Source organism: Macrosteles quadrilineatus, unplaced genomic scaffold (assembly GCF_028750875.1).
Source record: "Macrosteles quadrilineatus isolate MER2022 unplaced genomic scaffold, UCM_ALF_1.0 Scaffold_9__3_contigs__length_116548681, whole genome shotgun sequence".
In the NCBI taxonomy this organism is placed as follows: Eukaryota; Metazoa; Arthropoda; class Insecta; order Hemiptera; family Cicadellidae; genus Macrosteles; species Macrosteles quadrilineatus.
The window spans coordinates 6,513,367-6,801,724 of record NW_026542602.1 but is presented as its reverse complement, the minus strand read 5'-3'; the positions used below and the strand labels follow the sequence as shown (position 1 = coordinate 6,801,724).

Genomic DNA, 288,358 nt, shown 5'->3' with positions numbered 1-288,358 from the left:
AGATACGGTAACATGTGGTACCCTCCAGTATACCCCTGTAATTTCCAAAACTATTTCAGCAGCATTTGTACTGTGCACTGCGTTTAAATCGGTCGATGACCGCAAAAGAATCAATTCTTGTCTGACATTAGCAATTACACGCTTATAGTCCTCGGCAAAACCCAGCAACATGTGCAAAGGAACACTGAATGAAAACTCTGTAATTTTCTCCGTTTTCCCAGAACCTAACCAACAAGCGTTTTTTAAACTTTCCAGTTCACCCTGTTGTACCGATAACAGGTTTTTAATGGTGGTTGTTATACCTACATTTTTTATTCGATCGACCTCGACACCCCCGATTTCATATCTAATATCGTCAAAAAGAAACGCCACAGCATTATTGACAAGATGAACTTCTGCAGCGGTTCCATCCTGTTTTTTTCCGCTAACCCTACCCACGATATGAAGAGTACTGTCAAACGGTGCAGTTATTATGTCCTGTTGACTGATTGGTATACGTATTTCATCGTTATTCTTAAAGGTCGATGAAGCGTACGGTTTATGAGTGTGAAACTCAATACCTGTGATTACATCACTGTACTCTGCTTTATTTTCTATGTCCAGCATTTTGAACTTTAAATCCTAATGAACGCAAAAACTTTGTGCTGGTTGATGTTAACCGTACAGTGTCTTGACGCTTACTGATGGGTAAAGATTTTGTAACCTCCCTAAATACCAAACCCATTTTTCCTCCTTATATGCAGTCTGATGGATATATTTTCGTTTCTCAAGTTGATTCTCTCACCGTTTTGATCTTTGAGAGTGATTGTAACGTTGTTTATCCTATTGACGTTCACAGGCAAATAAATGATTGTGTTGGGTACCTCCACTATTTTATAGCCCGGACCCACGTTTGGGTAGAACTCGTGTATAACATGGCCCTCAGCTCCATTGTCATACGAGCCTCGAACTATATTACACTCTACGCGTATAACGTTTACATTAATGATGCTTACTGTTCTGTCGGAAGCGTGTTTTTCACCTGCTTTCAAAGTTTTACTATCAAAACCCAGTAGTGGAGCAAGCGTGTTACTTTGTGTAAAATCAATAGCTTGGCTACACTTTATTTCCGATTTTAGCGTATTGTTATTTGCTTTCAATTCCAATTCCACATCCTTCCCTACTTTTTCTTTTAGAGCAGTTTCTAAATCTTCAATCTCATATGCCCCTTCAGCTATTTCAATCATTTTACCATCGCCGTAATAAAATTTGTTATTTTTACCCGCTTCAATATTTGGGATCGAGTGAAACGTCATCAAGTCTATAAGGCCAATCTCCCATTCTCCTTCACTAACGTCAACAGGTGGGAAGTAATCTTTTGAAACATAGGAACCCCTTCCACTCAAGCTAAACATTGTCGAGAAACTGTAAGCACAAGTGTCCGCATACAACTGAATTGAAATTTTGCTTCCGCTCGTAGTTATAGTAAATGTCGCAGCTACCAAAATACTGTAAAAGTTCACGTGGTGGCTTGAGATTACCAAAACTATCGAAATAGTACACGATATCTTTTACCTTTTTATAACACACCCAGTGAGTACCGTTGCCGAAACTAGAATCCAAGTTTACAATAGCCGATTCATTTTCTTTTGGTGTGCTAGGTAGAGTGTCTCTCATATAAACTCCTCTAAAGTGTGGTATACGTAGTTCTTTTGCATAGTGTAATAAATCATAATTTGTCAAAGGCCTTATCGGGATCGAGCTTTTTTTTACCAACTCTTTTCTTTGTCTTTTTCTTACCGGCCCCTTGTTTTGGGTAAGGTCTTAGGTACAAACCTTTACCCTTTGGGTACGGTCTAAGGTACAACCCGTTTCCCTTGGTGGGAGATTTACGCTTAACTGGGCTTTTCTTCTTCTTTTTACCACCCCCTAACTTTGTTTTAGTCTTCATGGCTGTAGTAACAGCCCAAGCAGCTGCTTTTTCAGCCAAAGATGCGTCTGAGGATTTAAATCGTCGCCACGCGCGCTCGGCCAATTCAGCGTCGGCCTGCCGTCTGTTCTCGGAATCTTTGTATTGCGAGTACGCAATGTCGTGCTGTTTGCAAGCTTCGTCTAATCCGTTGATTCCTTTGTCACCTCTAGCTAATCTTTTGGCTAATTTTGTACCTGGCCCACAGTAATTATAACCAGGTAAGTGAGCTTCAAATGGTAACAAATCTACAGCCTTGTTTACAACGGAGGATATAATACCTCTTCCTGTGACTGCTCGTCTGCGTCTAACCGATGTTTTCCTCTTCCCTGCCATTTTATAACTGATTACTGACACGTACTACAATGTTTTAAATAGGTCGTCCCATGTAGACTGCTCCCGGACAACCTGTGTATTCCAATCTTCAAAACTAGGGTAACTAGCCCTCCCCCTGTTTATCTGTTTGTACAGTGTATAGGCCAGATCTGCCACCACTTCCTTGACGTATTCTTTATTTACAGCATCGTTTAACCACCGTGGTTTACCTACGTTTGTCAGCCGTTTACTTTTAACGTCCCAATGTTTATCTTTATCGGGTAAAATTGAATTATTTTGTAGATATTGCAAGGTAACTGCATCGTGAATGTGGGAAGGATCGGAGACCTGTCCTAACCGTTTATTCTTGAAATTCCATGCTAGTCCGCCTTGTAAAGGTGTGTGATTGTCCAAGTATTGTTTATTTACGGCATCTCCCCCTTTACTGGGGGGTGCTACATTCTGAATAACTGTATTTTTAACATCAAAAGCTCCATTTTTATTTTTTTGCAACGTGTTTTTATTGAAATACTCGAGATTTACAGCGTCCTTGTTGGCAACTGGGGAGGCAACATTCTGTATGACCAACTGTTTTGCATCAAAAGACCCCGCACCTCGTGTTATAGTGTTTTCCTTGAGAAATGATAGGTTAACGGCATCTCCATCCGCCTTTGGTGGAGCAACATCTTGCAGCCGGTAATGGTGTATCGAGTATGCGGTGGCGTCAGAGAACTTTAGCGGGGTATGAAGATCCATATATTGTTTTGTTACCGCATCTTTAACATCAACTGGATCAGCTATGTTACATACACGTGTGTTTTGAGCATCAAAATGACCACTTTGCAGTGTCATACAGTTTAAAAGTGAATTCGCATGCGATCTGAAATTCATCGCATCAAGATTGTCTTTTGGATCGTCGACATTGCACAGACGTTTACCTTGCATATCGTAGCTACCATCCTGTGATAATGCAAAGCCTACGCCTTTGGGTCCAACAAGACCCTTCTCCTTCTTAGTATAACGTCCAAACTTGTCTATGCCCATCGTGAGACTGACTTGTATCGACTGTTTCCGCTACCTTTTATGTATCCTGCTTCGTGCAGTTCCTCTACAATGTTTACAATCTCGTTACCGTGTGAAGTATTTCCCGTTTCAGCTGATGCTACCAACAGTTTTAGTCTATCGACCAACTCGTTGGGATTATCCTAATGCACTATATCGCGAGACTTTGTACTTTTCCACGACATTCCTCTACCCTGTCTGACGGGAAACAGATCTTTGATCACGTGTCTGTATTTCAAACTACTATCACGTTTGATTTGATTGTCAAAATTATATCCCTTTTTGTGAGCATTTGATGCAATCGATATACTTTTGTAGGCATTTAGATCGTCCTCTGTATACACATCGCTGTTTGGCAGTCTTTTAAATATAAGCTCATAGAGCCCCTCGGAAGGTGGGTATCTCGTGTTGTTAACAATAATGGTACCGTCAGTGTCAAATTCCACCACCTTGTTTCCAATCATTAAAGTTTTTCCTCTTTCATCAAACCTTGGACCATAGTCGTGGTCAATAGTTCTATGTTTTCCACCGGCGTCTCGTATAAACTGGGTCATATATTTTCTAGTTAACGGGTTCTCAAACTGCTCTTCAATGTACTTGGATGCTGTTTGAAAGCCTAATGGAGACGAAACAACCTCTTCCAATTGACTAGTTTCAGCTCTAGGTGTTGATATGGCTTCTGGTTTAAACGGTTGACCAATGTAATCATCGTCATCGCTCTCATAGTCCATTGGCTCTTCTTTAGAAAGCTGTTCAATTTTAACATCTGTTTTCGGTTCGCCTTTTTTCAGTTCTCTAATTAACGGTTTGTATTGCTGTTCCAACAGTTTTTCACTCTCCACACTACCATCTTTAAACTGTCTAAATTTACGCCTAACTGCTTCTTTCAACTCTGCTATTTGCAGGGTGAGATGTTTATTCTTCCGCGTCATCTTTGATAATGAGCCTAAAACACCACAGCTAGCCTCTTAAGGCAATTCAATCTGTCGAAAAAATAGTGCACGTTTTTTATGTTTACGTAGGTAGTGCACTACTTCTTTCAAAGATATGCCCGAGGTAATATCTATATCTCGGTAGTATCTCTTTGTCACTAGATCAAATTGCGGAATAGTGTACCTTTTTGACCAATTTCGAAAAACAAACGTTCTTTTCCAATTATCTCTCCATTGTGGTATTTCCGCTACGGTATACCGTCCACTAACGTCACTTTTTTCCATATACCTCTGCAAAAAAGACATTGGACGCTTCATCTCATTGTGGTGTAACAGAAACGAGTTCAATAACCAAAATTCACTTGGATTCGCTCCAGTGAACTCACGCCACTGGTCAAACAGTTGACGATCAGTTATCGTATACACACCATTATTGAAACTTATTCCAAAACGTTCGCTATATTGTTGTAATGTTGGCAACGCAGCCTTTAGAAATTCTGTTGTAAACAGTCCTTGGCACAAGTTGTTTACCCCGGCATAAGGTTTACCACGAGATCTCGGTAATCCCGGAGGTACCGGACCATATGCTACATTATAACTCACATCGATATGGCATTTCGAAGCCATCGCAGTTTTATAAATCGTCAGAGGTGATCTTATTGGTAGAGTCCGTTCAGTCAATACTATACATCTTGCTGCGTGGGGAATATTGCAACCGTATTCGAGCATTCGGAGGTAAATCTGGGTAAAGTTTATGCTACCATGAAGGTTGCGCAATGGTAAAACCTTACCAAAAATATCCGAAAACGGTCTAAATCTTGAAATTATATTATGGGACTCTCTAACTGTGCAGTTGTTCATATCTTCATGATAGACCACCAGTTCAAGAGGAACTTTCTTTTCTTCGCATTTTTCCAAAAATCTAATCCAGATTTCACGGTTATACATACGCTCACTCGCAGATATCATTAACAAAATAACCGGGGGTAGTACAGCGCTCTGTTTTGGCACTTTATGTCTCCAACACCGCCTATTGTACTTGTGACCATGACGTCCTTTTCTGCTACAATAGTTTCCACAAAACTTTTTCTTATCGGAATAGTAATATGTGCAAAGATTAGATTTAACATTATGAAGTTTGGTATCGTAACCTCTAAGGTCATTGTAGGTGTAGATGTTAACCATTATAACTCCTCAATGAAACTGTCAAATCCTATACGGTATCTTCCTTTATTAGTGTTCCGAGTCTTGTCGATAACTAAGAACCCATGATTGTCTTTCCACGCTAGTGCACACATCTGTTTGAATCTATCAAATGGCATGTCGGTAGTGACATGGTCGCAATATATGTGTCGTAAATTCATATCATCCTGTTTGAATAGTATTAAAAGGTTTGCGTTGTCTCTGATAAGCTGCTTTGGTATAGCACTATACGTCTGACCCAAATAAAAGGTGTCAATATTGTTATGCCTACCCATAGTGAAATAGTTTGTAATGTTGTTGTGTTTCTCACAGGATATATCGTCAAATATCATTATTGAATGTTGTTTAGCTTTATTTGGATGAACTACCAAGTTGTTGTCACCATATGCAAAGTAACCAATTTCCTTAGGTAGAGCCAATGGTAAAAACTGGTATTTGGGCTGATTCAGAGATTTACAGAAAATGTAGATATTTTCAAAAACAAGACCATTTGGATCGAATAATAAATTAAACACAACATTTGTTTTACCCGAGTTGCTGGGGCCTGAAAGGATCCCGCGAATTGAGTCTGGTAGCAGATGGCCATGTTTATTTTTAGATGCCAGACCCTCGCCGAGATACTCGTCATAGTTTTTTACCGTCAAAGGGGGACTCTGCTGTGCCACACGCATCGTGTTCAACTGATGTAGCACACTCACCCTATCGTTTATAAATACGCCCGGATGCAGCTGCTTGATCTACACGTAGCCGTCACCGGATGCTCTAAATAAGAATGTCGCTTTTACTAAGCCACGTGTCGCTTCTCTTGTCAAAGCCAAGCCATCTGACTTTTATTTTATCTCCTTTCCGCTGTAACACTCTTTCAACTAAATATACATCTCCGGTCTTTGATTTATTTAGCTCCTGTTCATAAAACCCTCCCTTTAGTATTTCACCGTTATGGTCTTTGAGTACATATGTAGGTGGTTTTGTCGGTTTGATGGCGTAAATGGTGAAAACCTCGTTTGTCCAGTTTGGCAGATAGCCTTTAGTAAAAACTCTTTTGTACTTGCTAATCCTAACACTATCCCCCAGTTTAAATTTTGGTGTCACCCTTTTCCCCTTCTTGTTTATCCTTTTTAATATTTCCTTTACATTCTTTTGTTTCACATCTTTTGGTTTCATACCAATTGTTTTATGTACCGAGTTATTATATCGTTTGAGAATATCAGGAAGTAATGACAACCATTCATATGTACCCTTTGCGGTAAACTCTTTCCACATCCACTGTTTCAAAGTTCTGTTATATCTTTCCACGATACTAGCTTTTAAATCAGAAAAAGTAGAATAATGGTTAATTTTATACTTTTTCATGAGAGCACCAATATGTTTATTAAACCATTCGGTCCCCTGATCGGTTTGAAAGTGTTTCATCTTATGTTTTATCAAAATAGGTTCAAGTGCCTTGGCAACTGCCGGACCTGTCTTATCTTTTAATGGGACTGCAAAACCGAGTTTTGAAAAACAATTGATCATAGTCATGATGTATCGATTACCTTTATTGAACTTTGCATAAGGCTGCATCTCTACGAGATCGGCCTGGTACAAATCATTCAACCCTTTAAGAGTCACTTTCCGTCTAGTGTAATTTTTTCTAGCAGGTTTGTGTAGCTCTTCAGCTATAGCACGTCTGACATCCATTGTTAAAATGATACAACTTGACAGTGTATTGATAATTTATTAAGTTTTTTAGAAATGCTGCGGCCCCTCCACCGCCGCAGCTCGTGATAGCCTCCAAAAACAAACTAGTTGCCACCTCCGTTTATTTTTTGTTGTTTTACAAGTATTTAGTTTTTACAATGTTTACAAGTGACTTTACGGAAGATGAATAAAGGAGCCATACAAATGCGGCATGTTTCTTTTGGGACTTTAAACTTTGGATACATGTAGTTACCTCTTCGCTTTAAGCGAGAAGGAAGATCAACCATTCTTCCACAGTCAATACATAACCTACTAGAGCCTCTAAAAGACTCGTAGTAGTTTAGGGTTACATAACCACAGTTTTCCCTATGACAGTTCAAAATGTCCTGCCTTAGCGTTGATGGAAGATCAACACTTTCTTTTACATAAGAGAAAAGAATAACGTTTGTGCAAATTTCCCTAATTGAAAGCTCAGACAAGGACAACATGATGGCAAGAAGGTTCCAAATAGAATAGTCTTTTTATTTGCCCCCCAGAAAAGCTGCGGCCCCTCCACCGCCGCAGCTCGTGACGGCCTCCAAAAACAAACTAGTTGCCGTCTCCGTTCCCCCAAAATTTTTCTTACCACCTTCTCAAGGATGGGATCAAAGATTGTAGACAGGAACATCTTCTCAATCTGGTCCAATTGTATAGACGTGCTGCACATATGGTGCATCTATCTCTTGGAGTCTTAAATTTTGCTACACATACAATTGTTCCAAACCGTCGAAAAGAAATATTCGCTGCCTCTCCACAATCCTTACAAAACTCTTCATTGTCGAGAAAACAAATATGGTAGTAGACATAGCCACAGTTTTCATAGTGGTAATTGAATATGTAATCTTTAATCACAGGTGGGATTGCTGCTTGCTTTACAGCATTTAAAAGAAACATGTTATCAGTAATTGTTCTAGCTGAGAGCTCAAGTAGGGACAACATGGTGGCGAGAAGGTTCCAAGTGGAATGACACTCACCCCTCCACACATGGTTTACGGGCCTTTCGGCCGCGCCAGTGACCTTCATACATGGTTTACAGGCTTTTTAGTCAGCCGTGCCAGTGACCTTCACACATGGTTTACGGGCTTTTTAGTCAGCCGCGCCAGTGACCATCATTCACACATGCACAAGGAGTAGCTCAAGTCCCTCCAGATTTGAGCGCCTCAATGTACAAACACATTCAGAAATAGCCCCACTCCAGTTGGATCTCAGCCACCATGTGTTTCGCATCGTGTTTCGGCTGGATATTCTCCATCAAGCGCGACGAGCCGTCGCCATTTATCGTCAAGACAAGGGTGGTATTTCTTAGACCAGTGGAGCCAATCTACGAAGAACTTCGACCCTTGGATCTCAGGCCACCACCGTTACCACCAAGAAACACAGAATATGCCACCATAAAGGTATGTAGTGATAGTGGAGAGGGGAGCGCAACACATGTGCAGCATGTGCAACATGTGTTCAGTGTCCAACATGATCTCTCTGATGCTGGTCGTTAGTGATTTTGTTCAACATTATTTATATCGCAGAGTATGTGAATTTTTAAATTTGATTGAAGAAGACAACGATTCAGACACAGATTCGGAATTTAGGGTCAATTGGGGACCGGGAGGGTGGAACGGGTGGAACGAGGTGGATATTGGGGACTGGGAGGAGTTAAGTGACAGTGATGGTAGTGATTCAGGAGTTGAGATTTTGGTGAGTTTTTTGAATTTTAAACCCATATGGAAGTGTATCATAATTGCTACCATGTTTCCTTTTTGGTCCCGTAATTTTAAACTGTTTGACCTCACTGATTGTAACTATATTCCTATCTTTTGTTCGCCTGATTCTATTTTCCTCAATGTCCATTGTTTGTGCAGCATCACCAAGGACCATCTCTTTCAAACTGTCAAATCCAATCTTTTTAGAAGTTTTCATGTTTAATGTAAGCCCTTTTACTTTACAAACGGGAATCAATTTTTGTTTGTTTGTTGACCACACGAGGTATGCATAGGTTTTTGGCCCTCCAGATACAAACTCTGTTATGTATGAACCTGGTCCATACTCGGCCAACTCATCGGTCATTTCCCCTAGATAATCTCCCGTAGGAACTCTATACAAACCACCCTTGTATACATACAATACAGAATCAGTATCATAATACAACACTTGACCACCCAAAGCATCTAGATGCTCATAGAGCTTCAATCTCGCTTGGGCAGTGGTGTAAGCAGCCACCACGACATTTACATTTTGCAATGGCTCCCCAACCTCATCAATGTACTCCCAGCTGACAACAAGAACCTCATCATTGACAATCTGTACTCTATTTACATCTATTTCGGGGCTAGTTAACATTTTGAAAAGTGTTTTTGGGTCCCTGACAATTGTAGCTTTAGTCTGATTTTCACGCTGTCCAAATTTTCCCCAAAACGAGTTCAACATCAGTTTAGCCAACGACCTCAAACCACCATTCTTGATAATTTTGTCTTTTTCCAATTGGACGCCCTCTTTTTGAAAATAATCCTCAATGTACTTGTTTTTGTCCTCCTCTGTTTCACACCAGCCTGGAAACCCGGATGCTTCCTGTTTCATTTTTAAAAATTTATTTATAAAGTCAGTGAACAACCCACCGTTTTCATATGTGGCTACCTTATACTCCCAAAGTTCATACATGTCGAGTACAACATAACCCTTTTCTACGGCTTTACGAATCTCGTCCATGGTCCAGGTCCCAATAAGTGCTCTGTCACCACTTTCGTGGTCGCAATCACTTTGAATCTGACCATCTCCACAAGTCGCACACAAAACAAACATTAACTTGTCATTCATTTTAGCCGGGAGCACAGGATGGTAAAGATCGCGTGGTGGGAGTACTTTACACTTTAATAGGCCTTCAACATTAAGACCTCTCTGTCTACACTCTCTATCACCTACATAGATTGTCGGATGGCCTACAGGGTACTTGCCGTATTTACATACCCAGGGATAGAGGGAGCATACATCCACGTATTCAATAGTTTCCCCTTCGGCGCATTTGTGATACGTTTTGGCATTCCCAGTTCTCCCCCCAAAAAATGCTTGCCTCGGGTTCAGAGGTAAATTGTTGAGGATCGGCAACTTGTCTAAATGTTTCATATTTTCTGTTTTTTTTAACTTTCTAAACTCACATTCCCACATTTGTACAACATTATCACCCAACTTTGCTATTTTCGATTTGGTCCGTTCATACCGCAAATGGAGTGAGTCAGAGGGGTCCTCTTTCAAAGCAAGTTCACGGTCGTAGGGAAAGCATTTGGAACAGCCATGCCAGTAGCAGCCTTGAAATTCGTAAATATTTTTACCATCATACCCATCAACCTTCATTCCATTGATCTTAACTTCTTTTCCACGACCAGCATGTTCAATTCTAACTCCACGTTTCTCCTCTTCCCACGTTAGCCACTGTAACGCAATTGCCGATTGGGCGTCTGTAAGCCTATAACCGTTTTTAGGAACGATGCCGATAGTATTTTTCTTTAAAAAGTTCCTGCGAAAAGCTAAATTGCATGCGCTGGCAATGGTTACAGCCTCGAGAAACGGGTCCACATTACACTCTTCCAAGAAAATTGAACGGAACTTTAAACAAGCTTGAGCCAAGATATCAACATCTGATACACAATACTCTAGGATTTCTTTCTTAAAGTCAAACGTAACATTGTTTGAAACCTGATCATTATACCAGTTTTCAAAATCTTTGTGTGATTTTTCAAACATAGATTCTGGACAATAAAACTTCTTTGCCGGCATAGGGCCCACATAGTTTTGATTCTCAAGGGTGTTAAAAAGGTGGGGGAAATAGCCTTTCTTCTTTTCCGGGGGCAGGTCAAAGGCCTTGGGCAGTGCAGCTAGAGACATGGGGAAATAACTAAGTGAATCAACAAACCTCACATTGTCAATCTCCATCAAAATTACCTTAGTTCCCCGCATTACAAGTTTCGGAGTGAACTTTGTATCCTCCAGCACATACTTGAGCAAAAACTGAAAATCAAAGCCCTGCCCATTGTGTGCAATGACACAGACATCTTTGAAATTTTTACGGACTTGCATCACATAGTCCATGAACTGAGTGACTGGTTCAGATTTAAAGACTCTTGTTCGATTTTTACAAGCCATACAAAATTTGGCCTCAATACACTGATAGCAAAACTGTTGTGACACACACAAGTTTACTTTATGGACCTTAGCATCAGTATTTGAGGGCAGAGACTCATCTTGGCGGGTTTCCAAGTCGAAGAAAATAAACAGAAAATCTTTTGACTTGGGCTTTCTCGTGTCAGGTTTCATATAGCATTTGTGGTTAGGGTCTTCAAATGAACTACAAGGTTTACAAAATACTTCACCACATTTATGAGGCTTGGATCGTTCTTTAATCCAGACCAATTTCCCACAATCGAGACATTTCTTTACATTTTTACACTTGTCAGCTTGATGCGCAATAAAACATTCCTGGTTTCGGTAGGTCATGTTACATTTAGGGCACAGAATACCTCCATGCTCCTCTACACAGGGAGGTGAAATAGTTTGGCACTGTGGGCAAATGTTTGAGCAACGATGCTCTCCTTTGTGATCATAGGGTACATGACAGGCTTCACAGAAATAATTACAAACAAAAGCAGCTGTCAAGCAATTAATTACATTGTAATGTCCATTGTAAAAAATTAAATTTAGTGTGAATTTTGCATTTTCCACATTTCCCTCAAAGTACACATCGCGTCCTTTCCTGTCATAGTTATACACAACAATTTTGTAGTCCCTCAAAAACCCCTGAAATTTTTCAAGTTCCGGGATGCCAGCTCCACCTTCTGGCATTTCAACCCTCGCTCGACACACAAGTTCTTGAGCCCTAACAGTCTGTCTTTTTCCATCATCTTTCCTTACTGCGTTGTAAAGGGGGTCTTTGGTTACATTGGCCATAGCCACTACAATTGCACGGGGAAGACACAATTTATCTTTATTATTAATGACAACAATTCCCCGTCTTGCCTTGCATTCCTCGTCAAACGTATTGTAAAACCCTGGTCTTACCCTTCCAGAACCTACAGGAAGGTTAATTCTAGTGCATTCCACTTTAAAGGTGTCGGTAGATTTGATGGATTCAGAGTTTGATTGCACAATACCGCCAAAGATTTGCCACAAAACGTTTTCATCAATTTCAGTAGCCGGACGAAAATTTACATAGCCTGGTGCTTTTGATTTCAAGTTGAGACTCTCCAAAGTAAACCCAAGTTGATCATTTTCAAAAGCTTGTTCTTTCATACTATTTACAATTTGTGCAAACCCCTGTCTCAACCAATCAATCTCATTAGTCTCTGGAGGCGGATTGGTGAATTTAAATACAGTTTTACTCCCATACAATCTAAATTTATTTACATAAGTTTGATCAGTACTAATCAAATTAACAGGCTCAACTACTTTTACGGGTTCAACTACTTCGTCAGATACGTTATCAGCCATACTAACATCCATCGTCGTCAAACGCCTAGAGCAAAGTAAAACAGACGCGGAGACACAAGATCTAGAGGGGACACGACCTGCGCGCGCACACAGCTAAATATAGCACACCGATTGCACACTACAACACAGAGACACAAGATGTGGTGGGGACACAGCTGCGCGCACACAAAGCTGAATATAGCACACCGATTGCACAATACGTTACAATAAAGAAACAAAGTTTACTTACCACCGATGTACCGTAAATAATCAAACTAACATTTAACACTAGAAATAACTTTCAAACATAACCTCAAAACATCAAACACAAGAGCACACGTCCAACACGTTCAATTGCCAAGAGCAAAGTGAAAGAAAATAAGTACTAAAAGGTTTAAATAGCAAAAATTGGCCAATCACACAACAGATCACCTATTTATGACCAATCAGGTACAAGCTTATTACAACCAATCAGCAACCAGGATACACACCATTAACACTTCCTTGTTTTGTTACAGAACCATGAAGATGAAGAAGAAGAAGAAGTTTTATAGTGTTTGTAAATATTTTTAGAATAATGTAAATATAAATCGTAGATATAGTAGCATTAAAACATATTTTAGACCAAACAATCTGTGTAATTATTCAGGACACAGCTTTGTGGAGGTTATTTCATTTGGCAAGAGTTGATCATTACAGAGGTTATATCAGTTGGCGGGAACCTACGCAATACGTAAAGTGAAGCTTGGTGGGAAGGTGAGGTTACGTTGTTTGGCGGGAATCGGCGGAGAAGAAGTAAGGTTTTTTTCGTTTAGCGCGAAAGTCACTTGGCGGGAAGGTGATTTCTTTTCGTTTGGTGCAAAAGTGAGGTTATGTTACTTGGCGGGTAGGTGATTTTTTTCGTTTGGCGCAAAAGTGAGGTTATGTTACTTGGCGGGAAGGTGATTTTTTTCGTTTGGCGCAAAAGTGAGGTTATGTTACTTGGCGGGAAGGTGAAGTTTTTTTCGTTTGGCGGGAACCTACGTATGCAATACGTAAAGTGAGGTTAGATGTTTGGCGCGAAAACAAAAGTGAGGTTAGACCACGTGGGACACCAGAGGGCGACCACGTGGGACAAAAGGGGGCGTGGCCTAGGGGGAGGGGTGGGGATGAAATGCTGCTCTCTGATTGGTCCCCGCAAGAGCTGGGTATCCTACTCTTACTCTCAATAATAGTTTCTGTAACTGAATATTTACTCTTTATTAATGCTTTACGAAGGTATTAGTAAATAATTACATGTTTATGTTTTCATAAGTATTTTGGATTTGTGTAGTCTCATTACACCATATTGTAAACAAACCGTTTTAGAAATCAATTAAAATTATCAAACAGAACCCCCCGTGGGTTGTTTAAAATAAGCCACACTTTCAATTGGAACCTTGCAAAATTTGAGATTAAAATTACAACCGGTGTCAGGTTTGTTTTTGAAAGTCCATAAAATTCTGGTACAAATATAATTATTCATCAATAAATTTTGAGCAAATTTTATTGTATTGGATGTGTTAGTTAAGTCTAAAGAAATTTTAAACTACGATTTATCACAGGGTTGTCGAATATTTGACCGGTTGGTCTCTTAGAGTTAAATAATTCCAAATCCATCATTAGCTTATTGCTTTATTATTTATTGGCTAGCTTAAGTTATGGCTAACCCCATGATACTACTAAACAACAGTTATTAGGCCTACATGTTATAAAGGGGTTTCAGGTTATAAAATTATACTTAGTATAAATACAGGATACAAATTTGATTCTTATTATGACAACAAGACATGATACATTTTAATGCTAAGAAAAACAATAACCTTATTGTATTTGCATGTTGTAATTGTATTTGCCTGTAAACTGCAATAGTATTTACTAAAACAACATCATTACAATATAATATTAAAGCACGAAGAAGTGAGATTCAACGCTTACAATAAACTCTGATTTTTCACAACAATAACAACTGATTTCACGCTCTACATGTAAATTTTTCAAAACAAAAATCTTCTGCTTTCAACTTATGTTTCAAAACTTACATAATGTTTTATGCCAATAGGGTGTTTATCATTTTTGTTGGAATCTTTTCCCTTTACTTCCTAAACATAGCAATAAGTTTTTTTTGTGTTCATAATTTAATCTGAGTTTTATTGAAAGAAAAAAGTAAACAACGACTTCTTGGTTTAACATATTTTCTTAAATTAATTGTCAATATAATATTTGGTAATTGAAATATGTTTTCTCTGTCTTAATATTACATGTCTACTAGGTTAATCTGGCGTAACCCTAGTTAGAATGTTTTACATTTTACACTTGAACTTTAAATCTTATATTAAATCATAACAACGTTGCTCTATATGAACCCAAATTTCCCTCGCAAAGGTTGAAAGATTCTTCGCATTTTACCGTTTAATATTTACCCCTGCAACATTTTTTCACAGGTACAATCAAATTGTTACTTATAGTACCAAAATAAACATTTTTTCTTATTAGACAAAATATTCTTATGTAGGTATCCAGTTAAATCGAATCATTAAAGTTAATTTTTTAATATTGTGACAATATTTTTCTATTGAATGATACAACTCACCTTACTAATCTGTTGGATCTTTTGTCTCATTTTATTAACGAATGACAAATATAGCAAAAGTTAGACAACTGCGCTAATGTAAAGAACAAAAAAAAGATTTCACAAGATTGTGTTGACACAATTTATCTCAACAATACTTAAATTAAATTGCACGCTGCTAAACATGTGTTTGTTGAGTAAATACCGTAGACTTAATAGCTTGGTGAGGGAGAATCTTGTTTCTCCTTACATTAATTGTTCCATGTCCTCAATAGGTGAAACAGATAGAACATCACTTTAAAAATGAAAACATGAAGGTGTAGATCCATCTTAGTTGATTGTAAGAGTAATTTTGTCCCGAAATGCATGTATAAAAACAGCTGTTTTGCCGGAGTATAGTAGGATACCCAGCTCTTGCGGGGACCAATCAGAGAGCAGCATTTCATCCCCACCCCTCCCCCTAGGCCACGCCCCCTTTTGTCCCACGTGGTCGCCCTCTGGTGTCCCACGTGGTCTAACCTCACTTTTGTTTTCGCGCCAAACATCTAACCTCACTTTACGTATTGCATACGTAGGTTCCCGCCAAACGAAAAAAAACTTCACCTTCCCGCCAAGTAACATAACCTCACTTTTATTTTCGCGCCAAACGAAAAAAATCACCTTCCCGCCAAGTAACATAACCTCACATTTATTTTTGCGCCAAACGAAAAAAATCACCTTCCCGCCAAGTAACATAACCTCACTTTTATTTTCGCGCCAAACGAAAAAATCACCTTCCCGCCAAGTGACATAACCTCACTTTTGCGCCAAACAACGTAACCTCACCTTCCCACCAAGCTTCACTTTACGTATTGCGTAGGTTCCCGCCAACTGATATAACCTCTGTAATGATCAACTCTTGCCAAATGAAATAACCTCCACAAAGCTGTGTCCTGAATAATTACACAGATTGTTTGGTCTAAAATATGTTTTAATGCTACTATATCTATGATTTATATTTACATTATTCTAAAAATATTTACAAACACTAAACTAAACTTCTTCTTCTTCTTCTTCTTCTTCATCTTCATGGTTCTGTAACAAAACAAGGAAGTGTTAATGGTGTGTATCCTGGTTGCTGATTGGTTGTAATAAGCTTGTACCTGATTGGTCATAAATAGGTGATCTGTTGTGTGATTGGCCAATTTTTGCTATTTAAACCTTTTAGTACTTATTTTCTTTCACTTTGCTCTTGGCAATTGAACGTGTTGGACGTGTGCTCTTGTGTTTGATGTTTTGAGGTTATGTTTGAAAGTTATTTCTAGTGTTAAATGTTAGTTTGATTATTTACGGTACATCAGTGGTAAGTAAACTTTGTTTCTTTATTGTAACGTATTGTGCAATCGGTGTGCTATATTCAGCTTTGTGTGCGCGCAGCTGTGTCCCCACCACATCTTGTGTCTCTGTGTTGTAGTGTGTAATCGGTGTGCTATATTTAGCTGTGTGCGCGCGCAGGTCGTGTCCCCTCTAGATCTTGTGTCTCCGCGTCTGTTTTACTTTGCTCTAGGCGTTTGACGACGATGGATGTTAGTATGGCTGATAACGTATCTGACGAAGTAGTTGAACCCGTAAAAGTAGTTGAGCCTGTTAATTTGATTAGTACTGATCAAACTTATGTAAATAAATTTAGATTGTATGGGAGTAAAACTGTATTTAAATTCACCAATCCGCCTCCAGAGACTAATGAGATTGATTGGTTGAGACAGGGGTTTGCACAAATTGTAAATAGTATGAAAGAACAAGCTTTTGAAAATGATCAACTTGGGTTTACTTTGGAGAGTCTCAACTTGAAATCAAAAGCACCAGGCTATGTAAATTTTCGTCCGGCTACTGAAATTGATGAAAACGTTTTGTGGCAAATCTTTGGTGGTATTGTGCAATCAAACTCTGAATCTATCAAATCTACCGACACCTTTAAAGTGGAATGCACTAGAATTAACCTTCCTGTAGGTTCTGGAAGGGTAAGACCAGGGTTTTACAATACGTTTGACGAGGAATGCAAGGCAAGACGGGGAATTGTTGTCATTAATAATAAAGATAAATTGTGTCTTCCCCGTGCAATTGTAGTGGCTATGGCCAATGTAACCAAAGACCCCCTTTACAACGCAGTAAGGAAAGATGATGGAAAAAGACAGACTGTTAGGGCTCAAGAACTTGTGTGTCGAGCGAGGGTTGAAATGCCAGAAGGTGGAGCTGGCATCCCGGAACTTGAAAAATTTCAGGGGTTTTTGAGGGACTACAAAATTGTTGTGTATAACTATGACAGGAAAGGACGCGATGTGTACTTTGAGGGAAATGTGGAAAATGCAAAATTCACACTAAATTTAATTTTTTACAATGGACATTACAATGTAATTAATTGCTTGACAGCTGCTTTTGTTTGTAATTATTTCTGTGAAGCCTGTCATGTACCCTATGATCACAAAGGAGAGCATCGTTGCTCAAACATTTGCCCACAGTGCCAAACTATTTCACCTCCCTGTGTAGAGGAGCATGGAGGTATTCTGTGCCCTAAATGTAACATGACCTACCGAAACCAGGAATGTTTTATTGCGCATCAAGCTGACAAGTGTAAAAATGTAAAGAAATGTCTCGATTGTGGGAAATTGGTCTGGATTAAAGAACGATCCAAGCCTCATAAATGTGGTGAAGTATTTTGTAAACCTTGTAGTTCATTTGAAGACCCTAACCACAAATGCTATATGAAACCTGACACGAGAAAGCCCAAGTCAAAAGATTTTCTGTTTATTTTCTTCGACTTGGAAACCCGCCAAGATGAGTCTCTGCCCTCAAATACTGATGCTAAGGTCCATAAAGTAAACTTGTGTGTGTCACAACAGTTTTGCTATCAGTGTATTGAGGCCAAATTTTGTATGGCTTGTAAAAATCGAACAAGAGTCTTTAAATCTGAACCAGTCACTCAGTTCATGGACTATGTGATGCAAGTCCGTAAAAATTTCAAAGATGTCTGTGTCATTGCACACAATGGGCAGGGCTTTGATTTTCAATTTTTGTTAAAGTATGTGCTGGAGGATACAAAGTTCACTCCGAAACTTGTAATGCGGGGAACTAAGGTAATTTTGATGGAGATTGACAATGTGAGGTTTGTTGATTCACTTAGTTATTTCCCCATGTCTCTAGCTGCACTGCCCAAGGCCTTTGACCTGCCCCCGGAAAAGAAGAAAGGCTATTTCCCCCACCTTTTCAACACCCTTGAGAATCAAAACTATGTGGGCCCTATGCCGGCAAAGAAGTTTTACTGTCCAGAATCTATGTTTGAAAAATCACACAAAGATTTTGAAAACTGGTATAATGATCAGGTTTCAAACAATGTTACGTTTGACTTTAAGAAAGAAATCTTAGAGTATTGTGTATCAGATGTTGATATCTTAGCTCAAGCTTGTTTAAAGTTCCGTTCAATTTTCCTGCAAGAGTGTAATGTTGATCCCTTTCTCGAGGCTGTAACCATTGCCAGCGCATGCAATTTAGCTTTTCGCAGGAACTTTTTGAAGAAAAATACTATCGGCATCGTTCCTAAAAACGGCTATAGGCTTACAGACGCCCAATCGGCAATTGCGTTACAGTGGCTAACGTGGGAAGAGGAGAAACGTGGAGTTAGAATTGAACATGCTGGTCGTGGGAAAGAAGTTAAGATCAATGGAATGAAGGTTGATGGGTATGATGGTAAAAATATTTACGAATTTCAAGGCTGCTACTGGCATGGCTGTCCCAAATGTTTTCCCTATGACCGTGAACTTGCTTTGAAAGAGGACCCCTCTGACTCACTCCATTTGCGGTATGAACGGACCAAATCGAAAATAGCAAAGTTGGGTGATAACGTTGTACAAATGTGGGAATGTGAGTTTAGAAAGTTAAAAAAGATAGAAAACATGAAACATTTAGACAAGTTGCCGATCCTCAACAATTTACCTCTGAACCCGAGGCAAGCATTTTTTGGGGGTCGAACCGGTAATGCCAAAACGTATCACAAATGTGCTGAAGGGGAAACTATTGAATACGTGGATGTATGCTCCCTCTATCTCTGGGTATGTAAATATGGCAAGTACCCTGTAGGCCATCCGACAATCTATGTAGGTGATAGAGAGTGTAGACAGAGAGGTCTTAATGTTGAAGGCCTATTAAAGTGTAAAGTACTCCCACCACGCGATCTTTACCATCCTGTGCTCCCGGCTAAAATGAATGACAAGTTAATGTTTGTTTTGTGTGCGACTTGTGGAGATGGTCAGATTCAAAGTGATTGCGACCACGAAAGTGGTGACAGAGCACTTATTGGGACCTGGACCATGGACGAGATTCGTAAAGCCGTAGAAAAGGGTTATGTTGTACTCGACATGTATGAACTTTGGGAGTATAAGGTAGCCACATATGAAAATGGGGGATTGTTCACTGACTTTATAAATAAATTTTTAAAAATGAAACAGGAAGCATCCGGGTTTCCAGGCTGGTGTGAAACCGATGAGGACAAAAATAAGTACATTGAGGATTATTTTAAAAAAGAGGGTGTCCAGCTGGAAAAAGATAAAATTGTAAAGAATGGTGGTTTGAGGTCATTGGCTAAACTAATGTTGAACTCGTTTTGGGGAAAATTTGGTCAGCGTGAAAACCAGACCAAAGCTACAATTGTCAGGGACCCAAAAACACTTTTCAAAATGTTAACCAGTCCTGAAATTGATGTAAATAGAGTACAGATTGTCAATGATGAGGTTCTTGTTGTCAGCTGGGAGTACATTGATGAGGTTGGTGAGCCATTGCAAAATGTTAATGTTGTGGTGGCAGCTTACACTACTGCCCAAGCGAGATTGAAGCTCTATGAGCATCTAGATGCTTTGGGTGGTCAAGTGTTGTATTATGATACTGATTCTGTATTGTATGTATACAAGGGCGGTTTGTATAGAGTTCCCACGGGAGATTATCTAGGGGAAATGACCGATGAGTTGGTCGAGTATGGACCAGGTTCATACATAACAGAGTTTGTATCTGGAGGGCCAAAAACCTATGCATACCTCGTTTGGTCAACAAACAAACAAAAATTGATTCCCGTTTGTAAAGTAAAAGGGCTTACATTAAACATGAAAACTTCTAAAAAGATTGGATTTGACAGTTTGAAAGAGATAGTCCTTGGTGATGCTGCACAAACAATGGACATTGAGGAAAATAGAATCAGACGAACAAAAGATAGGAATATAGTTACAATCAGTGAGGTCAAACAGTTTAAAATTACGGGACCAAAAAGGAAACATGGTAGCAATTATGATACACTTCCATATGGGTTTAAAATTCAAAAAACTCACCAAAATCTCAACTCCTGAATCACTACCATCACTGTCACTCCACTCCTCCCCCCAGTCCCCAATATCCACCTCGTTCCACCCGTTCCACCCTCCCGGTCCCCAATTGACCCCAAATTCCGAATCTGTGTCTGAATCGTTGTCTTCTTCATTCAAATTCAAAAATTCACATACTCTGCGATATAAATAATGTTGAACAAAATCACTAACGACCAGCATCAGAGAGATCATGTTGGACACTGAACACATGTTGCACATGCTGCATATGTGTTGCGCTCCCCTCTCCACTATCACTACATACCTTTATGGTGGCATATTCTCTGTTTCTTGGTGGTAACGGTGGTGGCCTGAGATCCAAGGGTCGAAGTTCTTCGTAGATTGGTTCCACCGGCCTAAGAAATACCACTCTTGTCTTGACGATAAATGGCGATGGCTCGTCGCGCTTGATGGAGAATATCCAGCCAAAACACGATGCGAAACACATGGTGGCTGGGATCCAACTGGAGTGGGGCTATTTTTGAATGTGTTTGTACATTGAGGCGCTCAAATCTGGAAGGACTTGAGCTACTCCTTGTGCATGTGTGAATGATGGTCACTGGCGCGGCTGACTAAAAAGCCCGTAAACCATGTGTGAAGGTCACTGGCACGGCTGACTAAAAAGCCTGTAAACCATGTATGAAGGTCACTGGCGTGGCTGAAAAGCCCGTAAACCATGTGTGGAGGGGTGAGTGTCATTCCACTTAGAACCTTCTCGCCACCATGTTGTCCCTACTTGAGCTCTCAGCTAGAACAATTACTGATAACTTGTTTCTTTTAAGTGCTGTAAAGCAAGCAGCAATCCCACCTGTGATTAAAGATTACATATTCAATTACCACCATGAAAACTGTGGCTATGTCTACTACCATATTTGTTTTCTCGACAATGAAGAGTTTTGTAAGGATTGTGGAGAGGCAGCGAATATTTCTTTTCGACGGTTTGGAACAATTGTATGTGTACCAAAATTTAAGACTCCAAGAGATAGATGCACCATCTGTGCAGCACGTCTATACAATTGGACCAGATTGAGAAGATGTTCCTGTCTACAATCCTTGATCCCATCCTTGAGAAGGTGGTAAGAAAAATTTTGGGGAACGGAGACGGCAACTAGTTTGTTTTTGGAGGCCGTCACGAGCTGCGGCGGTGGAGGGGCCGCAGCTTTTCTGGGGGGCAAATAAAAAGACTATTCTATTTGGAACCTTCTTGCCATCATGTTGTCCTTGTCTGAGCTTTCAATTAGGGAAATTTGCACAAATGTTATCCTTTTCCCTTATGTAAAAGAAAGTGTTGATCTTCCATCAACGCTAAAGCAGGACATTTTGAACTGTCATAGAGAAAACTGTGGTTATGTAACCCTAAACTACTACGAGTCTTTTAGAGGCTCTAGTAGGTTATGTATTGACTGTGGAAGAATGGTTGATCTTCCTTCTCGCTTAAAGCGAAGAGGTAACTACATGTATCCAAAGTTTAAAGTCCCCAAAGAAACATGCAGCATTTGCATGGCTCCTTTATTTATCTTCCATAAAGTAACTTGTAAATATTGTAAAAACTAAATGTTTGTAAAACAAAAAAAATAAACGGAGGTGGCAACAAGTTTGTTTTTGGAGGCCATCACGAGCTGCGGCGGTGGAGGGGCCGCAGCATTTATAAAAACTTAATAAATTATCAATACACTGTCAAGTTGTATCATTTTAACAATGGATGTCAGACGTGCTATAGCTGAAGAGCTACACAAACCTGCTAGAAAGAATTACACTAGACGGAAAGTGACTCTTAAAGGGTTGAATGATTTGTACCAGGCCGATCTCGTAGAGATGCAGCCTTATGCAAAGTTCAATAAAGGTAATCGGTACATCATGACTATGATCAATTGTTTTTCAAAACTCGGGTTTGCAGTCCCGTTAAAAGATAAGACAGGTCCGGCAGTTGCCAAGGCACTTGAACCTATTTTGATAAAACATAAGATGAAACACTTTCAAACCGATCAGGGAACCGAATGGTTTAATAAACATATTGGTGCTCTTATGAAAAAGTATAAAATTAACCATTATTCTACGTTTTCTGATTTAAAAGCTAGTATCGTGGAGAGATATAACAGAACTTTGAAAAAGTGGATGTGGAAAGAGTTTACCGCAAAGGGTACATATGAATGGTTGTCATTACTTCCTGATATTCTCAAACGATATAATAACTCGGTACATAAAACAATTGGTATGAAACCAAAAGATGTGAAACAAAAGAATGTAAAGGAAATATTAAAAAGGATAAACAAGAAGGGGAAAAGGGTGACACCAAAATTTAAACTGGGGGATAGTGTTAGGATTAGCAAGTACAAAAGAGTTTTTACTAAAGGCTATCTGCCAAACTGGACAAACGAGGTTTTCACCATTTACGCCATCAAACCGACAAAACCACCTACATATGTACTCAAAGACCATAACGGTGAAATACTAAAGGGAGGGTTTTATGAACAGGAGCTAAATAAATCAAAGACCGGAGATGTATATTTAGTTGAAAGAGTGTTACAGCGGAAAGGAGATAAAATAAAAGTCAGATGGCTTGGCTTTGACAAGAGAAGCGACACGTGGCTTAGTAAAAGCGACATTCTTATTTAGAGCATCCGGTGACGGCTACGTGTAGATCAAGCAGCTGCATCCGGGCGTATTTATAAACGATAGGGTGAGTGTGCTACATCAGTTGAACACGATGCGTGTGGCACAGCAGAGTCCCCCTTTGACGGTAAAAAACTATGACGAGTATCTCGGCGAGGGTCTGGCATCTAAAAATAAACATGGCCATCTGCTACCAGACTCAATTCGCGGGATTCTTTCAGGCCCCAGCAACTCGGGTAAAACAAATGTTGTGTTTAATTTATTATTCGATCCAAATGGTATTGTTTTTGAAAATATCTACATTTTCTGTAAATCCCTGAATCAGCCCAAATACCAGTTTTTACCATTGGCTTTGCCTAAGGAAATTGGTTATTTTGCATATGGTGACAACAACTTGGTAGTTCATCCAAATAAAGCTAAACAGCATTCAATAATGATATTTGACGATATATCCTGTGAGAAACACAACAACATTACAAACTATTTCACTATGGGTAGGCATAACAATATTGACACCTTTTATTTGGGGCAGACGTATAGTGCTATACCAAAGCAGCTTATCAGAGACAACGCAAACCTTTTAATACTATTCAAACAGGATGATATGAATTTACGACACATATATAGCGACCATGTCACTACCGACATGCCATTTGATAGATTCAAACAGATGTGTGCACTAGCGTGGAAAGACAATCATGGGTTCTTAGTTATCGACAAGACTCGGGACACTAATAAAGGAAGATACCGTATAGGATTTGACAGTTTCATTGAGGAGTTATAATGGTTAACATCTACACCTACAATGACCTTAGAGGTTACGATACCAAACTTCATAATGTTAAATCTAATCTTTGCACATATTACTATTCCGATAAGAAAAAGTTTTGTGGAAACTATTGTAGCAGAAAAGGACGTCATGGTCACAAGTACAATAGGCGGTGTTGGAGACATAAAGTGCCAAAACAGAGCGCTGTACTACCCCCGGTTATCTTGTTAATGATATCTGCGAGTGAACGTACATACAACCGTGAAATTTGGATTAGATTTTTGGAAAAATGCGAAGAAAAGAAAGTTCCACTTGAACTGGTGGTCTATCACGAAGATATGAACAACTGCACAGTTAGAGAGTCCCATAATATTATTTCGAGATTTAGACCGTTTCCGGATATTTTTGGTAAGGTTTTACCATTGCGCAACCTTCATGGTAGCATAAACTTTACCCAGGTTTACCTCCGAATGCTCGAATACGGTTGCAATATTCCCCACGCAGCAAGATGTATAGTATTGACTGAACGGACTCTACCAATAAGATCACCTCTGACGATTTATAAAACTGCGATGGCTTCGAAATGCCATATCGATGTGAGTTATAATGTAGCATATGGTCCGGTACCTCCGGGATTACCGAGATCTCGTGGTAAACCTTATGCTGGGGTAAACAACTTGTGCCAAGGACTGTTTACAACAGAATTTCTAAAGGCTGCGTTGCCAACTTTACAACAATATAGCGAACGTTTTGGAATAAGTTTCAATAATGGTGTGTATACGATAACTGATCGTCAACTGTTTGACCAGTGGCGTGAGTTCACTGGAGCGAATCCAAGTGAATTTTGGTTATTGAACTCGTTTCTATTACACCACAATGAGATGAAGCGTCCAATGTCTTTTTTGCAGAGGTATATGGAAAAAAGTGACGTTAGTGAGCGGTATACCGTAGCGGAAATACCACAATGGAGAGATAATTGGAAAAGAACGTTTGTTTTTCGGAATTGGTCAAAAAGGTACACTATTCCGCAATTTGATCTAGTGACAAAAAGATACTACCGAGATATAGATATTACCTCGGGCATATCTTTGAAAGAAGTAGTGCACTACCTACGTAAACATAAGAAACGTGCACTATTTTTTCGGCAGATTGAATTGCCTTAAGAGGCTAGCTGTGGTGTTTCAGGCTCATTATCAAAGATGACGCGGAAGAATAAACATCTCACCCTGCAAATAGCAGAGTTGAAAGAAGCAGTTAGGCGTAAATTTAGACAGTTTAAAGATGGCAGTGTGGAGAGTGAAAAACTGCTGGAACAGCAATACAAACCGTTAATTAGAGAACTGAAAAAAGGCGAACCAAAAACAGATGTTAAAATTGAACAGCTTTCTAAAGAAGAGCCAATGGACTATGAGAGCGATGACGATGATTACATTGGTCAACCGTTTAAACCAGAAGCCATATCAACACCTAGAGCTGAAACTAGTCAATTGGAAGAGGTTGTTTCGTCTCCATTAGGCTTTCAAACAGCATCCAAGTACATTGAAGAGCAGTTTGAGAACCCACTAACTAGAAAATATATGACCCAGTTTATACGAGACGCCGGTGGAAAACATAGAACTATTGACCACGACTATGGTCCAAGGTTTGACGAAAGAGGAAAAACTTTAATGATTGGAAACAAGGTGATGGAATTTGACACTGACGGTACTATTATTGTTAACAACATGAGATACCCACCTTCCGAGGGGCTCTATGAGCTTATATTTAAAAGACTGCCAAACAGCGATGTGTATACAGAGGACGATCTAAATGCCTACAAAAGTATATCGATTGCATCAAATGCTCACAAAAAGGGATATAATTTTGACAATCAAATCAAACGTGATAGTAGTTTGAAATACAGACACGTGATCAAAGATCTGTTTCCCGTCAGACAGGGTAGAGGAATGTCGTGGAAAAGTACAAAGTCTCGCGATATAGTGCATTGGGATAATCCCAACGAGTTGGTCGATAGACTAAAACTGTTGGTAGCATCAGCTGAAACGGGAAATACTTCACACGGTAACGAGATTGTAAACATTGTAGAGGAACTGCACGAAGCAGGATACATAAAAGGTAGCGGAAACAGTCGATACAAGTCAGTCTCACGATGGGCATAGACAAGTTTGGACGTTATACTAAGAAGGAGAAGGGTCTTGTTGGACCCAAAGGCGTAGGCTTTGCATTGTCACAGGATGGTAGCTATGATATGCAAGGTAAACGTCTGTGCAATGTCGACGATCCAAAAGACAATCTTGATGCGATGAATTTTAGATCGCATGCGAATTCACTTTTAAACTGTATGACACTGCAAAGTGGTCATTTTGATGCTCAAAACACACGTGTATGTAACATAGCTGATCCAGTTGATGTTAAAGATGCGGTAACAAAACAATATATGGATCTTCATACCCCGCTAAAGTTCTCTGACGCCACCGCATACTCGATACACCATTACCGGCTGCAAGATGTTGCTCCACCAAAGGCGGATGGAGATGCCGTTAACCTATCATTTCTCAAGGAAAACACTATAACACGAGGTGCGGGGTCTTTTGATGCAAAACAGTTGGTCATACAGAATGTTGCCTCCCCAGTTGCCAACAAGGACGCTGTAAATCTCGAGTATTTCAATAAAAATACGTTGCAAAAAAATAAAAATGGAGCTTTTGATGTTAAAAATACAGTTATTCAGAATGTAGCACCCCCTAGTAAAGGGGGAGATGCCGTAAATAAACAATACTTGGACAATCACACACCTTTACAAGGCGGACTAGCATGGAATTTCAAGAATAAACGGTTAGGACAGGTCTCCGATCCTTCCCACATTCACGATGCGGTTACCTTGCAATATCTACAAAATAATTCAATTTTACCCGATAAAGATAAACATTGGGACGTTAAAAGTAAACGGCTGACAAACGTAGGTAAACCACGGTGGTTAAACGATGCTGTAAATAAAGAATATGTCAAGGAAGTGGTGGCAGATCTGGCCTATACACTGTACAAACAGATAAACAGGGGGAGAGCTAGTTACCCTAGTTTTGAAGATTGGAATACACAGGTTGTCCGGGAGCAGTCTACATGGGACGACCTATTTAAAACATTGTAGTACGTGTCAGTCATCAGTTATAAAATGGCAGGGAAGAGGAAAACATCGGTTAGACGCAGACGAGCAGTCACAGGAAGAGGTATTATATCCTCCGTTGTAAACAAAGCTGTAGATTTGTTACCATTTGAAGCTCACTTACCTGGTTATAATTACTGTGGACCAGGTACAAAATTAGCCAAAAGATTAGCTAGAGGTGACAAAGGAATCAACGGATTAGACAAAGCTTGCAAACAGCACGACATTGCGTACTCGCAATACAAAGATTCCGAAAACAGACGGCAGGCGGACGCTGAGTTGGCCGAGCGCGCGTGGCGACGATTTAAATCCTCAGACGCATCTTTGGCTGAAAAAGCAGCTGCTTGGGCTGTTACTACAGCTATGAAGACTAAAACAAAGTTAGGGGGTGGTAAAAAGAAAAAGAAAAGCCCAGTTAAGCGTAAATCTCCCACCAAGGGAAACGGGTTGTACCTTAGACCGTACCCAAAGGGTAAAGGTTTGTACCTAAGACCTTACCCAAAACAAGGGGCTGGTAAGAAAAAGACAAAGAAAAGAGTTAGTAAAAAAAAAGCTCGATCCCGATAAGGCCTTTAACAAATTATGATTTATTACACTATGCAAAAGAACTACGTATACCACACTTTAGAGGAGTTTATATGAGAGACACTCTCCCTAGCGCACCAAAAGAAAATGAATCGGCTATTATAAACTTGGATTCTAGTTTCGGCAACGGTACTCACTGGGTGTGTTATAAAAAAGTAAAAGATATCGTGTACTATTTCGATAGTTTTGGTAATCTCAAGCCACCACGTGAACTTTTACAGTATTTTGGTAACTGCGACATTTACTATAACTACGAGCGGAAGCAAAATTTCAATTCAGTTGTATGCGGACACTTGTGCTTACAGTTTCTCGACAATGTTTAGCTTGAGTGGAAGAGGTTCCTATGTTTCAAAAGATTACTTCCCATCTGTTGACGTTAGTGAAGGAGAATGGGAGATTGGTCTTATAGACTTGATGACGTTTCACTCGATCCCAAATATTGAAGCGGGTAAAAATAACAAATTTTATTACGGCGATGGTAGAATGATTGAAATAGCTGAAGGGGCATATGAGATTGAAGATTTAGAAACTGCTCTAAAAGAAAAAGTAGGGAAGGATGTGGAATTGGAATTGAAAGCAAATAACAATACGCTAAAATCGGAAATAAAGTGTAGCCAAGCTATTGATTTTACACAAAATAACACGCTTGCTCCTCTACTGGGTTTTGATAGTAAAACTTTGAAAGCGGGTGAAAAACACACTTCCGACAGAACAGTAAGCATCATTAATGTAAACGTAATACGCGTAGAGTGTAATATAGTTCGAGGTTCGTATGACAATGGAGCTGAGGGCCATGTTATACACGAGTTCTACCCGAACGTGGGTCCAGGCTATAAAATAGTGGAGGTACCCAACACAATCATTTATTTGCCTGTGAACGTCAAGAGGATAAACAACGTTACAATCACTCTCAAAGATCAAAACGGTGAGAGAATCAACTTGAGAAACGAAAATATATCCATCAGACTGCATATAAGGAGGAAAAATGGGTTTGGTATTTAGGGAGGTTACAAAATCTTTACCCATCAGTAAGCGTCAAGACACTGTACGGTTAACATCAACCAGCACAAAGTTTTTGCGTTCATTAGGATTTAAAGTTCAAAATGCTGGATATAGAAAATAAAGCAGAGTACAGTGATGTAATCACAGGTATTGAGTTTCACACTCATAAACCGTACGCTTCATCGACCTTTAAGAATAACGATGAAATACGTATACCAATCAGTCAACAGGACATAATAACTGCACCGTTTGACAGTACTCTTCATATCGTGGGTAGGGTTAGCGGAAAAAAACAGGATGGAACTACTGCAGAAGTTCATCTTGTCAATAATGCTGTGGCGTTTCTTTTCGACGATATTAGATATGAAATCGGGGGTGTCGAGGTCGATCGAATAAAAAATGTAGGTATAACAACAACCATTAAAAACCTGTTATCGGTACAACAGGGTGAACTGGAAAGTTTAAAAAACGCTTGTTGGTTAGGTTCTGGGAAAACGGAGAAAATTACAGAGTTTTCATTCAGTGTTCCTTTGCACATGTTGCTGGGTTTTGCCGAGGACTATAAGCGTGTAATTGCTAATGTCAGACAAGAATTGATTCTTTTGCGGTCATCGACCGATTTAAACGCAGTGCACAGTACAAATGCTGCTGAAATAGTTTTGGAAATTACAGGGGTATACTGGAGGGTACCACATGTTACCGTATCTGACCCTTACCGTTTGAAACTACTAAAGATGATTGAAAAAGATACAAAGGTACATTTACCGTTTAGATCGTGGGAACTGCACGAGTATCCATCAGTACCACAGACCACTTTACAATCGTGGACTGTAAAGACCTCTAGTCAGCTTGAAAAACCCCGTTACGTAATCGTAGGATTTCAGACTAGTCGCAAGAATGACATAAAAAAGGACATGTCATGTTTTGATGCTTGCGATCTAAAAAATATTAAAGTTTATTTAAATTCGCAGTACTATCCATATGATAACATTCACGGCGATTGGTCTATCTTCTATGAAATGTTTTTCCGTTTCCATTCTTCGTACTACGGGAAACAAAGCTATCCAGCAGTGGACAAGGAAAAATACAAAGACAAAGCACCCCTGTACGTTATTGATTGTTCAAAGCAAAATGATTCTATAAAATCAGGCCCTATTGATGTGCGAGTAGAGTTTGAGTCGGGTACAGCCTTTACAGCAAATACGTCCGCGTACTGTTTACTTTTACATGATACTCACATGACATATTCATTACTGACAGGTACTGTTAATAAGGTAACCGTTTAAAGAAAATTTAGTATGAGCGATGACGTCGCAGAGAGCGGATGTAAGTATAGAGCCGATGCTCATTCCCAAGAGCAAAGAACCTATAAATTTACTAACCGGGGTTTTCTTGAAATCAGACTATCATTTGGATAATGACCTAACAAAATGTGTCGTGACGGGGATTTTTCTAAATAGAGGGCTCGGAATATTATTTAAAGGTAGAAAAGGTTGTGTTTATTGGTCGTACGACGCATTTTGTCAGCTTGCAACTCACTTTAATGACGTCACCCTAGCACTCGAGGGTAAGAACCAATACTCGTTCAAAGTAGATACGGGGGAGGATATTAGGGTAAACATGGTCTTTGGTCATCAGTATGCTTACGTCTCTGACGGCGAGCACTCTATAACTCTCAACCAGAATGAATGGTGCATGTTTGTTAATAACCTCCCTCTAATTTACATTTCACTTAGGGAGCTTTTTTACCGGGACGATTTAATCAAAGAGTGTATCAATCAAGTCCTTTCCGGTGTGAACGAGTGTACAGATCAGTTACCTACTTTAATAGCCGAACGTTTGTTTAACGAGATATCACTGTACAAAAGGTGGCCAAATGGCGTTTGCAGTAGTTGAGTTTCAAGCCTTCACAGATAACGATAACAAATTTATAATTAAAGAGTTGGCCGTTGTCGGCGGCTCTTTGAACTGCCAAATTATTTTCAAACCACCTTATAGTATTACAAATTTAAATGATAAAATGCAAAGAACCGCTCGCTGGTTAACTCGGCATCATGGTATCCGTTGGAATGAAGGGTCTGTACCATACAATGAAGGTTTAATTACAGCACTTTGCATTCCTTTTAAAATTATTTACACAAAAGGCAGGGAAAAGGCAGAGTTTTTGCGAGGGTTTCATCCCAACGTACGGGAAATCTCTGGCCCATCCATTTACAATTTCTGCCTACCAGGAATAAGCTGTGTCACCGGTGACCATAAAAGGTGCGCTTTCAGCGCAGCCTACACTCTACAGTACTATTTAAACCTTTCACTCCATGAAACCGGTCAGTATGAGCTTGGAGATGGAGAACGCCTGGTCACTATTGTCTCAGGAGAGCAAAGAGCCCCACGGGGTTCTAACAGACAAATTTGTCATGAAATTTAGTAGATTTTTAGATTGGGAAATTTTATCGTCCCATTATGATTTTTCCATTGAAATGCTCAGAATATACTTTCACAGAGTGAACTGGGCTCCAATTTTAAAGCGCCAGAAATTCCCCGAATACTTTCTTCGGGAAATGGCTGTAAACTTTGACGGGTGCTGGAGTATTGTATGTAAATATCAAAAGTTGTCGGAATCTTTTATCCACGACTTTGCAAATAAAGTAGATTGGGACAATGTAGTTTTATATCAAGATGTAAGTAGTAATTTTGTAGATAACCATTTAATGTACATGGATAGAGATGTTCCTTATTAAAAAACGGATTATAGTTCGAGGTGTTTCCTTGTGTGTATGTGAGTATGTGTAATCGCCCAACAGGCAGGCTTAAAATCCATAAGTCCAGGGGCTGGTACGGAGGTTGGCCTAAAAATCGTAAAACATTGCGTTATCCTCCCTATGTGTGAGTGTGTGTGTGTGTGAGTATGTGTACTCGCCCAACAGGCAGGCTTAAAACCCATAAGTCCAGGGGCTGGTACGGAGGTTGGCCTAAAAATCGTAAAACATTGCGTTATCCTCCATATCACCTAATTTCCCTCTCACCTCGGACTATAATCTGACAAAAAAATAACAAAAAATTAAAAAATCTCTGTCATTCTTAGTAAATAAAATGTCGTAGGCTAAAATGAACGGTTCGCCTAGTAAATGGCCTGATGACTTTTAAAATGAACGGGTTGACAGAGACAAAAAAAAACATATAAAAATAAAATATCCTTTGTCAATGGTAAAAAAGGGTTAATTGAAAGGCTTCACCGAGTAAATAACCCTTTACATTTGTCAAAGGACCAAAAATTGGGAGGTGGCAAATCTGTTATGGAGTGGCCATCACCGTAGGCTGCGATGGTTGGGGCAGCCTACCCCAGAGGTTAGGACTCTTGATGAAGCTCTGGGTTAACAAAAAGAACGCGCTGGGACCCTACGGCCTAGCCTAACAGCTTACCGTGGTGTGGAAACTGGGTCACTTGTCTAAACTCCAAAGAACGGGTAGAATCTCTCCACAAACAAAACATTTGAGTTTGTCAAAGTCCAAATCACAGATATTTGTAACAAACCAACCACATTCTTCATCAGCACCATCAATCAAAAAAGAATTACACACTCTACAGCAAATGAATCTATTGAATATCGGATAGTACCAGAATTTCACTAAACACTGTCCGTACTCCATAGTCCACGCGGCGGAAGTACCTGGAGGGTTCTCTCCCTCCTGTCAAAAGTACCTAAAGGGGGATCTCCCCTTGTGATTTTATATTTAGAACAAGGGTGCCTATTTAAGCACAAAACACGTGCAAGCTTCTCAAAGCTATGGCTCCTGTCAACGTGTGTGTTTTCCTACTGATGCTAGTGTCCTCTTCTGACGCTGCTCCAGAAAAACGTCCAAGAGTAAGTACTAGTAACATAAAGTACTAAACAAAACACACATTAAAATGTAAACTGATTTGAGTTTCTTTTCAGGAAGAATCCCCTCCTAGGACAAGAGACAGAAATTATATTTTAACAAGTACAACCTTTTTAAGTGACGAGCGAGCTACATCCGTTATCCAAGCGGTGGGTTTATTTGTATGATTTTTGTTAAACTTTTATCCACCATTTAAGCTGCATTTACAACATGTCTATGTTATTATTTAGATGGCTGAAGACCGTACATCTCCGATTGACAGAGCTCTTGTGGAAGCCGAGGATGCGGCTAATAATTCACGCGTGAGCTTGGACCAGCCTCCACCAGTCTACACTACATTGACCCCTGTACAAAGATCTCAAGAACCCCAACCATCAACATCTTTAGGGGTGCCAAGAGTCCTTCCACAATGGATGCGAGCTCACCCTGAACCATCAACCTCAACAGGAAGAACTAGGGTAAGGAGATCGGGATTGGGGAAAATACATATAAGTATACATTTAGGCATACAATAAACACTTACCTATGTTTCCAGATGCGACGGTCTGCTGCTCGGTGTGTATCATGCCAAGTTGAAGCCGATCGTCAACAAATTCGAGAGTTTAGGCTGGCCGACTTTTTACAAAGATGGAGTGGTAGCCGACCGGAAGGTTACGATCTAATTGACATCTTGACAGTAGTACAGACTGTCAGAGTGGAATTGCAGGACACACTATGGCTAACTAACCACTTTATGGAGGATACAAATGTCCCAGAAATGATCCGTATAGCCCCCGCAATTTGGGAAGACATCCGCGACTCGTTGGAAGCAATACTAGTTTCCACTGGAGAGCGAATAAACAGAACCAGAGATATCGATAGCGATACCAGTTCTAATGAAGAGTTACCCTCTGCAGGAACAATCAGTTGTCGTATTTGTTTTGAAAATCTACCGACTATAGTATTAATGACTTGCTGGCACACTCTTTGTAAAAATTGTGCTAATCGTATTGTTAGGTGTCCATTCTGTAGAAAGGCCGTCCTCGGCAGGAAAGAATTATTTTTCTAAGCCCCGCCCTTGCGCTCCCCACTACCCCGGTATAAAACCAGAGGCATCTGCCGAGGGGTAGACACTCTCCACATCCCCTACAACAAGGTAAATATCGCTGCTGTAGTTTACTAATGTAGCTTGTAGTATAAAAATAACAGCATAGGTCCTCTTTGCTATCATATTTACATAGTTCCCATAGTTTTTAGAGATCGACTAGGGATCGAACCAGCAACCTCCAGATTTGAAGGCAAACACTATAACCACTCGGCTATCCAGACAATATTATTACGACAATATTATATGGTTTTAGATGGATCTTTCTACAAAGCTGTCGTCTTGCGAGGTGCTCTCTTCCCCTTTGAAAGTCCCCATCAAAGATCTGACCGAGCCGGCGAAAATTCAATCTGCTAGACGAATCAACACGAGATTTGGAACCATGGTGATTGTACTACACATCACCACATCTGCCGGCGAGGAGAGGGTGACATTTTTACCCTCGAGGTTCACCAGCCTCCTCACAGACGAGGACCTAGAATTTTTCACAAACTCTAAATTATATAGTGTTAAATGTACGGGGATGGTGGGGAATTCCCCAAATGTGCTTATTTATAAACATTAGTTTTTAGCATGTAGTTCAGTAGTAGTAGTAGTGCTCAGAAGTTTTAACACTTCACTCAATTCTTTATAAATTAGTAATGTGTCTTATAGAATAAATATTTGTAACATTATAACTGCGTTTTCAATTCCAAGTGCACCCTCAAAATAAGGGAGGGGGGTATTATATGGTATAATACTAAGCCAGTTCCTCTGGATACAAGTACGATACGATATAATACCTGAACCTGGGGGTGTCCTTCAGACACTCGGACAGTCCCAAACCCTGTCCTAAAGGGTGCACAACAAGTTTTCTATATACTATTTGCTAGGGACATGGAAGGAAGTTTTTTCGTTTGGCGAGAAGGTGAGGTTTTTTGGCGCGAAAGTGAGGTTATGTCACTTGGCGGGAAGGTGATTTTTTTCGTTTGGCGCAAAAGTGAGGTTATGTCACATGGCGGGAAGGTGATTTTTTTCGTTTGGCGCGAAAATAAAAGTGAGGTTATGTTACTTGGCGGGAAGGTGAAGTTTTTTTTCGTTTGGCGGGAACCTACGTATGCAATACGTAAAGTGAGGTTAGATGTTTGGCGCGAAAACAAAAGTGAGGTTAGACCACGTGGGACACCAGAGGGCGACCACGTGGGACAAAAGGGGGCGTGGCCTAGGGGGAGGGGTGGGGATGAAATGCTGCTCTCTGATTGGTCCCCGCAAGAGCTGGGTATCCTACTGAGTATGACGAAAAATAGATTCTAAAGACCTGTAAATCACTAATAAAACAATAGTGATGTTAGGGTAGTAATATAATCCCACCTAAACATGTGTTATTTATTTTACCTGTACATAAGTGTACACAATATACAGTTTGCATTAATGAGCTACTGTGTACACACAACAAACGTTTTCGCTATCTTGTGTGTGAAGCTTGTAGTCGTGGCGATATATTGACGCCATTACGAGAGAGTAGTTAGTAGCCTCGGTGTAGCCATTAGAGAAGAGTTACATCACTTGTGTAACAGGTAGAATCTCAGCTAGGTTGAAGTCAATAATTCGTCCGTATTAGTTCATGAAATACACTTAAATAAAACAAAATTTTATGCCTGTAGTTTAAGGTTTATGAAAGTTAAATGGCGTTCCCGAAATTTTTAGAGGAGTAGAAATGGCAGCTAAGGGTTATTCAACAAGTCTGAATTCTCCATTTTCAATCACCGCCGTTTTGGCTATCATAAACCTTTTTGGGGTTGGGTTTGCGGACCTGTTTTTGTCTAATAGATACAATTAGTGTCATGTTCTAAATTGTATTTATAGTTTTTCTTAAGATGTATTTCCAAAAAACTGTGAACTGCCTCTATTATAAAAGAAGAAGAATATTCCTTTAAAAAAGTACACTTTAAGTATGCTAATTATTTGCAAAAATACGTTACATTTTTGCAAGCGTTCGATAAATAAAATATCGTTTCTGGCTATTTATTGAGTCCTGAATTGAATTTATATATACTGCAGCTGGTGGAGAGAGATCTCAAAGTTCTCTTAGACTCTATCATTTGATTTCGTAATAGTTTGATTTAAAAGCAAGTCACTACTGAATTGTTAAAGAGTTAAATAGCATTGGTAAGTTTGTGATTCGCTCTGATCAATTTAGCGTCTTACGCTCAGATCACTAGGCAATGCTGCAACCAATGACTTAAAATAAATAGTAGAGTAGAAACTAGGGTTGAATTGATCTAATTTTTGGAATAACTAATCTCGTATTTAATTAATAATCTGAAGTGGAACTCATATATTTGAGAAAGAACGCCACTATTAATGTCTGTGAAATAAGCTTTGAAGATATTAAACAAGTTGAAGCATGCACCAAACTATACGTGAAGTATTCAGTTTTCATCTTACCTTCGGGTCTCAACTATTTTTAAATATTATCAAAGGCTTATGAAAAAGAAATATTAAATGTTAATTTATTAGGTAGGTAAAACTTTGTTGTTAATGTACACCTAATCCAATATCCCCTTATCACACGTAAAAATATAAAAAAATGAAACTTTAAATCCTTTAATGTTTTCAAAATAGTCTACAACATACTAGTAAGATGTCCAAAACTCACAATATTTGTAATATATTGAGCAATATTGCATTGTTATTTCAACCGAAATGTTATAATTTGATGAAGATGGGGATTATCGTTATTGAGCATCAAGTTTAGAGATTATAATATATTATTTTACTTAAATCATCAAGCCTTAAGAGGTTCAGACCATTATCGTAAATGTGAATATAAAATGGAATCAGGTAAACAAATGAGTCCTCTTGGATAATAAGAAGGTTTCTGTGTTATTTCCAAGGATTCTGCTTTGTTCTTACCTGTTTAGATTGGGTTTCCTCTTTAAGAGAAACCTGTTTTCTATGAAATATAATTTAATAGAAGTATAATGTTAAAAAATGACATTTTGTTAAACATGTCGTTTTTAAAAGAAAACCAGATTTTCAGAAGAAGATTAATCATCTATTGTTCTATGAACAAAGTTTAAAGCATCACAAATCTGTATTAAATAAACAACTGTAATCGCTTACAACATACAAATATAACTTCTTCCATGTTAATATGTTATATTCATTAGTAGACAAATGATGTAAGTAACAGAGTTCTGTATGTTGTAATGAAGTATTAATGTTCGTACAAGTATCATTGTTATACAAAGATCTGCTAAGTTAAAGAGTTGCTAATTGTAATTTACATATATCATGCATTTTTTAAACATTTTGAAATCCTGTTTTGTAATATAGCTATATTATTATATATTTATTGTTGTATATATTTTATTAGATTTCAATTAGTATTCTGCTTCACTATTTATATTTGAACTATTTTCGACATAAAAGCAACCCAGCCTTATGAAAGTTATCAGTTAAAATAACATTGGAAGGTTCAGATGGAATGTGCATTAGAAGCATTTGTTATCCAAACACAGCCTAGGGGATTTCGTTTATCTCATTGCAATTAAAATCGTTTTGATTGCAAAGTTAAAATGCAGTGCAATTCGAGTTTAACTACTAGTAACTGTTTACCTATATAGTATGTATTTCTACTCTCCCACTAATATGCAACCTCAATTTGTCAAGAATACTATGAATAGACGATAAAAATACGTTTTTATTCTTCTTGTATTTTGTAGAAGTGATAACTTTAAATCTTGAAAGGCCTAGTTTTGTTTTCACATTGGATGTGGGTACTGGAATATATGTTGTACTTATTTAAATAAAATTTCAGTTGTTTTCTAAAATACAGTAATAAAAAAAAAAAAACAATCTTATTACAGTAAGTCATAATAATGCCGATGGTTCGCTCCCAGGTTTTCTCCACATTTTATCAGTAAAGTTCATGTATGTCTTGTACAGCTCACCGCCTGATTTTTTTGGATATGTTTCCAGTTTGATGCCCGGATCCATCATCGCAGATCAATTAAAACCAAATGGGTTTTCTTATTTTTTACAATGACTTTAATACTTGTTTTGCAAATGAAAAACAACCCTGTTAAAACAAAATAGATGTCAAAAAGAAATTCAAATTTCATTCTACTAGCCTGCTTGAAAAAACTTGAATTCTTGAATACTATAAAAGTACAAAATCAGTATTTATGGAACATGTTGTTGACTTTTTTGATGGTAAAAGTTGTAAAAGTTTTTGTTAAAACCAAAACCACATCTTCTAGAGCAAGTTCTAAGTGCGAGTTAAGAACAATAAAACATCCAGACAAGGCAAACACGGTGAAGTAAGAGGCTTCCAAAAGTCTCCAACTTCTAAAAGAATCTCTTAATGTTACGTGTTTAGTTTTACAAAGAGATAGACTGTTGTTATAGTTATTTTTTATAACGTCCCATTTTCACATTCTAGGATGCTAGGCTCTGGAAGGAACTATTTTTCACATAGTTCTATATAAGGCCTAGAGGGTGTGGCATTATTACTCGGGGGAAATTGAAGGTTGGCATTCTTTAAATCCGATACCTTGGGACCTAATTCCCAGATGCCATTACTAGACCAGCTTACTCTACGCATACATAGGTTCCTTGTGCAAGAATAACACTGTAAGGGTAGTATTGGCATATTATATAACATTCCTATAATACATTCAAGTTAAATATTATCTTATGCTTTTGGCTTGTCCTTCTTACTTTGCAGCTTCCTTCTCTCGTTTATAATATTTTGTTACGAAGAAAAGGCGTAAATATTAATGTTTCAAAAGTTTTACATTTATAGATATTTAGATACAATATAGGACACTTAAAAACACTCCAATGTCTAATTATTGATGTTTAAATACATGATTAAAATATATTAACGACAGTTATTAAACATTCAACAAAAATTTAATTTTAATTGAATATTAGGTAATATAATCAACGATTTATTAAAAGATGAGGAAGGACTAGGAAACACAATAACACTTTTACTCATAAGGACACAGCCATGACGTACAAAATCGTGGTTCATTACAGTTATCTACTTAAGATCCATTATTAATAACATACTTTACGCAATATGAGACAATTAAAAAATAATCATTACCGTATTTTGTAAAACAAACCCATACATCGCATTAAATAAGTGGCTATTTTAAAAGTAAAAATACACACATAGAGACATACATTATTCGTTAAGGAGAATTTAAAATTAACCCGAGTTGACCTTCCTTATCGTCGTCTAATCTGTGTTAAGCACTCCCCAGAGAAAAGACTCTATTTTCTTCCTCCTTACCTGCTTCTGTGTTTTCTAATGATATAAAAAATATATTGTGAGTTTCATCGTATCAAATTAAGGCTTTTGTTTTTTCCGTATTTTTTTAAAGTGATTTGGCATTTTTAGTAGTCCATAGTATTTTGTATTAGAATTTTGTCAAAATTCTTCAGTCAACATTTTATTAGCAAAATAATAATCTAACAGGTTTATCTTAATATTAAATAATTATTAAATCCTTGCTGTAAAAACATGCGAAGAGAAAGATGTAATATGAGCTGTAACTGAGCCATCTGGAATAACAACAAAACATTTCACTCGGAAACAACATGGTGATTCACGTCATATTAAAATAAGCCTTGTTTGTTATTGTTTTCATTCGAGATTATGATTTTAAAATTCATTGATGCCCATCACTAGAAAAATATTCACTTTTTTATCCTTGCTTTCAACCAAGTGAGTGTTTGAACATCCAATAACTTTAAAAAACTTTAATATAAAAAAAAATTTTAGTTTAATGTAGCTTTTATATAGTTGATATTAGCTAAAAAAATATTTTCAATCAACGCTATGAGTTTTTTTTAAACAAATACAAATTATAGAGGACATTCTCAATCATGATTTATAAATAAAATTGGAAAACCTCCTCATTTTAATCGTAACATAAAATGTCCACAATAAGTTATTAAATACTATTGGTATAACCATAAAATAAACTAGTATTTACAGCACCTTAAATAGTTCGGCTAGATGTGCATTGTATTTTCTCTTGATGTAATTTTAATAATGTAGTTTTCTTATTTAATGTAAAATTTTACTGTTTAGAATCGTCATTATTTCGTTCTATTGTAGCCGTAAATTTATTTAGGGTTTACCAAACCTTACCTCTCAGACTTTTGTATAAAAAAAAACCAAAGAGTTCATTTGAAATTAATTTATAACAGGATTAAGAGAATAAATGTTTAATGGTGTTTTAAATAAAAAGGTCATTTCTACCAGAGAATGGGTTTTCTAACCTTGGTATTTTATAATTTTTTTTATTTCTGTACGGATTCATTTATTGTATAAAGTAACCTTTGAACTTCTAGGTTATAAGGCACCGGCAAATAAAACATTCATTGTCATTGACAGGATTTGAGCCAGACAACTAACCTTTCATTCTCTATCAGCCGAACAAGAATCTTAAACCAGTGTTGAAACAGACACTCTTAACATAAACAAATAAATAACATCCATGCAATTGATTTGTCAATAAAAGTAAGGAACTTGTTACAGAAGGAAGTCTCAAGGTTCTACTACTTTGCTTAAAAAAAGCTGCGCACAATTAATCATTGATATTGTATGTTTTATTACTAAACAATTAATGACAGCATTACCAAACAGTTTTCCCCAGCTGTTTGTGTAAAGGACACCCCTAGGAGAGACATGATAGTGACTGCAATGTCCATCACAATGTACAGATCAGTCTGCAATGCAGTGTTTGTTTCATTAGTTCTGTTCACAAGTTTAATCTAGCTTGGCAGCCATTTTGTGTGTAAAGATTGTGAACAGCTATTGATAGATTTAAGAAAATGATTAAAAATTGTAAATTTTATTTTTTATTTAGAAGGTATTTTATTTTGAAATAAAATATTTTTTAATTGTATTAAAATTTAATTCGAAATTAAATTTCCTGCAGTCTTTTACACAATTACCCTAATTAATCTTATATGTCTTAATGTATAGGAAAATTGTATATATCACAATTTTATTGTAAATTTGTTCATGAAAAATATTTAATACAATAAATACAATATAAATTGTAAAATGTACGTGTTTAGTTGTGTTTTGATTTTTATTTCGTTATCTATAGAGCCTAGCAGTTTTGCTGTGTCTATATAAATAAAATAAAACACATAAAATCTATAAATAAAGCATCAAACCGTGAATTAAAAACATTGATAAAATATATTGGTCTGCTGCAGTACTTTTACTGCTTTATCTGTATAGCGAATGTTCGATTTTAGTCTTCAAACAAACCAAAAAAATTGCACAAGAACCATTTCAAAGAGGAAGGTCCCTTTGAGCAAATCAATTTCTTCATCTATTTGTAAATTGGTTACAGACATAATATCTTAAAGTATTCTGTTTCTTCTTGCATTAAAATATTTCAGAAAAAGTTTTCAATATTAACACTTTTTCACAAGGATATTTAAAGCTGAAATCTTTTTGTTAAAAATATTGTTGTTGATAGTAATTTGAATGAACAGTAATAGGACAGTATTTCATATATACAATTAATAACAACTATTCAATTACCTTTTAAGAGGATTTAGAATGCACGCAACGAGGCAAGGTTCTGCGAACAAAAAAATTTCACATTCTATTTTATTGTTTATTGTTTATTGTTTATTGTTTATTGCAGACTTGACATCTGGTGTATCTTAGTTTTTCTTTATTGATTATTACTTTCCTGTAGTGTTCAATTTGGACAACACGTGCCACAATATTTGAAGAGGAAATTAATTTCAAGTGTAAAGATTTTACAAAGAGAAGTGAGGTATAACTCTCCATATTGAGTATTTTTATCGCATTTTGCTTGCAAAATAATGCCTTAAAATCGTTAATACTAAATACCAAACACACTGTATGCTGAAATCTGTATAATCATGATATTGATAGAATACACTATTTTGAATTGTGTTTATAAGCTAAACATTACAAAGATATTGTGTATACTAAATAATTCAAATAAAATTGTCTGTTTATCAAGAGACAATTATAAAATAAAAATCATAATTCAGATTTGAATTCTTATAAAAAATAATAATATTCTGTAATTGTAGTTCGTTCATAATTGGAGTCTTTAGTTTATAAATTAGATTTTGTATAGGCATTTTAAAGTAGTAAAACTCCATCCATATTTGCAAACTTAAAATTCGGCTAATATCTAACCTTTAATTCTACTAATTCGTCCTAATTATGAACTGATACCAATGTAACATTTGGTTACATCGTAACACTTTGCATTGTATAGCAACTGACCTAAATCAGTCTTCATGGAAATCTGGTGATAACCACGCATCGATGAATCCTTAACAGCCATAAAGATGAAATATTTAGATACTAAAGTTGGAATGATTTGTAGTACACCGTCAAAAGTACTAAAATATTGACATTAACTGTTCTGAAACATTTACAGTCCTACATGAAACTACAGAATATGTAACACCTGTAACACCTTTGTTTGTCAATAACAAGTCATTTATTATGTACTGTTAAAAATTTCAAACGTAAATATTTACTAATAAAACAATCTCTTTAATGATAGTTAGGTAAAATAATAAGTAGAAAGGGTTAAGCATTTTAAGTGCAAAGTATGGATTGCCAATTTAGTAGGCTTACTTGGAGGTCACGAACAAACATTCGCAACTCGCTTATTACCAAACTGTAATATTAATGTCTGCTGTAGGTCCTGCAACTATTCAAAAACTAAAATTTTGTTAGGGTATTTGGTTCCAAATATTTTATCCTTGAATCTAAAAACGATTTCCGTATTATTGCAGTGAAATCGTTTATGTTCAATACATGTGTTGCGGGTCTAAAGAAGTACTTGTACTCCTTAGGGTGATAAAGAATGAGATGGAGTTGATGACTTAGCTGTAGATTTTATGCGATAAAAATTCTTCCGCTAATTCTGCTACAGAAATCAGTACCTATTGCCAAAACCATTAAAAAAATACTATTATGTTTATCATCATGTCACACTGTATTTTCCACTGCAATTCCTACGAAAACTAATTTTTATAGACATGAAGACAAATCTGATGAATTTAACGGTATTATTTTATTGGTAAAAATAAAAACGTGTGTAAATAGCATGAGGGAAATAATTTTGAACCGATTTGGTTAGGTAATAAATTAACAAAATCATCGTTTTAGGTTTAGTTAGCTTCAATAATGACACCGTACACCAAAACATATTGTACCTACGACGTACTTTTACATTTGACCAATTTAAGACAATTTTAACGTTTTGCACCAATCCTAAATATTGTATCATTAGCTGCCACAACAACAGTAAAGGAAGAACTACTTTTCCTGTATTACTTCCATTGTTGTGTTGCAGGATCTGTAGGCTTCGCAAGATGACGCCCTGCGGAGGTCTAAGATGGATTACTTTGCAGACAGAACACATTTCTCTGATTGTGACATACCTCTAGATATAATAACCTCTGGTTGGTGAGGATGAAGTGAAATATAGAAATGTACGTTTATATATGAAAACATTATTTCTAAACACATACAAGCGAGTTTTTTTCATAAAGAAATGTTTAGTTTTGGATTTTGATGGTTGAATTGTGACACATTATTAGAAATTTCTGTTAAATGTCTTTAAATGTTGGGAACCATGTTAAAGATTGTTTTAATTTATTTTATAAATACCCACACCTTTTCCGTAAAGTCCCAAATCCTGGTGTCTTTGTTGTCTAATGTCAACATATCTAAAGTCTTTGTTGATTTCTTGCTACAGCATTAATTGAAAGCCCAAAGACTAATGTTATCCGAGTATGGTATATTTGGGTATGGTGCATCTGGGTATGGTATATCTGGGTATGGTATATCCAGGTATGGTTTATCCGGGTATGGTATATCTCGTTTGGAATTGAATCAGTGACCTTCAGATATGAACGCAGCACAACTATTCGGTAACCAGCACATTTATTACAAATTCACGATTGGTTATTTTACAGAAATATTTAAGTAACGAAGTACTATGTGATCTATTAATTCTAAACTAGAATTAAGCAGAAAAATACGTACCTTATTTTTGTAGGGGCGTTTCTTTACCACTAATATAATGAAATTATTAATTCATACAATGTAAAACAGTGTAACTAAAGTTAGCCTATAATGTTTAATAGATTTTAAAAAGTTTACTCAAATCAATACATTGTAGGTATACGAAGTGTTTACTAAAACCCAAACCTAGAAATCGACATTGATGTTTAAATTAACAGTATGACATAGAACAACGCAACTTTTTTTCTAAATTTGTTGTAGTTTACATGTTAAGTATAATGGTCCTGAATTATAAAACATATTCACCAAGTGGTATTTTTTTCGACTTCAACCTAGCTGAGATTCAACCTGTTACACAAGTGATGTAACTCTTCTCTAATGGCTACACCGAGGCTACTTAACTACTCTCTTGTAATGGCTTCAATATATCTCCACGACTACAAGCTTCACACACAAGATAGCGAAAACGTTTGTTTTGTGTACATAGTAGCTCATTAAAGCAAATTTAAGCATTTTGTATACCAAAAAGAGGGTGTTATATTTACTTTGTCACGTTCTTACCAACTTTGGAGGAATCGGATTTTCCTAAACACAATAAATGCAGAAGAAACGTACTTTTAGTTTATAAAAACTAAATAATTAGAGTCTTTGTGGTTTTAAACATGAAATAAATTTATTATGTATACTGTATAATAGTTTATTCCGCTATTTTACTATTTTAATCAAAATATCGAATGAAACTCTTCAATATTGTAAAATCAACTAAGTAATCGATTATACAGGGTGACAAAAAAGTCTGGAAACGGCTTAATATCTTTTTAACAAAATCCGTTAGAAAAGTCAAACTTTTCACATCAACTTATATGTATGAAAACTACTTTTTGCAAGAATTCCCATTTTGTACCTTCGCCAGGGGACGGCCCATGAGGAGTAGGTACATAATCTTTAATATAAGCATAGGTTGATATGCACATCATTTTAAAGGTCTGGTCAAGTGGAGTTCATTGCCGGAAATCGCATCTCAAAAGGTTCATCCGTTACAAAATGGCGGCTGTCCAAAGTTCTTGTGGAATATAACTTTACAAGCCTTAATATTGGTAAATACTCGTATTAAACATTATCTTGAGAGCTGAAACTGTATTTTAAAGTCAAATAGACCATAGACTAAGTTAATTCAATCCTCAAAACAAATTTAACTGGGTTTCAGATTTCCCGGCTAATTTTGACTATGAGTATTTACCATTACTAAGGCCTGTGCAGGTATATTCCGCAAGAACTTTGAAATGCCGCCATTTTGTAACGAATGCACCTTTTTTGATGCGGTTTCCGGCAATGAACTCCACTTGACCAGACCTTTAAAATGATGTGCATATCAACCTATGCTTACATTAAAGATTATGTACCTACTCCTCATGGGCCGTCCCCTGTTGAAGGTAAAAAATTGTAATTCTTGCAAAAAGTAGTTTTCATACATATAAGTTGATGTGAAAGGTATGAATTTTCTTACGAATTTAGTTAAAAAGATATCAAGCCGTTTCCAGACTTTTTTGTCACCCTGTATTTGTACAAATGCATTTTAAATTTGTAACTTCAGTCCTCAAAATGGGTCTTCATAGTTCAAAATCTTTTCATTTAATTAATTAATCCCAAATAAAGTTAGCATGGGGGACCAGAAAAATATTCTCAGCTCAAATTTAAGTATGCACATACGATCACACAATATTAGATATAAAAATTTCTAACTTTTATTTTTCATTCTCACATTTCAAGTAAATTGCGTTTAAATGGCTATCGTAAATTTTTTAATTGAAATTTTCATTAGAAAACAAACTTCAAACAAGACAAACCTGAAAGAGTTTCAAAATAACGTCTGCTACTATAACTGTAATATTAGGTTATAATTGTCATATTTGGGCACTAGTATTGTTTGCCATTATGATAAACAAACCATGTAAGGAGCTTCCCGTAGTTTAAACGCTTGCTATTAACTCTCAAGTGTTTGCTTGTCAAACGACAAACAACGGTATAAAATACAATTACATAACAAGTGTTACAAAGATACATTAAAGTGTTCCACATCATGTAGATTGTTGTTTGCACTTCCAAACGTCATTTCCCTACGAAATATTTGCGTATTACATCCAACTAAATTAGTGTATACTTTAGTTTGAGGCTTAATTGATTATCGTATACAATGAGAGTATACACTATGTAACTTGTATGTATTTTGGATTTGCAAAAGAATAAATGTCTGGAACAAGAACAAAGTTTGAATTGTGCTCAAGATAAGATAAGGATTATGTTTCAGAAAAAGTCATTTTTTACAATACAGCACATAATTAATATTTCAGAATTTTTGTGGCTCTGGTATACATGTCTTTGATGCTATGTTAAACACCAATAATTTTAAAGTGCGACATGAAAAATTTTAGATGTAAACATACATATTGATGTTTCTATAACGATCATATTAAGTGTTGTTAACATATGTTAATTTCTATTGATATTGATACTTTCTTTTTATCATGCAATTGTCTTTTGTAAGGTTATGGAGAGAAGAGTGGAATCACTTATTGTTTGTATAAATAAGTATAAAGTATATTTTTCATTAATTTATTGTATATTGTTTTGTTACTTTAAACTCTGACGAAGTATTAGAAAATACTTTAATGATTGCAAAGCTTGAAAATTATGATAGATCATTTTGGCTGAATGATTTTCGTTTCAGAGCTTTAAGTCAATCCTAAAATGTGACGAAATATAAATCAATTACTGTACATAAAAAGCCATAAAATTACATAAAGCTAAAGCTATAGTATGATTTTATTAATTTGATTTATTAATTTGAAATATCTATGTAGCCTAGTAGGTACTTAAAAAATCTTTAATTTGATTGATTTAAAGAACTAATTAAAATATTTTCGAATGTCTTAATACGTTTTTAGATATTTAATTATGTATGACTATTGAACCTATTATATGTTACATATTTTATCTTGGGTCTATAAATATGTGCGCAAGGTCTTTACGACGTATTTTATATAATGACTATGCGACAGCTAGGGACACTGTTTGTATACATAGTATGTCGGGCAGATAATGTATACAATTTCGTATGCGTGTCTAATGTACGTAAATAAATATAATCCTTAAAAGACTCCTAAACATTACGTGTTTTTAAGATTTAGCAATTTGCTAAACATTACAAAATTTTTTGTTTATAAGTATATTGGAAGATTACAACTCAAGGGTTCGGTACGGGTTTTTATTACTTTATTGATGTTTAATATCAATATATTTAAAAGGTTTGGCATACTAATACAACATATTAAATCATTATATTGAACCATTGTTAGTAATTGCAATGATATCTTATACGATTTTAAATTTTGTTCAAAGTAGTGGCGAACCCAGAAAGAGAAGCCACTTTAGGCACGTTTTCCCCATAAGAATAACATGGTGAGCTTTTTTTGACCACTTTTTTAAAAATCCAGCTCTCGACCAATACAAGCCTATATAAATGATCAATACCATTGTATAACTTCATTACTATTTCAAATCCACATACATTCACATGTATATTCTCAAAATCATCAACTTGACAGTGCGAGGTTTGTACGCGAACTCGGGCGCGCTCCCGGCTCATGGCGTGCTCCCTTGGACATCCTTAGTGGAAATCCATGAATTCTGGCTACTTGGGAATCCAACCCATTTGACATATAATAAATCACCCTTCCTCCTAATTACCTTTTCTATCAAATACATGTCTTTATACTTGGTCTTTAACAACTCCTCTGTATAGAATCCTCCTCTGATTATATTACCATTTTCATCTTTGAAGATATAAGTCACAGGCTTTGTATTCTTAACTTCTGCTATTGTAAATAGCTCCCCTGTCCAATTTGGGGTATATCCTTTACTAAAAACATGTTTATACTTGGAAATTCTCACGCTATCACCTACCTTATATCTTGGCTTTTTAACTTGCACTACTTTAGAAGTCAACCTCTCATGCACATATTTACTATTCTTAATACTCACTTGGTTAGGCTTCATTCCTATAGATCTATGCACTTTATTATTATATTTTCGAATTAACTTTATAAGTAAATCCAACCATTTATAACTTCCTGAGCACTAAATTCCCTATATAACCAATTCTTTAAAGTTCTCTGAAACCTCTCCACAATTGCAGCCTTAGTTGTAGAAAATGTGTGATAGTGATTAATATTTAATTTGCTAAAATATTGATTAAAAAATTCTTTTCCATTGTCGGATTGAATGTTTTTAACCCCCTTTGGTAGAATGGTTTTAATGGCTTCTGCAACCACCAACCCTATCTTATTCTTTAATGGAGCAGCATAAGCTTTTTAGAAAATGTATCTATTAATGTTAAGATATATTTAATGCTGGGCTTTTAACCATTTTGCTATCTCTCAAATAGTTTTCAAGATATAAGTATTTTAAAATAATATTATGTACTTTGAAAATTTCAAGGTGTGTAAAAATGTCAAAAGAGTCTTGGCTTTGAAACTCTTCGTGATAACTGTAATAATTGTGCCTATATAAAATAGTGTTCAAATTTTTTTATTTTTTGATTTTTCTATGTTGTAATATTGTTTGTAATCAAAAGTTGACACCCACTATGTGTGCCAGAATTTCAACCATTTTGCTATATCTCAAATCGTTTTCGAGATATAAGCGTTGTTTACAGTTTTACGGACTTAAAAAATTTTAAGGTGTGCAAAAATGTCAAAAAGTCTAGACTTTGAAGATTTTCATAGTAACTTTTATTTGTACCCATATAAAATAATGTTAAAATTTTTTGGATTTTTTTATTTTTTTATGTTGTATTATTGTTGTATTATTATTTGTATTATTGTTTGTATTATTGTTGTAGTGTTTATAACCAGAAGTTGACACCTACTATGTGTGCCAGAATTTCAACCGTTTTGCTGTATCTCAAACCGTTTTTCGAGATATAAGCATTTTAAAACAATATAATAGACTTAAATACTTTTTGGGTGTGTAAAAATGTCAAAACAAACTATGAATAAGAAAGTACTATCTTTTGATAATGACAAGAGGCTTATTTTGGAAAATGACATTAATACTCTTGCTCTTAGTAATTATAAAATTGATCAAACATAAATCTATAATTGCCATTATTATTTAACTTTCCATGTCTATTATGAAAAAGCCATATTTAGTTTTGTCCCAACTTTAGAGGAAGAGATCGCTAAATTGGTTAAATGAAACGTCATTACCAACATGATTGTTATACATGTGTTTTAAAACTTAAATCGTCTTGTTTGGATAATATTAGGACATTTACATTATCACATAAATGTTTGTGTACTTTGCTGCAAGATTCACACAAGTAAAAACATTCATTTTTTTATGTCGACCTTTTGACAAAAATGTTGTAATATTTGGGCTATTCATGTCATCAAATACAAAAACTGACTGTGACTGTGATGTGAATTTGTGTGTACTTGTGTACTTCATCACACAAATTTCACAAATTTCACATGAATTGTGAAATTCACTGTGACTGTGATGTGAATTTGTGTGTACTTGTGTACTTCATCACACAAATTTCACACTATTTTCACAAATTTCACGTGAATTGTGAATTTCACTGTGACTGTGATGTGAATTCGTGTGTACTTTATCACACATATTTTACACAATTTTTATAAATTTCACACAATTTGACACAATTTTCACATGGTTTGACACAAATTATGTAAAATTTAAGTAGTGGCGAACCCAGAAAGAGAAGCCACTTTAGGCACGTTTTCCCCATAAGAATAACATGGTGAGCTTTTTTTGACCACTTTTTTAAAAATCCAGCTCTCGACCAATACAAGCCTATATAAATGATCAATACCATTGTATAACTTCATTACTATTTCAAATCCACATGCATTCACATGTATATTCTCAAAATCATCAACTTGACAGTGCGAGGTTTGTACGCGAACTCGGGCGCGCTCCCGGCTCATGGCGTGCTCCCTTGGACATCCTTAGTGGAAATCCATGAATTCTGGCTACTTGGGAATCCAACCCATTTGACATATAATAAATCACCCTTCCTCCTAATTACCTTTTCTATCAAATACATGTCTTTATACTTGGTCTTTAACAACTCCTCTGTATAGAATCCTCCTCTGATTATATTACCATTTTCATCTTTGAAGATATAAGTCACAGGCTTTGTATTCTTAACTTCTGCTATTGTAAATAGCTCCCCTGTCCAATTTGGGGTATATCCTTTACTAAAAACATGTTTATACTTGGAAATTCTCACGCTATCACCTACCTTATATCTTGGCTTTTTAACTTGCACTACTTTAGAAGTCAACCTCTCATGCACATATTTACTATTCTTAATACTCACTTGGTTAGGCTTCATTCCTATAGATCTATGCACTTTATTATTATATTTTCGAATTAACTTTATAAGTAAATCCAACCATTTATAACTTCCTGAGCACTAAATTCCCTATATAACCAATTCTTTAAAGTTCTCTGAAACCTCTCCACAATTGCAGCCTTAGTTGTAGAAAATGTGTGATAGTGATTAATATTTAATTTGCTAAAATATTGATTAAAAAATTCTTTTCCATTGTCGGATTGAATGTTTTTAACCCCCTTTGGTAGAATGGTTTTAATGGCTTCTGCAACCACCAACCCTATCTTATTCTTTAATGGAGCAGCATAAGCTTTTTAGAAAATGTATCTATTAATGTTAAGATATATTTAATGCTGGGCTTTTAACCATTTTGCTATCTCTCAAATAGTTTTCAAGATATAAGTATTTTAAAATAATATTATGTACTTTGAAAATTTCAAGGTGTGTAAAAATGTCAAAAGAGTCTTGGCTTTGAAACTCTTCGTGATAACTGTAATAATTGTGCCTATATAAAATAGTGTTCAAATTTTTTTATTTTTTGATTTTTCTATGTTGTAATATTGTTTGTAATCAAAAGTTGACACCCACTATGTGTGCCAGAATTTCAACCATTTTGCTATATCTCAAATCGTTTTCGAGATATAAGCGTTGTTTACAGTTTTACGGACTTAAAAAATTTTAAGGTGTGCAAAAATGTCAAAAAGTCTAGACTTTGAAGATTTTCATAGTAACTTTTATTTGTACCCATATAAAATAATGTTAAAATTTTTTGGATTTTTTTATTTTTTTATGTTGTATTATTGTTGTATTATTATTTGTATTATTGTTTGTATTATTGTTGTAGTGTTTATAACCAGAAGTTGACACCTACTATGTGTGCCAGAATTTCAACCGTTTTGCTGTATCTCAAACCGTTTTTCGAGATATAAGCATTTTAAAACAATATAATAGACTTAAATACTTTTTGGGTGTGTAAAAATGTCAAAACAAACTATGAATAAGAAAGTACTATCTTTTGATAATGACAAGAGGCTTATTTTGGAAAATGACATTAATACTCTTGCTCTTAGTAATTATAAAATTGATCAAACATAAATCTATAATTGCCATTATTATTTAACTTTCCATGTCTATTATGAAAAAGCCATATTTAGTTTTGTCCCAACTTTAGAGGAAGAGATCGCTAAATTGGTTAAATGAAACGTCATTACCAACATGATTGTTATACATGTGTTTTAAAACTTAAATCGTCTTGTTTGGATAATATTAGGACATTTACATTATCACATAAATGTTTGTGTACTTTGCTGCAAGATTCACACAAGTAAAAACATTCATTTTTTTATGTCGACCTTTTGACAAAAATGTTGTAATATTTGGGCTATTCATGTCATCAAATACAAAAACTGACTGTGACTGTGATGTGAATTTGTGTGTACTTGTGTACTTCATCACACAAATTTCACAAATTTCACATGAATTGTGAAATTCACTGTGACTGTGATGTGAATTTGTGTGTACTTGTGTACTTCATCACACAAATTTCACACTATTTTCACAAATTTCACGTGAATTGTGAATTTCACTGTGACTGTGATGTGAATTCGTGTGTACTTTATCACACATATTTTACACAATTTTTATAAATTTCACACAATTTGACACAATTTTCACATGGTTTGACACAAATTATGTAAAATTTAAGTAGTGGCGAACCCAGAAAGAGAAGCCACTTTAGGCACGTTTTCCCCATAAGAATAACATGGTGAGCTTTTTTTGACCACTTTTTTAAAAATCCAGCTCTCGACCAATACAAGCCTATATAAATGATCAATACCATTGTATAACTTCATTACTATTTCAAATCCACATGCATTCACATGTATATTCTCAAAATCATCAACTTGACAGTGCGAGGTTTGTACGCGAACTCGGGCGCGCTCCCGGCTCATGGCGTGCTCCCTTGGACATCCTTAGTGGAAATCCATGAATTCTGGCTACTTGGGAATCCAACCCATTTGACATATAATAAATCACCCTTCCTCCTAATTACCTTTTCTATCAAATACATGTCTTTATACTTGGTCTTTAACAACTCCTCTGTATAGAATCCTCCTCTGATTATATTACCATTTTCATCTTTGAAGATATAAGTCACAGGCTTTGTATTCTTAACTTCTGCTATTGTAAATAGCTCCCCTGTCCAATTTGGGGTATATCCTTTACTAAAAACATGTTTATACTTGGAAATTCTCACGCTATCACCTACCTTATATCTTGGCTTTTTAACTTGCACTACTTTAGAAGTCAACCTCTCATGCACATATTTACTATTCTTAATACTCACTTGGTTAGGCTTCATTCCTATAGATCTATGCACTTTATTATTATATTTTCGAATTAACTTTATAAGTAAATCCAACCATTTATAACTTCCTGAGCACTAAATTCCCTATATAACCAATTCTTTAAAGTTCTCTGAAACCTCTCCACAATTGCAGCCTTAGTTGTAGAAAATGTGTGATAGTGATTAATATTTAATTTGCTAAAATATTGATTAAAAAATTCTTTTCCATTGTCGGATTGAATGTTTTTAACCCCCTTTGGTAGAATGGTTTTAATGGCTTCTGCAACCACCAACCCTATCTTATTCTTTAATGGAGCAGCATAAGCTTTTTAGAAAATGTATCTATTAATGTTAAGATATATTTAATGCTGGGCTTTTAACCATTTTGCTATCTCTCAAATAGTTTTCAAGATATAAGTATTTTAAAATAATATTATGTACTTTGAAAATTTCAAGGTGTGTAAAAATGTCAAAAGAGTCTTGGCTTTGAAACTCTTCGTGATAACTGTAATAATTGTGCCTATATAAAATAGTGTTCAAATTTTTTTATTTTTTGATTTTTCTATGTTGTAATATTGTTTGTAATCAAAAGTTGACACCCACTATGTGTGCCAGAATTTCAACCATTTTGCTATATCTCAAATCGTTTTCGAGATATAAGCGTTGTTTACAGTTTTACGGACTTAAAAAATTTTAAGGTGTGCAAAAATGTCAAAAAGTCTAGACTTTGAAGATTTTCATAGTAACTTTTATTTGTACCCATATAAAATAATGTTAAAATTTTTTGGATTTTTTTATTTTTTTATGTTGTATTATTGTTGTATTATTATTTGTATTATTGTTTGTATTATTGTTGTAGTGTTTATAACCAGAAGTTGACACCTACTATGTGTGCCAGAATTTCAACCGTTTTGCTGTATCTCAAACCGTTTTTCGAGATATAAGCATTTTAAAACAATATAATAGACTTAAATACTTTTTGGGTGTGTAAAAATGTCAAAACAAACTATGAATAAGAAAGTACTATCTTTTGATAATGACAAGAGGCTTATTTTGGAAAATGACATTAATACTCTTGCTCTTAGTAATTATAAAATTGATCAAACATAAATCTATAATTGCCATTATTATTTAACTTTCCATGTCTATTATGAAAAAGCCATATTTAGTTTTGTCCCAACTTTAGAGGAAGAGATCGCTAAATTGGTTAAATGAAACGTCATTACCAACATGATTGTTATACATGTGTTTTAAAACTTAAATCGTCTTGTTTGGATAATATTAGGACATTTACATTATCACATAAATGTTTGTGTACTTTGCTGCAAGATTCACACAAGTAAAAACATTCATTTTTTTATGTCGACCTTTTGACAAAAATGTTGTAATATTTGGGCTATTCATGTCATCAAATACAAAAACTGACTGTGACTGTGATGTGAATTTGTGTGTACTTGTGTACTTCATCACACAAATTTCACAAATTTCACATGAATTGTGAAATTCACTGTGACTGTGATGTGAATTTGTGTGTACTTGTGTACTTCATCACACAAATTTCACACTATTTTCACAAATTTCACGTGAATTGTGAATTTCACTGTGACTGTGATGTGAATTCGTGTGTACTTTATCACACATATTTTACACAATTTTTATAAATTTCACACAATTTGACACAATTTTCACATGGTTTGACACAAATTATGTAAAATTTGTGTCAAACCATGTGAAAATTGTGTCAAATTGTGTGAAATTTATAAAAATTGTGTAAAATATGTGTGATAAAGTACACACGAATTCACATCACAGTCACAGTGAAATTCACAATTCACGTGAAATTTGTGAAAATAGTGTGAAATTTGTGTGATGAAGTACACAAGTACACACAAATTCACATCACAGTCACAGTGAATTTCACAATTCATGTGAAATTTGTGAAATTTGTGTGATGAAGTACACAAGTACACACAAATTCACATCACAGTCACAGTCAGTTTTTGTATTTGATGACATGAATAGCCCAAATATTACAACATTTTTGTCAAAAGGTCGACATAAAAAAATGAATGTTTTTACTTGTGTGAATCTTGCAGCAAAGTACACAAACATTTATGTGATAATGTAAATGTCCTAATATTATCCAAACAAGACGATTTAAGTTTTAAAACACATGTATAACAATCATGTTGGTAATGACGTTTCATTTAACCAATTTAGCGATCTCTTCCTCTAAAGTTGGGACAAAACTAAATATGGCTTTTTCATAATAGACATGGAAAGTTAAATAATAATGGCAATTATAGATTTATGTTTGATCAATTTTATAATTACTAAGAGCAAGAGTATTAATGTCATTTTCCAAAATAAGCCTCTTGTCATTATCAAAAGATAGTACTTTCTTATTCATAGTTTGTTTTGACATTTTTACACACCCAAAAAGTATTTAAGTCTATTATATTGTTTTAAAATGCTTATATCTCGAAAAACGGTTTGAGATACAGCAAAACGGTTGAAATTCTGGCACACATAGTAGGTGTCAACTTCTGGTTATAAACACTACAACAATAATACAAACAATAATACAAATAATAATACAACAATAATACAACATAAAAAAATAAAAAAATCCAAAAAATTTTAACATTATTTTATATGGGTACAAATAAAAGTTACTATGAAAATCTTCAAAGTCTAGACTTTTTGACATTTTTGCACACCTTAAAATTTTTTAAGTCCGTAAAACTGTAAACAACGCTTATATCTCGAAAACGATTTGAGATATAGCAAAATGGTTGAAATTCTGGCACACATAGTGGGTGTCAACTTTTGATTACAAACAATATTACAACATAGAAAAATCAAAAAATAAAAAAATTTGAACACTATTTTATATAGGCACAATTATTACAGTTATCACGAAGAGTTTCAAAGCCAAGACTCTTTTGACATTTTTACACACCTTGAAATTTTCAAAGTACATAATATTATTTTAAAATACTTATATCTTGAAAACTATTTGAGAGATAGCAAAATGGTTAAAAGCCCAGCATTAAATATATCTTAACATTAATAGATACATTTTCTAAAAAGCTTATGCTGCTCCATTAAAGAATAAGATAGGGTTGGTGGTTGCAGAAGCCATTAAAACCATTCTACCAAAGGGGGTTAAAAACATTCAATCCGACAATGGAAAAGAATTTTTTAATCAATATTTTAGCAAATTAAATATTAATCACTATCACACATTTTCTACAACTAAGGCTGCAATTGTGGAGAGGTTTCAGAGAACTTTAAAGAATTGGTTATATAGGGAATTTAGTGCTCAGGAAGTTATAAATGGTTGGATTTACTTATAAAGTTAATTCGAAAATATAATAATAAAGTGCATAGATCTATAGGAATGAAGCCTAACCAAGTGAGTATTAAGAATAGTAAATATGTGCATGAGAGGTTGACTTCTAAAGTAGTGCAAGTTAAAAAGCCAAGATATAAGGTAGGTGATAGCGTGAGAATTTCCAAGTATAAACATGTTTTTAGTAAAGGATATACCCCAAATTGGACAGGGGAGCTATTTACAATAGCAGAAGTTAAGAATACAAAGCCTGTGACTTATATCTTCAAAGATGAAAATGGTAATATAATCAGAGGAGGATTCTATACAGAGGAGTTGTTAAAGACCAAGTATAAAGACATGTATTTGATAGAAAAGGTAATTAGGAGGAAGGGTGATTTATTATATGTCAAATGGGTTGGATTCCCAAGTAGCCAGAATTCATGGATTTCCACTAAGGATGTCCAAGGGAGCACGCCATGAGCCGGGAGCGCGCCCGAGTTCGCGTACAAACCTCGCACTGTCAAGTTGATGATTTTGAGAATATACATGTGAATGCATGTGGATTTGAAATAGTAATGAAGTTATACAATGGTATTGATCATTTATATAGGCTTGTATTGGTCGAGAGCTGGATTTTTAAAAAAGTGGTCAAAAAAAGCTCACCATGTTATTCTTATGGGGAAAACGTGCCTAAAGTGGCTTCTCTTTCTGGGTTCGCCACTACTGTTCAAGCATGACTTGTAAATTAACACGTAACTTTAATTAAATTAAGACATATGCTTGTGTCAAATAAAGCAACTTAAACGGGGAATTACAAAAGCTTATTGTATTTAAAGTTTATCGTAGGTTGTTTATTAAGTGTTGACTGTATTTCAAGCCTATTATTTGCCTTTGGAATCTGGACATATGTCTTTAATTATTATCCGTTTAACAAACAGTATAAAAGAATCAGCTCAAATGTGAATCAAAGTGGCATAGATTACGCACATTGTTATACACGATGTTAATATTCAGCTTTAATTGCGTACCTATAGTTTTTCGTTGCAATTAAAAAGTAATAACAGTACGTATTTGTTACAGAATAGCCTATAATTATTATATCTGTTAGCGAATTAACCAAAATTGTTTTCTTTGCGCTAAAATATAAAAAACTAACCAATAAATGTAAAACTTAAATATCAAGTTTTCTTTTTTTGAATTTTTCCCAACTACCCATTGTTGGTCAGTATCAATTAAGGTCAAACCTGAAGTTAACCGAAGTATAAACACCCATCAACAAAGTTTCCTTATCTTCTAGGTTAGTTCGTGATAACCTGTCAACTGTGTCCGTAGATTTAAGCAATCATTAAACTTTTAATAGAATTATTCGTGCGGAAAATTTTACCTGCACGATATAATACTTTTTTTAACCAAAAGTTCTTAAAATACCAAATACTACAACTATGAAAGCTATATGATGTTGTAGAAAATATATTATTTTCTGCTCATAATTTTATGTATCATATTGGGTCAGTAAAGCTGTTCCTTTTAGTTTATTTGGTACTTTCCTGTTAAAGGGAACATTCATTATTATCGATGAATTTTTTCGATGTATCGATATTTTTCTTTTCCGATCCATTACAAATTGACAACTGATCTTGTTAAGCTAAATTAGTCTATTGTATGGATTATGAAATGAAACTGTTTTAAGCTTACCTAACATAACCAACCAAACTTGTTGTACTATTTAAAAATTCCTTTTAATAACAGAAAAGGCAAGTTAAACACGGAAATTTTAAATGTTACACAGCAAGTTTGGTTAGTTATGTTAGGTTTTTTTACAGTTTCATTTCATTATTGTTTGTTGATACTGAACAATATTAATCGTAGTTGTCAGCTGATATGTTTAAATTTGTTAATATCGATATATCGAGAAATAAAATCATCGATAATAATGAATGTTCCCTTTAACAGGAAAGTACCGTTTAGTTTTATATTAATATTTTTATTTATTCCTAGGTGCGATATAATTTCATAATTCCGTAATTTTCATTGGTTTCACTGCTCGCCCTGGCAGCAATGATAAGAATCATACATTCTCAAAATATGTCTTAGTAAGTATCGAATTAAAATTACTAAATAAAATGTTCAATAGCTAATCCTTATTACATTTAAGGTTAAGGTGTTTAAGGTATCGCAATACACCAGATATAGGTTCTTTTTTCTGGCTATCTTTTCCGATCAAATACAATCCGTTTAGGGTCCGACCGAGGCTAAGAGAATCAAAATTATGTCTTCATTCAAACTATCTTTCAATTCTTCAACCTAGGATGAAAGATTTCATTCATTATATCCGTATACAGTGTAAGTTTATATTTCACCTGTAATTTAATGTTAGTCATCTAATATTGTGGCAGAGAGACATAGACGATATAGTAAAACATTTTTTTAGGGGCTCAGTATGCAGAGGTATAATATTGTTTGTTAATGTGTAAACACAAATGAGTAAACAACACATGAAAGAAATATCCAAACAACATTCCAATGCAACTTTTATATTTTTTCGGCCAATTATAATAACCAAAACACAGATTCTGTAAAGGCTCATCAATCTGAAAAATCCCTATTTATTTGTTGTTTTAGTCATTTATCTGTCTGTAATATTACATTAAAATGTCAAAATCCGAGATTTTTACACCTGTTTTCAATTAAGTAAATGAAGTTAAAATAAAAAAAATAAAAAAGTCAAATGAAAAATAAGTTGGCATTTAAAATGAAACATAACTATGGACTACGCATAAAAACGCACTGGTCTATCTAAACAAAGTATTTTGTGTTTTAACACTGATTCAATAAATAATTGGTTTACTGGTTTTACCTAGGCTTATTTTAAATGTTGAATAAATCAAAAACAAAACACAATCAAAAAATAGTGTTCGTGCATAACGGATTCATATATTAAAAGAATGCAATTACATTGTAATTAGATAGAAACAAACTGAAAATATCTGCTTAAAAACTCCCATTCAATCAATTAATTCTCGATAATAACACATAAACCTCGAAATTGGTTGGCGTGATTTACCTATTGTATGTAATAAGTAGCTAAATCATTTCATTTGATGTTCATATTGAATGGGAGTTTCAAATATTATCTTCATTACATTAACGGTAAAGTAATTGTAGTACAAAAGCGTAGTTATTAACTTTACGATTGATGTATAATAATTAAAGGTAACAAGGGTTTAACCATCGTTATATGAGTTTTGTATGAGATTACTGAAATTTTTACGTGAATTCTAATGTATTTGTATGAGTGTTATAATGCATGTATGACCATTTCATGAACTCTATGAAAATAATCATTGCATCTTCTGCATAAATGTTTCTTATTTTTTCAATGATAAAATATGTATGAAATAGAAAATTATTTGAAAAATTAACATAGGAATATGCTAAAAAGCTAAATAAATATTGAAACTGTTTTCGAATAGATTTTTCAATAGACAACATTTTTCCCAGTCTAGGTGAAATGTCAGAAAACTTCATGTATATATTGGATCATAAATAAATTTAGTAATATTATATTACAAATTGATAGTTTGGTTAGCAATTATAATAATTTAAGTAACGCATGCAAGTAGATAAAAATATGATAAACATTAAAAGCAATCAAAGCAACAATCTTGGTTTTCTACAATATAGTTATAGAGTTTTATAAATTTATTTGCACCGAGATTGCTTTATTCAAAGTCGAAGGAGATGGTGAAGAGACTTCTGATATTACCTACTTCCGGGTAACACCGGAAGTCATTCTCAGCATCCGTTTCAGTATTTCGCCTAATTTAAGTACCGAGGTGGATTTTGATTTGAAAGTTTATTTTGCCCATTTTTTTACGACAATACTTAACCCAAGTATCACGAAAAAAAAGTTATTTTGGTTCACAAAATATTTTATAAGAATATCAACGTAGTGGGCAACATTTTAATATACTACATTCATAATGTCTTTAAAAAATACACTTTGCTTTATTTTATACTTATTTTTGTGTTCCATAAATAAATAAAACTAATAATACATTTCTTAAATGGTTCATATGTTATCATTAATAACGCCTTTATACAGTATTACATTTAACGAAATAATACAGAAACCATCAGAGCCACTAAAGCACGTAGCAGTCAATTCGTTTTAAAAAAGACACTTGAAAGCAAAGTGCATTTTTATGCAGGGATAAAACATTTTAATGGTTTACCATTGGAATCAAATGCAACTAATTAATGTTAAGTAAAACATGTATTAAAATATGAATACGCATATAGTACGATAATGTGAAAATTTTAGCAGTAAAATACGATGAGAATAATATTATCATTAACATAATTTTTCAAATAATATCAAACACATCATAAAATTAGGCTTCGTTTTCTTCCTACATTTTAGCAAAACAGTGGTTAAAGCTTTTATCTCTATTGTAAAGTCTAAGATCGTTCTTGAACAAGTTCTAAGTAAGAGTTAAGAACAACCAAACACCCGAACAACAAACATGGTCAAGTTTCTTCTTAACAGTTGAAAGGTACAGTGTGGGGAGGGGGGAAATCTTAAACTCTGAGAAGCAAATTTAGAATAGTTGAGTGTAAAAAAAATTATTACATATATATAATTCTCATCATCTAGAGTAGCAGTAACAGTATTTTGTGTTAAATATATAAGTTAATTTATTTGTAATAAAAAAAGACATTTTTTGTTTAAGAAGCTCATAGTCTGTATATATATTCCTACTGCAATAACAAAAATGTCGTTCCCAACACGACCATAAAACAGCTATTCTAACTCTCTCAGTATTCAGTGTATATTTTTATCTCATATTTTATTGTGTTTCATCTCAAACAATAGCGTCGGGCCTTTACTCAGGGAGTCCAAGGATTAATTATTGTTAAAAGGAACCAAGCTAGTATAAGTGACACATTGCCAATTTAAACTACAAAACAATAAAATATAAAATATTTTTACCTATAGTTTTTTAACGTCAAAAATCATGTTTATAATAAATAATTTTGCTGTTTAAAACTTTCTACTTTTAAAATATTAATTTTTATAAAAGTAGACGAATTTCCTATTTCTCAGTCATAAAACCAGAAATGGAATTATGAAATTTTAGGCTGTTAAGACAATTAATTTTGTATAGCCCAATGTTGCCAATTAAGTAGTGAAACTTGGGTGCCAACCAAACAGTTGAAACTTACTTATCACCGCACTGCATTATGGATATCTGTTCTAATTTCATTAGAACTTTGATGAATAGACTATACCAAAATCTTATTCTTTATTATGCATTCTGGTGTAATCTCAATTTACAATGAACTCGTTTTAATACTGTCTAACATAAATCATTCTTTCTTGAAATTCCCTTCTTCGTAATATAAGAAGTAATATCTCTAAGAATTAGGTAGGTTTTACAGGTATTATCATAAAAGTATTGGACATTCTACAGTCAGCAAACTAAATGAACTATTACGATATTAATTTTTACTAGGAATAACTTTGTTTTCTTTTTTTAAATTTTTTATAAACCAGTTCTGCAAATGGATTTAGAAACTAGCCAGCAGAAGGCAGCTTGAATTAAGGGCCTAAGAGAATGTTTAAACAGAAGGCAAATGTACTTCTCCATGCCGCATGGTTCCTTCATGTCCCATGTAATGTACCTGCAGAGCTTCATGTGAGAAAGCTCACATTCATGAATATTGTTCGACACTACCCTCTTTATAAAATGTAATTGGTTAAAATAAAAACGTTCACTAGACTCTTTTTGAATACATGTATCGTTAATTCAAATTATTTTACAGCATTTGTTACCTTTTCGGATACTTATAACCTAACACATTCGAGGAAGTATATATTAATCACACAGTCTATGAATAAAATTATATAAATTGTTTTATGTTAAAGTCATTGTAAGTATATTATGTATTGAATTATTATGTAATAAAGCTTGAAAAATAACCATAATTAGTTTGCCTCTATACATAAAGCTACCTAAAGCGACATGTTTTGTTCCCTTCAAATTGTCCGTCCTCGCTTTTGTTTAGTACTTTTATTACTAAATTTTATTACCTGTGCACTGAATAGCTTAAATGCACCAACTAGCAAACTTCGTAGTCCAGTTTGAAGTTTGTCCAACTCTGTCTGACAAGTCAAACACAGGCAAGTGGATTACTTGACCCTGGCAAACTTATCTGTGTTGGTTAAATAAGCTTAAACTGCCTTTGGAGGCTAGACGCTTCAGGAGTTGAAAATAGACATAGAAGATAAAATGTATATGGATAATGTTATATTAAGAAAAGTTTCCTGTGGCTCGATTTTGTTGGGGGAGCAAATCGGTAGTAGAGTGAGGGGCTTTTGTCTTCAAAGTCCCGGATTCGAGTCTCACCAATTATCAATGGGCGCGTTCTGGGAGCATGTTAACCGGTGCAGATTAACCGGTGACTAACTCACCGGTGCCGCCCCGGGGCAAGAGTCTTGGTATCCCAGAACGGTTATTCACCGGTTTACGGTACACATCGGATTATAATTTACACATTCACCTATTATTTACTTTATAATTTTTAAGCCAAACAAACTTGTCCTCACAGAATAAATTATTTGAAAATTATTCACTTAATACTTAACCCCCTCATAGAATAAATTATTCACTCATTACGCAACATAACCTATAAAACTGATGAACATTATTCGATGGACCCGCCATCTTGCCGTAGCTGCATGCTGTTGTCCAAGAAACAGACCAATCAGAGGCCGCCGGTGTATTATGCACCGTACAATTTCTCCGGTGCATAAATCTTGCACCGGTGGAGGAAAAAGAGGAAATAGCTGTCTGCTAGGTTAACTCACCGGTCTCCCAGAACGACACATTTTTTGCACCGGGGTAACACCGGTGCACCGGTACATGTTCCCAGAACGCGCTCATTGGACTTTATGAATAAAGATAATGCTTTGACTGATGAATAGCCTGGAGTTATGTGTAAAACCTTCCTGAGCTAGAACCTAGCTTCCTAGAGTTGGTGGGTGAAAATCATGTAGATTAATCAAATAAACATTCGTTTTAGTTGATCTGTGCTGCAGTGAAATGATGGTCTGTAGTTTAAAATTGTTTGTTTTGTATTTTTGAGATCGTGTACAATTTATCGTTTTGCACCACTTATAAAGATATTATTCAGAGCAAGGGAATAATGATCTGCTGATACTCAACTTGTTTAGTTGTACTTTTTTATTTGTCATAATATATTTTATGTTGTTGTTAAACCATTAACAAATATTTTAAACAACCTTTTTACTATAAGGTGGTTTAAATTACCTTGTTACTGTTCATCTTTTTCAAGATGCATTTTTAGAGAAATTCAATTTAGTAGCTGCAACAACTTCGGCCACCCTACTTATTTTGAAACTTTCAAATACTCAAAGCAGTCTGTGTTGCAAATGTAGAAGACAAACTTGGAGGCCGCAAGCAAACAGTTGAAACTCGCTTAACACTCTACTGCATTATGGATGTCTGCTCTAGTTCTTGTGACTAGTTTACTATCAATGTTATTCTAGGTTTGTTAGCTACTCATCACTAACATAAATTAATCACAATTTACAAACACAATTTTGTGATGAGTAGCTAACAAACCAAGAATAATATTGATAATGCCATCAGGAAAAAACATACCGGAATGAATTAGTCTCCTATCAATTGGCTACCTTAAACTAAAATCTGATTGTTTCTAATGAAATTTCCCATTTGCTCTAAAGCCAACTCAAACTGAAATTGATAAACGGTGAAAAATTAAAAAAATTAGATGTAAATTTCAACGTCTAGTAGATATGGTATAATATTTCTAGATGGGTTTTTTTACAATAGCCTTTCATATGATATGACACAGTTAAAACAATGTAATTTACTAGAAAATCAACAATGACTAGCAATTCTTGTATCACTTCCATTGTTGTGTTGCAGGATCTGTAGGCTTCACAAGATGACGCCCTGCGGAGGTCTAAGATGGATTACTTTGCAGACAGAACACATTCCTCTGATTGTGACATTCTCAGGAAATAGTCACAGAATGAAAAATACCACAATAGGCTCCTTTTACGATTTTGTAGCGATTGCCAGTGGGTTGTGCCAAATAGAAGATAATAAGACAGCGATAAATGTAATTTTCCAAAAAATTGGAATCAAATACACAATTAAATGGTTAGAATGAAACAAAAGTTATACTTTTATCAGAAATTGTTTAGTTCTAAGTTAAAATACTTCAATTTCAAACCTATCTGTAATACATCGCAAGTTATTACCCCACAAGGGTGGTAGGTAATGAGGCATATCAGGTTCAATGTACCAAACCAAGTGTCATTACTAGTGAGGCCACTCACCTTACTCTGTTGATGGCTGTTCTTTATATGATACACGTGCGTTGGGTAATATATTTTTGTCTACATTTGTCATACTGGGTGTCAATTCGTTCACTTCAGTTAACTTGAAAAACCGCTGGTTTACAAAATATTTTATTGCCAGCTAATCTGCTTATCTTACCTTTTGCTTACCTACATTTTTTACTCCGGGTGTTTAAAAAATCATGATGGATCTACTAGTTATTGAGTGGTTTTCTAAGACTGTATAGCTGGAACAAAATTTACTTAAAAATGTGTAGTTAACAAACCACAGTATGAAAATACCGATTAGCCATCCACTGCTTATCATTTTAGTATAATCGTTGTAAGACTAAAAGTAAAATTCTGATCTATCAATTTAACCTAGCTAATTTTCACTTGAAATGTATAAACCGTCTGAAGGTATAATTTCATGAGAATAAAAGAGGCATTACTTATCATTATTGGTTGTGAACAATATTACAAGTACTTTCTATGTATGACGTTTTCATTCGTCTCGTGATGGCAATTCATTTCATGTTTCACCGAATAAAACTATTTAATATAAATTAAATTTACGTTCAATTTAATGCTTAGCGAAAAAAGTTGTGAAATTCAGTTATTTCAAGTGATTAATCCAATAAAAACTATTTACTTTCATTGCACATTTCAAGTACTGAACAAATATAAATAAAAACAATAGGGTAGTTGAGTAAATATAGATTAATAGTTTGAAGGAGTTTCTTTGCCTCCCAAAAAGTTGTGTAGTCAAAACCCACTGAGTAGGAAAAAGCCATAAACTAAAATAAAAATAAAAATTACTAAATTTAAGATAGCAATTGCGTCACAGTTTGCGTAAGTTATGACATTAGGCTGAGCAAAAAGATTTAATTATAGATAACATTTGGACTAATTGCTTTGTACGTATTGGACTCCTGTAATTAAACATTACAACAATATTGATATATGAATAATTTTATACTGTTTAGTGATACATTATTATGGTAAGTTCAAAGTATATTAATTACCTCATAAATCTATGCTTTAGTCGAAAGTGCCAGGGACTATTTTCTGGAGGTTTTAATGGATTAATTTACATTTCGGTAAACTGACTATCGTCTATTAGTAAAATCGTTTAAAGCTAATAATTGTACAATTAAAAAAAATTAAAATTAAAAAGAAACATATCTAAAAAGTTAAGATTTTTTATGTTGATAAACTGATTTGAAGAAAAAAAGGTAATTTTGTTACGGAAGACATGAAAACAGCTGTGTTTATACAATGTAACATCATATGGCATACGTATTTACCTTCGTAAAATGCAATTACTTCAAACATATCTCTTTTGGAAAGGTAAGTGGACACAGTGATGTAGTAAAGGACAAAGTTTAATCTTGTCATAAAGTCAATAGGATTATTAAGGTCTCTATTTGTAATTAAATCAACATGCAAATTAAAAAAAATAATTAAGATATTTAATGCTTTAACAAACTAACATTTTCTACACATCAGAACAATCCAACTCTCGAAAATATTGATTTCTCCTTGACAACAAGAATCAATAAAAATCATCCAAAGATAAACAAATAAAAATGTTCACAATATCAAACAGCTGATGACTAATTTATATCACAAGCACACGCCCCCGTGGTGTCAACACCAGCACGACGAACATCAGCAATATGGTGTGGCATACCATCAACCTCTACGCTGGTTTGTGAGAGCTGCCGTGAGACCACACCAGGCTTCCATCTCGTAGTACATAAGGAATTTTTAGGCTTGACAAACACAGGTTCATCAGGTGAAAACTCAGTTCTTAGTTGCTCGTCACAATTTACAGGTTCGCCCTTACACCTCCACCTGTAGCAGAACAATCTAGAGCTTGGTGTCGACTCTTCATTCAAATCTTCTTTTGGTGTTAGATTATACCAATATACCATTTCTTGGACACTTCTTCTGGTTCTTGTTGCCATTCTCTTTATCGTTCTATGGTTTCGTTCAACGATTCCATTGCCGGACGGACGGTTCACACACCTAAAACGACGGATAACCCCCCATTCCTCACACAGTTGTTCAATTTGTTCACATCTGAATGTTGCACTATTGTCCATTAATAGTTCTTGGGGTGGACCTCGTTCTGAAAACAGTTCAAGTAAGATTTTTACTACCTGTTCTTTAGTCTCACTTGGGATCCGTCGCCAAATGCAAAACCGACTTGGACCACAATCTATAATTGTAAGAAATTTATATGACCCATAATGAGTCACATCAATCGCAAGCCTGTGCCAATTCTTGTCGCAATCCAAGTGCCCCGGCTTCCATTTGATGGGGGATGGATCAACAGATAAACATTCTTTGCATGATTTGACTACGCAGTCAACGTCCTGTTTACTAAACTCAACGGCCGGGTAACAACGCCTAACTGTGAAAAGAGTTCGATTAACACCAAAGTGATGCAGACCATGGATTCTTTTGACCAACTTTTGTTTATCCTCATCCTCTTCTTCACCCATCATTGCAATACTGGTCTTTTCCTCCTCTCTTGCCAACCACTTTTTAGGAACTCTCGTCAGGCGATCTGCTTTGTTAAATTGCGATTTAACCAGATCCATCCTCACCTTAAGGCCACATTCTGATATGAGGTCTTTTAACAAACCCAACCGTCTTCTTACAAGAGCTTCACCCATCCCATGTGTTTTAATACGTCGGTCTCCTGTTAATATGGATGTTACCCAAGCATAAACGGTGGCCGAATCTGTGACCAAGTATAACTCCTTCAAATTCCATTTCAAAGCTAAGTTCACTCCTTTCAACAAAGCCTCTAACTCAGCTAAGTTAATATGCGCCGAATCATCTTCTTTCCTTAGCCAAGACGCGTCCTCAACTATTTCACCATCAATTTCAATGCAAATACCGATCGCCAAGCTGCTAGCATCACACCACACAGTTCCTTTGTCACTAGATGACACTGCCCATTTTCCAAACACAGGATCCTTTTCTTTTACGCTTTCCATTATATCTCCTAACATTATCTTGATTCGGTTGCCCACCACATCGTCCCATTTCAAATCTGTCAATTGCCTCTTAAGAAAACTGCATGCTGGTCGAAGCCAACCAGCCACCGGGAAATGTCCGATTAACTGCCCACACAAGGAGTACACATCCCTCTTGGTCTCAATTTTATCCAAAGCTTTTATCTTGTTGTCTCTGGTCCACATCAACTTGCCATCTCTTTTTGAGACGTTAAGCCCCAAAACCCTACTTCCATCAAGTGGCTCCACTGGTTTCGCTGACAGCCCATATTTTTCCAACAACTTCTTTACTACATCACCGTCAACAATGTTCTCATTCACCACTATGTCGTCAACATAAGAGTCCGTAGCACTTCGGACTATTGGGTCCATTGACAGCACTTTATTAACAATTTTGCTCATTATTTTCGGTGCGACATTTAGACCAAACCCGAGTCGTGTTAGACAATAATTCTTATCCTTAAATCGGACCACTTGGAATTTCCATAAATGAGGAGCAATATGGATTTGGAGATATGCCTTACGAAGGTCGATAGTGCTCACATGTTCTCCTAGCTTTCTCCACATCCTTAGCTTTTCCCCACAAACCTCACTTTCTGCTGTATGGCTTGAGACATACTGATTTAATTCCCTGTAATCCATTACAGGTCGCACTTTGTCCTTGTTATGTTGCACGACCGCCATTAAAGGAATTAAGCCATCAAACTCCCCGTCATAAGGCTGGAGCCAACCGTCTCTTATCCAATCATGCACTTCAGCGTCAAACGCCTCCCTTGCCTCTTTTGAAATTGAGTATGAAGGTACTTGGTTATTTATCTTAGGTGTTTTACCGCCATCTTTCCAATTCCATTCAACAGTCCATTTTCCATCAACAAATTTCGCATTAAAGTCACAATCATTAATAGCGATCTCATCGTTGCCATTCTCCGAGGTTTCCTTCACGCACAGCTCCTTCTTGGCCTCAGCCATCGCCCCGATACCAACGTCCCTGAACGTAATAGTGCCATCTCCATCAATAGTGACACCTCCCATTGCAGTCACTGCATCCATCCCTAGAAGCATCTGATACCTTGGCAATACACTGGCAACCAAGCAACTCAGTTTGAGCGGAACACCTCTTATCAAAACTTGTAACATACATGTCATGTTACACTCAACTGATTCTCCATTCATCATTATAATCCTTTGACTTACTGGCTTCAGTTCTACTCCATATTTCACTAAACTAGGTGACACAATGCTCCTTGAACAACCTGAGTCCAGCAAGGCACAGCATTTAAAACCCGACACACTTATTGTTAATGTAGGGAGTTGCGCTGAAGAAATTGGGCCACCCGCGCAACATAAGGCAGCCCCATTCACTCGTTTTTTGGAATTTGTGAACATTTTGAGGCATAATGTCCTACCTCCCCACACCGGTAACAGGTTACTTTTGACTCACGATTTAGATGGGGACACGAACGTGCTACGTGGCCTTCCCTCTCACAAACAAAGCATTTTTTAGACCACTGTTTACCAACTTTGAAAACTTTGGCATTAGCCTGTGCAACCGCCCCAAAGTTTGACTCACTGCCCAACAGATTCCTAGCTCTTGTCATTACATCCGACAACTCCATGCTTTGAAGAGAACACGCAGCTTTCAACTGGGTTTGAGTATCTTCTGGCAAGCCATGTACAACTGCGCTCTTAATCCACTCATCAGATACAAAAGGGTCCACCAATTTTGCCAGTCTCTTCAAATCAGAAGCATATACATCTAGTGACTCACCGGGAAGTAGACGCCTAGCTGTAAATTCTGCATAAGCCTGAAAACAGTTCGCAGAAAAGGCCTGCAGCAATGCATTGGTGAGAGCCTCATAGTTACTCTTTACATTTTCTGCTAGCCCGTCATATACAGAAAATGCTCCTCCAGCCAAAAATAGGGGGAGAACTGTCTGCAAGTCTTTCACCTTTTGGAGCTTACATACCAATTCTAGTTTCTTTAACCACTCACTAAAATCACCACTTCCATCATACTGCTTAATCAAGTCTGAGAACTTAACACCAGTACCTGACATTATGCCGAAATAGCTTGTAATTAAATCAACATGCAAATTAAAAAAAATAATTAAGATATTTAATGCTTTAACAAACTAACATTTTCTACACATCAGAACAATCCAACTCTCGAAAATATTGATTTCTCCTTGACAACAAGAATCAATAAAAATCATCCAAAGATAAACAAATAAAAATGTTCACAATATCAAACAGCTGATGACTAATTTATATCACAAGCACACTATTCTCATGTGTTACAAAAAGAAGACCTGATTCACTGATAAATTCCGTTAATGAAAACATGTTTAACTAGAATCATACATGATGATGAACCACTTAGTTCGGTATGTTTGAAGTAATATCGTTGTATAAACGAATAAACGAATAATCGGATAAACGGACAACGGATGAACGGATGAACGGATGAACGGATAAACGAATAAATGAACAAATTATTAAATGAATAGATGAATAAAAGAATAAACGAATAAACGAATGCAATAAACTAAAATAATGAAAGCCAAATCTACTTTTACAGATTCTCAACTGAAGTAGGATTTTAAGCTTTCCGATTGCAATTGGTGGAAGAATAATTTTACTACTAGGTTCTTTCCTTGTTTCGTAATGAAACCATTGGATGGGTTTTTTTCCAAATAAAAAGCTACCTAAAAATATTCGCAGATGAATTTATAGCTTGGCCGGTGTTTATGAAAATTAATTACGGATTGGTGAAAGATTTTAAATGGTTAAAAATACGTTTTTGTATAGAGTATGTCCAGTTTTTATTCAAAGGAGCTAGCTAAAGAAGTGGCATTTGGAATTCATGCTGAAGTGGCATAAAGAGGTACAGTACTTCGGTCCTTTATGTCCTGGATTCGAATTCCACTACTTATCGATTTTAGCTAACTGCAACCATCTAAATCTATTCTGAGGTGAAATGGGAAACTTTTTAGGGCTGGAGTCTAGGCATAAAAGAAAATTAGATATTAGATATTAGATTTTACAGACATTTGGCTATTCACAAAAACCCAATTCAAAGATAAATTTGAAAAACTAGGAATAAGTAAATAAACAATCCATGATATGCATTTCTCTACTCAAGTTAAATTTATTCCTCGTAAAATTATACTATTGTCATAAAATCCCTGAAGGTATTATTTCACAAGAGCGGAGGACGTTATGAAGCCAACAAAGTTCAATGTACCAAGCAATGTGCTTCTACATCAGGGGGCGCTCACCTTCTCTTGAAGAGTATGTTCCTAATGATACACTAACTTGATACAAAAAAAAACTTGATATAAATAGTACCAATGTAAATGTCATTGCATAATGCATATAACTATACGGGTTGCATGAGATTTCCCAGCAAACTTTATTTTAACTGAACGTTTAATAATTTCTTAGACCAATTCACTTGCAAAATTGATGTCTATATTATGAATATTATTGAAGATTTATGAGAATATTTCAACTGTGTACTGCTTGTGAATTATATAACACCAGTATTAATTTGAGGTTGCCAATGTTAGAAGATTTTTAAAAGTCTTTACAGACTGTTTTAGGGTCTAAATTACTCCCGTCACCAGAATTTAATTGTTTACGATAAAATATGTAAATCACACGAGTTATTGTCTTAATTATTATTTTATTAATTTAAATTGCATAAACAACAAATTTCTAGTCTTCTTAGCAGTTCGAAAAAAAGTACTGTAATTACAGCAAGAAAGATGGCTAAGTCAATAAAAGCAGTATTGGAACCTGACATTTTATTAATAAAAAAAAACCATCTATCAACACTGGAATATCATAAAGAAAACTCGATCAAGTCTTAAATTTCTGAAGTCATTCTCTAATGGTAATCAGGATTTGCTTAAGCGAAAACGAATTGGAAAAGAATGGATTTTGTAGAATGAGGTTTCTAGCCTTGAAAATTTGTTGTAAAAATAATTTGCTGTTTAGTATACAGCAGGAAGAATTTTGTGAAAGATATATATTGAATTTGTATGATTTAGATGAATTTTACTGTAAACTAAACTATTACACATTACCGTTCTTTTTACCGATAACTAAGTACGGAAAATAAAATGTTCTACAATACCTATATAATTATACACAATATAAATGCTGGCGAAAAGAGCATATACCAAGTATCATTGAATTGCTAAAGATTGTTTTCTAACTAGTTTATTATTAAGACACAAACCACGAACAATATCTGTCGTTTATTTATTTCACACAATAACTATATTCATCAATTACAAATCGAAACCACACTACATGTAATCACCCCAATATGCAAATAAATATAAAATGTGTTCCTAATATCCTGAAGCGTTACAATCTTTTTTTAAAATGGAAATGAAATGAAAAATACTGTTCCATTAAAAAAGAACCAGCCGGAATAACAACAAAGCTTTGCGCGGAATAGCACCGAGATTACCTTAATATCTAAGAGGGCACTTTTGTTTTTCTGAACCCATTACAGGTTCGCATTTACGGAGCAAGAATAATTTGTTTAACCCTTTTAGGTTTAATTGAAACTTCATATTGCGAACCGACTAGGAATCTAGTTAACCCTGGTTTGTGTTTTAAACCCTTTTTGTAAAATACATTGTAAGCGAAAGTGTAGTGGGTTTAATTTGTAAAAGCCTAGAAATTTCAAGAATTTAGATTTTATGGTACATTAGAAATTATTTGGTTGCTAAATTTATTTCTAGGTTGCCTAGCTCTTAAGGGTTGAAATAAGGGTCTTTGGGTATTGATATAACGTAAATTTGAAAAAGAAATTAGTCATTTACTTGTGTAAATACAAAATTAAAAAATGTATAACTGAAAAATGTCATTACATTTGGATTTTTTTGTGTGCTGCCAATTACTTTGTTTCAAGTTAAAGTGCCTGCCACAAACCGCCATAGAAATAGAATATTGTATTTAGGAATCTTTGTTTTTGAAGAAAGGGGAAAAAATTAAACCTTCTGCATCAATTGGCCCTTGCCGATAAGTTTTTTTTTTTTTTTTTTTTTTTTTTTTTTTACTCGGTGAGGCCAAGCTAATTTTGTATAATAAATATATATGAATTTGATTTTGAATATTTGAAGGCCTAAATAGATCAATAAAATATCAAACTGGAATTAAAAATCATAAAAAAATTTTTTAAAAGCGTTTAAATCCGTTTAAATGAACGAAAACCATACTCAGTCTATAGTAATTAATTATTTTTAGAAAAGATATTGGAAAAGAAAATGTGCATATTTTTGACTGACGAATGGAATTAGTATTCGTATATATTACTGCAAAAAAATTCCACAGATTGGTTTTAGTTATTATTTCTATGGCTTGCCTCTTCCCTAGAGTCTCAGGGCTCAAATCCGTCTATAACCAATAGAATTTTGATATCTGAATATGCAAAGACCCTTTATTAAATGTAAAGACCCGAAACCTCGGTCCTTGAGGTCTCGGGTTCAAATAACGCCAAATCACTAATGGACTTTATCTAAGTGATAATGCCACAAACTCTAGGTCCAGCCATAACGTATATTAATAGCATAGGTATATTTTGTAACGTGGAGTACAATTTCAGACTAGTGCCTAGCATCCTAGGGCAAAAGAAACAACCTTTAATTCGTATTCTCATATAAACAATAAGTTGAACTATATAAAAAAAATACATATGTACTTTAGTAAAAAAGATATTCGGTTAATTAAAGAAAGAACTATGAACATGTGTGTGTTTTTAGTCTAGGTTTTACGAGAGTTTATACTATTTTATACTAGAAATTTGTAATCTTTTATACACTGTAAACATATCTTATCAAGTCAATGTTGCCTAAATTATGACCAAATAGTTAGAGTCATTAGGGGAGGGGAGGTGCTGTACTTAAGGCCAGTAGTAATCTCCTCCTAAAGTACACTCGACCCAAGTGGACAATTATGTGCGCCTCACCCTTGTGTGGGGTGAGGCGATTAATTTTACGCTCATTTGGATCTGAAACGTGCCTAAAGGTATTAACGGCACATCACTTTTAAAAATAAACTTATAATTTACAACTGCCATCATTTATGTAACAATTCTGTACCAGTATACACAATAATTTAGATCTTATTATTACTAATTATTTTATCATTACTAATAGTTTAGTACTATACAGGGTGTATATAAAGCCCCGCACGGGTTTAATACTTTCTAAACGACAACAGATGAATCAATAAGAGTTGGTAAAACAAAACTGCAACTCAAAATCTACTTTTTGAAGGAACCGTCCGTTTTCTTTCGTCCCGCAAGGAGTCAGAAGGAAATCTTAAATAGGAGCATAGGTTGAAATGTAAATCGAATTAATGAGCTTTATTAGCAGGATGCAATGCTGCAAATTTTAACTCAAACGGACAACCGAGTAAAAATTGGCAGCCGTTTAAAGAATAAAAATGGAAGATTCAAGAAAATTGTAGCCGTTCAAAGATATCTTGAATCTGCCATGTTGAATCTTTAAACGGCTGCTAATTTTTACTCAGTTATTCTTTTGAGCTGGAATTCGTGGCATTGTAATCTAAATTTGATGTGCATATGATGATGCTTACGTTTACAAATTTTCTTCTGATGCCTAGCGGCTGCCCTCCTCCTGAGGAGGTGGCATTGCAAATTCAATGAATCTTTGAACTGCTATTATTTTTGACTCGGTTGTCCGTATCAGTATCAAATTTGCGGCATTAAACTCTGCTAGTAAAGGCCTTTAATTTGTTGTACATATTAACTATGCTCTTAACTGTGCTCTTATTTAAGGTTTTCTTCAGACTTCTTGCGTTCTTCAGACGTTCTCATATGACGGGAAACTGATAGTTCCTCCAAAAGGTAGATTTTTAGGTGTTGTGTTGATATTCCAAATCTTATTGATATGTTGTTCGTTTAAAAAATGTTTAGCCAGTGCGTGACTTTACATACACCACGTATAAGATTTACTAGATTTTTTAAACATCTTGAATAAAAATACATATAACAAGTGTTTAAACTATATATTGTCATATTGGGCAATTTGAAATATCTAACAGCTATTCCCTTTGTTAGTTTTGATCAAACCACAATTTAACCGATTTTCCCTCTTTAATTAAATTTAATATTAAATCAGTTTTAATTTATATTTATCGTTTAGGTATACGTTTTTAGTTTTATTCCCACGAATGTTTAACGTAAGGGATTGTATTCCGATTAAGAATGAATGAATTGTTACCTATTATATTTTTAGTAACATATTTATCTTTTCAAACCCCAGAATTATTGTCCAAATTCGCAATGTGTTCATGATAACCACCAGATAAAAGTTATAATTACGTACTAAAGGGCCCGCATCTCTTGAAAGAGATTACCCTTCTTTGGCAGGGGTTCTAAACTACGGGGTGGATGAGGGCTTTCTGTTCTTCACCCCTTTTGTTGTGACATAAAATATTTCATACATGTTTTACCATCTTTATGTTTATTGTGCATTTTTATTTGTTCTTTCAGCAAATACGCAAAACACGAAACATACATAACACACATCAATTACCCTGTTGGCGTAATAAGAGGCAAATTTCTTAACTTAACAATAACATAAAAAATCTGGATAAGAATCAGAAAAATCTGTATCAATAATTAATACATGTCATCGTCAAAGACTATAAATAACCTGAAAACAATCTATTGACCTAAAAAAAAATATATAAGTAAAAAAAAAAAAACAATTTTTATACGTTTTATTGAAAGAGCGTGCTAACTTAAACCAAGGGAATTTGGACACAAGATGACCATTGGTAATATCTTTAAAATTTGTATCAATGCTCAAAAGGTTGATATTTTTAGTTTTAGAAAAAAAACATGTCTTCTTTCGTTTAAAAGGTTATGGTTAACATTACCAATATTACAGAACATAGTTATCTAACCTATTGTCATGCTTTTAAAACCAGGTTATGATTAATTCCAACAACATTTGATTGGTTTATTCATTTATATTTATTATTGGTTTCACTCAAATACAAACAATTACTAAACACTCAAATAGAAAGTTAAACTTTTAAATTTAATGCATAATCCGTAGTTTATGAACCAAAAAGTCAACAGGGGTTTAATTTACTCTGACTAAGATGGAACATTAATTTGAGTAAAATAATCAATCAAACATGGCCGGTCTAAACAACTGAAACAAGCTTAAGATTTTCAATAGCCTACTTTTATGATAAATATTTTAGTGGTTAGAGCTAGTAATTGAACTAATTTAAATGTAATAAAATTACTTTACTTTGCTTACAAATTCTGAGAAAATTCAGATCTTTTTTAACTGCACTCAGCATTCAATTATTAACTGCACCTTAACAATTAATTGTCTTATCTATTCGACATTTATTATTAAATCATATTCTTCTATCCAAACCTTATTTGGTGTACTTTCTCTGTATATATAACCTAAAACTCCCGTTATCCCCAGAACTATTGACAAAATATTTTTACTAAATATTTCTAGACAATCTATTTCATTAAAAGGTTCATGTAACATTTCAACAATCAGCTGTTTAAACCTGCAAACTGTGCATACACTCACCGCTAATGACCACTTAAGTTGCCAGATATGACATATTTGGGCAATAAGGGGCTTAATTATAGCCTAGCACCAGTGGAACATGTTATAAATAGGCGGTGTTGAAGCCTGGCCAAGCGCGCCAGCTGTTCACAATATTCCCATTCATACCGCGCTGTAGTGATCATTTCATTCATTGTTACTGGCGTAGTATTGTAGCCAGTTATTGTTGGCATGGTAACACTGTGCAGTCCAGATGATGGAATGTTTATTGCTTTGAATATTTTAGCTGTATTGCTGTAAGCGAGAGATTTGTTGTACGGTTGGGATGCTATTGCGGGTGTTTTGTATTTTAAAAGTTGTGGACCGGTTTGGTTTCGAATATATAGGTTTATACTTAAATTAGTTCAATGTAAGGTTATTAATTTTGATTATTATCATGTTAATTTTGAATATTTCCATTTTCTGGTCTTGAACCACTTGATTATTAACTTTTTTTGCAATAGTAATGTAAAGGCGTTTTCAATAAACCAGAGGTTGTTTAAACAATGTATTGGACGTTTGGGCATCAAAATAATTATTGCTTTTATTGAGTAGCTTATTAAGTTAAATAGCATAACTCAATAAATAAATTAATTAATTCTTATTCTAAACTATTTTAATTTATCACTTTATATAATTATACAAAACTATACTGCTTAAATTAAATTATATATAAACGAGATTGTAATGCTTAAAGTATGTTATAATTAAAGCTTAAAGCTTGTTACCATTATATTTCTCACTCCAAATATCAATTATAGTTATTGTTATATTTCCTAGGTTAGTCTCACTTGCCTTTGTTATGTGCATATTTCTTAGACTTAAAACTTGTTGTACTATTTATTTAATTATGTCTTATATTGTTTATTTATTGTTACTCCTAGGTATAGTTTTTTACTGTCTTAGATTTTGCATGTATCCTTATTGTTTTGCCCATTACTTTTGCAGTGTTACTTAGTTTTAGTGTATTCAGTCATGATGAGTAACTCATAATATTGTAATTCAATATTGTAAATTGGTGAAATCCGTTGGCAATAAATAAATACATAAATATTTACTAAGGATTCGAAGTTGTACTCATAAGCTTACTGTTTTAATTGTTAAAATTAAAGTTAAGTTTCTTTTCAATTACGTTTCCTTTCTTTGTTTGAAGTTCATTGTTGGTGATGGTGAGTTAATGTTGTTCAAAGGTTTATTGCGGATATTTTCCATCACGATTGTGTAGGGTGTATTGTTTTTTACAATCGTGATGGAAAATGTCCGCAATAAACCTTTGAACAATGTTTCCTTTGTTGTAATCGTATTAAGTTAGAATTTTTTAGTTATTTGAATATCATAATTCGAATCAATATAACCAAAATAACAATCTAAGCTACTATGAGTCTCTCTTTCATGGGTCAGACATGTCAATGCTGCTTTGAAGATGAAAATCTATCTTTTATGCATCTGCATCTTTACAACCATTTATTTAAAAAAAATTGTTTTGTAAACAACATTTATTCCTATTGGGGTAAGTATATAGATAGGCATTTACAATGCATTTGTAAACATTACAACAATAATTTTAAACAATAATTAAATTTACTGGACCAGCAGGGATTAGAGGCTAACAGATGCCTTAGGCGATACTGAAAAATGGAAAGTTACCTTTTTTAAGGGGTTTAACATCAAAAAAGTTTGATAATCAGGCTAAAGCAGTTTTTACACAGTTGAAAAAATCTTTTTGCAACCATGCAATACACAATTTTACACCTTAGGCACATTCACAGTTAGTTGATTACCTTAAGGTGTTTGGTCCAATATAGCACGATATTGTAAAGCAATACATTGCATTTTAAAATGTAACCACACTGAATGAAAATATAATGTTGAAAAGTTATCTAGTCCTAAAATAATTACTAATGTTAGATATTTTAAACAAAATCGCACATTCTACAATTAATAACCATCAACCCTCTCTCTTCATGGATAAATTCAATCCAACTTCCGTTAATTAAATCACGGTGATTGAAATTTCCGTTAAAATATTCCAGAGTGTAAGATTAGCCCTGTTGTAATTGGGGCTGATGGATTAGGGAAGAATAATTCAGCGTTTAAGACAAGTCGCTGGGGATTCGACGTCGGCAGCTGTTCCGGAAAAAGAAATGATTAAGGCTTTAGGGCTACAAGATTTCAGCTGATGGGTAAAAGAGGGGACTTTTTAGTGGAGGGTTGGTAAGAAGTCGAGCACTTAACAGTGGAGATAAGAAGTGGGAGCAGATAAAGGAAAATATTATTGGTGAAGTGTTAGTGCGCCTGCCTCCCCCTCCCCCCCCCCCCAGGGAGTGATGGGTGGGAGGGGAGGGGATGGGAGCCTGTGTCTGGAGCAGTGTACGTCCGGATCGCACCGTGGCCACGTGCTCTCTTGGATACTGTGACTAAAATAGTGCGTCCCTCCAGATGTCGCACCAGTGAAAACGGTAGGGGCCAACGTCAGAGCTGGTTATAGCTTTAGTACTTACAATGTAGTTTTCGGTTAGAAAATTGCTACGTAAACAAAGAACTATACCTCTCGTGTTAATTTGGATTACTTTAGTACTAAAAAGTTTAAAAGGTTACTTACAGACTATAACTTAGCTGTAATTAATTATCAAAGTATTTAGACACCAAAGAAACAAATTTTATATAAACCAGTTATAATTGGGCGTAATTTTATTTGTGATTGAATCTTAAAACCAACGTCAACAAAGAACTGCACGTGTTTCGTATTTAGATTACTCTTAAGAATAATGAGAATTTTCTTTGATTTCTTCAAAACCACTTACATTTATGGTCGTCAATGACATTAAAAGATTTATTTTCAATATAAAAAATCCAATAGTCTGTATATACAGTTACTCTTTGTTGAATCTTTACAAATCTACGTTAAGAGGGAACAGGTAGCGTATTTAGATTGCATTTGGGAATAACAAAGATTTATTTAGACAGTTACAGACACAACTGTTATTTAGCAAAGTTTTATGTAGTTGTAAATTTATTGGGGCATACGTTTCAGAAACAGAAATAATTGTCTTTGACGATTATTATTGTAGATGCCACCTTAAAAATAAATAACACCAATAAAGAAGTTTCTTAACCTGTTACCTATTTTTACCAAAGAGCTGTATATACGTATTGCTAATATAGATTAGTTTAACTAAAAACAACAAAATCATAGTCTTTGGGTTTTGATTATAATTAAAAACTATCTGTATTATCATGTGCTTTAAATACTTCCAAGAAATAAGGGAAAAAGTAATTTCTTACGAATGGTTATTCCCAGTTAAATTGTTGGAGGGATAATTTAAAGTTTAAAAGAGTTTTCGGCGTGACCTTACATTTAGAATATTAAAATAAAATCTGTAATTATATTATGTCAAAATATGTTTAGTTCGTATAGAATCGTCATAAAGTTCAATACATCTGCAAGGTTTTTTCATCCTCCGACGTTTTATATTTAGAAAACAACATTTTTATGGCAGAACGCTATTTTTAGTAGACATGGAGGAAAATTATCATGTAAACACTATGTTTAACTTGCATTCATTTTTTTATTTTGTATAAAATCGATATTTATAGACCTAAGTCTTTCGGGACTTTTTAGATGCTTAGGAGGGAACCTTCTATGGTAATAGACACCTAGAAACATCCATAATTTAATAGATTTGTACGGGATAGAGTTGGGGCCTCGGAGCCTGAGGTTCCGGATTCAAGTCCAGCCAACCATCAATGGATTTTATCTATATGATAATGCCACGACCCTTTTGGACTAGTCTGAAGTAATGTGTAGAACACTTCCGTTTCTAAGGTTCTAGCATGTGAAGGTGAAATGAAATGAAATGAATTTTTTTTATTTCAACAGGCACAGTTACACTTAACCTGCATACATATATACTGAATTACTCAATCAAAAATCATTGATTTGAATATTTCTCGGATATTACATATGTATTTTAATGCTGTGGAGCAGCATGGGTCCTCTAGTTGATTATAATTTAAAAAACATTTTTTTTATGATCAAATAACAATGAATATGCTATTTTTCAGTAGATTTTATTTATTGCCTTCATATTGTGTCATTGTACCAAAAACATATTTTTTTTATGTTTAAACAAAGAGTATTATCATGTTTTGCTTCAAATAGGAACGATCAATGTTTAGAGTGCAATTTTCTGTACGAAAAGGAGATAACAGTAGCAGTTATTTCTGATAACCAGAGCTAATATTCCACTAAGAACCTATTTGTATGATACGGTTCCATTAGGAGCAGCAAATTTAAAAGCCAATTGCGATAGTTAATTGATTAAATCCCCTAAGCTACTATAATGGCTTTAACCTTTTAGGCGACCGTTCATTTATATTTTACTTGGATTTAAATTCATTTAAATTTGATCATCATAATACAATCTTAAATAAATTGGTTTTATTTTAAGACTTTTTTTAGTTGCAGTTGTTGTCTAAATTGTTTGTTTGAGAAGAAAGCTGTTATCATGACACGGACTTCAATAAACCAATTTTATTTTGTCTAGGTATACTACGTCGTGGACCTATTCCCCCCCCTCGCATAGCATTTTGAATAATCTACTAACGTGAATAACACTACAAACATGCGTTTATTTTTAATTAAAATGTATTGCTTTATCGTATATTTAATTAATTGTAGTTTTTTTTCTCCTGAAGTGGAATCTGTGATACATTGTGTATACATTTGTTGACCTGTTTCACTTTAGATATCAGTTAAATAAGTATAGTTAAATACTCTTATATTTGTAGATTTGCCAAAATAAAATTGGGATCTGGGAAATTCGTCTCTAGACCAATTTAACTATTGTATCCCATTGAAAAATCCGATTTCAGTTAAAAAAAAGAAATGGGGGTGGGGGGCCGAACAAATAACTTACCGGAAGTGTTAGTAGATACAATATCTTTAAACAGCTGTTATTTGCATTTGCTTAGTTTATTTAGTTAATCATGAAATAGTTAAAAAAACTTAAAAATTACAATAAAGAAAGGTAAGGATAGTACAAATTTAACTCGCGTTTAACTAGAAATCATTAAACTTATGGTAAAGCAGGCAAACCAATGAATTAACAAATAACCCACAACCAATCACCGTTAATTTCGTATGAAAAAATACCATAACGAAACGAATAGTTTCATAGATTGGCAAAGAATGTACAATTTCACTTTGTTCATTGTTTAAATTTCTAGTTTTTTCTGCTTTACTGCTATTATTAATTCCATACTTTGCAAAAAAACAATTTTTAAGACACTTTGAGAAAAAAAGTTAACGGATAAATTTGGAAAGCTGGAACTTCACTAGATTTAGTCTAAAAAAACGTGTTCTACATTGGTTCTGCGTTACTCCTAATAGTAAATTGATAATTTTTTTGTGTACCGACATATTTCCATAACATGGTCAAATGCTTTTATTATTTATAGTTTTACAATAAAAATAAAATATAAAATACAACAAAGGATGTGTTCCTAACAGTAGGAACTTAAATAATTTTTGAGTAATTTACCAAGACGCAGGTCTATGATAGAAATAGCAACATAATTAAACAAACAAGTAAAAAAAATTCTTATATTCTCTGCGCGCATAAGACCGCATAAAATCTGAACCGTTTCGATATGGTAAGACCTTTAAGTGTGCGTTGATATTTTATCGTAAAAAATCTAATGACGATCCTACAAAATTCCTAGGATAGAAAACTAAGACAATATAGTATGATTGTTATGCCATAAGCGTTATGGATTTCAAATTATAAGAGAAAATGAGTTAACTAATAAAATAGTTAAAAAAAACTTTTAATTTAGTTTATTGGTAGGATCAAAGTGAAGTATGAAGTTTCATCGAAATCGCAAACGATTTTCGGGAATTGCGATTGAAAAATACCGGATTAAGGGAAATCCATCAAATCTATTTTATACATATTGGCAAGCTTTACGTTATCGCTTTCATTCCATTTAGATTATTAAAAGTGTAATTTCATCTCACCAATTAGCGGTATTTACTTTATTTTATTATAATTTTTCCCCAACCAATTAAAGTTAATATAATTACTTAACAGGTTATAATTTGAGCATATCTTTGAAACAAGTTCAAAAGTAATTTGATTCGACTTTTGGTGTTCTACTAAAGTTTAAAAATTCCGTACCAATGCTTTGCAGTTGGCTGCGTACATAAATAGTGTATCTAAGACAACTTATTAAATATTTGACTAATATGTTTTAAAGAATTTCTTCATGTTTCACTTAATGGAGGAGTGAGCTGGTGTAGTGGTTAGAGCGCGGGACTTCAGTCCCGGGTTCAAATCCCGCCAAGTCACCAATTGTATTTTATCGAAGTGATAATGCCGTAACCCTTAGGTCTAGCCTGATGTAACGTGAAAAACAATCCCAGGCTCATGCCTACGTCTATACATATTTAATTTAGCCAAAAGTTAGCCAAGTAAAAGTTTAATTAATGTTGTTTGATTAATGTTTAATTCTTGATTTAAAAGACAATGTTTCAGCTTTACAAACATTTATCCAATTACAAAGTGACGATTGTAAGCTAAAATCATATTGTGATATCGATATTTAAAAATAACACGATACTATGTGAGAATACAAGAATCTATTTGCTAAATATTCTAAAAAATAGCGACATGTATTAAAATGTGCTAGAAGGATTGAAGCTATGCTGGTTGGCAAACCATTTCATTGTACCAAAGTAAAAAAAAAAAAAAACTAGGTAATGTGATACACATTATTTCAATCATCACATATTGCTAAAATACCAGTAAGTATCGGTGCTCAACAAATATCATAAGCGACCAATGTTAATACCCACAATATGTAGAAAAACTTACAAAGTGTTGCTACCTGTCTATCTGTAGAACGCGGACGAAAAAAACATTCTATTTTCGTTCCGGGAGATGCTGTTGCATCAATCACAAAGAGAACGCCAAACTTTCAAGTATTTCAGGTATTTAAGCAAATCTTCTCTCCTGAAATTATAAGTGCCCTAGAGTTGTTATAATTTCCTAATAAATTCTACACATCTAATAATAGTCAGAAAGCAATAACGAAACATCTAGGAGGGTGTATGAGTTTTATTTAGAATTAAATGTGACATTGTATATCACGTTCATTTCAATAAAAACATACATTATATTGACATTCAATATTATGTTAAATAAATTTACTTTAAAAAAGCTATGATTGCCATTGTAAATAAAATACCTTAAAATGGGCTTTAGATAGTTTGCCTAAATGAGAATTAACTTTAAGTAGCTCTATGTATTCCAGATTTTAGAAATCGTGGAGATAGACTCTTCGAGGAAGGGAAGCTAACTGGTCTATTAGTAGAACACCCTTTGGTCTCTACGGTTATGGCTTCAAAATCCGCCAATCAACAATTTTTTTTATATAATACGAAAAGGCTTCATTTTTATTGCGTCAGGATTTAAATAACTACCTAACATATTAAATATACATTATAAAAAACAGGACAGAAACACAACAGTACACAAAAAACTTTAGATTCTGCATAGCTTGAAAACTGACGACCCGTTTTGTTACTGTTTAAGTAGACGGTGATGATAATAACTGGCAAACAATACCAGGTAGGATTCAAAATAAAGCAAAATTAATCCTTTTCAGCTCGTGTATGGTACATTTGTAGAGTTCGTTGAGTATTTCAATCCTTAAAGTGAAAAAGTTCTTACTTCCAAGTTTTAATACTATAAATAAGAAGTTAGAAGTAAGAGTAACCACAATCAAAAGTAATAAATTAGACCGTATTGGTTCTTTTTGATTATTATTAATAACTGATATACAGTAACATAGACAGTAGTATTTTGCCTTAGTTTCTAAGCTGACAGAAAGTTCAACAAATCTTGGATAACATGCTGATAATATTGAATCTGTGTTTTGTTTAAAATACTTCATTGTAGAGCTACGTTAAAAAAATATTGAGACTTGCTTAGCTACAATTTTATAAAAAAACCCTTTGCTCAGTTAAGACAACTTTTACTTTCGGATCTAGACATTTGAGTAGACTAATATGATATTTAGGAATACATATATGTATTAATATTATCTCGTAATACCTAGAAAAGGTTAATTTCACCCTTTATGCTCAGTGCAGTAATGAACATAGCGAACTATATTTACATTTACCAACTCCAGAACAACAGTGCTAGAGTAATGCAGTTGGCTACATACATAAATTACAGAGTCTACGACGTAAGCCTTCATTTACATTGCTGGACTTGGAAGATATTAACATTTGATAAATATGCTTCACAGAAGGGTCTTTAGGTGTTTCATAAATATTCGTATTTTCTTGTCTTTAATTTTACTCGAGTACGAATTTATGATTTTAATTTCACATGGAATTTTTTCACTTGACTACGTTTGTTAACTTTTAATTAGTCACCAACGGGGTTAAGACCGGATTAAGACATATTTTACCCTCAACGACTTTGATTGTTTCAATGTTCAGTACATTTAGTTACAATGTAATTTTCGGCAAAAAATATGTTGTGAAGCTTATAGTTAATTCATAGATTTATAATTAATAAAATAATCAAGAAGAAATTTCAAAAATATACGTAAACACTGAACACAAACTAATACAGCTCAATTCAAGTTCACCATCGACACTTTGGGTCTTTGCGGGAATGAAAAATCAATTTCAATTGTGTTAGCTAACATATAGTGATTTTTTTTTTGATGTCAGGAGGTTAGGGGGAGTAAGTCAAAAATCATATTTCGGTCAACCTTTCGATTATACTTGTTTCATTGAATTCCGCTTTTTTATGTCCAATACAGATTTTGTATGTTAGTTGAAACTAAAAAGTAACCATAATTAAATAACTTGCAGTCGGGACCACGAGAATCTGCAGTTGGCGTCAGCCAATCACAAGACAGAACTAGTGCAACGTTGTCATATCGCCTGTTGACAACACTTAAATTTACTAAAGCAATATTTTTAAATCAGCTGGTAAGATGTGGCAACAACTCGCAGTCCTCATTGGCTCACGTAGTAAATAGGCTCCTCTCTCAACTGCAGACTCTCGTGGACCGTACTGTAGTGATTGGCATGGATGTGAGGTGAACTAGTGATATAGTTCGGGACTTCATCCCACAAGGTCCTCGGTTCAAATCCCACCAATCACCAAATGGTTGTACTTATGTAAAAATACCGCTACCATCTAGGCTCTTGGCTTAGCCTGTTAAAGCGAATCCATGCTAGACACTGGGATGATAAGGTCGGACATCAAGGTAAATAAATAGAATTGATCACATGATAAAGCACCCTTAAACTATTTTTACTCTAACCAACACCGATTTCACTTTTATACTCCTACTGTGATTTGAGTAGCTTGGAGGATATATTTGAGAGCATTATCATGATTATTCCACGCTCAGAGATGGAGAGCATGGTGAAGCAGTTTGCGCAGTGTTTTGCATTGTAATGGGGTAGTAAACGTGTCTAGCCGCCAATTAACTCTTACTGTGTACAATGCATTAAAATGATTCATCTTGACATCTGCTACTAAACATTAACATGTCGTTTAGTAAGCTTTTTTGGACACATGATATGCTACGGAGACCCGATAGAAGAAATGATAATTTGAGGTCAATAATAGAATTCTTCCTTTTCCAGGAGCAGCAAACCCAATTTTAAGTTTCTAAAATAAAAAATAAAACTATTTTATTCGAGTCTAAATTGTAAAACAGGGATAAATATAATATTTTTTTTATCCAATAGATATATAATGGATAAATGAGGGTTTACCTCATTTATCCAAGGGAAATCAGATAACCGTTTAGGTTATCTGATTTCCCTTGTGTTGACATTTTTAACGCATAGTTTAACAGTAACATAAGGCAGTGTGACTTAAGCCAGGTTTCCTTATAAAATTTCATTATATTGACTTTAAAACTGCTTTATTTTTGGAAATATCCCTAAACTAAAGTTTATTTTGTATGGCTTTTAGAATTACAATAATTATGTTATTCGGGTTTAATCTAAAAAAAAAACAAAAAAAAAACAGCACAATATTGGGATACGTATGTTTTTGTAAATCCCCATACTACGAGAGAAATACAGCTGTGAATTATATTCACATAATTGGCTTCCGTAAAAAAAACATATTAGAAACCTTGACACCGATTTCTTAAATCATGAATTTACGAACTCTAACCTTTCAAATATATAATGCACATAATTCTGTTTACTATAAGCAACAAAATACAAATAATATAGTTATTTGAAAATTTAATTTAATTTTTCAAGCGTTATTTGAGTAATTAAACTTCAGAAATGACCTAAACGGTCATTTACGTAAGCTAACACTGTCATTTCCACTAATCTCAAAATTTGTTTATTAATTAAGGTACTTGTTCGAACTTAAAACAGCAGAGAGAATACGTGAATGATCATACAGGCTTACTTATTTGGGCATTGGATATTTGCCTAGAACGTTTAGATAACAACATTATTTCGATACACCTATCGTGTCAAAAGGAAATAATTCAAGTACACAAGAAATGGAAATAACTGAATTTAAAAAAGTTAGTCTATTGAAAAAAATCTATCCTTCTATACTGTTTAATTTTATCATGCCGTTAAAATGATTATTTCGTACCCTTTGTTTAATCTGTAAACATTTAAAACCCATAAGTAAATCATATTGGATAGAAGAGTTCAAATTACGTTCATAAATTAGAAAAATATGAGTTAATTCCACTTCAGCAGCTTCAGTAAATATATTTTTATTGGCTGCGGCTATAATGTTCTTTAGAGTGACTTAGACAAATCTTTTGACTGGAAGAATAGTTACTACATTAGAATTCTTTTTTGCTCACTGATGAAAATCAAAATTCAATAATTAGCAGCTTACAAACAGGCAATGCAAAACATTTTTCATAATTAAAATACAAAATCAAGTCCACTATGGTTCGTGTACAAAGTTACGTGATACACTTCATTAATTAGTAAACAGCCCTACAAAGAAAACTCGCAACACAAATTAAAACTAGGGTTTATTAATCGAGAAGTAATTAAAATCTAATTTTCAATTTCCATGTGACAAAATATTACAATGGAAATAAATTATATTAGGTGGGATTTTTGAACACCCAAACGGAGGATACACGCTTTAGTTAATTAACTTAGTGTATTGTCAAAGCACTTTTAATATACCCGTTTTAAAAAGTGTTACATTAAACTTTTTCAAATTGCTCTAATTATATTAACTTTACAGACTACAAACCTTGCTCTTATTAAATATACGGTAACTTGAAAAAGTTAAACCAGCTGTATGACAAAATGAAAAACACAAAAAAATCATTTCTGAAATATTTCTTGATGTTTGCAATCCAGAATGTTTGGCTTTTTTATACACCTTTCACAAAATATTTGCTTTTAATCAGGTTTAGCTAAACATTAAAAGTAATTAAAAATTCCGGTTGCAGCATACCTATATAAATTACAAGCCACATTATTGAATCACAAACGCGTTTAATAATTAAACACCTTTGACTTGTATTTAAGTACAATAACACTACATTTTTATGGGTTCATACTAATTGTAAAGAGTGATATTAAATAAGTTTTTTTCCCAAATGTATTTGTATATGCAAATACCGATAGATGTTTATTTATAAACAAGCAATCTACAAATAACTTACGACTGATATATTCCTGGTTAGAAAAGTGTGAGATATAACGAACTAAGCTGAGCACTTAAAATGACGTGGCAAAAGACATTGAGCAAAAGTTTAACATATTAAAGCGGTTGTCCTTACTGATATTTCAATATCTTAGTACATTTTAATATTAATAAACATCTACAAAACTGATTATGTACCTACAAAAGTGTCTTTTACAAATACTCCCTTTCAATAGCTAGATTTGATTAGTTAAAGCATGAAAAATTATGGATACATAGATTTAAAGTGTAAAATTATATATTATATTATTAAAAAATAATGGACTGATGGCACCAAACTGGACCAAATTATTTTGCACAATACAGACAGAATTAACAAAATCCAAGCCTGTATTAAAGTTATTATTCATATAAAAGTTTCAGCCTGGTTTAAGCTCTCGATAAGATGCCTTATTAAACACAAAAACTCTTTCGTTTACAAGCCTCTCCATCATGCCAATGTTAATGGCTACTTCCACTTTTTATGACGCCTCTTAATTCCTCTGCTATAACGCAACAATATCTTCCCGTAAAGTATATTTTACTAAGACCGTCTTTTAAAGTAGCCGTTTCAGTTCAGTTATCAGAATTGCAAATTTTCTCATCACATCATTGTTTACTTTAATAACAGTTACTCATAACAACACGGGTAACGGACCAATGAGGTTCAAGGATTGAGAGAGAAGAAGTAAAATTGTATTGATTCGAACCTAAACTAATCAGCTGTTCAGACCAATTTAATTGTTCAATGGTGCAATTAGTGTTTTAGTACAATGTTTTGTTGCACCACTGTCAGCAGTGGCAATAAGAGGTTATAAACGAAAACCCCTCTTTTAAGAAGTTATGAGTAGTGATTGTTTTGTAATTAAAACAAACAAAAAATCACAGCTGTAATTTATTAGTATGCCTTATATAAAATACGGTTTTTTCAGCATTTTAGTTGTTCGTCCTGTATATGACGGAAAGTGTATGTAATACTTGAAACATACTCAAGATTTATTCTCCTAGGACATCAACATTCCGCCTACAATGGGATGTTTCCCAAACTGCCCTGTAAATTTAATCCTTCTCTTACTGTTCGAACTATATATTCTTTGGTATGATAACTAGTGTCTTATAGTGCTACAAAGTTATATTTCCAATTATAAAACATGGAGTTTCAATTTAGCTCAGTACTAACTCCTAATCTTCAGTCTCGCTTGGTATCGTCTAATCCTCATATCTGCGTCGCTGCAGCAATGTTAAAGAGGTAGTACTTTCTTAACAGTATTGTTCTTGAATTGTATTTTATATCGTTAGTGTACATTCTGTGTACCAATATTTTTTTAGAATAACGCGGCCTGGCGATTATAACATATTGGACAAATACTTATACATTTACCCTAGTTATACGTTGACATTGCTAGACAATAAAATCGCGATATAGGGAATACGATAGACAGATGAAAGTTATATCATCCCTACAGTTATTTCTTATTAAGTTTTTATTGTATTGTGTTAACAGCAAATTTAAGGATAAAATGTAAATTTTAACTCAAAGAAGCTCAAATTAGCACTAAACAATCTGACAGAGTTAGCAAAAAAAATGTTTTAAGCCAGAACACTCGTACTAATTCATAACGGTTTGCGTGTAAGGCCTCTAGTATTTTTTCTACCTAAAATAAAATATTGATAAATGTTAAGCTTAATTTAATACGTAAAGGCTCATACGAGGATTATTTTCCATCATAAAAAAGTGGCCTTTACTACTGTAATCATTTAGGCCAAGGGCGTTTAATAATACAGAGACTTCCCTCATCTTAATATCTATACTATTGTTTTTTTAATCGTCGGAGGTATAATCGTTGTATCGTTGGTAACTTGGGTGAAAGGTTCTGGTTATAATTGGAATGAAAAACCTCATGTTAGTAACTTAAGTAAGTTTAAAAAAATAACTCTGATGGTAAAAACAACTCTAATTAGTAGGGGGGGGGGGGGAAAGTATGATAGAGGCTAAAAACCATCAAATTGAGAATAGCCTTATGATGTTATCAACAAAGAGGTATTTTTTGTTAAAAAAGGGTAATGAAGCGTAGGCTGGCAAAGACCAGGAAAGTATAAAGTATGAGACCAACCATTTTGCCTTGATGGGAAGGCCTAAAAGCCGGAGATTCTCGCTAATATGAGCCTAATGAGGGCTTAAACTTACTTTTAAATCGACATTACTTTACGATTTTTGTTAAAGTATAGGTCATAATTAGTTTTTGAAAGCCTCATCACTGGTGTTTGCTGAATCATATCTTAAAATAACAAATCCACCTTTTTTAGAAATTACAGGTTAAAATATTTCCATAAGTAATTTATAGTGTAAGGTTCTAAAAGGGGTTTGCTACATATATAAATATGTGTAATGGGTAGGTAATTGAAAACATCAATAAGTATACATTATTTTCTGTAAAAAAATTGTTGTAAATTTGCCAAAATCATCATTGGATTCACCTTTACAGTAAAGAATACATTTTTACAGTAAATTATAATACACTTAATCACTAACAAAATTGCTTGATCGAAAATGGTAGTTGGGCACTAGAAGATGTATTTTTAATTATGCTTATTTCCAATTTAATTATGGTTGGTTATGTTTAATATTATTTTTATGGTCTCTGTTTATAAACACTAGTATGGATTTTTTAAAGTTTTAAACTACTTATAAACCTTTTTAAATAATATACATTTGCAAATTTAAATATCCATTTTAATTGATAACTAATGCATTTATATATATTTTATACTAACAATTAGTAAAAATTAGATTATTTTGTTTAACATACATCTAGCATGTTTTACACAAATGAGTGGTTGATATTAGCTTTTTCCTCTTTTTTAACAAAAGTGCTTTTAGCTTCTGGCACAGAAAAGTCACCAGGGACATTATTACTTTCCGTAAATGGTGTCATGCTAATGAAAATATGTTCGAGTAAAATGTTATTCCCAAACCAACCATTTTCAGTTTAAAGTTTATATTTATACGTATGATTTTTTAGTATAAACATACGTACAAAGCTAGATGTACTGTTTTTCCTTAATTTTGTATCATAATTAAGATTTATTAATTTAGATAAACACATTTTGTCAAAGCTGATTAAAATATTGTTGTCAAGTTCTACACAAAAACTCTAAGCTTTCCGTAACCTATTTTATAATTTAAAAGTATCCATAACTAGTAAAAAAGATTGAAAATTACTAAGATAATTTTAAGTGTTGGAATTAATTATATCCGTATCGTATTTCAAAGGTTCATATATAACTCAACAATTCTGCAGGGATGTTGTTTTCAACGAATGTCATCAGCGCGCTGCAGTGGCAATTAACGCCCGAATACAGACAACAGGTTTAGCTGTCACTAGTTTTTACAATATCCTTCTTTATTACCAAGCGTTAATTTGGTAAGGGATTCAACTTTTTATGTTTTAATCCCTTTAATATACAATAAAAGTAACATTAAGTTAATATTTCTAAATTCCTTTTTATTCATTTAAACAATAAATATAACTGTGTATGACAAATTATAGTGTGCATAATAGGCCTAATTATTGTTTCTTATTGTTAAGATAATAGCAATAATAATACTTTTTGCTTATTGTTGAGGTGGAAAGATAACAAATAATTTGAATAAGAAAAAAAACAAATTGAACTTGTTAATAATAACAAGTTTAACAAGTTTTTCTTAAAATTTCTGTTTAAAAGAATTGCTAAGTCAAATAATAATATATTGCAATAGTTAATCAATAGGACTAAAACTATAAATTCCACATAAATTGTGTTTGTAGTTAGTCAACACCCAATGAGTTCCAATCAGTAATGTTTGAGAAATTTTTACCTTTCCATCTTCTACCAAGAACAATTTTTACCAAATTAATTTGCAATTAAATTTGAATATTACAACATATTTTACACTAGACATTTTATTCGTAACAGTTAAAACACAAACTAAAAATAAAACTGTAAGAGCATCAATAAAATAAAAATATACGAAACGAACATTGAACTATTATAACCATCGTTTTGCAAAGCGTATAACTATAGAGACATCAGTTGAAAAAATTGGTAAAGATAATTTAATATCAAGAAATTATAAATTATGTGCATAGCATCATAAGACAACTCAGGGTTCATAATATTGCTATCGTGTTTTATATACAATACATCGAATGCTTGATGTGTTTAGAAAAAAGTGATTTTTAATAACACTATTATTAGAGCACTTTAAAAAGTTTAACTTTTAATACAACATATATTTAGAGTCGAGTTCAAGCTTACAACAACAAAAAATAAAGGTAAGTATTTTTAATTTTTAAACTTGAAATAAGTAGAATATGTGTAATTCCATTTCAAATTCTACATATTGGGAAAACCAAAATGTGTAATCACTGTTTAAAGATATTAATTAGTTAATAAATTTATTTGATTATTAAGCTATCGTCAAAATGTAAGTATAATTAATTGCAATTGTCCTTGTAACAAAGCTGGACAATTCTCAAAGTGAGCAATCATGACTATACAAACAAAGACCTCAAGTGGCTTCAAGAGACGTTTCTGCAATTCAATTATGTTTATTAGGGTCTATACCACTTCCACACGGTTTGTATGCAAATTACTGTACAGTACTACGTAGTCTTGGGTAGTAAGAGCCGCGATATAGACTTTCTGAAAGAACAAATAAATGTTATTTGTTAATTAAGTTAGTTACGTTTATATTAATTGTATTGCATTGGAGTTTAAGATCAGTATGGGTTTTTTATGTTCAGCTAAATGTTTCTAAATGTGGCTAGTTGTTTATTTTGTCTTACTTCTTTAAATGTAAATCTTAAACAATATGTATAAAAATACTAGATTTCACTATAAAAGTTTAACATTACTTGTATTTTTTTAAATCAATGAGCAGCCGTAGATTTACGTTTAGTTTACTAAATAAACTTCTAGTTTACGTTACTGTAATGTATACAATATATTAATTAATTAGTAATGTGATTGAAAAATAAAGTATCTTAGAAATGAAGAAACGAAGAATTTTGTTAGATGATAAGAATCGACACCTTCCATCAGTTATTTGTAAACTTTGAAACTCAATAAAGTCTGTTTACTCTCTTAAACGCTTCTTTCTTGTATAATTGCATAAATAGTTTATTTAAGGAGTTTTGTATTAGTATTCTAACATATTGGTAATCTGTTTTCAACTATACCATCAATAATACGTTTGTGTTAATTAATGTATATAGAAAAATGCGTAACAGTTGTTTAAAAAAATCTCTATTGTAAACAATAATATTAAATTCTTATCAGTAGCCTAATTATTCTTAAAGGATAATATAAAGAAACTGTTTATTTTACATACATGTAAAAACAGCCAAAATCCATGGGTTCTATGACAATTATTATTAAAGACATAAGTTCACCGATATGTTTTTTTATTAATAAAAATACGTGATTTAAATAGATAACGAATGTACATATAGGCCAGTCAAATTGGACAATAAAATCGCAAAGTGTGATGTATTGCTGCATTTATAATATGTTGTTAGGACCAGTTAGGGTAACTCAAAACCAAGTTTGCAGCTTCGAGATCCCTGTGCTCCCTGCGTAATAAGTAAAATATTAAAAAAATAACGTATTATTTTTAGTTTTTGGTCTACAACTTATTAACAGTGCATTTTTCTTAATATCACTCAAATGTAACAATTAAAGTACATAAAATTTCCAACAATTTAAGCATAGTTTCATTTTTGAGTGTCAAATAGTTTTCGAGCAATGATTTTTTAAATATTACACATTTTTTAAAGTAATTTCCATAACTTACATTTTTCCTGGGTTGGACCCAGCGAGCACATAATTGTGTTATGTGTTCGCTGGTTGGACCCCACACAAATTGTGTAATACCCATATTATGGCAGTACTCTTAAAAACTGCTTTTGTAGTAAATTTTATTGGCTTTCGTTTGATCACAAAACCAAGTCTGTACCTTCACACTTTTCTGAAAACTATAAAAATAATAATTTATTAATATCACGATTTTTTTATTTAATGAGTTGAAATAATGTCCCCCAACCATTAAGTGGTAAAAACGAAATGAGGAAAAACATATTTAAGGTTAAAAGTTATATTTAAGATAAATTATGACAAAACATTCTTATATTTAGTATTTTGGCTTTTTGGACACTGAAGGTAAGGTATTAGAAATGTTTCCTGATTCAAACTCATTGGGTAAAGACATACTATCGTCAGGGTCATCTTCATCCTCTTCAATACTGTAAATGGTAATGTGACATTTTGGCAATTCTTAGCAGAGCAAGGAGTACATAATGGTGAACACTTTAGCCCGGCCTTTCGACATGTGCAAGCACTCGTGCATCCCTTTTTGCACCTACATGAAATTAGTTTCAGAAGGTTGGATGGAGCTTGACTGCATGAGGTTGTGACTGGAACCAATCCTGCTGTGCTAACCCCACTCTGTGGGATCCTTTTCAATACCTAACCATTTATGCACTTGGTGGTATGCTCGAAATAAGTGGTAGGAAGCTGCATCTTGGGTGGTGGGCAAGCGTGATTAGTTTACCTTAGCGCTGGCTGCTGCCTTTACAAACAGGCGGAACCGAAGGTTTTATAATTCATTGTGGAATGTGTTGTCACCATACCACCATACAAATCAATTATGCACTTTTCTTTAGCTTCCTAGGAGGAATTTTTTAGGGTGAGAATGGGGAAACCTATTTTAATCCCATAAAATCCCGTTCCCTTTAGTACGATCATACTCTATTTTACTCTATTTAATGTGCTGATGGGCATACACACACATTTACATGTCAAAAATGTAAATCAGTCCCGGCTGTGTATAAATAATGATATTTTTTCGACATCTAAATAAACAAAATTATAAGGTTTTAGCAAATTTTCTATATAGGGAATAAGCTAATACCGTAGTACTCATGGGAAGACCTGGCCCCGGGACCGATTTCAATACAGTACAAAATCATTAATATTCACCCTATATATATAAATAGCAGATCAAAATACAGCTTATCTTTTGCCAGTTTAACTTAACAAAGGCATTTTTCCATTTGTTTTAATCAAAATCCTGCAAGTGACGTCCTTGTCCTTTTAACCAGTGAACAAGGTTGACACAACAAAAGGAGGTCGTCTTCCAGGCACTCGGAAAAGATGCTGCGGGAAAAAGTACATCAGCAATCAGCATGAGTCTTATTGATGTAAGTTCAACCCTATATAAGTTTTCATCATATAAATATTTGAAACAGCAAAAAAAATTATGTACCGTAGCAGGTTACGCAACAATTGTGTTCAAATCAAATTGTCTTTATTTCATATTGTATATAAATCAATTGATGTGGCGTCAAAAACTATATCTAAAATTGAACATAAAGAAAACAAGTCTAATATAAATAAAACCCTAATTTAACATATATTTTTCTTTTTTACTTACTGATAGGAAGTAGCTACCGTAGGTGGTACGGTAAGGCATAGTGCCGAGACCGATATATTTGATCATTTTCTGCGGTGGGGATAAAATAGATGTCATTTCCGCTGAGTGTAGTCCGGTTAAAACGTGTGCGGATAAGGGGGAGTCTACTATATTGAAGAGGATGAAGATGACCCTGATGATAATATGTCTTTACCCGATGAGTTTGAATCAGGAAACATTTCTAATCAGTCTTCAGTGTCCAAAAAGCCAAAATACTAATTATGAGAATGTTTTGTCATAATTTATCTTTAAATATAACTTTTAACCTTAAATATGTTTTTCCTCATTTCGTTTTTATCACTTAATGGTTGGGGGACATTATTACAACTCATTAAATAAAAAAATCGTGATATTAATAAATTATTATTTGTATAGTTTTCAGAAAAGTTTTGAAGGTACAGACTTGGCTTTGTGATAAAACGAAAGCCAATAAAATTTACTACAAAAGCAGTTTTTAAGAGTTCTGCCATAATATGGGTATTACACAATAGTGTGGGTCCAACCCAGGAAAAATATAAGTTATGGTAATTACTTTAAACAAATTTTAAAATTTAAAAAATCATTGCTCGAAAACTATTCGACACTCAAAAATGAAACTATGCTTAAATTGTTGGAAATCTTATGTACTTTAATTGTTACATTTGAGTGATATTAAGAAAAATGCACTGTTAATAAGTTGTAGACCAAAAACTAAAAAAAGTACATTATTTTTTTAATATTTCACTTATTACGCAGGGAGCACAGGGATCTCGAAGCTGCAAACTTGGTTTTGAGTTACCCTAACTGGTCCCAACAACATATTAAAAATGCAGCAATACATCACGCTTTGCGATTTTAGCCTCTTTTTATGTACGATTTGACTAGCCTAATAGGTCTTCACATATATATCATAAATATAATATTGTGGGCAAACAATATATTTATTCAATATTCCACCTTCCATACCTAATTTTCGAACCAAAGATTTAGCTAAGCATGAAAATAAAACATGAAATATATATACGGAAAACTAATACTACGAAGCAGACATTGTGATCATCCAATTTGCTTATATTTAATTATAATATAGTAAATTAAATTAAATCACCCAATGAGAAGTGAAGTTCCTCCATATCACATGAGAGCTCTTGGCTCTGTCAGATGGCGCTGTCTGCAATTCAATTAGGTTTATTTAGTATCTCGAGCTACTGTCGTGTTTGTATGTAAATGTTTGTGTGAACAGTCAAGTCCCTTAATAAACTTTGGCCGAATGAAGCGTTGGCCGCGCTTGTTAAGGAAATGATAGAAAATTCTTAACCTATCATTCATATGGCCCGGATTGTTTCTAGAAATATTTAAAAGAAAATGTATGTATCGGAATTAGAAAATATAACATTGGAGAATAGTTTATACTAGATTAATCAATCTGTTTTCTCAAAGGTATAATGAAACTGTGATGGTATGTATCAATTTCTTGATAGGATAATTTGATAGTGAAATTAAAATTAAACCGTTAAATTCTTCTGTTTACAACATTAACCTTTTCATAACTCAAATTATTAAAACATCGGACTAATTGTAGTATGTAATCGTTTTTGTTTCAAATCCTTTAACATTATGAAACGGATCTTCCCTTGGTAAATGTTCATTTTCGCTTTCGCTCTTTTGTCATCATTTGAACATTTCCCTTATCACTCTAATGTAATAGTATATATAATATTAGGACAATGTATATGTATACTATTTTATTGATGACGTTTTGAAATGAAAATGTATCGATTCTACTAAATAACTACTTAATAAAAATAAAATATCAACATAGTTTTAATAGATCCAAATATATTGAATAACTTCTTGATCAGCATTGTACGTGTTATTAAATTTACGGAAAGTAAATAATGATACGTCTTATAACACTTAAAATTTTTAGTATTAAAAGACGTATCTTTATTTACTTTCCGTAAATATATTAAAACATCTACTCGTATAAACAATATAGAGTACAAAGTGTTTGCCATTGGAGGTTGCCCCAGTGCAATGTTGTATACTAAATGACCCTAAGGAATGTTACTGTGTTGAATGGTAAATTGTTTAGTTTCTAGGTCAGACTCGGAGTGATATATGAACGATATAGTTTACAGAAAATACTCAATACATAGGTGTATAAATACAGTAGAACCTTGATAACAAGACTCTCAAGGGGATTATAAAAAGAGTCTGGTTATCAAGGTTGACTTCTTATTGAGGTTTGCAGTAACATGTAAGAGGTAAAATAAATTCAAGGGGATTTGAAAAATACACTTGTTATCAAGAGTGACTTGTTATTGAGGGTCTTCTTATCGAGGTTTCACTGACACTAAACCTACATGGTAGCCAAATAAGGAAGGAATACATTGTTTAAAAACTTTGCAAGTTAAAAAGTTATTTATGAAAGCTCACTTACTACGTTGCAACCACAATGTCTGCTGATCTTATTGCTTATCTTCTTTCTGCACATTTGCCGTTTGCAGTTGCAAAGCTCCTAAGCTCTTTACAATACATATTGTGATAGATTATCACATTAATGTTAAGCTTATAATTTGGTAACTGGTTTTGATTTTTAACTGTTTTTCACTCATCAATAAATAATTCGATAGCGTCACAAACTTTATATATTTTAGGGTGAATATGAATGAAAAGTGGATGTGGAATACTGTATAGCTTTGTTACTGACTGAGATCAGCTGCTTGATTTTGTCAGGCTTATTTATTAAAAGCTATATTATCAAGGACAGTTAGGCCCAGTTTTCAACTATCAAAACCAATGTACTTTCCTCAGGACTGAACCGTTGAACTTCTGACTGAGAGGCTAGCACTGTAACCGCGTACCAGCCTTGCTCAATAACCCTAGTCTATTTCAGGAAAGAAAATATAAATTTCTATGTCTTTTAAAAACAAAAACTTTAAACATATTTTAATGCCTTGTATCAAAGCAAATAAAGCTTCACAAAGATCTGGCGGGAGTAACCATTAACATCCCCCAGTTAAAGAGGCTTGTAAACGACGGGTTTTTGTGCTTAATAAACCGACATAATGAGTGCTCAAAGCTGCCAGAAACTTTTATATGATAAAATAACGTTTCATATAAATTTCAATACCTTATATTTATAAGTTGTATTTATTTCTTGGTACTTTCGTATTATACTGACTATACATAAATCGGTCAAATAAAACCCTTAGGTTAGGTTAGGTTAAAAAGATTTTGTTTTAGAAACTAATTCAATCGTATTTGGAAGTCTATTTTTCGATGTGGTTGGAAAGCACTTTTTCTCGTTTAATTTATTGCCAATATACGAATGAACGCTTTATACATCATACAATTTCTAAAAGGTATTAAAAAACTTACTAATTAAATGGATTAAAGTACACACTTTTTCTGCAATACTTCCTCAAGCATAAAAAAGCTATACTTATTTTATTAACATTGTACTATCGAAAAAAAATATTTTTAGGCTAGTTTAATAAACTCCTGAACTCTCTGGTAATAATCTTAAGCTGAATATTCCATTGAATAATTTTCGTTAGATTACTTTTACATAAAAATATAAGGTTTCAATTTAGCGAAATGTAGAAACTCCTAATCCTCGACTCACCAGATATTTCAACGTATAATCCCTCCTATCTACACTGCTGCAATAGAAACATTGACGGTAAACTCAATTTTCTTTTACTTACTTTTTTCGCTTACGTGAGAAACTGAATAAAATTTCATAAAATATTATTAAACACATAATTGAAGGCAGCTAAGAGTTGGAGTGTCTATAAAAACTCAGGAAAGAATTAAAAAGTAATTTACTAAATAAAATAATAATAATAAATTAAAAAAATAATGTACAGAGGATACACTGGATATTCATGCTTAAAAATCATCAAAATACAATTTGACCATGAACTAAATAATATAAATGGATCATTTTATTTTAAATAGTAATTTTATCTTCTCCAATATGTATTTAAGAAATAACGTGTTTAGGTTAAAGTTATTAAAAGTATATTATGGCTCGTTTGTACATAAAAATGTATATAATTTATAGCTTAAGGTAAGGCAAATAGCAATGTACCTAAAAAATCTAAAATACGTGTTATCACTGTGAAACACATCGCTCTGTTGATGAAACTTAGTTGATAATAACGTAATTAGAAATATTTGACCTTTCTCTTTAATTATGTGACTATCAAAGAGGCATTTATTTGGTAAAAGGTTAATGTAGCGTAGAACGGTGAAGGCCAGGGATTGCTTGGTAAAGGATTCGGAGACATTATAATTTCCCTTGATGGAGAGGCATAAAGAAAGAACGCTTTGCTAATTTTTGCCTAATGAGGGTATTACATTTTATTTTTGGATACTAAGCCGATATTCATTGAAAGTAAAAGTGCAAATACAAATGAAAAGTCACCTTGTTGAAAATAAAGTGAGGGTCAAAATTACACTTCTGGCAAGTTTAATAGTCTGTATGATGCGCAACTATTTTTGATAACTAAATCAAAAAACTATAATTTGTAGATTTATGACCTTAATGAATCAGCTCTCAAAACTATTCCTGCCTCGTTTTGCTGTTTCATGAGAAATTGTTTTCATTATTGTAGCTTAAAGTATTGCTTCTGAAAGAACATTTAAAATTAAAATATGTCAGATTTGTTTATTTCTATAAAGGCTAAATGTCATTGTTATTGTACGAAATCATACAACCTTACACAAAAAAGTAAACATTTTAATATCAACAAAGTAATTTTATTTTCATTATTTGTAATACATCGTGCAAACTTAAAAGGTAATATGTGCAGCTGATGTCCCTGATCCCAGCTGACTATTTTTTGTAGGATTAATACGCCACAACGAATTTAAGGGAAAACTGAGTGTGGGGAAAATTTTCAAATTCTGGGAGCGTATAAATTTCCGGAAAAGCTATCTAGCTATGAGTGAAAGATATATCCTTAACCATTGTTCAACTTCCGTTGCCCTTAGTAAATAGTATCGACCTATGACTTATTAGTTAATCTAATGATATAAGTTCATCAATGTTATGTCTTGCCATAAAGATATCATATAATTTTCACTCCCAATTCCTCTAAATTGCTACAACTGCAGCAATTTCATCCTGCTAATACAAAATCCCACAATTACGATATTGTCCTAATACAAATTTTTCGTTTTTTTTTTCGTTTTGTAATTAATGGTTAGTATTTAAATAAAACATCACAACAAAGTTGAATAAGCTGTAATAATAAAAATACATTCTTTAATAGAATCAATTTTATACATTTTCCTTGTCATACACAATAGTAAAATTTTAAGCCTTGTGGTATATAAAAATCCAAAATTCGATGTACAAGATAATTAAATACATTACTATAATGTCTAAATCTGTTAATATTTTAAATATCAATATGACAACACTATGATATCTTACTAATATGATAATTTTCAATTAAATCATAGCAACGGTCACATTGCAGCTTAGTGTTTTTTTTATTAAAATAATTTTTGATTCATTAAAAACTAGGACAAACACAAGACCTTCCATTACATTTTAATGAGTACCATCAAAGTTCTGCATAATTCATTTAAGGATAATAAAATAAAGTTTCCGTAACGACACAATTTATTCCTTTTTGTTCCTTAGAATTTTTTTTTTTTACACGTTTTAACAATTTTATTTCCTTAAACAGAAAACTAGCTTTTTAAATTAAATTAACTTTAGAAAGTTTAATTAATTGGTTCGGAATCATAATGTGATTTTAAGATTATGCATATATTCAATATTACTAAATATTAAGACAATTACTAAAGATAATGTAATTATTTAAATATAAAGATAGAACGTTTTAACTAAAAACAATTAGGGTAGGTTAAAAGAAGAATAACAATATGACTATACCGTTTGAAGTTTCTTATTCCAAAACTTGAGGTATAGCATACATTAATATTTCTTATAAGAAAATAATATTTTTTACAAATCGTTTGTTGTTTATCTCGATAGCCATTGGATAGATATCATGTCAGCTCTAAATATTTTCTTTTATGATGGACCTTGAAATTACAAAGGAAAAGATAATGTGAGAAAGTTATTTAGATAGGCTTTAATTTCCTATCTTCTCTATACTGCATTGTAAAGCTATATTAGGTTAGAGTAGTTGTTTTGTTTTTATTAGAAGGAAACGGCTTATCAGCATTTAAAACATTATAAAACTGCTATGTTAGCAATTACCAAAGAACCCGTAACTGTTTTAAATCAATTTGTTTGATTAAATTATAATTGCTTGATGGATATTGAATATAAAACAATTCACCAGGATCTTGTTTGAAACGAGTGTCATTGATTGAAGAGGCTGCAGTGATAATTACAACGCACGAATTCAAGCAGGTTCGGATGTCTTGTCTTGGTTCTCTCTTTCTTTACAATACTTCAAGAATAAAACTACAAATTTTTGTTTGGATTTTGCCTGTGCGAGTTTTTACTATTTTTTAACTAACTATTGTATAACTTTTATTAGCTTATTTTATAACCATTGCAGGCTATTCTCATAGTTTTGCTTATTATAATAAATTGTTAACTAAGTTATGTTAACAATGTATTATATTTTTCTGATTTTGTTTACTGGTACATGTAGTTTTTTCTGTAGTATGTGATTACGCTTATTTCGATGTTTAAGTAATTTATACATTAATTAGTATGATCACAAATCAATAATATATTTTTTTATTAGTATAATATTTTTATGTAATGATTTTACTTATATCCATGATTTATTTTATTCTGACAAGTTTAGCTCTTTAAAAACTCAACTAACTAATATATTGGTAACAAAGTCTTCAACAATTTTAACAATTCAAAGTATTTCACTTTTCCCCTATACATATATCGTATTTTTATGTGTTATATACTTTCCAAATCATCATTATAATCACTAAAGTGTTTTATAATTATTATAACAGACAAATAAAGATTCTGTTTAAAAATACAAAGGAATTTCCGGAGAAAATAGAGCAAATTAAGATAAAGCTAAACGTGGCAACGTTCGCCGCATAATTGTGACTTTATAATTTTACGCCTCTCCTTAACTGTTGCCTTCTTTGTGTCTTGCATTTAACTGTAATGAAGCGAACTTTTAGTGATTTCGAAATTTACTTTATTAGGATTTTGTGATGAATTTTATGTATTAAATAAATACTTCAGTTAATTGTGGTTTTAAAAAAGTTATAATGACTCGACAGCAAATAATTTTTTTAAAGTAATAGACAACGATTTTTTAATTGTAAGAAAAATTAAGAGTTAAATTTCTAGATACTATTTCTAAGGAACAGTAGAGATATTAAAACCAAGCGTATAACCAAATACAAAGCTAAATATAGTTAAGTGATGGAAAAAAATTAATAAACCGCAACATAAAATTGCGCACATCTTATGATAACGAAATCTTATTTTACTTTGTTGCTATTTTTTTGTATTACTACAATCACCTACATTTTATTGTTTATTATCTATATAATTAAAATTTATTACTAATACTCTTAAATGTTAAGTTAATACAATTGGTTTATAAGCTATGCATTTTGTAACGATAATGTACGACGACTAATTGTTTCTATATAATAATAAAGTTTTAAATAGTTAACTTTTTTATTTTAATCACCAGCAAATTAAGAATGGTTAAAAGACCTTTATTGAAACAAATGGATGTGTATATTTAATACGAGCATAATAGTATTTGTTTTTATTCAGAGTATATATTTAAGGTATATAAACCATGATATTGTGTTATAAAAAATATTTTATTCTGTTACAGGTAAAACTGTCATTTTTTAAATTGTAAGTATTCAGCTTTAATATATATAAGAAATATTGTAACATTATACACAATATAGAGTATGTTAGTAAAATTATGTTCAATTAGTGGTTCTTAAGCATTTAACTGGATAGTTATGAGTTAAGGATTTATATTAAAATATAGATGCAAGTTCAATTTGGCAAAAACTTCATTCATGCGATGTTAACACATTATTAAAAAGGAATACAATATTTGCTTGACTCAAAAATGTGTGATTAAAAAAATTAAAAAGGATTTTGAAAGTATATGAAATTTATGATCCGTCAAATAATGTGAGTTAAAGTCGATTAAGTGTAAACCCTTCTTTTATAGTATACAAGTTAAACCCTTTAAACTGTTTATAAAGTAAATGTAGCATATAGACCAGATACTAAAATTCGTCACAAGTAGGTTTTAAACAATGTTATATAAAAGCAACATGACTATTAAAAACAAATATAATTACATACGTTGTGTTACAGAGAATCGTATTATTACGCTAAAATAATCGTTAAAGTAACATATATATCTACCATGCAATCATCATAGTAGTGAATTACTCTTTGCTCAGTTGCAAAGCTAGACAATTCACAAAGTGAGCAATCATGACTATCCAAACAAAGACCTCAAGTGGCTTCAAGAGACATTTCTGCAATTCAATTATGTTTATTAGGGTCTGTACCACTTCCACACGGTTTGTATGCAAATTACTTTATAAACTCCATGGAACTGGATAGTCTAAGACTGTTATGAAGACCTTCACCTACAGAACATGCTTATAAATTGTTATTTCCTTACTTTATCAATGTGTGAGCTTTGAATCTCCACAAGCCATAAAATCTAATAGACAAAGTTTGAAATCTAAATTCGTAGAAGAAAGCTAGCGATTGTCCTAAAAACGTTGTAAAAAGATTATTTTGTGACAAAGGAACAACAGTGGATATAAAATAATAATTTCTCAAAAGTACAAAGAAATGTAATAAATAGTATTAAAATCATAGTATACAAACGAAATTCAATTATTTCTTCTTTTTAAAAGAAAAGAATATTATTTTGATTATTGATTTGAATTTGGATACGAAAATGGAGGTTAATAAAACAACAAACGTCATGAAAGAAGAGTCGTTTTGTGCAACTCTGTATACGGAATGACTCCAAGGAATAACTGTTGAAAGGTAACTTATGTTCGTTTAGTATCTAGGTCAGGCTTGGAGTTATGTGCTGTACATTGTATTAATAATTATATTATATTATGATAAAACCACTTACAAAAATCATGACTTTAAGTGCATCATATTATTATGGGATTGTTCAACAAGGATACACTATTTTAGTTTTGATTTGAGTTATTCTATCTTGCGATAGAGTAATTATTAAATTCATATAGCAATCGTTTGAAGATTTCAATTATTTTAAACCTTATATGTTACTAGAACCGAAAAAGGTTCCAATGCGAAAATTGTATTTTTAAAAAGTTTCAGTTTAAGAACAACCTTTATTTTTTTTAGTTTGAAGTGTAAAAGGATATTATGGGGACCAAGCTTGTCTCGTGGTACAGGAGGGGATTTCGGTCCTGGGTTCAAATCCCGCCAATTACCAATCGATCTTATTTAAATGGAAATTCCGCGACGCTCTAGACTCAAACCGACGTAATAAAAAAAAAAACTTGATTCACAGTTGGAACATAAAATATTAAAAACAATCTAAAACTCATTGCTGCAACAATACCAACTAGTTAATAATACGTACTACATTCGTTTGTTTAAACACACATAAGCATACGTTGATATTGTTGTTACCAAATCATGTTTTCCCTTTCGTATTATCCGTGGCTCAGCTTGAGAGCTCTCAACCCAGCAAGAGGTAGCCTTGATAGAGTTGGACGCTATTGATAGGATCTTACAGTATACACTGCTTTTAGCTCAAACTGTACATTGTTAACCACAGGGTCAAAATATGATAATAATTTAACAACTTTGTAGCAACAATACACAAACAGTCATATTTGTAATCCCAATTGTTTGCACTACTATCTTAGGGTTTTTATTTAATCTGCTAACATAAGGTAATTTTTAAAAGGGTTTTATGACAATATACAGTATTATATAACAAAAGCAAAACGTATTGATTTGTTCGAATACAACGTCAAAACCAAATCGCATAAGACAAACATTTTCATGTTACATCATAAATTACAAACATGTATAAAAATGCTTAAACGCGTTGCTAGCAGTAACTGGGTAACATATTTCCGCCTGTATGGGTTGACAGAGTTAAATTTATTAGTTCACCACCGTTTACGTGCCCGGTGTTACATGGATAAACAAACAAGTAAAATATGTCCCACGTCATTGGTGAACATTTTATAGCTCAGACATAAAATTTGAACTGAAAGAAAAAAAAATTGTGGTCTTATACTTTTTGCTGTGTTTTTTGCATATGCTATATAGTTATTATAGCCTTAAACATTAGAAATACCTATTACTATTGATTTATAACAATTTTTGACGGATAATAAATTAAAAGTTAAGGATATCGAGGGAAAGTTAAAGACCAATGGAACAGTACCCTTGTGAAATTTAGTAAAACTTTTTCAAATGAAGCTTAAGTTAAATTGCAATGCAAATCCCCGAGTTATTATGGTTTGTAATTTTTGATATATATAGCAATAGTAAATGAGTGAGTGAGTTGTATTTGTATTTAATAAATATATAGGCCTATTTATAAGATCTCTTACTGTAATGATATATTTTCCTTTCGTAGCCATACGAACTAATACTGGACTGGTTTCATTGAAGAATTAATTAAGGTAAAAGTACCCAGGACAAATAAGCTGTTTGCATTTTGTGGTTTGAAAAGCCAAAACCACTCAAAAGCAAACATTTTAAGGTAAAAGGATTTCCATGCTTTCGATTTAACCAACGCGACCCAATGCTAACCTAATTATTGGTCAATACAATACTGGTTATTGCAGTATTGTAGGATTTAATTAATTTATTCCATTTCCCGTTTATTCAATTTAATTTGGTATTCAAAAAATAATTTTGCTGCTGCCTATAGAGCATATGAAGTTTTACCTGCAATCTCAAATCATGCCTGTGAATATCTTGAATTTTGAGTTTTCCTTCAGATATAAGATTATTAAGTTTATACTTAATAAAATAAGGAAATTGCTTTTGTATGTATTGTTTTAAAGTATTATTTCTTAACACTATTGAATTTGAAGGTAAATAAACACTGGAACTCACAGCATTAATTATTTCATCTCAGATTGTATTACATCTTACATAACCTAAATTAATGTTAAGTTCGGCAATTTCATTAAAATATTTCAATACTTTCAGTAATAAATCAAATGCTACTTTTTAAGTAAAAACTTGAAATACGCCCTCATTTTAAGAACCGTCAATTTGAATTCCTGCTACTAATGTTTTAGATTAGTAAGTTTTAATATCTCTAGGCTGTAGGTCTATCAAATGCGTTGTTTCTTCCATATATAGTTGACATGTTGATTTAATCTATTTCCTACTGTATCAGAGGCTTCGTGTAGTATTCACTGTTCCTAAAGGTGACAAATATCACCGTGTGTTTGTAATATTGCCCTGACAGGCAGTGACTCACTGTCACATACGTTCAAAGTGAAATATCGCACACAAAGTAGGCAGCTAAGTAATGAACTAGAACATGGTGTGCGTAAAAGTTAAATATGGCTAAAATGCACCGTTTAGAGGCAACAGCAAACATTTAGTGTGATATAAACTTGTATTATTTAAATTGAATACATGTTCAAGTTTATGGTTTAAGGCAGTAGAGTTTTGAAAGATTTGTAAGGACATCATTTTTTTTAATAGTTTACATTACATGTGTTTGATATGGTTACATGAAATTTAACACATGAAATTACAACTTAGGTTTATGACTCTAATAATGAATCAATTCCCTATAAAGTTGTTCTACAAACTTGTGGATGCCCAATTATTTATTTACAAATTAAGAGTTTATATCGTTTTACAAAAACGTTTTTATTTCATTTTTAAGTTAAAGCAATTCGAGCATACTGATCTCAATACTATTATGAATTCCATATAGATTTTTTTTTTGTAAGTTTACCTTTGATAACTTTTTTACGCAATTGTATATGCACTACAGATTTTTAATGTACAATAATTAAGTTGGTCTTATAAAGAACATTATGAATAGATAAAAGAAATACTTTTCCGCTTAGTGTTAGAAAAGTGATGAGTACAAATATTTAACATATATGTCGTGGTAAAATGATTTTCATGACGTTAATTCCAACGATGTACCCTAAATTTTACTAGTAACATTTAAATAATATTAAACCGCTTTAATACATGTATACAAATATTTTTTCTTTTACCATAGTGTTTAAATTTATAATTTTGTAATATAGTTTTCTGTCTTCAAACTTAAAAGATGAACGTAGTAAAAAGATATTTGCCAAATTCGCTAATAACTACAAGTTTAAAAAAATATAAATTAACCGACTGTTTCACTTGACGTATCTGAAGGTATGATGTCAGTTTGAATTTAATAAGAATAGCTGTAGAAAAACTATAAGCTCTTTACAAGTTATAAAGCTAAGTATCTATAACTTAGCTAATAAATTATGTCAAAATAAGCAGCTTAACAGGAGAATGAAATTATAACTTGGGTATATAAATTATATGTTCTTGTCGGAAATGCATTAAATATTTGTCACGTATTATTTGACTCATATTACATATTTATGATTAGTTATGTACTCATTATTTAAAATTTAAATAGGCCTATTTAAAAATGTATATATGATCTTTTATTGCAACTAAGTACAACAATACATTTAACTCACCGTAAACATAAATAAACACGCTGACATATTCTTCATAATTTGTGTTCCAAAAGCCTTGGCTGTAGAATTTTTATTTGCAAAACAATACTTTGCAACGACTCAAAGACACAGAAACAGTGAGAAAGATCACACTATGAACTGCCAATGCCTTCTAGACAGCCAATACCTCAAGTCACATTCAACTTACACAGACATCTCACAGTTCTTTTTGTGATACGTCACACTTGCATCCGTTTCAGGTGCTGCTTCATCATAGAAATGTTCTTTGTATGATGGCATCACAAAGGATGTTCTTTTAACATAGTTTAGTTGAATTCAATCTGATGTTTAACCCGCATGATAAAATACATTCGAGCTTTATGCTTCGAGATCGGTTAGGATTTTAATCATGGTTTGAAGTAAGAGCAGATAGCTTGAACGTTTCTTAGAGGAATGGCCTATGGATGCAAAACGTAATCTTGTTCAGTCATGTGATAAACTAAGGGAAATGAAATTTCTGAGTATGTTTATGGTCATTTTTATTTTTGATAGTCGTAGTAATACCATAGACGGAGTAATATAAATATATTACTTCATCTATGGTAAAACTGTAAGCTGCAGCACAATTATGTTCAAATGAATCAATCTTTATTTTAACAAGTAATCATGCAGCATTGCAATATATTATATACACAATTTATCACATGGGCCTTTTCCTGTGCGTAATAAGAGTTCTACACCAGCTGGTTATTTTAATACTATTTAACAAATTCAAACTATTCTTCTTTGTCTAATTTAAATATGTTACATTTTATTGTAAATATGTAAATATGTTAAATATGTGTTGTTAAATATGTGGCTCTAAGCTTTCATCGGATCTTTGATCATTGTAAACATGTTACCATAAATCCGAATTAATTTGTAATATACGTATTTCAGTAAATTTTATATTGCATGACAACTTGACATCTTACTTTAAATTGCTCTATGTAACTTTGTACATCTTTCCTGGTTGTTGATGAGGTGAGGTTGTTACTGTATGTCAACGGTGACGTTAATGTTTTTCACTAATATTTACCGATATTAAATATTACCTCTTTGGCTATATTTTGTATTTTCTGCTACAATATATGACAATGTAATGAAAAATATTGTTCGTAACTCGTCCTAAAATGCGTTTTTGGGACTTAATCGAATTTCCGGACTTGGCTCGTCCCAAAAAAGCCTACTTTAGGGACTAGTAACGAAAACTACTGTTACATGATACACAACTTTAATTATTGGTGACTAATCTCCATGTTTATTCAAATGTAACTAATGTGTCAATTAACAATGTATTTATTTAACAATATTATTTAACAATGTATTACCATAAATTCTGAATTTTTATTTTATAAATATCTACTATTGCAACACACGACGTCGGTGACAAGAACTAAAACTAATTTAAACTTAGAAAACCGATAAATCTTTGAAACTCGTAAGCAAAGCTATTCGTCAAGCAGAAACTATATCTAGAACCCCTTTTATCACCATGATTGAAAATAGCTTATCAGTTAAAACTTGTCAAATTTGTCCAATGAATGGTTTAATTTTTTCCATAAAATAAAAACATCTAAAATATTTTGTTTGAACTGTTATACCTTTTGGTTCTTGCTTGTGCCAATCCCCTTCTACTAAATACGTATACCAATGTACTTGATAATATTTTATTATCAAGTAATAGTCAGGATGATTAAATTTATATTTTCATATTTAATTTTATGCGTATTAATTCCTTTTAGTACTTCAATTTCAATAGTTCATTTCAATAGTTCACGTTTTCTTTATATCGCATTAAACACATCTGCTTGAGAGTACCCACATTAAGTTAATACAAGTACTAAAAACGATTTAACCAGAATAAATAAGTAGTAAAATTGAAACATATACCTATTATATAACTATCACTTATGTTCTTTTGGATCAGCCTGAGTAAATGTGGAATTGAAAAAGTAAAGCAAGAAACCGTTGGTAGATTCAAACATTCCTAGAAAATATTAGCCACTCATTTCGGGTTAAAAGTAAATAAACTAAACTCTTTTGCTGATATTTATTGTACCACAAGGCTTATTTGGTAAAGTTCGGCATTGCAATATATCCAGAAAGCCAATTGTGTAATTTTTGTGTCGCCTAAAACGTTATGATACAACATGAGCCAACATTAGTACATAGAGATATAGTAGTGTTTATTTCAAACGTTTTTGTAAGTTTTTGTAATGTAATACCAGTAATATTCATATTTAAAATTTTCTATAGTTTAAACTCCTGATTCATCAATGTCTTTTTGCCTTGTTTAGAATTACTTTCTTATTCTTCAACTGCCAAAAACAATCAAAATCAACAACTGCAAGGTATTGTTTTAGCACTGTAGCTATTATAAACCTTTATCCTTTCACTTGACGTTTTTTATATAGGACAAAATATTAATTAATCAAATAGCTTAATCTAATAGCGGTTTGTAATTTACAAATTATATAAGATACAGCAAATTTCCATTTTTACAAGATTATGAATACTTCAGTAATTTCATTAAACTATATTCCTTGTTTTTTCAGTCACCACTTATATATTTTAAATATCACGAGCTTCTGAATTTGAACCAAAATATATAATGATTTAAAACAAACAGTCACACTGTGACCTTAATGACTTACAATTAATTTAATATGAAATATAAGTTTCAGCAGTTGATCAATATAGTAATCATGCTAATGATTCAACCAGAATCACCCGTCGTTTATTCCCTTTAATTTACGTTGCTTGAATAAAACTTCGTTGATTATCCGGATGCGGTTTGATGAATTTTAATTTATTTAAATCCAACTCAGTACCGTAGAGTCCAAAGTTAATAATTCAATACAACTTTATTAGGGTGGATATACACGTTTTTAAGTACATTACGTACATAATTTTCATCGTTATTACATGATAAGCATAAAGGTTTATTTAAGAATAGTCAAAGTTGGAAGAATCCCTTGAAAACTAATTAATATGCTGAACATAATTTTGGTTGTAATTAAAAATACAAAAATTGAGATGGAAGATAGCTATCAAACATTAAATGTTTGATTTAGTAAAAGTTTGTTCTTATCAAATGTTGATAAGTTGATTTTAGTACGTATGGGTTAAACAGGTAAACACTAACCCTTTGAATTGAATGTATTTTTAACGTGTAAAAGAACCCAACCTAAAATTTTTGTCATTATATTGAGTTAATTTGGAATTTCTAAGCTATTAAGAGAGTTATGCCTTTATTCTTAGAATGTACGGTTAAGGAAACCTTCATCTAAATACAAATAATTTTAAGTAATTAAGAGATTAATTTAAGTAGTTTTCATATTTTAAAACTATTTAAGTTTAAAATTAATTATTAAAATCTTACAAACCTAGAGAAAGAATATAGATATAGTCGTTGATAATGCGATAAGAACAAAGGAAAAGTAAAGATAAAAAGTTCAAATAAAGTTAGTAAACAATACCTTGCGCTCCAGGGTCTACTGAAATACGTTTCTTATTTAAAGTTCTTATAACAGGTTTGGTAAATGAAATAGTACATTGTACTGTGTTCACTTGTTATTTACTTCAAATACAAGATCTTCAGTCATTTTCAGTTCTTTTATCCTGTATATAAATCATTAAAACAGCTGATATTTAATTCACTAAATCATGTGTTTAGCTCGCATATAAATCATTTAAACAGCTGATCTTTGTTAAACAATTCATAATTTTGTTAAAACACACGTTCTTTATTTGTTCTTCTTATTTACATGGATTATTCATTTTCTCTATTTTTTTACATCAATTACACATAAACACACTTCAAGCTATGAAAACTAATTTTAGTTATATATTTTTTTTAACATTAGTAAAATACACATTGTGGTGTATACAATGTTCAAGACATTAATATATCATACACATCTAGCATTTCCAAATTGTGTTGTATTTGTTGTAATATAAATATAATCCAGGTTTTTATTTGCATTTAAAAATTATTATATTATAAATGTTATAATATCTGTATTACAAAATGTATTAATTATTAATTAAGGACAAGGTCCATTTTCGTGTGTAAATTGATTTCAACAATACATCATACATTGAATGTATTCATCCAAAATGAAACAAGATATGATGGAGAAAGTATTTAATCAATAGTGTATTCCTTGGTAATTACTCCTGAAGAAAAATATATTTGATTCCGTATTGTATTAAGAATTTCTAAAATGTTTGTGATAGTTTTTTCTTCAGCCCACCGACATAATAAAAATTAAAAACCCTATGTGTAGGGTGGTACATTTCAAAATACAGTGTTAAGCTCTATACAATACCCGTGGGGCTGTGTATACCCATTCCACTGGCCTTATCTCGACCTCTTGTTTGGTTGTACTGTATTGTGTTTGTTTATAAGGTCCAGATATCTTGATTTTAGAAAAGTCCCGAAGAAGACTAAGTTTTCAAAATCACTGTTATATGTTTAATTACCAATTTTTTTAAATAACTAATTTGTTATTAAAACCGTTGGCTTCATGCATTGTATGTAGAGTCTATACGGGCGTCTCTTTGCATTAACCAAATTATGGGAAATTATCTAAACATGTAATTTATAAAGATATGTTAGGGATTGCACTCGTCATTCTTAAATTTAAATACATTCTTCCACTTGGACTAGTTGTTGCATTCATTATTTAATTTAAATATCTTGTCTGTTAAAAAATATGCACTTTCCTTAATTATATTACTGTATATTATTTTACAAAATAAACTATTTGAATTGAATTTCAGACGACCATTTAATTTTAATTTTCTATGTAGTAATTTACTTGTTTAAACATTAAGAAAGTAATAGGGTTTTCGATTTGTGTTTAATACATGTCTTACGCAAACCTATCCCACATCAATTTCCCACTTCTGTAAAATTTAAAAACATCATAAAAAACTGTTGGGAATTTCCAAACTAAAGATTGTAGGCAATCGTCTATTTTTTCAGTAAATTTAAGTAAAATATATCATTGTAGTCCTTTAATTTATCACACTTTGCGTAAAATAATACACTGTTTTAAGCCTTTCACGGTTGCAATAGTGTGAAGATAAATTGACGTTCACCAAACTGTAAAACAAACTACCTTAATAGTTTTAAATTAATTTTCAAATTCATTATTACCAAGATTTCATAGTAGTTTTTTACAAAGATAACAAAAACTTAGTGCCAAGGTACCCGGTTCATAAGGAAGTAAAGTTGTCTAAATGTTATACCCAAGAAAACTTAAATAACGATCTAAAATATCAGGCTTGAGAGAATTCCCACCGCTTCCATTATCACTCTCAATCAACAGACAATCTCCCTCCATCTAATGTGTTATTGCCATAGTTTATCTTAACGGTCGACAAGATGATAACCATATTTCACAATGAACTTAAGACCTTATAATTCTTTTCTGTATTCTTCTTCTTCATCAACTGAAATAGGAATGCAATTGTACGGACTACGTTTCTTTTCTCTGGAAATTTTATTAATTATTGTTACTACAATCAATTGTGATGGGGACACCACATAGGTTCATATGTTAACTGAAATAGAGTGAATAATATACACACTATAATACACTATACGTCAAAAAACCTATCATTCAAGCGTGATTTATAAAATACATTACTTTACATTAAGCAATTTACGAATCGACTAAAAAGCCGTAAAATAATATCCTCTTCCAAAAATTTCCACTTACAAGAATCTTATGTAATGTAGTTGGAAATAAATTAATAAAATTCCGTCAACAGTGAAAATGGATTTTTTTTCAATAATAAGACAAAAATATTTAAGTTATTGTACACTTTTATATAATGACAGAAATGCGCAAGCTGGTAGCTTTGTAGTTACCTTACACATTTATTATGTACATTTTATTTTAAACCTGCAGTATCAAACTGTGCAAATTTATTCCAAGCCCAATACTAATTATGACAACAGTTCTTGGTATTTACATAACTGTCCAAACGACCGAATTCAGACAGCTTGTTACTGGACAAACAAATGAATATTCTGTCCGTGCCTTCGTTATTGCGATTGCAGCATTAATATTAATTTACTGTACAAAGAGTGGTTATAATTTTTAAATGAATACAACATGTAAGATTACTGTAAATTATTGAACGATGAAATACGAAAGAGGCGAATCCTAAAATGTTCTTCTATTTTTGATAAGTGTACAAAGGTTTTGCTTTCAATTAAAGGATTAATGTACTCGTATTATTAAAATTCAATATTGTATCCAACAGCATATAGTTCCTAACATAACGCATGTTTACGTTTCATATTGGATAAAACATTTGTGGACACAATTATTAATCTATTGATCAAGAACTCATTAAACGAAAAACCTTTGCATAGGATACAGACTTGCGGCAATGCGGTTGTTTTATATTTTATAAATTGCTATGTCTTATTCATGCAATTAGCTGTTATTACTTTGTATTACAAACATATTTCAAATACTATTGCTCCGTATAGTATTATAGAAACATTAAATATAGTATTTTAAGTATTAGCTCTTGATTTTTTACAACAAATAAAATTAAAGCTTAAAACAATCAACAACATTATAAAATAGTAAATTAACTTGTGTTTTTAAATCTAGTTACTTAATAAAACAGTTAGATACTTTTAAGTAATAACGGTGAATAAAAAAAACACAATTATTGTGCGTCTCAAGTCGGTTCTATGGTCACGGTCTCTTGATAAGAACGTCGTTTGGTACCTTTAAAGTTTTACTAGTCTTTTTATGGACATTAAGTCTTCTCATAAGAAGTGTAAGGCCTCAAATGGATTTTTAAAATTTGTTTTGTTTTATTTACAAGCTACAGCAATTAACTTGAATTTTTACATGCCAAATTAACCACTCAATTTTAAAATTATTAGCCGTAATGTTAAGGAGTGCGACCATTTAATTGGTTAAAAACAGAACAACTTATGCCTTGTAGATTTAAATCAATACATAATACAATATATAAACTTAACATTAAGTTTACGTTTGATAAGTCACATGAGATCAGACAGTCGAGGCAGAACTATACGAAGACACATCACTTGTCACTTGTCTCTACAACAGCTGCAAGTTATTGTGAGAAATGTCAACCCAACCTTACCTGTCTCTATTGACAATCAATAACTGGGCTTCTTTCTTTATAGACTGCTTCGTCTTAGATATACAGTAAATTTAAAATTTACTTTAAATATTTTGGTTTTATTGATGAATAAATACTTTGTATGTATCATGTCTAGTTAGCAATTTTTTTATTTTGACCTTCCTAAACATGTTAATATAAATATATATTAAAATGACTTAAATGGCTTACTATTTATAAATTATTCAAAACTGGTAGCTATGTGCATTTGTTTATGTGTAAAAAATTATCCAAATCATTTGGCTAAATTCATTGGTTTACAGTTTTTTTTCTTTTTTCCAAACGACAACTCTACAGTGATTTTTATTTGTAATATGTGTCATCTAAACACTGCAGCGATAATTAAAGGGCAAATTTAGACAGGTAGTTCTGTCATATCTTTGTTCACTTTTTATCAATAGTGTAACGTTAAAGTATTATTTTATTTACTCTCACATAGCTAAGGCTTTAAATAGTTTCAATTAATTAAAACCAGATAGCAAATATTAGGACAATATTAAAATAGATTAAACTGGAATTTAAACATGTTGAACAAACGAAAATTAATTACATAGTGACGTCGCATATTGTTTGATTACGTTATATAGATATCTCATTAATGAATAAACACAATAGCTATAATCGACCATGTAACCATTGATTGCAATTAACCCTATAACAAAGCTATCCAATTCACAAAGTGAGCAATCATGACTATACAAACAAAGACCTCAAGTGGCTTCAAGAGACGTTTCTGCAATTCAATTATGTTTATTAGGGTCTGTACCACTTCCACACGGTTTGTATGCAAATTACTATTTAAACTGGGTAGGCCTGAATAGGATGAGAGTTTTATCAAGCATAACTTAAAAAATATTTACCTTAACTATTGCTTGGTAATAGAATTTTCAGGATTGACTTAAAATAATAATATTTTGTAGGGACGTATTCTTTTTATATTTATTCCATAGAAGAATAAGAAAAAGTGTTAAATTTTATAGTCTAAAAGTAGGTTTGAACTTTATTGATATCAATAAATATCAAAATAATATTTTATTTAGAAAAAAAAAAAGATTTCGAGGTTAAAAAAAACACATTAGAAAAAGCACACAAAAATAGTTAATAAATCTAAAGTTTGAATAGGTTTTTTAAAACGAAAACCCGGCGTTTTATGCAATTTTTAATCTACTATAGGTAACTGTTTAAAATCTTCCTTGAAAAGTGCTTGGTATTTAAATTTAAGGAAAGATAATTTAAGGACGGAAATACTTCACCTTAAAGATAATTATAATTAAAATAGTCTTTGGGTCGTGTAAAGACTGATGAAACCACTTATAACAACGGACCAGTCTTCAAATCCATTTATAAGTTTTAATTTTGAATATACATGACGAAGTCTCACTCAAAAGTTGAATGTATATAATATTTGGTAGATGCAGCTAAGGAAGGTTTACGTATAAAGGTGTTACGATACAACCCTCAGTTATGAAGGGAGAACGGTTTTCTCATTTAGTAGTCTAATATTCCATATATAGGTCAGACTTGACCATTTCTATGTAAATACTCATATGGACTAAAGATCTATAGGGATTGTAAATGTTAGTTAATTTGGTTGAATATTCAACATTTCACTTTGAGACGCATATTACTGTGTTGAATTTCATGTTTGATACAATATTTAAAATAATTTACTTCATAGGCTATAATGTTTTTGTTTAGTGACTTAGGCTCAACCTTTTGCTGGTTACTAATTTCAATAAAATGATGATCTTGTCAACAAAAGTGTGGTGGGTACATTGATGAGCCAAACCCAATTTTACCATCATAAAAGGGGGTTTACTTTAGCCATGACGATTTTATATTCACATTTTGGACATTTGAAACACTATAACCATTTTTTATACGAATGAAATCACTCGTAAGTCTTTCATAAAACCTAATGACACATAATGTTGTATCTGTTTAATAATTGAAGCCATAACGGATCTGCAACAAAATTCACACAAACCATCCTTAAATAAAGCTTAATAATGCCTGAAAGTTTCATTACAATCTGTCGAGTGTTTTTGGAGTCCATTAGGGTCTATAATTACATACTTGCTCTTTTATAGATATAGCTGTGCATTGGGAACTAAAGGTCTTGTGTTAAATATGATTAGGATAACAATTATATCATGCTAGCATGCCTTAACAAAATACATATAAGCTCAACTGATGGGCATGTAATAATTGTATAATTATGTACAATTACCAACAAACAAAACTAAATAAATTCTACTTTACAGGAAGTAAAGTACATTGAATTAATCAAACTAATTGATGTGAAGTTCTCCCATATCACATGAGAGCTCTTGGCTCTGTCAGATGGCGCTGTCTGCAATTCAATTAGGTTTATTTAGTATCTAGAGCTACTGTCTTGTTTGTATGTAAATGTTTGTGTGAACAGTCATGTTCCTTCTTAGCCCAGACAAAACTAAACTGTGTCTGGAAGCTATAAGTTACAAAGTTGGGAGGAATCGGTTTTAATAACAAACCTTTTTCATACTGAAAACGTTTCCATATAATGCATTTTTACTGGAATATTGCTCAAATGTTTTGAAACCGGTAACTTAAAAACGATTTTTAATAAAGATATATTATATTAGATATGAAGTCTTCCGATTTCGCACACAATGTGGCTCGTGTTAAAAGCACTCAGCCCAGCAAGGGGTGGAATTGATAGAATTGAATGCTTTTGATACACTTGTACGATTTTGGCTGCTTTTAGGCAAGTTGGCACATTATAAACCTCGGGGTTGGATAAAGTTTATAGGTATAATGTGGTTAACTACTGGCCAAGAATATTTAATGAGGTTAAATAACCAATAATGACTAACTAATAATGAATACCTAATGATATTCAAACTGCATATTTTAATACATTTAATGATGGTTAGTTTCAATAATTTAGTTCATACTCCAAATAATTTGCTGTGACAATCATTTTTATCAGGGGATTTACGTGATTGCAATTCCAATTTGTAATTAAGAATCAATCTAAATAGTTTATTCAATATTGTTACCTAGTGTTATTTTAATATATAGCAAAAGATAAATTCAACAATACATATTGAGATTGAACAAAAGATCGAACAGTTGGTAGCTCAGTCGGTAGCACTACGAACTAAGTGAGTTCGGATCCTGGTATCTGCTACAACTTTCGAACAGTACACACCTCCCCTTGTTCTATACCAACTCACCCCTTGCTTTGTTGGATACGTTCCACGCACAGGTTGATAATCTATGTGGATGGACAAATCAATATCAAAAGATAACCTTCAAAATTACAATAACTGTTTGTTCAATATTACAACACGGTAATTGATGTTAAGTTGTGTGTGTTTCTCTTTTGGATAGTAAGTTTTAAAACAAATAACTAGCTATAAATAATTTAGTAATTACATTAAACCGATTTAAGATACTCATATAAACAACCACTAACAATAAAATATGATTAGGTAACATATTTCCGTCTGTATGAGTTGACAGAGTTAAATTTATTACTCCACTGTTTACGTGCCCGGTGTTACACGGATAAACAAACAAGTAAAATATGTCCCACGTCATTGGTGAACATTTTGCAGCTCAGACGTAAAATATTTAATGCAAGGAAACACTAACTTATAAACATTTATTTTTACTACTTTGTGAGGAATGATTTATTTTCTATAGTCCCAATCATAGTTACATGCCCTATACATGAGTCATTGTTAGGCAATGTGGAGTGTTTGTGATTATTAATGAAATATTAAGAGAGAAAAAAATAGTAAACCATGTTTATAAGAAGAACAGAAAGGAATATTAATTTTTACAATATTATTAATCATTTTAAAATCATCAGCTGTTCTAAACAGGCTAAAGAAAACTTGGGTGAAAGAACTGAACAGGCAATTATAAAATTATATTCTGTAAAGAGTATTCCCAATGAACTATTCCAGAAATAGAATGTTGTTGTAGATAACTTGATTCCAATTTATTTGAACAATGGATAAATATTGCACAGTTTTATTACTCATTTTAAAACTGACTTAAAACTATTAAACCTCATAATTACGTTATTTAATTAAGAATTCATTCTTAACATTAAATTCCAATATTATTTGAAATAATTTTAAATTTAATGCTCATTAAATAATACTTATTAAGCTGTAAGATTTTTTTTATTAAGATAACCAATTTCAGATTCAAACTATTGTAGTTCTTAAATAATAATCAGGATTTGATACCTTTAAACAGTGATTTATATTAGGCATAATTTCTTAAAACGCAAGTTCGTATTTATCTTTTTCTAAACAGTAGTTTCTGCAAAGAAAAAGACCAAACACCGCAGTGATTATAAGGGCTTATCTTCCAGCAAGGGTGGTAATGTCCACTGCAGATGTTTTCTTACCTCCAAGTTGAAAATCACCGTATCTTCTTACATTTATATGTATTTATGACGTATTTAAAATATATTATTAGTATTTTATAACTATTTTTCTGGTTCTAAAATATTCATCAGATGTAAATGTAAAAATTTAATGCATTTTAAATAACTTAACTTATTTTTTATGATTTTTAATGATTGTAAGGTTATTCAAAAACAATCTTAAAAAACAGTTCAAGACATGTTTTAAGACGAAAATTAATTGTTATCGTAACTGATCTTTTCAATTGGAAACGTTAAAGCTAAAGAGCCTTTTATCAGTAAGATTTGCTTTCAGAACATTTTTATTTTAGGCCTTCACTAACTGTATTATATTATAAAAGTGGCTAAATATAGATTATATATTGGAACTAGTCTTCTGACTATAGGTCTACTTACGACTGGTTCGTGCATTAAACCATTGGCCAGTCCCCAGGTATAGAAGAGGGTCAGTAGCCATGTTCCGTCATACAGACTGTAAGGAACAATACATATATTGAAATAGTTATAGTACGGTTACGTAAATCAGCTTTAAGCACAACGTTGCATGCTATCTTAAAAAAATATTATATCGAAGACTGTGTGTTATTTCTATAACATTCATACAAATACATCACTTTACAGCCCTAAGCTGGTGTGTTCTGAATTATTGATTTCAATAGTAACAATGTATCTTAATTTAATTTGATCTTGAAGAATGTCAGGATTTTGCTCTAGAGCCTGTAGGTAAATCAGTCTAGGGGCTATGTTTACCAATATAATAAAAGTATTATTTATGTACTTAAATACCATTTCTTTGCTATTAGTTAATGACGTGTTCCAATAATTGTCGAATCCCAGATCCCGGGTTCAAATCCCGCCAATCACCAATGGATTTTATCTAAGTGATATTGCCGCGACTATCTTTGAAACTAGTCTGAAGAAATGTGGAAAACGATTCCAGGCAACCTAGAAAATATAACTGCTATATATTACACAAACCATCATATATATATTTTTAGTTGCACAAGATATAATACAATTAAATGCAGAGTTACCCTTATTAGAGAAAAGGTTTCTGGGTTAAGACGGCAATTCAATAGGAACTGTTGAAAATATAATTCAAGTTGATTCTAAGCTGTCAATACATTAAGTGCACCAAACGCCTCACTGTCAGATTCAATAGGTGCCAAAATGGTAAGATTGATGACCAAGTTTGGCTTGCGTTTCTGTATTTAAATATTGGTATAAGCTATAATCGTAAACAGTAAAAGGTTCTTACAAAAATATTGTGTAGTTTATGTAAACAATATAATTCTGTACAACCTGAAAATTAAATTATAAGCAATTGAACCTTTTATTGGTAAAGTTTAGTTTCCATGTTATATTCTACATGTTTCGGTGCGGTGGAACTCATTTTCAATCTAAAGGCTAGAGTCAACTTAAAAACATTTGAATGTTTAAGGTTAAACTGTTATCAATAATATTTTCATGAAATAACACTCATGTTTTTATGTTATTGCCATCACGACCACATTAGCTTATAGTGATAATTGATGCATACATATTATATAATAAATGTATAATATACAATATATCCAACGCAATTGATCTTTGTTTTTATACCTAGAATTCAAAATCGATTGTGGTAGTTTCCTGGAATAAATAGTTTAGTTGAAAACATCCAGGACACAAGTTGTCTTCATTTTGTGGTTTGAAAACCAATATCATTCGAAAGCAGACCTTTTAAGGTAAAAGGGTTTCCATGTTTTCAATTTAATCAATGTGACCTGATTGTAAACTAATTGTTAGGCTAGTTATTGTAGGATTAAGGTTAACTTATTTATTTTTCAAGTTTATAAAAAAGATAATATATTTCGTGAATATTGTTTATGAGTTCTTGTTTGTGAGTTTCCTCAAAATAACATCAAATCAGAGGGAAAAACCTATTGCCTTTTTCCTAAGCAACTTTGTTAAGTGAAAGTAAAGTTAATACATTGTTTGCATTGATTCTTGCAATTCATTTTACTTATTGTAATATTAAAAAAAACATTCAGTTTCATTTATTAGGTAATATAAAAACGAGGATAAGAGTCACTACCAAATGTAAAGGTTTATAATAATTTTTTTTATTAAAGATAATTTGTGAAATTATATTTATTTATAATAAATATAGAACTATGTAAACATTTTCAAACATTACCTTTGTTTATATCAAGTTTATTAATTATTTACATGCTCCATGTAAAATGAATCACTTATAAAGTGCATATTAGTTATTTGGGTACTACATAACTATTGAAATGTAGTCAAAAGAAAATGTACTACGTTCAAAGAGATGATCCGGTAAAATGTGTATTTTTTAAATAATTTTACTTCAGCCATACACTTTTTTACCATCAACTGACAAAATAATACTGTTTTTACATAAGTGTAGCTTTGGGAGATTTTTTTCTTTAGAAGTGAAGAGTTCTTCTATTCTAAATTTGTGAAAATTTTGTATTTTGTTCCTAAAAGCCACTAATTATTTAATCATCAAATTGAATTTATTTTACCCAATTTAACTAAGCATATTACAAGTCAAATGTAACAGGCCGCTTGCACTAACTGCCTCATAAATTTTCGTCTCCGTTGACGCTTGTGAGTTTATTACTATTACTGGTGTTTATGTCGCTTGTGTTACATGGCTGGGAAAATTAGTAAATTAAGTTTTTAGAGAACTAAACGATAATGACAAATCTATTTTTACTTGATTTCTTTTGCAGTGCAAATACCTATTCTGATTTCGTGAACGACTGTAATATTTTCTAATCGTCCTAAAAAAAATATTTGTATTTTTTTATAAACTATGTATTTTTACCTTTCAAATGTAAAGGTTATTTAGGAATAAATTACTAGACATAGTAGGGTATGTCATTTTTTAAATTTGAACTTTTTTCAATACAATTAATTTTGTAATTTAAGAATAAAAAGCTTGTGGCTTTTTTGATTGATCTCTGAGCCTCGTTACTTTAGACTTAATAGGTTGTATTTATTTAACCATTAACACTTTTAGTCTACAGGATGTCCCATGAAAACGCTGTTATGTTTTAATAAATGTATGTAAAATGCTAGAAAACTTGGTAATACCAAAGTTATAATAAATGCATAATAGGTTAAATGAATGTCAGTGTCATTTATTGCTGATTAATTAAAAATAGCAGAATAACAAAATAACAACACATTTGGCAAAATAAGTTTGCCATCGTGATTTAAAAGTGCATTAGTTAGAAGTTTTTGGGCATAAGTTAGAGTAAAGGCTTATGAATCAAATACATTTTACTTAAATGCACTACAGTTCTACTTATTAAATTAATCATTAATAAAATAAAATAAAATACCTTATCCAACCACAGTTGTTTGTATGATGACTAGTTTCGTTCCTTGAACGTCATCAGGTCATTTTGTTTGCAACCACATCATCAATATATGAATACATTCCGGTAATAATACAATATAAACGATATAATAATATAAATAATAATATATAATAATAATATAAATAATAAATATATAATATATAAATATATATAATATATATAAATATATATAATATATATAATATAAATATATATATATATAATATATAAATATACTAGGGCTGCTTTCAGAGAGGTGAAAGCCAGTTGAGCGGAACAAACGTGATTTGATATTTGTATAAGTAACTAAATGTAAAAAAGTCAATAGATGTACTAATGCTGGTTTTATTGATTAAAATTATAATAATTCAGATTTGTTTTTACTACATATTGTTATTCAGATACCTCTTCCAAAAGTGCATTATGGTAGTTTTGACCAGGAAAATATTACAGTAGTTGGATTCTGCTATTATTAACATCCAAAAAGGGCATTCAAAGTATAAAAAAGAGAAAGGAAATTTAACATTCAAATTCAACTGTAGCCTACAACAAAAACATTGGACTTCATTTTTCACCCTTACAATCGGTTAAAGTAGGCTATATTAAAGTATAAAAAAAACAGTAACTATTAAAAAAACGAGTATTAAAGTATTACAACAGGAGGGGAAATTTGACATTTAAATTCAACTGTGCAACATAAACATTGGTCTTCATTTCAACCCCTGCAATCGGTTAAACTCAGCTTTCTTTGCTGGAAATAATTTATGATTATTAATACCAAGTATTCTTGATGGAGGATATGATTGTAATGTAACTGGAATGTAGGTCTTCTACCATTATTAGGACGATTTAGAGACGGCATTTAAATACTGTCCTTAATAATGCCATTGGCCATTGGATACAGAAGATTTGGATGAAAAAGCTGGTTACAAATTTAATATGGGGATGGAATGTTTAGTTGTATTGATAGTCAAAGATAAAACATAGGCCTACGAAAAATGTAGAGCTATTTTAATGTAAAGACTCAAAAGTAAAACACCTTTAAAAGACTAAAATGAACTGAATTATCAATCATGTATTTCAATGTGTAAAAACTGCAAAAAGACTTACTTATTGAACAATAAAATAAGATGGCTGAAATGTAGGCCTAAACAAAGGTAATAAGTAAACATCGAATTCAGCAAAAGCCACCTCTAATACTGTATTAGAGGTGGCTGTGATCAGAATAATAATAAGAAGGGAAGTCATGCCTTAAAAATACAATGTAGATGATTATAATTAGAAATTAGTAGCCTACTTCTGGACAAGCCTAGATGATTATCCATACCTTAGTTAAAAGTGTACTTCTTTAAGTCCAGGTAATTAATTATTTACTTATTACGGTTATAACTGGACGTATGTATAGTCCGTGGCTTGGCAATCAAATAATAGTATTTATATAGGATATGCTACTGTTGTCAATGAAATTACTGAATTGTTACCAAATTACTGTTTCACAAAACGCAGATTCCATTTTCAGCCGAGCCATTAAAATGAGGATTTGCCGAACAATTATTAATATTACAGAATAGTATTTAATGATATACGACTTTTCACCTTTCATAAATTATTGTTAGTTTTGCTATGGTCAAAGGTACAAATCCAAATGTTCTTTTCATTTGGTTTTTATGTAGTAATTTGCTAGAATACAGTAAATGGTTTGTTAAGACCATGTGCGAACATTTTTGAAATCGTTTCCCCGTTTAACCAACTATTCCAAAAGATAAAAATTATATGGTGCAACACAAATAAACAACTCGATCACCTATCTATAACCTACACTTTGCCTCCCTAATCTAACCTTACTTCAAAACACTTAATTTAGTCACGAATACTCATAAACCCCGACCTACATTCCCCACATGCCTAAATAAGATCAGTGTTCAATCTGCGTTTTATTAATAAGTGTAATAACTTACTGCACCGTTTATGTAATTCAACATAATATAACCTGTGATGTATTATCGGATTAAATATCGATTTCGATGCGGTTCGATATATCGCTTATTAAATTTTGATTTCTAACATTGGCTGTTTCTAATCAGCTGGCAACACAAATAGGTTCCCAAGAAAGTAGTCACTGATGGTCCGTATCCCTCCGCTCCTTGTTTATGCTCCGCGTATTGAGAAAGTAGTTCCGTATATTTTCTCGATTTTCAGTGAATTCCGTGCCTAAAAAAATGTTGTAACGACATTTTCTTGTTTACTAAAATCATAGAAATGGTTTAAAAACGTTTAAAAGAAAAGTCTAGAAACTTCAGAAATACCTTATGATTCTCTTGTTTACATTTTTCTTGTAAACAAAAAACTGTCATATGGCTACTTTAGTCCCATAAGCCTAATGTTAAATTTGGAAATTTTAAGTTCGTTTTAAATTGCATTAGCATTATCTAATTGAAATTTGTTTGTTTATTAACCATCTCACTATTAGTCTAAGTAATCTTCTTAAGTTTAGCTGAAATGTGTTCTGCCGTTATTGAGTGATGTTGCTTTATTTGTTGCATTGAAGTTGATCCCAAAGAGCTACGCTCGCTTCGCTCGCTCCGCTCGCTCCGCTCGCTCCGCTCAATAAATAAATAATAATAATATAAATAATATAATAATATAATATAATAACGGTAATACAATATATTCTTTCAAAACTGCAGTAATTGACCACTGACATGATGATATATACTTAAAATTGAATAAAATTGATAAAACTGATTAAAACTGTACATGCTGGCCAGTACTGTCTTATCACTGCCACTGACTAATTAAAACTGACTGAATCATGATGTTTCTTCTTCTCTCCAGTGCCACCTGTATTTCAGTTGGTTTTCTTCTTCTTGTATTATGCTTCCTTGATTTTTAACTTGTCAACATGTATAAAAATATAATATTTGACTGGAAAGAAGTCTTTTCATTTGGAATGTTACATTGGGTAGATTATGAGTTCTTCTTTAACGTAAAGCTTATAACTTTTAGGTTTTACTTCAACTACTTCCATGTTCTTATCAATAGATGTATAGTTGTGTGGTTCTGATATTAAATAACTAATTAATTAGATTGATTGTACATACTTGAGTAACGTTTTATAGAAAATAAATGAAATAACTTTAAGCAGATTAATAAATATCCAGGAACTCGTAGTTTTTCTGTTTTTTTTTGTTAGAGCTGGGGAGCTTCCAGTTAGGAATGTGTTTAATGTGTCTGATATATTTATTAAAAATCGCAACTTGTTTGTGGAACACCCAGTAAAACTTTGACAGTTAAACTATAAAAAAATGTGAAAAGTTTGACTAAAATTTATGGCAAAACATTTACCAAATCAAATGTTTGAACTCACAAGGGTGACAAATCCCTTATAAACTACCAATACACTTTTGACAGCCAATAACTCAAAGTCACATTCAATATAGGTGCCCGGGTCGTATGATTTATGATTTTGGTTTATTTCACCAGCATTACTCGTTAATAGTTATTTTGTAAAGAGTTTTAGTAAATAGAAGTGTTTTGAACTTTTATTTAATAAATAATTGAATCTATTTGGGAAATATGTAGATATTATTTAACTATAAACATTTCAGAGCCAGAAAGACTTTAAACTTAACATCACATGATGTATAGTCGAATGTATTAGTTTAGAAAAAGCAATACAACCTCAGAGATCGAACTACAGTTAAATTGAACGCAATGTAACCATATATTTAATTTGAACATTTGAAAACTTTCTAAAACGGACATTCAAGGTTAAAATGTGTTCCATGTTTTAAGATCAGTGTAGGCCGATTGTATCTTAATGGAAATCTGAATAAATTATATGAGTACACTCTTTATTTTATTCCACAACGTCCAAAATATCATATTTTTAATATGACGCAAATATATACAACCGTTTTATACTTGTGTTATTATACGTTTTAAAAACGACCAGATTATTTCATACTAGTGAATGATTATTTCATACTATTTAACCGTTTCATACAATATATAACAAAAAGCGAACTTTAAATAATTAGTATTTCTCAATGTTTAAGCTGTACCTTTAAATACTTAAGATAATATCTATCTATTTTATCCACATTAATACCAGTAGAAACGCCCCCAACTAACGTAATTATTATTTCATAGGATAACCACTTATGTTGTTTAAAAACAGTTTAAGTTTTCGTAAAGAAATACTTCTAAAAGAAATTTTAAATCATTAGATAAATTGAATTGCATTTCCATCATGTCAAGTGTATTTTTTCCACTTGTAATTAAATTTTTAACCCTAAAACTGTAAAAAGATCGTAAATAAGAAACGAAATAGTACTACGTATGTTTCATTAAAGCTTAATATTGTATGACAACTTCACGTCATGTTCACGTTAAATTGCCCAATGTAACATTGTCTACCTTTCTTTCCTACAGTTAACATGAAGTTATTACTGTTGTCAACTGTGACAAGTACATTTCTGCTAAAAATGGACATTTATTTTAAACCCCCTTTTAAGTAAGAACTTATACTAAATTTGGAAGGTTTGTCGTAAAACTAAATACGTACCGGTACTTGGCAAAAATTACAATAATGGAATGTTTTTATGCATTAAAATCTTGATACCAAAGTAGTACTGAAGTAAAAAATTTGAATTATTGTGACATCAAAAAATGCAGTAAAATTATTTTGGTAAAATGGATTAAGAATTAAATTTCTTAAATTCATAAATTCAACTCTTAATCCATTTATATAAACTAATTTAACAAAAATATTCAACTGCTTAAAAAATAATAATTTTTTATATCATTTAAAGGTTTGGTAGGTATTAAGTGATAATGTAAATGGTTTGGCTATAACGGCGGACCTTTTATTCACTTTAATCTATGTGGGATGCATGAAACCAAGCCAATTATATGAATACAGTTTAATGCATTTTAATTTATTTAAATCCAAACCAATTCTCTAGAGTTTAACGCTTATAGAGCACTGCTAATTTTATTAATAAATTATTTAAAATTTGAAATATTTATTCTATAAAACTTGTTTATAAAATATGTGATATGATATTCACCCTAAAGAAGGATATATACCATTGATCCTACAATGAGTAACATAATTAATTATGTAAACAGATGTAAAAAATTAGACTGACCGTTGAAATAATATTGAAAACGTACGTTAAAAAGTTCAAAACTGCCATTGGTGTTTAAAAAGTGATAAAATTATTCAACGTGTTAAAAAGTATTCTTAGATTTAAAACTCTCAGGACTTGAAAATGGCGTCCAAACTTCAAGAAAAAAGACACATTAAATCAAAGAGTTTGTGATATTTCGGTGTGGTTTTCCTTATGAAAATTCTATTAACAGCTCAGAAAGATCATACTTATTTCAATAAATATTTTGAGCGCATTTAGTTCTTAATCAATAACCATATTTGTTTTTACAATGTTTAAATTTATCCAAGTCCACAATACAATAAGAAGAAAGGAAACATAAAGATACCAAGTTTAAATGAAGTTAGTAAACAATACCTTGTTCTCCAGGGTCTACAGAAATACGTTTCTTGTTTAAAGTACTTGTAATTGGTTCGTTAAGTAAAACTTTGCTGTGTACTTGTTTGGTTGGCCAAAAATAAAAGAAATGTTTTGTTAATTAACTTTTAAAATGTCCGTGTTGTAGCTCATGTAGATACGTGCGTAGTAGAAAATACGATCTAAAAAATCTTTTAACAAACTAATATGAAAGTTAAAAAATTTTAATATAATGTATAATATTCAAACCGAAAAATTCAGTTTCTGTTAAATTATAGAAAGACATTTTTTCAACATTATGTCCAAGAAAACTTAAATAACGATCTAAAATATAAGGCTTGAGAGAATTCCCACCGCTTCCATTATCACTCTCAATCAACAGACTATCTCCCCCATCTAATGTGTTATTGCCATACTTTATCTTAACGGACGAACAAGATGATAACCATATTTTACTTTATACTTAACCCTTACAATATTTATTGTGTATTTCACTCCTTCTTAATATCAGTAAAGAACTGTGATTTTTTACCTGTTACGTGTATAACCCTTACCTAATGTGCAGTGTTTGTTATTATTTTTTATCTAATGTGTCCTATCTCAAACAATTAAGCGTCTGTATGTCTGTGTGTGCTTTTTACAAAAAACAGTTTAAAATAGGACACATGTTGTATTGCATTTTTTGCTTGTTTTGCTTGACCTGCCAAAAAATCTGGTAAAGTTTATCCTAGTCGAAACTGGACACCCTGTATATTGTAGTAAAAAATAGTATGCTTTGTAACGGACATTTTTAGAAGACAAAATTATTAATTTGTATACACATATTTTGAAAAGGGAGATGTAAAAAAACCATCGGAACGAAGCCATTTATAAAAAAACTAGATTATACTCGTTCTTTTGGTATTTATGAATCAACTCATAAAATTTTTCTAAATGTGTGTTTATTTGGCTAAACTATTCAATTCTAAACTCTTTTTTACCCTGCCACTTTTGGGGCAAACACTATTGTTTTGAATATAATGGTAGAGTGATATTTTTATACAAATGTTTACTGTTAATAATACAGTAAGAAGGTAATCCAAGTATTAAAACGACAATTTTCGTATAGAATACAATTTAAGTAAAATTAGATAACCTTAACAAGATAAGGAATTTTGCTTTTTCAACTTCCAAGTAACATTATAAAACAGTTTTATAATGTCAAAGTTGCATAATTTAGAACTTAGATAAACACACAATCGTTTACATCACCTTAAGGCAGTTTAGTGGTCGCGGTCTCTTGAGAATTGCGTTGTTTACTAACTTTATTTAAAGTTTTATCAGACTTTTATTTTACAAGAAGTTTTTGTTTCAATTAAGAGTGATGAATGACAGGCATTATGTAGAATTGCGTTGAAAATAATTTCAAAATTCCAATTAAGTTTTTCTGAGAAATATTAATAAATTTAAGTAGTGTAGCCTAAGATGAGTTGTACTTTTTTCTGACGTAGCTAATGCAATTTGGTTTTGTTAATTTATAGCTTAATAAACGAATTTGAATTTTTTTTTCTCAATCGCCAATTTAAAATTTTTACACCTAATACAATTTTTTAATGTGCATTTATGTGTCATAATAATTTATATTGCGTAAGAAAATTGGGTTCAGTGAAATTTTACCATACTATCATATGGTACCTACACATGACAAATACTAGGTGTAATCCTCACACATTGCGTTTATTAGTGAAAAATGTGTGCAGAAGTTGTAGCACATATTAAAACAAAATTGAAACAATTTGATTTTAACGTGTTTCTGGATTTAATAACGACTTGCTTTAACAAAACCAGTCAGCATTTGATTATGTTCAAACAACAGACAGATGACAAGGACCAAAATTTGTCACGGTTATAAACTTAAATTTCCGGAATCATCGACTTCTTATAGTCCAAACAATTCCAACCAAAAGCAATTAACTAAATAGCATAATCGGTTATATCGTCATCATTTCCTTTTCAAGAATATCCAGCTTCTCTAATATTGTGGGAGTCAAAAAATTGAACACGCATACACACACATTAACATGAAAAAATTAACACGGTTATATGCCAACTGTTATATAAACTTACACGGATAACGCAATCCGACAATATATCGAAGAAATAAGTTTACGTTTGATATTTCACATGAGATCAGGTAGTAGAGGCAGAACTATACGAAGACACATCACTTGTCTTTACAACAGCTGCGAGTTATTGTGAGAAATGTCAACCCAACCTTGCCTGTCTCTATCGACAATCAATAACTGAGCTTCTTCCCTTACACAATTTTCCTAAACATTTTTTTTTTACCTTTTCGACAAAACTACATCCTTAATCATTGCGTTGTTTGAAATAACAACACAGTCGTCTTTCTTTATTTTGGATAGTAATAAACTTACATGATTCATTTTCATTGGTTGGCAGATTTTACATAATTTTTTACTTAATTATAGAAACATTTATTTTTTTGGAACTATAAGGCAATTGGAAACAATGATTTATTGTGGTAGAGTTTAGCAATAAATAGTATTCAACATTTAGGAAACTAATAAAATATAACTTATGCGTTTAAAAGGTAAATAAAACTTCTCCTTAAACACGTACTCCATCGACGTAATACGTATTCGTAAAAAAAAGTTTAGACAGTGAATTATAAAATTCTGAAGTATAGAAAAATCAATAATACTAACAATCTTTTAGTCATGAAAAAAATCCCTGATGGTTCCTAATTGCACTAAACACTTCAAAGGTTTTTAAGCTGATATTATTGATGCAACCAAAATTAAAATCTGAGAATATATTACCTTGTAGTTTCAATTTGAACGTGTCAATCGAATCAAACATTCCCACAAGGCCCTGTGGATATTTATTTGACGAAATATGTGATACCATAAATCATATGACACGAACACCTACATTGAATCTGACAGTGAAGTATTGGCTGTCGAGTGTGGATTGGTAGTTTATAAAGGATTTGTCACCCTTGTGACTTATCTCTTGACATATTGAAAAAATAAAAAAATTTTAAAACAATAAATTAATTTTATTTGTCTAAAGATTATTATTAGAACGTTAAAGTACATGTTATTTCGGAAGAAATATATATTTATTCTTTGTGTTTTTTCCTAATTGTCATAATTTGTCGTCATATTTGTGAGCAATTTGATTTTTAAAATACACTTACTTTCAGATCAATAAAAGTATGTTCGCAATGGATGTAAATAGTTGTAATTTTAAATATTATAAAACATCTATTACAGCTACGAATTGATAAAATGTTAATACATGTGTTAAACATTATTTAAAGATTGTATTTATATAAAATAAAAAAATATTATAACATGAAATCAATCATTAATTTATAATTCGAAACAAAGAAATGTATTTTATTTTATAAATATAATGGCCAAATAAATAAGGCATTCGATCGTGCAATCAATTCCACAATGACTTTGAAAACTATTAGCTTAGAATTAAGGAACGCTGATTCAATTGAAAACACAGAAACCCTTTTACGGTAAAAGGTCTGATTTCAAATAATGGTACTGGCTTTTAAACCACAATATATGGCCAATCTTTATCGATATTATGCTGAGAAAATGTAGTTTTATTTAATGTTAATATAACAAACGAGTACCCAACTTGTATTAACTTTTCAATTACGATATTTTCTACAATTATGTTACTTCTTCAGTAAATGGGGGGGAGGGGTAATCGATTGGTATAAACAGATTTTTTTTTAGTCGTTTATAAAAAATAAAAACATAATCCAGAATACTATTGAAGCTTGTTCGTTTTTATCAATTATTATCTGATTTTAAGTCCAAGAAAAACTCTTAAAATTCGAAACAATTGACTAATTATTAAATATAATTAATGTGTTCTTAGGTTTATTTTTTATCTTTACTATGAAAATAAACGGAAGAAACCCTGCATTAGGTCATGAATCTTACCACATTGGCACCTATATTCACTGCGACAGTGAGGCATTGACTGTAGTGGATGAATTGACAGTTGGAAAAACATTCGTCTCCTGCTTGATTATAGTTAGGTTCATTATTAATTGAATTGAATACATAAATAAATACATGAATAAATACATTGAATTAGATTTAATAAAATGGAGTAGAATAAGGCAGAGGATAGTCAGGTTTACCCCTTTTTACGTCTATAAATCTTAGTATATCAGCTATTCCTTATTCGATATTTTTGAACTTGGTACCGCTTGTTAGGGAATTAAAAATTCTAAATAAACCTGTTCTTAGAACTCTTTCATAAAATCAGTTATTTTTGTAATTTAAGTTTACAACATTTAAATGGCCCCCATTTTGAAATTTTTCATTGGATCACGATGATTTGTTTATAACATGGGTCTATTCTAACTTAACATACATACAAAGTTTCAAAAAGATCGATTGAAAAAATTCAAAGATTAAAATGTTTATGAGTAAAAACAAAATGGTGGATATCTGGTTAACGAAGCGATTTTGGAAAAAAATGTTATACTTGGTCCTTTTTATTTTGACCCAAGGAATCACTACGTAAATTATGTCCTTGTCTTTGTGAAAAAAACCTGTATATTTAGACATCGCTTATATTAATCCACTTACGTATGTTTAAATTATCAAATTCAGTTACTGAAATTGATAGTTTTTAATGATCAAAATCTGTTACTGAATACTTCTACAAAATGTAGATTGTATACATAGACACTTATATACTATTGGAAATCAAAAGTCACATCATGATTTTAACCCAATAAATATTTCAGAATTCTATACAATAAATAACCCCCAAAATAGATTCCGACATGAAATATAGGCTACTAACTTTCAGGAACTAGTAAATAACAGTAAATTGTATTTTATTTATTTCTTTTCTAAGATTTTAGAACCAAGAAGAATCATACTGAACATAGTGTTAGACTGCTAAAATTGACAATGTGGGTAAAACGAGTTGTTAGTAAGATAAGCAATATAAGTTTAAATTCAATCTATGTCATAGCAGTCCCTAGTAAAGGGAAGGACTAACCTTTGCCCTGCTGAATTCACTTAATCTCTTCTCTGTCTCTACCTAACAGGTAATGTTATAGATTCGTCTTGAAATGCGGACAATCTAAATATTTACTTTTGCCACAGTGATTATTTATATATTTTTGCTACAGTTTTAGAACTACTTAATTTCGAACTTATGTCTATATAATATGAGTTTCCATTTAAGTTTTATTCATTGTTTCGTTTACAATTAAATTATTTTGTGTATCTGTCATCTAACATTTCACAATTTATGTGTTACTTAAAATATTTTATTAGCGACTCTAAACGTTCACATTTAATCAATCCTTTTTCAAATCAGAACCAATAAACACAAATTCAAGCATAGCTTATACAAAAAAATTAACAATTGCATAAGAAAAAAAAACTAATTAAATGGAAATTTAATTTTCTATTTGTATAAATATTCGTATTTAATGATAATATTACTCTCTTGATAACAATTTGATACGTAATTTCCCTTTGATTTTGAACTTTCTTCCTTTGTACGTTCCTGTGAAAAATCAAAATGTAACTTTTACAAAAACTTTATGTGATAACGGTAACTAAAGACCTAACTCTGATAATCAAATAGTTAGTTCATAAGTTAGAAAGATAAATAAGTAATGATATTGCACAGTCAGTCACAGACTAACCAACAAGTTACAACTCAGTTTGGATGTGTTTGTTCTGACACATGTTTAAACATATCAGTCGAGTTTTTAGTAGGAAGTTTATACATGTAGAGTCCAGACCATGGACACAGGCTGGTATCAGTTTGTTGTTAAATATTGAAAAATACTATTATTCAAAACCAAAAACCTTATAAATTCTTTAATTTTTTATAGGATCTTACTTTCAGAATCCTTAATTATTCTTATATTTAAAGTATGACAATGTTTGGATGATAAGACTTTCATGATTTGTTTTTATAAAAACGTAGAACAACACTTAAAATGCATTTTGCCCAGTAAAGTGCTTAAAATAAATTAAATACCTTATAACTATGAGTGGTTAGTTAGGTTATTACATCGTGTTAAAAGGACTACATCACATCAGAACTTTAAGACAACCTTTTCCATGGAAAATGCCAAATACATTTTTTTTACAATTGCTTATAATTGAACTGCATTACCATTTTGTATAACATGAAAATAAATGTCGTTGTTTACATATCAACATTAAATAGCAACAAAGACATACATAACAATTAACCCTAAATATGTTTAATGGTGGATAAGAAAACTGAAATAAAAATGAACATTTAAATCACTACTTTCAAATAAGTTGTTATATGTCAGATTTATACATACATAACTTATTAATTATAAGTTTCTATATTGTTCAAGTAAGAAGAAAAATACACGTCATATAATATAGATTTAAATATTGAATAATAATTTTAGAGACTTTCTTATGATTAAGCTACCGAAAAAGAATTTGCAATTTAAAAAACACACAAAATCAACAATTTAAAAATATAGTATCTTATACCTTTAAAATAACACTTTACAACTCGTAAGTGTTATTTATCAGTTGTTTGTTTATTATAATATATTTGAAATGGATGATAGATAACAGAATTATTTGTTATAAGTTTCTTTACCTTGGTTCAAAAATGTCCTTTAGCATTGTTTACTATGGTCTTTCAAGTTTTTAAAATGTATATTATTAACATGTACAAGTACTATGTGTTCAGTAAAATAATATCACTACGTTTATAATAGCCACCCCACTGGTGAAAAAGTCTAAGTTCGTGGATTTCTGAAAACTCAAACCAAACGAAACAATTCAACACTAGTGGACAAACCATGGTTTTGTTCCGCAATTAATAAAAAGAATGAGCTGACACCGGATACGGAAACACCTCAACAACTCTCCCTTCAGATAAACCGGAAACAGTTCTACAAACATAAATTTACTTACTATTAAGAAATCTGCTATGTTGTAAATTAAAGCATATTTCTGAATAGTGGAACGTTAATTACATCCAAAACAGTTTGTTAACTTGTTTTAAACCAAAAAATGAAGGTAGTTGAAAAAAATCTTACTAAAAAATAATAATAAGTTAATTAATAAGTTACTAAAAAAATTAAGTTTAAAATAAGTTAAACAAGTTAAATAAGTTATAAGTTAAATAAGTTAAAATAAGTTAAGTAAGTTAGTTTGAGTTAAAATAAGTTTTAAAGAGCTGGAAAATTATATATTAGTTTCTTTCTACTTTTAGGCATATCCATCATTGAGTTCCCATTTAGGTATTTGCCTAAAACTCAAATTTTTTACAATTTAGAACGTTACCGTTTAGAATATAAAAATTTGAGTTGTTGACCAAATTTTCTGATGTCCGTAAGTATGGCAAAAACAAATAACAGTAGGGTTTATTTTGTATAATATGAACTGCTTATTTACAACAAAAGCGGATTTTGCATATTTTATTAAATTTTTCTTTTTATTTATGTATCAATTGACATTTAATCAACTAATTGTCAGACAAACTACATAGTTACATGTTATATAAACATCATACAGGAAATTCCAATGAAATGTTGGAACATGTCAGAACAAACACAACAAAACAAAACTGTTAACTTTCTAGTTTGTCTGTGACTGACTATGCTATATCATAGCTTGTTTATAACTTTATAATTTTAGAGACGACTAAAGATACCAAATGTTTTCATCTTTAGTTTTATTAAGGATATTTCCATCAGACGTTTTCTGCGTACGATTCTTTCAATTTTTATTGTTCCAGTACTAAGCATTATTTAGTCGTTTTTTTTTACATTTTAGTCTAATATAAATGTAGAGGAAGTGCAAACTAATATCAGATTGTGCTTTCATTTTGTATAGATAACGAAAATCAGTTAATGGGGCATTTAGAGTATATTTGTCCATTAATCATGAAAATCTATTACAAAATACTTCCTCGAACCTGTAATACCAATAATTTTAATCATTTCAAACACTAAATTCTTATGATTGGAAATTTGGATTAGGATATAGCTTGTTTTTTTTATATGTCTATAAAGAAATGATATTGTTAATGTAAACTTACTACTCCAAAGCAAAGTTTTTATAAACTACCTAACGGTCGTTTGAAATAAATCAGTGTGAAACCTTAAATCAAGCAGATATTTTGTTTATTTAGTTTCCAATACCATATACCATTTAGTTTCAGTAGGCCTACCATATTATTCTATATTTTCATTTATTATATTTTAAAAATGAATTAATTCTTGTACAACATTTAAACTTATGTATTCAGGACACAAATGGTCTGCATTTTGTGGTTTGAACAGCCATGGCCATTCAGAAGCAGATATTTAAGTTAAAAGGGTTTTCATGTTTTCAATTTAATTAACGTGGCTCAATTGTTAACTGTTTGTTTGCTTAAGCCATTGTAGGGTTGTAAAACCTATTTTTTCACTCACTTACACAAAATATAATATATATATATATATGCATTTGAAATTGCACATCTTTTAATATTTTATTGACAGGAATTGTTGGATTGCTATTGTTATTTGTTAATTCAACTACTTGTTAGTAAATCCACACAATATTAAATATGTCAGTAGCTTTACTCTATTTTTTATTGAATTTAAGTTCTTCAAACATATATCAACAATTAAAGTTTTATAAGATAAAAATATACCGGTATTCCCTTTTTTACTGCAATAATGATGGCAACTTATATTTAATAATGTCCATCCAATGAAATACCAATAACCAATCGATTGTTTTAGCTTCTTTATTTTACAATTATTACACAAAGACAAAGTAAATTTACAGGAAATTAGCATGTGCACGTTTCAGATTAAATGTAAAAAATAGTGATTTGATACTGTAGTACTTATTGATAAAATGTTTGCTTGATTTATGGCACTTAAGGCATTTTATATGTCGCTTGTTCAATAGATCTTAATGTTGACATACTCCTTATGGGCTACACTCTTGACAGCCAATAACTCAACACTAAATTGAATTTAGTTTCTCGCATAATGTATGCTTTTAGGTTGTATTTACATTTTTCATTATTTTAGCACCCCATGTATATTAATCATATATATTAATGAAGAATTTTACATATAGACTAATTTTGTGTAAAAAATATTGGTTTATAAAAGGTTTTACCTAAATACTTTTAAAACTTGTTAAAGAATTTTGTAACCTATTCATCTATTTGCACGTAAAACGAAGACATTAAAATCGTCCAGAGATCAAAGATATAAATGGTGTGCTGTTTAAACTTCGCCATAGTCCTCTTCAAGCCTATAGCACAGCAAATACAGTTATAAACACACATTTTGTTCATGTCTCAAGGATGCTATAAACACAGTGATACTAAACTTTTGAAATAATACAACTTTGAAGAATTTGTATCACCCCAATAACCACTTTTATTATTAATATTAATATATTATAACTACTTGTAAGGAATGATATGCTTAAGTAAATCTTAAGTAGTCAAATTCATATCTCGATTTAATCAAGAGATATTCTTATAAATATACATATTCCTTAATTAAATTGTTCCATAATATTAGTTGAAATAATTTAAACATTTTTAGAAACGATGGGAATATAAAACAAGGAAAAAGTAAAATTTGTTGATAGATTTAAATTTGTCATCTCTACTTTTCTTTTATTTGTCATGCAATTACAATTATTGTAAAAGGTAGCTTTAGCTTTAAACGAACAGCTAACTTATACGATTTTAAAGATAATATCATTATAATAGGAAACATAGGATTGAATTAAAAGTAATAATGTTTGCTTGCATTTTTTCACATAGTTTACTTTGCAGACTAATAATTCGTACGACGTTTATATTTCAACACATTCATCCAATATGTGACAGCAGTCGCTATCGGAGTCTAGGACGGAAACTAATTTAAACTTAGAAAACCGATAAATCTTTAAAACTTGGAGCAAAGCTATTCGTCAAACGGAAAACTGTGTGAATGAAAAACCTGTCACAGCTTGGAAAATTACATACTTCTATTCAAAAAGATTATTTTCTCTAGTATTATATTTGTGTAGAAAAATAAATTATAGATGAAATATTTATTAAATCTTTAGGATGGATTTGGTCTAATATATTTCATTCGTGTATACTGTGAAAAAATGAACGTATTCTTCAATCACATAGTTAATAAAATAGTGTAAGAAATATTGACTGGATCCTAATCAACCAAACTTATTAGATATCAAAGAGTCGAAACGAAATCATGATTTTAAATTGTTTTTATTCGATAAGGTATAATTTAAAAGGGTTTCATTTAATATTTTTTCAAGTAGAATAATGTTATACAAATACCGTGGTAGAATTTTTTAATTTTCTATTGCAAATTTAACTTTATCAAAATTACAAACAGTCGTAGGGGATGGAAAACTAAAGTTGAATGGAACTGTCACACTAAATATAACCACCCATTTCTGGTCAGCGGTAAAGACATAAAACTTGTTTGCCAATATTTACTGAACCGCAAAGCTTATTTAGGAAGGTTTGGTTTTGGAATATGTGTAACGAATAGTGAAAATTATTCCTCGTTGGCACTCGTTAGTAAGTTTTGTTGTTGAAATTGAACTTAATTTACAAAATTATAAAAATCATTCGGTATTTAATAAAGATTCCTTAATATAATAATTAATTAATAATGCTTTAATAGTAACTAATTTTCTATATCAATGTACCATTGGTAATTAGATAAAATATTATCTAGTAAACAGTTATGCAATGAGTAAATTTTGTATGCTTTTTAGTTTGTCAGTGGTCTTTAAAAAACGGTCAAATTCTAACGTCGATATTAGTAAAATGTGCCAATGTTGATTAAGTTAATGTTCTGTGGTAATTAATGTTGTGTAGTAATAGTTAAATAATATAATAATAGATAACTAGTAATAGCTAAAAAATCATTTAGTTTTTACCTATTTAGGTGACACGCAAGACAATTTTCCAATCGTAGGTTATAAGCCTAAATTAGTTAAATTGGATTGTAAAGAATAAAATAAAATTTAATTGAGTCCACGTTAATTTCATACTGCAAATCTATTAAATGAGATGTTTGGAAGAAACCAACTTTATATTAATTTTTTACGTGTTTATTTATAACCTTTTAATTTGTTTTAACTCATTCAGAAGTTAGTTTAAAACGCAAAATTTTGATTGCTCGTTACAAATCGCCTAAAATTAGTTTCACGGACTTTATCGTCATTTGTAAAACCGTTGTCATAAATGGAAGAATACAGGTTAAGTGTGATACCATTTTATAGATCCCTTAGGCACATACCATTAAAACACTATTAAACTTAATAAAAAATACAAAATATATATTGTATAGTGATAATAAAAGCGTACAAATAGTTTGGTAAATTTAATGTTCACCAAACAAATTCATTAACATATTACAACACCTACGTATAATCTACAAGAACTTTTTCACTAAACTATCCAAGATGTTTTTTAGATGATTTCTTATGGACGAAACCTATAAAGTATGGCGAGTTCGCGAAAATTATCGTAGTTTTTGCTTGCTTAGACCGACTTAAAGTTCATTTATGACATTTATTACTAGATATATTTTCCTCTATTTTATTAATTTCGTGTCGATAAAAAAAGAACAAGGCAACAGTAATGTGTTAGTAATATATTGTTATGATAGTAATCTATGTTTGTTGTTAGTTTATTATCAATGTTTATGTCCTGCTGGTAATTGTGGAATCTCGTCTAAAAAGGAAATATTGCTTTAATACATATGAGGCTACGAATTTTGTGTTTTAGTATTAAGAAAAGATAAATTACAAACGTTTGAATTGAATTTACATTTTCAGATTATAAGATAGTCTTTACCTATTTGATCCTCACTACCTTATGTGAAAAAAAAGTCTACTAATGTTAAATTTCATCCAAAAGAAAACCTATTTACCTGACCAATATAGTCTTGCAAGAATCATATTTTGTATTGTGTATTTTCACGTAAATTCAACACATTTCCACCAATAAAAATATTTCCAAATAGAAATAATGTATAAGATATGAAAGTATGACATAAAAGCTACCATCTAACGAAAAATAATACAAGAACAATGTCAATGTATTTATTATATTTTAATTTTAACACTAGTGATTTCAACATCAGCCAGGATTATAAATTATCCATAAAACAACACATACAATGTTTACGCCGCAAGCCTTACTAACAGTGTTAGTCCCATACGGCAAATCTGTGTTTATGTTCTCCTAAAACTTTGCTCGGGTTCAGATTGCCCTGTTTATTGTTTCGTTTCATTCATGCAAAACTAAAATTAACTTACAAAAAATAAAAAAATAGTACATTTATCCACTGCAAGTTTAGTTTCTTCAAATACTTTGTAAAAAGAGTTATTTAAATTGGACTTCTTTCTCATTTTCAAATTTGAGCCATGCAGATTTATTGTTTCAATAAATTCTTTATTAAATGTTGATATTTTGTAGGTAGCTTAACTGCAGTTAATTGCTATAGGAGGTTTTGTATTATAATACTCTAGAAATTGATTGATTCTACACTATTGAGCTCCCAGCTTAGTTCCTCTAAAATAAATCACTCGTAATAAAAATAAACAACTATAAAAAAAATATATAAATAACTATATAACTAAATAACTAATAATAATAAGTAACTAAATAACTATATAAATAACTATTGTTGGTATCTTACTTAGGTCTCAATAAGTACATACTTTTAATAATAAAGAAGATTAACAGATTAAAGAAGATTTAGAGACTTAAGGAGGTTAAGAGACTTAATTATTTTAAGAAGAAAGATAGTCAATGATCTTACCTACAATAATTTTCCTGACAATCAAACACAATAGGCTATGATTTGCGATTAATTTGAGTATAAAACACATTTATACTACTTACATTTTATTTTATTTTATGATATTTTTAAGATGGTTCTATTTAAAAATGTAAACAAACTTGAAATACCAAAATGTTTTATATCTTAACAAATATCTTAGTACAGTTAAGGCGCAACAAAAAAACAGTATTTTTCGACTTGTTTATTGGAAATCATTATTGCAAATTTATTTTTCATTAACCCGCATAGCAACTGCAGCAGTTAGGAGACAGACTTTGTAAACTAAAAGTGATATTAGAGGCAATAGGCATTCCAAGAAGAGTTTCACATTTTAATTATTATTTATTTTCCCTAACAAAGTTATTTTTTTTTCTTTTTTTAACGTGTACTTTCCATGCTACATTCATTGAAAGTTAAAATTTTATGTGTAGAAATATACCTATGTTCAACTATTAGTTTTTGTGATTTCGCTTCCACAAATGTATATAAATAGTTTTCGTTTCATTATAATAAAATAATCTTTTAAAATTAAAATGAGACAATTAAAATTGTGTGCTTGTATTTACTTTGTCTTACCAGTACATATGACAATGGATAATCTTTTCAGAAACTTGGTAAGAAATTATTTAAAATTATCAGCAAAGTTCTTTTAAAACAAGGTTTTACACGCAACTCAAAATTGTATTACGTTAATGGTAGTTCTTATTTTATAACACTAACAATGTTGTCTTATAATATTCAATGCTTGATTCAATGTTTTAATGTATTTACAATATAAAAATTACTTTTTATTAGTAAAGTGAAGTGCATATAAGTGGTTACAGTTCAATTTAAATGTACATCCATACACATAACAGTATTAACCAATATATAAATGTATCAATTTAAAAAGTGATTTCTACCATATCTTTATAGTCCCAATTATTACAGGTGTACTGTATTTGTGTTTAAAATAGCTGCATATGCTACGCAAAAACCATTATATAGATTAACATAAAAGTTAACAACAACATTAGTAGTTTATCAAAAACAAAACATTTGATATAAGCTTAACAAGAAAATTGCAAAGTTGTACTCAAGAAACCTGTTATAAGTCTTTTAAACAAGAAAGGTATTGTTCCATAACCCCTGGAGCAAACAGTATTGTTTACCAACTTCATTTAAACTTTGATCTTTTCGTTCCCCTTCTTATCTTTATATTACCGGAGACCAAGATCTGAATAACGTAACGGTTATATAAAACATATTATTTTTAATTTTGAATAGATGGTATATTTTTGAAAGTGCTATAAAATTAGTTATCCTACTCCATCTTTAATAAATTAAAATAAATAATTGTACAAATAAATTGCAATTGATGAAGGTACATTAAATAGTGATCGTCAAACATGTTTTTAAACAAAAACCTAACCTAAAAGTGAAAGATTTTTATAATTATGTTATTTTATTTTATTTCCTTATTTTGTTTGCTTTCCATGATTTATTAATTTATATATAGAACCTTCTAACAAAAGCATTGTTATGTTTCAGAAACTAATATTGCGACTTAACTTGCAAAGGGATCGTTTGGTAAGTGTGAGTCAGATTACTTTTAACCTTAGCCCAAATAATAAGTGTGTGTGATATTTTGTTAATGAAATTTAATAGACTTATTTATTAACACTCATAAACAATTTGTTTATTGAACCTTTTGCAGTGTGACTAATTTTCAGATTTTCTAGTTGTTGGTAGTTGTCCTTTATTTCTTAGGGTGTGATTTTGTGAAAAACAGAACACACATAGTTAATAAATTGAAAAAGATGCAAACGTTTTTATTCGTCTGAAATATATTACAATGTTAACAATTTAGGTTTGATATCTTAATACTATTAGCGTTGGCTAAGTGATTTTTTCAAGCCAACAATCATTTTTGTCTGAGAAATATATAAATATTGTCAGCAAACTTATTGCTTCTTACAACACTAAACGGTAAGTAAAATTTCGATGGTATACTGTACCATACAGTTTTATAGGCAACGTGTAAACCATTGGCAAGTACACAAATAAATGTTGGTAAAGAACGAAACAGAAACTGTATAAACTGCCTGAGACCCACCTACAGTAAACGTCGTGCAGATATTGAGATGTATGAAGCCCATAACCAATATAAAGTGTCGCCTGTCAGCCTACAAGGGGGGAGGAACCGTTGTCATCCGTCACAGCGCGCTCTGTGGGGTTGTGATCGGGACGTTTGTGCCGTTTGTGGTAGCGTTTTATATACACAGCCGTTTGTGTTTATAAAACGGCACAACGCTAGATGACAAAAAATACACGAATATAATAGTGTATTATGTTATTAGGACATAAAGTTACTGTTTTTGAACAGAACCCAAGTCGTGTGGTCGTGTATAATTTTCGTCATACTGCAGCAATAAGCCGAATAGTTAAAGATTGTACATAATTATAACATTTAAAAACTAAATCCTAAATTCTTTCATTTCTGTGCTTATCATGAAAACTTCTTACTGTTATCTAATTGAATCAAAAACTTCACCAACATAATAATGTAGATTCTTCATTACCGAAATCCTCTTACCTTTAATTATATGTCATTTTTTAGATTTTTTTATACCGTAGTATAAATTACAATATGACACGAAAATAAACACACGAATTAACAATGACAGTAATATAATATTTTTGTAATTTTGCAATTTTTCCTTCGACAAAACCATTGGTCGAAATCAGAATTCAGAAATCAATTTTAATTCTGTCAAAATTGTACAGTTGGCCTTCCTACACTTCAGAAATTTTTTAAACTAGGGAGGAAAGGAGATAATCAAGCCACGCAAAACATTTTGTACAACAGTTAAGTCAATTACATCATCAGATTCTGTGTAATCTTTCTTACTCTCTGAAGCTGATTTTTCCAAACAAATAATTCTGATAAAGAACAATTTAATTGCTTCGTTCTCTAAAGTAAAATTAAACTCGCAACCGGAGTACATCCCCTCAAGGTATTTTAGTGGTCTCAACCTCTAGAGAATCTCAATGTTTACCAACTTCATTTAAAGTTTTAACAGGCTATACTTTTTCCTACAAGGAAAGAAGGTATCTTGTATAAGTATTAAATATCGTGTAATTAATTATTGGCCTTGAATGCAAAACATTTTTTGGTTGACATACATAGAGTTTCCAAAAAATACAACTTTTGTGAATGGATTATATACGGAAATTCCCTCAATCATAAGAATCCTATTTTTTCATACGTACTGTGTTGTTTATTTACTTAATTTACAATACCAAAACTGGAATTCTATAATCCAAACAAATACGTTTACCACCTAGAGTTTTAAAGCAAATATTAATTTTTAAGTACATCACACGAATATGTATGGAAGGTATTATACATTCCTTTGCTATAAATATCTCCTAGTTATTACTGAACTAATATGTGTTCCAAAATAGTGTGCATATTTCCAGTAGTATTTCTTTACAAAAAATAAATCGACATTGAAATATTATAGAAAGTATACACAAAATATCAAGAAAATTAGTTGATGGTTACCATTTTAGAAAAACGATAAAACCCCAGTATATGTCTCAAAAGTCTCGAATCAGCCAGTCGAGGCAGAACTATACGAAGACACATCACTTGTCACTTGTCAATACAACAGCAGCTAGTTATTGTGAGAAATGTCAACCCAACCTAACCTGTCCCGACTGACTATCAATAACTGAGCTTCTAACCTTTGTCTATAATTCCGTCTGTTTCGTTTTAGAAAAATCTTTGTTCTTCTTATTCTAGTTGTGTTGATCAAATTAAATCTAAATATATATGTAATAAAAATGTTTTTTTTTCATTAAGAATTAAATGTTACATAATTTTAATTCTGTACAACAGTATTTTCAGTATTTTCAGCTCTGATGATGAAATGCTGCACTACTTATTCGTGAGAGTATTCGGGTTGTTATATTGTTGAGTGGAGCTTTGGTACCAGCCAACAGTTACTTTTTATAATGTAATAAATAGTGTCGAACGAGCTTACCTTGCAAACGGAAACGCCTGGACAACCCTCACTTCAAGGGAAACCAGATGGACTTCCGAAAAATTTGTAGCTCCCTTTAAACTGTAACTGTACTGTTATCAGTACAGTTCACCCACCTTTGTACCGTACCGGCTCACCCCTTGCTTTGCTGGATAATTTACACGCGAAAAACGGTAGTCTATGTGGACGGGCAAATGCAAGGTTAAAAGAGGCCGCCAACCTCAAAAAAAAAAAAAATAAATAAATAAATTATTTTATTTTGTTTAAAAAATCTCGTTGATGTTGTTTTTAATTATACATCTCTTTCAAACAAATAAAAAAATTGTTGTTAAAAGTTTCACATTTATATGTAGTGTTATTCCATCCCTCAGCTAAACATGATTATAAACTGTTATTAATGACTTAAATTACAATATTAAAACACGTCTTGATTCACAAAATTTTAATCACGTTTTACTCTTTGGTGAAAACGATAATTAGGCTGGTTACAAATGCATAAAGTTTAATTGCAAAAGTTGTAGGATATCTGAAGCACAAGACTGCTTTATTTAGTAAGAAAGCAGCTCTTTTACAGCTGCAATATTGAATGAAAGTAAAACTTTTTGAACTCTCTGGATATCAATTTTGTTTTCTAACTGTGCAAAGATATTTTTAGATTTGTGTATTTAACCGTAAAAAAAATGAAGATTACGCATTGGGTATGAGTTATTTTTAGACATATCATCATCAATCTTATTGAGAAATTTGAGATGTATAAAATGTAATGTGAAATAAACGTGCTCACCTCAAACATTAAATTTCGAGTATTGTTTTCATCAGTGAACGATAATTTTATTTTAATGACGGTAATTATTAAAGCCTAATATGCTAATAATGTTGACCAAGTTCATATTGGCTGACGAATGTTGGTATTGTAAACATCATGCCATGTTGAAACATCTGTTAACAAAATAAACAGTACCAGCTGTTAATCTTCAGAGTTCACAAGTTCTAGGATAAAATCTCATTGTTACTTTATCTGAAATATCTTGCAGCATTTTAAATATTTAATTACTTGAAGGTATGGTATGGTTTACATTTTGACCTAACGCGAGTTCAGGGTAAAATTATTTAATTATTTGACTCCTACTTGATTTAATTGTAGCATTATAAATCCATCAATGATGTACGACGAAAACACATAAATTTTAATTTGTATTCAAATGAATTTAGATCCTTGTTTATTTGCACAGAATACCTAAATTACAATGATTAATTTATAATATTTCAATCTCAATATTTACCAAAATAGCTGATATGGGGATCACTACTTGAGTTTTAAGATAGGTTTAATTATTTGAAAATATAAACGAAATATTTAAAAATTAATTAAAAAAGTTGTATTAATAAAGTTATAAACTTCCGAATCTCAAGATTCTCTTTTATTAATTTCAAAAACTTTCCTCACAACCCTATAACCGATTGAAATCTGAGTAGTTTCTAAACTTTCTGAACTTCATTACTTTTCTATCTAAGACTGTTGATTAAGCTCTTGTGCATTGCATTTTATTTTATATTTAAAAATATTTAACATACACATTCCAAACCAAAGAACTTAAATGAACGCATAAATCAATACGTGGATCCCAGGTAAGTGACACCATAAATATTTAGTAATACTTAAGGATGTACATTTTTAGTAATTTGTTTTGTTTCCAGTCGTAACCTCAATCAATGTTTATTTTATATAACGGACTTTCAAAACTACATCCGATTGAACATTTATCCATAACAGCGTAAAATATTATAAAGCAGATGCATAGCTTATCAAATATACCTTTAGTCTACACAATATTTTAGTGGAAGTTAAATTGCAACCATAAATTGAAATAACATTGAAATAATGTAAGCATAATGTTATGTATGACTTTATTTAAGTAACAATGCATGAACAAAATTACAAGAACCAGATTGTACCCTTACATAAATAACGTACATTGCATACATAGTACCCATACATCTTAATTTTTTATTCGATAATATTTTACTCAAAAATAAATGAAGATATTTACATTTATTTGTAAAAATACAGGGCTTTTTTACTTAACTAAAGCAAATACCTTAGGCTGGCTTTGACTATATAACTCAATAAAGAAATACTAGTAATAAGATTAAAACGATAAACCCTTTACTGTATTTTTGTCGTTGTACAGTACAAACACAAATTCAGAAGAAGTACATAGTTTTTTACTGAGATAGTTTAAATGTACTGATTATTATTTTGTAATACATTAGAAAGTGGGAAAAATGGTTTACTTTTGATTAAAGGTTGAGATACAAACGGGGCAATACAGAAACAAGCAGGATTACAAAAGTAAGCATGAATGCTTTGTGGTTTCAATCACTGTTCCAATTTTTAGAGTTGCAGCGTGTTTTACAAGTTTAAAGTTGAAGCTAGAATTTAAATACCAAACACATTTTCATTGATATTCAAAATTCGAAAAATATTTTACCATTTAATGAAGACAATTCGTGGTTTCGTTCAACGAAATAGGTCCATCCTTATGGATGTCTTATGGATTTAAAATTGGAGAAAATCATGACTAGTGGCAGAACATAAGTCTTGTACCTGCAGTCTAATATTGTATCCCTTATTATCATATTTCAGACATTTGCCCTTCGCTCTTGACCCTTTTTCGACCTTAGCCCTTTTTTGCCCTTGGACCTTTTTTGCCTTTGACCCTTGTTCGCCCTTGGCCCTTTTTCGCCCTTGGACCTTTTTCGTCCTAAACCCTTTTTCGCCCATTGCCCTTTTTCGTCGTTGGCCTTTTTCGTCCTTGGCCCTTTTTCGCCTTTGGCCCTTTTTTGCCTTTGACCCTTGTTCGCCCTTGGCCCTTTTTCGCCCTTGGACCTTTTTCGTCCTAAACCCTTTTTCGCCCTTGGCCTTTTTTCGCCCTCAACCCTTTTTCGTCCTTAGCCCTTTTTCGTTCTAAGCCCATTTTACCCTTGGCCCTTTTTCGCCCTTTGCCCTTTTTCACCCTTGGCCCTTTTTCATCCTTAGCCCTTTTTCGCCCTTTGCCCTTTTTCGTCCTTAGCCCTTTTTCGCCCTTAGCCCTTTTTCGCCCTTGGCCCTTTTTTTGCCTTTTTCGTCCTTGGCCCTTTTTCACCCTTGGCCCTTTTTTGCCCTTGGCCCTTTTCCGCCATTAACCCTTTTTTGCTCTTGGCCCTTTTCGTCCTTAGACCTTTTTCGCCCTTGGCACTTTTTCGTCCCTAGCCCTTTTTTGCCCTTGGCCCTTTTTTGCCTTTGGCCCTTTTCCGCTTTTGGCCCTTTTTTGCCCTTAGCCCTTTTTCACCCTTGGCCCTTATTTTCCCTTGGCCCTTTTTCATCCTTGTCCCTTTTTCACCCTTAGCCCTTTTTCGCCCTTGGCCCTTTTTCGTCCTTAGCTTTTTTCGTCCTTGGCCCTGTTTCGCCCTTGGCCCTTTTTCGTCCTTACCCCCTTTTTCGTCCTTGGCCCTTTTTCTCCCTTGGCCCTTTTTCACCCATGGCCCTTTATCGTCCTTAGCCTTTTTCGTCCTTGGCCCTTTTCCGCCCTTGGCCCTTTTTCGCCCTTGGCCCTTTTTCGCCCTTGGCCCTTTTTCGTCCTTAGCCCTATTCGGCTTGGCACTTTTTCGTCCCTAGCCCTTTTTTGCCCTTGGCCCTTTTTCGTCCTTAGCCCTTTTTGTCCTTGGCCCTTTTCACCTTTAGCCCTTTTTGCCCTTTGCCCTTTTCCGCTTTTGGCACTTTTTTGCCCTTGGCCCTTTTCCGCTTTTGGCACTTTTTTGCCCTTGGCCCTTTTTCGTCCTTAGCCCTTTTTCACCCTTGGCCCCTATTTTCCCTTGGCCCTTTTTCGCCCTTGGCCCTTTTTGCCCTTGGCCCTTTTCGTCCATAGACCTTTTTCGCCCTTGGCCCTTTTTCGTCCCTAGCCCTTTTTTGCCTTTGGCCCTTTTTCACCCTTGGCCCTTTTTCGCGATTAGCATTTTTCGCCCTTGGCCCTTTTTAGCCCTTGGCCCTTTTTCGTCCTTGGCCCTTTTTAGCCCTTGGCCCTTTTTCGCCCTTTGCCCATTTTAGCCCTTGGTCCTTTTCCGCCCTTGACACTTTTTGCCCTTGGCCCTTTTTCGTCCTTAGCCCTTTTTCCCCCTTGGCCCTTTTTCGTCCTTAGCCCTTTTCGGCCTTGGCCCTTTTTCGCCCTTGGCCCTTTTTCGCCCTTGGCCTATTTTTTGCTTTTGGCACTTTTTCGTCCTTAGCCCTTTTCGGCATTGGCCCTTTTTCGCCCTTGGCCCTTTTTTGCCCTTGGCCCTTTCGTCCTTGGCCCTTTTTCACCCTTGGCCCTTTTTAGCCCTTGGCCCTTTTCCGATTTTGGCACTTTTTTTCCCTTGGCCCTTTTTCGTCCTTTGCCCTTTTTCGCCCTTGGCCCTTTTTCACCCTTGGCCCTTTTTCATCCTTAGCCCTTTTTCGTCCTTGGCCCTTTTTCGTCCTTGGCCCTTTTTTGCCCTTGCCCTTTTTCGTCCCTACCCCTTTTCCGCTTTGGCCCTTGTTCGTCCTTGGCCCTTTTTCACCCTTAGCCCTTTTTTGCCCTTATCACTTTTTTGCCCTTGGCCCTTTTTTGCCCTTGGCCCTTATTTTTCCTTGGCCCTTTTTCGCCCTTCGCCCTTTTTCGTCCTTAGCCCTTTTTCGTCCTTGGCCCTTTTTTCCCTTGCCCTTTTTCGTCCCTACCCATTTTCCGCTTTGGCCTTTGTTCGTTCTTGGCCCTTTTTCACCCTTAGCCCTTTTTTGCCCTTGGCACTTTTTTGCCTTTGGCCCTTTTTCGCCCTTGGCCCTTTTTCGTCCTTGGCCCTTTTTCACCCTTGGTCTTTTTCGTTCTTAGCCCTTTTTCGCCCTTGGCCCTTTTTCGCCCTTGGCCCTTTTTCGCCCTTGGCCCTTTTTTGTTTCTAGCCTTTTATCGTCCTTAGCCCTTTTCGTCCTTAGCCCTTTTCGTCCTTGGCCCTTTTCCGCCCTTGGCCCTTTTTCGCCCTTAACCCTTTTTCGTCCTTTGCCCTTTTTCGTCCTTGGCTCTTTTTCGCCCTTGGCCCTTTTTCGCTTTTGGCACTTTTTCGTCCCTAGCATTTTTTTGTCCTTGGCCCTTTTTCGTCCTTAGCCCTTTTCGTCCTTGGCTTTTTTTCACCCTTGGCCTTTTTTTCCCTTGGCCCTTTTTCGCCCTTTGCCCTTTTTCGTCCTTGGCCCTTTTTCACCCTTTGCCCTTTTTCGCCCTTGGCCCTTTTTCATACTTAGCCCTTTTTCGCCCTTGGCCCTTTTTCGTCCTTAGCCCTTTTCCGCCCTTGGCCCTTTTTCGCCCTTAACCCTTTTTCGTCCTTGGCCCTTTTTCGTCCTTGGCCCTTTTTTGCCCTTGCCCTTTTTCGTCCCTACCCCTTTTCCGCTTTGGCCCTTGTTCGTCCTTGGCCCTTTTTCACCCTTAGCCCTTTTTTGCCCTTATCACTTGTTTGCCCTTGGCCCTTTTTTGCCCTTGGCCCTTATTTTTCCTTGGCCCTTTTTCGCCCTTCGCCCTTTTTCGTCCTTAGCCCTTTTTCGTCCTTGGCCCTTTTTTCCCTTGCCCTTTTTCGTCCCTACCCATTTTCCGCTTTGGCCTTTGTTCGTTCTTGGCCCTTTTTCACCCTTAGCCCTTTTTTGCCCTTGGCACTTTTTTGCCTTTGGCCCTTTTTCGCCCTTGGCCCTTTTTCGTCCTTGGCCCTTTTTCACCCTTGGTCTTTTTCGTTCTTAGCCCTTTTTCGCCCTTGGCCCTTTTTCGCCCTTGGCCCTTTTTCGCCCTTGGCCCTTTTTTGTTTCTAGCCTTTTATCGTCCTTAGCCCTTTTCGTCCTTAGCCCTTTTCGTCCTTGGCCCTTTTCCGCCCTTGGCCCTTTTTCGCCCTTAACCCTTTTTCGTCCTTTGCCCTTTTTCGTCCTTGGCTCTTTTTCGCCCTTGGCCCTTTTTCGCTTTTGGCACTTTTTCGTCCCTAGCATTTTTTTGTCCTTGGCCCTTTTTCGTCCTTAGCCCTTTTCGTCCTTGGCTTTTTTTCACCCTTGGCCTTTTTTTCCCTTGGCCCTTTTTCGCCCTTTGCCCTTTTTCGTCCTTGGCCCTTTTTCACCCTTTGCCCTTTTTCGCCCTTGGCCCTTTTTCATACTTAGCCCTTTTTCGCCCTTGGCCCTTTTTCGTCCTTAGCCCTTTTCCGCCCTTGGCCCTTTTTCGCCCTTAACCCTTTTTCGTCCTTGGCCCTTTTTCGTCCTTGGCCCTTTTTCGTCCTTAGCCCTTTTCGGCCTTGGCCTTTTTTCGTCCTTAGCCCTTTTCGGCCTTGGCCCTTTTTCGCCCTTGGCCCTTTTTCGCCCTTGGCCCTTTTTCGTCCTTAGCCCTTTTCGTCCTTAGCCCTTTTCGTCCTTGGCCCTTTTTCACCCTTAGCCCTTTTTTGCCTTTGGCCCTTTGCCCTTCGTCCTTTTCTCTGAATAAATATATTGCCATCTAATGAAGTCCAGTCAATTTGTTCTTTTGTGCAACGAGATAAGCCAACCCATACATAGTCAAATAAATTTTTGGAAAAAAAGGTTAAAAGTAGTTAAAAGAAAAGGTGTTTATTTATTAACGATAATTAGATTGTTAAGAGCGTTAATACCAGTTATTATTTTGATTCTATAATTATAATAATAATAATAATAATGGAAGCAAAGACAATGGAAAAATAAATATATTTTGTTTTGAAATTGAAATTAAACTGTTTCATGTTGACTAATCTTGTCTGAACAAAGTTTCCAGCAGATGAGGCAAGCAGCATTTATTGCTCTCCAGGTGCAGATAATAGATACTTAAACTTTACGTGCTTTAGTTATAAGAAACAACACTCTTACCTGTTACAGTTTGTTTTGCAGGTAAATCGTGTTAGGAGCGATGGTTATATATTTTAAAACATCATTAGCGATAGTTAAATCTTTTAACTATCAATGTAAACAACAGTTTAAGACTCAAACAAACCATTTATCCGAGTGGCGATACATGGAGATATTAAATTTAAATTAAATATTTCTTCGTTAAAACAAAACCCATTGATGTATCCACGATCCAAGCCAGGCAGTGAGTCACGTATAACATTTTACTTTAAGAATTAAGTCAAATAAAACTCAAATATACCATAAAAGAATTCTTATAAATACCATAATATGTCTTGTATAAATATTAAATCATCAAGTTAATAAAGAAATTATTTAGGAAGAACGACATTATTTGGGCTGAACTACGTAAGGTATTGATTATTTTTAATATCATTTCATAAATTCAAATACTTTATGTTTTTTTTCAATAGTTACAATAAAATAAAATAATAAAACTTTGCACATTTTACTCGAAATTTAGGGAGGTATCTACTTCATCCAGAAGTAGTATAGAATTTGTGTCTTCCACGAAAATTATCTATCTGCTGGATATATTAGATAATATAGGACACACAGAATATTGGTTCAAACTTAAACTGGTGTAAAATCAAATTTACAACCCCTGGAGTATTTTGATTGGGGATTTAATTGTGATTTAAATCGATCTTAGAAGTGATTTCCAATGCAACTTTGTTTGAGACAAAGGATTCCTATAATTTTCGGGACATTATTCTACCTACCATAAAATGATCTCAAAAAATATTACACTGTACATTAAAAACCATGAATAAACAAGTAAGGGCCGATATGGATTTAAATATACAATGTCTTTTCACACATAACAGTAAATGTTTAAAAACACAGTACAGTAAAATAATGTTGAAGCAATATTATCAAAGCAATGTAAACTGATATCATCAAGCTTATCATTTTTGAGAAGCCATTCCGTTTTTTACTAAACGTTAATCAACGTAACCTAAGGAAAACGTGTTTTCAATCATATCAATATAATCCAATAAATTATTGTATTTCTATTGATTTAATCCGATTCAATTCAATAGAGTGCATCGTTAATGGAATACTGCAATTCTATTGAGTCAGAAGGAGGAAAGAGCTCAAAGCTTTATTGTTTACTTTATTACTGGAAACCATTGTTCTTTATATTATAAAGATTTATAAAGAAAATAAGAAAATGTTCTTCAACAAATTAAAAATTAACAATGTACTTACGAAAAAGCTTATGTTAGTACTACCAAAAGTTCATCTATCCTATTTATTAGCATAGAAAGTATAATAAAATCTCTGTAAAAACTTAAATCCATTACAATCATACTGGTTTAGTCTAGTTATTAACACAGACATTATATTATGGTTGTTGAATACTGTATTTTCGACGTGCATAATTATTGTTCATTTGGTAAGTAATAATTCGTATTTCCCAAATATTCAAGGATATCTAAAATAAAATCTAATTTGATGTAACCTAGAACATTTCCACAGGACCGATTTCCCACTTAACCAGTTTCCTAATTTATGAAGCATTCAATAATTGAATTTCAGTGTTTAATTGCAATTAACAATGACCCAGGTTAAAAACTAATTTGTTTTCTCTGTAACAATCTGTTTGATTTTGTCTGAACAGCTGTTTGTGTAATTACAATTAAAGGTTGTCATATTTATAATAGTAACAAGACTTACACCTTTTTCGTGTGTCCCTTAGGATTCGATAATCATTTTACTGAGCCAAGATTTCGGTATAAGGAGTAGGCCTATTCTCAAATTGTGATATTCCATAAGAATACACTTTCCTCAATATTTTAAAAGAAGTTACACTGATTTGAGTGTCGGGTTTAGGGGGAGGGTTTGAAAATGGGGTAAAAATAGGACTTTTTTTACTTTTTCGCAAATACCTCAAAAACGGTGCGTCTTTCTTAAATACAATGAATTACAACAATATTCTACATTACATTTCGAACAAAATGATACCATACGATACCTATCTACTATGAATGGTGCAGGAGATATTGGGGGGTAAATGTTATTTATTCTTAAAATTCTAAAAACAAATTGTTTTTTAAATGGAGAAAACCATGGACACCCATAGAAAAAGTTTCTAATGAGTGCCAAATTGTTCAATATACCTCCCATAATATGTGTAAAAAAATTACACTGATTTGAGTGTCGGATTTGGGAAGTAGGGTAAAGAAAATGGGGTGAAAATAGGACTTTTTTACTTTTTCGCAAATACTTCAAAAACGGTGCGTTTTTTATGACAAATAATTACAATAAGCTGTTGCAGTGTTTCCCATTTTGTTCAACGATTGGATTTAATCCAAACCTAAAAAGGTGTTGTACAGTGTTTGAAAGACTAATGATTTATAGACTAATGATTTATGGTAGTAGGAAAAATATAATGTGTAACACGTGCAAAGTGCCACTTCGCCCACTACTAACACAAATATAATTTTATCTAACCTGATATTGTTGATTCATTTAAACTTACACGTACTCCTTTTTAAATATAAAATCTAATATATACAGGGTGCCCTTTAAGTAAACAGCCAAACTACGGGAAATGGTTCTTTGAGTCAAAATAAAGAGAAAATCAAGAATAACACTTTTTCCAAAATCGCTTTGTTAACCAGATATCCGCATTTTGTTTGCTCACATAAACATTTTTATCTTTGAATTTTTTCAACCGATCATTATGAAACTTAGTATGAATATTTAGGTAAAATAGACCCACTTTAGAAGGAAAAATTATCTTAATCCAATAAAGAATTTTAAAATGGTGGCCATTTAAGTATTTTAAATTTAAATTCCAAAAAATTGCTAATTTTATGATAAATGTCATGAACACTTTTATTTAGGTTTTAAAATTCCCTATCAAACGACACCTAGCTCAAAAATATCGAATAAAAACAACTAAATTATAACGATTTTTACTTGTAAAATTATTATGATCAAGGCTATGCTATTCAGGTTTGCCTCATTTTACAACAAAAAATCGTGATATTTATTATTTTTTTTTTTATTATTTTAAAGCTAAATAAAATTTTTATTGAAATTTTTTCATAAAATTAGCCATTTTTGCAATTTTTTCAGATTTTATTATGATGAACAGTGAATTGTCGACGTGCATAATTGTTTATTTGGTAAGTAACAGTTCATATTTCGCAAATATTCAAGGATATTTAAAATAAAATTTAATTTAATATACCTTAGTACCATAGAATCTAGTACATTTACACAGTGCCGATTTCCCGTTAGACCAGCTTCCCAATTTATGAAGCATTCTATAATTGGATATCAGTGTTTAATTGCAATTAACAATGACTCAGGCTAAAAACTAATTGGTTTTCTCTTTAGCAATCTGTTTGATTTCATGTAAACAATTGTCATTTTCTCTAAAACAATATCTAACAGTTTTTGACCTTTTTAGTATGTTTCTTAGAATTTGATAACAAATTTACTAAGCCAAAATTCTGCAGAGTGGTGGGTAAAAGGAGTAGGTCTATTCTCAAATTGTGATATTCCATAATCGTGCATATAAAAACGCTACGTAGATTTATTGTATCTTCTATTTGATTACTGGTGTGCCCTCTAAGAAATCTATTAATTAAACTAATTAGGTCACAAAGAGAACAATTGTTGCCAAGCGCTTTACACAAAGAAAACTATAAAGTATGGCGAGGTGAGACAAGGTTTATTGAGTTTTTTGCTTGCTCTGACCCAGTAAAGGTTCACTTTGTGCATTTATTACTCGATACTTTTTATGACTCAAACATAAACTACAGCTGAAGGGAAAAATTTCGATAAAAAATAGTAAATATTTAAATCATGTTGTAAAATCATTCGTATATGTTTAAAACCTTTTTTGCTTTTTTGGAGAGTTAGTAGCTTAGTTAGTAGTTTGCTGGACTCTAAGGTTTTCATAGTGAGGTAGTGGGTTCAAATTATGGTGACAACAAAAATGTACAATATAGTGTAATTATATGTTGTTCTCATATAAATATTCTTGTTTCGGAGTTCATTCCAAACAGCTAGTAATTTCTAAGTTAAATTGTACTAAAAGTATATAAAATTTCTAACGCTTTTTAAACGACAAATTAGAGAGACCGGTTATTGGGAAATGTACGTCAATCTCAATTTTGTTGTTGGATCAACAACAAATATTGGCTTCTGTATACAAACATCTTTCAAACAATGGAAATAGCGACAGTTTCGTTGGAACACAATGAGATAGACTACCTGTCCTGACAACATTGACATTTTATTGGGAGATTTGTTGCCATTCTTACTTATGTTTCTGGATAGAAAATCGACATATAGAACTTCTGATAAAGACATCTTCCTATGCAAAATATAAAGCTTCCTTAAAGACGAACCGAGTCAAAGCATTTGATTTCTTAGCGTTTCAAACATTTATCAATTTACAACTATGATTTTGACTTAAAAAATAATCAGGATAGTATTTAAAGTGTTTATGAATAATATACAAGCTTATTAAGCTTAAACATTATCCATCAGAAAACACCGAATGTTAACACCAAAAGCCTTACTAACCATGTTAGCCCAAACAACAAATCTATGTTTATGTTCTCCAATAACCTAATCCGGTTTAGACAGTTTTTTATCCATTGTCCTTTTTTCTGTAAAACTTAATTTACAGTACTCTACCAGCAAATACATAAAATAATTAGTATTTTTTGCTACTTAAAGATGTTGTTCTCCATAAGGATAGTTGGGCTTAGTACCCAGCATGTTTATAATACAACATGCTAATAGAATACGAAAAAAAAGTATATTTCTCAATTATTTTATTTGTCAATCTTAGAATGTGAACAGTAATGTTTAAACACAAATCATAATTTGAGATAAAATATATAATCTTATCTAATAACCTTTTTTAACGTGTTATACCCCTGGCTGGATTTCATAAACAAATACAATACAGTACTGCCAAACTGGAGATAAGACAATGGAAATGGGTATTCACACTCTACAGTCTCATGGGAATTGTATGGAGATTAACACTGAATTTTAAGATTAAGCCTCCTGAAGTTAAGATATATGAAATAAAGAAATTTAAATTGTGGTACTTAGTGGTGGTTATTTTTAAATAGACCCTTTTTGAGTGTGTCACTATGGAAAATCTAATCAAAAATATCGTATTTCCTGAAAATTTAAGGCTATTTGTTATGGAAAGGAAAATCTTGGGGTTACCTACTCAATTACCTAATTATAAGCATAATAGCTTAGAATAAATTTCGTAAAACCTTTTTACTGCGAAAGCACGTGTTATAATTATCTAGGCCCCAAATATTCTTTCTTGTAACATTATTATGTTAAAATTCCCAGTCTAAAGTTCAACCACCAAGTCCAGTAAGCGTTGTGCAGATATTGAGATGAATGAAAGCCATAACAAATATAAAGTGTCGCCTGTCACCCTACAAGTAGAAGGGCCAACTTACAATTGTATTCATGAAATTGCACTACGCCAGAGGTACTTTACCATTAAATATAATCGAAAAAAAAAACATTAATATTTTGTTAAGTTGTTGGCACATATTTACACATTAGTATTAAGGCATATTTGTAACGTACAACAATATTTTATGTCTTGTTGAAAATAATTCTACTGTATTTAGTCCCGCGAACTCTAATATTATTATTTGCAAGCCAATATAATATTGTAAACAGCATTTGTTTATGGATTTTTTATTGATTTTCTTGGATAAACTTGGCACTTGATTGTAAATATTACATTCCCAAATTCGACTAAATATGGTTATTGGACCACTTTAGTGTCGAAATATTACTGTGGTAGGGAAAGTTTTAATAACAACTTAGGTTTAAAATCAAACTTGGTCAAATTGGTTTATTTTCGGCTTAGTTTTGTTTGATAGAATTGTGTTTCTTAAGGGGATTCTTGAAACACTTCTTGTTCTCTTGCATTATATTTTTATTTTTCATACCATCGTCATCAAGGAATAATACCACAGGAAGTAATACAACTATAATGTCTATTAAAATGCAGCAAAAAGGATCAAGTGATTTTAATTTCAAACTTAAATAAAACACACAATCGTTGTACATCACCTCAAGGTAGTTTAGTGGTCGCCCTCTCTTGATAATTAAGTTCTTAACTATCTTAATTTAAAGTTTTGTCAGACTTTTCATTGACTTATCCACGGGATATTTGAATTTTCTAGTAATAATCAAAGGTAATTGCTTCAATTATTTCATATTTATGTAAACAAGCTCATAAAATTAATATTTTCGTTATGAAGATTAAAGACAGTACATAACAACATAATTCGTTGCAGATATGAACTTTTTAAATGCTTTTATGCGCCAAACTTGGATCTCTTGAGTTGTACAAAGGTTTTACGCAGTTATGCTGTAGAGTGTTATTTATGTATTAAATGTGTAAAATTGCACTCAAATACATAAAAAAACACATCATGCAGAGGTATAGTAAAAAAATACAACCGTTTAGATAGACAGTAAAAATACCACCTCTACAACAACATAATCCGTCAGTATTTCTTTATGGAGAGATAAATTGAGTGAATCAGTTATTATAATCATGCAGATTTCAGCTATAAACCTCTAACTCTCTTACCTACTTTGACTTATGTTCGAAATTCGGTTACTATAATATATCACGACATTAAGTTTACGTTTGATATATCACATAAGATCAACCAGTAGAGACAGAACTATACGAAGACACATCACTTGTCACTTGTCACTACAACAGCTGCAAGTTATTGTGAGAAATGTCAACCCAACCTTACCTGTCCCAATCGACAATCAATAACTGGGCTTCTTTCCTTTATTTGAATCACCTAACTACTAGTAATATACTATACTATACTATGGCTATGGCTATACTATACTATATTTATATATAATATAGTATACTAGAAAAGTACTTTGTTTTAATTGCAAAGCTGTCAAACTTTACATTAGTTTGTTCTTGTTAATGGTTAGTAAAGTGTATTTGGATAAATTACTAATTTGAAACTGTGTGTACATTTGATCTAAAATAGGGTTTACAGTTTATATACACAAGCTAATTTTAAAACTGATGACAAAACCTTCACATCATAATCGTTTCTGACAAACGTTTTAATGTAGCCGGTGAAGTAAATATTATAACAAAATAACATGGGAAAATGTATTACTAATAAGAAAATAATAACGAGAACGAAGCACATCAACAAGTAATAAGATAATCATAGATGTGGTGCAGCCATTGTCTATTTAACGAGGTTTTAGGCTGACTATTTAAAGAATTCCTTAACTTAATAACTATTATAATTATCTTAAATATTTACGATTTAATAAACAATGGTGTTAAAAATGGGTTCAGAAACACCACAATACATCTTTCTGCCAATCAACCGAAAACATTTATTTAAACGAAAATTAAGTTCACTGCTATAAGCTAATGCCGTTTTTATTTTTTGTGCGGATGTGAATAAAAAAAAAAACAAGAACAAACGTAAAATAATTAAGTTTTAAAATAAGTGTGTCCAATGATAGGAGCACACCCATAAGTATGATTAGAATACTAATGTATTTCAACTCTCAGAATTTAGCACTAAGTTTAGTATTGCGATATTTATGAATTAACAAACCGAAAAACACATCTTGTCAGTTGTGGTGGAAGAAAGATAATTAGGTTTGTTATAAATGCATAAAGTTTAATTGCAAAAGTTCCAAGGTATCTGAATGACAAGACTGCTTTATTTAGTTAGAAAGCAGCTCCTTTTCAGTTCTAATATTAAATGAAAGTGAACTTTCAGGTCTCTCTTATTCTGGGTTTCATTTCGCGGAACAAATTGTTATAATATTAATGCAGTGATATATTATTGTGATGTTAATTTTTCAATTTTGTCAACATTCAAATCTATTAAACATGTATTTTTTTATTTGCATTATTGATTTTTTTTGTAATTTATGTTTTACTTTATATTGATTATATATTTGACCAAAATCTCTCCTTGCTGTATAGTGATTTTATCATCTATAATTACTAAACAAGGTTACAGTATCATTGTATTTATATAACAAAATTTTTCTATAAAAAAAACATTTATACACGTATGTATTTATACATGAATTTGCAGGTCACTAACTAGCTTCATAACTAGCTTTGTGTAAGTACTTAATTTTCTGCTAAAATGCGTTATTCGCAATACAATAAATCGGAGATAGAACGTGTTTCGCAACAACTGCAGTATATATAAGACACAGATCACGGTCGTGTCGTTTGTCTTCTCCACAGCTCATTTCCTCGATGTCTTGAGAATAACGGACACCTTTCAATAACACTGAACCAAACACAAAGTCACTCTAGTTACAACTCTTAGTAACTAGTCACAACTCTTGATTCTGGTGTTCAACCACCTATTAGTTGGATGTTTGTTCATATGATGTTTCGTAGGTTGAATAATTTTATTTTTAGGATTAGTAAATTCATTTTATTTTTGCTTAACAATGAAAACTATTTAAGGCTTAGAATTTACATATACATCTAGGGCGTGAGCTTATCTAGCAGTAGAGTGCAATGTTTTGGTTCCAAAGTCCAAGGATTTCAACCCATCCAATCGCCATTGGGTTCTATCCATATGATAATGCCTCAAAACCCTATTCCCGGTACCCATTAATTGGTTTAGTCTCAACTATAGTGCTAAAAGGTCATCAAGTTGTTGTGGCTAAAAATATTATTTGTGTAGGTATATGCAAGATTGTCCCATCGTAAATATTTTCAAAATCGTTTCTTAATTTCTTGAGACGCATTAAAAACAATGACCTAAAACCGAGATAGTATTCATGCAATTTCAGGTGAAAGCAAGTGATATTGAACTAATAATACCCCCGCCGCAGCAAACCTGCCGTCTAAGCGAATTTCCATTTGGCCGAATTGATTTTCAATTGATCTATCTAAATAACATTAGGTTTAACGAGTACCTAGGTTTGCTGCTACAAGGAAACTAATAAAAAGTAGTGTGTTTTTAGTAAAATATTGATAGCTTACTATAAAATAAATAAATTTGCCAAGTTTGATCAAAATATATCCATAAACAAGCAAACTAAAACATTTTACAATACTCTCCATAAGAATAACATGGGAATGTTAAATTTACAATTTTTTTAGTTTTCTCCGTAACCAATAACCGTACAAAAACACTTTGATATACTGAATTGTTTGTTTTTTTAAGCTCTTTAAGAAGGTTTAGAGAAAAATTGGGAAATTTTGTGTTTTGAGGGTAAAAAGTGAGAAAAACCAATTTTTACCCCATAAAACCCCCCATAAAACCCTGTTCCCATGGTCCGATCATGCTGGATCGCGAACTCATTCAAGTTTATCCCGCCTTACACCTTCAAACAAAATTTCATCAAAATCGGATAAAAATTACTCAAGTTATCGTGTTCACGGACACATATATATATATATAAATCTATATATATATATACCTATATATATATATATATATATACATATATAAAAATTTGAACGAATGGTGTTTTTGGCCTCTGGGGACATTAAAATGAAAAAGTAAATCGGTCCCGGGCCTAAGTCTTACCATGAGACCTACGGTAATAGCTACTTCCCTATAGGGAAATTCGCTAAAATCAGTTGACTTTAATTTGTAAGCAAACTAAATAATGAATAAGTTTGTTATGGGTTTATTTTGTACTAGTTCTTACTGTTAATATTCATGGGAAACCAACTGTTCTAGAGGTAAAGTGGCAGGCTTTGGAGCCAGAGGTTCCGGGTTCAAATCCCGCCAATCACCAATGGATTTTACCTATGTTATGATGCCGTGACCCTCAAGGACTAGCCTGAAGTAATGTGTAAACAATCCCAGGCCTTCCATTAGAGGATTTGGAGGTGGGACATAAAAAAAGCATTGGTAGTGATTTTTTATATTTTTAAAAACATTTTTTTTAATACACCTTAATGAGGTAGAATTATTAACTATTATATTTTACTCCCACAATCAACATTATTTTTTTAATAACATTAACTACTATATTTAACTGCCTAATCAGACTAACTCCTATTTATTAATTTCATCAATTCAACTAATTTCTGAAACCTCCAACCAAAGGATCTACAGTTGAAAAAGTTTAAACGTTGAAAGTAGTGAACCTAAATAAAATTTGCGCTAACAAAAAAAATAGTAAAAGTTTATTAATCTTTATCTTATAAGATATTTAGGATAAAAAGCGCTCGAATTTATGTAATTTAAATAGATATGTACCATAATGCCTACACACATGGTTGAAAGATATGTTATACATTCCATTCACGGAGACTCCACATTCGTCTATTTGACAGCCCATTTCCCGCACACGTCTGGAATAATCATGTTTTCATTGTATACAGAGTCATGCGATATTGAAAAATTCTAGTAACAGCACATTAGCTGATTTATACTATATATACAATATATTGCCTTTCTCTTCTGTGTTTTTAAATTTCATTAGGCATAATATAACCCTTGTGTTGGGGAGCGAGCTGGCGTAGTGGTTAGAGAGCGGGACTTCTGTCCCTGAGGTCCGGGTTCGATCCCCGCCAAGTCACCAATGGAATTTATCTAAGTGATAATGCTGCAACCCCTAGGCCTGAAGTATGGGAAAAACGATCCCAGGCTTATGACTAGCGTCCTAGGAAAAAAAAAATATATATAACCCGTGTTTGTAATAAGCCTAATTAATTGCTGTAAAAGTGAATATAAATGGCAAGTTGTTGATGGAAAGCTTGGATGTAGGAAGAATTAACTCCGAAACAAGCGAGATTACAAAAGTATGCATGAATGCTTTGTGGTTTCAATCGTGGTTCTTATTTCAAAAGTTGGAGTAAAACCCTACGTTTTACGAGATGAAAGTTGAAAATTACGTGTAAATAGTGTTATTCCATCCATCGTGCATAAAATTAAAGTAAATAATTTTCTGAGTGAAAATTAAACTACGCAATTGATAATGTACAAAATTTAATCATCTTGTTTGATTTTGCAAATATACTTTTTTTTGGATAAGAATATTTAAGCTAATCGAATATAACAGATATAAAAACTACTGCATTATTTAGCTAGGTACAGTTAAAATATTTACAGACCCACAAACGTAATTTAATACCTAGGAATTTTTAACGGATCCTAAAGGTTGGAAGTGCTAGGGATAAATAGTTTTACAAAAAAGAGTTTAAAAATAGTTTTACAATACAACAGACACAACGTTTTCCAAGTGTACAATTAGATATTAAATTAAGGTGATAATAAAACTTGTATACTAATCTAGTACGATCAAAGTTTTCAGTAGATAATGCAAGCAGTATGTATTGCTCTGAAGGTGCAGATAAAGGACGTTTTTACTCAACGTGCTTTGAAATTGTTTTGGGAAATTACTCTGTATTCAATAGTAAGGATATTTTTCCTAAGCGGTATTTACAGAATCACAGCCTATAAAATGATAACTTAATAATGTATCCGACCAGAATAATTATTTGTAGAATTGTGCTACATAAACATACAATTTACTTATCAAAGTAAGTTTGAGCTAATTCTGGAATATGTAATCCCAATTCTGGAATTTAGGGCTCTTATACTTGGTTAATGTTTTGTAAACACTATGAATTAATAAATTAATGTAGATTTTAAACTATATATTTTCGGTATTGTAAAAAAAATAATTTGGTTACCAACGGAATTTAAACTTTAAATAGCTTACAAAGGTTCTAGCAGGCCTTTATAACGAGTTGTCTATCATAGATGTGTTTTATATGAAGATAACGTTTCTCAACCTCTTAAACCTCGTTAATGTTATTAGTTCGGATTTTATTACTAATCTTGTCTTCAAAATATATGAGAAAAGTGTTTTTTGTAAACGAAGTTTTTTAATTAGATTACTATACAGGGTGATTGATATAAGTGTGCCAGCCGTTTTATTCGAAAACTATAAGAGATATCAAAAAAAGTTAAATGGTAAGTGCCTTGGATTATTTATTTAAAAAACTGTAGTCAAGTCGAAAAATTATTTTAGCCGCCATTTTTCCAATATGGCCGCAAACTTTGATTTTTTTTATGGAACACCCTGTATTTTATGATGTATTCTGGTAGAAAATGTGATTTTAAGACGATTTTATTTTCGTGATTTTTTTCATAAACCTAAACGTTTCAATGATAATAATGGTTAAAGTTTTGAAATTTTTGCATGAGAAAGAGTTTCGATACAGGCCTAAGCAAGCATGCCAGTTGTTTTATTCGAAAACCATTCAAAATTTCACAACTTAAACCATTATTATCTTTGAAACGGTTAGGTTTATGAAAAAAATCACAAGAATAAAATCGTCTTAAAATTACATTTTCTACCAGAATACATCATAAAATACAGGGTGTTCCATAAGAAAAATCAAAGTTGGCGGCCATATTGGAAAAATGGCGGCTAAAATAATTTTTTTTACTTTACTACAATTTTTTTTCTAAAAAGTCCAAGGCACTTACCATTTAACGTTTTTTGATATCTCTTATGGTTTTCGAATAAAACGGCTGGCACACTTATATCAATCACCCTGTATACAATATGCCTTAAAATCTATCAAAAAACAGCAATTTATAAATGTATAAACATCATTTTTTACTTTGAATCCTCTTATTATATCATAATAGTTTTACTCATATCAATCATACACACTTCAAGCAAAATGATTAAATGATTTAAGATCCTCAAATTATAATAAATCCTAATCTTCTAGCTCGTTTAACATTCTCTATGAATTCGGTTTGCAAAAGTTTCAGAGTTTTACGGCATTATTAATTATCTTTTACTATTGCACGTTGCTCATAAATTATTATTCCAATTTTCTCAAAAAGGTACTGTATATTAAAAACAGGATAATTTGTTTTACTACTGACAACACTGTAATAACCTTTGAACAATAAACCTATTTCAGTTGGAAACAAACATGAGACAAATATATGACAATAACAAAAAATTTAGTTTAATTATTAAATTGTTAACGATTTAAAGGTTACCTGTAGCTACAAAAAAAGGCATGAATAAATAGGCTATAATTTTTTTACTCCTAATACATCATGGTATACATTGACTGCTACATAAAAATAAAAATAATATTTTACATAGAAACTCGTATGGAAATTGACAGATAGTATAAAAAAACAGACTGATAAACCTTATGTAGCCTATGTACAATTGTAATACGATTGTGTATTTCTGTTATCGAGTTGATCAAAACAGGATTTGTGGTAAGGGATGAGATTGGGTGATTGGTTGTAGGTTACATGGGATCAATGTTGATTGGGGTTCGCTCTGTCAAATACTATAATCAACGATACTGCAGATTTTACATTGTACTTTGTTTGTTATAAAAGCATTCTTGGTTTTTTCCTTGCTGGATAAAATATGCAAAGAATTCAATGAGCTGACAAGAATATGAATAATACTATCATTAGTTTTACACATAGGTTAAGATTTTACTTAGAGATCTGGTTTTGGGTTTTGAAACGAAAATATCAATTTTATGTGCAAATGGTTTTGGTTTTACTCAGATTATGTTAAATGTCCTGTATATATTTGTGTAAGAGTATAAAGAGTTTGAACTAGGTTTGGAATATTTATGAACACTCGGCTATAGATTTGAATATGGTGTAAAGTAAATGGTACCATACACGTCTAATAAAGGTATTCAAATAAAAAATTCAGAATAGTATCTGGGTTTTACGTTGTTTATTCAAGAGAATTAAATCAATAATTATGATAATTTATGTCAACTGTTAGATATAAAAATTAAAGTTAAACTCTTTATTTCAAGGTTAAATGCTGGGTGTGCTTTCTGACAGTTTTTTTCTCAAATATAACAGTGATGTTTACAATCCCTTATTCACCAGACATACTATTTTTATGATATTCTTATTCTTTATATTCTAAAACTTTCCGGCGGTATAAAGTAAAACTTTTTATGCTGTAGCTAAGTGTGCAAACACAAATATTGAAAAGATAAATGTTTTATTTTGTTGAGAAGAAACTGCTGTAAAATTTCTCAAGGTAAGATTACATTTGTTAAATAAATTTCCATTTTTCGTTTTAATCTTTTTTTTATAATCCAGCTGCTAAAGCTTAAAAAAAATATACGAATAATTTTCAATTATATTTAATTCATTTTTAAAAAATTCCCACATATTTCATAGAACCATTGTTGTATAAAAAGACACGAATCGTTGCAAGAACACTTTAAACGTACAACGTTAAACAACTGAAGAAAGCAAAGATTAACGTTACTTACTACTCAATGTCAGACTAGCAATTTTCTTAACGGCCTTGCTGAATCCTCGGCTAAAGAATCGGATTTGAAAAGGGGCTTTCCTCCCGACGTTTTCTCTTAATACATTTGATTACCTATGTAGTTAATTCTAACCTACATAAATAGCTCAGGAAATCGGTTAAAATTTAAATAAATTAAATATTTCGTAAAATAATATTGTATGGAAATATTTACACGAATATTAATGTTCGGGGAATAACCCATCCGATAAGGAATATAATTAAATAAATGTCGTCAAACATATAATGCTGTAGTATTTGTAAGTAGCTGAGTATGGTTACAGTACTCGCCTGAGATTCAAAAGGTTGCCAGTTCGGCCCAAAAGGCCACATTCGTGGATTTGAACAAGGTAGATCCAGAAGTATCCGAAGTAGAACCAGGTAGACAAACCACAATACGTAGATAATTTATTTATGAATTTAGAATAATTTTGTCGTAAATTGAAGTAAATACCTTGCCTTAACTTCACAAAACAGATTCCTCAAATTATACAAATCCTTCAAACTGAATGTCATAATTTTATATTGAATTCACTATGATAATTATTAAACTTCTATGCCATGCATAACTTCTACTTAGTAGGGTAAAGCGAAAGTTAAATGATAATTTCTGAAATTGTATGAAATAGGTACTAATAATTCTGAAGCGGTGGAATTTCATCACATGTGGAACCTCGGTTGTTGAATGTAATTGGAATCCGGAAGATCGGTTATTGGACGACAAAGGTTGAACAATGTGTTTCCCGACATGTTAACTATTTCACACATATCTTGTTTGCTATAGAGTAAGTAATTATAAAGTTTTTATTAATAAAATAAAGAGCCGATGCTACCTATCCTTAGATTTTATAATTAAATAATCGTTATTTAAATAACTAAACTATTTACAGAGACATTTTATTATATTTTATTTTTTGGATCGTTTTTACTGACAATTTTCTTAATATCCAAATTTTAAAAGTGACATTTAATGTACATTGTAATCATATTCCTTTACAAATTTATTTTAAGGTATATATTTCATAATGTTATGTAATAAAAATTACATGTTAGCTATGTAGCTTGTTGATGGATGATGGGCCACTTTAATAATCATTAAGCTCTTATAATTTTTATTGTTCACTAAAACTTTATAAAATATGAACAAAAGTGACGAGCAAATTTCACCTTAACCAAACATCGATCACGTTTTAAATTATAGTAGAATTTAATGTATAAAGATTAAAAAATGCAAGCTCCCACTGAAGTTTTACTAGGCAAAGCATGCGTGTAAAATGGATATTATCACTATATTAGAAATAATTATGCTGGTTAACAAAAGTAGTGTTTCCGGTTCCTTTAAAGTAAAAGTTGTTGGGGTGTTTCCTTTGTTGTTGAAAATTTTACTTTTATTTATTACGTCATAAAAATCTACAATTGGTCCCTTTCACTGATTTGTTTTCTTTTTATAGCCTATTTTCTTTTTTGTAACAACTGGATAACTGTTACATCCAGATTGTCAATAGATTGGTAAAATTATTCACCTAAATTTATTGCTTATTACATTAATGCCCGGGGTTTTCAATGATTTGTGGTTTTCTTCTACATGGGTAACCTTAGGTAGGTATTCAACTGAGACTTAGTAACCATATTTAGCTTACCATTTTAGGTTAAAAATTGTAAGCTGTAACCTCTACACCAAGTTCAGAAGGTTATGCATGGAACTTATTACAATTCAATGTACTTTACACCAAAAGACCAAGCTTTGCACGGATTGAATTAAACATTAAATTTATTATGAATGTTAATTAGCATAACTAAAAATATTGATTATGCACGGTAACCAATATGAAAACATAGATGATACAAAGAACACATTTTAATACACCTTTATAAAAACATACAATTATATTGCAATATTACACTAAGCCCTTTTTACTGAGCCGTTTTATAACATCAGCCGTTTTTATTGACTGCAGCTACGAAAAGATATTGACATGGGCACATTCAAGGGCTGGATGGCGGAAACTGGATTTAGTTTCCAGCCCCAAATACCCCATAATAAACAAAAAAATTTAAAACCCTTGGACGAAAATATAAGTTTGTACGTGTACGTGCATGATTAGATTAATTAATTATATTAATTCGATTAGATTCTTTCTGTAAAATCCACTAGATTACAGTTTTGCGGTAATTTACAATACAAATGTTTAGGGAATGTAATGCAGTAACGTCGTTTAGTTATATTACAGAACCATTGAACATTACAACGACAAACAGTGCAATATCATTGGAATGCTGTGAATGCGTTAATGAGTGATGTATTGAGCAATGTGTTACCAGGAGTGCCAGTGATCTTGACATAACTTGTGTTTGACTGTGTTATCCACGCCTATTGATGTTGCCGTTTGTATTTTATAAATTATTAGGTATTTTAAATAAATAAAGGACAAACATTTAATCTATATTGAGCACCCAAGCCGTTGTGTAAAACATTCTAGATCTATAATTGTCTTTGTTAATATTTGTCCTCGCATATGATCTTTTGAAAATTTTTGTAATGGATCGGTTCAATTATTTTTTTACTATACTACGGGGTATGTTTGATTCATATTTTCATTAATTAGATAAGACAATAACATCTTGCATCTGGAAAGATTCCCGTACGAGATCGAACCAGCGACCTTCAGATTTGAATGCGAGACAATCATCCTTATAAAAGGTTTGAAGCATTTTAAGGAAGAAAAACTGGAAAAGTCGTATAGCGTTATGCCATTAGCAGCAACACTAATAGAAAATCTTTGGTACAATGACATGACAACCAGATAGCTATGTTACCAATTTTTGTTAACATACATTTTTAAATTCTTAGATATAAACCGGTTGAATCTTATTTTCGACATTAATTTAAGGTGGTCTTAAGGCGTTAATTTAAGGATGATTCAATGCGTAAGAATTTCGAGAATTTTTATACGACCAATAATATTTTTAGCGATAGAAATTATTATATTGAATATTCATAATACATAAATGATGTAAGCTTATGTTCAACAACATATCTGTGGCATAATGTATCGCTTATCTCAACACCTCTATTCATTGAATTAGGCAATCAAGCAGAAATCCTTGATAATCAACCTTAATCTTTGAATCAGGTGGATTCCTAATCCCTAAATTGTTCACCGTAAATACAATAAGGATATTTGGTCGCGTCCATAGTTAAATGTGGATTTAATTCAAGCCAATATTTAATTGTAATGTGTCTAAAGTTATTAACATTCAATTTAAATATTGCAAAACAGATTTGTTTATATGAACATTTACTAGTAAAATATGTACTGTAGTTAAATATCTTTTTGTCAGCTCAACCAATTATTAAATTATTATAATATTTATTTTGGCAGTCAAAATATCCATACAATCTAAAATGAAAACTCGGTCTTCAAGTCAAAATAGATTTATGTTTTGTAAATGCAGGGCTGTCACCTAGGTGCATTTTCAGGCAAGTGTGCCAGTGTACATACTAAGTACTTTCACATCATTAATCTATAAGAATTAAGGGAAAATTTCAACCAGCTAATAAATATTCTGAAGTAAGCTACAAGCGAGTAAAATTTACAGCTCCCTTGGAAACAACTCATTTCCTTTGTTTCCTTGAACAGATTACATTCCTGTCACCACCAACAAATAGAAGATTGTAAACTCTTAAGGTTAAAATATGAAATAATAAACTATTCATGGAATAAAACAACGTATGCCTAAAATACACTCTAATTTATTACCAATATGAGGTAACTATAAATAATGTAGAACTATTGTTTTCTGTAATATATTAAAAAAAATGAAATAATGTAAGTTAGAAAGTCTAAAATATTTGTAAATAAAGTTTTTCTTGGACACTTTAACCGTAATATTTTGTACGGAATATGTCTATTGAAATAAACTGCTTGGACCTCATAACCTTTACTTTTACAGGTGTATTTTAGACATCTTTAAAGATTGAAACATAATGCGATGCAAGCAAACGTATAATTTTAATAAAGAAAGAATGATAGCTACTTCAAGGATAAGGTAAATCAAAAATAAAGTTGATGTATTTAAAAATATTTGTTCATATTATGTAAATTTAAGAAAAATACAATCAAAGTGAAATCGTAGCATTGTAAGTATGTTTTAATTTGCGTACTGTATATATATATATATAAATATATAATATATAGCCTATATATATATATATATATATTCGTTTTTATAGCTGAATTTTTTCCTATGGGTGACTTGAGGCGGAATAATGTATTATATCGATCTATGGAATAACCTTTGTAATTGTATTATGAACAACTGATATGTAATAGTTATACCATGACAAACTTCAGTTATTTAATAAGATTGCCCATAGCATAAAGTACCTAATTAAGTTTAACTCAAATTACTTATATTGTAAAATCAAGTAAGATAACTTTGGTTAATTTACTACCAACAAATTGTGTCTGCTTTTTAAGCAAGGACTATTACTATGCAAGGAACTATTGCATACAATTATCTGGGATAACTATCACTGCTAATGTACAAAAAATGCTCTTAAATGTAGCAACTTAACTCTCTTCACTTGCACCTGATTTGCATTTTTTCAACCTTTTTTTGTATGGTTAGGTGTTATTAAAAATATACATTATAAAAAAGATTCAACATTGGAGTTACACAGAATCCAGGATTATTTATTTTAGAAGAATACATTAAAATCAAATCATTCATTTTATGCCAAGTATGGTTTGCAAATAAGTTTACAGTTAGGACTCCAGAACCAAAAAAATTAATTGGTCTATAGTCTGTGGTACAGGGTAAAACGATGTAAAATGAATTGTACAATATTTTTTTAAATGGGAATAAATTAATCTTGTACATAGGTTGCATTTTAGACATAACCAACAAGTAAAGTCAGATTCCAATTAAATTCCCAATAACACTCAACCGTGTAAACAACAATGCAACAATGCATAACAGCTGATCGCTTATGAAGTGAAGGAAGCAGGAATGCCAACGTATGAGCTTGTTATCTCTAAGTTATAGATTCTTTGTGCATGTAATTTTTCGGCTTGAGTTTAGTAACAAATTAACTTGTATTATATTGGATTGTTGTATCTGATAATCGTTCGTTTTCTTAGATCGTGGTAGCTAATAATAAAAACAGGTTTGTAAAAAAAATTTTTATTTAAACAATTTTTTAACAAGTTCTTTAGATTACCTTCCGCGTTCTTGATACTGTCATTCGCAGAATACCAAGTTTATTCACGCTCTTTAACTCTATTTGGTTCATGATATTCTGTTGTAGTGTTCATATTTTGATATTTTATCATACAAAAGGATTTTTACACGAATAGAAAATACACATATCATTAAATATTTTAATAAAAACTTTTAAAAATAAATTTATTTTTTCAACAACGTGTTCTATAAAATGCATTTAGAGTTAAGTTCAATCCTTTTCTGCCTTATGTGACAGACTTGATATAACATTAAGGACATTTAGAATTTAAGAAGTTATTGTGGGTAGAAATCATTTCAATTGTGTCCGACATTATATTATAAACTACAAAATTTAAACGTTAATTTAAATATAAAATGTTTAAGAGTGTAAACGTTAATAGGTAAGAGGGCTACAGTTTTGTTTTCACCAACCATTGAATTAGTAATCTCAAAAACTAAAATGATGAGAAAAATATTAAGTAAAATTTTTGTGCATATAAAGCACAAATGAAGCTATACAGATAAGGTGTAAAATATCAACACTTTAAACATAAGCACTTTTTAATTTAAACATAAACCTAAACCAAAACCTAAACCTAAACTTAAACATAAACCTATGTAAAAAAATTGTATTTTAAATTAATCTCGTGTCATAAAACTAACATCGAAATAAGTTAATAAACACGTAAATGAATGATACCAACAGCAACAGTTAGTTTAAAGAAGTGTTTCCATTTCCTCTAACGTGAGAGTTGTTGAGGTGTTTCCGTATCCGGTGTCAACTCTCGTTGTCATTAATTACGTCACACAAAGCCACTGGTTTGTCCACTCACACTGATTGTTTTCTCTTCACTATCCGTTGTATTCTTTCATAGTGGACATTGTCTGGGACGAGTGGCGATGTTATCTTCAAATATGAAGATTGTTAGTTTGATTCAGATTCTGGATACAAATTAGCTTTGTCTCTAAGCGTGTCGACAACTCCCTTGCAAAAGAAATAAATGCAAATTTATGTAAAACTCAAATTAAAATTAAAACATTTTACAGACGTACAGTGTTATACTATTTTTCCATTTATTAATATTTACCTAACTTATAAAGCTGAAAAGTTGTAACTTGTTTATTTATTCATAAACACCACGTTGTCTTATCTGCTAAGTTTTCCAAAAAAAAAACACATTTTTCGTATATACTCAATCACAAATAATTATTTTATTTCTATACAGGGTGAACATTTGAGAATGAGTCTGTGGCAGTAACAATATCTCCACAATTAATGGTGTTTGTGCTGAATTATGGTTAAAACCACGGTTAGAGTGTAAACTTAAATATAACTTTATATTGTTTCACATTGAAAATAAACTAATATTGACCATATTGAGCAAACCATTTACAAATACATGTGCACTTTATAATTAGGATTGTTTTATTAGTGAACACAATTTCTACGTTTATATTCCCACTTCACAAAAATCTACATAATAAGGCAAACCGAACTGCAAATAAACTACAAAGAAAGTGGGCAAGTCCTTAGATCCTTTAAAACGATTTAACTTAGGAATGTTTCATAAAATTGAAAAACCACTAAATTCCTTTGACTCAAAAACTAAAATATTCTCCATGATGTCATTTTACAAAATTTGGTATAAGATTAATTAAGTTTTCTTTAATATGAATTTGATATTGTGATTGTCTAGCCTGACAGCTTTTCTTGTGGTAACAGATAAACAAATAAATTGCAAAATTTTTGAAACATCTAACACACTATATAGATTAAGAGTGGCATTTTCTAAAATAAATTGAAAACATAAATATTATTTAGAATGGATTTAAAGCTAACGTTCCACAAATACCGTTCTTGTAATTGATGGCAACTGACGAGGTAGTTTTTCAACATGAAACCTCGCATTTTCTCTCTCAGTTGCCATTATGTTGTTATTGCTTTGATCGAAATTTGCATTTGTTGAACGTGTAACACAGTGAATTGTGATCCAAAAATTACAATTTTACAAAGTCTTTTATTTTTCCTAGGCCCGACATTCTTTTAAGAGGTTTTAACATGATTATTGAGCTTGTAAATAGTTAATAATTAGAATAAACAATATAGTCTTGCATTCATATACTCACGAATGCCAACACAACATTTATATATGCAACACACTTCAATAATATATCTTGGCCAATCCTTATCTTGAACTCAAAGTGTATTGATAAACGATAAAACGTTTTAAGATTTATTCCATAACTATTCACAAATATTAATGAATCTAATTTTTTTTTTCAGGTGAAAAAAGAACAGCCACAATCTTCAATAAGGTACTGTAAAATTGAACACTCTTAAAACATTTCTAAGTAATATAATATTATTATAATTTATAAAACGTTGTTTATTTATAATTCAAGACTGTGTTTCGCCTGGAGGTGTACGGTAATGTTTTTGTCTAACATAATAAAAACTGTTATTTCTTATTATGTGATTTTACTGCATTGAAACTATCCCACAAGTAATGCGGTTTAACAAAACCTGCTTACTTTGATATACCCAATATAAAATAGAGTTTTAAAATTGTGGAATATGTTAAAACCATCTAGCATACACTTAACCTAAATGTACTAGAAAAAGTACAATTTAAAAGTTTGCACAATGTTATGCCGAGTAAACGAAAGCGAAATGAACTTCAAAATTGAGTTAGCAGGTGGGATTTATTGTTTTGTTCCCAAAGACTTTGAAGATTGATTTTACTTACGGAAATATCTTAAACTAGCAAAGTAACATGACATGTTTTTGGCCATTGAAATGTGTCGTAACCCCAACGATAGAATTAAGGGAAATCTTTGTAGAAAATATTTATAGCTACTAAAAGTCGTAATTGACAAAAATCTATTTATTTCCTTTTTTACAAATCCCACTGCACAACATTATAACCTCGTGGTTACTATGGATGTTCATTCATGATTTCTTTGGAAACTTAGTATATAAAAATATTTAAGGGTTTTTACAAAGAATTAAAAAAATTAACGAAAAACTAAAAAAAGATGTTGTACATTATACCCCTTACCATGTTGCCAATTAGGTGGTACACTTTAATTTTAAATGAATCACAATTTTACTGGTAGTAGAAGTGAGATGAATTAAAAGACAAAATAGGCCAAAAATATATATTCTATGGATTTCAAAATTTTACAAAATTCACTTTTCTGATTAAATACAGTTCCCGTCTTATTAGCTGCAAGCTTTGTATTTAAATAATAAAACTAGAATGGTCTTACTTTAAATCAGAGACACTGGGTTAAACAGTCAGAACTGGCACTAGAAGTTACAGTAATAGGTACAACATGTAACCGATAAAATTTTAAAACCAACGATATCAGCAATCTGACACACACTTCATTTCTTTGGCTTGTCAACAACCCTTATCATTTGTAAGCGGAGGGAGTAACTATGATATTTCATCGGGAAAATCACAATTACAATGCGGCAAGCATTTTTGAATCCTGATATTTACATCATTTTAGGCTGAACAACCTTTTTGAGAATTAAAGAGGCGTAACATAATATATTTGAAACAAAATTGTAACAGCTGTTGCTCTGAATATCCCGTTCTTCGTTATCCTATGAGTTTTTTTAATGGAAAAATCACATTCAAAAATGTACGCTTCTTAAAAATTAAGTTATTATACGAGATATTATGGATTAGTACTCAGATACCAGATTTGATCTAAATCAGAAACCCAAATGTTGTCTGTAACTCTGTACATATACATACACAATCACAATCAAAATGTCAATCAATTCTAAAAGCTATTTTTGGGTCGGGGGCCCAAAACTAAGATTTTCACACAAATCTCAACTTTTAATGTATAACTGTATACTTCTAGTGTATAACTATCTCAAACTAATGTTTATAAAAACAAAAATTTCCTCATACACTATGTATGGGAGGTGAAAGTAAAATGCTTGTTTTGTAAGATTGTAGTAAGGAGAAGTATATAGGATAGGTTGACAATGGGACTTGAGTGGCAGAGTTTGTTTATATCCCTGAGCCAACATTTGTCTCTTCAACAGCTAATTTCCTCTCTGTCTTTTGGATAACATCTGTCAATATCACCACCTTATGTGTTGTATTCAACTTTCATTGGCAATGTGGTTTGAAGACGTGTGTAAGATAGAAGGTTGACAATGGGACTTGAGTGGCAGAGTTTGTTTATATCCCTGAGCCAACATTTGTCTCTTCAACAGCTAATTTCCTCTCTGTCTTTTGGATAACATCTGTCAATATCACCACCTTATGTGTTGTATTCAACTTTCATTGGCAATGTGGTTTGAAGACGTGTGTAAGATAGAAGGTTGACAATGGGACTTGAGTGGCAGAGTTTGTTTATATCCCTGAGCCAACATTTGTCTCTTCAACAGCTCATTTCCTCTCTGTCTAGTGGATAACATCTGTCAATATCACCACCTTATGTGTTCTATCCAACTTTCATTGGCTTTCTGGTTGCCCTCCCAATTTTTTTATTTTTATACGTCACTCCGTGATTTTCGACGGTTAATTGATATAAATTCACGTAAAAGAACATGTGATGAAAATAGTTATAGTTTTAAGGATAATAAAACGATAATACATAGAAAATATTCATGTTGTAACAAGAACAGCAAAAATCATATTATAGGTAGAACAATTGGAATTTCTAAATACTTTACAAGCTAAGAAACTGGGATAATGGGAATCTCAAAATAAAACTTTTTGAAATAACCGTATTTTTTGTATTGTAAGCCTATGCCTTAGTAAAAATGGGTAACACATATTGTTACTAAATATATGCTTTATTAACATAATATATTCAGTTCTCTGTAATGGAATTACACTTATCAATTATTTAGAATAAAGTTAGTTTATTCTTAAATGGCATATTTAAATTGACAACCCACGTAATCCACGTGTATTTAGATTTTCAATGTTGGCTGTATATTTTAATATGGTTCAATTAGAAGTTAACTCATTTTGTTAACTGTTTCAACATCAACCATTTATATGACAGTCCTGTATTTTCAGGCACTTTAAAGAGTTTTTCATTTACTTAAGTCTTTTAGTTGACGGTATGCACATGTAATTAAATTTACTTTGTTAAGACATTCTAGCGTTAATGGTATTAACATTCCAATAGTAGGCATAATACAGACCAGTATGTATATGCAGCGCCTTCAATATTTAAAGGCAATATAGGTACTGGTATTATTTTGCCTGTCTGTGAACTCGTGAGCGAGAGTACTGCTATTTTACATCTAGTAATTAACCGTTTAAATCTGTAATAATATAAATCATCAAGTTGACGAACAGTAAAAATAGTAAAATTAACACACCAAATCATATTAGCATTAAATTATTTGAAAATGGTCATTTTATATGTATTTGGGTTAAATAACTAGGAATATTTTAATAAATTGTTTTTGTAATCAATTGTAAATTTACTAACGTTACAATCGATTAAACCGTTAGAAATAAATATTAGGTAAACTAATGAAAAATATATTGTTGAAGATAAAACCCGTTTTAGTGTATTTAATCAAACTTAAAAAATATGAAAAATATTATTACAGATTCAAGTGTGTTGTCAATACTATGCAGGGAAATTAAAGAAATAACTGCAAGTTTTTTCAGTTCATTTTAATTCAAATTGTCCCAAACACATTTCTAATATTCCCTCACATTGTAATTAGTTTACATATTTTCTTTGGTGTTTTATTTCAGTGCCTCGCAAATCATTAATGAAGCATTGTATGGACTTGATTTCTTTCATTTGCAAAAAACACATTAACTGCAGGGTTATGTTTAAAATTTGTTAAAATAGATCCATAATACCTATATAGGTATTATATAATCAAGTTGATTTACGATATAGTAACATTTGAGTTAGCATCTTATTTCAATATATTATAAACTTATTTATATAACTGAAAAGCGCCCCGTCAAAAACATCGCTATGGTCACACAAGTTTTGCCAAAAGTTAGAGTCATGTTAGTGTCTACATTGTCTGACCAATGCGGGTATTGTAAACATCATAAAGACAACATCACTGACATGTTGGAACATCTGTTGGCAGAACAAACACGACCAGCTGTTAACTTTGATAATTCACATGGAACTTGATATGGTTATTTGACAGTGTCCTTATAAACAATGTTGTAACGGTGTTTCCCATTAAAGCTTTATTTACTGAAAGAGTTGTTTTAGGTGCATTTGTTTTGCAACATTTGTATAGTTTATGAACTCGAAATTGTTCAGCTTATTTTCAATCTTAATGTTGTTACATTTATGCTTCTTTACCTAGGTTTCTGTTTTTAACCCAAATCTGAGTGAAGGATGAGTGTATAATGGCGTTAGATACACTTATTGACTAAGACTAGGTATTTAGTTAGCCAGGACAATTTATTAAATGCCCAATAGTCAAGGACAGCTGGGTATACTTGACTCAGGATCGAACCGGCGACCTTTGGCTATCAGGCAAGCACTATAACTACTCAGCTACCCAACTATATACAAATATATACATAAGATTTGTGTCAATAGATCTTCGTTTTAGTGCTCTACAAATATTTTTAAATCCAAACTACTAAATTGGTATATTTAACTTACATGGTTAGTGTTCTAATGAATTTGTCAATCTTGTATTTTAAAAATTAAAACTTTATGTCTTGACGTTTCCGTGAAAATAACAGTGGAGAATTTTGAGATAGCCTCTAACACGTTATTTTTAGGAGCCTTTTATATGTACCTAGGGACCAATAAAACGGTTTGTCTTATCTCCTTCAACCTATAATTCTGTCCTTTACTTGTTCAATCAATTATTTCAACTCATTTTTTTTGGTGTTTTATTTCAGTTTTTAATTTAAAGTGAATATATTTTAAATCACAATATTACGGTTATGGACACTCTCCTTGAGTATATATAAAACTAATTATATAAATTATATAGTCCTAAGTACTAGTAGAAGTTATTGATAATATTGCTGTACAGTTTTCTTATTAATTTTAATAAGATTGTTGGAGAAAGCAGGGTTATTGAATTATTCTTTAGGTAATTATTAATTACTTTTAAATGGCGACTTCATTTATGTAAAAAAAGTATTTTTGTTATAGTTTTTACTAAGAATAAATTGTATCCCAACTATGAATCAACGCGACTGGTGATTTTGTATGTATTTTTGTATGATAAATGATTTTAGTGCAAAACTACCATCGATGCATAAAATCTGATGTCTACGTTCATCAGGTTAACGTTTCTTCTACCAAAAAAAAAACCTTTTGCGAGGCACAAATCACTGCAAAAAAACCTTGCCAGAAAGAAAGCAAAGATTAACGTTAGGAACAACTCAATGTCAGGCAGTATCCATTTTCTTAACGGCCTTGCTGAATCCGTTGATGAAAACCCTGTGCAAAAAAAAACTTATTCCCTTCCTTTTGGGGGTTTTGTAACGAAACATTGAACAACTAGGAAATTTTCGATAAATGGTTTAAGGTCTTATGAAATACTTTGTTTCCCTAAGTGAGAAGAATCAGCTGTGGAAGAAATAGTTCAGAATGAAACAAATATTAATGCTATGTTGTATGTATGTTCCGCTACAATGAAGTCGCCCTTTTTCGATCAAAATTCAATTTGCTAGAATACTTAGCATACTTGAGTACAATACATATTTAAATTACATAGTGAATACTAATTAGGACACTAGTCTCAGGTTAATTTTTAAAACATAAATTATCGGAAAGAGAAATATTGATGAAACGATGGGATTTCATCATATGTGTAACTCCGGTTGTTTAATTGGAATGTGGACGTTTTATGTTTTTGTTCTGTTCGTGTTGAGCAATGTGTTTCCAGCAGTGATATTTGAAATTTTCAGACATCTCTTGTAATTTTTTGGGGATATATAAATAATTAAATATTACATCGTGCCTTCCATGTAGCAGCAAACCTATGTACTTCTTATAATGAATATTATTCAAATTGGAAATGGATCTGACTATTTTAAGGGAATATTTTATTTTAAATGTAGTAGGATGAATGGAAATTCGATTAGTCTGCATGTCTGTTGCGGTGGGGGAATTTCTCTATATGATTTCCTATGTGAGAAATTCAAACTATGACATATTGACAGTTGTTTTATACAAAAATCCGTTATTTTATAATTTTACGCAACGATGCATTGATACAAGAAGTTTTCCCGTGATTTCTGCCTTATCGATAACTCGTTATAAATGTGCGGACGTTACAACGACAAACAGTGCAATATCATCGGAATTCTGCAAACGCACACCATTGAGTGATTCATTGGGCAATGTGTTATCCAGGAATGTCTGTGATCTTGACATAGCTTGTGTTTCAACAAAATGTTTGAATTGCCCGTTAAAAGTATTGCTGATTGTGTTTCTTCAACTAATTGCATAAAAGTAATGTTGGACAACAGTTTAGATAAGGTAGGGACATCTAAATTTGTTATCAAATCTTTTAGGTTATTTGGAAGTTATTCTGAGGGATTACCGTACACTGGCGTACACAGTGATAATATTATAAAATCTGTAACTAAATATTTTGCTAAAGTAAACTGTTACAAGCGAGTGCAATTTACAGCTCCCTTGGAGACAACTCATTTCCTTTGTTTCCTTGAGCAGATGACATTCCTGTCACCGCCAAACTAGGTTGTTAAGTCCCAAACAAAAGAATGTATTGTGATGAATATAATAAATTAATTGATAATGGACACTTGCGTAAATTACGCATTTAAAGTGTTTAAAACTTTTTTCTGAGTCAAAAGAAGTCCACTATAATACACTTTTAGCAAAGACTTCGTTTGTTTAAGACATGTTTATAATCTCATTGTGGTTATTCAAATAAAGGTTCATATTAAATTTCAACTCACATTTTTAAGAAATTTTGACTGCAGTACTAGATCTTTGTAAGTCAACTCCTAAAATAGATCAACCGCTAGGGGGTGAAGCTTTAAAGGAAATTAGCTATAGTTTGCTATTCGTCCCTCAGAGCATCAGCTTTAAAACGACACCCCCATCGTACAAATTGGCTAAGTAGGACACCAAAATTAGAATGTTACCAGAACAACTTTATTATATTAAGGATATAAATGTTATAAAACTCTATAAATATGTACGTATTTTATTTAGGTTAGATAGTTTTTCTCCAATAAAAATCAGATTTTTACTAATTACACATTAAGGTTGTTAATGTGCAAAAAAGAAATAATTCTTTACGCTATGTAAACTCGTCCTCCCTATTTACTTCCACATGCTTAAAACTGTCGTCAGCAGAGTTGCGGGTTCATTTATACTCTTTAACTGTGTTTGCTTTTGAAAAAAGTTTTTGAATGTTTATACACTTATAACTGACTACACTAAACATTTATCACTGTTACACATTTTAATATATTGTTTTGTATGTAACAAAAAAAAATATGAAATAAATGTACCATAAATGATTAAAACAATTCAAATAAGAACAGTAGCTAAGATATTACATATATTAATAATCAAACATGATTCTTGAAAACCTTTTTTCTCAGTTCGTGTGCATCGCAGGAAAAAATCTACGCATACTGTAAGAAAGATATTTTCCTGTAGATGTGTAGAACTTCTTAAAAATTAAAAAAATAAGCAAAAACAGATAATTTAAAATAAAAAAAACACGGGCCTTATGGGTTGCTATGGTGGTGAAGAAATTACAGCAAAATGTAAACAGAATCTTAAAACAAATGGATTAAATTCCGATCACATGTTTTGTTTACAGCTTAGGGTGAAAAGAGAGAAGTATGTGCATTACATAGTTGGTCGAGTTTTTGACCAATGGACGACCTCTAGTACATTTTGTAATAAAATAAAAATATCTTAATAAAATAACTATGGACGCATGAAGTTTTTATAATATTTTTAAATGTAAGAATTGCATTACATTGAGATTATTTTTATATAAATGATTGGTATTCAATTTATGTAGAATAACTGAAAGCCAATTGAATTACGCAAATTAACAATGACTTGATATCTGTCAAAGAAGTGTTTCCAGTTCTTCGAAAGACAGTTGTTGAAATGTTTCCGTTTCCGGTGTCAGCTCGTCTTGTTCCTAATTACGTCACACAAAAGCACCATTTGTCCACTCTCACTGATTTCTTTTATTTCCACTGACTTTGAAGATTTTGAAGTTCATAAAATAAATATTCTAGTGACATTTTATTTTAATATTTAATAGACCTGCTAGCTTGCCAAAGGTTTCTAAGCCATTAAATAAACATCTGGTATTCAAGTTAATAACATATGTTGAAGATGTAATATTTGATGTTAAAATAAAAGTACATAAAATTTGTATTTCTTATAAGCTTAACCATATTCCAAATAATATGTTACAATAGTTAACTCATAATGTAATTTATGTTATAAATTACCGGAACGATATAAATTGAACTTTAAGGTAAGCAAGATGCCAATAGCCAAAAATTTAATAGAAAAAGATTTTTTTTGAAGTGATGAAATGGAATAATAACCTCGTCTAACCGTTGTAATCCAAGCTTACAAGGAATTGAAAGCATAAATATTATTTAGAATGGATTTAAAGCTAACGTTCCACAAATACCGTTGTTGTAATTGATGGCAACTGACGAGGTAGTTTTTCAACATGAAACCTCGCATTTTCTCTCTCAGTTGCCATTATGTTGTTATTGCTCTCATAAAAATTTGCATTTTTGTTGAATTTGTAACAAACCGTTGATCACCAAACCAAATTGAGTCTATTAATAACGAAAATACAGGACCCTCATTACTAAATGTTTTAAATATAGGTTATCTGATTGTTTCTTAACTACCAAGCACATAAACTTGGTATTTAATTTTTTTAATAAAGGCCAATGAATTTAATAAATTTATTATCTTGATGGTATTATTTTGTATATTTTAACGATATTAGCCTACCTTGTTGTGATGATTTCTACTTGACTACCTCGTACCATAGCAGTTTTTATTTTATTTTTTTCATCCAACTTAGTAACAAAACACCTTTGTAATATAACCATTCACTAGACTTTTTGAATTTAAATCTAAAATAAAGTAAAACTAAACCATGTTGTGACGAACGATTGTACTATTTTGAGTTTATACTAAAGGAATATTCACAAATATTCTTGAAGCCACGCGGTTTGTTGTTCGTAGGCCCAAAACAACATCAATGTTATAAATATGCCCTACAAGTTGTATTGAGAGCATATTAACTATCTGATACCGAATTTAAAAAAAATATCATGGTTATTAAATTAACTTTTTGGATTCAATTAATAGACCGAAATAGTTGGCTGAGGTGTGACGGCATAATGAAATTATATTTAATACCCCCGCCGCAGCAAACCTGGAGACTAAGCGAATTTCCATTTGACAGATTGGATTTATTTATTCCCGATTTAAATAGAATTAGTTTAACAAGTACTTAGGTTTGCTACATCAGGGAGGGTAAAACTGTTTATTTTTTTATATTATTAATAGTTAGTAAGAAATAAAAACATTTTCCAAGTTTGATCAAAATATGTTCATAAACAAGCAAACTACAACAGTTTACTTATTCTCCATAAGAATAACATGGGAATTTTAAATTTACAATTTTTTGGAATTTTCTCTGTAACCATTAGGCGCATAACAACGCTTCAATATACTAAATTATTTGTTTTTTTAAGCTCTACAAAATGGTTTGGTGCTAAATTTTATGTTTTTTGGGTCAAAAATGGGAAAAACCTATTTTTACCCCATAAAACCCCCCGTAAACACCCGTTCCCATGGTCCGATCATGCTGGATCGCAAACTCGTTCGAATAAACGTAGGTTTACACGTTTGTACCAAATTTCATCAAAATTGGATTATTTTTGCTCGAGTGATCGTGCTGACGGACATATATATATATGTGTGAATTTGAACGGATGGTGTTTTTGGCCTCTAGGGACCTCAAAACGAAAAAAAAATCGGTCCCGCGTCCAGGTCTTACCATGAGTACTACGGTAATAGCTTATTCCCTATATGGGAAATTCGCTAAAAATAATGATTATTAGAGATATTATATAGTGATAACCACATCCACATCACAGCTTTTTATGCTTTTCAATAAAGAAGCATTTTTTGGTATAACTGTGAAGATTGAAAGTTTTCAAATCCTGAAGTACACTAACATCTTTGTACTTGGACCGAAATATACATTTAAAAACACAATCTAAAAGTTTTCACAATGCTATGCGAAGTAAACAAACGCAAAATGAACTTCAAGATTGAGTTACCAGGTGGGATTTATTGTTTTGTTCCAAAAAGTTTGCGGATTTCTTTTATGCCGAATAACCTCTCAAATGTAATTCCATCTTTTTAATTATTTAACCTTAACAGTAACCTCTTAAGACTTACAGAAAAAATATTTTTGCTATATTATTGTTCTCAAGCTCAAGAGAATCAATCAACATTTTGATCACCGTTGGGGATCCCTGACCTTCATTTTGACCCACGGAGTTAAGTTGAAAACTTACTTACAGTTTTATTCTCAATTAAAATTTTTAAGTAATGAGATTTTAAAACTGATAGGACCATGGAAAAAGGCTACTGTTTACCTCGATTAAAACAAAACATGAAAAGTTGACTTGATGAATCTGAAGAACATTGTGACTCTAAAAAATATATATATTATACAACTATAATATTATAAATTATAACAACATTAGCATAAGCATTTTAAGGTAGTTTATCTTTATCGTTTGAATTGTTTTAAGATTATTCGTCTAAGGACGTTGTTTACAAAAATTATACTTTTTAGTTGAAAGTGTAACGTATTCTAAAAGATTTATATGAAATATATATTTTAAATTTAGAACCAATTTCATAAATTGGTAGTCCCTAAATCTAGTTATAATTGCAATCATTATTATTAAGAACTTCTTTACAATTGCGCAAATTTACGTTAAACAATGAAAGAAATATAATTTGTTATTTTGATTGATGTGTTTCTATTAAGAAATTTATCATGTCGTATATATATTTCCCAAAGAAAAGGGAAATTGATTTTTTTCAGTGGCAATGTGGTTTGAAGACGTATGTAAGATAGAAGGTTGACAATGGAACTTGAGTGGCAGAGTATGTTTATATCCCTGAGTCAACATTTGTCTCTTCAGCAGCTCATTTCCTCTCTGTCTAGTGGATAACATCTGTCAATATCACCACCTTATGTGTTGTACCCAACATTCATTGGCAATGTGGTATAAAGACGTGTGTAAGATAGAAGGATGACAATGGGACTTGAGTGGCAGAGTTTGTTTATATCCCTGAGCCAACATTTGTCTCTTCAACAGCTCATTTCCTCTCTGTCTAGTGGATAACATCTATCAATATCACCACCTTATGTGTTGTACCCAACATTCATTGGCAATGTGGTATAAAGACGTGTGTAAGATAGAAGGATGACAATGGGACTTGGGTGGCAGAGTATGTTTATATCCCTGAGTCAACATTTGTCTCTTCAGCAGCTCATTTCCTCTCCGTCTAGTGGATAACATCTGTCAATATCACCACCTTATGTGTTGTATCCAACATTCATTGGCAATGTGGTTGAAAGACGTGTGTAAGATAGAAGGTTGACAATGGGACTTGAGTGGCAGAGTTTGTTTATATCCCTGAGCCAACATTTGTCTCTTCAACAGCTCATTTCCTCTCTGTCTAGTGGATAACATCTGTCAATATCACCACCTTATGTGCTGTATCTAACTTTCATTGGCTTTCTGGTTGTCTTCCCTATTTTGTATTTTTATACACCACTCTGCGATTTTCGATGGGTACTTGATATAAATACACGTAAAAGAAAATACTTGGGATTAAAATAGTTTTAGTTTTAAGGATAATAAAACGATTATACATAGAAAATACATATAAATGTTGTAACAAGAACAGCAAAAATCTTATACCTATGTAGTTATAGGTAGAACATTTGGAATTTCTCAATACTTTACAAGCTAAGAAGCTGGGATAGTGGGAATCTCAAAATAAAACCTTTAGACCGTTTAAAACCCGTTTTTTTATTAAATAAGCGTATACCTTTAGTGAAAACACATATTGTTATTAAATCCTTTATTAACACAAAATATTCAGTTCCCTGTAATGGAATTTCACTTATACATTATTTAGTAAAGTTGGTATTTTCTTGCATGACATATTTTTATCAACCCCCCACGGAATCAATCTTTTATTGCATTTTCTGTGATGGCATAATATTGGTATATGGTTAAATTATAAGATAACACATTTTGTTAACTGTTTCAAAATAAAACTTTTATATAAAATAGTCCTCTATCTTTAGACACTTAAGAAGTGTTTCATTTCCCTAACCCTGTAGTTGACGGTATGCACATGTAATTACATTTACTTTGTTAAGACATTCAACGTTAGCGTTAATGGTAGACCTAATACAGACCAGTATGAATACGCAGTGCCTTCAATGTCTAAAGGCAATATAGGTACTGGTATTATTTTGCCAGTCTGTGAACTCATAGGCGCGGAGCGAGAGCACTGCTATTTTACATCTATTAATAAATTTTTGTAATTTCATAATAATATAAATCCTCAAGTTGACGTACAGTAAAAATACTTAAATTAACACAAACAAATCATATTAGCGTTAAATGATTTGAAAATGGTCATTTTATACATTTGGATTAAATAACTAGCACTATTTTAATTAAATGCTTTTGTAAGCAACTGTAAATTTACTAACGTCAAAACTGATTGAATATAACAAAATAAGTATAACACAAGTAAATTAATTAATGAATAATATAAATTAAGATAAATAAAACATATTACGTCTGTGATTACAAAATTCGAGTTCATTTGTAAAAACTGTGCGCGTAAATTAGAGAAATATTAACACAGTTGTCTATTTAATTTTAATTCAAATAGTACACCATATCCAAAACATGGGCCACCTTTGTTACTTTATTTATATAATAATTTACAATATTTATTTGTTTAAATTAGTTTTTTTTTTCAGTGCATTGGTAAAACTATAGGTCGTAAATTGATAAAGCATACAGAACATATTACAATGTTGATGGGGCTGATTTTTACATTCCTTTATATCATGCTATTATTTACTTGGTTACTTAACTTATTGTTATAACTAGAATCATAATACGTTTCGTTGACAGGTAGAGTTGCGATACATTGTAACATTTCAGTTAGCATACTTCAATCCATTACAAACTTATTTATAAAACTGAAAAGCGCCCCGTCAAAAACATCGCTATGGTCACACAAGTTTTGCCGAAAGTTGGAGTCATATCAGTTAGTGTCTACATTGTCTGACCAATGCGGGTGTTGTAAACATCATAAAGACAACATCACTGACATGTTGGAACATCTGTTGGCAGAACAAACACAACCAGCTGTTAACTTTGATAATTCACATGGAACTTGATATGGTTATTTTACAGTGTCCTTATAAACAATGTTGTAACGGTGTTTCCTTTTAAAGCTTTATTTACTGAACGAGTTGTTTTAGGTACATTTGTATAGTTTATGAACTCGAAATTTTTCAGATTATTTTCAATCTTAATGTTGTTACTATTATGCTTGTTTTCCTAGGTTTGTGTTTTTAACCCAAATCTGAGTGAAGGATGAGTGTTAGATCCACTTATTGACTAAGACTAGGTATTTAGTTAGCCAGGACAATTTATTAAATGCCCAATAGTAAAAGGACAGCTGGGTATACTTTTCTCAGGATCGAACCGGCAACCTTTTGACTATCAGGCAAGCACTAAATTTACAATATTTGTGTCAAAAGATCTTCATTTAAGGCAACAATATTCTGAAACATGTTAACTACTAAGTTGGCATATTTAATGTACATGGTTAGCGTCCTAATGAATTTGTCAATCATGTATTTAAAATATAAAACTTTATGTTTTGACGTTTACGTGGAAATAAAAGTGGAGAAATTTGAGATGGCCTCTAACACGTTATTTTTATGAGCCTTTTATATGTACCTAGGGACCAATAAAACGGTTTGTCTTACTCCTTCAACCTATAACTCCGTCGTTTACTTGTTCAATCAATTATTTAAACTTTTTCAGTGTATAGTATTTCAGATTTTAATTTAAATTGAATATATTTTAAAATCAAACATATAAGTTATGGGCACTCGCCTTGAAAATATATATTAAGTATTTAATTCCAACTACCATAAGAAGACATTGATTTTATTGCTGTAAAGACTATACGGTAGGTAAAATATATATCTAAAGGTATATAGTATATATTCGACACCGGGAGCCAAAAACCAAATAATTAACTGAATCTATATATCTTATACTGTGTACAGTAAGCTGACCATTATCTTTGCTAATACTTGTTCAGTTTACCATGTACTATATTCTAAAAAGGTGTAAGACAGGGGAAGTGTATACAGTGAATATTAAGAGAGCGTATACTACGATAGTCACAATTAAGAGCATTACTCCATATTATAATTACTCAAAATTGCTAATGCTTGTCTGAAATTTACGTAGGCCGTATTTTCCACCCGTTTTCTAATTAACTTTGTCAGGGTTGATGGAGAAAGCAGGGTTATTTGATAATTCTTTAGGTGATTAATAATTACTTTTAAACGTTAATTTACGTAATTATTGTATTCCAACTATGAATAAACGTGACTGGTGATTTTTGTATGTATTTTTGTATGATAAATGATTTTATTGCAAAACTACCATCGATGCATAAAATCTGCTGTCTACGAACATCAGGTTAACGTTTCTTCTACAAAAAAAACCTTTTGCAAGGCACAAATCACTGCAAAAAACCCTACTAGAAAGAAAGCAAAGATTAACGTTAGGAACAACTCAATGTCAGGCAGTAGCCATTTTCTTAACGGCCTTGCTGAATCCGTGGATGAAAACCCTGTGCAAAAAAAACGTATCATTTTTATGTGCTTCATTTTATGTCCAACATTGTATATTTCGCTAGAATAAAGTCGCCATTTCCCCTTACTATATAAATATAATATGCTAGAATACTTGAGTACAATACATATTTAACTTACAGAGCGAATAACTACTAGGTTCAGGTTGATTGTCAAAACAGAAATGATCGGAAAGAGAAATATTTCTGAAACAATGGGATTTCATCACATGTGTAACTCTGGTTGTTGTAATGTGGACGATTTATGTTATTGTTCTGTTCGTGTTGAGCAATGTGTTTCCAGTTGTGATATTTGAAATTTTCAGACATCTCTTGTAATTTTTTGGGGAGATATAAATAATTAAATAAATCATCATGCCTTCCATGTAACAGCAAATCAAGTACTCCTTCTAATGAATATTGTTCAAATTGGAAATTAATCTGACAATTTTGAAGGGGATAGTTTAGTAGGAATCCAGTAGAACAAATAGAAATTCTATTAGTCTGCAGGTTCGCTGCGGTGGGGGTGTTACCTATATTATTTCCTATATGAGAAATTCAAACTGTGGCATATTTGCACTTGTTATATATAATTAAACGTTATTTCTTAACTTTACGCAACGATGCATTGATACAAGAAGTTTTCTCGCAATTCCTGCATTAAATGCAACTCGTTATACAATAGAATGTGCGGACGTTACAACGACAAACAGTGCAATATCATCGGAATTCTGTAAACGCACACCATTGAGTGATACATTGGGCAATTCAACAAAATGTTTGAATTGTCCGTTAAAAGTATTGCTGAGTGTTTTCCTTAAATGATCTTCAAACGAATTGCATAAAAGTAATGTTGGACAATAGTTTAGGTAAGGTGGGGACATCTAAATTTTTTTCGAATCTTTTAGGTCATCTGGAAGTTATTACCGTGAGGGATTACCGTACTCAGTGATAATATTATAAAATTTGTAACTAAATATTTCGCTAAAGTAAACCGTTACAAGCGAGTGCAATTTGCAGCTCCCTTGGAGACAACTCATTTCCTTTGTTTCCTTGAGCAGATGACATTCCTGTCACCACCAAACACTGTTGTTAAGTCCCAAACAAAAGAATGTATTGTGATGAATATAATAAAGTGATGATAATGGATAATTGCGTAAATTACGCATTTAAAGTGTATAAAACTTGTTTCTGAAGCTAAGAAATCCACTATAATACAGTTTTAGCTTTCAAAGACTTCGTTTGTTGAAAAGAGCTATGTTTATAATCTCATTCTGTGGTTATTCAAATAAAGAGTCATGTTAAATTACAATTTATATTTAAACCGTTGTTAAGAAATTTTGACTGCAGCACTAGATCTTTGTAAGTCAACTCCTAAAATAGACCAAACGCTAAGGGATGAAGCTTTAAAGTTAATTACCTTTAGTTTGCTATTCATCCCTCTATTAGAGCATCAGCTTTAAAACGACACCTCCATCGTACAAATTGGTTAAGTAGGACCATAGTTTAAACATAAAGGAAGTATGTTTAATCCATGGTAGCACACCAAAAAATTAATGTTACCATAACACCTTTATTATATTAAGGATATACATGTTTTAAAACTCTATACATATTTACGTATTTTATTTAGGTTAAAAAGTTATTTTTTCACCAATAAGAATAAGGGTTTTACTAATTACACATTAAGGTTATTAATGTGCAAAAAAAAAGAAATTCTTTACGCTATGTAAACTCGTTCTCCCTATTTACTTCCACATCCTTAAAACTGTCGTCAGCAGAGTTGCGGGTTCATTTATGTTCTTTAACTGTGTTTGCTTTTGATAAAAGTTTTTGAATGTTTATATACTTATGTTTGATTACACTAAATATTATTCACTGCAACACATTTTATATTGGTTTGTATAGAACAAAAAAAGCATGGATGGAAAAAATTATACATTTTAAATACAATTAAAATAATAACAATAGCTGAGATATTCCATATTTTAATAATCAAACACGATTCTTAAAAAACCTTTTTTCTAAGCTCGTTTGCTTCGTTGGGAAAATCTACGCAAAGTGTAATAAAGATACTTACCTGTAGATGTGCATTTTTTTTATTTAATAAAAAATTAGCGAAAAAATAATTTAAAATAAAAAAATAACATGGGCCTTATGGGTTACTATGGTGGTGAAGAAATTACAGCAAAATGTAAACAGAATCTTAAAACAAATGGATGAAATTCCGATCACATGTTTTGTTTACAGCTTAGAGTGAAAATAGAGAAGTATGTGCATTACATAGTTGGTCGAGTTTTCGACCAATGGACGACCTCTAGTACATTTTGTAATAAAATAAAATATCTTAATAAAATAGCTATGGACGCATGAAGTTTTTATAATATTTTTAAATGTAAGAATTGCATATCTTTAAGATTATTTTTATATAAATGATTGGTATTCAATTTATGTAGAATAACTTAAAGCCAATTGAATTAAGCAAATTAACAATGACTTTATATCTGTCAAAGAAACGTTTCCGGTTCTTCAGAAGACAGTTGTTGAAATGTTTCCGTTTCCGGTGTCAGCTCGTCTTGTTCTTAATTACGTCACACAAAAGCGCCATTTGTCCACTCTCACTGATTTGTTTTATTTCCACTGACTATTGTAATTTTGCAAGTGGCTAAAAGTTCATAAAATAAATATTCTAGCAACATTTTATTTTAATATTTAATAGACCTGCTAGCATGCCAAAGGTTTTTAAGCCATTAAATAAACAATTGGTATTTAAGTTCGTATCATATTTCAATTAATGTCGAAGATGCACACATCGATGTAAAAAAATCATTGAATTTGTATTTCTTTGAAGCTTAACCACATTCCAAATAATATATTAGCCTACAACAGTTTTTTTTTCATAGGGTAATATTTATTTGATAAATTATGTGGAAGTACGATAGAACGTAGAACTTCGCTAAGCAAGATGCCAATGGCCAAAAATAAAATAGAAAATGTTTTTGTTTAAAAACTACTAATTCTTTAAATGGATTAATAACCTCGTGTAACCGTTGTAATCCAAGCTTACAAGGAATTGAAAACATAAATATTATTTAGAAGGGATTTAAAGCTAACGTTCCACAAATACCGTTCTTGTAATTTATGGCAACTGACGAGGTAGTTTTTTAACATGAAACCTCGCATTTTCTCTCTCAGTTGCCATTATGTTGTTATTGCTTTGATCGAAAATTTGCATTGTTGTTGAATGCGTAAAAAACTGTTAATCACAAAACTAAATTATAAATAACGAAAATACAGGACCTTCATTACAAAATGTTTTAAAGATGGGTTATCTGATTGTTTCTTGACTCCAAGCACATAAACTTGGTATTTACATTTTTTTATTGGAGAAAAATTTATGTAATAAATTTCTTATCTTGATGGTATTATTTTGTATATTTTAACTATGTTACCTTGTAGTGATGATTTATAATTAAACACCTCGTACTATAGCAGTTTTTTTATTTTTATTTGCATCAAACTTAGTAACAAAACACCTATTTAATATAACCATTCACTAGATTTTTTATATTTAAATCTAAAATAAAGTAAAACTAAACCACGTTGTAACGAACGATGAGTATTTTAAGTTTATACTAAAGGAATATTCAGAAATATTTTTGAAGCCATGTGGTTTGTTTTAGGCTCAAAACAACAGCCACAATATTCTGCATAAGTCCTACAAGTTGAGTAAGGTTAATATTACCAACTCTATGAAACCAAATACAAATATGTTATGATAGTTGTTAAATTAACTGTTTGGATTCAACTAATAGACTGAAATAGTTGGCTGAGGTGTGACGCCATAATGACACTATGTTAAAAAAATTTGAGATATGATGAAGTGATAACCAAATGACTGCTTATCATGCCATTTCATAACAAAACTAATTTTGCTATGGCCGTGAAGATTTAAAGTTTTCAAATACTAGAATACACTAAAGGTTTTGCACTTAGACCGAAATATACATTTAAAAACACAATCTAAAAGTTTTCACAATGTTATTCGGAGTAAACAAACGCAAAATGAACTTCAAGATTGAGTTACCAGGTGGGATTTATTGTTTTGTTCCAACAAGTTTGCGGATTTCTTTTGTGCCGAATAACCTCTCAAATGTAATTCCATCTTTTTAATTATTTAACCTCGACAGTCACCTCTTAAGACTTACAGAAAAATATTTTTGCTATATTATCGTTCTCAAGAGAATCTAATCAACTTCTTGGTCACCGTTGGGGATCACTGACCTTCATTTTGACCCACGGAGTAAAATTGAAAACTTACTTACAGTTCTATTCTCAATGAAAGTTTTTAAAACAATGGGATGTTTATCAATAGCACCATGGAAAAAAGCTACTGTTTATCTGGATTAAAACAAAAATGTAAAGTTGACTTGATGAATCTGAAGAACAGTGTGATTCTAAAAAAAGTATAATACAACTATATTATTATACATTATAACAACTTAAAGGTAGTTCATCTTTATGGTTTTAATTGTTTTATGACTATTCGTCTAAGGACGTTGTTTAAAAAAATTATTTTTTTAAGTTGTGTGAGTATTGTATTATAAAAATATATATGAAATATACATTTTAAATTTATAACCAATTTCATAAATTGGTAGTCCCTAAATTTAGTTATAATTGCAATCATTATTATTAAGAACCTCTATACAATTGCGATAATTACGTTGAACAATGAAAGAAATATAAATTTGTATTTTGTTGTTTTATGTGTTTCTTATAAAAAATTGATTATTACGTATATCTATATTTTCCAAAGAAAAGGGAAATTTATTTTTTTTCATTGGCAATGTGGTTTAAAGACGTGCGCAAGATAGAAGGTTGACAATGGAACTTGAGTGGCAGAGTTTGTTTATATCCCTGAGCCAACATTTGTCTCTTCAACAGCTCATTTCCTCTCTGTCTAGTGGATAACATCTGTCAATATCACCACCTTATGTGTTGTATCCAACATTCATTGGCAATGTGGTTTAAAGACGTGCGCAAGATAGAAGGTTGACAATGGATTTTGAGTGGCAGAGTTTGTTTATATCCCTGAGTCAACATTTTTCTCTTCAACAGCTCATTTCCTCTCTGTCTAGTGGATAACATCTGTCAATATCACCACCTTATGTGTTGTATCCAACATTCATTGGCAATGTGGTTTAAAGACGTGCGCAAGATAGAAGGTTGACAATGGATTTTGAGTGGCAGAGTTTGTTTATATCCCTGAGCCAACATTTTTCTCTTCAACAGCTCATTTCCTCTCTGTCTAGTGGATAACATCTGTCAATATCACCACCTTATGTGTTGTATCCAACATTCATTGGCAATGTGGTTTAAAGACGTGCGCAAGATAGAAGGTTGACAATGGATTTTGAGTGGCAGAGTTTGTTTATATCCCTGAGCCAACATTTTTCTCTTCAACAGCTCATTTCCTCTCTGTCTAGTGGATAACATCTGTCAATATCACCACCTTATGTGTTGTATCCAACATTCATTGGCAATGTGGTTTAAAGACGTGCGCAAGATAGAAGGTTGACAATGGATTTTGAGTGGCAGAGTTTGTTTATATCCCTGAGCCAACATTTTTCTCTTCAACAGCTCATTTCCTCTCTGTCTAGTGGATAACATCTGTCAATATCACCACCGTATTTGTTGTATCCAACTTTCAATAGCTTTCTACTTCCGTCAACATTTTCTTTTTAATTTCTATCCTTTGATAATTTAAAAAGAATTCACATGAAATAACCAAATTGATTCGTTGGAATATAATTTCGTTTTATGGGTAAATAGAAGAATTATTCACACAATTGTTTATTCAGATAATAAAAAAAATCTTGTAGAAACACGTCAGTGACGAGCTTTTTGTAATATGCTTTACAAGCCAAAACTTGAATGATATAAAGGCAGATGAAAATCTAAAATGCATGGAAAGCAGCAATTACAATTATTTAAATAAGTAAACGTGGTTTGGAATTGAATAAGCAAGTGAATAACATTGCGTTTGTATATTTTAAATACATGAATGTGTTTCCATCTCGAGCTACAGTCATTATCCTTTTCTAAGTTACAGACATATTCAGTAGTTAGTGTCTACATTGTCTGACCAATGCGGGTGTTGTAAACATCATAAAGACAACATCACTGACATGTTGGAACATCTGTTGGCAGAACAAACACAACCAGCTGTTAACTTTATACAGTTCACATACAAGTTTATTTGATTTTTATTTCTAACTTTATTAAATATTATTGTCAATGTTATAGTGATTTAACTCTATGAACGGCATGGGTATTTCACTGATTTATTTGCATCTATTAAATGTTGTTTTGATCTCAACATTTTACAAGTCAAGATTTGTATTGCACATGTTGTTTGTGGGCAAAAAACATAAAACATGAGACAAAATTAGTAAATTGCATTGATGTGCAACTCAAAGTATTCCCCCCATCAGTCAAATTTTATCTGATAATTTAGTTATAACTATAAACTATTTATAAAAGACTCAACAGGTAATTTTAAATCCTATTCGGTTGACTTGGTATTTTATATACCTGTTTCATCAAGTTTAGTTATAGGTCCACGATAATAAAATGGCCAACGTGTTGGTAAGAAATTGCATAGAAATATTTACAACTTCTATATGCTTCCTTTAATTTGTGACCTCCTTTTTGTTCCCTATATTTTTAAACGCCTGAAAAATATAAGAAAACATACATCTTGTATACATAAAATAAAAACTTATCGACAGTTCGCGTCCCAACATATTTACCTAGGTAATGTCACTTTTAAAACAATTATTTACTATTCTATAATTATTATTTTATAGCATCATGGTGTGGTTTTGTTTCATAAGTATTCTTAAATAACTAAACCAAACGTTGAATATTCTAACGTTTGCTCAAGAACTACACCGAAGAGATCCCAGTTGTTAGTTTCAAAGCACGTTACTTTTAGGAGTCTTTTATCTGCACCTGGAGAGCAATAAAACTTGCTTGTCTTATCTCCTTGAACCTTCAACCTGATTGCTTGCTTGTTCAATCAAGAATACAAATAACCTTGAATTAATCAGTTCAATTGCTGATGGAGTTTTTCAAAATGTAAACACGTTTATCAAAGCCTACTTTAATAATTTCAAGTGTAAGACGATGGCTAATAAAATTATATTTAAGTATGATACAGCGTACTATTAGGAATAATTTATTTTATTATTGAATAGTTGTGCAATGTCACATCAAAAGATAGGTGACATTCATAATGAAAGTAGCAATATAATACCCCCGCCGCAGCAAACCTGCAGACTAAGCGAATTTCCATTTGACTGATTGGATTTACACTGAAATGTCTACTTAAAAATATAACATTTATTCCCTATTTAAATAGAACTAGTTTAACAAGTACTTAGGTTTGCTGCATCAGGGAGGGTAAAACTGTTTTTTTGTTTTGTAAAATGTTAATAGTTTGTAAGAAATAAAAACATTTTCTAAATTTGATCAAAATATGTTCATAAACAAGCAAACTACAACAGTTTACTTATTCTCCATAAGAATAACATGGGAATTTTAAATTTACAACTTTTTGGAATTTTCTCCGTAACCATTAGGCGCATTATAACGCTTCAATATACTAAATTATTTGTTTTTTTAAGCTCTTCAAAATGGTTTGGAAAGAAATTGCTAAATTTTATGTTTTTTGGGTCAAAATTGGGAAAAATCTATTTTTACCCCATAAAACCCCCCGTAAACCCCCGTTCCCATGGTCCGATCATGCTGACTCGCGGACTCGTTCGAATAAACGTAGGTTTACACATTTGTACCAAATTTCATCAAAATCGGATCATTTTTGCTCGAGTTATCGTGCTAACGGACATACATATATATATATATATATATAAATATATAAATATATAAATATATAAATATATAAATATATAAATATAAAACATATAGATATAAAATATATAAATATATAAATATATAAATATATAAATATATATATATATATATATATATATATATATATATATATATATATATATATATATGAATTTGAACGGATGGTGTTTTTATCCTCTAGGGACCTCAACACGAAAAAAAAAACGGTCCCGCGTCCAGGTCTTACCATGAGTACTACGGTAATAGCTTATTCCCTACATAGGAAATTCGCTAAAAGACTCAAAAATAAAAATAAAAAATATATTACTACAGCTGTCCTACAGCTACCTTTGCTTTTACATTTCATGATTAATGCGCATTTAATCCTATAGGATTTTAATATTGTTTGTTATATACAGTTAGCTGCAGACCTTTTGAGGCTTTTGTAGCTTATTGTAAGCTAATTTGTGAACCTTAATGTACTTGAATGGACTTAAATTGAAATAAAATAATATGACAGATTTGTAGGTAAATACTCAATTGCTAAGTTAGTTAAACAACATTCATTAATCAAATTGAGACTCGATTTAATTTCTTTATTCCAGGAAAATAAGATGATTAATCACAATTCATTGATCGTTGTCCTTAAATTTATTGAGGTAATATTTTCATAAATTTCTTCATTGAGCTTACAAAGATTGATGAAGAGAGGTCGGTTATTTGAGTTATTCTTAGGTTGATAATTATGAATTAACCTTTAAATTTTATTTTTTATTTATATTAAATTGATCAATGAACTGTAAAAAGGCACAATAATATTTTTAGATCCATTTTATTTCAAACACGCTCTATAACACATGTTTCTTAAAAAGGATTCTTTGTGTTAGATTAAATAGGTACCAGTACACCTACTGGTACTGTTAGGTAGCTGGTATTTATTTTTACAATTAAACGTCCTAAAGTTGTCCTAAATATTCAAATTTAAAATACTGGACTTAGTAATTCAAGTACTTTTATGTGGTATTTGCAATTTGAAATCTTTTTTGTAAACATTTTAATAATAGTAATAAAATACAGTATACAAACCTATTTTGTTCGATTAGGAATTAAAAATGGAGCATCACGTTTTTATTTGCGATAATGCTTGAACTAAAACACAAAAAACATGCAATATAATGAAATTTTGTTTAAATTATTGGAATTTCAGATAAGGTACCAGTACATTAAATTTCCATCACTGCTATAAGATTTAAAGAATAGATGTAGTGACATTTGGATCTGTAACAAGTCATATTATTTTTTTGTTGAGTAACATATCTGTCAATATCAGTTCTTCCCTAACATTTGTCATCCCTTAATAGTCATGGTTTAACTCTTCAAATGTGTCAGTTTTCAATATTTCCTTTCATCAGCTGACACTTGAACGTACATTTTTTGCTTATTCATGGCAAGAATTCCTTTTAGCGAATTTCCCATATAGGGAATAAGCTATTACCGTAGTTCTCTAGGTAAGACCTGGACCCGGGAATGATTGACGTTTTCGTTTTGAGGTCCCCAGAGGCCAAAAACACCATTTGTTCAAATTCATATATATATATTATTCTTGAGGAGATCTTGATAGGGTTTATGATAAATGAAACATGAAACATTGGAAATTTTCGTTTTAATACAAACGTTTTCAAGCAAAGAGAAATTAATGATACGTCTAATATCACTCTTGAAACATAGCCTACATCTACAGTGTTAATAGATGTATTTTTTATACTTGTGTTTTATTAGTAAAATCAAAAATTATATTTTTCACATGTTCGTTTTTAAATTTATTTTTCTATGAAAAGTAGATAGTCAGGCAGTTTAAACTGTCATGTAATGACAGAACAGTAATTAACAAAACAGTTTAGTTGAATGATTAGTGTGACCGATTACCTCTAACAACCAATGGGAACGTGACAAGTGTAAGAGCAAATTGTCAATAATTAATTGTTCAACCTAAATTTTAAAAAGTTTCCTCAGTACAAGTGTTGGATCCACCAAAACAAGATGATTCGTTTGGTTCTAGTTTCTTCTTTCGTTGTGATCTTGGTAAATATTACAGCCATAGATTTATGTTTACTATAGATAGTTATAAAAAGAAAAAAATCTTTGTAGTAGATTACAAGTGAAGTACTCCCCGCCACAGCAAACCTGCAGACTAACTTCAACTTGTCTGATTAAATTTTTACTAAAATATTTCTATGAATAAGACCATAAGACATAAAAAGCTGTGTTACACAATGAGAACTTTACTTTTTTATTTGGTTTAAGTGCAGTGGTAGAACATTATGGCTTTGGTCGACGTGATATACTATAGCATACCGTTAAATTAAAAGAAACAAATTTTCTTAAACCGGGTCCTCTCCCATAACTGCAATAAGCATTTTATACTTATATGCCACCCCTTACGAAGGTCGGGTACTCTGCTAGTATTCTATAAATCTGCGTATTAACATTTATTGCCGTTTCTTTTCCGAGTCGGTTTGGCTCTCCTACTAGACAGTTTTTCACAATTTGGGTCTTAAATTAAAGGTCGCACGCATAGATTTGCCATCAAGCATCATCATTTATGTATCTACACTATTACCCAACCAAAACATATAAATTAGATATATTTCACAATTTTTACTTCAGATTAAATGTATTTCACTAGTTCTAACTCTTTCGTCCTTTATGTTTTGGTTTAAGAACCTTCAGTGAAATATCAGCTTTCATTCGAGCTGTTGATTAATAAGATGGATTGAACGTACTGCAGCACGCTGCTCAATCACGAATCAACAATAATAATGATCGTTTTAGGACTTATCTTCAGTCAATTAAACGTAACTCCATTTTTATTTTAGTTATTTTATACGTCTTGGTCTTAAAATACTAGAAATAACGGCTTTCGTTTGAGATAATGATTGTTTGAATCAGTTAAATTCAAGAGTTGTAATACTCGATCAAAAACAAAAATTATATTATTTCTTGAAGTTGGAATTGAATTTTAGATATATCCACTCAATTGGAATTGCGTTCTCCTATATTTTTTTCTAAGAACCTTCAGTGAAACCCCATATTTTAATTGATTTATTCATTATTAAGATTTCGACGGGTTTCATCTAGTTATACATAATATTATAAATAATGTGAAAGTTTGTGTATTTGTTTGTTTGGGGTTCAATCACGCATTAACTGGGCATTTTTTATAAAGTGGAATTCATATTTTTGAATATCATTATGCAACTAATTGAAGCCCCCTATTTAATGTTTTCTCAAAATCTAATAGTTTCTGAGATACCTATACAAAAATAAATAAATAAATAAATATTAAGTAAATAAATATTAATAATAATAATTAATATAGAGTACTACAGTCAGTACCGGTGCTTAAAAATTGTATCCTGGCGACTTTCAGGGCTTCTACCAAGCTAAAGGTGCACCAAATGACCTCCTGCTCAAGATCGACGAGACCCGTGCTCCCTACAGATCAATTGGTAAGTAACTATTTAATTGTAGACATAATTCCACTTGACCGAAATATTTTAGCAAATTATTTCCTTATTAAGAGATTTCATCAACACGGCCGTAAGAATAGCAATGGATCACCAGGCTCTTACGGTAAACGTCAATGGTAGCCAAACACCGAAAGCAAAATACAAATCAAACTATCACTTATTCCCTTGCGATTCTAGACAAAACTCACTCGAAACTGTTAGCGAAACTACAATAATGATACAAAACATATAAACATAAATGGCTCAAACACATATAATACATATAATGTTACTTCCTTTAGGCTTATGAATAAGTTAGCCGATGACATAAGAAGTAGTGATAGTTATTATGTGTTTAACAAGAAGTTAGAACCACAAGTTGTAATTTTTTTCAGCCTGTCACAGTGGAAGAGTGGAACCTGTGACAGGCAAAATAAAATAAATTATCAATTCACTCTCTCTCCGCCCCCTCTCCCTCACATTCTAGGTCATATTTGCCTTAAACACTTACTTGTGTTTAAAAATTCAAGTAATTCAAGTAAAATTTCAAGTAAGTATTCTATGGAAATGGAGGGTAACAGGTCCGTGACGTAGGAAATGGTGAATGAAGTAGTAAAGGCGAGTTGTTCGGTGTGTGGGATCTGTTTATGACCAATAGATTAAGGTATTTGCAATCCAACAATGCTAGGGAAGGGAGGGAAACAGGTCCGTGACGTAGGAAGTGGTAAAGGAAGTTGTAAAGGTGAGTTGTTCGGTATGTGGGATCTGTTTATGAACAATAGATTAAGGTATTTGCAATCCAACAATGCTAGGGAAGGGAGGGAAACAGGTCCGTGACGTAGGAAGTGGTGAAGGAAGTAGTTAAGGCGAGCAGTCCGGAGTGTGGGAACTGTTTATGACGATTAGATGAAGGGATCTACAATCCTAAAATGCTATGGGAAGAGAGGAAAACAGGTCCGGGACGTAGGAAGTGGTGAAGGAAGTAGTCAAGGTGAGCTGTCCGGAGTGTGGGAACTGTGTATGACGATTAGTTAAGGTATCTACAATCATAAAATGCTATTGAGAAGAGAGGGAAACAGGTCCGCGACGTAGGAAGAGGTAAGGAAGTAGTAAGGTGAGCAGTGTAGAGTGCGGGACCTGGAAACCGTTTGTAGCAGTTAGATTAATGTATCTGCAATGCTGAAATGCTATGAGAAGGGATGGAAGCATGCCCATAACCTAGGAAATGGTGAAAGAAGTAGTAAAGGCTAGCAGTGCGTAGTGTGGGGAATGTTTGTGGAAAGTAGATTAACGTATCTAAAATACTAAAATGCTATGGAAAGTGATGAAAACAGGTCTATGACGTAGGAAGTGGCTTAGGAAAAAGTAAAGTATGAGCATAGTGTGAGAACCGTCTGTGTCAGTTAAATTAATATCTATCCTAAAATGCTAAGAGAAGAGAAGGAAACAGGTCCACGACGTTGGCGGTGGTGAAGGAAGTAGTAAAGGTGAGCAGTGTTGAGTGTGGGAATGGATTAATGTATCTGCAATGCTAAAATGCTATGGGAAGAGACTGTAGGTTAAAATTATTACGAAGCACGAATCGATACATATTTTCGATATATTCATTTGTTTTCAGTCGGAATTTCCGGCTGGGTTGACAACAGCTGATGATTACTCCATAGAGGCTAAAACCGATTTTTACTCCCTAAAGAGCAAAAATGCTACTTTAGACCCACAACTTATGCATTAAACCGACTTTTTTTAATGCAGTATGACAAAAACAATATAATATGGACCCTTGATGACTCCGGTCAATTTTGTGGATGCCTCTGCGAACGCCACCTAGTCTTATCTAAAAACACATCCTTAACACATTCTTTTTATCAGGGTAAACATTTACATTTATAACTACGTACTATTGTGAATAATTGTTTAATGCAAATTTGTGTTTAATGCGTTACTTATATTGCAAGTTATATTACTATTACTACTAATTTTTGTTAAGTTAAATCTGCATCTCTATTTTGGTTTGTAGTTTGTGTTAAAAATAAACACCGTAACAAATATTGGAGGACCAGAGATTCTTCAGACTGGTATGAGTATAAAACCATAAGAAATAGTTTGAATTTCATGATCCAAGAGGCTAAGAAAATATTCTTTTCTAACAAGCTTGCCTCATGTGAAAACCCTGCAGAGTTCTGGAATTGTTTAAAAAATTGTGAGATTGTAAGTAGTAAGAGGAATAGTAGGCTCCCCCCAGATTTAGACATTAATAAGATAAATGAATATTTTGTCAATATGGGATCTTGTAATGATATAGACATTGAATTGCTAAATAAACTTCAACAATATAAAAAACATGGAGATAACGATAAGTTTGAATTTAAAATGATTACAGAAAATGATGTTAAAGAGGCAATGAACTCAATAAAATCAAAAGCTGTAGGTGTTGATAGTATATCGATACAAATGATAAGATCTGTTAGCCCATATGCAATTGGAGCAATAACACATTTGATAAACATGAGTCTGGCCTCAGGTGTTTTCCCTACAAGTTGGAAGATTGCCCATGTGAAACCATTGCCTAAGGTTGCTGGCCAAAAACCGTCCAGCATTTAAGACCTATCTCCGTGTTACCTGCAATGTCTAAAATAATGGAAAAGATAGTAACTAAACAAATTGCTTCATTTCTAGATGACTTTGATATATTGCCTAAGCTACAGTCAGGGTTTAGAAAAAACCACAGTACTTGTACTGCACTGACTAATATGTTTGCGGATCTATTCGATGCCAAAGATAAAGGCCTATACAGCACATTAGCTATTCTAGATTATTCCCAAGCATTTGACTCTATTGATCATGAATTGTTATTGGCCAAAATGAAGTGCTATGGCTGTAGTGAAAAAGTTGTTTGTTGGTTTCGGTCCTATTTGGAGTCCCGACTGCAGGTTACCAAAATTGGGAGTGAGACATCAGATCCGCTTTGCAAATTGCGTGGTGTTCCTCAAGGTAGTTGTTTAGGACCTGTGCTGTTCAATTTGTACACGTCTGACTTGTCCAGAAGTGTAGAATATTGTACGGCACACTTGTATGCTGATGACTGCCAACTACACTTGTCATACAAGCCAGACAAGACATCAGAAGCAATCCGGCTCATCAATGCTGATTTGCACAGCATTTTTCAATGGTCTGTCATGAATGGCCTTGGATTGAATGTTGACAAGTGTGTAGTCATGCATACTGGACCAAACATTATGATGCAGGAATTGAGTAAATCTGCTATAGAAGTCACCCTTGATGGCATGAGATTGTCTGTTTGCGACACTGTCAACACACTTGGTGTTGTACTTGACAAAGACCTCTCTTTTTCTGACCATGTCACATCTGCAGTTCAACGTGCAGTGGGTAGACTGAGAGGTCTTAGCAGATTTAAAACTCTACTGCCAGAATATGCCAAAATGCAACTCATGCGGTCCTTGGTCCTCCCAGCCTTTACATATTGCTTTCCTGCATATGGAAACAGCATCTCTAAGGAGGATATGGCACGAGTTCAAAGAATTCAAAATTCAGCAGTAAGGTTCATTTTTGGCCTTAACCGCTTTGACCACGTGTCCTCCTTCCGAGATGCTGCAAAGCTCATCCCAATGGATGAAATATGCAGGAGGCTGACCTGCTGCCTGGTCCACAAAGTGCTCACGCTGGGAGAGCCTCAGTACCTCAGCGAGAGGCTTAAGTACAGGGGGGAGATCTGCCTGCGTGGTACTCGTTCCGACCGCAGGCTTCACTTTCCTAAACTGAGGCTTGAGGTTGGAAGAAAGTCATTTTCTTATTTTGGCCCGCAGTTGTATAATGGCCTCCCTCAGGACATAAAGAGCTCCAAATCGTATGGCTCATTCAGGGCCGCAATGCAGAAAAACAAATGTAAATTGTAAATGTTTTTTCTTTGTAGTTTTTTTGTATATTAAATTTCTGTATATATTAGGTTAGTTTAGTTTTACTTTGACTTGAGTAAGTTTGAAAATCATGTATATGAAACTCGCTTGTAAATAAAGGCCTTTTTATTTATTTATTTTATTTAGTTCTATATTTTCTTCCTGTAGTTTCTCTACATTTATATCTTAAGCTGTTATTTTACTCTTCACTTCATCATAGTAGTTTAACTTCACCGAGGCTTTTTAATGTAGGTTGTTAGGATATTTATATCACATTCGACTTTATCTAATTTATTTTGTGTTTGCTGTCACATTTCAGAACTTTCCTTCCGTAGCCCGATGAAAGATTCATTAGTGTCTTTACGTAGCGCGGCTATCGCATCTAGTATAGTCACCGTATCACGATTGAGACCAATCTTGCTGTTCGTCGATGAGTTTTCGGATACACAGCCTTCGCACTTGTATGAATTTCTAGTCAGCCTCTTCGAAGAATCTCCATAATGTTGAAAGTTGGCCTAAAAGAGGTAAAATTTAAACATATTAGTGTTGAAAAACAGGATATTTCATCTTCTTTTTTTGCGCTGGGAGTGATATAAAATTTTTACTCATATAAATATACTAAAAAGTCAACATCGAAAATAATTTTGGTTATACGGTCTCTACAATAAACGATTCATTTACACCCATAACTCAAACTCGAAAATTTGTACGAAAACAAAACTTTCTGCATGCACTATGTAAACGGCAAGAAAGTAAATATTTGGGGGCTTATCTCATGTCTATAAACATATAGTTGGCGCTTGAATTTATCAGTGACATCAAATCATTACTTTTTTTTGTGGTTTCAGAAGAAAAAGGGGACGATTTAGCTGCTGGGAGACTCGTTGAAGGGAAAGATAATGCGGTAGACGCTCTTGTGAATGACCATCCTCTAATAACAGTTGGGGTGGTACTTATCTTCGGGCCCTGGTTAGTAATTGGGAAAGTTTGGCAAGACATTGACGATGCACTTAAGAACAGACGAGAAAATAAATATAAAGGGTGATAAGTGAACTGTGTATCAGTCATAAACGTAAAAAGAAGAATTATAATGAAATGGTGCCTTCTAGTGTATAACATTAAATTGTGTTAAACAATTTAAATGCGCTTATTATTCAGTCCCTGTCTTTATTACAAATGAGAATGCAGTGTTTTCAGGTGTGTCACATGGAGCAGGATTATGTCAAGAGCTTTAATTGATTTCCCAACAAACGTGATGTGATTGTGACGAGCCAACTGGGGGTGTTATACTGGGCCTTATCACTCTAATTATATAATTTATATATATATACATGGTGAGTTTTAAATGAGTTCCCCCCCCCCTACTTTTTTCTACATGTCTTAAGATATCAACTCCGGACCACGTCAGATCATTGTAGAGTAGTAAGTGCTTCATTTTGACTGGGTATACATTTTTGGCCGCCATCTTGGATCCACCATATTGGATACAAAGTTGTTTTTTCAAATGTACAGGTAGGGTTGTGACCCATCGTTTTAAACTACTTTTTTATGCTGAATACGATGCTGCAATTCGTTTTTAAAAATCTTGATCCATTCTAAAGTTATGAGAACCTTTTATAACATTATTTTTAGCCCATTTTAACATTGTGCATTTAGAAACTAAGAACATAATCGCAAAATAGTGCTAGATAAAGATAAGTATACACCACATAATATACATAAATCTTTACTACCTACCTTTACATTTGAAAAAAAACGTTGTAGCCAATATGGCGGATCCAAGATGGCGGCCAACAATTTATACCCAGTCAAAATGAAGCACTTACTACTCTACAATGATCTGACGTGGTCCGGAGTTGATATCTTAAGAAATGTAGAAATAAGTAGGGGGGGGGGGAACTCATTTAAAACTCACCCTGTATATTACGAGTTAATGCCTCCCTAGTAAGTCGCTAGAGGGTAAAAGAGACACAAGATTTCTAAGGTGTTACTGAACGCATAATTTTTATCAAAAGAGAAATTCGCTGACGAAAGAATTTGAAATTAGAAATTTAAATCCAATCAACAGCTTGAAAAAAATCAACCTTGGAACAAAAATGTATTTAGAAAGGCTACACTGAAAAAAAGTAGAGGAATCCAAGGACGATTAAAATGAAATAAAATATATGATTTTGATTTTATAACTTGCTTATAATACATCATACACCCAAGTTGATTATATACTCAATTCTTAATAGCATTTATAGGAATGTCCTTTTATGTTTGTACTATATTTTTAGTAATTTGCTACTGTGGTAACTGTGATGATCTGTTATAAGCATTTGCTAAAATTAATTCATTTACATTTTCGTAAAACTGTCATTTGTCAGTCTATAAAGCTAATACTAAACATTTTTATATTCATTTTAAGTTTTTCACAAAAAACTAATTTTCCCCAGAACATAGCCTGAAATAGATTTAGCATGGGATTTAGTTTAGCCTAAAACTAAGATATTTATAACAATTTGCAGGGAATCTTAGGAGCCTTTTTTTACATTATTGCGCGCAACTTTACTCATATAACAGTTTAGATTCACCGGTCATTGTTAAGGATGGTTAGACTGGTCAGGAATAGAGTGTAAATTCAAAAATTCTCACAAGGAACAGCCGAGTGTGGTAGTCCTCGGCTAACGAAAAATAAATACGGCACTCTATTAAACTAAGGATTATTATTATGTTTGGAGGTTGAGAACGTCGAAGTTATATTTTTAACTTGAAGTTTCATACAGTAAGAAGCGTGTCCAAAAAATTATTAAAAGAGTCTCTCTTAATATAGAACTGTTAAGTGATTGAAACTGTAACTAAGTGTCAAACCTACCTATCAAACGATAAAATACCAATAAATCACATTTCAATTTATAAATATAACTGCAAATGAAAGTTGAATACGTAGGCATAACAATAAACTGTTTACACAATTAGGTTGTTTTCATTGACTAAAATGGGTCTACGAGATAAAGTGAAAATCCACATTAACATAATAAATTTAATAGCCATCATTAAATTATTTTTATCATGATAAAATGTTAAATTGGATTGTGATTGCATGATTGAAACAACAAAATGATGCCAAGACGGCGGTTGTTGTTGCTGGGCCACCTACAGTGTGCTTAAAGTCTACCTGCAACTACCACCGTAATACAGCACAATATTTTAAAATATCGTTAATTTGAAATTGTCATGTTATTCTTATGGAGAACAAGCAAATTGCTGTAGTTTGCTTGTTTATGTTTTGATCAAACTAGGCAAATTTCATTATTTTATAACTAAGCTATTAACATTTGACTAAAAGACACACTTAAATACCCTCCCTATAGCAGCAAACCTAAGTACTCGCTAAACCTAATATATATTAAAAAAATTAGATTTTTGTCTGTACATAGCTCAGAATTATATATTTTTTGGTTATTTTTATGTTTAATACATTAAAGAAGCCGAAACAAGTCTCATCTCAATTTCTGTCTGTCTAGTGTCACGGCCCACAAGGCATTTTACGCGGACTTCTCCTGAAAACGAGAGTACCGTACCTATCAAGATTCAAACCATTTTAATGTATTCACTGGATTGGCGAGAGTCACATACGTCATCGATGAAATAAGGAACAGCTGTTTGGATCAAGACTACTTTTTCTAGCTGTTACTGATATGTTTACATTAAATGTTGTATAAATATACCGCAACCATTTCCGATCACGTTTTGAAAGCAAATCCAAACCAAGTGAGATTAAAAAGGGTTTTCCTTACATAACGGATGTAATTAATCGCAAGTGCAACCGTAATGATAATCAATGTGTAACCGTAAATGATATTAAATAACTAGGCATCATCCAGGCCAGGAACCAGATAAAAACAGGTCCGAGACGTAGGAAGTGGTGAAGGAAGTAGTCAAGGTGAGCTATCCGGAGTGTGGGGACCGTTTATGACGATTATATTAAGGTATCTGCAATCCTAAAACGATATGGGATGGGAGGGAAACGGGTCCGCGACTTAGGAAGGGGTGAAGGAAGTAGAAAGGGCGAGCAGTGTGGAGTGTGGGAACTGGAAACAGTTTGTAGCAGTTAGAATAATGTATCTGCAATACTGAAATGCTATGAGAAGGGATGGAAACATGTCCAAGACTCAGGAAATTGTGAAAGAATTAGTAACTGCTAGCAGTGTGGAGTGTGGGAAATGGATTCATGTATCTGCAATACTAAGACTGCTTTCAGAGTAAACTAATGAGATTCCCCGAGCAAAGCTCGGTCCCCAGGTACTGTTATTTAAATTTGTAATGAATATGTCTTAATTATGGAAATATTTTAGTAAATATGTAATCAGACAATTTGAAATTCGCTTAGTCTTCAGGTTTGCTGCGGCGGGGGTATTTCATTATTTAATACCACATAATTGAAATAAGTCATTTCAATTATGAGTGGAATTATGGTTCAATTAATTATTATTCACAATCTGAACAAATATACGACAATAAATAAAAAAGTAAATACTTTGGGTTATATATCCAGGGATTTTATGTGATCAAAAAAGTCGTAAACAGAAATCGTTTCAGTTGACATAGTTTATTATTCTGAACCAGACCTTACCTAACCAGTCCGCAATCAGGTAACTCAATCTCCTGACCAGAAGTCAGTTGTTGATCAACTTTGTTACAACAGATTCAGGAACTAAAAGTAAATACCGCCAAAACGTAACCATGCTGTAACCATATAACTTCTAAGCAAGCTATATTATTTACTCACTTACTACCAGAGTGTGTATTATTCATTTTATTTCTCCAAAAAGTATCCTTTCTATGGATAAATTGTTAAGAAAATACTGTATAATTTAGTCTAACTACGTTCTTAGATAGTTTTTAACCATGTACCTTAAATGTTTTATGTTTACAACTGTACACTCGTATCGTAGTTTGTGGAATATAATTTGGGTTAGGGGTATTTTATTTCACCTTAGCAGTAATAAAACCTGCTTAGCTTATCTGCTGAAAAATTTCCTTCACACATAGGCCTACTCAAGTAGGTTTAGAAGATAATATCTTAGTAAATATCTTAGTAAATGGTGTTCATCCACACAAAGAATTGATCAAATCTCTCCTTTTATATCGTTACGTCCATTGCTTTAACTACGGGTTATTGAAATAATGTCATTTATAATATTTACTAATAGAGTTTTAACTTCTTTTGGAAATTTCGAGGCATTTGTTCATAATTTCATTTCCTAGTTTTCAATAAGTTTTAGTAAAACATTTGGTCGTTTTTAATACTTTCGTACGGTGTTATTGTTTGATCTTTAATCCACCATTAGATAATTTTAAGTATTTCTGATTCTGTTGCAACAATAAGACTTTTAACACTTAGCCAAAACTAAACAATGAAATGTTCGATTAAACTTAATCAATTAAAGGCTTGAAGTATTAATGAAATTAAATGAAAGAAAATTACAACCGGAGTCTAATTTAGATTCTAAGTGGTCTTATTCAAGCATTGGAGTTATTTGTATATGCTATTATTACATATTTCACTACATTAATATGCCATTCAGAATTAAGAGACCAAATATTCTATTCGTTTAATTTATTCAAAGACTGTTCAGCATTAGTTTGTATTTATTTGGTGATATAGCCATGATATCATCAATATACAAAAGTATACACAAATGACGAGGACAATTTTGTTTCTTGGTTTTTGAGACATCCCTTAAAAAAAAAAAACTTTATAAATACTTTCATGTAGTGATATATTTACCGTCGTGTGACTCTGTATACAATGTAAACATGATTATTTCAGACGCGTGCGGGAAATGGTCTGTCAAAGAGACGAATGTCGAGTCTCCGTGAATGGAATGTATAACATCCCTTTCAACCATGTGTGCAGGGAAAATCTAAAAGTATGGTTGTATGTATCCCATCGACATATTTTTCAGTTAGTCTATTACAGTATATTTTCAAAATTTATAACTTAAAACATTTTTAATGATTTAAAAATTGATAATAATTATTATCAATGCAGTTTAAGGCATAAGGTTTTTTGTTAATAAGTCGTTAAGTATGGTTCTATGATCACAATTATGCTGTAAAAGTGCAACTTTTTATTGAATTTTAAGAGAACTTATTATCTTTATTTAAACAAAAATTAATGTATTTTTGTAGCAATTCAAACTATTTTACTTACTTAAGTACTATTTTTACTTATATTATAGGTTTTAGAAAGGTTGCTTACTGCTGTTAAATATAAAACCAGAAAACTTATCACGCTTACTTATAATCTGCGTTGTTTAGGGAAAAACATGATTGAATTCCTTCAACGGTTAAACATTTCGGAGAGTTTAAAATAATTCAGGAATTATTTAACACAAGGAAATTTAAACGGGTTTTCATATTATTTTGATTTTTTATATCTTTTATATTAGATTTTTGTATAATTTTGTATTTTTATTTCTTTATTTTATTTCATTATTTTCAATACGATTCAACATTATTCTTCCATTATTTTGTTCTATATACATCATACACCACATAATAATACATATATAGCATTTAAAAGATCGGTTAATCACTATGTTATTTCAGGATAGTTGTTACTATTTAAGGTTGTTTGGTATTAGTCTTAGCATATTTAAAATAATAAAAAATCTAGTAAAAAAAATCTTAAGAAACATTTATCCACATTTATATTTATTTATAACTGAAGATTGTTAAGGAAAACATGTCACATATTTAGTTCTAATGCATTGACGTGTTCAGGTTGTTCTGTACCATTGTCACTCTAACGCTATTCGCCAGACAAAGATAAAGCCGCTGTTGAAAAGACAAATAACACCTGTCTGATCTGAGTATACACTGTAGATGTTTTGTCAAGCTTTCATCTATACATTCGCATGCTTCACACTAAGCAAATCAAATCAAATCAAATCAAAATCCTTTATTTCGTATAAAATAGACAATATTTACAAAATGTAATACATGCAATAGAAATAGGTTTTAAATGTATAACTAAAATAAACGAAATTAATCCCACATGGGATAACCCGTGCGTGGGAGTGAGTCGTATGATGTTTGATTAGAAAGAATTAAAAGGTTTTATAACAAAAAACAGGTACTTCTAATAATTAAAGTGCGGGCAAGACTCCAAAGCGCCAGCGGAGTCATGACATAGTAAATTAGGCCCACTATGTACTTTTAATCTACCATGTAGATAACAACTATCAGTGTCATGATGACCTACCCCATCCCTAACCAACCCGAACACCCCCCCCCCCCACCCTCCCCCCACACACACACACACACACCAACACACATCCACACACTGATACACTCAGCTGTCCTCGGTCCCAACACCAACAAGCGGCTGGTAGCCAGTAGATATAATAGGACAAAGATACCCCACTTTCGGCGTTTTAGAGGCACTTTTAGGGCACTTTTTATAGGGGAAAAATGAGAAAAATGAGTGGCTCATTTTTTTGGCCACTTTTTTAAAGACCCAGCTCTCGACCTATACACCCCTATATAAATTTTCTACTATTTTAATACTGAAAAACACGTCTGGAATATGGCTCATTTTTTTGGCCACTTTTTTAAAGACCCGGAACTTGTCCAATACAAACCCATACAAATGTTCAAACTCCATTAAAATTTTAAATCCACATTCATTCACAAGTATATTCTCAAAATCATGTGAGGTTTGCGCGCGAACTCGGGCACGCTTATGGCTATGCGTAAACTATGCCTGACTCAAATGAATGACTGTGAGTGTAACCTAATGACCCCAATCAAAATCAATTGTCAACATTCTCTGCCTGTCTGGCGCCAGACTGTCTGGGGCAGGTTTAGACAATTACCAAATATGTTTGATTGATTGACCTCAATTATTCAATTGTTCAATTTCAGTTTGTTCAATTTCCATTGTTAAGTTCTAAATTAATTTAGACAATTTTGTGGTATATAAGGGGGGCATTCTACGGAATCATCACTAACTCTTCCACCTGGATCTTCTTGTTTTGGTAAGTCTTTGACATCTAAGCTAGACTATTGTAATATGTTGTCGCGTGTCGGGTCATGGGATCAATTGGTGACGTAATTGGTGCTTGTAGTCATACTCTGTATTTCTTTTAACTTAGGAGTGTAGCTAATTTCCCGAGTCCATTTTTAAAAACTTAGCCGAATTGAGTCACTAAGGAACATGTAAAAAATGTATATAAGTCTATTTTTAAACACTTAGAGTATTTTGAACAGTCACCAAGGAACTTAAAATGTATATAAATCTATTTTTAAACACTTAGAGTATTTTGAACAGTCACTAAGGAACTTAAAATGTATATAAGTCTATTTTAAAAAACTTAGCCAAATTCACTCATGAGGGGGACTTTGAGTCAAAAGTTTGCACAAGTTATTATTTAAAAACTTAGCCAAATTCACTCATGAGGGGGACTTTGAGTCAAAAGTTTGCACAAGTTATTATTTAAAAACTTAGCCAAACTTCACGCACTGGGGGACTTTGAGTCAAAAGTGTGTACAAGTTATTATTTAAAAACTTAGCCGAATTATACTCACTATATAATTTTGTCGAGTTCCTTTTAACATAGGTAACATAGTCTTCTCTATAACTAACACTCACTCTGTATATATGTAGACTCAGCAATCTGAATTGCTAAAAAGTATTTTTATTTAAGATTTTGGATTTAGTTTTGATTTAAAAAATTACGATTGCCAAATTTTATTGTATGAAATTGTTTTGAATATTAACATTTAAAATTCTGATTTAAATTATTATTTCCCATTAATTGAAATTGTCTAAAATGTAATTTCCACCATATAGAAGATGCTAACTTTGTTTTTTAGTTACATGTCAACTGTGTGCTGCTTCTCTATCCAAAAAGTAACTTATTTTGTTATTACTATTTTTAAGTGAGTCAAAAATATATACAAGTTATTATTTAAAAACTTAGCCAAATTCCATGCACCGGGGGACTTTGAGTCAAAAGTGTGCACAAGTTATTATTTAAAAACTTAGCCAAATTCACGCACCAGGGGACTTTGAGTCAAAAGTGTGCACAAGTTATCATTTAAAAACTTAGCCAAATTCACGCACCAGGGGACTTTGAGTCAAAAGTGTGCACAAGTTATTATTTAAAAACTTAGCCAAATTCACTCACGGGGGGACTTTGAGTCAAAAGTGTGCACAAGTTATCATTTAAAAACTTAGCCAAATTCACTCACGGGGGGACTTTGAGTCAAAAGTGTGCACAAGTTATTATTTAAAAACTTAGCCAAATTCACTCACGGGGGGACTTTGAGTCAAAAGTGTGCACAAGTTATCATTTAAAAACTTAGCCAAATTCACGCACCAGGGGACTTTGAGTCAAAAGTGTGCACAAGTTATTATTTAAAAACTTAGCCGAATTATACTCACTATATAATTTTGTCAAGTCCCTTTTAACATAGGTAACACTCACTCTGTATATATGTAGACTCAGCATTCTGCTAAAAAGAGTTTTTATTTAAGATTTAGGATTTTGTTTTGATTTAGAAAATTTCAATTGCCAAATCCTATTGTATGAAATTGTTTTGAATATTAAAATATAAAATTCTGATTAAAATTATTATTTCTCATTAATTGAATTGTCAAAATGTAATTTCTACTATATAGAAGATGCCAACCTAGTTTTTTAGTTACATATATAAAAATGAAGACTACATGTCAACATTGTTTCGCATCGCTCTCCAAAAAAAGCAACCTTATTCGCCACTACAATTTAAAACATCAAATGAAGGTATGTAAACTGTGTGATTTAATCTGTGATAATAATGTGGCTCTAAAATCTCATATATTACAAAGTCACAAGACTTGTAATTTCTGTAAAAGAAATGTTGTTGGCCATTTTAAAAGACACGTAAATTCTTGTAACAAATGTCCATATACAATGATTAAATTTGTTGGTGAATCGATTAAAACTGAACTTAAAAGTACTCTTCAGTCTTGTCCTCTACCGATAAAATGGACTTTAGTAAGGAGAATCAAATTTATAAAATATACAATAGATCAAAATGGAAAATTAGTTAATGAGAAAGAATGTATTGCAGATTTCAGAAGCCTTACTATCCTAACCATTGAGAAGAGAGATTTAAAGCCTCAAATTGAAAATGCTCTTTTAAAGATTGACGCTTCCACGCACAAATATCAAGCCGAAGGCAGCGGATGGATTTATGACCATACTAAATATTGGCAGTTGCACGTTTACAAGTATAAGCCTCTAACTCCAAAGTCATATATCCCCACACCAAAAAGTATTCAATCAAAACATGCTGTTTTAAATATAAAAAATTCAGATAATAAATGCTTCCTTTGGTCAATTTTAGCAGCTTTACATCCAAGGAATGCTAAACATGCTAATAGAGTCTCTAGCTATGCACCCTATGAAAATCAGTTAAATATGACAAACATAAAGTATCCTGTTAAAATATCTGATATAGATAAATTTGAAAGACAAAATAATATAAGTGTTAATGTATTTGGAGTTGAAGACCGAAAATTTATATATCCATTAAGAAGAACCAAACTGAATAGTAACACTCATATAGATCTATTATTATTACAACAAGGTCGTAAATCACATTACTGTTTAATTCGTGATTTTGATAGGTTAATGCTACGGTCTACAAAACAAGACCACAAGAAGCATTTTTGCAAGTTTTGTTTACAACATTTTTACACCAAAGATAAATTAGAACGTCATATAACATATTGTAAGAACTTTGATGCACAAAGAGTGGAAATGTCTAAACAAAATACATTACAATTTAAAAATTATAAATATCAACTTAAAGCCCCATTTGTAATTTATGCAGATTTTGAATGTTTTATAAACTCTAACAACCATACTCCATCTGGATTTGCATTTGTCGTAGTAAAAGATTCTAAGATTATTTCTGAAGAGTTATATAGTGGCGAAAATGTTATGGATGTGTTTTTCGAAAGATTATTTGAGACTTATGACTTCATTAAAAGTCAAATGGCGATATATATTCCTCTTGTAATGACTCCTGAGCAAGAGGCATCTTTCCAAAACTCAACACATTGTCATATTTGTGAAAAGCCTCTATATTTTGATAGGGTACGAGAACATTGTCATTTAAATGGCCAATACCGTGGAGCTGCCCATAATGATTGTAATTTAAACTATAAAGTAACAAAGAAAATACCAGTATTCTTCCATAACTTGAAAAATTATGATGGACATTTAATAATGCAACACTTGGGAAAATATAATCGTAAATTAAATTGCATAGCCAAGGATATGGAAAAGTACCTTTCATTCTCAGTTGATGATTTAGTATTTTTGGATTCCTATAACTTTCTGTCCCTTCCATTATACAAATTAGCTTCCAATTTAAATACATTTAGATTCATAGACAATCCACTACTACAACGTAAAGGCGTATTTCCCTATGAATACATGACAGGACCAGATAAGTTTGCAGAGTCTCTACCTCCAATTGAAAATTTTTACAGTACTTTAACTAAAGAACATATCTCTCCCATCGAATATGAACATGCAAAACATGTCTGGACCCATTTTAATATAAACAATTTACAAGAATATCATGATTTATATCTTAAAACAGATGTATTGCTACTAGCTGATGTATTTGAGACATTTAGAGACCTGTGTTTAAAGGATTACAAACTTGACCCCGTACATATGTATTCACTCCCTGGATTAACATGGGAGGCCTGTCTTAGAATGACCGGTATAAAATTACAATTATTTCAAGATATTGACATGCATTTGTTCATAGAAAGTGCAATCAGAGGAGGAGTCAGTATGATTTCCACACGTTACGCTAAAGCCAATAATAGATACATGGGCGAACATTATGATCCCTATCAAGAAAGTGTGTATTTAATATATTTAGATTGTAACTCGCTATACTCCACAGCTATGTGTGAGACACTACCCGTGGATAGATTTCGTTGGACGAATGAGATAGACTACAAAATATACAAAAACAATCAAAATAATGAGTTTGGATACATTTTAGAAGTTGATTTAAAATATGATAAAAGCTTACATGATCTACATAATGACTATCCATTAGCACCTGAGAAAATGAATGGCAAATTAATACCAAATTTAAATGACAAAACTAAATATATTTTACATTATAAAGCATTACAAAAATATGAGGAATTGGGTTTGGTTGTTAAAAAATACCACAGAATTTTAAAATTTAGACAGTCTAAATGGCTTGCACCCTATATTAATTTCAATATTGAAAAACGAAAATGGGCTAAAAATGATTTCGAAAAAGACTTTTACAAATTGCTAAATAATAGTCTCTTTGGTCGAACAATTATGAACCAACGCAAGTTTCGTGATATATATCTCAAGGATGAGTCACTATTAACAAAATATGTCACTAATCCAAGGTTTGATTGTAGCAAAAAGTTTGATAACAATTTACATGCTATACATTTAAATAAATTAGTTGTAAAGTTTAATAAACCAATATATTTGGGAATGACCATTTTGGATATTAGTAAAGTAATAATGTATGATTTCCACTATAATTATATGTCAAAATTTAAGAATAAAAGATTTCTAATGACAGATACAGATTCATTAATGTATGCTATAGTTACAGAGGACTTTTACAAGGAAGTAGAATGTGACTTACACTATTTTGATACCTCTGGATATAGTAAAGACCATTTCTTATACTCTGATAAAAATAAAAAAGTCACTGGCAAGTTTAAAGACGAATTAGATGGTCATATTATGTATGAATATTGTGGTTTAAGACCAAAGTTATATTCTTATATTCCTCTAAAATGGTTATATGAAGAAGACAAACAAGCTTTAGAGGTGAAGAAAGCTAAAGGAGCTGATGGTGCTACAGTTAAACATCTCCTTAGACATCAACATTATTTGAACTGTCTTGCCACTGGGCAAGATTACTATGAGAATGTGACAAGAATTAAATCTACAAATCATCATCTTCAAACCTTAACTATGAATAAGAAAGTACTATCGTTTGACGATGACAAGAGGTTTATTCTGGGAGATGGTATCAATACTCTTGCACTTGGTCATTATAAAATTGATCAAACATAAATCTATATTTGCCATTATTCTTTGACCTTTCTTTGTCTATTACAAAAAAGCCATATTTAGTTTTATCCCAACATTGATGACAGAGATTTCTAAATTGGTTAAATGAAAAATCATTACCAACATGATTGTTATATACATGTTTTAAATTCAAATCATCTTGTTTAAATAATATTAGGAAATTAACATTATCACGTAAATGTTTGTGTACTTTGCTGTAAGATTGACACAAGTAAAAACTATTAATATTTTTATGTCGACCCATTGAGAAAAATTGTGTAATATTTGGACTATTTATATCATCAAATACAACAACTGACTGTGATTTTACATCATTTGGTGTGATTTCACAGTCAGTAAACATGTGTAATTTCACTTCGTCACACAAACTAAATATTTCAATTATTTTTTTATATTTTTCTTGTTCTAAAGATTTTGATATTAAATATAGGTTTGTAAATTTTAATCCTTCCTTTCTTACAATTAAATTATAAATTACAACCGTTTTCCCACTTCCACTGGGACCACAAATAACACATCGAATATTGGTAGGAAAAAGACCCAACTTCTTTGGAATATTTTCCTTAGTATGTACTATTTTAAATTTGTGTTTTTGTTGAATAAAAGACATTTTTTATATAATAAAAATGGTAAAAAATAATAAGAAAACATGTAAAAAGGGCAAAGGTTTATTCCTAAAGCCTTACAGGGGTCGAGGGTTATTGAATACTCTTATAAATAACCTTCCATTTCCACTTCACATACCATCATATCGGTACTGTGGACCTGGAACGAATATACGTGAGAATTTAGCTAAAAATGTACCTCCAAAAAATAAACTAGACTCTTATTGTAAAGAGCATGACATATTCTACATGAATAATCCCGATATCGCTGCTCGGAACAAAGCAGACATGAGATTAGCAGACTTAGCTTGGACTAGAGTAACGGCCAAGGATGCAAATCTTGCTGAAAGAGCTGCAGCTTATGCGGTGACAAATTTGATGAAGGCAAAAGCAAAGATGGGAATGGGATTAAAATTTAATAAAAAATATGGACAACTACCAGCTGTTAGAGGCCGCAAAAGACGTGCCTCACTTCCGGGGGGTGTACCTAAAAAACGAGCTAAAAAATCTAACACCAAGAGTAAAAGAGTGCGGAATAGTTAATTTAGACAGTTCATCTGGCACACATTGGACAGCATATCGTAAAAATAAAGATATTGTAATTTATTTTGACCCATTTGGAATCCAACCTCCAAAAGAAGTAATTAAATATTTTGAGGGACATAAAATCTTCTATACTACTGATCAAATACAAGATTTAAATAGTTCCATTTGTGGAATTTTATGTTTATCATTCATAAAAAATTTTTGTTTATAAAAATGGATTCATTTACTATAGCATTTTCGGGTACAGAGCCAGAGCTTAAGTCAGTGTTCTTTCCTCCCATTGAATTAAATGATGATTATGTAATTGGATTAGTAGATTTTCAAAGTTATAATTCTATATTTAATGTTAAAAAACCACTAAATACTTTAACATATTACAAAGTAGAGAAAATAACATTACCAAAGGGAGAGATCTTAGTTGATGATTTAAACCAATTATTAAATGGTAAACTTAAAGTTATAATAGATAAAAATGGAGAAGCATTAATTAATACTAAATCCAAACTTTTATTTAAAGGGCTTATTCCAAAATTAAACCAACTTAAAGGCAACAAATTAACCATTGGAGAAGGTGATGATGTTTTCTATTATGACCACAATGCTCCAGTTACAATAGAAATTTCTGAAGGAACATATGAGGTGGTTGAGCTTGCAAAGGAAATTCAAAAGCAAATTCCAAACTTTTTCCTTACAGCTAATAATAAAACTATGAAAGCGACATTACTTTCTAGCCATGTGTTTGATTTTACAAAACCATGTTTAGGGTCTATTTTATTGGGATTTAAAGGTGTTTCTACTCCTGGTGTTCAGTTTGAATCTACAAATAAAATAAACATTAATAATGTAAATGTGATTAGAGTAAAATGTAATATTGCAAACGGGTCCTATTTAAACGGAAACAAATCACACACCATACATAGCTTTTATCCAGAAGCTCCTCCTGGCTACAAAATTATCGAAGTTCCAAGAAATATTATATATTTTCCTGTAAATAAGAGAAGTTTAGATGTTGTCAGTATTACATTTGCCGATCAGCACGACAAGGCAATTGACTTTAACGGAGAAGAAACTACAATTACTTGTCATATAAAAAAGATATGAGAATTTATAAGAATTTATCTATAAGTGCACAAAATGCTAGGTTCCTAAAGTCAATAGGACTAAAGTTAAATTTTTCTATTAATAAAAATGGAAGATTTTCTAGACGTTACAGGGAAATCCCAATTCGACGATAGTGTGGTTAAAATTACAAATCACTCCTATGTTCCCCACAACACTTTGGCAATAAATAATTCTGATGAAATTCGAATATGTATTAATAATCAAGATTTGCTAACTCTACCATGTAGGAGTTATCTGTATATTAAGGGAGAAATTGAAAATCATGATAAAGGTCATTTTATAAATAATGCATTTGCGTTCTTATTTGATGAAATTAGATATGAAGTTGCAGGTAAAGAAATAGACATTGTAAGAAACCCAGGAATTTCTAGTCTTATGAAAATATTGAGCTCTTACAATAAAACTACTAAATTGTCAAATGTAGCATTTGATTCTGACACAAATTTAAAAGAGTTCCATAAAGGTGGCAAGTTTAGTACATGTTTGCCATTAGAGCTGTTAATGGGTGTATTCGAGGACTTTAATAAGGTATTAGTAAATGTCAAACAAGAATTGGTGTTGAAAAGATCCAAAAATGATTTGAATTGTATATTAACAACCGCTAGTGCTCCAGCCAGTGGCACTGCTGATACGATTCCTAAAATTACACTTAACTCAATTCAATGGGTGATGCCACACGTGATACCATCAGATGGGGAAAAGTTACAATTACAAAAGATGTTATTGCAAAATAAAAATTTGCAAATTGCATTTAGAAGTTTAGAGTTGCATGAACTTCCATCATATCCCAATACTACAAGACATACATGGTCAGTAAAGACATCTTCCAGTTTGGAGAAGCCTAGGTATATTATATTTGGTTTCCAAACAGCTAGGGATAATAGTGCACGAAAAAGAACTGATGAATTTGATCACTGTAAATTAAAAAATCTCAAAGTATTTCTAAACTCTGAATATTATCCTTATAGTGATTTAAATCTCGACTTTGAAAATGGAGATGTCTCTAAAGCTTATGAGATGTTTATGAGATTTAGAGAGACTTACTATAATACTATCCCAGATCCTATGATTAGTAGGGCTGAGTTTATGAAGAAATATCCACTAATTGTAATAGACTGTTCTAGACAGAACGAAACAGTGAAGGAAGGAATTGTTGATATTAAATTAGAGATTGAAACTGCAGAAAATGTGCCAGCAAATACATCTGCATATTGTTTGATAATACATGATAAAGTGTTTGAGTACAATCCTTTGTCAAATGAGATAAATAAAATGTAAATAAAAGATGAAAAACATTCAACAAGAATTGGTTGACTCTGCAAATCAAATACGAGAGAAATATAGAGCTTTAAAACGTGGCAAGTTTCTAGAGGCTGAAGAGAGGTTTCAAACATTCCAACCTTTAATAGAGCCATTACAAGAATTAAAAAAAATCGCCAAAACAGAGAGGCCTCGAATGGAGATTCTCCCAATGACTCCATCTAGAATACCAATAATACCAAGATTGCAACCATTACAACAATCTACTCCACAGAAATTAGATTTTGGTCTTTTAGCATCAGACTATTTAGGAAATTACCTCAGTAAAAGTAGTATGACAGACACTACATATGGTATTAGACGAGAAGCAAATAAATTTTTTATTGGAAATAAGGAAGTTGATATTGCCAATGATGATGTTACAATTGCAAATAAAACCTACAAGGGGACAAAAGGTTTGTGGCAATTGTTAACTTTAAAAGAACCTGAGGATTATACTCCGGCTGATTTGCAAAATTATAAAGAAATTTTGGAAGCTACAAATGGACATTTAAAGAGTTACAAAGATGGTGCACCAATTTCAAGTAATAGACATACTAAATATCTTAATATAATTAAACCTCTTTTTAAATCTGTTGGTGAAGGTTTGAGACAAGTGACTGGTAATAAAATAGACTATATTTATTGGGATGATCCTAATGAGCTTGTAGATAGGTTAAGACTTCTTTGGCTAAGTCGCCAAGCCGGTAACTCAGGAGTGGATAATGAAATAGATTCCATTATTGAGGAATTAAGAGAAAGTGGAATTATTTATTAAATAAAAATATGTTTATAGATAAATTTTATCGTTTATATAATCCATATAATAAGCCTGCAGAACCCAGGGCTAGTAGTGAACCTACTTTAAATTTACAAGACGATAGTTGGAATGGTTTAAACCGTAAAATTGGTAATGTTAAAGATGGGGAGTTTGTAGATGATGTATCAACTTTGGGACAGACATTAACTAGAAAAGGTGATGTCTTTTTACAAGGTAAAACTAAATATGAGTTTTTAGAATCTAAGAATAAAAATTGGAATGCTAAAAAACAGAAAATTACTAATGTGGGAAAGGGTGAAAGTTTAGATGATGTGCCCACTTTACAACAGACTTTAATACGAAAAAAAGATGGTACATTTGTACAAGACAATAATAATTATGAATTTTTAGAATCAGAGAATGGTGTTTGGAATGCTAAGAAACGGAAAATTACTAATGTAGAAAAGGGTGAAAGTTTAGATGATGTGCCCACTTTACAACAGACTTTAATACGAAAAGAAGATGGTAAATTTATACAAGACGATAATAATTATGAATTTTTAGAATCAGAGAATGGTGTTTGGAATGCAAAGAAACAGAAAATTAGTAATTTGATGGAAGGTACAGATAGTAAAGATGCTGTGAATGTTTCACAAGTTCCAAAAATGGAAGCAGGCTATTGGAATTTTAATAATAAAAGGTTAGTACGTGTTAAACCTGCCATTGATGACACTGACTGTGTTACAAAAGAACAGACTATAACTTATAATAAAAAACTATATTGTTGGGATGCCAAAAATCAATTTATAAGAAATCTACCAGAGGGGAAACATTTGGATGATATTTGTCTAATGTCACAAGCTATGCATTATGATGGATCGAAATTTGTGTATGGAGAAAAAAATTTTAATTTGATGGAATACAATCCTGATTTATTAGTTGCTGACCCCACATCTTTGAGTGGATTTAAGTATATAGATAATAGACCATATATACCAGAAAACTATGTATTTAAAAGAATGGAAGATAATCTATTGATTGGGGCTAATGGTGATGTATTTAGAGTTACAGGAAAGGATGATGTTATAAAAAATGAATGAAATTGCATACGAACTTCATAAACCTGCAAGAAAGAATTTCATAAGAAGGTCTTTCAAAGTATTAGGTATAAATGAAACCGTACAAATAGATTTAATTGATATGCAAAACTATGCTAGAGAAAATTCTGGCAATAAATATATTTTAACTTTAATAGATACATTTTCTAAAAAAGCTTATGCTGCTCCACTAAAGAATAAGACAGGGTTAGTGGTTACAGAAGCCATTAAAACCATTCTACCAAAGGGGGTTAAAAACATTCAATCTGACAATGGAAAAGAATTTTTTAATCAATATTTTAGCAAACTAATGAAGAAATTAAATATTAATCACTATCACACATTTTCTACAACTAAGGCTGCAATTGTAGAGAGGTTCCAGAGAACTTTAAAGAATTGGCTATATAGGGAATTTAGTGCTCAGGGGAGTTATAAATGGTTGGATTTACTTCCAAAGTTAATTCGAAAATATAATAATAAGGTGCATAGATCTATAGGAATGAAGCCTAACCAAGTGAATGTTAAGAATAGTAAATATGTGCATGAGAAGTTGACTTCTAAAGTAGTGCAAGTTAAAAAGCCAAGATATAAGGTAGGTGATAGCGTAAGGATTTCCAAGTATAAACATGTTTTTAGTAAAGGTTATACTCCAAATTGGACAGGGGAACTATTTACAATAGCAGAAGTTAAGAATACAAAGCCTGTAACTTATATCTTGAAAGATGAAAATGGCAATATAATCAGGGGAGGCTTCTATACAGAGGAGTTGTTAAAGACCAAGTATAAGGACATGTATTTGGTAGAGAAGGTAATTAGGAGAAAGGGTAATTCGTTGTATGTCAAATGGCTTGGGTTCCCAAGTAGCCAGAACTCATGGATTTCCACTAAGGATGTCCAAGGGAGCACGTCATAAGCCAGGAGCGCGCCCGAGTTCGCGTGCCGAGAGCCGGGTGGCCAAAAAAATGAGCCATATTCCAGACGTGTTTTTCAGTATTAAAAAAGTAGAAAATTTATATAGGGGTGTATAGGTCGAGAGCTGGGTCTTTAAAAAAGTGGCCAAAAAAATGAGCCACTCATTTTTCTCATTTTTCCCCTATAAAAAGTGCCCTAAAAGTGCCTCTAAAACGCCGAAAGTGGGGTATCTTTGTCCTATTATATCTACTGTAGCCCTAGGGTACTAGGGCCGTCAATGCTCTGTCCCTGTGGCACAGAATCGAGAACTGCACACACATACACACACACACGCACACGCACTCACACACACACAGCAATGTCACGCACACCTGTATCAGCTGTCAACCTATTGTCTGTATATAGAAACTAATAAACTATTAGCTCCATCCCTACCAATGAGATTAAGCCAGTGAACAATGTGTTTTTTGTACGTTGAAATTGAGTGTCTGCCGTATTCTCGTAAGTCTAGTGGAAGGTTAGAATAAATGATGTGTGCAACATAATAACAGTTAGTGGTAGAAAATGTCTTTGTAAGTCTGGGTAAGCGTATACCTTGGCCTAGTGCACGTCGAGTATTATGGTCATGTTGTGGACGGTCAAAGAGCGTCTCATGGTGTTTGTAAATAAACAGTGAAACTGTTCTGATGAAAAGTTGTCTTACATCAAGCACATTCATTTCAGTGAACAGAGTTTCAGAAGGGTATTGCCTACACCTGCCGAGTGCCGCTTTTATGATTGCCTTTTGTGTTACAACGAGAGGTTGTAGAATGTTGCTGTAAGCACCACCCCAGGCAATTATCCCCCCCTCAAGCAGCGACTGTACATAAGCAAAATATGCATTTTTAATTTCATCTTTTTCAAGGAATTGGTGTAGTTGACGAAAAGCAAATATCAACTTTCTTAACTTTTTGTTTAAATATGACACGTGATCTGTCCATGACAATTTCGAATCAAATACAACTCCAAGATATTTATAATTTTGAACTCTATTTATTACTGGACAATTACAGTTATTTCCGGTTTCTTGACCACATGAATGAATTTTGATTTCGTTGCGAAGTGTGTCACTTCGAGCTCTTAAGGAAATTGGAATGAATTTTGTTTTGGTGACGTTTAGCGTTAAAATATTCTGATCAAACCATTTTTTAATTTTCGATACACCTCTTTCGGCATTGGCAAAAGCTGAGTCCCAAGTTTCTCCTTGGAATAAAACTAAGGTGTCATCGGCGAAGAGGTAAAATTCACCTTCAATGTCCAATTTCACAAGATTATTAATGTATATCAAGAATTGTAAAGGCCCTAACGTGCTACCTTGAACCACACCAAAATCTACATTACCAAGATTCCCATCGATTCCATTTATATTTACAAACTGTTTTCTATCATCAAAATAAGATCGGAACCATTTTAGAGCCACACCTTTAACACCTACCAGTTCTAATTTTTTTAAAAGAAATGATCTCTCAACTGAGTCAAAAGCCTTGGCCAAGTCAAAAAATACCAGAATAACACGTCTGCCTCTACTGATGGCCAAATTTATATCTTTATTAACCTCGAACAATGCATCTGTGATGTTTTTTGATTTTCTGAAACCAAACTGGCGGGGTGTCAAAATATCGTGCTGATTAAGGTAATGACAAACTTGATCTTTGATAATTTTTTCTAAAATCTTAGTGAACACACTTAGCAAAGAAATTGGCCTAAAATTTGAGATATTGGTGACGTCACCAGACTTGAAGAGGGGAATTACCTTGGCAATTTTGTAGGCATTAGGAAATATACCATTTTGGATACTTGTGTTAGTTATATGTAGCAGTGGTTGTTTAAGTGTCTCCCAGTTGTCTTTGAGTAGTTCAGCTGATACACAATCATACCCTGGAGCTGAGCCACCTCGCAGTCTAGTGACGTAAGTGTACAGTTCCTGTTCAGTGACAGTGTGAAGCGTGAGGATGGAGTCAACAGCGTGGTCAGTGTCATCGACCACAGGTAAACCGCCCGAATCCACACTTGCTGCCAAGTTGGGACCAACGTTGGCGAAGTACTCATTAAATTCGTCGGCTACCTGTAATCTACAGTCGTTTTCAACATTCAGTCTGTTTCCTGTAAATTGTGTAAGTGGGAAAATGTCCTTTTTATTACCTCTACCCGCTAATTCGTTTAAAGTACTCCAGAATGTTTTTGGATTATTTTTTGAATGTGAAAGTTTTTCTCTGAAGTAATTGTATTTGGCTAGTTTTGTATCTTGATTTAACTCATTTTTTACTCTTTGAAATTTTGAAATCAATTCCATATTAAACGGTTGTCTCCTAACTAACTTGCTCAATTTGTCCCTATCCCTTATTTTTCGTACTAAGTCATGGGTAATCCATGGTTTGAGAGGTCTCAGCCTCGGTTTGAGAACAGATCTTTGTTTTGTGGATTTGTTTACACAATCTTTAATTTTGCCAAAAAGAATGTCTGTAGATGTGTTAACGTCACACGTGTGCGTGACATCTGACCAATCACACTCTTTAATGTTTAAGCTCAAAGATGTTTTGTCAATGTAAGTGTTTGTGTTGTGTGACGTGTCCTTAGTGTAGGGGTTGTGACTTATTTGTAGGCAGATACTGTAGTGATCAGTTATGTCCGTCCTCACCACAGCAGTTTGTAAGGCAGTATAATCATTGTGGTTTACAAATATGTGGTCAATATTTGTTTGACTATTTCCTACTACTCTAGTAGGTGTATTTATGCCACATATAAAACCATGTTCGTAAAAAACGTCCAAGTAGCGTTCAGTTTTGTAGTCAGTTTCTAGTAAGTTGGCGTTAGTGTCACCCATGAAGACGTATGTGTTACAGTCATTTTTGTTCTCATAGTAATGTCTAAGAGCGTTAGTAAAGTTGTCTAAGTCGCTGTCATGTGTACGGTACACAGTCAGAACGTTAGATCTAGTTCCTTGATGGACAAAGTCCAAAGTCAGTCCATGCACGTCACCCAGCTCCAGTTCCTTGCATTCACACACATTCACTCTCTCACTCACATACATCAAGACCCCATCATTTTTATTTTTCCCCCTAGTTGTACAATACAATTTATACCCCTCTATGTCCAACCCCGACCCCCCATCCCTACCCAGCCATGTCTCCCCAAGCGCTATGAAATCAAACCTTACATCGATTGACTGTAACATTAATAAAAGTGTATCAAAATTTTTATTATAACTACGAACATTCATGTATAAACATTTGAATGAACTACTTTTAAAAACAGAACTTATGTCCTTAAACCTATCTACTATTGTACAGTCTATCTGCCTATATTGATCGAAAAACAAATTGGAATCATCCATGTCTCCTTATGGGAAAAATATAAACAAATTACTTGTGTGCTATTTAAGATTGAAACAAAACAAAACCCTATTCGCCCCTGAAAAACCCCCTGCTGCGCGCTGCTTTACATTCTATCGTAACGGTTTATAAGCCTATATCTTATAAAATACCTAAATTTCCACCATGTAACTTTGTATATAAAAGTATTACGTATAGGTTGATTGAGACCTCTTGAGATATTACAGTCTAAATCTATTGAGTTACCTATTATTATTAATTTGTACCAACATCACCACCATTAGTCTTAGCCAACAATACTAACAATTTTACAAACAATGTCTAATGTGCTTGCTTTATTATTTATTTTATTATTATTATTATTTATTTTATTATTTATTGTACTTTTTTTGCTTAAGGTGTTAAATTATATTTTCACCACCCAATGATAAATAGTTCATCAAGTAATAGTAGTTTACGCAACGATTGCGTAAAGATAGTTTTAACGACACGATTATAAAATTTAAGGTACGAGCCTTGGCTCGTGCCTTAAAATTTTCTACGAGTGTCATTAACACTATTTACGCGAGTTGCTTACACTACTTTACCTACGACGGTGTTTTAATTACTAAAAATCACTACTCATAACTTCTAAGAGAGGTTATGTTTTTGTTTATAACCTCTCATTGCCACTGACAGTGATGCAACGAAACATTGTATCAAACACTAATTGCACCAATCAACAATTAAATTGGCCTGAACAGCTGATTGGTTGAATTTCTAATCATTACAATTTTGCTTCTCCTCTCTCAATACTTGAACCTCATTGGTCCGTTACCCGTGTTGTTATGAGTAAAACTATGCTGTTATGAAAGTAAAGAATGCTTTTATGAGATACTTTTCAATCCTAAGAACTGTACTGAAACGGCTACTTTAAAAAACGGTCGTAGGTAAAAGTTTTTAAACGATGCATACGGTACGGATTGGATTTTGACGGTAGTTTTCGTATTTTTTACCTAAAAGCAAACCTCTCTACTCTTAAAAATATTTAATCAAAATCATGACTATCATGATTACTATAGTGTTATTTTCATCACATTGAAAGTATAGAGGATCAAAAAATTGCCTAAGAAATGTATTTCTCAACTTTCACACAATGTTGTGCCGAGTAGACAAAAGCGAAATGAACCTTGAGTTAGCAGGTGGAATTTATTGTTTTGTTCTCAGAAAGTAGGAAGATTGTTTTCACTAGAACTGTTTTACAACAAGCGTTAAAATAATTAGATAAGACACTTTCTATCAACACAAAATTTACATACCAAACCTTAATGAGGGTTTCGTTGGACCTTGACTTATTAAGATATAGTTTAAAATTTTGTCATATTCTTATCTCTCTATTTGTCAAAACTTTCAAGTATTGAACATTTGCTTAAATTATATTTTCCCTAGAAATGATTCAACAAAAAGTAACAACATAAATATAATGATAATGCTGGCACATAAAATAATGTCAAGTTATTAAAATCGTTGAATTTGACATACATTAACTCAGCCTTACTTCACTTAGGCTTTGCATAATCCTCTTTGGTTATAAAAGAGTTGTTAAAAGGAACCTTTTACAGTGAGACAGCCGCCTCGCCGAGTGCAATGTCATGGAAGTGACATTTGTCTTTTCAACAGCTCATTTCCTCCCCGTCTGATGTCAAACTTATGTCTATCTATGGTAGAACTTGTCAACGCTAACATTCATTTAACAATTCACATAGGTAGCTTTATAACTTTATACCTTGCGAATATTTCTTAAGTGTTTTTTTTCAGATTAAAGTACTTGTTGTATGTTTAAGTGTTTGAAGAAATGTTCTTCACATAAGGCATATAAAATTTTAATATTAACACGATAATAAGTAAGTCCCATATATACTATATGTATGCTTATACGAAATCCTTTAATAAGGTTGTGGGTAGTAAATATTTGTTATAACACTATTAGTTGTACGTTCCTAAAACATTACTAAAATCATACCTCCACTTTGGTAATAATTCTTTTTACAACTTACAATGCATTTAAAGTGTTTTAACTGAATACACACACGTGCACACATGCACATACAGACACAACATTTTACTCCATTTAGGAATCAACAAACATATAAAATGCATCAACACTAAACCCACCCTCATCATTGAAAAAGTCCATAGATGCAAAACGCGTTTTGTTTTTGACAAGGCGGGATGTTAAAATACAGACATGCAAACCTACATTATTTATGTATATTCCGAGTGAAAGACTGAAACATATTTCCTACAACAGAAATCCAGAGATAAATCAAATTTACGCTGTGAACGCACGAGATCTCTTAGGAATCTAAATCCTTTATTTTGTTTACTTAGCATTATACATAGTTTACACTTTCATTTAGATTGGATTTATTAAAATGGTGGATAATAAATTATATCTAAAACTAATGAATGTTAAAATACTTTAGGAAAATATAGTTATGGTTTTTTTAATTGAACCCATGGTTGTAGTAGTATTTTTTTCAACTTTAAAACGTTAGTAATAGCAGGGCAATTGCCCTTGAAAGTCCTTAATTAAATTCTTTAAACACTATTTGTGCTTGGCCATGTTGTTTCCTAACTCTGTGGTTCAGAATTCGCACTTAAGCGATTGATCGAAATATATAAAACAAATATGAAAGCTTTCATGGAGATTTTCCTGGATTATAAAAGTACTTCTAATCCAAATTAATAAAAAAACATGGCCACTTGAAGACACAATCAACAAATATTCCACTTTTTAAATATATTGGTTTTACTAATAACCAGGCTGTAGTGCCAAGTTCTGTCTTACTTGGACCATATAGATAAGAGAATGTTGGTTAATGGTAGGACAGATATCTGAAACCAATATGTTACTGGAGAAACAATATTGGGACTCTTCCACCTCACTGCACTGTCAATGTAGTTTGCTTGAGAATGTTTAGCTCAATATAACCTGTAAATGGTCTGATCTTTAAGCTACAATCAAAATATTTTGTATACAAAATAAACAACAATTTCAAAACAAACAATCAATTCCCACATTGACACATACAGGTTGAACAACTATACCGTAACACATTATGCACAATGATAATTTAAACTCTCCATTTTATTGTATTCTTATTGTACATAGAAGTTAAGGGTAAATAATTTTGAACAAAACGAAACGAGGAACATTTCCATCTCCGTTATAACAACAGTGATGTTCATCCGAGGTAATCCATTATCTTTATCTTTCATCAAAACAATACAGTTTACAATTGTGATCTCTCATTTCAACATTTATGCTTAAAACCTTAAGTTTGATTATTACTTTGCTTTATGTGGAAATATCATGTAGTTTACCATTAGTGGAAATGGTTGAAAAATTTAGTAATTGAATCATATTGAAATAACCTATAATTATATTTTTGTTTTATTGTAAAACTAGACTGCATACAACATCATTTCGTGGCGTTCTATTTAAGAACAGTTAGTAGATTTGGTAAAAGCCTCTGCTATGGTCTCTATATCTCAAATTCACACTTTAATGATGGTGGTAAATGTATTAGCATTTTTACTTTTAAATGTTTTGTAGTGAAATTATAAAAGAAAATACTTAGGAAAACTATGGTATATGGCTACATTTTAAGAATAGAACCCTACCCATGATTATTGCCCATTAGTAGCTCAAATTGCGTGGTTATAAGGTTGGGTAGGTTGGAAGTTATTACTTACTTACTTAATCCCGTTAACTTCTCCTAGAGCATAGGATCTCCACTTTTCTTCTCAACATGACACTGTTGTTTGTTTTTCTCTTAAACCCATCTTAGTTTTCTCTTTTATCCTTCAGCTTCTCAAGCCACAAATGGTCTGTTTCCACGTGTTTTAGTCTTCCCACTCTCCTGCTCCCAGTTAAGTTGAAAACCAGCTCACGGCAAACTTAACAGCGTGTCTTTAGAGATTATCACTGTAGGCATTCAATCCCTTTCTTACAATAGGCCCAATTACTTCCTTTAACAATTACTCTTTTAAATCACTGACGCATTTATTTGTTTCAGATCCAAGATGCCAACTGAAGTACCAGAACCTGTTCCGAGCTGGTCCTCCTCTAAGATCTCTCAGATTGAGTATTCTGTGTGAATAGCTTCTCCCCGTCTAACTACGATGACTTTCTACCTTTCAACCTTCGCCCTCGTCGTACCTGCTGTCATCACTATAGGATACTCAGCCATAGGTTGGTTTAATTTAAAATAGTATAATTATTGTTTTAATTTTTGTCATGGCTTTAGTTTAAGACTTGTGTTTTAAATTGAGATTACAAACCAGCAGGGAAAAAGAAGTTGAAAATACGATAGAAGAGTAAAACACTAACCTAATCAAAAATTAATAATAATTATAGCTTATAATTCTGGAAACTATCGAAATAAAAAGTAGTATTATCTTTATTTCAAAAAATAATTGCAATTAAACAAATTATCACCCATTTTCGTGTTCTAACATTTGAAATTTGTCCTTAAAGATGCATTTATTTTTAAATAGCAAAAATGAAATAAGTTTTAGGGCTTTTAGATACGTTGAATTTTTAAGTGATTGATTTCATAATACTGTTCAAAGCTCATGATCTTTTTTCATTTTGTCATAGCCTCTAGATCACTATGATTATTACAATGGTAGGTTTTACTACCTTATGTCCTTAATGTTAAGTGATCTTGTTCTTGAATTTGGACAACCATTGTTTCTAACTCTTTGTGCTCCTTTTTGTCTCATGAACCAAGTAATAAGAATAAAATTTGAATAATATTTACTTCTTAAATTTCCAAAGTACAAGACTAGGTAATAATGAAGTCTCCAATGTAATTTAAGTTTGTTTAAAGTTTTATAATATTTCCTCTTGACTTGTAAAAACGATTGGATTTTCTTACAGATTTCCCACAGACCAGATCGTTCCCAGGGGTCGAGGACGAGCCTGACTTCGAAGGACCGATCAACAATGTGACAGTGTCCTTGGGTAGAGAGGCGATCCTTGTGTGTACCACCACAGAGCTGGGGAACTACAGGGTACGTGGGGGGCGAGCTTGGCTCAGGGAAGGACCTAATAGTAGTTTCTAGCCATTGTCCCAGTAAGTGGGTTAGTCTGTAAAAGCGAAAAATGAAACCAATGGTAAACAGAAGTACAGAAAGCAGTAAAGCATATTATTTGTTTTATACTAAGCATTTCCTAAAAGGTTGAAGTTTTATCACATATAATTTAAATACTGAATCAAACAGAGCGAAAATGTTACCAAACATGCTAAACGATGAAACACGGATTAACACTTCAAACTAAATCCTCATAAATGAATCAAATCCACACGTAACTTCAGCTAGAAAGTTAGTAATTGCTTAACTTGTGAAAGACGCCTCTTACTTCCAAAGTGTTGCTTTCGTCAAAAATGGGTGTTATAACGTTCGTGTGGTGAACATTATAATAAGTATTTATTAAAAGAGGAACTACTATAAGGCTGTAACCTATCCAACCCCTAATTGTTATTTGTTATTTATAATCTTGTTTGTGGGTATTTATTGATGAATATATTCCTTTTAACCCGATTATCATGATTTTGATTCGCTAAACAGTACAGTATACTATTGTTCTGAATTTTTCTTATTTAGCACACTCAACTAATAATTTCTATACTGAGCCTATATGTTACGGTCCACGAGGTAAACTTTACAGTGTTATTTTTTTAAGTAGATAAGATAACTTAAAGTGGAATCGTTGATTTCTTGTGAAAAATGGTGAAAATCAGAGACAAAAGTATTCCTAACCGAAGTGTTGGCCTCGATGTAGATGGACATCCTGGTAGGGTAGCAAGTGGATATATGTTCGCCTAACATTCAAAAGGCCAAAGGTTCGACCCTGAGCAAGTAGCTTTATGATGGTTCGATTCTGGATCCAACGTTTCCTGATCATTGGGCTGTAAATAAATGATCCTAGTCAAATAAACAGCTGACCTTAGTCAGTAACTATATTTGGGTTAAAATACACAATTAGGTGGCGTCCCTACCCTAATTATTGATAATTGATAATTTATGACGAATCGAGTGGACAAAGATAAGTAAGGTAGAACCATAGCCAGGAAGATTATATAGGTAATTCAGTTAATTTGTGTTTTTACCAGGAAAGTTTTGGGGTAGTTTTGATTTTTTCCATTTCTTATGTATTTTGGGGTGCTGAATCCGAATCTGAGGTATGCCAACAAAAAATTCTTGACGCAACATTGACAAAAATGAGAAAAATATGGAAAAAATTATATTTCTTGTAATATTTAGCTTATAACTCAAAAACTATCAACTTTTTGTTATTAGTCTATATTATAAAAATTAAAGTACACAAAATTTGCTACAAAATGCACCCCTAATGTGGTGATCTTCGATGAACCGTTTATGCTCCAGAGCTATTTAAAAATTGGAACATTTTGTGTTAGTTTTTAAATTTCTCCAATTATTCTGTCAATGACATATATTCATTGTATATGCCCAGGCAAAGGTCTTATATAAATCCAAAGTGTTAAAATTGATTAATTTTGTGTTACTGAACCGTTGACTTTTTATTTAGTGTACAGAAAAGTTACACGAACTGTTGCCGTTTAAATTATCCTCGCTCAGAGGGTTCTAATGAGGCAGGTTCTGGCAAACGTTTCGATGCACTATTTGTGAGCATTCTAGCTTGTTCATCTGGACAATTAAAAAAAGGTTAAAAGAAAAAAAAATTACACATAATAATAATAAGTGATACCAAAATCAAAACTATCAAAATTAAATAACACCAATCTATTAATCATGTAATACCTTATGCACCTGATGACGTGATATTAAGATATACGTAAATAATAAAATGTTATGTAGGCATATACTGTTGCTAAGCATTTACATTGTGTGTAGATTTGATAGATTGTAGGTCCTAGGGCGTAGGGCATAGGAATACATGAGAGTGGTAAGGGTTAATTGACTTAAGATAGTCAATACAAATTTTGGCTAGAAAACTAAATCCAACGTTGCCTCACTGCCCCCAACTCAAGCAGCTTTATGGGCATAGCTCGCTTAGAGTTTACATTTACATTCGGGTGAATGAATGGGGGTGAAAAAATTAGTATTGGCCTATGGTAACAGTGCCAATCACTCTAAGCCTTGCATCGGTCTTGAAATTTTACACAGACAATTTTATAATGGGTGGGTGCCAATACGATTGAGGATGTACAATGGGCTGTGATGCTAGAGTCTAAGTAAGTAAGAAAGTAAGTATAGTACCAAACGCACATTCCTTTATTTATTAACTTGTTAAATCTACACACAATATAAATGCTTAGCAACAGTATATGCCTACATAACATTTTATTATTTACGTATATCTAAATATCACGTCATCAGGTGCATACGATATTACATATTGATTAATAGATTGGTGTTATTTAATTTTGATAGTTTTGATTTTGGTATCACTTATTATTATGTGTAATTGTTTTACTTTTAACCTTTTTTTAGTTGTCCAGATGAACAAGCTAGAATGCTCACAAATAATACATCGAAACGTTTGCCAGAACCAGCCTCATTACAACCCTCTGAGCGAGGATAATTTAAACGGCAACAGTTCGTGTAACTTTTCTGTACACTAAATAAAAAGTCAACGGTTCAGTAACACAAAATTAATCAATTTTAACACTTTGGATTTATATAAGATCTTTGCCTGGGCATATACAATGAATATATGTCATTGACAGAATAATTGGAAAAATTTAAAAACTAACACAAAATGTTCCAATTTTCAAATAGCTCTGGAGCCTAAACGGTTCATCGGAGATTACCACATTAGGGGTGCATTTTGTAGCAAATTTTGTGTACTTTAAATTTTATAATACAGACTAATAACAAAAAGTTGATAGTTTTTGAGTTATAAGCTAAATATTACAAAAAATATAATTTTTTCCATATTTTTCTCATTTTTGTCAATGTTGCGTCAAGAATTTTTGTTGGCAAACCTCAGATTCGGATTCAGCACCCCAAAATACATAAGAAATGGAAAAATCAAAACTACCCCAAAACTTTCTCGCTATGAGTAAATTTAAATACAAATTTACTGGATTAAGGGTTAAGTATTCTGAAAAATGCCTTACAATTAAACAGCGAAAATATATAAAAATATTGACTTATTTATTCACTCCTAGGTTGGATGGATGAAGGCGGACGACCAGACTATCCTCAGTCTGCACACACGTCTGGTCACTCACAACCCCAGGATCGGTATAACCTACGACCACAACAACTGGGGTCTACACATTAGACAAGTCAAGGCCTCTGACAAGGGCTGCTACATGTGCCAGATCAACACCAGCATCATGAAGAAACAAGTCGGCTGTATAGACGTGCACAGTAAGTTAAACTACAATCACTTCTCTCTCAGGGTCATTTGTATAGGAGTTGATGATTAGCATCACCAGATATTTTGACCAAGTTATCCGATCCTCTGCATCCTCCTCCGACGTTCCAATTATTTTCATTTCCACTTTCACTTGCTTCCACTAACTCTGTTTATATCCTAGGGTCGTCTTCTATCAGGGTTTTAAGACTCCCTAATATCTTTTCAGTTGACCTTCCTCAGACCTTCTCAGTACATTTTCTGTCCATTTAATTCTTCCACGCTTATTTCTTTAATCTTATAACATGCTGTTGCATAGTTCCCTTATCACCCTCACTTATAGGATCAGATACAGTACTTTATTTTCAAATGATTTCTGTGAAAAACTAGATTTAGAAGTTGGTATTAGAATTCGGAAAGATGTATATATATAGCCACAAAAACTACACACAATGTTTTTGAAGGTTAAGTTAGTTATGATCGTAATGATTAACTCTGCTGGACCCTGTTATCATGTACTATTTTTTTACTGGCTTTTTTCGGGCCAAAGCACCCTGGATATCTGTGTCATTGGACTTCTAGGCCTTTACAATAAGAGAACAGACGTTCATAATACCAGTAAATAGGAAATGGAGCCACCTTTTATTGTCTAAGCAAAAAGAAAAGATGGTTTTCCAATTAAGGCTCTCAAGCTTACAATGTTCTCCCAGTACAGTTCAAGGTGCGAACGATGGATTTGAAATTGGACCTAGCACATTTGTCAGGAGAGCGGATTTCATATTCCTTGTTACTATCTGAGGTACGATTTGAAAGAGTTAACCTAAAACTTAGTTAACTCTTCAACACAATAATTGAATTATATTTAATCCACAATATGGCGTATACTATTTTCCGCCAAAAGTTAAACATATATTATTTTAGTAAAATTAAAACTACATAAAAAACATTGTTAATCAAGACCATATGCAATGCTGCAATTTTGACACCCACTAAAAAAATATTTCTCCCTTGTTTTAACATTTCAGCTACATCCAACCTTTCGAAATGGTTATGTATTAAAGGTAATTATTATAGCTTAACTTAAGTTGACTAGAACACCCTCTCATTGCAGTACCTCCGGACATAGAGGATGTTGGGACGTCATCAGATGTTACCGTCCAGGAAGGAGAGAATGCGACTCTCACGTGTAAAGCTAAGGGACATCCTACCCCTAGAATAACTTGGAGGAGGGAGGACAGTGAGCAAATAGTCATCAGGAAAACACCCAAGGAAACATTCAAAGGTATATACATAGTAAAGTAATGTATTTTTTCAAGAGAAAGTTGGTAAACACTATGTTGTTGTAAATATTGATTCAGTTGTAGTCAAGAGGTTAGAGTGCTTACCTTCGTATTTGAAGTTAGACTCCAATTCGGGTGATTCTGGAACAGGTATTAATAGTCAGTTTTTATAAAATTTAGTTAACTCAGTGTATTTGAATACAAAGGTTTGAGGCTAAACTTAACGAATTCGAACAAGAATGGTGTTAAGACAAATATTCTATAATGTTTTATTTCAATTTTAATTTCAAAGAAAGCTATGTCCTGTGCTAAAGAATAAGTATATATAAAGCTTACATGAAGCTAAATGTTTATGAGTAAAATTCTAATTATTTCTAATGTTACACACTAAGTTTGTCGAAGTGGTTTCTCTAAGAGCCAAATTACCATAGTCTTAGTAGTCATACTCCTCGCTAAAACATCCTAAGCAGACATTCAGTGTGCCCTTATGTATCCATTATTACATTTAAACTCCAAAGCAGCACAAAGAGAGATTACAAATTTGCTCTGGTTTCAAGTTTCCGCTATCTGCGTCGCAATCCACAGCCAAAACATACAAAGGGTACTTTGTTGGTAGCTTTAGAATTAGATGATGACTTTGAAGCGCTGGTAAAATTGTATTTGGTGTTAAGCTATAGAAGCCACAATCTCATTTTCAAATGTAACGGACTCAGAAAGTTATCTTGTAATCGTAGTGGTTTGCTAATTAAACAGAGAATGTCAAAAATTATGTGATTCCGAAATGTTGATAAGATTTAGGAATTGGCAGTTTAATGTTTTAGTAAGCGTTACAATTTTTATGGGTTAAAATCGTAGCGAGTTCCCACATTTGGAATTCAAATGAAGCTGTGATTGTAGATATTGGTGTAACCTACTTCAAAAATTCATATATTTAACTCGGTCAAAATGTTTAAAGAACACAACATTAACAAATACTATTACAATTATTCAAATTCTGGTATGTTAGCACACACCTGTTCTAAACTTCATAAAATTGTAAGGACGTTTTCAGAAATGGGAGACCCATAATTAGGACAAGTACTTACAGTAAAATGTACTAACACAAACCTAAATATAAAACATTTGAATAGAGTCTTTGAAGCCTAGACGTTAAAACAAAAAATATAAATTAAAAGTAGGAAGAACATTTCTAATCCCACAGTCCACTATATATTTAAATTACAATCCCTTTTGTATTTAAAAAAAATATTTTTGGATGATTAATAACCCTTCAACAGCTGTTTAAATAATCTAAAATGACAGCTACCCTCAAAGACTCTTAAAATGTGTTCTTTCTGAAACGGGTTGAACGAGAAAATTTCAAAACAATACTTGTGGCTATGTTGTTAATTTTATACCGTTTAAACATGTTGCTTATGGTTTTACTTATGTCTTTCATGCTTTTTCTCACTTATTCATGATTGATATTCATTGTTTATTCAACATTACAGTAGAGTCGTTCAGTGGAGACAGCCTACATCTAGTGAAGCTGGATCGTAAACAGATGGGAGCGTATTTCTGTATCGCCAGCAACGATGTTCCACCAGCTGTCAGCAAGAGAATAACACTAAACGTTAACTGTAAGTGGGATTATAAAATATTTTATTTGATAAATTATCATATAGTATATACTGGGATAATCGTCTAAGGTCTCCAGTATTTAGACGAACTGTTAAACCTGCATTGGTGAAATAAAATAGATTCACACTATTGATGTAGTGCGAGACCCAAGCGAGATGATACACATAACCTCAAAGGTTTTTTTTATAAGAGATGTTCCAAAAATAAGGTATTTTGATAGTTTTTTTTAAATATCAACATACACATCATACTATCACATACATACATACACATCATACTATCACATACTACACATACACATCATACTATCACATACAGTACATACATACACGTCATACTATCGCATACTATACATACACATCATACTATCACATACATACATACACGTCATACTATCACATACTATACATACACATCATACTATCACATACATACATACACATCATACAATCGCATACTATAGATACATATCATACTATCACATACATACATACACGTCATACTATCACATACTATACATACACATCATACTATCACATACGTACATATATACATACATACATACATACATACATACATACATACATACACTTCATACTATCACATACATACATACATACATACATACACGTCATACTATCGCATACTATACATACACATCATACTATCACATACATACATACACATCATACTATCATATACTACACATACACATCATACTATCACATACTCTACATACACATCACACTATCACATACTTTACAGACACATCATACTATCACATACTTTACATACACATCATACTATCACATACATACATACATGTCATACTATCGCATACTATACATACACATCATACTATCACATACATACATACATACACATCATACTATCATATACTACACATACACATCATACTATCACATACTCTACATACACATCATACTATCACATACTTTACATACACATCATACTATCACATACTTTACATACACATCATACTATCACATACTTTACATACAAATCATACTATACAAAGTTTTGAAACCCTATTTATAAAAAAAATTAAGTCAATAAGATTAGAATTATTTCCATTTTTATAGCATAACGGGTTTTTTTTGTGACCATCGTGGTTTATCACTTTTAAATTAAGGCATCTCTACACTGATTAAAATCCAACCCCTGAGATATTCACCCCGTTTAATCCTATGGTTTAGCCTAGACGTTGTAATTATAAAAATCGCTTATTTCATGTGGACTGATTTGCTTATTTACTAACAACTTTCTTTAATTGTGTATGCACTTTAATACAGGAAAACAATTATGTAATAACCAGGTGAATGTTAACTTATAAAAAAATACATAATGCTACGGAAATTAACATTCAACTTTTATTTATAATGTTAGGGCTATACAGCTATATCACAGGTTAAATTATAAAACAATATGTTGTAAGAACTATTAACTAGAAAAATGTCTATTTGAACTAAATTGAGTAAGTAAGTGATGTTTTTATTTATAAAACTCAGAAAGAAAATAGACGCTTAAACGATGAAGAGAAAGATGGTAGTTATTATTCATATCACGCAACCATAATTGTCGATTCTATAATACAATCCTATAAGCCTTTGTCATGATAACAACTTCTTCAGCCCGAATCGTTACTTTTACGTTCATCGTTTTACTTTATATCCAAATGTTTAAGTATTATTTGCATTGCTTTTACGTTTCTATGATAGTTACAAAACACTTTGAACAATAAATTTTTAAATTTAATTCACGTACGATTATATGATTTCACCATAAGTTGTAGGGTTAAGATATCATAAAACTTTTATTATTAAAATAAATTAAAGACACTTTTTCATCGAATTTGTAGTTACAAATAATCACCGATCATTCATTAATTTTATGTATACGTTGTTGTACTAATATACTATGAAATACTAACCGCCCGCCTTTAGTATTACTGATACTTTACTGAGAACTATTTTTATCACATAAAACGACTTCATTTTTATAGCATTTCAGGACCATTTGCAAATAAAAATGATAAATTACCTATTGTCACCTTATGGACGAAATTTCATCCTTGATTAATTAACCTTTTTGTTTGTCATATAAGGCTAGCCAGTAGTGGAGAACTGCCGGTTTTACCTCACTTTAGACACGTTTTTCCCATGTAATTCTTATGGGGATCATTTTTTGGCCACCAATTCCAAAAATCCTGATCTTTGCCCAAATAACCCTATAAAATTGTCAAACCTTATTTCTTAGTTATTCCCTATAAATATATTCGATATTAAGCAAAAAATAAAAAAAAAACTAATTATTTCATTTATTGACCCATGCATGTGTATATGTATAGTAGTATAGTTTGTCGCCGCCGTTTTTTGGGGTGCGGGGTTTTTGGGCTAACTCCCCCCCCCCTCACCCCCTCACCACTCCCCTCTGCCCCATGCACAATTGCTAGTACATCTACCATTCCCCTTTCCAGTTGATATATTATATTTCTATTTCAAAATCATGTATGTGTGTGGTTTGCACGCGAACTCGGTTCATGGCGTGGGCGCGCTCCTGGTCGCGGGCATGCTCCCTTGAACATCCTTAGTGGAAATCCATGAATTCTGGCTACTTGGGAACCCAAGCCATTTGACATACAATAAATTACCTTTTCTCCTAATTACCTTTTCTACTAAATACATGTCTTTATATTTGGTCTTTAACAACTCCTCTGTATAGAAGCCTCCTCTGATTATATTACCATTTTCATCTTTCAAGATATAAGTCACAGGCTTTGTATTCTTAACTTCTGATATTGTAAATAGTTCCCCTGTCCAATTTGGGGTATATCCTTTACTAAACACATGTTTATATTTGGAAATTCTCACGCTATCACCTACCTTATATCTTGGCTTTTTAACTTGCACTACTTTAGAAGTCCTTTCATGCAACCTCTCATGCACATATTTACTGTTCTTAATATTCACTTGGTTAGGCTTCATTCCTATAGATCTATGCACTTTATTATTATATTTTCGAATTAACTTTGGAAGTAAATCCAACCATTTATAACTCCCCTGAACACTAAATTCTCTATATAACCAATTCTTTAAAGTTCTCTGAAACCTCTCCACAATTGCAGCCTTAGTTGTAGAAAATGTGTGATAGTGATTAATATTTAATTTTTTCATTAGCTTGCTAAAATATTGATTAAAAAATTCTTTTCCATTGTCGGATTGAATGTTTTTAACCCCCTTTGGTAGAATGGTTTTAATGGCTTCTGTAACCACCAACCCTGTCTTATTCTTTAGTGGAGCAGCATAAGCTTTTTTAGAAAATGTATCTATTAAAGTTAAAATATATTTATTGCCAGAATTCTCTCTAGCATAGTTTTGCATATCAATTAAATCTATTTGTACAGTTTCGTTTATACCCAATACTTTAAAAGACCTTCTAATGAAATTCTTTCTTGCAGGCTTATGAAGTTCGTATGCAATTTCATTCATTTTTTATAACATCATCCTTTCCTGTAACTCTAAATACATCACCATTAGCCCCAATCAATAGATTATCTTCCATTCTTTTAAATACATAGTTTTCTGGTATATATGGTCTATTATCTATATACTTAAATCCACTCAAAGATGTGGGGTCAGCAACTAATAAATCAGGATTATATTCCATCAAATTAAAAATTTTTTCTCCATATACAAATTTTGATCCATCGTAATGCATAGCTTGTGACATTAGACAAATATCATCCGAATGTTCCCCCTCTGGTAGATTTCTTATAAATTGTTTTTGGCATCCCAACATTTTTCTTTTTTATCAAAAGTTATAGTCTGTTCTTTTATAACACAGTCAGTTTCATCAATGGCAGGTTTAACACGTACTAACCTTTTATTATAAAAACTCCAATAGCCTGCTTCCATTTTTGGAACTTGTGAAACATTCACAGCATCTTTACTATCTGTACCTTCTATCAAATTGCTAAGTTTCTGTTTCTTAGCATTCCAAACACCATTCTCTGATTCTAAAAATTCATAATTATTATCATCTTGTATAAATTTACCATCTTCTTTTCGTATTAAAGTCTGTTGTAAAGTGGGCACATCATCTAAACGCTCACCCTTTTCTACATTAGTAATTTTCCGTTTCTTAGCATTCCAAACACCATTCTCTGATTCTAAAAATTCATAATTTTTATTGTCTTGTACAAATGTACCACCATCTGTTCGTATTAAAGTCTGTTGTAAAGTGGGCACATCATCTAAACTTTCACCCTTTTTCACATTAGTAATTTTCTGTTTTTTAGCATTCCACTTTTTATTCTTAGATTCTAAAAACTCATATTTAGTTTTACCTTGTAAAAAGACATCACCTTTTCTAGTTAATGTCTGTCCTAAAGTTGATACATCATCTACAAACTCCCCATCTTTAACATTACCAATTTTACGGTTTAAACAATTCCAACTATCATCTTGTAAATTTAAAGTAGGTTCACTACTCATGGTTGCCGCCCTGGGTTCTGCGGGCTTATTATATGGATTATATAAACGATAAAATTTATCTATAAACATATTTTTATTTAATAAATAATTCCACTTTCTCTCAATTCCTCAATAATGGAATCTATTTCATTATCCACTCCTGAGTTACCGGCTTGGCGACTTAGCCAAAGAAGTCTTAACCTATCTACAAGCTCATTAGGATCATCCCAATAAATATAGTCTATTTTATTACCAGTCACTTGTCTCAAACCTTCACCAACAGATTTAAATAGAGGTTTGATTATATTAAGATATTTAGTATGTCTATTACTTGAAATTGGTGCACCATCTTTGTAACTCTTTAAATGTCCATTTGTAGCTTCCAAAATTTCTTTATAATTTTGCAAATCAGCCTGAGTATAGTTCTCAGGTTCTTTTAACGTTAACAATTCCCATAAACCTTTTGTCCCCTTGTAGGTTTTATTTGCAACTGTAACATCATCATTGCCAATATCAACTTCCTTATTTCCAATAAAAAATTTATTTGCTTCTCGTCTAATACCATATGTAGTGTCTGTCATACTACTTTTACTGAGGTAATTTCCTAAATAGTCTGATGCTAAAAGACCAAAATCTAATTTCTGTGGGGTGGATGGTTGTAATGGTTGTAATGGTTGTAATGGTTGTAATCTTGGTATCATTGATATTCTAGATGGAGTCATTGGGAGTATCTCCATTCGAGGCCTCTCTGTTTTGCCAATAGCTGTGATTTTCTTTAATTCTTGTAATGGCTCTATTAAAGGTTGGAATGTTTGGAACCTCTCTTCAGCCTCTAGAAACTTGCCACGTTTTAAAGCTCTATATTTCTCTCTTATTTGATTTGCAGAGTCAACCAATTCTTGTTGAATATTTTTCATCTTTTATTTACATTTTATTTATCTCATTTGACAAAGGATTGTACTCAAACACTTTATCATGTATTATCAAACAATATGCAGATGTATTTGCTGGTACATTTTCTGCAGTTTCAATCTCTAATTTAATATCAACAATTCCTTCCTTCACTGTTTCGTTCTGTCTAGAACAATCTATTACGATTAGTGGATATTTCTTCATAAACTCAGCCCTACTAATCATAGGATCTGGGATAGTATTATAGTAAGTCTCTCTAAACCTCATAAACATCTCATAAGCTTTAGAGACATCTCCATTTTCAAAGTCGAGATTTAAATCACTATAAGGATAATATTCAGAGTTTAGAAATACTTTGAGATTTTTTAATTTACAGTGATCAAATTCATCAGTTCTTTTTCGTGCACTATTATCCCTAGCTGTTTGGAAACCAAATATAATATACCTAGGCTTCTCTAAACTTGAAGACGTCTTTACTGACCATGTATGTCTTGTGGTATTAGGATATGATGGAAGTTCATGCAGCTCTAAACTTCTAAATGCAATTTGCAAATTTTTATTTTGCAATAACATCTTTTGTAATTGTAACTTCTCCCCATCTGATGGTATCACATGTGGCATGACCCATTGAATAGAGTTAAGTGTAATTTTGGGAATCAAATCAGCAGTGCCACTGGCTGGAGCACTAGCGGTTGTTAATATACAATTCAAATCATTTTTGGATCTTTTCAACACCAATTCTTGTTTGACATTTACTAATACCTTATTAAAATCCTCAAATACACCCATTAACAGCTCTAATGGTAAACATGTACTAAACTTGCCACCTTTATGGAACTCTTTTAAATTCGTGTCAGAATCAAATGCTACATTTGACAATTTAGTTGTTTTATTGTAAGAGCTCAATATTTTCATAAGACTAGAAATTCCTGGGTTTCTTACAATGTCTATTTCTTTACCTGCGACTTCGTATCTAATTTCATCAAATAAGAACGCAAATGCATTATTTATAAAATGACCTTTATCATGATTCTCAATTTCTCCCTTAATATACAGATAACTTCTACATGGGAGAGTTAGCAAATCTTGATTATTAATACATATTCGAATTTCATCAGAATTATTTATTGCTAAAGTATTGTGGGGAACATAGGAGTGATTTGTAATTTTAACCACACTATCGTCGAATTGGGATTTCCCTGTAACGTCTAGAAAATCTTCCATTTTTATTAATAGAAAATTTTAACTTTAGTCCTATTGACTTTAGGAACCTAGCATTTTGTACACTTATAGATAAATTCTTATAAATTCTCATATCTTTTTTATATGACAAGTAATTGTAGTTTCTTCTCCGTTAAAGTCAATTGCCTTGTCGTGTTGATCGGCAAATGTAATACTGACAACATCTAAACTTCTCTTATTTACAGGAAAATATATAATATTTCTTGGAACTTCAATAATTTTGTAGCCAGGAGGAGCTTCTGGATAAAAGCTATGTATGGTGTGTGATTTGTTGCCATTTAAATAGGACCCGTTTGCAATATTACATTTTACTCTAATCACATTTACATTATTAATGTTTATTTTATTTGTAGATTCAAACTGAACACCAGGAGTAGAAACACCTTTAAATCCTAATAAAATAGACCCTAAACATGGTTTTGTAAAATCAAACACGTGGCTAGAAAGTAGTGTCGCTTTCATAGTTTTATTATTAGCTGTAAGGAAAAAGTCTGGGACTTGCTTTTGAATTTCCTTTGCAAGCTCAACCACCTCATATGTTCCTTCAGAAATTTCTATTGTAACTGGAGCATTGTGGTCATAATAGAAAACATCATCACCTTCACTAATGGTTAATTTTTTTCCTTTAAGTTGATTTAATTTTGGAATAAGCCCTTTGAATAAAAGTTTGGATTTAGTATTAATTAATGCTTCTCCATTTTTACCTACTATAACTTTAAGTTTTCCATTTAATAACCGGTTTAAATCATCAACTGAGATATCTCCTTTTGGTAAAGTCATTTTCTCTACTTTGTAATATGTTAAAGTATTTAGTGGTTTTTTAACATTAAATATTGAATTATAACTTTGAAAATCTACCAATCCAATAACATAATCATCATTTAATTCTATGGGAGGAAAGAATAGGCCTACTGACTTTAGCTCTGGCTCTGTACCCGAAAATGTTATTGTAAATGAATCCATTTTTATAAAGAAATATTTTTTATGAATGATAAACATAAAATTCCACAAATAGAACTATTTAAATCTTGTATTTGATCGGTTGTATAGTAGATTTTATATCCCTCAAAATATTTAATTACTTCTTTTGGAGGTTGGATTCCAAATGGGTCAAAATAAATTACAATATCTTTATTTTTACGATATGCTGTCCAATGTGTGCCAGATGAGCTATCTAAATTAACTATTCCGCACTCTTTTACTCTTGGTGTTAGATTTTTTAGCTCGCTTTTTAGGTACACTCCCCTGAAGTGAGGCACGTCTTTTGCGGCCTCTAACAGCTGGTAGTTGTCCATCTTTTTTATTAAATTTTAATCCCATTCCCATCTTTGCTTTTGCCTTCATCAAATTTGTCACGGCATAAGCAGCTGCTCTTTCAGCAAGATTTGCGTCCTTGGCCGTTACTCTAGTCCAAGCTAAGTCTGCTAATCTCATGTCTGCTTTGTTCCGAGCAGCAGTATCGGGATTATTCATGTAGAATATGTCATGCTCTTTACAATAAGAGTCTAGTTTATTTTTTGGAGGTACATTTTTAGCTAAATTCTCACGTACATTCGTCCCAGGTCCACAGTATTGATATGTTGGTATGTGAAGTGGAAATGGAAGGTTATTTATAAGAGTATTCAATAACCCTCGACCCCTGTAAGGCTTTAGGAATAAACCTTTGCCCTTTTTACATGTTTTCTTATTAACATTTTTTACCATTTTTATTATATAAAAAATGTCTTTTATTCAACAAAAATACAAATTTAAAATAGTACATACTAAGGAAAATATACCAAAGAAGTTGGGTCTATTTCCTACCAATATTCGATGTGTTATTTGCGGTCCAAGTGGAAGTGGGAAGACGGTTGTAATTTATAACCTAATTGTAAGAAAGGAAGGATTAAAATTTACAAACTTATATTTAATATCCAAATCGTTAGAACAAGAAAAATATAAAAAAATAATTGAAATATTTAGTTTGTGTGATGAAGTGAAATTACACACGTTTACTGACTGTGAAATCACACCAAATGATGTAAAATCACAGTCAGTTGTTGTATTTGATGACATAAATAGTCCAAATATTACACAATTTTTCTCAATGGGTCGACATAAAAATATTAACTGTTTTTACTTGTGTCAATCTTACAGCAAAGTACACAAACATTTACGTGATAATGTAAATTTCCTAATATTATTCAAACAAGATGATTTAAATTTAAAACATGTATATCACAATCATGTTGGTAATGACTTTTCATTTGACCAATTTAAAAATCTCTGTCATCAATGTTGGGATAAAACTAAATATGGCTTTTTCGTAATAGACAAAGAAAGGTCAAAGAATAATGGCAAATATAGATTTATGTTTGACCAATTCTATCAAGAGGATGGTAAGGGTAAATAAATAAAAGACTGGAGTTTTTTAACATTTGCATTTATTATACATCTACACATTTTGAACATCGATTTTATAATGACCGAACGCAAGAGTATTGATGCCATCTTCTAGAATAAACCTCTTGTCATCGTCAAAGGATAATACTTTTTTATTCATGGTTAAGGTTTGAAGATGATGATTTATAGATTTAATTCTTGTCACATTCTCATAGTAATCTTGCCCAGTTGCAAGGCAGTTCAAATAATGTTGATGTCTGAGGAGATGTTTAACAGTGGCACCATCAGCTCCTTTAGCTTTCTTCACCTCTAAAGCTTGCTTGTCTTCTTCATATAACCATTTTAGAGGAATGTAAGAATATAACTTTGGTCTTAAACCACAATATTCATACATAATATGACCACCTAATTCATCTTTAAACTTTCCAGTGACTTTTTTATTTTTATCAGAGTATAAGAAATGGTCTTTACTATATCCAGAGGTATCAAAATAGTGTAAGTCACATTCTATTTCCTTGTAAAAGTCCTCTGTAACTATAGCATACATTAATGAATCTGTATCTGTCATTAGAAATCTTTTGTTCTTAAATTTTGACATATAATTATAGTGGAAATCATACATTATTACTTTACTGATATCCAAAATGGTCATTCCTAAATATATTGGTTTATTAAACTTTACAACTAATTTATTTAAATGTATAGCATGTAAATTGTTATCAAACTTTTTGCTACAGTCAAACCTTGGATTAGTGACATATTTTGTTAATAGTGACTCATCCTTGAGATATATATCACGAAACTTGCGTTGATTCATGATTGTTCGACCAAAGAGACTATTATTTAACAATTTATAAAAGTCTTTTTCTAAATCAGTTTTAGCACATTTGCGTTTTTCAATATTAAAATTAATATAGGGCGCAAGCCATTTAGACTGTCTAAATTTTAAAATTCTATGGTATTTTGTTACAATCAAACCCAATTCCTCATATTTTTGTAATGCTTTATAATGTAAAATATATTTAGTTTTGTCATTTAAATTAGGTATTAATTTGCCATTCATTTTCTCTGGTGCTAATGGATAGTCATTATGTAAATCATGTAAGCTTTTATCATATTTTAAATCAACTTCTAAAATGTATCCAAACTAATCATTTTGATTATATTTGTAGTCTATCTCATTAGTCCAACTGAATCCATCCACAGGCAGTGGCTCGCACATTGCTGTAGAGTATAGTGAGTTACAATCTAAATATATTAAATAGACACTCTCTTGATTGGGATCATAGTGTTCACCCATATATCTATTATTTGCTTTAGCGTAACGTGTAGAAATCATACTGACTCCTCCTCTGATCGCACTTTCTATGAACAAATGCATGTCAACATCTTTGAATATTTGTAATTTTATTCCTGTCATTCTAAGACAGACCTCCCATGTAAGTCCAGGAAGTGAATACATATGTACAGGGTCAAGTTTGTAATCCTTTAAACATAGGTCTCTAAATGTCTCGAACACATCAGCCAGTAGCAATACATCTGTTTTAAGATATAAATCATGATATTCTTGTAAATTATTTATATTAAAATGGGTCCATACATTTTTAGCATGTTCATATTCATTGGGAGAGATATGTTCTTTAGTTATAGAACTGTAAAATGTTTCAATTGGGGGTAGAGACTCTGCAAACTTATCTGGTCCCGTCATATATTCATAGGGATATACACCTTTACGTTGTAGTAGTGGATTTTGTATGAATCTAAATGTGTTCAAATTGGAAGCCAATTTATATAATGGAAGGGACAGAAAGTTGTATGAATCTAAAAATACTAAATCATCAACAGAGAATGATATATATTTTTCCATATCTTTAGCTATACAATTAATTTTACGATTATTAAATTTTCCCAAATGTTGCATTATTATGTGACCATCATAATTTTTCAAGTTATGGAAGAATACTGGTATTTTCTTTGTTACTTTATAGTTTAAATTACAATCATTGTGGGCAGCTCCACGGTATTGTCCAGAGGAATGGCAATGATCTCTCACCCTATCAAAATATAGGGGCTTTTCACAAATGTGACAATGTGTTGAGTTTTGGAAAGATACCTCTTGCTCAGGGGTCATTTGAAGAGGAATATATATTGCCATTTGATTTTTAATATAATCATAAGCCTGAAATAATCTTTCAAAAAACACATCCATAACATTTGTGCCACTGTACAACTCTTCAGAAATAATTTTTGAATCTTTTACTACGACAAATGCAAATCCCGATGGAATATGTATATTAGAGTTTATAAAGCATTCAAAATCTGCATAAATTACATATGGGGCTTTAAGTTGATATTTATAGTTTTTAAATTGTAATGTATCTTGTTTAGACATTTCCACTCGTTGAGCATCAAAGTTTTTACAATATGTTACATGACGTTCTAATATATCATTAGTGTAAAAATGTTGTAAACACAACTTGCAAAAATGCTGCTTATGGCCATGTTTTGTAGAGTGGAACATTAACCTATCAAAATCACGAATTAAACAATAATGTGATTTACGACCTTCTTGTAATAATAATAAATCTATGTGAGTATTACTATTTAGTTTAGTCGTTCTTAATGGATATATAAATTTATCATATTCAACCCCAAATACATTAATACTTATATCATTCTGTGTTTCAAATTTATCTATATCAGATATTTTCACAGGATACTTTATGTTTGTCATATTCAACTGACTTTCATAGGGTACATAATTAGAAACCCTTTCAGCATTGTTTGCATACCTTGGATGTAAAGCTGCTAAAATCGACCAAAGAAAGCATCTATTGTCAGAATTCTTTATATTTAAAACAGCATGTTTTGATTGAATACTTTTTGGTGTGGGGATATATGACTTTGGAGTTAGGGGTTTATACTTGTAAACATGGAACTGCCAATATTTAGTATGGTCATATATCCATCCACTGCCTTGGGCTTGATATTTGTGTATGGAAGCATCAATCTTTGAAAGTGCATTTTCAATTTGAGGCTTTAAATCTCTCTTCTCAATAGTTAAGGTAGTAAGACTTCGAAAATCTGCTATACATTCTTTTTCATTAACTAATTTACCATTTTGATCCATTGAATATTTTATAAATTTGATTCTCCTAACTAAAGTCCATTTTATCGGTAGAGGACAAGACTTCAGAGTATTTTCAAGGTCAGTTCTAATCGATTCACCAACAAATTTAATCATTGTGTATGGACATTTTATGCAAGAACTAACATGTCTTTTAAAATGTCCAACAATATTCGTTTTACAGAAATTACAACTCTTGTGACTTTGTAATATATGCGATTTTAGAGCAATGTTACTATCACAGATTAAATTACAAACTTTGCACAGTTTCACCTTCATTTGATGAATTACCTTATAGTGACGAATCATATTACTTTTGGTGGAGAGCGACACGGAGCAGTGTTGACAGGTGGGCCTCATTTTTATATATAACAAAAAAAAATTGTGTCACTTCTATTTATAGACTTTTCGAAAATTTCAAAATTTTGGAAATTTTAAAAATTTTCAGCTAGAAATTAAAAATTTATAAAAATTACTTCAACAGATCCAAGACTAGCAAGGAGCAAGCCCAAGTGAGTGACGTTTTCACCACGTCACCACTAGAGGCAAGAAACAACCATGAGTCAGGAGCGCGCCCACGCCATGAGCCGAGTTCGCGTGCAAACCACACACATACATGATTTTGAAATAGAAATATAAAATATCAACTGGAAAGGGGAATGGTAGATGTACTAGCAATTGTGCATGGGGCAGAGGGGAGTGGTGAGGAGGTGAGGGGGGAGGGGAGTTAGCCCAAAAACCCCGCACCCCAAAAAACGGCGGCGACAAACTATACTACTATACATATACACATGCATGGGTCAATAAATGAAATAATTAGTTTTTTTTTATTTTTTGCTTAATATCGAATATATTTATAGGGAATAACTAAGAAATAAGGTTTGACAATTTTATAGGGTTATTTGGGCAAAGATCAGGATTTTTGGAATTGGTGGCCAAAAAATGATCCCCATAAGAATAACATGGGAAAAACGTGTCTAAAGTGAGGTAAAACCGGCAGTTCTCCACTACTCTAGCCAATATGTGAAAAATGTCTATTGACATTTCCCTATCAACTCTATATGTTTCCAGCAAAATAAAGTTTAAAAATAATTTTTAGGTTAAAACATTGCATGAACCCAGACATCAAACAATGTACAATGAACAAAACAATGTGTAAGTCACTGATTGTGAGTTACTAATATTATACAGAACATAACACACCAAATAAACATTTATAACATCATTTTACCTTAGCTCTGAGCCCTACTGGGATTATGTATGGATAATAGGGATAGTATGCATTTAATGCACAATCAAAGTAAAAATATGTTGCAGCTAGAGTAACGGCTGGAAATAAAATAAACGAGATAATCGTTTTGTAGGATACTTAGTTCGTCGTATTAAGCTCTTAAAGCCATCAAGAGGAAACTATTGTTTTCCGAATGAACCTTCTCACAAACAGATTAGAAGTCGACTAAAGAGTTCTTAATCCTATCCTAACCCGTTCTCTTAATCGTTTTAATTTTTCTCAGTTAATTATGCTAAAACAATATTTTAACTAAGAACGAACATTGTATGATGTCTGTTTTAAATAACTGTAAAATATTGTTTTTACCAAATGGGATATAGGTATTGAATATATTGATCTTTTTTTAAATCTCATCTTCAATTCCAAGCTAAAAATCACAAAGCTACAATTACAAAAGAGAAAAATCTGACATCCAATGGCCTGGTACCATAATCTAGTTCTAGAGGTTTGCAAAATTGTTGTGTGTTGAACTAAGACACAAAAGCGCGTTTGGCAGTTGGAGCGATCGGCTGACGTAGTCGGGATCATTCGGAAAACTTCGGTAGCTATCGGCAACGTTGAATGGACTGAACAAAATTTGGGGGTTTTATTTTTTTTCATAATTGTGATTTTAGACAGTAAAATAAAATATGGAATACACCAACTAACAGTTTTCTGATAACGCTAAATATAGAGCAGTGTGTTTGCCTGTCTCTTAATGTAGACTATTTTTAGTAGACGTATAGTAATCCGCCACTGTCTTAAGTCCCTAACGTGCCGGATTAGCGAGTGTCTACTATAGTCGGATTTTTGGATGGTTCCCAAACACATTCTCAAATGTTACTATACCTTTGGTTCAATTTGGGACCTTAATACATCTATATCACACAACTATAAAACATATAATCAAATACAAAGTCGTGTTTTAAACGCGTTAAACGTTATATCTACAATTAACATACATATGGCTTCCTCGTATTCACCTATTTTTCCTCGGTTAAAAGTCTATTCACGTTCACCATATTTTCAGCTCAGTGATGGGCCTTTTGTCATGGAAATGCGTCTATCCTTCCACTTATCTGGCCTGCTTCGACAAGCGTTCAGCGTTTCGGAATATCGATATTATAATGAAGTTTACAAAACGATATTATCGAAACATGTGTTTAAATAATGGTTATTCTCCATTTTTACATTAATTTTCGAGTGGAGTCAAAAGATCCTATAAATTTTCAAAGGTTTTGTTGATCTACTTTGAAATATATTTATGTTACCAACTGTTTACTATAAAATAACTTTCTTATTATGTTTTAAGTCATGTTGTAACCTTTTTAACATTTGACATAAATCAACAAAATGGTCTAGAACAGTTTAAATTTAAACCCTACTTACACTTGTTATATTGTTCCAGGATATGAAGTAATGAACACAGCTAAAAGCTAAAAGGCTACACTGAACACAACACAATTGTAGTGTTTTTTTCATTTTTTTTACTGCAGCAAGTTTGAATGTAGAAACGTTTTAAATAATGTCCTACCTAGATTATAAAGTCGTATAGACGAGAAGGATTTGTTATTATTAAGAAAATAAGAACAATTACTATTAAGATGATCTAGCTCGTTTGGTTTATAAAATATTTATGACCAACATGTTAAAAAATTCAGGTTATGGTAACACTTAATTAACTTCATATAAAAAATTGGAAGGTTATAATTTCAAATATATAGTTATATGAATTTATTTTTGAGCTCAATAAAATTACATCAAACACCACAAGTCAACAGCAGTTTTATTGTATAAATTATCCACTAAGCAGTTACATTGATTCTTTGTAATTTATAGCACACTTTATTATAACTTCTTTACATTTTGTATTTCAGTCCCTCCAGTCATCAAGGTGCCAAATCAGCTGTTAGGAGCTCCATTGGGAACAGATGTTCAACTGGAGTGTTCAGCCGAAGCTTATCCGAACACTATCAACTACTGGAAAAAGAACATGGACCAAGTTATTTTACCAGGGTGAGTTTCATAGTTATACGAGTTGTTATTAACCAATAAGTTCCAACTTTTGATAGTAACATGAAATATAAATACTTGCTGGAAATTGAGAAATTAAATACAGTTGACAATTTATAAATAAACCCCATTTAAATTTGAATTTAGTTACTGTATGTTTTGTTCTTATGTTGACATATTTTTCAATGGAATTTGCTACTAAACAGTTTTAGCACTCGTAAATGTTGTATGTCTTGAAGATTTTTAGTTATTGATCACCAATACATAAGTGCATATACAAGTATAGAGAGTATTTCTAAGATAATTTAAAATGGTAATGTAGCTTTCGTTCATTTTTGTGTACCGACAGTACTACAGTCGAGATCGAAGAAGTAAAAACGGTGTCAGAAAGGTTTACATGCATATATCTCACTACATTAAAAACCAAGTTATTATTATTTCTTGCAAAATTCAGAAAAGAAATGTTTTCCAGCATGGTTGGAAATAAGGAAAAGTATAAAATGTAAAAGTTTATTTATTACTGTAATTATCAAACATGTAATGTACCTAAAAGGTTTCTATTTGCTTACAGGCCTAGGGTTCAGATAGAAGAAGTACGGAACTCTTACAAAGTCCACATGAAGTTGTCCATAAAGGCTTTCAACCAAAGTGACGTAGGAACTTACATGTGTGTCTCGTCCAATTCGATGGGTAACGCTGAGGGCATTGTTAGGCTATACGGTGAGTAAATTCAGTACTATATTTTTACCAAGCTGTATGATTCAATTATTAGATATTTAACTAGCAGTAGGCATCACCTAGTTATCAAAGGTCATTGGGTTGATCACGAAAATGGTCACTGGATTTTTGATAATTCAAACCTAGACCAAGCTGCCTTAATCATTGGGTTTTCAGTAAATAATTCTGGGTAATGAAACAGCTGATTCTGGTAATTACCAAAGCTACACAGTGCACAGATCATCTCACACCATTATACAGTATACACTCACTGTCATTCACATTTGTCTTTAAATACGCACAAAAGTGTGCTGTCTTACAGAACCGATTAAAAAAGTACTTTTTTTACTCCCTTGTTAGTTTAAAAGATTTTATCAAATTTAGCTTTAATAAAAAAGGTAGTAAGTGCACACAATGATGGAAAATATAAAACCCGTTGATACGAACAGACAATTTAACTGATTTGATTGAATTCGTATTTATTTGTAGCTTCTAAAAGTGTATTAGCAGATGATATGTATGTTTTACCATAGTAGGTTGGCTATTAAACCACTGATATTATCTAATGTAACTCAAAGGATACATTTGTCCAACGTTTTGGAAGACTTGCTACGTTTTTTCATATAACATTACAAGTTTGCTATAAAAACTATTATTACAATTAATGCTTCCAATTTTTTTATATTATGTGTTCCCTTATTTCAGAAATCAAAATCCCGACAGTGCTTCCAACTACTACTACTACAGAGGCAACAACTTTTACAATTCCACGTAAGTTGTCACTTAATATTATAATTTATATACATCGTGTTAATTGAAGCCGAACTTTTTTGTGTGGTTACGTTCAAAGATGACTAGTTAGTCCGTAGAATTTATATTCTTACCAAGAATTACTGTTTTAATTCACAAATAAACGTGACGGGTAAATATATTAAACAGCACTACTCCAAAAAATATATATATATTTAATTTTTTAATATGCACTGAAGAGTTTTTTGCTCGATATTAAAGTTATAGCATATACAGTAATGCCCGTAATATTCTGTTAGGGTGAATATAAAAAATCTCAAATCGACAGGCTTTTAACGAAAACCTCAGCAGTACATAAAAAAGGAAATAATGCTTATGAAATCATGTGTTCTATTGTTTTATGCTTGTTATGTCCTTTTAAAAATTATGTAAAATCCTTTAAAACAATATTCACGATGTTCTTCACATAATCTTACAATTTCCTCTATGTGGTTATCACTTAAAGTATATCATAATAAAAAAGAAAGGTTGTCAACTTAAAATCAAAAAGACAAACACATATTTTCATCTTAAAATTTAAATACGATGTTTTTCAATGAAGACATTAATATTAACCTCCTCCATCAATAAATAGATAAAACGCATATCCTTGCATATGCATATGATTCTGTATTTGTGTGTTTGATTATTTTATATTAAACTGAGGATTCATTGCATTTTTCTAGGATTGAGTCTTTCATTTGTATTTATAATAATTATTAATATAGTTTGGTGTTTGTGTATAGTAATAAATTTCCTTTCCAGGGAGAGAGACAACCACTACTACAGAGATGACCAGGGTAATACGTACAACAACACAAGGTGAGACTTGTCATCTGATTATACATCACAGATCAGTGTGACATGCTATGTGTCAATCAACCCTGGGGATGACCTCTTAAATTACGTATTATCATTGTATTATGTACTATATATGATAGGAAATAATTTTTATTTATGAAAGAATTGTGAAAACGATACTTAACTACCAAACATTGAAGTGTTGATTTAGATGATAACACCATTTATAATATTTTATGAATGCAGAAACTGCAACTAAATTTGTAGATTGTATTTTTTGTAAGATGTATTTTTAAACATACAATACTTTTGATGGTTTAGCTAAAAATGAAAACATAAATATATGGTCAAACCAAACTACCAAACTGTGTAATGAATTACGAAATAATAACGATCAAAATTTGCCCCAGTTTAAAACCTCTTAGTATTTTAAACAATGAATGTATAAACCTTACACATTGCATAGTAGTTTAACTTCTGTACTCTTAAATAGTAGCCACGCTAACAAATGGGGCCTTGAGCAAAACACAAACTAATACCTCTGCAAAATTGACCTTGTGTATGAATTTTATATTGAAAATTTTTTATAACATAGAATAAACAACGAGATTCAAGTTATTAAAACGTTAATCGTTTTGCCAGTGGTGATAATTTTGCAACCATCAATAATAACAAATACTTACTCCCTACACTTTATAATTAGAGTTTACAAATCTTCGTAATACCAACTCATAATGTTTTCACTCGCCCCTGACCTCCATAGGCCATCCCCTCCTCTGATGCACAGATTATGTAAAAAGCCTCTCACTCTAACTACGTATTTCTAGGAAAAATATAAAGAATACTAATTATATACACCTCTACTATACTTTTCCTTTTAAATCTTTGTGGAAGTAGGCCCGCAACAAACGCCTTCCACCGTTAATCTGTGCCACTTTTCCAATCCTAACTCTTGTCCTCTTAATCTCTTTGTAAATTTAACTTGTAAAATACAAAAATTTCACTTTCCCTCCAAAATGTTACAGACCCTCTCTACGCCACTCCGTCAAGAACACGGGAAATCTACGTGGACCACAACGAGCACGAGGTGTCCGGTATCTCTAGCAGACAACACATCACGAGCGGAACCTCCCTCCACTCTCAGCAAACCTGCGTCCTCCTCACCCTCTGGATACTCTGCCTCTCCTGCAGATGACGCCTGTAGTCCCTCCTGTACAACTACACGATGCTCACATAGGATAGACTAGTTGAGGTTCTGTACCAGAGCCCATGTTCTGAGATGTTAGTGTAAATGTAACATGAATTTTGTACTCGTTGTTCATGTTGTAACCGATTTGTTACCTGAATATTTTCAATGCTTATTTTTTATAAGAGCGTTAAGTAGATGAATAATCATTGAATAGTAGCTTACCGCGTTATATACAGATGTTTATAATGGTATTAGTGTAATTATATGTAAATATTCTGTAAGTTGAATTTGTAAAATAATGTAATTTTAATTTACAATGAGTTAAATTTGTTTTGTAAGTTACGCAGTATAACGTAAGCTTAACTATTGTGATAATTTACTTCCATTTACTTAATAAGTTAGTGACAGGTTAGTTGATAAGGTCATGATAGATAACGTAAAATAAATATTCCATATCAAGATACTAACATTAGTTATAATAACCTATATCTGTTGATACATATCTTGTAATAAATCTGTTATTTTATTATCAATAAAAAGTAGACGTGTTGGACGTAAAAGATTTGAAACATTTACTAAATGGAAAACACTTTTATATTACTTTATATTGATATTACTTTTTAAAGAAGCATTTACAAGATGAATACAAAGGTTAGAGCCTGGAATCTGCTTTTTAATCAATAATTTAATATTTTAATTTACTAATTAAAACACTTTAATATAGAATTGTAATACATGTAAACATATAAAATCTGAAACTTTACATGGATTAGGAATGGGATATAAACTTGATGTCAATCTAATAAATGACCAAATTGTCCGCTAAACCATGAAGCTACAATAAATGGAAATAACCAAACGGATTCATTATTTATTTAATATTTAAAAAGGTTATGAGTACAGGTAAAATCCTTTTACATACAGTTTAGTGTAAAACTGAAAATGTGATCAGATTTTCAATTTAAAATGCTAACTTTATTTTAGCATGAGGATAAGGGACTGAAATAAGAATCTTCCGTAAGCAATGGTGATTTCTTCTTTGTAATCTTTTCCTTTAAACTGGGAAGATATTGTTTACAATTTTGAAGATGTATTCATGTAACAATAAATGGATTTTAATGTTAGATGTCCCTGGTGGATGTAACTGTCAATAAGTATTGAGTAATTTATATTGGGCCAGAAAAACGAATTGTTTTATAAACAATTTGGCCTTTGCTTCATCGTAAAACTGATAAAACTAAACTAATTTAAGGGTTCAAATCCTTAGATTTTGTTACTAATAAAAAAAACATGAACACTCTGAAGTATGCAGTTTATTTTATATTTATACTGAGTAAATTTTATATTTTCATAATTATTCTCTTCGAAATAACAAAAAAATATTTTTCAACCTGGTTAAACTCGGAATTTGGGGGTTTGGAAATACTAATTATGTGTAATAGGTGAATTTGTTTATAGATATAAATAATGATTTTGGGTTTGCTTTTACATTAATAAAAGAAGTTCCTCGACAAAAATAAACATGATCATGCTGTTTTCTAAAATAACCATTAATTGAATCAGTGTTTTAAACATGGCTGTTGTATTAATCAAAACTTTAATCTGCTCCATGATATAATTTGGTTGGTAGATAGTTATGTAATAAATATTAAATTTACTACAGCTTAAAAATTAAAGAATACTGTAAGGACATAATATTTGTAATTAGACAAGTATAAGTTTGATTTATGAAGATGATATTGGCAACAAATAATACAGGTTTGTACAGGAACAATATTTATGTATTGAAATATAAAAATATATGGATTCTATTGAATTTGGACCATTATTATAACCTATTTCTTGCTGTTTTTAAGTTTTAAATAAGAAGATATATACCAAATGTATATGATTTTAAGACTGTAATTTTTACATAAGGTGGAATGAAGCATTTAGCCTCAAACAACATGGATTATGGTTTTAATAGAATTTTTGTAGCTACATATTTTTTATAACATACTTATTGTATATGTACTTATTTTTGATTCATTTCTGAGTATAGCTCCTAAATATATTACCATTGTATATATCACCCAAAGATTAAAGAGGATACATTTATCAGAACTGAAATTGTCTTATAAATGTGATAAAAATAATAGTTTATCATCGTTACTTATTTAATAAAATCCAATTTTAAAGAAAATTATATAGAATAAAATCTAAAATAGTCATGTTGCTTTTAAAACTTTTTTAAATATTATATCAAGTTTATATATTCTTAAAAAAACTTAAATATACTGAAAGAAACACTACGTTTTGAACAGTTTTAAAGTCATAATAATGTATAAATTATTTTCGGATTTACATTTTCTGTTGCCACCCTTTTGTTATTTAACCGTAGATATGAACAACATCCTTTTCTTATAATAGTCGATAATGACTGGTATACAATTAATTAGAGATAGTCCAAACTGCTTGTAAGAATACTTCAAAGTATGCTGTCTATAAACAATTACACAATATGTTTTGTTTAAACGATAACAATTTTTTATTAATGATACATCTTTGCAATGAATTTATTTCATGCAATATTGGTGCAAAAACTATGTATGATATAGTTTGGGCTAACATTTTATTTACCTTTTCTCTTACAGAATAAATCGTAGCTGTAAACAATTCTCCTATGACAGCCTAATTTTGCCAGAAAATGAAATTTCAGTAATAAAAAATATTTATGTTCAGAAGCGGGAAGCACTTGAAACAAAACAAGATGAACTTTCACCCGGAATTGTTCTGTCATGAGGCTCCACCGAGGCCATCCATTAGCTTTATCTTTCATCAAAACAACAATACAATTTACTGCCGTAATCTCTCTACTATTCCCTGTTTAGGTCGTAATATCTTTAATGAATATTAACGCAGAATTATGAATGATCTATGATCAAATTGTAGGGTGTATTAATATTATAAAAAAACAATTTAAGACTTTTAATATATATAATAAATAACTTGGTAGTTTTGTATTATACCGACCACACCTAATAATTATAACCCAACCTAACCTAAGGGCGGACTATGTTCTAGGTTTAGTCCAGTCAAGGAATGAGGTGTAGAGTGCGTGAGCAGGTAACTAAGCGATTCCTTCAGAAACTTGTTCAGGGGGCTTAGGGTGTTAACATACCAAAAGTCCTGACTCCTAGGTGGTGAGCCAGGGGGAGGAGGGGGGAAAAAGGGGGGGAAAAAGGTACGCATTTTGGGTTTTTTGATTATATCTCGAAAACTATCAACTTTTTGTATTCTATAGTAAATTATAAAATTAAAGAAGATTAAATTTTCTACAAGAAAAGTATATAATGTGTTTATTTTGGTTCAACATATTACGAGTTATAACTTATTTAATTGATATCTTATTAAAATACTCCTTCCATAAGAAATACATGTAAATTAGTATGCGAAATGGGGCGAATCCTATCCGCCCAAAGGAAATATAAATGATATTCTGGAAATCTTGACAAAATTTCCAGTAATTTGACACTTTAATCATTAAATTTGATCCAAAATTAAGGCAAGGGCGAGGTAACAAAATGTCGAGTTTTGGTGTTTTTTATTGGAAATATAAAAAAAAACCTTAAAACATCCCATTTTTAAACGCTCACCCTCGCTTTAATTTTTGACAAAATTTCATGATTTAAGTGTCAAATTACTGGAAATTTGGTCAAGATTTCCAGAATATCAGTTATATTTCCTTTGGGTGGATAGGATTCGCCCCATTTCGCATACTAATTTACATGTATTTCTTATGGAAGGAGTATTTTAATAAGATATCAATTAAATAAGTTATAACTCGTAAAATAAACACATTATATACTTTTCTTGTAGAAAATTTAATCTTCTTTAATTTTATAATTTACTATAGTATACAAAAAGTTGATAGTTTTCGAGATATAATCAAAAAACCCAAAATGCGTACCTTTTTCCCCCCCTTTTCCCCCCCTCCACCCCCTGGCTCACCACCTAGGAGTCAGGACTTTTGGTATGTTAACACCCTAAGCCCCCTGAACAAGTTTCTGAAGGAATCGCTTAGTTACCTGCTCACGCACTCTACACCTACTTTTGGATCATTCATTGACTGGACTAGTTAGGTTAGGAAGATTTTGTTATTTAAACTAATTAAAATCTTATATGGAAGTACATTTATCGATCTGGTCAGTATACCAAAGTACCAATAACTTCATTATCGTTATAGCAGGTTTTTTTAATTTACTGAAAAGAAGTACAAAATATGGATAAAACACTTGGAAACATTTTACCACCTACAGATGTGGCTTACAAGATGGTGAATACAGTTTAATGAGTAGCTGACCAATTTTGATTAAGCTTTCTAAACACTATCAGACCCAGTAGGTGATAATTGAAATGTCCAATCAAAATCGATCACCAATACGAGTATTGATATCGCTTAAGAATTAAAATATATATTTTTATTATAATTTTTCCCAACTAGTTATCATATAGGTTTTTAAAATGTATTCTCCTAGTTTCTTTATTTGTTTGTACTTGTCGTAAAACATTTGAAACAATATGTTGTACGTTTAAATAATATTTAGGTTTTTTTTCAACTTAAACATTTTTTTATTGATTACTTTTACTGTAGTGTACCATTCTGATTTATATAAATCAACAGTGAGAAACTATAGGAAACGAATGCATGACATTTTCACCACACGAGATAAATTTAAGATACCAAACTTAATTTAAAACTTGTCTTTCAGTATATACGCGCATATATACATGTTATGAAGAGCAATAATGCTCAGAAAGAATCTTTTATGTTCGTACAAGCGTGAGATTAAAATTTCCAGACAAGCTTTGATGACGCATACAAGGTTCTATTTTTGTAAATACGTATTATAAGATGAGAACTTCTTATGAAGTGTATAACCTTAGGTGAGAGATAAAACCTATTTATTATATTAAAGTATATTTATTCCTAACAATCTTAAACCTAATTTAAAAAGAGTTATACAGTATAAATAAATCTGAAAACAAGGTAACACATGATAGTAGCCTATTGGTAATCGTAATATCATCAGTTTTAAAATAATGTAAAATAACTGCTGTTGTTGTTGTTTTTAAATTAATTCTGATTAATGGAATTGTTAGTAATCGTCTAATATATTACTGACAGCGTATCACATCAAGGCCCCACTAGTAAAACAGGCCATGCTGCAGCGCGGGCAGCGCAGCACTACGTCACAGTGGTGGATGGTTGCACTGAAATCTTGCCTTTAAAATCTGACAAACAACTTATTTACCTAAACATACGAAATATAGCGGCGAATCTATCCAGAAGTGTGATGTCATGGATCCTGCAGCATGACCTGTTTTTTAGCAAGGACTTGATCATATACTTTTTTTACACGTTCCTTGCGAGTTCGTAATTAATCCAAGATAACCAACGCTAAGCGATAATAATTCTGACTTATTCTGAGTGACAGTAAGTTTTCTTATCATAAATAGTTTGCTATTATTTCTTTTGGTATCCGTATATAATTATATTTAGCACTTTGAATAATTTTGGATTTTAATGAAAGAAATATTATTTATGTATACAGGCAAAAGTTAATTTTAAGTAACTTTATTAGGATTCCTAATATGTTTAGGATCATAGTATATTTTTGTTACATTCCTCCGACTTTTACATTGCAACCATGTACATTAACTACCATGTTTGTCACCAGAGGCGGCGTTTAGGGGGGGCCAGGGGGGGCAGTTGCCCCCACACTTTCATAAGGAATATTTATCAAAATTATAAAATAGAATTATATCAAAAATAAATCTAGATTTCGCCCCCCCACCTCTCTAGCCCAATCGCCGCCACTGTTTGTCACAGTAATACAAACATAAAAGTAAATCCGATTATCGAGTCAGAAGTCATACAATTTTCGATCAACAGACATACAGCCAGTCAAGCAGCTACGTAGGCGTATCAGAAGATACAAAAGGCATGTCAAGTCTCCGAGACAGCTGATTCCAGCATCTGACAAGACTGCTTTGAATATTGCCAGTTCTCCTTGAGTGCTTCAGACACACATAAATGTACGCAGCTTCAGCTTCCTTATCCACAATGTATAATTTATTCGTGAGTGTCAGTTCTCAGAACGGAAGTGCTTGTAACACATATCTTTTCTTTTAATAACGTACTTTCAGTAACAATCGTTTGACCAAAATAAGTATCAAATAGTATAAAAACAACAAGACTCTTTTGTAAGTTATCAAACAATTACTACTTTCAGAAATGTCCTGAAAGCTGGGTACATCATAGGTAGCCAGTTCTATGCTGTTTTAGAACTTTTTATAAGTTTCTTTCAAGAGGAAAACGATGTTTCGGAAACCGAAGGCAACAAGAAGGAAAATACTTTAAAGTGCTTTTATACATCGTATCAGGAGATTAATATTTTTCATATTTTAAATTAAACTATACCAAAACCTTTATGCATACATGTGTTATATCTGAAATTCTAAAAACACCAGTTAATAAAGAAAATTGAAAATTTAGTTTGTTCAGTAGATTTAAAGATGTCATTTAATAAACACAGTTGAAAATTCTCCGTTGCTTCTTAATAAGAAAAATTACCAGAAAAGTAAGTTTGGAATGTGAATCTAAAACAACGGAGACTCGATGAAAGTAAACCCTGAAAGACAAAGATTGATTTATCCATTTGACATCACGTCCAGTTGATGCCGTAAAATAGAATTTACGACAAAGTCTTACGGTTTCTATAAAACACATCTAAGATAGCGGTCGAGGTGTATTTGAAGTAAGTGTAGTTCAAGAAAATAGTTTTGATGAATTTTTAAAGCAATTACATGTATTAACAAAACAAAGTGTTTAACTATTATAAAATATCTCTCTTTTTTAAATACATCTAAACTCTTTCTTATATATTATCCACATTTCGTATAACTATAGTGCGTTACAGTGTATTATTTTATTTCTGTAAATGTTTTAAAGTAAAAATAAATGTATGTAAAAGGCAGTTATCAAATAAATATAAAAACACAATCATACCAAAAATTACTTACGTCAAACAAAATACGAAGCTTTTGAAAACATGTCTCCATCTACGGTAGTCTGAAATCAGTTTCTGAGGACAATTTTATTTTTTATGTAGATCGATCGATCCGTTGACAACTTTATTTCCCAGCAATACATAAATAGATTACAAATAACTGTTATCATTTTATTAATGAGGGTTTGGGTAACTAAGTTCCATCGTTGTCAGTTAGAAAGTATTCACCATAGACAACACCAGGATTTTTGAATGGATCAAACTTTTATTACACTTATATTACTTTTAGTTTTCTTTGATTTTGAAGATATAGAACAAAACTTACAATTTAATAACACTATATAATATCAGGTGGTTTGGTAATATATAATTTGGTAAACAAAATTGCGAATGATTGCGAATGAAATACCAGAAACTTGTCATAATAAAAAATAAAAAAAAACAATGTCGACTAACTCTAATATCCCCATATTGAGTCATCAACCAGGGAAAATATGTAAGAATATTAATTTATTATAATCAGAATCAAAATTTGAGATTTTTCAAAGATATATGACAGTTAGAGGTGGAAATTATATTATTCATATGATATTTGATATTGCTCTACAAAAAAAACCCAAAACTGTCCCAAAAACCTTTAAAAGCTCTGTATTTTAAGCTATTCTTGTAAGATACTTTAGGACTTTGTCACCAATAAAGAACGGTTAGTGTAGAATTGGTTCTCGCTCTCAATAACAATAAAACAGCGGTCGATATAGCGTCACCTGTGTTCACAATATTGCATTACTGGAATACTTTATACCTTAGTAAGGGTTTCATCAATGCCTTATTTGTTATACTTGCCCCATCCCAATATTTACATATCTATTCAAACACCTTAAATATATACACCTTTGCTAACCTTAAACCTTAACACCTTTGGTACCTTATAATGGAGCCACTACACAACCAGTAATCATAACGCTATTAAATTCAAGATGTAAATTGAAATCAGCAGTTTTATTTATGCAGTTCGTATAGTATACGACAAGCATGACTTTTTCATGAATTTTGTACACAGTAAGGTTGTACGGAAGTTGATGGCATTTAGCAATTTAATATGAATTGTGATATGAAAAATTCAAATCTACTAGGAGTTTCAACAGTATCAAATAGGTTTTGGAAAACTAAACGATATCACCATTATCAGAAAAATATTCTCCACGCAATACAGATCACCGAATAATTGGGTGTTTTCTTATACGTATGTTAATTGATACTAACTACAGTACAAAACAGGATTGTTCAACCTATTGCAATGTTGGTTACAATGCTTTTCATTGTTTGGGCATTGTTGAAATCCTACGCACACGTTTTATGACGGTTTCAAACTGGTTTCAAAACGTAAAAACCTCATAAATATGTTTATATATATATATATATATATATATATATATATATATATATATATATACGTCGACATTATTATTTTACATACCACTATAAACTGAGCAAATTATTGTACACATCTCGTCTATAACAATAAAAATATATACAGTATACGACATTTATAATAATATATTTTAAGTAAAAATATTTAAAAACAAAAATCATATAGAATCTTAAATCTTATGCTTGACAATTTATTAAGTAAATAACAATTCATTTTAATAATTTGTTTTATGATAAATGAATCCGATAACCATATAGTGAATTATATAACATTATGATTAAATACTATTATGGTAGACTATATAATTACATCATTGAATCTTTGGGAAAAGTCTCCTTTAATTGTGTATATCAAAATCCCGTAAAAGTACATTATACACATGATTTAAAATAGTAAACACGTACATAGAACACAGTACTAACTGGAGCATTTGGTGCAACATATACTACAATTAACCTTGGAATGAATATAACAAACAAATCCAATTGAAAAAATTGAAAAGGCACCCAAGTGAGACCGTTATTTTGAGAAATGACGCTTTAATACATCCTGAAACAGACGAATTCCTCTGTCTCTGTTGCGAACACTGATTATTATTCAGGAGCTGATAAGCTTCTGCTCAGTAACCGTAAATCTTAGATATTACGTAATGTGATGGAGGAATTGTTACTTAAATTATTATATTTGTAATTAGCTTTTGCACTTTACAAAATTAATTTCATTCCGTCACATATTGTTTTTATAGTCTTTTAATATGTGTTATAAAATGTAAAAAACAATATACCAAGTAAGGCTATGTAAACGAATAAAAAAGTTTATGAGACAATTATTTAAACCTTGATAAGAAGAAAATAATGCATACAAATAATACAATATGTTAAAGTAAAAATATGTACACATATAAGTAAACGTATAATAGTAAACATATAAAAGTAAAAACATACGATTTATGGAATAAAAAATATATAGTTATATAATATATCTATAAGTTAGGTTAGAATTGGTATACAAAATAATTTTTGTCTTGTAATCAGTATTGAATAAATTTTAGTGTTATATCACGAAAGGACCACTTTAACTACAAATTATAATTTGTTTCCTTTGGCAGGACAATTAATTTAGCTCGACGTGGCACATGCCAAATATATACCATTTTAAAATGTCGATAAGGTAAAGCAATAATTTACATATTTAGATTTTAATCTGTTTCTATTTCGCATTCTACTAGAAAATCAATATTTTGTTGTATGTTCTCTTTTTAGTAAAGTACTCATATGGATAAATGTCTCTTATATGCTTTACGATAGACGTAATTTAAAAACCCATACGTTAACATGCGCTTCATAATAAATCAGATTTTCCAAATGGTTTTTATAAATTTAATATTTGTAATATGATTGACAAATATAGGATTTTTGGGAATTACAACCCATTATTTGAAATATGACAAATAAAAAGACAAATTCCACTAAAAATAATTCCAAAGAAATGCTCAAACAATGATTTTCAATCTGGTAATGGATCCACATTGGCAGCTCCCAGGCGGAAAGTGGTTAAGGAATTCCACCTTTTAGTGAAATGACACTTCGTTTTACAGTAGAAGTGGAGGTGGGAAAATAAAGTACGTTGTTTCTCATCTCTTTGTCTTATGTTAAAACTATACCTCATTTTAGGTAGTACAAAATTAAAAGATTTCTTGTACTAGCACAACATCTTATGTTCTTCTAAATGAGCCTCATAAACAATTCCATTCTTCCTGAGTAAAATAGTAAGAAAAGTGTGTAGAATCTGCAAGATTAATATTTGTTGTGTTTTCTAAATTCTAACTAGTTTACTAAACATAAAAAATAGATGTTGCGGTCTATTTGTTTCCGAAGGGCTATAAAAATACTGAACTGAAAAGATAAGAGTTTTGCATAGAGCTATATCATGAACCAAGTCCTATAGCTCAACGATGCATTAAAGAAATTTTGAGGAGAAGCTGTTGTAATAAAACAATATAGACTATGTAATGTGCAGACTTCTCTATTTTTACCCCACGCTGTAAATACAACATGTGATTGGAATTTCTTCAATTTGTTTTGATCTTCTGTTTATATTCCGTTGTTATTTCGTCACCAGCATGACAACCCATAAGGCCCATGTAATTTTATTTTTATTTTAAATTCATGTTTCGTCCTTATTTTGAGCCTCTGTTTATTTAAAGGGGGATTCTGCACATCTACGGGCAAAAATCTTTTTAAATGAATACGTAGATTTTCCTTGAGATGCACACGAGCTGAGAAAAAGGTTTTAAAGGAACTGGTTTGCCTATTTATATGTACTTTGGTCTCAATAACAAAAATATACGGAAAGCATCAGTGATATGTATAGCATACGAATATTCATATATTTATCTTATTTAAACAACAAGTTGAAGACCATTAAATGTTTAGTATTATACCCAAAAACAAGTTATCACAAATGAGGAGTATATTGAATACAATACCCAGTTTAGAAGATAATAAACAAACCCTTGTGAACTCTTTCATTACTGAAGAGTATGGGAGTCAAATTCAATATCATTTTCCATTAACAATGAAAGCTTGGCCAATACAACCTTACCTGCAAACACGTTATTGCTTTCTTCATTATAATTTTTCACGTTTGATGAAGCTAAATAATATTGTTTTAACTTGCCCTGTCATATATTTAATGTTGTGTTAAAATAAAAGAACACCAAATATTGTTTAATGGCCTTTGGTGTTAGTGTTTCAGACTTTGACGCAAGAGGGACGCTTTTGTTAATGGTATATCTAAAATATAATGTAGTTTTACTACTTCGCCTAAAAAATCATTATGTTACTCTTTAATAAAAAGAAATATACAACCCCTTGCTTGTCCAATATTTATTCATACCCGAGTTAATATTTAACTTTTTCATTACCGTGTGGACATAGGTAGCCTATAGGGAACTACTAAAAGTATGTTTTTTTTTTCAGTAATACGACAGTAAAGAGCTAAACTTGGCACGTACCCTAGAGTGAAACACGTATAAACTGCTGTTACCTTATACATTGTAATTTTTATATGTTTACATGCCGTAATGATCCAACATTTACGCTCGTATGTTAACCTTCTCACCACCAGTACTATATCATGTCCTGGGATTTGTTGTACATCGTTGGAATACCTACCCTACAGCACATTGCATTTAGTTCTGTAGCCACATTTAAATAATAAAATATAAAAGGCCAATTAATAAATTTAAGTATTTAAGTTTTACATTTGCTTCAAAGGGTACTCAGTCTTGTAAATTTTATTTGACTTTACAGGTACATAAAATAAATATGAAACATTTTTATAGACAACTACGTATTATTTTTGTTACTTCTCAATCTGAAAGATGGACTAGTAAACTAGTAATTGATGTATACAATCACATTGTATGTAGAGAGTTCTCCTAATTGATTGTTCTGTTGGGACGCCTGATTGTTTCACTAATGGGTCACGAGATGCTTAACCTGGTAGACAATTAACTTGTTTGTTCTCCGTACATATAAATGTACAATTTTCCTGTATGAAATAAACAAATTTGTATATATATTTAATGAGATTTTGTGATATATAATTAAATTTAGCTAGTTCGTATTCAATCAATTTTGTTGAATTTATGAGAAATCGAATCCAAATTAATTAAATTTTCTTTACATAAATATTGTAAATTCTTAAAAAAATTACTTGCCACAAAATTAAAAATAGCCAATTAGGTAAGCGTAGTATTCAAGGTTTTTTTTTATTGAAATATTCGTTGGGATAAAGTACTATAAGTCACTATTCAGGGCAAGATGTGGCTAAAATAAATATAATGGTTTTTTTTCTAAGTAAAACGCAATATTGTTCCTAATTATTGCACACGTAATGATGTTGGTAGAGTGTACATAATGATGTTGCTAAGGTTCACGAAATGTTGAAGCTAAAATCCACATAATAAACTTGCTTATGTACATATGAGGTTGTTGCTAAGCTTGAAGTAAAGTTAGAAATCCTTTTAGGTATGCATATTTTACTCTTCTATCTTTGTGTGTTTACGTAAACGTACAAAAGTATGATGGCAATAAAAAAAACACAATTCATGCAGTAGTCCTTAGCAATAGACTGTTACGGAGAAATATTTGAATGAACAATCAATGGGATCAGATTAAGCTCAGTATAAAGGGAGGAATCAACTTTCCATTCCCTAAGCAACTCGATTCTCTGAGGTAACATTGAACGAAGGAATCACTTTATGGAGAGTAAATGCAAACAAAACACAAGTACAACAGCACAGGAAAATAAACAGGTTTACAGCTGTTTACACGTTTACGACTTTTCTATGTATATGTACAAGCTGTGAGACTAAAGGTGATTTTAGATTCTTCCTTACACTAGAGACTGTTAAATTCACAATAACGTAGCTCGTTTAGCTTTACTTCAACAGTTTACTACCTCACTTTTCTGTTTCTATAATAATAATTAAAATAATATTTTTAAACAAAATGTATCTGAACTAGATTTATTGTAATATAATACATTTAAAAATAAGTAAAACATTATTGGTTGTTTGAAGGTTGTGTAATTGTTTGAGTGTCTTTCAAATAACTAGTGGGATTTATTAATTTGAAATTACTTTGCCCAGTTATTATTAAGGAACGTATCTTCGTGTAAGTTCACAAATCCGTACGCAATTAGATCATATAGATGTGAAGTACTTTCCGTAGGTCTTGTATGGCCCCTCAACAAAAAGTGATAAGACATGTATTTTACACTAACAAGAGATGAAATGTTATCTTACTGTACAATTGTATTCTAATGAAAGACTTACGCATTTTTCATAAGAACTCGAAAGGGTAGCTTGAAGATAAATTAAGATTTAAAATAATAGAAACAGTCCAGAAAGGTGAAATAGACGCCTTTTAACTTTCCCCATCATCTATTTACTGTTGAAAAATAAAAGAATATTAATTATTTTGTGTTGGCCTTTTTGAGAAGGTGTAAGGAACGCCTTTTTAAAATACTCATCCACTATTTTTAGGGACTAAGAGCTTTAAAAATATGATAACATTTAGTTGTTGCTATTGTTTGTTTTACAGTAGTTTTTATACTGTCTTTCTGTGTGCAATAAAAATAGCATTACTAGACTATAAAATATCACTAGAACTTTAAAATGTTCTTATTGCATCGTATAAATAAAAACAAAATAATGGAACTAATGTGTGGTAACCAATAATTGATAGTGTCTTTATCTTCTTGTATCCGTTTTTAATGAAAAACATACAACATTCATAAGTATAAATTTCAATTATACTAATGGATTAACTCTTTGATTAATTAAACAAGAAACTGTTAGGTTTTCTTTACACTGGTAAACCGTTTGAGAACATTAAACATTTCTCCGAACTTGAAACCAGTGTTACACCACACTCTACACCAACACGTTTTGTGGAGGAGATCATCACATGTGATTTAATCCTTTTTAAGCTGAGATCGGGCTGATTAAGGCTATTTCAAACGGCTTATTATTTGCTACCACACCTACATTTATAAATCGTACAGCTTAGGTTTTACTTTTAAAATATTCTTTGAATTGAGGCACCCGTATGCCTATAAACGTTCATGTTAGTAGGATTTAAATACCTAGGTCCTTTATTGACTTATGAAGTATATTGTTCAGCTTGCGAGCTGCTCTAGTAGTAGATCACTGACATTGAGGTACTGGGTTAAGATCCTACTATTCACTAATGAAATAATGTGTGATAGTGCTACAATTCTTTAAAGTTAACTTGAACTGATGTATACAATAGTTACGGGCTAGATTCTAGAGCCCAAGTATGTGAAAGGAAGACAAACGAAAATTAAGTGTTATACAAAATACTTTTTACTGCTCTACCAATGTTAAAACAAGTGTTTTTTTCTTTCGACTGGCTTATTTTCCATTTGAAAGAAAAATAGGTTCACTCCCTGGAGAAAGCATCACCACATAGTTAAAGTCATTGGTGATTTGGTGGAATTTGAACCCAAGACCTTAGGTACCGAAGCTCTACTACTAGACGAGCTCACTTCCCACCAAGAATATTTATTAAACATCCTCATATTTCACCTCATGTTTGTGTTGTCTTTGTAACCTAGGTATAGTTGCAGTACATAAAGTACTTAACTAACTTTAATAATTTTCACTCTAATATATATATATATTTTATTTTGGTATTGGCCTTCAAAGTTATACCAAGATATTTAGTGTACGAAAATCAAAGGGTTTTCTTTAAAAAGAAAATCATCACAATTCCGTCTTCTCAACCACGAGTGCTAGGGGAAGTTGTCAACCCATTAAACTCTGTTGTTGACCCGTAAAACAATATAAAACACATAAAGCAGTAACTGCAAGCATGGTCTCACAAGTAGTATATGACTTCCCGTAGATGACTCAACTCTTGTTTATGCCCCTCAATTTACATAAACCTTGTTTTAAGTATAATAAAGGTTAATTGGTTAAATATCGACTAGGTGTGTTATGCATAAACAGTTAAAACTTATTACGAAAATGTGGCCTTACGGATTTTGTGTATTTATTCTTAGTATTCTTAGTATAGTATAGTCTACATATAAATTCGTCGAGTTTAAAAATAATATAACGACTGATAGCTTTAAATCTGAAAAATACAATTAAATTATGATAGTATAAACAAATTAATCTTAATATTTTATACTGTACGTGTTTATAATCAAATGTGTTGAATGATTATTTTATGTATGCCATAACTAAATATACGAATTGTGGATATTTAAAGGCATGCACTGTGGATGCGATACTCCCTGGTGTGGATTAACGTCCGCACGAGTGAGTACTACGACTCTCCGCAGTACTATCCTGATAATTAGACCAATTCGTATATACCAAGGAACAATGTGGTTTGGATTCCACTATAAACTGTAGGTCCCTTAGTTGCCATTAGCTGTATGGGCTATTAATTAACAGCTGTGTCTAAGGAATGTCGGCCTTAGACACTAACAAGACTACAATATCGCGCCACTCATCCTACACTCATCTCCATTCATACTTGGCTTAAAATACCTACTATGTATGGTCGCCATTTCATTGAACAGTATTAACTAATATAGTAGACTTTAAATTATATTGAAACTATTAGAGTGGTCATATAAACGTTAACTTAATTGTGCTTAAACATCCTAAGCTAAGATTAGCCTATTTGAAATTATTTATAAATGTATAAGGATCGTTTTTATAGATGACGTTCTATAATTTCAGCACTTTATTGTTTTATGATGATAATATCCTCGAAAATGCTTTTGAATAAATGTTGGTCTAGATGTGTAGGGAAGTTAAGTGTGCCAACCTTTCTCCTAAAAACCAAACAATAATTGAAACTAAATTAATAGTTTAGCCTATATGATATAGAGTAGCTATGTATTTCAAATATTCCCTTAGTAATCTAACGTTCATGAGTCATTTTCTGATGTTTGCAGAATATTGAATTTGGAAATAGTTTAATGTATAGGCAAATTTTAAGTTATTATTGCAGCTATTGGGAACACAAACCAAACCTATTTTACAAGAACAATGTGCCATACAATGTAAACAGGCATATTATTTTAAGAATGCTAAACAACCTAAAATTAGTGATAAACAAAAAATTTCTCCAACTATATTGAACTGTAAGTATAAGCTACATTTAATCATAAAGTTAATATATTCTATTGCACTAATTTAAGCATGTCTTAATATTGTATTAACACGTTACATAAGATAAATACATTGTAGATCTGGGTGAAAAAAATAACCTGTCAAAAAATCGCATTTTCCTTGCTATTTACGCTTAACTCATTTAAAAACAACACTGTAACAAAACGAAACGTAAAACATTTTCCCGCTCAGAAATATTTTATTCAGTGTCCCCTACACTGCTGTAATGAAGCAAGCTAGAAAACATGTTCAAAATTATTCGTTGTCTTTGAAAACCCAACTTAACAGGATGAAGTAGTTACTTTAGCCTCCTGGGGTACACAGCCGTAAACAGCATAAACGCTGTAAGTTATATGACTGTTTGTAGTAAACCTTTTATTTTACACTCACATTCCACGATACTTAAGGGCTACAACAGCGTAGAACTATTTATGTCCTTTGTCAAATACCTAGTTGAAGTGGGAAATACATAAAAATGAATTTGATATTTTTTTAAATCTAGTTTTTCCTAAAGATAAAGGTGTGCAACAAGTAGTAGAATGGTTGGAAATGTTGTTTTTGTAGAGTGTAAATTACAACTACCACAGATATTTATATTCCCAGTATTAATTTTCTAAGACTTGTTGAATAATATATAAGATTTACGGTCGTTTGGGAGCAAAGGTTATCAGCTCAAGAATAATAATCAGTGTTGCCAACAGAGGCACTCAGCTATTCGTCTCTTTCAGAATGTATTAAAACGCCATTTTTAACGTTGCGTTCGTTGAAGTGCTATTTCATTTCTTTGAGAAATAAATTTAAATACATTTTTGAAACTGTGGTTTCTAAATTATTTATTTACAGTGATGCCTATTTGAAATCGTGAAATTAAAATGTACATATGATTAGCTATCTTAGAAATTCAGGGTCCTTAAAAAGTCCAAAACGGACATATCAAATGCACCGTAGCTTTGCATTTAAGTATGTTACAAAAAACCTGTTAAATGAAATGACAACTCAATAATATTGAGGACTGATCATTAGAATTATACTGTAGTATAAGATAAATACTCAAATAAATAAAACTAGTATTACATTAAATTAAATGTCTCCATTAGGAGATCACAGTACAATAAAAACAATAACAAAAACCAAAGGTGAATCCATATAGAAAAAAATACAGCAAATAAAAAACTTTTTTTCTACCTTGCAAGCGTTTCTAGACATACGTGTATAAACTAAACAGGTTGAATCTTACTGAAATCATTGACTTGCTAAACGTACATTCTATCTTAATTCGATTTTATTTTTATTAATAGTAAAATGTACAACAAGTAATAGTAAATATAGTATTTAGCAGTAGTATTATTTTACAGTATGTAATGTAAGTATTTACATTCACAGACAATAGTATATTTAATGACTTATCCTGCATAGAAAGACTTTATGGATTTTTTAAGAAGGCTTCTGATTCAATAAATATATGAAGAAGATGCGGATGACGCCTCTGAGGGATAAAGATGAAAGATCAGCGATATCTTATTGGAGACCAGATATTTGTGACAGGCCGAAACGTTGGCATGAAGTTTTTATTAATACTGTAACACTTTTCGTCGGATTATCGATATGTTTATTGAATGTTTGGCCTATTTAGAAAGTGGATAGTGTTTCGATTGTTGTTTTATAAAATTGGGGTTTTATTTTATATGTTGGATACTTGGTGTCTTGATAAAAGTGGTCTTATAAATCCCAGGTATTATAAAATTTTACCTTGTCCTTAATGTTTTACCGTGACCGTTTCGCTGATCAGAAGAACTTTTTCTGTTGGTATTTAAAATTATTATCAGCTACACGAAAGCACGTGAGCCTTAACATAATATAGTGATTTTTAAAATATTTCAGGAAATATAAAATAAATTAATTGTACAAAGCAAATACCATACAATTATTGGTATTACCTTCTACAAGACGATTTTGTAAAAGGAAGAGGGTAATGAGCAATTTCAAGGGTAACATTATATTATTCAGTTTGAGTGTTGCGTTATTTGGACTGGTCACTATAACGTTTGAACATACCAGCTGTTTTTGTAACGTAATACGTTTAACATTGAATTTAAATAAAACTATACGCAGTTCTCTTTCTTACTCTAGGCTACAGAGAACTAATTCACTGTGAACTACAACTTTTTAATGTGTCTTTGCTATTCCGCATGACCTTTTGGCTGTTTATTATTTTTTTTTTTTATTTTGTGTTTTTACTCCAGTGGCATTTTTTACGTTTTGAAAGGTAACGGCCCCAAACCCTGGTCTTGTTATCTAACGTTCATGTATGAAACAGACGATAACTATGGTGTGAGTATTTTATGTATGATTCCAAATCTTGCTCAACGTGTAGGGGATCAACAAAATGTATCTGGCGGGTTCAACCTAACCGAAGGATTACCAATACGATTCCCACTGTGTGTCAGCTGTGAGGATTAAGAACGATTGATCGCTTTTATTGTTTTTACCACAAAGTATTAATGTCGGATTTAACCCTGACCAATTGTTTAAGCTTGGACTTAATTTTACGCTAAAATGGTTGTTTTGTACATATATTCTGTTGTAAATTATTTAATTTAAATTATAATAGTTCTATTAAAAATGAGTTGACTAATGTATGAGCCTTGAACATATAAAAATTATATTTTCTCTCCTAACAAATTAGTGTATTATTCCGTAGGAGCTCTATAATATGTTAATATCAAAATACAAGATGACGAGATGAAAAACTAAATCCTTTGAACCAATCGAAAGATCATCTGGTTCAAAATAATTGGTAATAGACAAAACCACAGCGACTGCCTAATGAACAACAAACAGGTTTGATATAATCTCATTGGTCATAGGTCTAATGTGATTTTCATTAAAAACTCAATCGTTTTGTTATCCTTTTATCCCTTAAATCATCCTGATGGCGGATAAGTACATTGTGGTTATTTCATTATATGATTAACACGTCATATGGTTTCAGCAAGATTAAATCTGTGGTGAATTAATTTAGCGTATATCTCTGTACCAATTATCCGGATTTTTGTTTAATACAATCAATGCATACAATAAGCATATTATTTTCACATAACAAGTACACAGCTAATTATACAATTGAGGTAATTGTTTATCATCTTCCATGAGGTGTATTTGTTAGCCGTTGTAAAATGTAGAACAAATCAAACTTTAGAAAACTCTACCATATACTATTCCTATTATTAATATAATTAAACAAAAAATCACTTCCAATTAAAAAATGTTAATACTATTTTACTTTACTTAAAATATAATTTCTTCCACGTTTTACTGGTAAATTCTATTCAGATTTGTTATCTGATTGCTCTTATATTTATCTACATTCTCAACATAACTTCATGTTTGTTGAGTAGTTTAGAGACCTTAAATATGTTGTTTTAAAACATGAAACTTTTGAAACCACTTTCCCTGGATTATACATGTTTTACTGTAAATGCGTAGTATATTCTTTGTATTATTTATCAAATATAATTAATATTTGATCACTGATATTTACTATTTATTTACAACTATTTTCAATGGTTATATCTCAATGCAATATTTTAAAATATTTAATAAGTAGCCATAAAATGAATATTGAAATGAATTAGGTCTAATGTGAAAAAGGCACTTTAGCGGGGTCGCAACTAAAACAAATGATGGTTTAATACATCCTGAAGGAGACGAATAGCTGAGTGCCTCTGCTGCGAACCATGATTATCATTCTTGAGCTGATATACTGTTGTTTCGCAGCATCATAAATCTTACATATTATTCAACGTGACTTTAAGAATTATTACTTTGTTAAATAATTAATTGTGCTCATTGTTATACTTGAAGCGTCCAACATTTTTTAATTATCCTTAACTTTTTGTGTTTTCCTTTCAATATTTTTATTAGCGAATTTCCCATATAGGGAATAAGCTATTACCGTAGGTCTCATGGTAAGACCTAGACCCGGGACCGATTTTCTTTTTCGTTTTGAGGTCCCCAGAGGCCAAAAACACCATCCGTTCAAATTCATATATATATATATATATATATATATATATATATATATATATTTATATATGTGTCCGTTAGCGCGATAACTCGAACAAAATTGATCCGATTTTGATGAAATTTGGTACAAACGTGTAAACCTACATTTATTCGAACGAGTTCGCGAACCAGCATAACCGGACCATGGGATCAGGGGTTTATGGGGGGTTTTATGGGGTAAAAATGGGTTTTTCTCATTTTTGACCCTAAAAACTTAAAATTTCTAAATTTCTCTCTAGACCATTTTGAAGAGCTTAAAAAAACAAATAATTTGATATATTGAAGTGTTTTTGAATGTTCATTGACTACGGAGAAAATTTAAAAAATTGTAAATTTAAAATTCCCATGTTATTATTATGGAGAATAAATAAACTGTTCTAGTTTGCTTGTTTATGGATATATTTTAATCAAATTTGGCAATTTGGTTTATTTCATACTAAGCTATCAATATTTCAATTGAAAAAACACATCTCAACATCTTCCCCGTAGCAGCAAACCTAACTACTCACTAAAATTAATGTTATTTAAATAGGAAATAAATCTGAAAATTTATAGGGATTATTTTAGTAGAAATCAAGCCGGGTAAATGGAAATTCGCTTAGTATGCAGGTTTGCTGCGACGGGGGTATTTCTTTTGTTAACGAAAGATGCTAAAGCATTTATGTGTTTTGTAAAACACTATAACAGAAATGATAAAAAAACCTGTTGTTTTAAAGAATATTTTATTTATTATATTGAAAAAAACTATAGCAAACAACAATACATAGAAAACATTCCTAGTTGAATTTTTATTTCTAATATTAAATTATTTTAATTGAGACCTACGAAGCAAAGTAATAAAAAATACTAATAAACATCTTGTAAACTCTATTATTTGTAAAGTTTGTGAGTGTTAATTTACTGATATTAGATTTGATTTTATACCTACCAAACTCTTCTAGTTGAAAGAGTGTATACTGAACATATGTTATTGTTTCATGCGTATATGTTAGAGACTCATAATAGTCAAATAGAGTTTTACGGATATTATAACATGGAGTATAAACAATACACTTACCTTAATTTTATTTTATCGCCAGAGTAATTTTTTTGAATTTCGTAAGATAAATATTATCATTTGCTATAGGCCTATAGTCAACTCAAACATGGACGAGTTTGCTGGAACAATTGTTAAGTTCGCAATGACCCGTTGTGTCTCAGCTTGGATATAATCTTTTCAGGATTAAACCAACATTTACATTTCAGATTTTGAAATTGATCCAGCTAAAAAACACAACTACTCGTTCTTACCATACCAGTTACTTTGTATTATACATTCAATGATAAAATGAAAGCAGAAAATCGTAGTTGTGGTTCTCGCTTTCACTTCCACTGAGCACTAGGTGTCATCTCACCAAAAGGTGGAATTCTTTAACCACTTTCCGCCACGAGCTGACAATATGGATCCATTACTAGATTGAAAATCATTGTTAAACATTTCATAGAACTATTCTTATATTAAACATTTAAATGTATGTTTCATAAGTAGGTAACTATCCAACAGCTTAGTAAATCCATATTAGGTGAATTTGAATATTACTGATAAATTGTTTGACAAATTAGTACATTTCTGCACTATTGAGTACATTTAATTAAGTTTGTTTTGTTATCTTTTAACTAATCACTCCAGTAATCATTTAAGTAAGCTTTCCAGCAAACGTGTATTCTTGATATGTGATTATATTTGAGACAATTTCCCTGAAACCTTGTATCCCTTATATTATCTAGAACTTACAAGAACTACAATAAGGTCAATTAAGGAACATACTTTGCTACTCACGTAAATAAGAGTTTTGAAGTTTGAATTACTGTTACCCATTAATAAGTATAATAGAATAAGTAGAAGAACAATTTGTTTTGTGAAATGTTTTGTTGAAACCAAGAACTTTTGCGTCAGCTGGTAATACTTGTAGTGTTTAGTTTTAGATTTTTTATACCTACACTAAACTATACAATATTTTATATTCTTACTATTTTTAATATTTTAAATGTGTTAACTCTCCAAATATTGTATAAGTAATACTTCATATTTATATTTGTCATACACATTGTTTAAAGTCTTTAAAAATGTATTAATTTAATTTGTGTAACATATTTAATAGTTTGAAACAAATCTTAGCTTTGGAACTAAATTCTTAAATGAGATATTAACAACTTTGACGATATATGTATTTTTTTACAATTCTTTTTGCCATAGTTACTATATAGAATATATATTTTAGGTGAACTATGAATATTGCCATAAAACCTTTATGTGCCAGGCACATGTATTTTTTATAAGTGCCTGCAGCAAAAACCTTTTTAAAGTTTTTCTGAAAACTTAACACCAATCTGTGAGAAGAATGATTTTTTTAAAAGCTCATTGTTAATTTATAGCGTTAAAATTTAGTGATAATTTAAAAAGCCACGTTGAATTATATTCCAGATTTATGGTTACTGAGAAGCAAATACTTATCAGCTCAAGAATAATAAGCAGGCTTCATAGAAGGAGACACTGAGCAATTAGTCTCTTTCAGGATATTTTAAACTGTAATTTGTAATATCCTCCGAGTTTCTTTCCAATTGTAGGTTTCATTTGTTTGTCATTCGTAATTCTTTATGTGTTCAAATAGTCTGTATATTTTATTGGTTACAATTTTAATTTTGATCATTAAGTGTTATTAGGTTCTTTGTTTTTTTTATTGGTTGTAATTTATTTCTTATTTAAACCCATAGACCCATTTCCAGGAGTTTGGATATTTACGCCACACCCTATACAACTAAAACAAATGGAAGAAAAAATACTAAATCATTTGTTAAATTTCCGCCAAAGAAAGTAGGTTTTCTAGTGATGCAATGTGAAAACAGGTTCTATCGACCACTGTTTTATTGTTATTGGGAGTGAGAGACCCAATTTGACAATAGCCCATCTATATTTATGACTAAGTTGTAAAACGTTCTGTCCAAATAGATTAAAATACAGGGTGTTTCAGAATTGTTTATCGTTATTTTTGTGTATTGTTTCTGAGTAATGAAAGGTGAAATGAAAATATTGTAATAACAAATCTAATTTGAATCTCATTACTTTAAGCCATTCTCCTGTTTAAACGTATTATTTAATATCATATAACACTGTCATTATTTTAAAAATTTGTAGACATAATAGTGCTTGCCTGATCAAGACTAGTTTTGTAAAGGCCATAATGATTTAAAATGGTTTTCGAAAGTTTAAATCCTGAATTTTTTTAATAACTCAATTTTAAAGATAATGTCCTAAAATATGTAGTTTACTATTCGTTCTGTAAAATCTAGCCTACTTACTACATAATATTCCGATTTTAAAGTGCGAAACTTTAAACCATTACTGTTCTTTTTTACAAATCTACTCCACTATTTGTGGCTAAGTAATTTGCTTTTCTTCTACCAAAACTACACACAATATTTATTACTCTTACATTAGGGTTACTGTATGTCCAAGCATAAATCCCGTAATACAAAATTTGTCGATGTTATTAAATAATTTGATAAATTTTTTATTACAATCAAGTTTGATACTTCCTACCAGAAAAATATTTTTCCAAAATGTAGGGGTACATTAACATCACAGTCTATATGTAGGCTATAGGGAATTATTCTTTTTTTAAGTTAACAATCATTCGTTCATTGCAATTCTACAGAATTTTCGGATGATTACTTAATTTGTATTAAGAAACCAAAACTATTTATATTTTAATATATTATTTATTATGGAAACCACTGCAATGTTTGGCCCTTTGTGCCTAGAGGTTTCTGAATTCGTTAATCATTTATCATTCATTAATCATTCGTTAATCATTAATGTTCATATAATATTTATTTATTTAAAGGTATCAACCAAACGTGCATATAACTCCGCTACTGTATGAAAAAGAATGAATTCTTTTTTGGAAGACTTGCCGATCTAAGTCAAAAATCCTTTAAGCCTCCAAGATCGGTTAAAAGATTGATTGTTTTTGACCGAACAGTGGATTTAGTTTCCTTCAATCTTTATCCTACTCGTAGGTAGCCTATTATAAATATTTATACAATTTAGTGAACAACGTTTGATTTTGCAATAGTTTCTATTAGGCCTTACCTTAAAAGTAGTTTCGTACCATTAAGTTAACAATACTCATATACTTGATACGATAAATATTTTGAGCAACAAATAATTTACAATATATCATCTTAAAACAGCGGTTAGAATAGTGTAATGTAAAGAATTAAAAATATGATAACTATAAAAAATTTTGATGATTCTACCTAATTCATTATGTTTTTTTCGTATGTGTATTATTCTTATCTAAATATAAAGGAAAAGGTAACATAAAGAAGGAAGTTCATAATGAAGAGAGAATTCTGTACCTCCAAAACTAAGTTTTATTTAGTTAAGATTTTTGGAACACTTTAACTTCCTATTGTAATTACTACCATTACCGAATGGGCTACAATGCTGGCGAAGGACTTTTGTTTTAACGTTGTATTCTATTATTACTTCTTTCAAAAACCGTCTTTATTCAAATTACGAAACATAATATTTTTCTTCTAATATTGTTTTAATTACTGTCGATAAAGAGTTGTACAATATAAATTAAGTATCAGAGTAATTATTGTACATTAACAATATTTCCAGTGATATCAGAAGAAATTAGAAGTGATAGTAAAATAAATGTTACTATATTGTTTTGCGTTAACTTCTAAGGGTTAAAATACGATTATATATATTTTTAAGAACTATATTTACATTTTTGTGTCTCCTTAGAAATAGGGTATTTGCTACCTTGTTGACTAATAATTATTGAAAATCCAAGTCGAGATGTATGGAGAAGTCCCTGAGGGACGCTGGAAGACTTTCTCGTAAATTCTCGTTTACGACGTAAACTGGACGTGATGTCTACTGGCTGAATCAATCTTGGATTTCTTGTAGGGATTTACTTTCACAACCTCTGTAGTTTCCATTTCCCATTGGATATTTCAAGATTATGTTACTTAGAACAAATAAATAGAACCGCGTTTGAGGCCTTAATCACTGTTTAGCATACGACTGTTTAAATGCCTAATCTATAATGTAACATTTATAGAAGTCAATATATTGATTAAGTGTGTATGCTTAGAAAATTGTAGAGTATAGAGTCCGATTTTTAAGTTGAAAGTCCAAACCAATTAAAGAAATCAGTTCACAAGTAGCGTTCTTGTTTAAGTAGTTGAATTACTCACTAAAATCTGAAAGTGGATTTCAGATAAGTGTTAAATAGAGGTAATCTTTAAAATAGCCCAGCAAAAAAATACATTTTTCTACAAAATGCCCAAAGTGATAATTATGATTTACATTTTCCTTCACGTGGTATAAGTTGTTCTAATATAGGGAAAAGTTGGGGTTTGCTTATCTGTAGTAAACTACTGTCAATATGTATTACATTTTTTACTGCATATACATTTTTACTGGAACGATTATTAATTATAGATTCAAAAAACATATTCATGGCATTGTAGGTATACATTATCAAACTGGTTTCACTACAAAGAATGTGCAGGCCCAGGAAGTTAAAGTGCTGACTGTATCTTGATAGTTCTTTTAAGTTTGGGTCAAAGATAAAGGCACAGAACCATAAGTTTTTTTAATGTTGCCAAATTTTTGAAAACAGTTTTCATGTGTTTGATTATCATAGGAAACACTGTATGGTAAAGGTTAGTATGGTAAAATATTTAACATAGTTTATACTATTAAAGAAAATACTCAATGGGTATTAGCGCTGTATCCTGACCATTTTTCGCAAGTCTAAATAGTAGGTATGCTACATTACTTTAATATTTAGTTTATAACAATTTTATTAAGTTATTATTATTATAATTATTATTATAATTATTATTATATATAATTATTATTAATAAAAATGTTATAAAGTTCGTTGTGTATAACAATTTGCAAATTTATTTATTTCTCTTGTAATTTAAACTGATAATTGGATTTTTTATTAATCTAAAATGCTGTACTTGGGTATTAAGAAATTTAAAGGTGCGTATGTACGTATGTAGGGCCATGTACATCTGACGCATTCAAGAAGAACTGGCAATATTCAAAGCAGTCTTGTCAGATGCTGGAATCAGCTGTCTCGGAGACTTGACATGCCTTTTGTATCTTCTGATACGCCTACGTAGCTGCTTGACTGCCTGTATGTCTGACGCGCTCAAGGAGAACTCAATATTCAAAGCAGTCTTGTCAGATGCTGGAATCAGTTGTCTCGGAGACTTGACATGCCTTTTGTATCTTCTGATACGCCTACGAAGCTGCTTGACTGCCTGTATGTCTGACGCGCTCAAGGAGAACTCAATATTCAAAGCAGTCTTGTCAGATGCTGGAATCAGCTGTCTCGGAGACTTGACATGCCTTTTGTATCTTCTGATACGCATACGAAGCTGCTTGACTGCCTGTATGTCTGTTGATCGAAAATGTTTTAGGGTTGTTACGCTAGGAAAGATTTTGTATTTTATAGAACAAATATCACACATTACCAACAAGGAAAAGTGGCATTGTTTCTAATTTAAATAATGATGTATTCACAAGTAAACAACTTAAGTAAAATTTGTTTCTTGTACTGTATTTCCACACTAAAGTTGTCAGAGGGTTTTCAGGTTTAAATTACACCTTTGTTGTATTTTAGTTGTTACTTTCACCAACCCATTTTCTCTGCAATTTTCTTTTAACGAATATGATGTTCACGTGTGTATAATTGTTTAAAATACTGTTTAAGAGCACTTTGTATGGTTACATCTACTAATACGTCAGAGGTAAATTATTGAAACTATAATAAATTAGTTAACTGTAAAAAAGTGGATTGCAGTGAACACCTAGATTTTTCATGTTTATGTTCCTAAGTGACAAAAATACACTAAAACATATTTTAGTAAAGAAATTCATAAAGTGATCACATAAAACCGAGCGTAATCAAAACTCGAACATATAACTAGAAGAATGCCATTACAGTAATTAAATAAAAACTAACTTTCAGGGATAAAACACAACACTAACTCACATGTAAAAATATATTTTACGTCTCGTAGTAAAAAATATGGCAAGTACAGTATTGCAATCCAGATAATTTATTTGCTACTTTAGTGAAGCCGTTAGTCTTTACAAATTACGTTTAAATACATCTAGAAGGTGACAAACTACCAACCGTCCCAACTGTGCATCTTAATTGTAATTCCTCAGTGATAAGCCTTAGACTCGTCACAACCATTGTTTCCTCAGCGAGAACCTTTGTCTGGATCTCTTGAGAGTTCAACAATGGTTCCCGCGCGAATAAAATTAATTGTATAACTGTTAAGTCATTTTTTTTCAACAATAGTATTCATAGTAAATAAATAATTTTAATTATTGTTTTAGTTTCATCCATATGTCGTGGACAATTTCAAGACTGTAGAAAAATTAAACTTGTCAAACATTTAATTGAGAAAATTTTTGATATTTACATATTTTTTATAAAGCTAATAAGGATTATGAACTTTTGAGAAACCGGTAAGGTGCACACCTTTAAGCCGAATGCTTGAATAAAGGGTCTTGAAGTGAAACTTCCCAAAAAATACCTGTTTTCCTAAAACCCCTAAGACCACGAACCTTAATAAAATGACTGAATGAAAAGGACTTTATTTAAAATATTGAAGATCTATCATCTGTTAGATTATTACTAAACACAATGGTTTAAATTATATATCCTATTACAGTGAAACCTTCTGAGTGCTTCATAGATAAACATGAATACATGTTTTATTTCCGATAAAATCTTCTCCGTATTTTGACACAGGTCTTGTCGTGTATATATATATATATATATATATATATACAATTAAATTATATTCAAAATAATAATTTAACAGTTAAATAAAAATAAACACTATATATTATATTAGGCCAAATACAAAAAAAAATATTTGAACATTTATTTTTTCTTTTGACATGCACAAAATTATTTATGAACAAAAGAAAGGTTTTAAAACTCGGAGTTACACTGCTGCTGGGATTAAAAGAAGATACAAAATAGTTGCATATGTTATTCTTAGCTTATTTCAACTTTCCACAGCAATATGTCAAGGATGGTGTGTCTATTACAATGATAGTCTTTAATTAATGCTCCATTGTTCCCATTTAAGTTTTTTCTAAATTAAACAGGGAATAGAAGAGAGATTAAGGCCGTAAACTGTATTGTTGTTTTGATGAAAGATAAAGCTAATGGATGGCCTCGGTAGAGCCTCATGACAGAACAATTCCGGGTGAAAGTTCATCTTGTTTTGTTTCAAGTGCTTCCCGCTTCTGAACATAATTATTTTATCTTAGAGTTTTTTATTTTCATACAAATATGCTGTGGTCTTAAACCCTTTTCTGTTTTTTTCTCAATTATTTTATGATTTTTATGAAATTGTCGTGTTTGTTTGAACTAATACGAAATCGACCGTCCACCTCCAGGTAGGCTACCAAGTCCTTAAAATAATTACTGGTTGTTCTTCCATGTTTCCTATTTGTCGTAATCTGGACATACATTTATGAGGTTGAAATTATTATATTCTTTGCATTGTTATGATCCAACCGATTAAGACACAATGAACAGACATTAGTTTTTGTATCAATAAAAAAGCTTCAAAAATTCAAGTATTCATGTGAAATCCCGTTAAAAACGTACGTGAAAAAAAATGGATTTATAAAACAGATGTGTCGAGGATAACGTTTTACAAACATTATTATAATATCGATATCGCTGAACGGTATAAGGAGGTTGTCGAAGCAGGCCAGATAAGTGGAAGGATAGACGCATTTCCATGACAAAAGGCCCATCACTGAGCTGAAAATATGGTGAACGTGAATAGACTTTTAACCGAGGAAAAATAGGTGAATAACCATTATTTAAACACATGTTTCGATAATATCGTTTTGTAAACTTCATTATAATATCGATATTCCGAAACGCTGAACGCTTGTCGAAGCAGGCCAGATAAGTGGAAGGATAGACGCATTTCCATGACAAAAGGCCCATCACTGAGCCGAAAATATGGTGAACGTGAATAGACTTTTCAAACGTACAAAAACTGGGTAAAGATAAGGGCACACTAAATACGAAAATTTCTTAGCGATTTCGACGAATTTATTATTATTAAGCTTAGGGTGATTATTTGAAAACAAGTTGGCAACAGTTAAGGAGACTACGACTACGATCAGCTGGTGCAGCGTTTCACATCCTTTTCACAGACCTGTTGTTTCAAATTAACATTCTATTTTCCTTCAACGTTTGGATTAAGCCTTTGACTATTCTAATAGTCAATGATGAAACCTAACCCAAAACGTGTTGTTTAGTGTTAAACACAATCATTTATATGTTTTATTAATGTAAGAAAAACATAATGTGTAACGCGTTACATAGATAACTATTTTTATGGATACAAACTAAAACGTTCAGTTAAGTTGCTAATAATGGGGGTTTACAAGTATAATGAATAACACACGACATTTCAAGGAACTTATCGCAATATTGGTAATACCTTTAATTTTAGTTAAACAAACTTATCTCAAGTATTAATATTGTTATATCAATAAGGGTAGCCAATAGAAGTATTGCAATATTTACTCTGTGCAAGAAAAATAAGTCGAATATTCGTTTGGAATATCCAGAAGCGATATTAATACGTCGTTATTAAATTGGTCATATCTTAAATCCTCTGTCATCATGAAAATTCTTAGCACTGCAAACTCTGTAATCAGGGATCACACTTTTACATGTAAATTTATTTAAAAACCACTACACAAGTGTATGTACTTTCAAGCACTTATTAACATAGTTATGGGTATATCTTTAAAAAGATAAAGGGATGGAAGTCATGCTTTATAGATTGAAACATGAAAATAAAATGACATAAAATAACGATCTCGTTTGAAGATTCGTTATTACGACGAAGGCCTCTAGGATTGTATTATCGATTCGACCATTATGTGTGCGTGAGACGAATCTTAACCGTCTTCTATTTTCCTTCTCCTTTAATCGACTACTTTCAGTTTAGGTTGGACTGTGAATAACTAAACTTACTTTTTATACTAACAGATTTAGAAAATTTTCAAATAAGTGTTGCCAATATGTCATCTGATAAGCCTGGAAAAGTTATTTCGCATTATGCATTGATAACTTATTTTTTATTACTCGTCTTTTTTACTATTTTTATCCTGGAAAACAAGTATTAATATAAAAATAGCGTCCTTTGATTCAAAAATGTGTTCATGTAATTGCCTTTTGGCTGTTTTATGTTAATGATCTTCTAATAGCTATATAGAATTATCTTAACTTTGAACACAAGTATTCTTATATGTGAGGTGGTTAACAATAATGAGAAGTACATAGGTTTGTATAGTACATTTAGCTTGATAGAAAAAAATATACATCCTAAGATTTAAAGCCAATATTTAAAAACCAAGTTATGTAAATGCATATAATTTTTATTTTCAAAAAATAAAACCGTGTCCTCCCAATTTTAGCAAATGTTTGACAAAACCACAAACTTAAAACTTATCTAATAACACGTCACAAGCTTTATGTTATAACAGTTGATTCCTATAATTTTAATAAGATTGATTTACTCCAAATTGCATTAGGTAGTAGTTCTACAACTTAACAGAAAACATAATTTTACCAGCGCTTCAATGTCATCATCTAATTCTAAAGCTACCAACAAAGTACCCTTTGTATGTTTAGGCTGTAGATTGCGACGCAGATAGCGGAAACTTGAAACCAGAGCAAATTTGTAATCTCTCTTTGTGCTGCTTTGGAGTTTAAATGAAATAATGGATACATAAGGGCACACTGAATGTCTGCTTAGGATGTTTTAGTGGTG

At 31.9% G+C, this 288,358-nt stretch overlaps 3 protein-coding genes across 5 annotated transcripts; 2 read left to right on the top strand and 1 right to left on the bottom strand.

Moving 5' to 3' along the window:
- Positions 1-32,774: 32,774 nt before the first annotated feature.
- On the top strand, positions 32,775-35,784 carry LOC129002306 (uncharacterized). Its single transcript, XM_054430007.1, has 4 exons — positions 32,775-33,073; positions 33,151-33,432; positions 33,956-34,126; positions 35,740-35,784. The coding sequence occupies exons 1-4, from the start codon at positions 32,846-32,848 to the stop codon at positions 35,782-35,784; spliced, it is 726 nt and encodes a 241-aa protein (XP_054285982.1). The 5' UTR covers positions 32,775-32,845.
- Positions 35,785-65,857: 30,073 nt separating this feature from the next.
- LOC129002305 (uncharacterized) lies at positions 65,858-68,320 on the bottom strand. The gene has a single exon (XM_054430006.1). It carries the CDS (start codon positions 68,318-68,320, stop codon positions 65,858-65,860), a length of 2,463 nt encoding a protein of 820 aa, XP_054285981.1.
- A 9,696-nt stretch (positions 68,321-78,016) lies between these two features.
- Positions 78,017-258,888, top strand: LOC129004336 (lachesin-like). Of its 3 annotated transcripts, none has more exons than XM_054432894.1 (13): positions 78,017-78,353; positions 142,777-142,815; positions 174,056-174,087; positions 231,010-231,185; positions 231,876-232,009; positions 235,156-235,360; positions 236,458-236,628; positions 238,120-238,245; positions 253,550-253,688; positions 254,257-254,405; positions 255,108-255,173; positions 255,957-256,013; positions 257,018-258,888. In XM_054432894.1, the coding sequence occupies exons 4-13, from the start codon at positions 231,116-231,118 to the stop codon at positions 257,185-257,187; spliced, it is 1,287 nt and encodes a 428-aa protein (XP_054288869.1). In that variant the 5' UTR covers positions 78,017-78,353; positions 142,777-142,815; positions 174,056-174,087; positions 231,010-231,115; the 3' UTR covers positions 257,188-258,888. The 3 variants fall into 3 exon arrangements, with proteins under 3 accessions (XP_054288869.1, XP_054288866.1, XP_054288867.1); XM_054432891.1 differs by having other exon boundaries at positions 238,117-238,245; XM_054432892.1 differs by lacking the exon at positions 78,017-78,353 and adding an exon at positions 102,941-102,964 and having other exon boundaries at positions 238,117-238,245.
- The last annotated feature ends 29,470 nt before the right edge of the window (positions 258,889-288,358 follow it).

Bases quoted from the DNA above. Each gene is read 5' to 3' on its own strand.
- LOC129002306 (XM_054430007.1), top strand. From the start codon at position 32,846: ATGGCTGAAGACCGTACATCTCCGATTGACAGAGCTCTTGTGGAAGCC. The intron at 33,074-33,150 runs GTAAGGAGATCG...CTATGTTTCCAG, and splicing joins CCTCAACAGGAAGAACTAGG to ATGCGACGGTCTGCTGCTCG. The intron at 34,127-35,739 runs GTGACATTTTTA...TATATACTGCAG, and splicing joins CATCTGCCGGCGAGGAGAGG to CTGGTGGAGAGAGATCTCAA.
- LOC129002305 (XM_054430006.1), bottom strand. From the start codon at position 68,320: ATGGATGCAGTGACTGCAATGGGAGGTGTCACTATTGATGGAGATGGC.
- LOC129004336 (XM_054432891.1), top strand. From the start codon at position 231,116: ATGACTTTCTACCTTTCAACCTTCGCCCTCGTCGTACCTGCTGTCATC. The intron at 231,186-231,875 runs GTTGGTTTAATT...ATTTTCTTACAG, and splicing joins TATAGGATACTCAGCCATAG to ATTTCCCACAGACCAGATCG. The intron at 238,246-253,549 runs GTAAGTGGGATT...TTTGTATTTCAG, and splicing joins AATAACACTAAACGTTAACT to TCCCTCCAGTCATCAAGGTG.